General features: G+C 43.7%; 3 protein-coding genes across 4 annotated transcripts; all 3 read right to left on the bottom strand.

The window, feature by feature from the left end:
* Positions 1-30,854: 30,854 nt before the first annotated feature.
* SIN3B (SIN3 transcription regulator family member B) lies at positions 30,855-95,229 on the bottom strand. The gene is made up of 20 exons (XM_040417456.1): positions 94,994-95,229; positions 80,223-80,400; positions 78,369-78,475; positions 77,356-77,509; positions 77,004-77,252; positions 76,028-76,171; positions 75,824-75,943; positions 74,917-75,006; positions 74,415-74,533; positions 69,931-70,141; positions 69,600-69,716; positions 64,222-64,460; positions 62,623-62,806; positions 61,345-61,948; positions 56,894-57,063; positions 49,564-49,737; positions 47,874-47,966; positions 45,940-46,031; positions 45,467-45,671; positions 30,855-32,346 (listed from the first exon to the last, which is right to left on the bottom strand). The coding sequence occupies exons 2-20, from the start codon at positions 80,301-80,303 to the stop codon at positions 32,116-32,118; spliced, it is 3,384 nt and encodes a 1,127-aa protein (XP_040273390.1). The 5' UTR covers positions 80,304-80,400; positions 94,994-95,229; the 3' UTR covers positions 30,855-32,115.
* A 9,673-nt stretch (positions 95,230-104,902) lies between these two features.
* NWD1 (NACHT and WD repeat domain containing 1) lies at positions 104,903-176,846 on the bottom strand. Its single transcript, XM_040417455.1, has 21 exons — positions 176,443-176,846; positions 162,114-162,199; positions 158,337-158,453; positions 155,564-155,918; positions 152,432-152,781; positions 152,015-152,335; positions 151,326-151,924; positions 150,517-150,720; positions 138,869-139,028; positions 138,664-138,781; positions 138,130-138,294; positions 134,071-134,268; positions 132,376-132,498; positions 124,448-124,644; positions 120,147-120,425; positions 117,631-117,721; positions 115,761-115,915; positions 114,992-115,265; positions 114,145-114,695; positions 113,098-113,203; positions 104,903-105,535 (listed from the first exon to the last, which is right to left on the bottom strand). The coding sequence occupies exons 1-21, from the start codon at positions 176,543-176,545 to the stop codon at positions 105,237-105,239; spliced, it is 4,851 nt and encodes a 1,616-aa protein (XP_040273389.1). The 5' UTR covers positions 176,546-176,846; the 3' UTR covers positions 104,903-105,236.
* Positions 176,847-189,334: 12,488 nt separating this feature from the next.
* Positions 189,335-226,402, bottom strand: LOC120989383 (tetraspanin-33-like). Of its 2 annotated transcripts, XM_040417452.1 has the most exons (8): positions 226,231-226,402; positions 223,775-223,832; positions 206,962-207,086; positions 205,218-205,292; positions 205,045-205,140; positions 201,114-201,242; positions 194,727-194,888; positions 189,335-189,597 (listed from the first exon to the last, which is right to left on the bottom strand). In XM_040417452.1, exons 1-8 carry the CDS (start codon positions 226,285-226,287, stop codon positions 189,433-189,435), a joined length of 867 nt encoding a protein of 288 aa, XP_040273386.1. In that variant the 5' UTR covers positions 226,288-226,402; the 3' UTR covers positions 189,335-189,432. The 2 variants fall into 2 exon arrangements, with proteins under 2 accessions (XP_040273386.1, XP_040273387.1); XM_040417453.1 differs by lacking the exon at positions 206,962-207,086 and having other exon boundaries at positions 226,231-226,367.
* Positions 226,403-245,344: the final 18,942 nt, after the last annotated feature.

The following is a 245,344-nucleotide window of genomic DNA, read 5'->3' as shown; positions in this document are numbered from 1 at the left end:
CTCAATGGGATTAAGATCTGGGGAGTTTCCAGGCCATGGACCCAAAATGTCAACGTTTTGGTCCCCGAGCCACTTAGTTATCACTTTTGCCTTATGGCACGGTGCTCCATCGTGCTGGAAAATGCATTGTTCTTCACCAAACTGTTGTTGGATTGTTGGAAGAAGTGGCTGTTGGAGGGTGTTTTGGTACCATTCTTTATTCATGGCTGTGTTTTTGGGCAAAATTGTGAGTGAGCCCACTCCCTTGGATGAGAAGCAACCCCACACATGAATGGTCTCAGGATGCTTTACTGTTGGCATGACACAGGACTGATGGTAGCGCTCACCTTTTCTACTCCGGACAAGCCTTTTTCCAGATGCCCCAAACAATCGGAAAGAGGCTTCATCGGAGAATATGACTTTGCCCCAGTCCTCAGCAGTCCATTCACCATACTTTCTGCAGAAGATCAATCTGTCCCTGATGTTTTTTTTGGAGAGATTCTGGCGCTTGCTGGACTTTCTTGGACGCCCTGAAGCCTTCTTAACAAGAATTGAACCTTTTTCCTTGAAGTTCTTGATGATCCTATAAATTGTTGATTGAGGTGCAATCTTAGTAGCTACAATATCCTTGCCTGTGAAGCCATTTTTATGCAACGCAATGATGGCTGCACGCGTTTCTTTGCAGGTCACCATGGTTAACAATGGAAGAACAATGATTTCAAGCATCACCCTCCTTTTAACATGTCAAGTCTGCCATTTTAACCCAATCAGCCTGACATAATGATCTCCAGCCTTGTGCTCGTCAACATTCTCACCTGAGTTAACAAGGCGATTACTGAAATGATCTCAGTAGGTCCTTTAATGACAGCAATGAAATGCAGTGGAAAGTTTTTTTGGGGATTAAGTTAATTTTCATGGCAAAGAAGGACTATGCAAATCATCTGATCACTCTTCATAACATTCTGGAGTATATGCAAATTGCTATTATAAAAACTTAAGCAGCAACTTTTCCAATTTCCTATATTTATGTAATTCTCACAACTTTTGGCCACGACTGTACGTGTTACATCAGTTTTTTTTTTGTGTGGATCCATTGTAACAATGCCTGTCCTTGTCCGTAAATACGCATATGGAATGCACATGGAGTAATTTCATTTTTTTTTGCGGCCCCATTGAAATGATTGGTTCCACATACGGGCCACAAAAAAAACGCAATGGACATGGACAAAAAAATATGTTCATGTGCATGAGCCCTTACCAGCATTATACCCTGTGTTATGAGTGATATGTCGTGTTATTACTTCACCGTTTTATCAGCATTAGGGCTGCTTCATACGAGAGAGTCCATTGCAGGAATCATGCTCTGTGTGTGAGAGTGATCCTCCATTCTGAACTTGCAGGAGCGCACAGTATTAATATGATTTATAATGCTATGTGTCTCTGCTTGACCTTACTTCTACCGGATCATAGTGACATAAAGCTGTCAGTATAGGTCAAGCAGAGGCACACAGCATTATAAATCTTGATAATACTGCGCGCTCCTGCAAGTTCAGAACTTAGAATAACGCTCACACACAGAGCGTAATTCCCACAATGGACTTGCTTGTGTAAAACAGGCCTTATATCCTGTGTTATCAGTGATATATTGTGGCATTACTTCACAGACACGGTTTTTTTCAGCATTATATCCTGTGTCGTCAGTAACATATTGTGTTATTACTTCACAGGCACTGTTTTATCAGCGTTATATCTTGTGTTATATCAGTAATATATTGTGTTATTACTAGTGTTGATCGCGAATATTCTAATTCGCAAATTTTTATCGCGAATATTGGCACTTTGAGAATTCACAAATATCTAGAATATAGTGCTATATCTTCGTAATTATGAATATTCTAGATTTTTTTTCATCAGTACCCATGATCCCTCACTGCTTTTTGCTTGTGGGCCAATGAGAAGGCTGCAATATGTTTGACTTTAGGAGTAGTGTTGATCGCAAATTTTTGTCGCGAACAATACCTATAATATACTTTCTAACATAGAAAGTATATAGTGCATATGTATTGTGCAGCAGTTGTGTGCGGTTCTGCTGCGATACCGCAGCTATATAGAGGGACAAGCACTATTGGAACTATTTGCAACGGGTGTGATATACCTGTTGACCCCAAAAAAACTGATTGAGGGGTGTGATATACCTATAATATACTTTCTAACATAGAAAGTATGTAGTGCATATGTATTGTGCAGCAGTTGTGTCCTATATAGCTGCAGTATCGCAGCAGAACCAAGGGACAAGCGCTATTGGAACAACTTTTTGCAATGGGTGTGATATACATGTTGCCCCCAAAAAAAATTATTGAGGGGTGTGATATAACTTCTTCCACAAAATACTGATTGAGGGCTGCGATATACCTGCTTCAACAAAAAACTAATTAAGGGGTTTGATATACCTGCTTCCACCAAATATTGATTGAAGCTTGCGATATACCTGCTTCCACAAAATACCGATTAAGGGGTTCGATATACCTGTTTCCATTAAATATTGAATGAGGCCTTCAATATACCTGCTTCCACAAAATACTGATTGAGGGGTTTGATATACCTGCTTCCACAAAATACTGATTGAGGGCTGCGATATACTTGCTTCCACAAAATACTGATTAAGGGGTTTCTATATACCTGTTTCCACCAAATATTGATTGAGGCCTGCGATATACATGCTTCCACAAAATATTGATTAAGGGGTTTGATATACCTGGTTCCACAAAATACTGATTGAGGGCTGCGATATGCTTGGTTCCACCAAATATTGATTGAGGGCTGCAATATACCTGCTTCCACAAAATACTGATTAAGGGGTTTGATATACCTGCTTCCACAAAATACTGATTGAGGGCTGCGATATACCTGCTTCCACAAAATACTGATTAAGGGGTTCGATATACCTGTTTCCACCAAATATTGATTCAGGCCTGCGATATACCTGCTTCCACAAAATACAGATTAAGGAGTTTGAAATACCTGCTTCCAGAAAATACTGATTGAGGGCTGCGATATACCTGCTTCCACAAAATACTTATTAAGGGGTTTGATATACCTGTTTCCACCAAATATTGATTGAGGCCTGCGATATACCTGCTTCCAAAAAATACTGATTAAGGGGTTTGATATACCTGCTTCCACAAAATACTGATTGAGGTCAGCGATATACCTGCTTCAACAAAATACTTATTAAGGGGTTTGATATACCTACTTCCACAAAATACTGATTGAGGGCTGCGATATACCTGCTTCCACAAAATACTGATTAAGGGGTTTGATATACCTGTTTCCACCAAATATTGATTGAGGCCTGCGATATACCTGCTTCCACAAAATACTGATGGAGGGCTGCAATATACCTGCGTCCACAAAATACTTATTAAGGGGTTCGATATACCTGCTTCCACAAAATACTGATTGAGGGCTGCGATATACCTGTTTCCACAAAATACTGATTAAGGGGTTCGATATACCTGTTTCCACCAAATATTGATTGAGACCTGCAATATACCTGCTTCTACAAATACTGCTCTTCTCTAGGGACTTAGGCACAGGGTCATTTTGAAAATGACAGGCAGAGGAAGAGGCAGGCCGTTCCGCAGGGGTGGTAGGGGTCAGGCAGGTACACCAGGTCAGAGCCTAAGTGGGAAGTTGGAGAAGGCGTGTGCAATTACTTCAAAGGGCGCACCAGAGTGTCCTGTCTGACCCAGGAAGAAGTACAACAGCGACTTAAAAAGATTAAAATAGACAAATCGCCAGGACCGGATGGCATACACCCCCGTATCCTAAGGGAATTAAGTAATGTCATAGCCAGACCCTTATTTCAAATATTTGCGGACTCTATACTGACAGGGAATGTCCCACAGGATTGGCGCATGGCAAATGTGGTGCCAATATTCAAAAAGGGTCCAAAAACAGAGCCCGGAAACTATAGGCCGGTAAGTTTAACATCTGTTGTGGGTAAACTGTTTGAAGGTTTTCTGAGAGATGCTATCTTAGAGCATCTTAACGAAAATAAGCAAATAACGCCATATCAGCATGGCTTCGTGAGGGATCGGTCATGTCAAACTAATTTAATCAGTTTCTGTGAGGAGGTAAGTTCTAGACTTGACAGCGGCGTATCAATGGATGTCGTATATCTGGACTTTTCCAAAGCATTTGACACTGTACCACATAAAAGGTTAGTATATAAAATGAGAATGCTTGGACTGGGAGAAAACGTCTGTAAGTGGGTAAGTAACTGGCTCAATGATAGAAAACAGAGGGTGATTATTAACGGTACATACTCAGATTGGGTCACTGTCACTAGTGGGGTACCTCAGGGGTCAGTATTGGGCCCTATTCTCTTCAATATATTTATTAATGATCTTGTAGAAGGCTTGCACAGTAAAATATCAATTTTCGCAGATGACACTAAACTGTGTAAAGTAATTTACACTGAAGAGGACAGTATACTACTACAGAGGGATCTGGATAGATTGGAGGCTTGGGCAGATAAGTGGCAGATGAGGTTTAACACTGACAAATGTAAGGTTATGCACATGGGAAGGAATAATGCAAGAAACCCGTACATACTAAATGGTAAAACACTCGGTAACACTGACATGGAAAAGGATCTAGGAATTTTAATAAACAGCAAACTAAGCTGCAAAAAACAGTGTCAGGCGGCTGCTGCCAAGGCCAATAAGATAATGGGTTGCATCAAAAGGGGCATAGATGCCCGTGATGAGAACATATTCCTACTACTTTACAAATCATTAGTCAGACCACACATGGAGTACTGTGTACAGTTCTGGGCTCCAGTGAACAAGGCAGACATAGCAGAGCTAGAGAGGGTCCAGAGGAGGGCAACTAAAGTAATAACTGGAATGGGGCAACTACAGTACCCTGAAAGATTATCAAAATTAGGGTTATTCACGTTAGAAAAAAGACGACTGAGGGGAGATCTAATTACTATGTATAAATATATCAGGGGGCAGTACAGAGATCTATCCCATCATCTATTTATCCCCAGGACTGTGACTGTGACGAGGGGACATCCTCTGCGTTTGGAGGAAAGAAGGTTTGTACACAAACATAGAAAAGGATTCTTTACGGTAAGAGCAGTGAGACTATGGAACTCTCTGCCTGAGGAGGTGGTGATGGTGAGTACAATAAAGGAATTCAAGAGGGGCCTGGATGTATTTCTGGAGTGTAATAATATTACAGGCTATAGCTACTACAGAGGGGTCGTTGATCCAGGGAGTTATTCTGATTGCCTGATTGGAGTCGGGAAGGAATTTTTTATACCCCTAAAGTGAGGAAAATTGGCTTCTACCTCACAGGTTTTTTTTGCCTTCCTCTGGATCAACTTGCAGGATAACAGGCCGAACTGGATGGACAAATGTCTTTTTTCGGCCTTATGTACTATGTTACTATGTTAGAGTTGGTTGAGTGGCTCACTCACCCTTCTGCTTCTGCACCCTCCTCATCCTCTGTATCTGCACCCTCCTCACTCTCTGTTGTGTGCACCCCAAAATACACCAGAGGAATTATTTTCCCATCCATTCCCAGACCTTACCGATGCACAACCATTCTTGACATCAGATGAGGAAGAGGAGGTAGCAACGGCCACCACCCAGCGGTCTGACGACAGTACCCAGATCAGCCTAAGGAGGGAGGTCCTACTCCGAGATCTCAAATGTCAGCGGTGGTGAAGGTGACGATGATGACGTGTCGATGGACGTCACGTGAGTGCCCACAAGAGAGGAAGAGGAGGGGAGTTAAGAGAGATGGAGCAGCAGAGAGGGAGGAGAAGAAGGAGAAGCAGGCAGAGCTTGCAGGGCACAGAAGGCAAAAAGCAGACTGCAAATGTATCTGGAGCGAGCCATCCACCATGCACAGTCACTTCTGGTGCTCCCAGGACGCCGGCACATGGCTCCGCAGTGTGGGCTTTTTTTTTACGTGTCAGCTGCTGACAATAGTGTTGCCCTCTGCAGCCTGTGCTGTCAACGCATAAGTCGCAGTAAGCCCAACACTCACCTAGGGACGACCACCTTAAGAAGGCACCTAGCCTCCCATCACCGAGCCCAGTGGGAGCAAGCCCGTCAGAACACACAAAGCCACACTCCCGGCGCTCCACAACCTGCCTCTTCTCCTTCTCCTCTCATTTGTCCTCCACTCCACCTTCCACCGTGCCATCGTCGCATTCCTCTGGCAGAAGGCAGGCTTCCGTGGCCGAAATGTTCGAGCATAAAAAGTTGATGACGCCAGATAACCCTCTTGCCCAACGGATGACCGCTGGCCTGTCGGAACTGCTAGCCCGACAACTACTGCCATATAAACTGGTGGACTCATAGGCCTTTAGAAAATTTGTGGCCATTGGCAAGCCGCAATGGAAGGTCCCCGGACAGAAATATTTCTCCCAGAAGGGCATCCCAGAACTATATGGCCACGTTCAGCAGCAAGTGAATACATCTCTGGCACACAGTGTCGGTGCAAAGATACATCTGACCACAGACACGTGGTCTAGAAAACACGGGCAGGGAAGGTACATAACTTTTACTGCCCACTGGGGGAACCTTCTGAAGGGCGTCAAGCATGTAACATGTGGCTCCTGTGTGGATTTGGTGTTACGACCAAGGATTGCATGCAGGCCTGCCTCTTCTTCTCCTCCTCCTACTCCATCCTCCGTCTCCTCCTCGGCTGACTCCTCCTTTTCCACTGCTACCGCCTCTTCCGCTGCGCCCCCGAAGCTCCCCAGAACCTATTCGACGTCCCAGGTGAGACGTTGCCATGCTGTGCTGCAGCTGTTGTGCCTGGAAGCCAAGAGCCACACCGGTCCTGCACTGCTTTCAGCTCTGCGGTTACAGGCCGATCCGTGCCTAACCCTGCTCAATTTGACAGTTGGTAAAGTGGTGTGTGACAACGGTGCCAATCTGCTGAGCGCGCTGAAACAGGGCAAAATGACACACATGCCGTGCATGGGCACACGTCCTGAACTTAGTCGTGCAGTGATTCGTTGCCAAATACCCCGGGGTCCAGGACGTCTTGCGGCAGGCCAGGAAAATCTCTGGCCATTTTAGAAGATCTTACACGGCCATGGCTCGCCTTGCTAAAGATCAGTGGCGACACCACTTGCCCGTCAGACATCTGATTTGTGAAAGCCCGACGCGCTGGAACTCCACCTTGTATATGCTTGATGGGCTGCTCCAGCAGAAACGTGCCATTAACAACTACCTGTACGAACTCTGCAGCAGGATAGGTTCCTGGTTCTGTGCAGGAATTGTTGTGCTTTTATTTCAGGTTCCACTCTTCAGAGGTTTGGATACTGTCTGATCTGTAGACAGCTCTCCATAATGCAACAGGAAATTACCTTTTTGAAATATGAGATTTGTAAATTAACCATTAAGCAAACTCAGACTGAGAACATTGCAATGCCACTGCCACAGAGGCCCCCTAGAAATGGAAGATGGGTTACTGTAGGTTCTGGTAGACTGAGAGTTGTGGATAGAAGACATGTCCCACAGTCTGTGGCTCTCCATAATTCATTTGCAGCACTTTCAGAGTGCAAGAGCAACATGGCGGATGGCTCAAGCACAGTGGGTGAGAAACAATCATCTCCCATGCCTAAAGTATGCAAGACTGCAGCCAAAGACAAAAAGGAGAAGTCGAGGACTGATAGTAAGCAGCTGTTGGTGGGCGATTCCACAATAAGAGGTGTGAAGTTTGAGGAGAATGGTGTTGTAAGATGTCTCCCTGGTGCTACCGCTAGCAGGGATAGACGACGGATCCTTAATATTGTTAGGCAAGCAAAACAGGAAAGGGAAGTGGATGTTATTGTCCATCTGAAGACAAACGATCTGGCTTGCAATGAGGTTTCAAAGGTGAAAGAAGCTTTTCACACACTTGGAAAGGATATACGGGAGGTTGCTTCAACTGTTTCATTCTCTGCAGTTTTGCCTGTGCATAACCTTCAGCATGACAGGAAGATGCGCATTAAGGAATTCAATGTATGGCTTGGTGAATGGTGTCGGAACCAAGGGTTTGGCTTTGTGTCTCATGTTAGCTCTTGTTGGAATGGAAAAGAACTGTACAAGAAAGATGGTTTGCATCTTTCTCTCAAAGGAACGAATGTCCTCGGTGAACAGCTCCAAGTATTTGCTAAGGAGCATTTAAACTAGGAAAGGGGGGCAAAAGAGTGACAATCCAGAAGTCCGACTGCCCCCCGGAACAATGCCAGAAGATGCTAGTAGCACAAAGGTAAAGAAATGACAAGCTCAGATTCTTATCTACAAATGCTCGCAGTTTAGGGAATAAGATCAATGAACTTGAGGCTATAATGGCATCTGAGAATATAGATGTAGTGGCTGTTACTGAGACGTGGTTCAAGGGGAGTAATGACTGGGATATATCAATACCAGGGTTCTCTCTATACAGGAAAGACAGAGAAGGCAAGAAGGGGGAGGGGTGGCCCTGTATGTGAAAGACAGCATAAAATCTAATTTGATACAAGTTAGCAAGAACAATTTAGAGTCAGTTTGGGTTACCTTGCAGCTTGATAATCATAAGGTAACTCGTGTAGGTGTGATATATAGACCACCTAGCCAAGTCAAAGACTTTGAGGAAATAGCTAAAATGACATTGAAGGGGGAAGTTATCATTATGGGAGACTTCAATCTTCCTGATGTAAACTGGAAAACCAAAATAGCTAGTTCTGCCAGGAGTACAGATATTCTAAATTCCCTACTGGGATTATCTCTACAGCAAGTAGTTGAGGAGCCAACCCGGAAGGAGGCCATTTTAGATTTAGTATTCACAAATGGGAATTTGGTATATGATATTACTGTAGGGGAAAGCTTGGGATCTAGTGATCACCAGTCAGTGTGGTTTACTATAAGCACAGTGACTGAGTCACACCACACAAAAACAAAAGTTTTAGATTTTAGAAAAACTGACTTTTCTAAAATTAGATTAGTGGTAGACGAGTCCCTATCAGATTGGAACAGTTTCATTGGAGTCCAGGAGAAATGGGACTACTTAAAAGAGGCACTATTGAAGGCAACAGAAAATTGCATTAGGCTTGTCAGTAAAAGCAAAAAAAGGAAAAGACCACTGTGGTACTCAGCAGAAGTGGCCAAAATCATTAAAAACAAAAAGATAGCATTTAGGAATTATAAAAATAAAAAAAACGAGGATGACAGGCTAATTTACAAGATTAGGCAGAGAGAGGCCAAACAAGTTATAAGAGCTTCTAAAGCACAGGCAGAAGAGAAATTAGCTAAGTCAGGGAAAAAAGGCGATAAGGCATTCTTCAGATACATAAATGAAAAAAGGAAACTAAAACAAGGAATTACAAAATTAAAAACAAAAGAAGGAAGGTATATGGAAGAAGATAAAGAACTAGCTGACTGCCTCAATGAATACTTCTGTTCAGTCTTTACGAAGGAAAATGAAGGAAATGGACCTCAGTTAGGAAAGAAGACTAATGAATCTTTTGATGCATGTGTCTTTCCAGAGGAAGAGGTCCTAAGTCAGCTGTCTAAAATCAATATAAATAAGTCACAGGGGCCTGATGGGATACACCCAAAGCTATTAAAAGAGCTCAGCGGTGAACTAGCAAAACCATTAACAGATTTATTTAACCAATCACTGGCAACAGGAGTCGTCCCAGAAGATTGGAAATTAGCAAATGTTGTGCCGATTTACAAGAAAGGTAGTAGGGAGGAATCGGGCAACTATAGGCCAGTAAGGCCTCATGCACACGACCATTGTGTGCACCCGTGGCCGTTGTGCCGTTTTCTGTTTTTTTTTCGCGGACCCATTGACTTTCAATGGGTCCGTGGAAAAATCGGAAAATGCACCGTTTTGCAGCCGCATCCGTGATCCGTGTTTCCTGGCCGTGAAAAAAATATGACCTGTCCTATTTTTTTCACGGCCAACGGTTCACGGACCCATTCAAGTCAATGGGTCCGTGAAAGAACACGGATGCACACAAGATTGGCATCCGTGTCCGTGATCCGTGGCCGTAGGTTAGTTTTTATACAGACGAATCCGAAGATCCGTCTGCATAAAAGCTTTTTCAAAGCTGAATTTTTTACTTCGTGAAAACTCAGAACCGACAGTATATTCTAACACAGAAGCGTTCCCATGGTGATGGGGACGCTTCTAGTTAGAATACACTACAAACTGTGTACAAGACTGCCCCCTGCTGCCTGGCAGCACCCGATCTCTTACAGGGGGCCGTGATCAGCACAATTAACCCCTTCAGGTGCGGCGATGGGGGGCGCACACTGTGCCACCAACGATTTATTACAATAGAGGGAGGAAGGGGGGGGGGGGCGCACACTGTGCCACCAACGAATTATTACAATCAAGGGAGGAAGGGGGGGAGGCGGGGGGGGCACACTGTGCCACCAACGAATTAATGCTATACAGGGAGGGGGGGCCGATGGGGGGCGCACACTGTGCCACCAACGATTTATTACAATAGAGGGAGGAAGGGGGGGGGCGCACACTGTGCCACCAACGAATTATTACAATAGAGGGAGGAAGGGGGGGGGGCCGCACTGGCCACCAATGATATTCAAACTGGGGAGGGGGGGGGGGTCTGCCCCCTGCTGCCTGGCAGCCCTGATCTCTTACAGGGGGATATGATAGTACAATTAACCCCTTCAGGTGCGGCACCTGAGGGGTTAATTGTGCTGATCACGGCCCCCTGTAAGAGAACGGATGCTGCTAGGCAGCAGGGGGCAGTCATGTACACAGTTTGTAGTATATTCTAACTAGAAGCGTCCCCATCACCATGGGAACGCCTCTGTGTTAGAATATACTGTCGGAAATGAGGTTTCACGATCTAACTCATATCCGACAGTATATTCTAACATAGAGGCGTTCCCATGGAGATGGGGACGCTTCAAGTTAAAATATACCATCGGATTGGTGAAAACTCCGATCTGATGGTATAAAAGGGACTCCAGACTTTACATTGAAAGTCAATGGGGACGGATCCGTTTGAAATGGCACCATATTGTGTCAACGTCAAACGGATCCGTCCCCATTGACTTGCATTGTAATTCAGGACGGATCCGTTTGGCTCCGCACGGCCAGGCGGACACCAAAACGACTTTTTTTTCATGTCCGTGGATCCTCCAAAAATCAAGGAAGACCCACGGACGAAAAAATGGTCACGGATCACGGGAAAACGGAACCCCGTTTTGCGGACCGCAAAAAAATACGGTCGTGTGCATGAGGCCTAAGCCTGACATCAATAGTGGGGAAATTAATGGAAACCATACTTAAGGAGAGGATTGTGGAACATCTAAAATCCCATGGATTGAAAGATGAAAAACAGCATGGGTTTACTTCAGGGAGATCATGTCAAACTAATCTTATTGATTTTTTTGATTGGGTGACTAAAACAATAGATGGCGGAGGTGCAGTAGATATCGCTTATCTAGACTTCAGTAAGGCTTTCGATACTGTCCCACACAGAAGGCTTAGCAATAAATTGCAGTCTTTGGGCTTGGACTCCCATATTGTTGAATGGATTAGGCAGTGGCTGAGGGACAGGCAAAAGAGGGTTGTAGTCAATGGAGTATATTCAGATCAAGGTCTTGTTACCAGTGGGGTACCTCAGGGCCTCAGGGATCTGTTCTGGGACCCATATTGTTTAATATCTTTATCAACGAAATTGCAGAAGGCCTCGATGGTAAGGTGTGTCTTTTTGCTGATGACACAAAGATTTGTAACAGGGTTGATGTTCCTGGAGGGATACACCAAATGGAAAAGGATTTAGGAAAACTAGAGGAATGGTCAAAAATCTGGCAACTAAAATTTAATGTGGATAAGTGCAAAATAATGCACCTGGGGCGTAAAAACCCAAGAGCAGAATATAAAATCTGTGATACAGTCCTAACCTCAGTATCTGAGGAAAGGGATTTAGGGGTCATTATTTCAGAAGACTTAAAGGTAGGCAGACAATGTCATAGAGCAGCAGGAAATGCTAGCAGAATGCTTGGGTGTATAGGGAGAGGAATTACCAGTAGAAAGAGGGAGATGCTCATGCCGCTCTACAGAGCACTAGTGAGTCCTCATTTGGAGTATTGTGCTCAGTACTGGAGACCATATCTCCAGAAGGATATTGATACTTTGAAGAGAGTTCAGAGAAGAGCTACTAAACTGGTACATGGATTGCAGGATAAAACTTACCAGGAAAGATTAAAGGACCTTAACATGTATAGCTTGGAAGAAAGACGAGACAGAGGGGATATGATAGAAACTTTTAAATACATAAAGGGAATCAACAAGGTAAAAGAGGAGAGAATATTTAAAAGAAGAAAAACTAATTGCACTTAGATGCCTGGAATGGTTGAGACCCTACCCAGAACGGTTAGACCTAACAACAGAAGATAATATGTTAAATCTCCTACTTCACTCCCTTATTTTCTTGGACCAATCCCCAAAACATGCTAAAATACAAACATACAACAGCATCACTAAGTATGCTTTGAATATGTGGAAAGAATCTAAATGGAAAAAGCATCTATTAACTAATTATCTCGATCTGATGCAGGTTCGAGATGTACTTTGCCACTCTTCAACCCAGTTCTGGGAAACCATATCAGACAGAGCCAAAGCTATTACCACTCCAGTTTTATCGCTATGCCCAGAGAATGATGTCCCAACTCTCGGAGATTTGGGAAAACACCCTACGGTAGCAAGCCTTTCAACTTTCCAAAAAGCTCATTTTATTCATTCTATGAAATACCACCTTAAAAATCTTAGTGTACCTTTAGAAAAATCAGTTTTTGAAAAAAAATGGCTCTGCAATTAAAAGACTCAAAGGGTAAGGTATCTAAATTATATAGCCTTCTATTGACCCTATCACGCCCAGACAAGTTGTCTTTCATGTCAAAATGGGAGAATGAGTTAAATATCCAGTTTTCAGCGAAAGAAATACAAAGTGTTTTAAAAGCTCCTCATGGGGTGTCCAGGTGTGTCAAACTACAGGAGAATAGCTATAGGGTACTCACTCAATGGTACTATACGCCACAAAAAATTAACCGCATGTTCCCTAAATGCAGCCCAAATTGTTGGAGATGTGAACAGGATGTAGGCACCCGAAGCCATATATGGTGGAGTTGCACCAAAATTGCTTCCTATTGGCGTGAGATATGTAAGGTCTTGTCTGAGATCTGTAAGATGCCGTTTCCAGCCTCTCCGAAAGTGTGTCTCTTTGGGGTGTTCGGGGATCTCAGGTGCCCTAGAGACTCGCAAAGGCTGATTCAGATTCTATTGGCAGCTTCCAGAATACTCATCGCAGTTTACTGGAAAAAGACTGAGATACCCCCAATAAAACAATGGATTAATAGATGCGATCAATTGTACCGCCTTGAGCAGATAGCTCGCTGGGAAGCCCGAACACCACATAGATTTAAGTCAATTTGGAAGCCTTGGAAAAATTTTAGAGGTTTCTCAAACTGATTACATAGCATTACGGTTGGTAAACATCAAAAGTATTATTGCATTATTGCGCTATTTTGCTGAACAAGTCCTACCATTCAGCAACATCACGGATGCTTCCTCACCCACCCTCTCTTTCCCTCAGACTCTCCTACCCCCTTCCTCTTTTTTGTTTGTTATTCTGCGATTTGTTTGCTCCCTTTTGATTGTACTGTATCAGATGTATTCTTTTATTGGCGCCCTTGTAGGGCTAACAAAGAATGTACGTCCTAATTGTTGAAAAACAATAAAAATAATTTTAAAACAATAAAAGAAGAAAAACTGCTACAAGAGGACATAGTTTTAAATTAGAGGGGCAAAGGTTTAAAAGTATTATCAGGAAGTATTACTTTACTGAGAGAGTAGTGGATGCATGGAATAGCCTTCCTGCAGAAGTGGCAGCTGCAAATACAGTGAAAGAGTTTAAGCATGCATGGGATAGGCCATCCTTCATATAAGATAGGGCCAGGGGCTATCCATAGTACTCAGTATATTGGGCAGACTAGATGGGCCAAATGGTTCTTATCTGCCGACACATTCTATGTATCTATGTTTCTATGTTCTGGGAGCTTGGTTTCTTTTCACCGCGTCAGTGACTGCTCATGCGCGATGCATGCCGACTTCTGCAGCTATTTGATGAGATCACCAAACTGGTCAGTCGCAGCCAGGGCGCCATCAGTGACTTCGTACCTTACGCCTTCTTTCTGGAGAGTGCATTGCGTCATGTCATTGATCAAGCTGTCGAGGATCAAGAAGATGAGGAAGTCGCAATGCTGAATGAATTCCCAGGGGGGCTACTCCATCTGAGATAAGTCAGCAGGAGTCTGAAGAGGAGTCAGAGGAGGATGGTGGCTGGGGGAGGAGGAGGAGCAAGAAGAACAGGCTTTGAGGGGGACTTAAAAAATTTTCGGGGATCCCTGGTGTTGTCCGTGGCTGGGGGGAGAAGGCCGAAGATGACATTCTCCTGGGTGATTAGCAGGAGCCAGGGCACTCCACCGCTTCCAATTTAGTGCAAATGGGGGCCTTCATGCTCCAGTGTTTGAAGAAGGACCCCCGTATAAAAAGCATAAAGGGTAAGGACCAGTACTGGGTGGCAACAAACTTAGACCCCCGGTACAAACACAAAATGGCGGACATGTTACCAGCATCACAGAGGGCTGGTAGAATGCAGAATTTCCAGGCCTTGCTGCGAGAGATGCTGCATTCTGCTGTTGCGGGCGCTGGCAGAGGAATTTCCACCCACAGCGAAACAGGTGCGGGTACCAATCCTACCGTGCCTGCAAGGAGAGGGCAGTTTGAAGATGTGTTGGTCACTTCGGATATGAGATCATTCTTTCAGCCAACCCATTGACAGCCGCCCTCTGGATCCAGCCTCAGGGAACGCCTAGTCTGTCCGACTACATCGGGTTAACGGCTGATGTGGACGCTCTGAGAAGCAAGGAACCCCTGGACTACTGGGTGTGCAGGCTTGACCTGTGGCCAGAGCTGGCACAATTTGCCATGGAACTCTTGGCTTGCCCCTCGTTGAGTGTCCTGTCCGAAAGGACGTTCAGAGCAGCAGGGGGGGATCGTGACCGATAAGCACACTCGCCTATCTCACGACAGTGTGGACTACCTCACATTCCTAAAAATGAATGAGGCATGGATCTCGGAGGAATTCAACACCAATGATGACCACGTGTAATTGAATTTCCTCATGCCAGCCCACACATATCTGCCACCACACAGAAGAAAGAATGGTCCTTGTCGTATGTATATACAGCGGCATAAAAGGCCTTTTCTGTCAGGTGAATGCCAAATTTTTGGGGCCTATACTGGCCTACAGTAAAATTTTTAGCCAGTGACCGCCTAATGTACTCTCCGCCACATAATCACAAGTTCTTTTCTCTCAGGTGAATGCCTAATTTTTGGGGCCTGTACTCCAGTGGCCTACAGTAAAAATGTTATCCATTGACCACCTAATGTACCTCCAGCCACATCATCACAAGTTCTTTTCTGTCAGGTGAATGCCTAATTTTTGGGGCCTGTACTGGCCTACAGTAAAATTTGTATCCAGTGACCGCCTAATGTACCTCCAGCCACATCATCGCAAGTTCTTTTCTGTCAGGTGAATGCCTAATTTTTGGGGCCTGTACTGCAGTGGCCTACAGTAACATTTTTATCCAGTGACCGCCTAATGTACCTCAGGCAACATAATCACAAGTTCTTTTCTGTCAGGTGAATGCCTAATTTTTGGGGCCTGTACTCCCATGGCCTAAAATAAAAAATTTCTATGCTCCAGCAGGGCACATTTTTGAAAGTTTCCCTTTAAGATGCATAAAAATGGCCCCTGATTAAAATACATATTTTTTGTGGGAATTATTGCCAATGGTCCCCCTCTGGTATGTAACTGTCCATGTTGTGGGACTCTTTAAGGACTTCTAGTAAGTATTTGGTGGCTGCAAATATGACCTGAAGGTTTTTCAGGTTCGCCTGCCATTAAAGTCAATGGGGCCTGCCGGGAACGCGCGGTTTGCGAACATTTGAACCGTCCCGACTGATGTTCGTCTATAACTAGTTATCAGTAATATATTGTGTTATTACTTCACAGGCACCGCTTTATCAGCATTATATCCTCTATTGTGTTATTACTTCACAGACACTGTTTTATCAGCGTCATGTCTTTTGTTATCAGTAATATATCATGTTATTACTTCACAGACACCACTTTATCAGCATTAGTAGGTGAACAGTCCGCAGTCACAACATGGACCTGTTTCTGACCCTTGAGCGCAGCCTCCTCCTACAGACATGACCCACATGATGCTCTGCACGACCCAATCTATTTTCACTGCTGCCCGCACAGAGGCCTGGGAGCAGCCGACAGTTCAATACTGCGCTGAACACACGTCTCTCCATTAGGGCTTATGCACATGAACATATTTTCTTTCCGTGTCCGTTCTGTTTTTTTTGTGGAGCATATACGGAACCATTTATTTCAATGGGTCCGCAAAAAAAACTGAAGTTACTCCGTGTGCATTCCGTTTCCGTATGTCCGTATTTCCGTTCCACAAAACAATAGAACATGTCCTATTGTCAGCATTACGAACAAGGATAGTACTGTTCTATTAGGGGCCAGCTGTTCAGTTCTACAAAATACAGAATGCACACGGACATCATCCGTATTTTTTGCGGACCGCAAAATACATACGGTGGTGTGCATGAGGCCTACGTAATGGAGTGAAATCATGTGTTGGGCTGGTGCAGCAGGCTGATAGTTAAAGGGACTGCCAAAGGGAATCCCATGAGGTTAGATAGAGGGGATAGATTGCCATCAGTGGGGTTAAACAGAGGGAGCTGCCTCTGTCCTCTCATATGACAAACTGCGGGGTTCCATTTTTTTATTTTAATTTTTTTTAACCCCTTAAGTACTCAGCCCTATTTCACCTTAAGGACTTGGCCATTTTTTGTCACTTTAAGTGCTGATAACTTTAAAACGCTTTGACTTATCCAGGCCGTTCTGAGATTGTTTTTTCGTCACATATTGTACTTCATGACACTGCTAAAATTGGGTCAAAAAAGTTAATTTTTTTGCATAAAAAAATACCATATTTACCAAAAAGTTTGAAAAATTTGCAAATTTCAAAGTTTCAGTTTCTCTACTTCTGTAATACATAGTAATACCCCCAAAAATTTTGATGACTTTACATTCCCCATATGTCTACTTCATGTTTGTAGCATTTTGGGATTGATATTTTATTTTTTGGGGATGTTATAAGGCTTAGAAGTTTAGAAGCAAATCTTGAAATTTTTCAGAAATTTACAAAAACCAAATTTTTAGGGACCACTACAGGTCTGAAGTCACTTTGCGAGGCTTACATAATAGAAACCGCCCAAAAATGACCCCATTCTATAAACTACACCCCTCAAGGTATTCAAAACTGATTTTACAAGCTTCGTTAACCCTTTAGGTATTGCACAAGAGTTATTGGCAAATGGGGATGAAATTTGAGAATTTCATTTTTTTGCCTAATTTTCCATTTTAACCCATTTTTTCCACTAACAAAGCAAGGGTTAACAGCTAAACAAGACTGTATCTTTATTGCCCTGACTCTGCCGTTTACAGAAACACCCCATATGTGGCCGTAAACTACTGTACGGCCACACAGCGGGGCGTAGAGTGAAAGGTGCGCTGTTTGGTTTTTGGAGGGCTGATTTTGCTGGACTGTTTTTTTGACACCATGTCCCATTTGAAGCCCCCTGATGCACCCCTAGAGTAGAAACTCCATAAAAGTGACCCCATCTAAGAAACTACACCCCTCAAGGTATTCAAAACTGATTTTACAAACTTTGTTAACCCTTTAGGTGTTGCACAAGAGTTATTGGCAAATGGGGATGAAATTTGAGAATTTCATTTTTTTGCCTAATTTTCCATTTTAACCCATTTTTTCCACTAACAAAGCAAGGGTTAACAGCCAAACAAGACTGTATCTTTATTGCCCTGACTCTGCCGTTTACAGAAACACCCCATATGTGGCCGTAAACTACTGTACGGCCACACAGCGGGGCGTAGAGTGAAAGGTGCGCCGTATGGTTTTTGGAAGCCAGATTTTGCTGGACTGTTTTTTGACACCATGTCCCATTTGAAGCCCCCCTGATGCACCCCTAGAGTAGAAACTCCATAAAAGTGACCCCATCTAAGAAACTACACCCCTCAAGGTATTCAAAACTGATTTTACAAACTTTGTTAACCCTTTAGGTGTTGCACAAGATTTAATGGAAAATAGAGATACAATTTCAAAATTTCACTTTTTTGGCAGATTTTCCATTTTAATATTTTTTTTCCAGTAACAAAGCAAGGGTTAACAGCCAAACAAAACTCATTATTTATGGCCCTTATTCTGTAGTTTACAGAAACACCCCATATGTGGTCGTAAACCGCTGTACGGGCACACGGCAGGGCGCAGAAGGAAAGGAATGCCATACGGTTTTTGGAAGGCAGGTTTTGCTGGACTGTTTTTTTTGAACCATGTCCCATTTGAAGCCCCCCTGATGCACCCCTAGAGTAGAAACTCCAAAAAAGTGACCCCATTTTAGAAAGTACGGAATAAGGTGGCAGCTTTGTTGGTACTAGTTTAGGGTACATATGATTTTTGGTTGCTCTATATTACACTTTTTGTGCGGCAAGGTAACAAGAAATAGCTTTTTTGGCACGTTTTTTTTTATTTTGTTATTTACAACATTCATCTGACAGGTTAGATCATGTGGTAATTTTATAGAGCAGGTTGTCACGGACGCGGTGATACCTAATATGTATACCTTTTTTTTATTTATGTAAGTTTTATACAATAACTTCATTTTTAAAACCAAAAAAAGTTTTAGTGTCTCCATAGTCTAAGAGCCATAGTTTTTTCAGTTTTTGGGCGATTATCTTGAGTAGGGTCTCATTTTTTGCGGGATGAGATGACGGTTTAATTGGCACTATTTTGGGGTGCATATGGCTTTTTGATCGCTTGTTATTACACTTTTTGTGACGTAAGATGACAAAAAATGGCTTTTTTTACACCGTTTTTATTTTTTACGGTGGTCACCTGAGGGGTTAGATCATGTGATATTCTTATAGAGCCGGTCGATACGGACGCGGCGATACCTAATATGTATACTTTATTTTTATTTATGTAAGTTTTACACAATGATTTCATTTTTGAAACAAAAAAAATCATGTTTTAGTGTTTCTTTAGTCTGAGAGCCATAGTTTTTTCAGTTTTTGGGCGATTATCTTGGGTAAGGTATGATTTTTGCGGGATGAGATGACGGTTTGATTGGTACTATTTTGGCGTACATGTGACTTTTTTGATCACTTTTATTACCTTTTTTGGGAAGTAAGGTGGGCAAAATTTCAATTTTCTCATAGTTTTTATTTTTTTATTTTTATTGTGTTCACCGTGCGGGGAAAGTAACATGACCGTTTTATAGATCAGGTCGTTACGGACGCGGCGATACCTAATATGTGTAGTGTATTTTATTTTTTTAATTTTTATTCAGTGATGAATGTTTTTTTTTTTATCTTAACTTTTTTCACTTTTTTTAACTTTTTTTTTGACCCAGACCCACTTGGTTCTGGAAGATCCAGTGGGTCTGATGTCTGTATAATACAGTACAGTACAATATATATTGTTCTGTACTGTATTTTACTTACACTGAACAGATCTATGCTTTTAGCACAGATCTGTTCAGCACCATGGACAGCAGGACGCCTGAGCAGGCGTCCTGTTGCCATGGGAACCCTCCCCTTCTGCTCAGAACTTCGCAGACGGGGAAGGGTAAGCACAGGGCTGAGGGGGGCTCTCTGGGGGCTCTCTCCCTCTCCATCGGGGGGCTGCAAAGGCACAGCAGCCCCCCGATGGAGAGGGAGGGAGCTCCCTGACCGACGACAGTTAACTTTTTCCATACAGCGGTCCGTACGGACCGCGGTATGGAAAGGGTTAAACGGCTGACATCTGCACAGATGTCAGCCGTTTATACCAGGGTGCCAGCAATGTGCTGGCACCCTGGTATAACCACTAGAAGCCAACGATCATTCATGGGGAGGCGGGCGGGGGATCGCGATCCCGCCTGCCGCACCGCCCGCCTCCCGCACCGCCCCCACCGCATGCGACACCCCCCCCGCACCACCCGCCGGCATAAAATCGTGCAGGGGTGCAGGGGGGGTGAAAAATATTGATTATAGGCACTCAAAAGTTTCTGATCCCCGCGGTCAGGGACCGCGGGCATCAGAAACTGCAAAAAGCGCAGCAAACCGCAGGTCTGAATTGACCTGCGGTTTGCTGCGATCGCCGACACGGGGGGGTCACATGACCCCCCCTGGCGTTGTCACAGGATGCCGGCTGAAGGATTTCAGCCGAAATCCCGTTCCGTTAAACCCCTCGGGCGCCGTAATACTGAGTTCAAGTTAGGACGTACCGGTACGCCCTGAGTCCTTAAGGACTCGGGAAATAGGGCGTACCGATACGCCCTGCGTCCTTAAGGGGTTAAAAACCAATAAAAAAAAATTAAATCACCCCTTTTTCCCAATTTTACATATAAACGATAAAAAAAATAAACATAACTGGCATCATCATGTATGAAAATATCTGAACTAATAGAATATCAATATCGTCGAGTGCCATAACAGGAAGAAAAATAGAAAGATGTCATTCACCATTTTTTGGTCACCTTGTCCCCCCAAAAAAATTTAATATAAAAAGTGATTAAAAAGTTGTATGTGCCCCAAAATAGTACCACATGTTCCTGGACCTGAGCAAATTTTGGAACGGGCCCCCCACCCATTTACCGAGCAACTTCCTCAGAGCAGGGGGCTAGTTCCATGGCTAGTCAAGACAACCCACACTCGCCATACAACCTCTCACCCATTCAGACAACACACTATTTCACGGTTTCTGTGGAAGATAACCCTTCAGGAAAAACTTTGTCAAGTGGTCACACATTTACCAGGCAAACTGAAGGCTTTGGTCCAAGGGTGGCAGATTAAATAGTGGAAGCTCCAGGGGCAGATCACTGAGACCTGGACGCAGCACATGGGAAACATAACAGATCTCCTTTCCTATCACAGAGGTCTAGGTAACATAGTCATGACAGGTTATGGAAAGTTTGTGTAATGGCAGGATAGAAGCTATCGTGTCATAAAAAAGGACATGCTGTGGTCCCTGTAACCTGGGAATAGCCCTGAAACTGAGATGCCAGGGCCTCCAGCCAGCATCATATAATCATGTTCACAGGGCCTCACTCCCTGCTAAATCAGCCATGTAGAAAAACATTAGATTTGAATATGAAATGATTCGACTTTGAGGAATGCCAACGTAAATCTACCAAAGTGTTATCCGCTAAAGGTCAGAAGGCAGGCATTTGTCAATTAAGTTATTCTACTTTACATAGCTCTTTGGTTTTGTAAGAACATTTTAATCACATAGCCGGATTATTAGGTCATTTTATTTAGAGTGACTGTGTTAAAATGAGTGTCACATACATTTATGACAGGGGGCCGATAATCTAAACCAGACCAGTGTGTAGTAAATCCGCCCCCTGCAGCCCCTAACAAAGGCCTGTTTGTATGAGCAGGGTCCCAGTGGTGCCATATTCCTGAGCACTGACATTGTATAAAAACCCGCCTGTGTGTATGGAAACAGATGATATGAGTGACTTAATGATCCCTTGGTATTCTTTAAAAACGAATGGTTTATTGAGTGAGTCATGGCCCTGCAGGCCTGGGTATAGGGCTAGGCGTCAGCTCAGGCAGGATCCATCACCGAGGTCTGCGAAGAGGCTGCACGCACAGAGGGGACACAGCTAGGAATGGAGAGAGTTCATTTACAGCTAGTGGGACTTTCTGGCCCTGACATCGAGACGAGATCCTATAGCAGTGGTCGGCAGCCTTTTCTGGACGGTGTGCCAATTTAAATGAAAAACAAAATTAAAGTGGAAGCACTTGTACCGTGCAAACACAGGAAAGTGATATAACACAAACTGTATGTGACATAAACCAAATAACAAGTTTAACTGACCATTTAGTGGGACTTTCTTTGCAAAACACGATCCAGCTGTGGTTCATTCAGGTCCCTCCGGCAGTCATATGCAGGCTCGCTGTCCTCCAACACTCCGCAAAGTTGTCAGAAGCTTGCTCCCCATCATCCCTCATCTTCCAACACCGCAAAATTAATCAGAAGCTTGCTCCCTGTCATCCCCTAAAGCAATCACATACAGGCTTGCTATCTTCCAGTACCCCCAAAGTTGTTAGAAGCGTGCTCCCCATCATCCCCTGCAGGCTCACTCCCCCACCCCACAGTTGTCAGAAGCTTGCTCCCCATCACCGCCAGCAGTCCCTTGTAGGCTCACCATTGTCCTCCTCCACTGCTACCTCTGCACCCCTGGCCACTACTGATCCCATCTCTCTGCGGTCACCTGTACCAGCAGCATCAGCAGTACACAGCCAGCCAGTCTGTGAGGTAGTTGAGTCCGGTAGCTGGCTGGCATGGCGGGAAGCATGCGGGTGGGCCTATCAGATGCACCCTGTGTGGCACATCGGATATAGATATATATTTTTTTAATTAAAGGTGCAGCGCTTCGTGCCAGTGCAATATGGACTGCGTTGCCGACCCCTGTCCTATAATTTTAAGGATCGAAACATCATTTGAGTATCAATTTCAGCAATTTTATTGAAATGTAAATCTACTCTTATGTTACCAGCAGAAGGTTAAAGCTGGCCATAAACCCAAGATAACTGTTCCGCTATCTCTCCTAATCCTCCCATACATATGCACGCTCGACTCTGTGAAGTTTTGCAAATAAGGAAAGGGTCTGCCAGAGGAAAAAGGATTGGGCAACAGAAATCCAACATGCCTGATCCTTATCTCCCTCAAGATCAATGGTGGACTGGTGGACTGGGGAACTTGGGAAGCCCCATGCACATTAGAAGGGTGAATGAAACCACCAAATTCAGCTGGATCAGCAGGCATGAATCTAATGTATTGCCAGATAAAGAAGCAGGAAGAGGTCACTATCCGCTCTTAGGCAGTACTGTATATTAGGTCTCATTCACACTTAACGAGAACCTGTCCCCAAATATGCAATGCAATCTGAAAACATGTTATAGAGCAAGAGGAGCTGAGCAGATTGATATATAGTTTTGTAGGAAAAAATTTAGTAAAACCTGCAATTTATACGCTTATATCCAGGGATGAACTGGCCATAGCCCCTACAGGGAAATTTCCCGGTGGGACGATGCCTAGGGGGCCTACCCGAGCCCTCCTCAAGGTACTTAATGATATGATGCTCTCTAAATTCAACTGTATCACTATCCTCAGAACAGAGATACGGTTGAATGCTGTGGTGCGGGCAGCAGTATTTTGTACTGCACTTGCCTAATTAGGTCGTCCCTGCCTACTTGTGTTGCCCCATCTTCTTTCAATTTTGACCCACCTGCAACATGGGGCCACTGTAAGTTCCCAGTCTTTCACACAAAAGTATTGAAATCCGTCAATATTCTGGCATTGGAATGCGTATGGATTCCTAACGATATACCATCAGTATTGTCATCGGTATTGTTTCGGTATTTCATCAGGATTTACATGGGTATTCCTTCCTCCTTGCATTTTTGATGCACTCCCATAGACTATAATGGGTGTACTTGGAAAACAAATATGCACAAAACTCAGACATGCTGCAGATTTTAAATACTGACGGAAATGATATGCCCAGGCGAATAGCTGTATTCATTAACATGAGCAGCGGATTCTGGTACATAAAGTCTAGAGCGTAGGAACGCTCTCTAGCAATGATCTGCTTGTGTAATACTGCTGCCAATTACCTGATGAACGAGCAAATGCTTGTTCATAGGGCAATCGTAATATTTCAGCAAGTTTAAAAATCGTTTGCCGGCAATAGATCTTGCTATGTAATCTGTTGCTGGCAAACAATTATTCAGTATGGAGACGAGCAATGGCATTAGCAATTGCTCCTCCCCATACTGGGGAGGAGATCGCTGCATGTAATTACAGCAGTCTCCTCCACTAACTAGCAGGCCAGGAATGAATGCCTCCTTCCTGACAATCGCCTGCAAAATCTTTTAATGTAATACAGCCCTAAGTGTGTATAGAGTCACTGATAACACCTCCTTCCTGTACCGATAGCACTTCACACGTCCTCTTTAAGCATTTTTCATCCTTTCTTTTAAACCCAAAACCAGAAGTAAATCCTGAATACATAAAAATAAAATGGAATCATTTATAATTCTCTTTTCTGAATTCACGTACAAAAAAACTATGCAAACGAGCTCTACCTCTGATGCCACCAGATGTAAGGCAGCTATCTTATAAGTCAACGTTCGACCCTTTAAATAGACCTTGAGCCAAGACTCTGATATTAAATAAGCCAGAACCTCATCTGCAGACAGCTGTTTCGGGGTGATTGCCCCTCATCAGTGCAGAGCAGAGAGTACCGGCTTAACTGGGTGAGAGGCCCAAGTCTGGATTTGGGGTGTACTAGCTCTCCTTACGGAGAGCGCCTTAGTCGGCATGAGGAAACTAACCTCGCCACTGGGTTTTGGAGGGGCCTGTTTGCCAGCCTCAGGATTATGGTCCATATACTAACTTTGAAGGAGAAGATAGACCGGCCGCTCAGCCTAAATCTATGGAACTGTTTTGGGCAGGAAGAAAGCCATGCTTGCTGTCGGCCAAATGTGACTTCCATGGAATTCAGGAACCCCTGCTCGGATCTGGGTGATTTTTGGATATGTTTTTCGCCCAGATCAGAGCTATCCATGGATGTATATATGTGTGTGTATATATATATATATATATATATATATATATATATATATATATATATAAATAAAAATTATGTGGGGTTTTGAGGTGTTTTCTGAAAAATTTGTGTTTTCTGCCTGAGTGATTAAGTTAGCCCATTATGTTTGGAAATTGTATCCACAGGCAGAGCCTATTGTGTTTTGTTAATTGTGTCTGGTAATTGTATCACAGGCAATGCCCATTGTATTTTGTTAATTGCATCACAGACAGAGGGGGGTGGTTGCTGGGAAGATTTCAATACTATAAATGCATGTGATTGGCTAATGTATAAACTGTCGCAGTCTAACGCAGGCCCCATAGAAGTGAATGGGGTTGCGTGAAAATCGCAAGCATCCGCAAGCAAGTGCGGATGCGGTGCGATTTTCACGCATGGTTGCTAGGTGACAGTCTATTCACTATATTATTTTCCCTTATAACATGGTTATAAGGGAAAATAATAGCATTCTGAAAACAGAATGCATAGTAGGTGATTAATTGAGGGTTATGGACCATGTGATGGACCGCGGTGATGGACCATGTGATTGGAGCATGTGATCTGACGTCACCAAAGGTCTTTTAGCCCATAGTTCATCTTTTAAAGAACTAAAGAACGGGAGAACTACGCGAACAAGAGGAGAAGGTGAGTTAATTTTTTTTAACCCTCAATTGATCACCTACTATGCATTCTGTTTTCAGAATGCTATTATTTTCCCTTATAACCATGTTATAAGGGAAAATAATAACATCTACACAACACCGAACCCAAACCTGAACTTCTGTGAAGAAGTTTGGGTCTGGGTACCACAGTCGGTTTTTTATCACGCGCGTGCAAAACACATTGCACCCGCGCGATAAAAACTGAACATCGGAACGCAATCACAGTCAAAACTGACTGCAATTGCATTCCAACTCGCGCAGGTTTGCCGCAACACACCGGGACACATCCGGAACTAATCTGGACACGCTCGTGTGAACCCAGCCTTAGAGGCCGAGTGCCCAAACTGCAACCCAAAACCCACTTGTTTATCGTAAAAGTGCCAACAGGGCAATTTAACCTGAATACTACAGTCCAATATAGTATATATCTGTGTCAGCTTTGTAAGGGCTTATGCACACAAACGTGTGCCAGCCGGGCCCGTGCTACGGACCACAAATTGAAGTCCTCAATGCATTGGCATTGATGTGCCCACCGTCTGTGGACGCGGACCCATTTACTTAAATGGGGTCCGCTATCCGCATCAGACGGTCCACACTCCGTAGTGCTTCCAAGCCGTGCCTCTGTTCCACACTTAACCGTATCTCCCGGGTTGCAGACCCATTCAAGTGAATGGGTCCACCTCTGTGATACGGTGTGCACATTGCCAGTGCCCGTATATTGCAGACCCGCTGTTTGCAAAAACTGACCCGAAAAGGACCTGCAGTGAGTTTTATGGTTTGGGCACACATCTGTTAACAGGTGTGTGAGTAGCCCCATTGACTTGTATAGGGAAGTGTGCTTTCATTGTAAAAACAGCACACTGAAGAAAATTCCGGTTGTGAAAAAACATTGTGTACAGTGTACAAAATTGATCTAAGGCTACTTTCACACCAGCGTTTTTACTGGATCCGTCATGGATCAGCAAAAACCTTCCATTCTGATAATACAACCGTCTGCCTCCATTATGAACAGATCCAGTTGTATTATCTTTAACATGGCCAAGACGGATCAGTCATGAACTCCATTGAAAGTCAATGGGGGACGGATATGGTCTCTATTGTGTCCTAGAAAAACGGATCAGTCCCCATTGACTTACTGCTTGCAGCATTATTCTATCCGCTATGGAGACACAGCCAAACGGAACGGAATGCATTCTGGTGCATTCCTTTTCACTCAGTTTTGTCTCCATTGACAATGAATGGGGACAAAACAGAAGAGTTTTCCCCCGCTATTGAGATCCTATGACGGATCTCAATAGCGGAAAGGGAAAGCACAGATGTAAAAGTAGGCCAAGATACAAATATATATGTATAGTGTGTATTTAGTCATTGCTCTACCTTGTACATTCTGCAGCTACAGTTAACCCTTCTATATGTCACCATTCAGTAAGGTTATCCGTGATATTTACTATTCTCCAGCAAAGTTTATTGAAAAGAGTCCCAATATCCGAGTCTTTAAGCTTACAACAGCTGGGTGATGCGTGCTTAAAACCTGTGCATACACAGACATGGAAGACACGTACATAGCAACCTATTGCCCAAGGACTGGTTTATACAGTGAAGGATACATGTACCAAACTGCAATGAAGCAGCCTTCTTCATAAGTGCACTGGATCTGAAGGAACGACTGAGATGCCAAGAGAAAAGACTGATCAGTATATAAACCAATGTATACATCATTAATGACCGCAATACATAACATAATACAGTTTCTTTGGACATCACATAGTTTGGATGGCAGAAGTATTATTGCTCTAGTAACGCTAGTTGTGCCCAGTGGATCCTGGTGAAACACTGCCCTCTAGTGTCCAGAATCCAAAAGCTAAAGCCAAACCTAAGACACCCTATTAAAAGTAACATAGAAACATAGAATGTGTCGGCAGATAAGAACCATTTGGCCCATCTAGTCTGCCCAATATACTAAATACTATGGATAGCCCCTGGCCCTATCTTATATGAAGGATGGCCTTATGCCTATCCCATGCATGCTTAAACTCCTCCACTGTATTTGCAGCTGCCACTTCTGCAGGTAGGCTATTCCATGCATCAAGTAGCAAAAACTTACCAGAATACAACAGCCCTACAAGATTTTTCGCCTGCAAAACCGCTGAGGACACCACTTAACTGCAACACATGTTGGGGGAAGGGGAAGACAGAATTTTAGTTCATCCTTTCTTAAAGGGATTGTCTCATTTCACCGTAACTGGTGAGATAGGACAAAGCGCCAACCACCAGGCGGCTGGGAAACCGCGGAGTCTTCCACTTTTTCACCCACTGGGCGGCCCAGCCTTAGTAATGGCGAGATGACACAACCCCTTTAACCCATATCTTTCAGGCAGAAAAGGACATGCTGTTTTAAACTAACTGGGTTAAGGTTGTGTGGCTGCTCCTGTGGGCTCTCTTAACCTTCATTCACATGACAAACATTCCGCGAAAAACGGACGTGACACTTTTTTTTTTTAACGACGGTCACCTGTCCATTTTAAGAATAATGGAAGTCTACAGTCGTGGCCAAAAGTTTTGAGAATGACACAAATATTAGTTTTCACAAAGTTTGCTGCTAAACTGCTTTTAGATCTTTGTTTCAGTTGTTTCTGTGATGTAGTGAAATATAATTACACGCACTTCATACGTTTCAAAGGCTTTTATCGACAATTACATGACATTTATGCAAAGAGTCAGTATTTGCAGTGTTGGCCCTTCTTTTTCAGGACCTCTGCAATTCGACTGGGCATGCTCTCAATCAACTTCTGGGCCAATTCCTGACTGATAGCAACCCATTCTTTCATAATCACTTCTTGGAGTTTGTCAGAATTTGTGGGTTTTTGTTTGTCCACCCGCCTCTTGAGTATTGACCACAAGTTCTCAATGGGATTAAGATCTGGGGAGTTTCCAGGCCATGGACCCAAAATGTCAACGTTTTGGTCCCCGAGCCACTTAATTATCACTTTTGCCTTATGGCACGGTGCTCCATCGTGCTGGAAAATGCATTGTTCTTCACCAAACTGTTGTTGGATGAAGTTGCTGTTGGAGGGTGTTTTGGTACCATTCTTTATTCATGGCTGTGTTTTTGGGCAAAATTGTGAGTGAGCCCACTCCCTTGGATGAGAAGCAACCCCACACATGAATGGTCTCAGGATGCTTTACTGTTGGCATGACACAGGACTGATGGTAGCGCTCACCTTTTCTTCTCCGGACAAGCCTTTTTCCAGATGCCCCAAACAATGGGAAAGAGGCGTCATCGGAGAATATGACTTTGCCCCAGTCCTCAGCAGTCCACTCACCATACTTTCTGAAGATCAATCTGTCCCTGGTGTTTTTTTTGGAGAGAAGTGGCTTCTTTGCTGCCCTTCTTGACACCAGGCCATCTTCCAAAAGTCTTCGCCTCACTGTGCGTGCAGATGCGCTCACACCTGCCTGCTGCCATTCCTGAGCAAGCTCTGCACTGGTGGCACTCCGATCCCGCAGCTGAATCCTCTTTAGGAGACTATCCTGGCGCTTGCTGGACTTTCTTGGACGCCCTGAAGCCTTCTTAACAAGAATTGAACCCCTTTCCTTGAAGTTCTTGATGATCCTATGAATTGTTGATTGAGGTGCAATCTTAGTAGTCACAATATCCTTACCTGTGAAGCCATTTTTATGCAACGCAATGATGGCTGCACGCGTTTCTTTGCAGGTCACCATGGTTAACAATGGAAGAACAATGATTTCAAGCATCACCCTCCTTTTAACATGTCAAGTCTGCCATTTTAACCCAATCAGCCTGACAAAATGATCTCTAGTCTTGTGCTCGTCAACATTATCACCTGAGTTAACAAGACGATTACTGAAATGATCTCAGCAGGTCCTTTAATGACAGCAATGAAATGCAGTGGAAAGGTTTTTTGGGATTAAGTTAATTTTCATGGCAAAGAAGGATTATGCAATTCATCTGATCACTCTTCATAACATTCTGGAGCATATGCAAATTGCTATTATAAAAAATTAAGCAGCAACTTTTCCAATATTTATGTAATTCTCAAAACTTTTGGCCACGACTGTAGGTGGTTACTCACACAGCAGTTTTTTTGACATGTTCCATTTTCACGGCGAGACAGCCCTTATTACAATTGAAGAGGAAAGTTTTTACCGTCCATTTCTCAGAAAAGCATCAGTGAAAAAAAAATGAAAAAATGGATGGTTTTTCCGTTTTGAATGTAGCCTTCAGCCACAATGCCCATGGGTTGTGTGCGGCATTGCAGCCATGGTGCAGTTTGTGGAAGAATGCAGACATGCACCCTAATGCTTTGTAGAGGACAGTGGCTCAGATTTACTAATCGTAAAGATGATGTAAGCTTAGACCGGCTGTGTAGACCTGCACCAGATATATCACAGGGGCTCAGGCAGGAAGACACTTTTCTGTAACTCTATACCAACTTTTGGTTGGCTTACTTTGAGATAGAATTTTACATTCGAATCATTGCACAATTTTGGCGCATCTTGGTTTTGCCCCTTCTGGAAAGCACCACCCCTATGTCGAGCATGCCAGAAAAAAAAAATATATAAAAAAAAGTTAAAACCCTAGATGCACCATTTTGGACCACTTTTAGGCCAGACACAGACAAGTGAATTCAATGCAAGAAACTGGCTGCGTGTGAGGTTCTGTCAGGATCACAAAGCGTTACAATGACTTATAATGCTGTGTGTCCCTGTGAGAGTTGGAATCTACTGAATTGTTCTGAAATCATGCTGTCAGTGTAATTCAGTAGATTCGAGGTCTCATAGGGACACGGTCATTATAACGCTTTGTGATCCTGTCAGAAGAGCAGAGGTCAGAACGGGACCTCTCACTGACACATGCAGCGAGTTTCTAGCATTGAACGGGCTCATCTGTGTCTGGCCTTAGATTTTTGGCGAAGACACATAAGTAGATCTGGGTCAGTGTGTTCTGCAGTCAAATGTTCATAATTATATAATAATAAAAAGATAGAATAGAGGTATATAAAATACATATGCTGAATGGTGATCCAGTGTGTACTATGCAGATGTGTGCAGTACTCAGTCACCTACTGAATATAATGCACAGCTATGTTACATAATTTAAGCAAATGTGACCGAGTTTCAATACTACACAAAACGTGTGGACAGGCATGGCGATGTTCGTGGAAGAAAGCAGACATGCTTTTGTTATCCTGAGCAACACCTTTAACTTTTATCACCATGCATGGCCTCAATCAGGGAACAGATGCAACTAGGCAAAAGTGCACAGTGGTGAACAAAAAGTTTCTACAATGTTGAAACCATACTGTAACAGCAAATACAAAGGGCAAAAATAATGTACTATTCGGAAATAGAGTACATACAGCCAATGTTTTATTTAGGACTGGCGTTTTCCTTTATTATAGGGGTATAATGTATTAACCACACATGTACCATGTTAATTTTACAGCACTTGATTTATTTGAACCATTATATAAGTTCGGTATAGACAAAAAAAATGTATAGAATTGTGGTATCATTGAATACTTTTATAATTCAAATCCTGCCACAAACTCATTTTTCAGAATTACTGAGACTGAATACTGTGTTCGGGTAGTGCCAGGCAATGGCAAAGGTTCATGGGAAATCGTGTAATACAAGTTCATATTCTTGATCATTCCAAGTGCTTGATGTACAAGAAGCTGTTAAAGACTTGGGGCATGTTAAAAGAATCCAGGCTGAATGGGCATGCACGGCCATAATGAGCTGCTTGTCACAACGTCCCCGGCTGCCCATCCGTAAACACCTCAAAGCCGCATCCATGTAAACCAAAATGGTGGCTCTCTTACCCATTCAAGGCTGCATTCTCCTCTGCAGAGGCACTGGATTGATAAAACGACTGTCCGCAGCTGCTCAGAAGAGGAGGCGCCATAAACCACATGACCACTTATAATTTGGTCCCCTCGGACCTGGCAGTGGGATGTTTACATAGCTGGGGGACAGATATTAGGGAGCTGAAGTGTACATGTCTCATTACTGTGGCACAGCATGGAAGTGTGTGCCCATTCAGCCTGGATTCTTTTAAATTGGCCAACCCCTTTAATGCTTTTGGTTCTGGTGCATTTTAGTAAAGTGACCCCACAGCTTCATTAATAATTGATATATTAAAGACATTTAGGTGCTACCAGCAGGTGGATTTAAAATCCAAGGTATGGAACAGTTTTAGAAATTATTTGGACCAAACACTAATTCCTCCGCTTCTTTTCTGTCATTTGAGAAAAAAGTCACGTCTTGCAGCACCATCATTTCTTTTGGATTGATACAGAATGGTCAATCCCTGAATCTTTGCACAAGCCATTAATGTCTCAACGTAATTCCTCAGTATTTCTAGCCATGGCCGGTTTCAGTCATCCCGACAGTAATGTTACAGGTTCGCTGGCCTTATCCACCCCACATTTGGCATTAGTGGCGCAGTATGTGAAGGTCGATTAAAGTGTCCAAAGCACAAGCTGAAGAATAATGGCACTGATTTTAAATGTCTTCTAGTGTCAGACACCCCCTTTAAGAACAGCAAAAAACAAGCCCTGTAAAAAAAAGTTTTTCAGCAGCAAATGCAGACAGGGGTTCTTCTGTTCCTACATCAGGGAGAGGATGCTCTGCGTGTGTACTGCACTCTGTATCTGGTGACTGTCATGCCATGAGCCTCGGAGACTTCACAAATAGTCTTGCAAGGAACCATCTCTTCATCATCTTCTCCAGTCAACCAGTCCTGCACCAGTTCAGCTGCTCTGGGACTGACATTCTCCTGTAGCCAACTGTTATGCCAAGCAGCAAACTTCTCATGGTGCTTCTGGAAGACCATTGGCTGGAACTAAAAAGTAGGAGAAAACAATTCCAGTTAGTAACTCGTGGTACCACCATTACTAGGAGGTTGCAATAGTCCATAATAGCACATAGAGGTGGAAAATACATCTCAATAGTCGCAACGGCTAGTTTTGGTACACAGAAGCCATGAAAACTGACACCCACAAAATTAAGCTTTCATTTTTAGTTCAAAAATACTGAGGCTATATGCCCTTTAAATGGGGTTGTCCGAGTTGGGCAAAAGATTGTCCAAGGGGGAGAAATCTGATAAAACAATAAAATTAAAATTGCTTACTAGTTTGTGTGCCGCTGGCCTCGTCATCTATATACCAACGTGACTGTTGCAGTCAATCAATGACCGTAGCAACATATGGCATAAGAACACATACCAGTGACTGGCTGCAGGAGTCACATGGGCATATGGGTGTGTCCCGGCTGCAGTCAAGTAAATAGAGACTGGCAGGGAGGAACGGAGGCGCTGAAATGGTGGGGAAATAAATGGGAATTTAACCCCTTGATGACAGAACCAATTGTCGCAGCGGCATTTTTGTTTTTTAAACATCAACTTCAAAACTTTTTGGGGCACAGTTACATTTTTTAAGCCTGCCTCTTATCTCACTAGCCGTGCTCCTGTCTCACTATGTGCCCTGTCTGCCTGGTGGTAGGAAGAAAAAAAAAAAAAAAGTTATGGGTGTCAGAATATGGTGAAACATCTGTTATATAGGTTTTGTTACGATTAAATTTTTGCCGCACTGAATTAAATATTATATAACAGTAGAGGTACACAAAATTGGCGCCACTAAAAATGCAACTCATCCCACATCACAAGCCCTAAAATGGCTAGGTTGACAGGGAAAAAAAAAAAGAGCTAATAAGCTGGATAAGGGCATTCTGGTTTTTATTGTATTTTTTTCCCCCATTTCTTTGTTTATATAATATGACATTATACAATTTTCAGATGTATTTACTTTCTTATAGCAGGTTGCTGACCTGCACAGTAGAATGGTATAGTGCATTTATCAGTCAGTCCTATGTAATGCATCCATGGCCTATCTGAAACATGGCATCATTCATGTGACATTCTTTACATCATATAATCCCTTACATTAAGTAAGCAACAGTGTTAGGCTACTTTCACACTAGCGTTCGGAGCGGATCCGTCTGATGTTTCATCAGACGGATCCGCTCCGATAATGCAGACGTTTGCATCCGTTCAGAACGGATCCGTCTGCATTATTACTTAGAAAATTTTCTAAGTCTGAAAGTAGCCTGAGCGGATCCGTTCAGACTTTACATTGAAAGTCAATGGGGAACGGATCCGCTTGAAGATTGAGCCATATAGTGTCATCTTCAAGCGGATCCGTCCCCATTGACTTACATTGTAAGTGTGGACGGATCCGCTCGCCTCCGCACGGCCAGGCGGACACCCGAACGCTGCAAGCAGCGTTCAGGTGTCCGCTCACTGAGCGGAGCGGAGGCTGAACGCTGGCAGGCGGATGCATTCTCAGCGGATCCGCCTCCACTGAGAATGCATTGGGGCCAGACGGATGCGTTCGGGGCCGCTCGTGAGCCCCTTCAAACGGTGCGCACGAGTGGACACCCGAACGCTAGTGTGAAAGTAGCCTTACATGACATACACAGCACACAGGTCGCTTCCATAAGATAACTATGTAGGACTTATGGTGGCTAACCATTGTGGATAATTCACTGTTTATGTGTTTACATGGCTGCCTGTTTCCAGGTGATTCGTAAAACGATTACCTGTTTCTAGGTGATATTTTCAAGTTAATAAAGTTAACAGTAAAAGGAGAAAAAAATAAAAATCAGTATCAGATCGGCGGGGGTCCAACTCCTGGCACCACCGATCAGCTGTTTGAAGAGAAGGCAGCGCTCATACGAGTGCTGCCTTCTCTACTGTTTACCTGCTCGCCGCAGTAATTGCACTAGTGAGCAGGTGGGATTACAAGTATGGCATCCGCATTCACTTTTACAGTACGGCTCCATCCTATGCACTTGAACAGAGCCATCCCATAGAAGTGAATGGGGGCGCCATACTTGTAAATACACTGCAACAATTGCTGCGACGAACAGGTAAACAGTAGTGAAGGCAGCACTTGCATGAGCACTGCCTTCTCTTTATACAGCTGATCGGCAGGGGTGGCATGAGTCGGACCCCCGCCGATCTGATATAGATGGCCTATCCTTGGGATAGCTCATCAATAGTAAAAGCGGACAACCCCTTTAAATGTGCTTCCACGCAACTCTGACAGGCCGTACAGTTGTATATACTGTATACATACAGGTGAAACTCGAAAAATTTGAATATTGTGCAAAAGTCCATTTATTTCAGTAATGCAAATGAAAAGGAATTGCATTAATGCAGCTCAAGGACGTGCTCCTGCTGCCGGCTTCACTCGCTGCGCCTGAGCCGAATACTAAACGGGTGGCGCAGCCGCGGGATTTACAGGACGATGAGGAGAACTCGAAAGTCAATCAAGTGTACATGGGCATGCCAAAGGGCGAGTTGACCGAGCCTCTAGGTGATGAAGCAACACCCTAATAGCACCTACAAGCTCATTAGCATATTTTAAAAGTCTTTATTTTAAGGCTCCATTCACACGTCCGTGGTGTGTTGCGGACCCGCAAATTGCGGATCCGCAACACACACGCCCCGCAACCCTATAGAAATGCCTATTCTTGTCCGCAAGCTGCAGACAAGAATAGGACATGTTCTACCTTTTGCGGAGCTGCGGTCCTGAAGATCGGGGCCGCACTCCGCAAATGCGGATGCTGACAGCACACTGTGTGCTGTCCGCATCCATTCCGTCCCCATAGAGAATGAATGGGTCCGCTCCTGTTCCGCAAAATTGCGGAACGGATGCAGACCTATTTGCGGACGTGTGAATGGAGCCTTAGAGAACGGTGGCAGGCAGGGAGTTATAAAGCATACTGTTATGTACTGCTGACATTAGCACATCACTACATAACGTTATTTCTCATGACAGAAACCCTTTAAGCAGATCTGCCTGGTTTTCCTGCTATTGGAAGCCACGCCCCCTCCTGTCCTGCTCTCACAGCTGACTGTCTCGTCCATCCCTGCACTGCCATGGAGGAGCTACCTAGTCCATGCCTGAAGCCTGTGCTGCTCCCTGGGTCCTAAAGCACCCTGCTTGTATCAGAGGTGCTTTCCTTCTGTGACTGGCACTCCTGGCCGTGCAGGGCTGGCAGGGGTTTAGCAGGGACACTTGTTAAAAGCTGAAACAAAGAAACTTTTGCAGGAGGAAGGGAGACTGAGGGGAAGCTGTGATTGCTAATCTAACTGCAGGCTCTGCCCCCTCGGTTTCCTCTGTACTGAGAGGATCCCGCCAACATGTGAGGATGTAGAAGAGCCAGGGCAGCGCTGTGGACCACAAACTGTGAGCAATCCCAGTGTCTGTGCTGTTTATGGCCCCTCTGCACTGTGTTCTTATCACAGACATGATATTACAGCCAGAACAACAGTTTAGGAGCTTCAACCCCTTGTGAGCTGTCAGTATGGCTGAGGTCAGTGATATCAGAAGTCACTGGTCTCACCATCTATAAATGTGTGCCCTCTCCTTCCTGCACTCTGTATATGGTGATATGTGACCCCCACCACTGCATATAGAGATAAGTGACCCGCTGTACACTGTATACAGTGATCCGTGCTAACATTAGCCCATGAGAGCCGCCGGAAGTCCGCTCCGGCCCCATTCACTTTAATGGGGACAGGTCGGAGATGCGGCCGCAGCACGGCAAACATGCCGATAGGCGGGTGGACAAGAAGCGCAGTGTGCTGGACATCAGTGAATGTGAATGGGGCCGGAGCGGACTTCCGACGGCACTCGTGGGCTAGCGTTAGCACGGATCCGGCAGGGAACAGCCTGCTGGACCCTGCTAATGCTAGTGTGAAAGTAGCCTTAGTAGTGTAGTATGTGAGCAGATCGATTTGTACAAATGTATTTATCAAAGCTCTTGTGCAACAAAGATCTGTCCCCCCCGCTCAATAGACCTCCTACTATGGCAGTCCATGCACCTAAACAGAAATCTATGACAGCTCAGAGCTGCCGTGGATTTCAGGCTTCATTTGAGTCAGAAAACTGGAGGAAATTAATATAAATTTGTTGGGGCGACTGGTCACACCCCCTTCCCTGCCACGCTTTTTTTTTTTTTTTTTTTTTTAAACACAGTTTGCAACTTTAACGCCACTTTTCAGAAAAAGGGAAATGATAAATCTCCCCTTCTATTCATTCTGTTCATGGCTTAAATCCAATGGTGCAACTAGAAATGACTAGGCCCCACAGCAAATGTATGAACAGGGCAAAAGTCCCTCCCCACAGTAACATTTGTATGATACATTAGCATCATATTCCTGTGTGCTGCCAGGACTGGGGCGTACTTCCTATTGCTATATCTGTACTGCAGTTATTCACTGATGACTGAGTTATTGATATTTATCTGAGGGGCTCTTGTCTCTATGGATGTCATGTGACTACTCCTCTGCACATGCTTGCTGCAATGCATGCTGGGATTTTTACTTTCACTTTACAGCTGCTCCTCCCACACAGAGCTGTTCTTAACCGCATTTAGAGGGAACCTGTCACCTGGATTTTGGGTAGAGAGCTGAGGACATGGGCTGCAAAAACGAGATTTTTGTGAAACTCACCTGTAAAATCTCTTTCTCGCGGGGTTCATTGGGGGACACAGGACCGTGGGTATAGCTTGCTACTGCCACTAGGAGGCCCACTAGGCTGAAAAGTGATAACTCCTCCCCTGCAGGCTATACCCCCTCCAGCCTGGAGAGAGCATATCAGTTTGTGCCCAAGCCATAGGAGTAGGAGAAAATAACCATACGGTAAACAACCAACAACTGACCAACGCCAGTCGGATCAAACCAGAACTGGGGCCATACTGGCTCCACAACCGCCAACAATCACAGCAAACAGAAATTACTGGGTGGGAGCTGTGTCCCCCAATGAACCCCGCGAGAAAGAGATTTTACAGGTGAGTTTCACAAAAATCTCGTTTTCTCGCTGGTATCATTGGGGGACACAGGACCGTGGGACGTCCTAAAGCAGTCCACGGGGAGGGAACAAATCACATGCCCCTGGAGAAAAAAAAACGCCCTCGAGGATGCGTAACTCACTGCCGCCTGCAAGAATTTGCTGCCTGGAACAGTATCTGTCGGTGCCTAGGAAGGCACCCGGTAAGACTTGATGAACGTGTGCCCGGAAGACCAAGATACTGCCTTCCACACTGGAAGCTACTGCATGAAGGAGATGGACCTGAGAAGCGCCGACCGCTGGTCGGGTGGGCCAAGACTCAGCTGGGCGTTGCCTACCCGAGGGCGAATGCCCGAGCAACTGTTGAACGGATCTATCTGGAAAACAGCCTTTGGAGGCAGTCAGCCTTGACAAGGACCCCAGGATAAGAATTGGTAGAAGTCCGTAGGGCTGTAAGCGCTAGACAAGGACAAGCAAGCTCAGAGGCCAAATCACATGGCTGATGGAGAGCTCGGTTCGTGTACTACGAGGGAGAAAGAAGAGAAACCCATGTCTGTGAGGTGTGGAAAGGCGACCACCTTCTGCGAAAAAAAGAGGATCCTGGACGAAACACTGCCCTATGTTCATACTTAAAGAAAAAAAATACGTACAAGAAATGCGTATCAACTCAGAAAAAAATAAAATAAAAAAATCACACCAAACAGCTGGCTCCTGGCTGCAGCTGTGGAAGTAGAACTAAAAGGCCAAGTACGTAGGATTCACCTCTGGTCCAGAGAACGCCCCCTAGGGAGCGGAATATTGGTAGACCAACGCCCTTATAGCCATAGAGGCTGGTGGTGAGATTTCTAGTGAGAGAAGCTGCCTGAGAATCACTAAGAAACAAACGCCTGAGACAGGCGTGCCCCACTACAGGCCAAAGTATCAATACCACACGGGAAAGGTAAAGTAAAGCCAATGTGAGCACCGCTAGTGATGGGAAGCCCCGTCAGTGACTATATTTCAACAAAGCGGCAATGCTGCCTGGAAGGGCAGATGAGTGGAACAAAGATGAGAGAAAAACTCTTGCCGGGTGAAGTTCGACTACGCTCCACCCGTCTTGGGAAGGCTCTCAGTCCACCCCCGGAATGAGCAGTGAAAGAACAACCACCATTGGCTTGAGGTGACGTAGATATCACTGACATCTGAAGAGAGGTAGCACCAATAGCGTTACGGTATGACTACTAGAATCCAGGTCCCGCTTAGAACGGCAATCTAGTGTTGACGAGTGCCGTAGGGACTGATCTACCCAGTAGAACGCACTCAAAAAGTAGGTGCCACTCACTGTAGTCTTCAACAAAAGATGATGCCTTTATTGGTCACAAACAATACTCTGACGCGTTTCGGCTCACATCAAGAGCCTTTCTCAAACATATGGATATGGATTAGATGTGGCAGAAGGACAACAGTTGTCAAAGCCACGGACCCTTATTGGTAGTAAACCAGAAAGAGGCCAGAACTAAAGCCCATTCCCATGTGAGACTGGAGCTCTACAGCGTCTAGTGGTGATGCGATACTCCGCCTGAAGGGGAGGCCCTACAAGGGAAGTCCCAAGAGTAATGCCCACGCCATACTCCAGCCGAGGAGTAGGCCACACCGTAGAGGTCACTGATTCTCGTGTTAGAGGAATCCGTTGCCTGACGAAAGAACTGTGCAGAAGGAACCTTAGCATGTAATGGTGACTCAAACACCCCTCGTGCGGTAGAGGTTACCGCATGCTCCGCCAGCGTGGACATGAGGGGAAGGCCTGAGGATATCTAGTAGAAGTTCTGGTATCAAGCTGGCCCAGTTAGTAGAGCTAACCATAAACCCTCCACCTGACAAGGGCGCTGAACATGAGCAACTGCTGAATTAGTACCAGGGTAGAACCCCTACCTGAGGGGGGCTGTCTCGCTACAGCGATTAGGAGCATCTAGCCCTAGCGTGAAGACTACCCTGCGAAGGAGAAGCAGTTGTAGTAGCCACTGCAGATTGCCAGCATAACGCCCTCACCTAGATAAGGATGAGTGGTGGACGAAGCATCCGGAGTCAGTGGAATATTCTGCTTGCTGGATCTTGACCACAGTACTCTGTGCAGTGTGACTGACCTGAACGGTGGAGGCTCATGGGGATGGGGAGTCTCTAGGACACCTAAGGCTGGGTGACACCCCTGAGAGCACAAAGGCCGACATTTTTGTGTCTCCAATAAGTACATGAAGAAAAGAGGGATACAATATGGGAGTATCCATAGTATCCAGTGGCAGTATCCATATGCCACTGGATGAGAATATCAGGCACCAGCGGTACCGTCTGTTGCCACGGACCACCTGTGAAGGAAACCAAGGCCTCGAGTCGTGGCGTAGCTGAAATACAGCATGCAAAGATGCATAGTGATCCCCCCGTTACTGGATCGTTTGTAGAGGGTAATGCCATAGGAAGTATGTGATGGCAAATGGGAGATGGAATAGTAACCAACGGAAGAGCAATCCCCCGGTTAGGGAAGGGGCTAGCGCGATAGTCAGAACCGCAATCTACAGACGTGTAACTACCCACTCAATGGAGGGGGAAAAATCTACGGCAAGCACTGCGCTCAGTGGCAGTGCAAACGCTTTACCTATGATCGGGAGTAACATATCCAGTAAGTACTGTAACCCGAGGTAGTGCAAATACATCACCCATCGAAGGGGGTAACGCACCTAGCAGGAACTTGCATGTGACGAGTTCTGTACTCTGTGGGAAGTGCCATCATCCCACCCCAGAAAGGGTGTAATGCGTACGTAAACACTGCGACAGCAGTGAGAATGCCATAATGCCACCTATACAAAAGGTTAATGTATGCTGACGATACTGAGCCCAGTGGAACTTCAATTCCGCCACTCACAGAACGAGGGCACCTATGGCTGGCATTGAGGCCAATGCTAGTGAGGTCAGTCCACCTCAGGAAGGAGGTAATACCCAAATTAAGCACTGTATCTAGTAGAAGTGTAAATAGTGCCTAAGGAAGGGGTTAATGCATACACCAGAATCGGTTAGCACGGACGTAATCTAGGAAAAATAATCCGGATTCATGTCAGAGTCCGAATAACTGTCCTGCTTCAGCTCGCTCGTGCGCAGTTCCACCTCTCAGCCTCTAGCCCATGGCTGTTGCAGGCTGTGGCGGTGTTGACAGAAGAACCAAACTACCCGGAGGTGGAACGGAACTAAAGGTCTGCTTACCGATTGCGCAGACGGTGCTCTATTAACCAAACGACCCAGGAGGGTGGGTTGGGAGCTTCCGGAGGTCCTCCGCTGAGTTGCGCAGGAGGAGAAACTCAAACAGACGCCCCCGGAGGGTGGATAGGAAGTTACAGTTGTCCTCAACTGGATTTGCACAGTTGTAGTATTATTAACCAACCGGCCTCAGAGGGCGGATTGGGATCCTCCAGATGTACCCCACTGGACTTTGCAGTTGGAGCATTATCAACCAAACGGCCCGGAGGGCGGATTGGGGACTCTTCGGATGTACTCCACTGGATTTACGCAGTTGGAGAATTATCAACCCAACGGCCCAGAGGGCGGAATAGGAATCCCTCAGATGTACTCCACTGGATTTGCGCAGTTGGAGCATAATCAACCAAACGGCCTCAGAGGGCGGATTGGGATCCTCCAGATGTACCCCACTGGATTCAGGCAGTTGGAGCAAATTCAACCAAACGGCCCGGAGGGCGGAATGGGAATCCCTCAGATGTACTCCACTGGATTTGCGCAGTTGGAGCATAATCAACCAAAACGGCCTCAGAGGGCGGATTGGGATCCTCCAGATGTACCCCACTGGATTCACGCAGTTGGAGCATAATCAACCAAACGGCCCGGAGGGCGGAATGGGAATCACTCAGAAGAACTCCACTGGATTTGCGCAGTTGGAGCATAATCAACCAAACGGCCTCAGAGGGCGGATTGGGATCCTCCAGATGTACCCCACTGGATTTGCGCAGTTGGAGCCTGGATTTTGTGGTCTGAGGAGGGCAGGATCTGTATGTGCATAATTTTACGAGACCTAACCTCATATGGAGAGGAGGTCAGGAAGGGCTGTATACTGCAATATTAAGGCACATTGTGCCTGCAGAAAGAAACCTAGGGTAAACAGGGGCCTGAAAAAGGTTAACCCTGCTCAGAGGACCGGAGCAGAGCTCAGCGGGCACCTGGGGGAGGAGGGACAGCTAGTCGGGGAGGATTCGCGCCAAAAAGGACGAACCCGCGGGACATAAAGTTCGGCGCACAGCCGACCGGGCGGTACTGCCGGCCGGCTACCACAGAGGGACTTGAAGAGTAACCGCCGATACCCCCTCCAGATCAGTGGGCAGATGTGTCCACCTGCTGCGGGAACCCATCCCGTGGCCGCAAAAAAAACTGTACGGGCTGAGTTCCGGTAGGCCCGAAGAGAAGCCGGGGCCTAAATTTTTGGCGCCGGCCGAGCGAATAGCCGGCCGGGAAGTGGAGTGACCGGAGCGGCGCTCTCAAGCGCCGTGGCTGAACACCGGCCGCGGGTGCTCACCCCGCAGGCCGTATAACGTGACCAGTGCCGGCTACTACATTGGGGCCTGAGATAATGTGGGGCCCTCATGAAGAAAAAAGTCCTCCATCTTATGAGGTGACCAAGGGGAAGGGGGGGGGGGGGGGGGGGGGCCTGAGGTACTTACCCAATGCGGACTACTCACCCCATCTTCATCCTCTTCTCTTCACCCTTTCTCAGAGTACCAGCAGGGTCACCTCTTCAGCCGCTGGCACCCGAAGTGGCAGGGGACTGGAATGGCGGAGGGTCTCGCCAGATTCAGGTGACCCCTTTGGCTGGCGGGAAGCAGGGGAGCTGGGCTGCCCTGGTCCACTTTTGTTTCTTGGGGAGGGCGAGCGGTGAGGGATTCCGACACCGGCCTTGCTCCCGGGGTAGACAGAGTGGCTAGGCGACTGTTTCCCCAAACCTAAAAAGGAAAAAGATAAAATAATAAAAGTAAGCCGCCCTGCAAAAAGGAGGTCTGCCTCCTACGACACTAAGCTAAAAACTGATATGCTCTCTCCAGGCTGGAGGGGGTATAGCCTGCAGGGGAGGAGTTATCACTTTTCAGCCTAGTGTCGCCTCCTAGTGGCAGCAGCAAGCTATACCCACGGTCCTGTGTCCCCCAATGATACCAGCGAGAAATCGCCGCTAGCACATCCACAATATCGGGTCCCCATAGCTCTCAGTGCTTTTATTGTGTCAAAAAAAACGAAAATATATATATATATAAATAAAAATCCAGCGGGAGCACCACCAGGAAACGGGTGCAAAATCCACAAGGGCAGTGGCAATGCCCCAATGATACGGCTTGAGAAAAATAGGAATGCACTCCAGATAAAAGTGAAAAATAAGTGGAACTTTATTCACCCATAACTTTGGCAACTTTGCGACGTTTCGGCTCACAAGAGCCTTCTTCCAGCCAGAGCCAAAGTTGCCAAAGTTAAATATATATATCTAGTAAGAAGCCCAAGGAGCTGTTACCAACGTTTCCAGAGCCCAGCCACACCTACTGTGAAGGAGACCAGCACCGCCCCGCATACTCTGAATCTCCTCCTTGCTCCCCGACGTCACAAAGCTAGAGCGCCGTAATCTCGCGATGCGTGAGCTAGCGCATGCGCCGTGTCGGTATAGTGTTCCTTCCCTGTGCTGGCATCAGCCTCAGGGAACGAACTGCGCATGCGTTAGCTCGCGCATCACGAGATTACGGCGCTCTAGCTTTGTGACGTCGGGGAGCAAGCAGGAGATTTGGAGGATGCGGGGCGGTGCTGGGCTCCTTCACAGTGGTCGTGGCTGGGCTCAGAGTCAGAGAACACTGGACTCATCTAAGATATATTATATATATATATATATATATATTTATTTTTTTTTCACAATAAAAGCACACAGAGCTATAGGGACTGGATATTGCGGATGTGCTAGCGGCGATCTAGCAGCCCATGTCCTCAGCTCTATACCCAAAATCCAGGTGACCGGTTCCCTTTAAGAAAATTGCTTTACAGCAGCCCCATGGGCCATAGACACAATGGTTAGGAGAGGACCTCATTTACTTCTATGGTGGAGTTTTCTAGACATGCTGTGTGACCTGTGCAGAGGTCATTGTACAAGGAAAGAATAGATAAGCTCTGACAATCGCCTATTGTGAATGGTGGATCCTGCCTTATCTGTCATTACAGACCAAGAAGTGACACCTATTATTAGGCATAGTGGCTGGTGCGAAAACTGCTGAATTTTATGTTTAAAAATAGATTTTTGCCTAGAAAAATTAAAACCACCACCAAAGATTCTTTAAAAATAAAACATAAAATGTAGTTTAGTCCAAGAAAGATAATCCAGCTCAGCTCGGGTGAAAAAATAGCTTCTACTTTATTCCAGCGGTTTTAAAATTTCCATACAAGATGTATACAGTGACGCGTTTCAGACCTCTAAGACATATGGGTCCTTCTTCATGACAAACACACAAATGTAATAGGAGCACCCTCCGATATATACCTGCCAAACCACAGACTGATAAAAATCACCTGGGGAAGGGAGGTGTCGGAGGGCGGTCCTGCAATATCCTCAATTAAAAATACCAACAAGCCAAAAGAAAAGAAAAGGGGAGGGTATGGCTCTATTATTAAAATAACATATGGAGCAATGTGTTCACAGATTATCAGATAAAATGTAGTTTTAAACAATAGGTCATTTTCTGATGACCTATTCCCTTTAAACAAATAAATGTGACTTTCTCATACCAGAAGTCACCGTTGTGCCAGGGATGGTGCGGATTTTTGGCACTTGATACGGGCCGGTCATTATATTTAGGGATGAGCAAATCGACTTCGGATGACTTCGAGAAGCAATAACTTCGGCTCATCTGAGCCAATACATTCTAATAATGTACCGAGCTCCTGCTCCGTATAGTATTAGAACGAAGTTTTATTCGCTCATCCCTAATTATATTCGATCATTTTGGGAAGATATTACTCACTTTCTCTCTAACTTGATAGATCTCCCACTTCCTGTCCACCCAAACTTATGCCTCTTTGGCATTCTAGACAAATGCATATTCTCTCATTACATCAGAATATTTATATGCGAGTCATTATTTTTCGCACGAAAGGCAATTGCACTTGAATGGATGGGAGATAGATGTCCATCCATTACTCAATGGAAGGCGTTGGTAAATGCCATAATCCCATATGAACATCTTGTATATAAAACATAGGGGATGAGATTCCAAATTAGCAAAATTCTGGGGATCATGGTGTATTTGCATATGTCAAGCATGTACACCAAATGTTTACTATGTTTTAGTCATTTTTCCCATACAAGTTTAAAAAAAAAAAAAAAAAAAAATGTAATTATTAAAAGTGGAAAACCTCTTTAAAGGGAACCTGTCACCGTGATTTGATGTATAGAGCTGAGGACATGGATTGCTAGATGGCCGCTAGCACATCCGCAATACCCAGTCCCCATAGCTCTCTGTGCTTTTATTGTGTAAAAAAACTGATTTGATACACATGCAAATTAACCTGATATGTGTCCTGTACGTGAGACGAGTCCAGCGTGAAGGAGCGCAGCACCGCCCCGCATCCTCAGAATCTCCCCGTCAGACAGTCGGAGCGCCGAAATCTCGCGATGCGCGAGCTAGCGCATGCGCTGTTCCTTCCCCAAGGCATCAGGAACACTATGAGGACACTACGCATGCGCTAGCTCGCGCATCGCGAGATTACGGCGCTCTGGCTCTCTGACGTCGGGGAGCAAGGAGGAGATTCTGAGGATGCAGGGCAGTGCTGGGCTCCTTCACGCTGGACTTATCTCACGTACAGGACTCATCTCAGGTTAATTTGCATATGGATCAAATCGTTTTTTTCTTACAATAAAAGCACACAGAGGTATGGGGACTGGGTATTGCAGATGTGCTAGCGGCCACTAGCAACCCATGTCCTCAGCTCTATACACAAAATCCCGGTGACAGGTTCCCTTTAAGAAGATAAGTCCTGGAATATCAGTTTAAATATTTCAAGGGTAGAAAAATGCTATTAAACATTAAAACTGTCAGTTGTTTTTTTTACCTCCTTGGCTCGAGTCAGTGTTCCCCAGCGATACATATAATCTTCAGAGTTCACTATAAACATCATCTTATGACTATTCAGTCTGAAGCGGCAGTCCATGTTGCTGGCACTTTCCACTCCCATCAGTCTTTTCCATGAGCTCTTCACTTCATCCTTCATCATTCGCATGGTTCTGCATTGCCATCTTTGGAAATGCCTGATATTTCTGTGGAGGACAATTCAACGATTATTGCCTTCTCTTTGTGGTAATCCCCATGTTGTGAAGCGGTAACCATTCTTTTCAGAAAGCACTGGGGTGATTCATGAAAACCAATAAAAACTGTGCTACCCATTGCAACCAATAACTATACAGCTTTCATTTCTGCACCGGAAAATGAAAGCTGTGATGTGACTGGTTGCTCCAGGCAGTTTTCATGATCCTCCCTTATAGCCATCTGTCTGATGAACACAGGTCGAGTGAAATTCTAACTTACCGCTGTAAAAGCACTGGCTTCAGCATAAACCCTTCACTCTGGCTGTTTTGCTCATCTACATTGATGAACTGTTCAACGTAGCTGGATAAGTGCTGAAAAGAATACAAGGAAGACAATAAGAAAACTAATATACTGTATCAAATAAAGGTTCATCTCTACAGACCAATACCACTTATACAATTGGCAGGAGCGGAGAATAAAACTCTGCTTCTGGTATCCACATTCTGTGAATGAAGAGAAGGGTTATCACGACGAGCTCACAACCATCAACAGTCCCATCTGCCCATTTTCATAAGAAATTGTATAATGGGAGAGATTTGGGTCATCGCTACATATGGGGGAAAACTGCTAAACCTTCAATTTATGGGTATAATTACATGAGACGGATCTTCAGCACACACATGGATTTCTGCAAACCCCTTCAGATAAATAGGACAGTCACAGAAATGTCTGTTGTGTCTGAATATATCCTAATAATCCACAAAGAGGGAGCTGACTTGGAGGAAGGGTAGGGGGGCGACTAGTGAGTTTTGTAAATGATGTAGGCCTGTTTCATACAAGCGTGTGCAGTCTGGAAATCACACTCCATGTGTGAGCGTGATCCTCCCTTCTGGACACTGCTCATCTTGCAAGAGTGCATAGCATTACACGGATTTATAATGCATGACCTTTTTGCTACAGAATCATAGTGACAGCGTTATTTCTACAGGATTATATTAAAATAAGTTCACACAGCATTATAAATCAGTATAGAAGTGCCAAGAACAGAGCATCACGCTCACACACGGAACGCGATTGCCGCACTGCCCACAGCCCTTAAAAAAACAATTTACTGTAACATGGAAAGCCTTGCTAAGTTCTGATATTCACCCAGCAAGAATGATTATGCTCAAGACAACTAAAGATCTGAGCATGTATTCAGCCATAAAGAAATGCTGCAAGATTTTCACATGTGCAAAAAGATGCTGGGAATGAATGTACGGCGATCACTCAGTTAAGAGAATCCATCGCGCCAGTCTGTCTGGAAATATTGAAAATATCTGCCACCAGTAAGCATCCGTTCCATATGTGTTGCTGCAATGTACCTGGCCTGTGTTCAGTGCCCTTTATCAAGCAGAAATTACATATATAACACAACATAAGGGTATATGAAAAATCATATAGGCGAGTATATACATGGATTTGCAGATAAATCAACACAAAGAAAAGTGGATCCGGATCCGGACAGCACATCGCGTGGCCCCATAGAAATGAATGGGTCCGCAATTTCGTTTCCGCAAAATGCGGAACAGAATTGCGGACGTGTGAATGGAGCCTTAAAAGAGACCTAGGAGCAAAACTTAATTGCAGTGGTCTCCCAATATGCATAAGAATAACTACAAACGCTAGATAGACATCCCTACAGCTACATCGACTTTTACTAATTTAACTGGTAACGTCCCTATTGAAGGGTCCATCTCCAAAAATGTATATATATCTAAAGAATAGATAGAAAGCAGAGATGTAAGGTTCGCTCTATTGAACATCTTACTAGTGTAGCTTCCTGGAGGGCCGAGTGGCATTGTGCAATTCAGTGATGCCCGACCTACTGTAAAGAGTCAGATGTTGGCTGCTGTACCTATTTCTAAAGGTGCCAGATGGTATAGATAGTTAAATGGAGCATAATTCTGTGCATCAGGGGCTTTAACTGTATGAAGCCATATCATTCTCATCCTGAACAACCCCATCTGTGCTTTAATTGTTTTAATCCAATATCAGGAGCCCAAACTGCTCATAAAATTACTGAAGCAGGATACCAGCTAGAAGTGCACACTGGGATCAGGTTACTGTTGGGGGAACAAAAAGGAATTTCAGTAGAAGTCAACCACTTTGGAGAGAAAGCAGGGATCATGTATTGAGTAAGCCACCTCCATGACCTGGATTACTCTTCTCACCTGTACTTCTGTGGGGTCTTCTGTCTGCACATCTTCTGTGTCAAGCAGCTCAATTGTCATGACTATCTGGCCCTGTCTCTGAAGAAACATCATCTGACAAGGAAGAAAATAAATTCATCAACAAATCATAATATACAAAATTCCGTTACAGTGTTAGCATACTCTGAAAATACTTCCACTCCTAAGGGACACAATAAAACTTGAAAGGGGCATTCAGATATTAAATATCTAAGGCATAGAGACAGTATGTGTATAAGTGTCTGACAGCTGGAGTTTCCACTTCAGCGACTGCCAACTATTAGGAGAAAGGGAGGCTCCTGCTCCTAGTTTGAGGGTACAATATGACCACACATTCAAGTGCCCATAAGGCCTCTTTCACACGGGCGTCGCGTGTGAGGGCCGGATAGGATGACGGTGCGTTGCGGGGAAAAAAAATGGCATGTTTATTATCCAGACCCGAACAAGGAATTCTTCACAGAAGTTCAGGTTTGGGAAAAACGCACAATATAGAGCATGCTGCGATTTTCATGCAACGCACAAGTGATGCGTGAAAATCATTGCTCATGTGTACAGCCCCATAGAAATTAATGTGTCCGGATTCAGTGCGGGTGCAATGCGTTCACCTCATGCATTGCACCCGCGCGGAAAACTAGTCCGTGTGAAAGGGGCCTAAGAGTTTCAGCCTTACTGTGTCCACCATTACTGCCAGCACACGATACACCATCAAAGACGTTGTCCAGGCTTCTGGTATTGATCTATCCTGAGGACGGGTTATCAGTAGCTGAACAGTGGGGGTCCTACAACCAGCACCCCCACTGATCAGCTGTTTTGTGCAGCCGTGGCACCAGAAACTAAGCAGTATACAGCGAAGGAAGCAGACATTTCCATACACTGTGTAGTGGCCGTGCCTGGGTACTTCAGCTCAGCTTCCAATCAAGTGACTGGGAGCTGAGCTGGAGTATGCTGGTGCCAGAAACTACACGTGGTATAGAAACAACCTCTTTAATACCTAACTGCTCCATGCCCGTGCTGCCAGCCGTGTGCACCTCATGCTATGGATGCGGACCCATTGACTTGAATGTGTCCATAATCTGCAAGAAACGGCAAAAGATAGGACATGTCTTATCTGTTGCGGTGCGGATGCACGGACCCGAAAGCCCACGGAAGCGCTTCATGGTGCTTCTGCGGGCTTCCAATCCGTGCCTCCACTTCGCAAAGGATAAGACATGTCCTATCTTTGGCCATATCTTGTGGATCGCAGACCCATTCAAGGAGTGCACATGGACAATGGCCTTATACTGCGGACCCGCCATTTGTGGTCCGCAATACAGGCATGGAAACCTTATGCTTGCGGGCATGAGGCCTAAGTGCTCACATGCAACTTTCAATAGATGCACTGATATATGGGATCAGTGTAGGGAAAAGGGAACTGAGCTGCTTCCTAAAGATGGCACAGTTCTCTACATTGGAGGCTGGCTTTTGACTGCTGTGTCTTTCTGAGCAACGGAGACACAGACAAACCTGGATGTACAATACTGTAATGCAGATTGTAGGTTGTATACCTTCAATATAGACATTTTATAATTGCTGTAGCTGATCAAACCCTTTGCAGAAGACAATGTATGAAGCTCCTAGATTGTATGGCTACCTTTCATGAAGTTTAAACTTCACATAAGGCAATTACAATTACCTTGAAGCAATTCTCATCTGCCATGCAGTGCTCCGCTTTCCACTGGTAACTGGTCTCCTTGGAAGTTCGGACACACTGGGTGACCACACTGCCTCCTGCTGCTCCCCTCTTTTTCTCACTCAGGTATAGCTCCACCACTTTTAAGCAGATCTCATCACTCACCAGATGATGGAGCTAAGAGAGGTAAGAGAGGAAGAACAGGTAAAAATACTGCACTACAATTACACTTCCAAAATTCTGGTGGAATATTAAAGCGGCTGTCTGGAAGTTGAAGAAATTAAGCTAACAAAAGGAAATGTGAATAAAGAGAAAAATAAATAAATAAAAATAAATAAATAAAAATACTCCAGTGGTGTCCTGCAGTAAAGAAATGCTGTACATCCATGTGACTCCTGGAATCTGTCACCACCTTTAACCCCAAACTGCATAGTGTGGCAGACACCGATTCTAAATAGGTATTTCTGTTAGTCAAACTCACTTGCATTCCAAAAATTAGCTTGAAAGGTTCTGAATTGTACATGTCAATCATGAGTAAACTACGCCTTCTCTGACTGGCATTCTGCCCCCATCTCCTGAATACTTCTAATCAGCAGCTGCCCGGCTAAGTGGGAGCAGTGGGCAACTAGGGGAAATCATTAGGTCCCATGCACATGCCCATAAGATCCGCATTTTTTCTGGACCAGATACGGACCCATTCCTTTCACTGGAGCCGCGAAAATTGCAGAAAGCACACAGTGGGCTGTTCACATGCATATGTCTGTTCTGCCACGCCAAACATAACATCTTATTTTTGTCTGTTTTCCGGACATAGGTGGGATGTGTGGAACAGGAAATTGAGAAACAAACACCTGGGAGACACTTGGGAAATAGTGACCATAAAGTAATAACCTTCCAATTATCATTCAAAAGAGCGTTTCTACAGGGAGGAACAAAAATACCAAACTTCAAAAAAGCTAAATTTACCCAACTAAGAGGCCATAGGCCTAACTAACTTGGACAAAGTCCTCAAAAATAAAAATACAGCCACAAAATGGGATATTTTTAAAAGCATCCTAAAATCTAATTGTGAGAGGTACATACCTTATGGGAATAAAAAGATTAAGGAACAAAAAAACAAAAAAAAAACAATGTGGATAAATAGAACAGTTAAGAAAGCAATAAATGAAAAAAAGAAAGCATTTAAAAATCACTAAAACAGGAGGGTAGCGAGGAAGCAGTTAATAACTACAAGGAAAAAAATAGAATATGTAAAAAACTAATAAAAGCAGCCAAACTAGAGACCGAGAGATTAATTGCCAAAGAGAGCAAAACTAACCCTAAATGGTAAAAAGTATAAATCTGAAGGTGTCTGACCTCTACAGAGTAATGAGGGGGGAGTTGCAGAGAGCGTTGAGAAAGCAAAGCTATTAGATATTTTTTTCTCCACTGTATTCACTGAAGAAAATAAACTGTCAGATGAAATGCAGAATGTAAAAGTTAATTTCCTATTAAAAGTGCCTTGTCTGACCCAGAAAAAAGTACAGTGGCGTCTTAAAAATATTAAAAAAGACAAATCACCAGGACCAGATGGCATACACCCCCATATCCTGAGATAATTAAGTAATGTCATAGCCAGACCCTTATTTCTGATATTTACAGACTCTATACTGACAGGGAGTGTTCCTCAGAATTGGTGCATAGCAAATGTAGTGGCAATATTCAAAAAGGGTCCAAAAACAGAGCCTGGAAACTATAGGCCGGTAAGTTTAACATCTGTCGTCGGTAAACTGTTTGAAGGTTTTCTAAGACAGGCATGCTCAACCTGCCGCCCTCCAGCTGTTGCAAAACTACAACACCCAGCATGCCTGAACAGCCTACAGCTATCAGCCTACAGCAGGGCATTGTAGGAGTTGTAGTTTTACAACAGCTGGAGGACCGCAGGTTGAGCATGCCTGTTCTAAGAGATGCTATCTTGGAGTACCTCAATGAAAATAAGCAAATAATGCCATATCAGCATGGCTTCATGAGGGATCGGTCATGCCAAACTAATTTAATCAGTTTCTATGAGGAGGTAAGTTCTAGACTTGACAATGGCGAATCAATGGATGTCGTATATCTGGACTCCAAAGCATTTGACACTGTACCGCATAAAAGGTTAGTATATAAAATGAGAATTCTCAGACTGGGAGAAATTGTCTGTATGTGGGTAAGTAACTGGCTCAGTGATAGAAAACAGAGGGTGGTTATTAACGGTACACACTCAGATTGGGTCACTGTCACTAGTGGAATACCTCAGGGGTCAGTATTGGGCCCTATTCTCTTCAATATATTTATTAATGATCTTGTAGGATTGCACAGTAAAATATCAATTTTTGCAGATGACACTAAACGGTGTAAAGTAATTAACACTGAAGAGGACAGTATACTACTACAGAGGGATCTGGATAGATTGGAGACTTGGGCAGATAAGTGGCAGATGAGGTTTAACACTGACAAATGTAAGGTTATGCACATGGGAAGGAATAATGCAAGTCACCCGTACATACTAAATGGTAAAACACTGGGTAACACTGACATGGAAAAGGACCTAGGAATTTTAGTGAACAGCAAACTAAGCAGTAAAAACCAGTGTCAGGCAGCTGCTGCCAATGCCAATAAGATCATGAGTTGCATCAAAAGGGGCATAGATGCCCGTGATGAGAACATAGTCCTACTACTTTACAAATCATTAGGCAGACCACACATGGAGGAGTACTGTGTACAGTTCTGGGCTCCTGTGAACAAGGTGAAACACTGATGAAAAGATGAATATGTTTGCCGTCGCTAACGGAAACCTGATTCACTGAATAGGAGTGGGCGGCTTATAATGAAAACAAATCTTATTAATGTATTAAGTTAAAAATATTATCCCCTTATAAGAACGAAAAAGGATACAATAGGTGTCCCACCTGTACTGTGGACGTGCTTTCAGTTGTACAAGTAGTGTACACTGAGCTAACTATCGTCCACAGGGCAGTGGTATCACCACTGATGTGATGTTTGTGAAGAGGCTGGGACTATCGTATTGTCCAGTCCCAGTTCCCTCTAAGTTTGTGCGGGGTCCCTATCCTCAATAGGAGAGATCTCTGGTGCTTAGATCCATAAGGACCCTCCTTCTGCTAGACTGCAATCTGGCTGACTATGATGGCCCTGCTCGAAGCGGTTCTAAGGCTGGGTTCACACGAGTGTGTCCGGATTAGTTCCGGATGCGCCCCGGTGTGTTGCGGCAAACCCGCGCGAGTTGGAATGCAATTGCAGTCAGTTTTGACTGCGATTGCGTTCCGATGTTCAGTTTTTATTGCGCGGGTGCAATGTGTTTTGCACGCGCGTGATAAAAAACCGACTGTGGTACCCAGACCCGAACTTCTTCACAGAAGTTCAGGTTTGGGTTCGGTGTTGTGTAGATGTTATTATTTTCCCCTATAACATGGTTATAAGGGAAAATAATAGCATTCTGAAAACAGAATGCTTAGTAGGTGATCAATTGAGGGTTAAAAAAATTTTTTTTTAAATTAACTCACCTTCTCCTCTTATTCGCGTAGTTCTCCCGGTCTTTAGTTCTTTAAAACTATGGGCTAAAGGACCTTTGGAGCATGTGATCTGACGTCACCAAAGGTCCTTTAGCCCATAGTTCATCTTTTAAAGAACTAAAGACCGGGAGAACTACGCGAACAAGAGGAGAAGGTGAGTTAATTTTTTATTTATTTTTTAACCCTCAATTGATCACCTACTAAGCATTCTGTATTCAGAATGCTATTATTTTCCCTTATAACCATGTTATAAGGGAAAATAATACAGTTTATAGACTGTCACCTAGCAACCATGCGTGAAAATCGCACCGCATCCGCACTTGCTTGCGGATGCTTGCGATTTTTACGCAACCCCATTCACTTCTATGGGGCCTGCGTTGCGTGAAAAACGCTGAATATAGAGCATGCTGCGATTTTCACGCAACGCATAAGTGATGCGTGAAAATCATCGCTCATCTGAACAGCCCCATTGAAATGAATGGGTCCAGATTCAGTGCGGGTGCAATGCGTTTACCTACCGCATTGCACCCGCGCGGAAATCTCGCCCGTGTGAACGCAGCCTAAGTCCCTGTAGCGGGCATTTCATCAGGAGCATACGCGGGCATAGATACAGAAGAGCCTATTAAACAGAGAGAGCTAGCGTTCGATGCACGTGTATTGTGCAGAGGCATCGGTATGGGCGTGCGCTTCTCCCTGCCGATTTAATTAAGACTCAATCAGGAGGGAGGCTTGGACGAAGCAACCAATCACCTGGAGAGGGGCGTGGCACGACGTCCCAAGTCCTGGTGACTTGCCTCATGCTATACTGTACGGCATCCGTCCTGTAAGAAGGGGGGGGGGAATAAACGGCCCATTACATTACACTGTTGGTAAAGATGAAGAGACCAACAGGGGCATAGTGGCAACAAGAAAGGGTATATAACACAGAAAGGATAATTAGGAACAATTAAATAGGTGATAAAAATCACACTTACTGTGGATATATGTAATATCACAGTCTCGCTGCCACATAGTGCGGGGTATCAGACACATACTGGGCTATATATAAAAAAAAATGATGGTGAGCCCTCCAAGGAACCAAATATGTCTATTTAGAGCTGCGGAGAATAACTGGGTGTTGTATATATGATTAAAGGGAACCTGTCACCTAAAAAAACGCCTCCCAAACCGCCAGCATTACCTTAAAGTAGCCAGCAGTATGTTCCTAAAGATCCTTTTCTTCCTCCGGCCAGATGCACCAAAATCTTAAAAAATTTAACAGCAAAGTTTGAAGTCAAGGAGCAGCGGCCTCCTCGCTTCAAGTCAAGCTAAGCCCGTCCTTACCCGTCTTCCCTTCACCGTCATTGACATCCTGCTGTGAGGCTGGGACCGTGCAAGTCTTGTGCATGCGCGATGCGCTCCTTGTCACTGCGTGATCCCGTCTCCGGCTCCCGCACTCAGCCGGCCGCCTTCCCCTCTCTCTGCTCATGCACATTTTCCATCGTGCGCGCGTGCCCGGCACATGCAGAGAGGGAGAAAAGCGTCCGGCTGAGTGTGGGAGCCGGAATCGCGCAGTGACAAGGAGCGCACCGTGCATGCGCGAGACTTGCACGATCCCAGCCTCACAGCAGGCTGTCAATCACAGTGAAAGGAGGACAGGTCAGGGGTGGGCTTAGCTTGACTTGAAGCGAGGAGGCCGCTGCCCCCTTGACTTCAAACTCTGCTGTTACATAGCGCATGCAGGGGATTAAAGTTAGTTTTTCAAGATTTTGGTGCATCTCGCCGGAGGAAGAAAAGGATCTTTATGAACATACTGCTGGCTACTTTAAGGTAATGCTGGCGGTTTGGGAGGCGTTTTTTAGGTGACAGGTTCCCTTTAAGGCACCTACGAAAAACTGAGATTGTAACAAGGAGGTCCCCGCAACAAAGGAGTGGGCTGAGTTATACGGTCAGATAAAACATGCATAGCTACTCCTTTCGTTCAAACCTCTCGGTTTCTCGGTGCGCAACCAAAAAATCCATTTCAGCTCTTTGCATAATAGTCTTTTGTCCAAATCACCCTCCCCCCCCCCACTCCCCCGGGTGATTGGACAATACGCGTTCGATTCCCTGAAAAGTTATAGTGTCTGAGTTGCCATCGTGTAGCTCGACGACATGTCTAGCAATGTGTTCCTGTTAACAAGGCAGACATAGCAGAGCTGGAGAGGGTACAGAGGAGGGCAACTAAAGTAATAACTGGAATGGTAGGTGTGGGGGGGGGGGGGGGGCTACAGTACCCTGAAAGATTATCAACATTAGGGTTATTCACTTTAGAAAAAAGGGGAGATCTAATTACTATGTATAAATATAATCAGGGGTCAGTACAGAGATCTATCCCATCAGCTATTTATCCCCAGGACTGTGACTGTGACGAGGGGACATCCTCTGCGTCTGGAGGAAAGAAGGTTTGTACACAAACATAGAGGATTCTTTACGGTAAGAGCAGTGAGACTATGGAACTCTCTGCCTGAGGAGGTGATGATGGTGAGTACAATAAAGGAATTCAAGAGGGGCCTGGATGTATTTCTGGAGTGTAATAATATTACAGGATATAGCTACTAGAGAGGGGTCGTTGATCCAGGGAGTTATTCCGATTGCCTGATTGGAGTCGGGAAGGAATTTTTTATTCCCCTAAAGTGGGGAAAATTGGCTTCTACCTCACAGCTTTTTTTTTGCCTTCCTTTGGATCAACTTGCAGGATAACAGGCCGAACTGGATGGACAAATGTCTTTTGTCGGCCTTATGTACTATGTTACTATATTACACACGTTACTAGTAATGCTGGTTAGCGATGATCGTTTCAGTTGTCTGCCAGTGTAAAGGGCCCATTACCATTTGTGTTTACCACTACAAAAGGACAATATTTTACATTTAAAGGGTTTGTCCAACCTAGGAGTCGACCAACCGACTGCTCTGAACTTGTGCCCAATTAAAAATAAAAAAATAAACTTTCACCTGTCCTACTATTCTTGCATTCCTGTCTGCTTCTGGCCCCTGGTTGACTGGAAATGGCTTGGCCCTGTTCTATGAAATGCCGTTCTAGCATAAGTGGGATCAAAGATTAGCCACAGCAGTTATGGGACTAAGCCACTTCTGGTCCATTGGGGACTGGAAACAAGGAAGTGGCACTGCAGACAGTTTTTTTGTTGTGGTTTTTAATTGGGCACAGAGCCAGTGCATTGGGCTTGAGGGCTACTAGGCCGGACAACCCCTTTAATTTTAAATGGCATAGATCTGGCAAAATTAACGAAAAATTTACATTTTAAAATAAGTTTGTATTCTATGAATATGAAGTTTAAAAAAAATAAACATTTCTGAAGGAAGCCAAGTAATTTATTAAAGCATTTCCTCCCGAAATCCCCCTTTGTATACAAGTGATCTATATGCCGTAGATTTGTGTGCAGGACATTTGTAGCATTTAGCAGCAGTACTAAGGTTGATAGGATTTTTTAAAATCTCATCCATATGCTGTAAAAAAAAAAAAAAAAAAGTAAATTATTATTATTACTACAATTTATGCTATGGATTTCCACCACAGATTTAACCTTTTGCAAAAATTCTGCTGGACAAAGTCTGACCTGCATGGCCATACCCTAAAGAGTGTTTTTCAAGACAAACCCCTTCCCACACCACAAGAAGAGCAGCTGAATGGGAGACCCAGGACAAGCTGTTCATTTCCAAACATAAAATCTCTCTAGAGCCATACAAACTCCAATGGGCACCAGTGAATCCTAAGCAGGCAGGAAAGAAAAACCCACTATCACCTGTCGTGTGATGTTCTGGATCAGTTTGTCCATGGTAAAACCAATGTAAGCGTGAATCGTGAACATCTCTCGTAGTGTGTCCTCATAATGCGTGGGGTCTAGATTTCCAACCAGAAGGTTCCTCACCATATCCAGGAATGCAGGATAATATTCTTCCAACTCCACCTCGCCTGAAATAAAAGTGGGAATTAAACACTCATGGCCGTGTACACAAAGATCAGAAAAACATACTTTTTGGGTGAGATTTCCCATAAAACAAAAAAGGTAAAATCTATACTTTGTAAGATGAAATAGCTGCACATTGATTGAATGCTATGGTACTGGAGTTTCTATCAAATCAATATGGACACATTCTCCTCTTCTTCTACCGCCTGTAGCCAAATGTGGCAAAACTGATAATTACACATCACAGCGGTTTATATACTGAGCCACAAACGCAGAAGCAGACTTTTGGTCCGCTGCTACTGACATATGCACACCACCACACAAGGTAAAAAGGTTGTACAGGACTAGAAAAAGATGGCCGCTTTCTCGCAAAAACAGCACGACACCTGTCCTCAGGTTGTGTGTGATATTACATCTCAGCCCCATTCACTTCAATGGGGCTGACCTGCAATACCAGGTGTAACCCATGGACAGGCATGGGGGCTGTTTTTGGAATGTAGCAGTCATGATTTTCTAATCCTGTACAACCCTGTAGAAATATGATGCAATGTACAGATTCTGAGTCATGTCCCAGAGCTACACACAGAGTTCTGACGCTTAGGTGAGCTCCTATAATACAGTAGACCAGTCACTGTCTGATGTAAAGATGACACTAAGGCTCCATTCACACGTCCCCAAAATGGGTTCGCATCCTTTCCACAATTTTGCGGAATGGGTGCGGACCCATTCATTTTCTATGGGGACGGAATGGATGCGGACAGCACACAGTGTGCTGTCTGCAGCCGCAATTGCGGAGCGCAGCCCCACCTTTGGGTCCGCAGCTCCGCAAAAAGATAGAGCATGTCCTATTCTTGTCCACAAATAGGCATTTCTATGGGGGTGCCGGGCTGGTGTGTTGCGGACCCGCAATTTGCGGGTCCGCAACACACCACGGACGTGTGAATGCAGCCTAAGGGTCCATTCACACGTCCGTAAGTGTTCTGCGGATCCGCAAAACACGGACACTGGCAATGTGCATTCCGCAATTTGCAGACCGCACATCGCTGGCACTATAATAGAAAATGTCTAATTTGCGGACAAGAATAGGACAATGTTCTATTTTTTTGCGGAAACTGAAGCACAGATGCAGAAGCGCGAATCCGCAAATGCGGACAGCACGTTCTGGCCCCATTGAAAATTAATGGGTCTGCACCCGTTCCACAAAATTGCGGAACGGATGCGGACCCATTTTGCGAACGTTTGATTGGACTCTAAGGGCATTCACATGACCGTATAAATGGATCCGCATCCGTTCGGCAATTTTGCGGAACGGTGAGGACCCATTCATTTCAATGGGGCAGCAAAACACGGTTGTGTGAATGCACCCATACTAGAAGTCAAGTTCCGTACTAAAGCCAGAAGAAAGCTGAATATAGGCTGTGACTCTTATTCACCTTTCTATGCAGATTATGTCTGTAAACTGTAAAAATGAGCCACGTCTCGAAACTATAACAGCCAGTTCAGACCTGAGCGTTTTACAGCGCGTTCCTACGCACTGTAAAACGCTCAACAAGGAGAAACCAATGCCTCCCTATCGGCATGGTTCTCACCTGGGCGTTTTACAGCGCATACGACCGCGCTGTAAAACGCCCGACGCCCCAAGAAGTTCAGGTGCTTCTTCGGGGCGTAGTGTCGCACTTTCCCGTACATAGACTTCGGGGAACGCGCGACAATGGGCGTTTGTTTCTGTCCGACGCGCGATTGTAAACGCTCGTACGTTCGGTACCCTCAGGTCTGAACCCGCCGTAAGACACCTGTGGTTTACACAACAGAAATACGTTCTACCCATTAAGACTTCGCTGGTAGTTTAATGAAGTGAAGAGGTCAATGTAACTAAATTTACTAGTATAGGGGAGAGGAGTAATTAGTTTACAGTCAGCTCCTGTTAAGGGTCCATTCACACATCCATAGCGTGTTTTGCGGATCCACAAAACACGGACACCAGCAATGTGCGTTCCGCATTTTGCGGACCGCGCATCGCCGGCACTAATAGAATATGCCTATTTTTGACTGCAATTGCGGACAAGAATAGGACATGTTCTATTTTTTGGGGGAATGGAATTCCGTATCCGGGCAGCACATCGTGCAGCCCCATAGAAATGAATGGGTCCACAATTCCGTTCCGCAATTTCATTCTGCATTTTGCGGATGTGTGAATGGGGCCTAACTCTCATGTGTGACAGCAATGGCGCTTGTGGTCACATGATGGGGTAAAGGTGTCATCATGTGCTTCTCCCATACTGCTCTGTAGTGTCTTATTCTGGCATTTTAAGTTCTATGATTTTTTGTTAAGTAATTCTTTACTTTCTCCATGGCCATGATATTATTCAAATACACATGTACAGTTCAGCTTCATACACAGCACAAATATACAACAAACTCAGCAGCAAACACATACATAGCTCTGCTATACACATAGTAGACACACAAATACACAAAAGCAAACTTGAAGGCCCTTTTACATGGCCTGATGTAGCAAGAGATTGGTTGAGAATTGAATGACAGTCAGTGGAGTAGACGGCTGCAATAAAACGCAGAAATCTTCTCCACAGTATAGGGAGGAGTGATCACTAATGCCATAGCTCGTCCCCTATACTGAATCATTATTTGTTAGAAGCAGAGTTCTGTTTAGACAGCACGCTCTGCTGCCGGCAAACGAAGATATAGGTGTCTGTAGCACCTTAAGCAGGCAGATTATTGCCAACAAGCATCCGTACAAACACCGGGCAGTGTAAAGGGCACACACACTACCCTGCAGGCATCCCACACAATATTATCCTTAATAAAGATCACAAGTTACAGTGTACACTACGCACTGCAGAGTCCTTTTCTTCCTGGTCAGACTGCTCCCACTGGTGACATCAAAGGCCCTCAAGCTGCAGTGGAGCTTTCATGTATTTGCCTGCTGCCTGGGGACCTTCAGCATGGGGAGGGCTGCGTTTCTCACAGTCCTCTCTATGTGATGAACGCTGTACTGATGACACATCGGGCAAAGCACTGTATGAGTGTTCTGCCAAATCATCAAGGAAGCAGTCAAAGGGTCTGCACTGCTGGACCACCAGTAGGGGCCAAGCGGCAATATGGAACAAACTCTGCAAAGATTTGTTCTTAGATGGAAACAGCAAGGTTTTTCTAATCATGGAATTCCCTTTAACACTTCCTTTTTCCTTGAAGTTAGCTACTGGACCTCAAGATGAGAACAGCTGATCACAGCACTCAAACTGACGATAATGGGTCTTTAGGGAACATCCGCAACCCTAACAAATCCTTATATACAATACAACCTCTACAGATGACAAACCCTGAGAGGTACACCCCACTTATCCAGACCAGATATACTGTGAAAGAGTTCCCGTTCCACCATATACCGGCCATCATCTCTGAGAAGACCATCCCTCTAGAAGACCTCCTGGCAATGAAATTGTGGGTGGCTGTCTCAAAGAGGTTCCTCTGTATTCCTAATGACATAATATTCATCTGTCTATGTATATTTCATATATAATGAAGCACTAACAATATAAGTTTTAAAGGGGAATTCTGGTTTCAGGATATCGTTGACTGATCTGGAGGCAGCCTGGCAACGTCCAACAGACGGCGGCGGGCCCTCCATGGGGGACCAGGAAGGCGCCATGCCGACCTGTGTCCCCATCTAGAAGAAAAATAACAAAAGGGAGACGAATCAAAAAAGTGTCAACCTCCTTCACCAGACACTAAGCAAAGACTGAGTTCCTCCTGGTGGAGTCGGGGGGTATAGCCCGAGGAGGAGGAGCTCTTTCATTTGCATAGTGTCCCTCCTACTAATATCTCTAAGCTATACCCATGGTCTGTGTCCCCCAATGGAAAAAAGTACGAGAAATAAGTTTTAAAGGGGAATTCTGGTTTCAGGATATCGTTGACTGATCCTCAGTATTGGTTAGCAATGTCAGATCAGTGGGGATCCAACTCCAAGAACCCCCCTCCAAATCAGCTGTCTGAAGGGGCTTGGTCACCCAGCACTATACACTGTAGTTGCAGTGCAGTGTAAACAGCTTTTCTTCCCATTTACTTGAATGGGAGAAGAACCTATAATTACTTTGCACTGCCACTATAATGTAGAATGCCGCAGTCCATTCAAACAGTTAATTGAGAAGGGGTGCCAGCAGTCGGACCCCCACTGAACGGATACTGATGACCAATCCTGAGGATAGCTCATCAATACCAAATAACTAGAATACCCCTTTAACAAACACAACAAAAGAGATGCTCACTGGGCTGCTTTAGCCTGAGTTCCATGGCAGGCCCATTAGACTTCTCTTTCCTGCCTTCACACAGTAGTTTCTCACGCTCCTTTTCAGTCCGATATTCCAGCAGCTGAATCTGTGCCTGGCGATAGATCCTTAAGAGTCGAGAACAAAGTGTGTGGTGCAACCGAAAGAAGAAATACCAGTTATTGTTTGTAAAAAACAAGTTGTACATTTCTTCTGTCATCTTCGGTGGTGGCTCTGGTGGAGATCGTGTAGGGGTAGTGGGTTCTGGGGTTACCCCAGGGTTTGTTGCCTTCCTCCGACGCTCAGGAAGTTCAGTTACAGAAGGTTCTGTGGTTGGTTCTGCTGGAGTGTCATCTGTGCTGGAACTGAACAGGGACTGACAAGAGGAAGAGGATGAGGAGGAAGAGAAAAAAAGTTCAGGGATGAATTGATGCAGAACTTGGCGGATAGTGTCTCTATCCTCTTTCTGGATGGCTGGCTGCCTTTTCACATAGTAGCTAATCAATGATGATGCATCCTCCAGTATTTGCCAGTCCTCATATGTATAAATAAGATGTGGTCCACTGGATGTAGCCGTCCTGCCTTCTGGTTGTTGTTCCTGGTGCTGTTAGAATAAGGGGAGAGAAAGATTTAGGGGGACGTTCATTATCCCCGTCCCACCAGAAAAAGCTTGGTGCACACTGTACTTGTCCAAAATTATGTGACTTTTTGGGGGGTTTAACCACCATTCACCCTCTTTCAAAGCCAGTCACATAAACCGTGGCATAGATGATGGTGGAAATCTCCACCAGCAACCTTGCTGGTGTAACTCTCCGTTTAGACGCAGTCCCTTACAGATGCGCCACAATTAAGAGGTGTGCACCTCCTAATTGTGGCACATCTGATGCCAGCCGGGGAGGGAAGTTACTGGCATCAGATGTGCCACCGAGGGATGAAGACCGGCTTGTAATAAGTCAGTCTTTATAAATGTCCCCCCAGTTATTAAGCATGATTGCTTCACCATGTTCTTCCCCCATAAACGGCTTCACACTACCATGTACACGATGGAAACACAGGTTCTTCCTGCGCATTGATTACATAAAACCATGCAAAGTACCTATGCTATAGTATTATAAAGTATGTTATGAAGGCCACTGGGGGTTTCAGGGTCAGGTGTGTTTATAGGCTTCATAAAAGCATGGTTTGTAGCCATTGCAGGTGCTTGTACAACTACCTACTATGACTATGTTCCTTGACTTCTACATTAGCAATAGCAGAGGTCTTCAGAATCACACTAACCTCATCATAGACACTCTCAATTTCATTCAGGAGGCTCTTTGAACGCAGGGCCTTGGTGTCATTCTGCTTAAAATTGACAGCTTGATGATCAAGAGACTTTAGATATGCCCGCTCATATTGTTCCCGCCAGGTCTTATTGAATCCTTGCTGAGCCTCCCTCCACTCCTCTTCTTTTGCTTTCAACCTGCAAAACAGGACAGGATTTGTGTTTAACATTCAACGCCTCATATGACAAATGGAAGCAAAAATGACAATACCGTATACAAGACTTGTAATTAAACACTGGACAGGAGTCAAACCTTCCTACTGGTACATTTCTTGTCAATGGGGCATATAGTTATTTGATCACAATATGACAAACTTGATGCAATGTGTGGCCTTATGTATAAACGTATATAAAAACAATGTTACTCTTGAAATATTATATTTCATCACGTCAATATTTTTATACTAAGTGCACAGTATTCTAAGATTAATAACTGTCCTATGGTTTGTAAAACAAAGAAAAAGTTCCTTTTATTAGGTCAACGATCTAGACCAGGGATCAGCAACCTTCGGCACACCAGCTGCTGTGGAACTACAACTCCCATCATGCATACTTACTCAGCTTTTCTAGTAACTTCCCACAGAAGTGAAAGGAGGATTCTGGGCGTTGTAGTTTCAGAACAGCTGGAGTGTCGGAGGTTGCCGATTTAGACCCTAGCTTCTGAACCTATGGGTACAGTCCTCATCTCTAAGTAGAGTTGGGCGATATCAAAAATATTCCCACGATAATGATATTAAGAAATTTATTGCGATAACGATATATATCGCGATAAATACCCATTTCGAAGAAAAACATTTGGGGCCACAGGGAGACTAACTGCATGGGGCGGCTGGGGCCAAGGTGACATTATACCGGCTGGGGTAGCTGGGGCCAAGGTGACATTATACTGCATGGGGCGGGCCACATGGTGATATTATACTGCCTGGGGCATCAGTATAAGGTCTCCTTGTTGCCCCATAAAGTATACAGTAGTGTCTCCTTATTACTCCTGTATGAGGGCAACAGGGGGACATTATACTGTGTGGGGCTTCTACTGATGGGAATCCGGACAGGTATATTCCCCATCGCCTGCTATTGTGTAGAGATGCAGTGTCCTGTGCAGGGGTTGCTGATGGGCCTGAGCGGGTCTAGGCAGGAAGAGAGGACCACCTTTATGCATCAGTATCCAGTACTATCCTTTACCTCCTGCTCCGCTGTCAGACCAGGAGAACTCCCTGAGAGAGACTGGCATAGCCTCTCTCACTGGCTGCTTCCGTTGGCCGTCTGGTTCGTGTGTGCAACCATTTTTTAACTTTGGTGAGTGGAGTCTTGGGAAAATAGAAGCTAGGAGGATGCGGCCGCAGCAGGAACTAAATTAAATACTGCAGTTATTAGGAAACAGTGATATCGCCGTTTCTAAATACCGTGGTATATCGCAGACACTGGTATATAGCTCAGCCCCAACTCTAAGGGGTACTTACACTGTGCTTATGCTTCATTTTGAAGCATTTGTTAATAATTCTCTGAACATTTACAATTCTTAATTCGTTTTAATGTTTCATGTCATCACTCACCGTTTTAGTACAACAGGTACTGCAGTGACTGGGTTTTTCTTGAGACTCTCTATTATATCTGGAGCTTTGTCTCCATAAATACGGTAGATGGCTCGCCGCTGGATAACCTCCGATGTGCCTCCCAAACAATCATCTAGTCGAAATTTCTCTTGGTCCTCAGCGGACATGCGAGACAGCTTCTTTTGAACACTCTCCAGAACACGGATGGTTGCCAGATTGGTCTCCAGAACAACATCCAGCTGTGGAAGAACAACAGAACACAATTTACTCCACAAGACAAGATAAACTCTCAGCTCAAAAACTAATAGGTGATTTTTTCAGAAAGTTACATAGTGGTCCACATCATGATACAGAGAAAGAAGACCTTCTGCTGTTTGAAGAACAGCTCTGCGGTTCTAGAAATTTCTAACATGAGCAGTACAACAATCACTCACTTACTCCGTAGAAACTGACTTGGCAACAGTGTTTGTAGCGTGTTGCTCAAGAACGAGTGAGTTTTAAACGTGGCAAATGTCTTAAATTAGATCCACACATTAAAAGAGTTGTCCAAGATGAATAAAAACTAAATGTTATAAAACAACAAAATTAGGTCACATTCGGCCATTTCCTCCCCTGCTACGTCCAGCATAGTGCTACAGTTCTCCCCGCTGGTGTTTGTTTTCCTGGCTGCAGCAGTGACAATCTGTACACACACTGTCTCCCATGGAGCTAATGACTTGTATAATACCGAGGCCATTGAATGGATGCGTGGTACAGCCAGGAAGATAAAGTCAGGGCTACACGACCAGAGCACAATGCTGGAAGTAGCAAAGGAGAAAAGGAACGAGTATGGCTTATTTGTTACCTTGCATTTTACTGCTGCTGCCGGTTAACTGTTACTCAAAAAATAAACGTACTGCTATAGAACTGTGTTAACTGCCTGAAAGGTACGTTAAAAGCATCTTTATCGATTCAATTATTAAAATTCGGTTCTCCACCAATTCTGGTACTCAGGCTAGTGGTGTGAACAGGAGCGTAGGGAATATATAATATAAATATAATAATATATATATATATATATATATATATATACATACATATATATACACATACATATATATATACACACACACACACACACACACACACTACCTCCTGTACTCACACCACCAAAAATAGCGTCTCCCTATTAGATTGTGGGAGCTGTGGAGCCCATAGGATTAGTGAGGTAGCAAGGTCCTTGTTTTGAGTGGACCACCCCTCAAATCATATGGTGGCTCTACATATATCATAAGTCAATTAACACTGAACATGTATAGGTGCACTGTGTTAACTCAGTGCACTGTATTTGCCTGACGGGTTTCCCTGCCGATATTTGTCAGTGTTTCTTCAGGAGCAAAACATGACGGTCTAGTTCAGATATTGTGCTACAACACTCTGGTGGTGAGTGTGTAGCAATAGCGCCAGCCTATCTATACTGTGCATAGAGCTGCCTAATATACATTACTACTACACTCTAACAATGAGTGTGCAGCAGTGAAACCAGCCTATCTATACAGTTTGTAAGAACGCTGACTTAGTATATTTAGTTGTATCACGCTGCACGCCTCTGATGGCGTGCGTGCAGCAAAATCAAGCCTCCGGCACTATGAGGGCCGTAGCGCAGGCGATGACCGCACTGTTTAAATGGAGAACACTCCTCCCACCAGATTGCCAAGCCTCCAGACCAGGATCCAATCAGTCGCGACCATAGAGACCGCCGCACCTCATCCTGTCAATCATCTCGTGCTTGCGGCATCGGGGATATCATGGTTAAGCCGAATGCACACGGCCATGTGCATTCAGCTTTGTCATCTCCGCTTCATAGGGTTCTCATGAATTTCAGGGGTGATATTAAGCCTTTTCAGATATATACCATATACTGTATATATGCAGTGCTATCCTGGATCGTCACGATTTTGCACATCAAAATAATCTGCACACCACAGATGAATAGACGCTGAATCGTCACATGTGGCTACGGGGACATCGAGGTACATAGAACTGTAATCCCCAATATCCCAACCACAATGGCTATATGGTGTATAACATAGTATATGGTATAAATATAACAGTGATCTTACAGAAAAAAATCTAGTTGGACGCGTACCGCCTGCATTGCACAGGTATGTATCAAAAGGACAGAGGACAAAAATTCATCTCTATCCCAAATCATAAGTTGAGATATATAGGACACCTAAAGAGTGAGAGAGCATGTCCATATTATTCGATAAAACACGCAAATGAAAGTCATTAAAGGGGTTGTTCGAAACGCTTTGGTTGGGTTGGAAAGGGGTATATACAAAAAGAGAGGGGCTATCAAGAAATTTAGAAAACAATGGGAGTGCTGGGTTACATAATCTGGTCTGGCTTCACAAGATATGATGAGGCTCTGGGTGCGAGATAGTATGTCAATGTTGGGCCCGATTTAGGGTTACATAGGTAGGTTGATGTCAACTATAGGTATATCGACCAACACGGAGGACACTGCACAGGGGGGGGGGGGGGGGGTAGTTCTTGTGTCTGTTCCTTGTGCCAAGTTGGTGAGCATACACAGCAGGTTTAATTTCAAATTAAAATGTATTAAAACAAGAAATAAGAGCATAAGCTTACAGTCATGCTTTCTTGGGCAAGCAGGTGGATTTCACCATTTACTATGTAAAATGAAACTAATGTTTTATTGCACGTTGTAGTACTTACACTTTATTGTACCTCGATGTATGTATTTTTGCTGTATGCTTACAGTTGCTCTGTCAATAAAAATTATCTGATTTAAAAAAATAGGGTTGTCCTAGTTATTTTTTTGTTCTTTCTATGTTCCTAACTAGGCAAATATAAAAGCTTTACAATCAACTCACTTTATCTGCAGTGCCTGGATTATCAGATTTGACTGAGGGTCACATGACCTGTGATGTCAGCTTCTCTCCCTGCTCGATAAAGTTCGTTGCACAAGCCTGTAAACGAGACGTCACTGTGCTGGCCACGCCCCCCTTCACTGCAGTCTGCTCTCTCCTAGGATTCTTAACCCCTTCAGCTGCACAGACTGGGTAGCTGCAGGCAGTGACAATTCTGGGCACAGGAGCTGACAGACTAGAGAGAGCATTGCACAAGAATGTAGGGGAAAGATCCTGTGTGTATTAGCAGTGTCATTATACAGGTGGGACTTTTAGTTCTACCCTTACAAGTTGCTGTTGATTCTCCCAGCACTCAGGGCAGCTCTGGTATCCACTCCCTTAGCTGTGTCATTATACAGCTGGAACTTGTAGTCCTACAAATACCAAGCAGGCAGACATGTCACTCAGGGCACCTCGTGTAGCCACTCTTAGCAGAGCAGGGGAAGGGGCAGAGATTGTTTTTATTGCATGTAAACAAAGGGCTAGAAAAGAACCAGGGAAATGAGGAAATAATTTTATTTTTTTTGCATACAACTTGCTTAGCTTAGTTTTACACTGCTCAAAAAAATAAAGGGAACACTTAAACAACACAATGTAACTCCAAGTCAAATCACACTTCTGTGAAATCAAACGGTCCACTTAGGAAGCAACACTGAGTGACAATCAATTTCACATGCTGTTGTGCAAATGGGATAGGCAACAGGTGGAAATTATAGGCAATTAGCAAGACACCCCCAATAAAGGAGTGGTTCTGCAGGTGGTGACCACAGACCATTTCTCAGTTCCTATGCTTCCTGGCTGATGTTTTGGTCACTTTTGAATGCTGGCGGTGCTTTCACTCTAGTGGTAGCATGAGACGGAGTCTACAACCCACACAAGTGGCTCAGGTAGTGCAGCTTATCCAGGATGGCACATCAATGCGAGCTGTGGCAAGAAGGTTTGCTGTGTCTGTCAGCATAGTGTCCAGAGCATGGAGGCGCTACCAGGAGACAGGCCAGTACATCAGGAGACGTGGAGGAGGCCGTAGGAGGGCAACAACCCAGCAGCAGGACCGCTACCTCAGCCTTTGTGCAAGGAGGAACAGGAGGAGCACTGCCAGAGCCCTGCAAAATGACCTCCAGCAGGCCACAAATGTGCATGTGTCTGCTCAAACGGTCAGAAACAGACTCCATGAGGGCCCGACGTCCACAGGTGGGGGTTGTGCTTCCAGCCCAACACCGTGCAGGACGTTTGGCATTTGCCAGAGAACACCAAGATTGGCAATTTCGCCACTGGCGCCCTGTGCTCTTCACAGATGAAAGCAGGTTCACACTGAGCGCATGTGACAGACGTGACAAAGTCTGGAGACGCCGTGGAGAACGTTCTGCTGCCTGCAACATCCTCCAGCATGACCGGTTTGGCATTGGGTCAGTAATGGTGTGGGGTGGCATTTCTTTGGAGGGCCGCACAGCCCTCCATGTGCTCGCCAGAGGTAGCCTGACTGCCATTAGGTACCGAGATGAGATCCTCAGACCCCTTGTGAGACCATATGCTGGTGCGGTTGGCCCTGGGTTCCTCCTAATGCAAGACAATGCTAGACCTCATGTGGCTGGAGTGTGTCAGCAGTTCCTGCAAGACGAAGGCATTGATGCTATGGACAGGCCCGCCCGTTCCCCAGACCTGAATCCAATTGAGCACATCTGGGACATCATGTCTCGCTCTATCCACCAACGTCACGTTGCACCACAGACTGTCCAGGAGTTGGCAGATGCTTTAGTCCAGGTCTGGGAGGAGATCCCTCAGGAGACCATCCGCCACCTCATCAGGAGCATGCACAGGCGTTGTAGGGAGGTCATACAGGCATGTGGAGGCCACACACACACACTACCAAGCCTCATTTTGACTTGTTTTAAGGACATTACATCAAAGTTGGATCAGCCTGTAGTGTTTTTTTCCTCTTTAATTTTGAGTGCGACTCCAAATCCAGACCTCCATGGGTTAAAAAATTTGATTTCCATTTTTTTATTTTTGTGTGATTTTGTTGTCAGTACATTCAACCATGTAAAGAACAAAGTATTTCAGAAGAATATTTAATTAATTCAGATCTAGGATGTGTTATTTTTGTGTTCCCTTTATTTTTTTGAGCAGTGTATATTGCTGCCCATCAGATTTTAAGTGCTATATTTTTTTTTTTTCATAACTCGGACAACCCCTTCTTTCTACTGACAGCACATGCTTGGTTAACAGAGCTGAGCAGACATGTGTATGGGAGGAATCGGGAGCGATAGGTGTCGGATGAATGAGCATATTATCAAAAATATCAATTAGCAGCTTAAATTATTTCTCCACTTTTTTTGTCCTGGTGTTTTTATCCCCCCATTTTCCCATTCCGATTTCAAACCACCAGCTTGTTGGACCCTCATGTACTTCTACAATGTGCCCACAGGGTGGCTTATTCATTGAATTCCCATGCAAATACGTGCTTACCTCAAAACGTTCATCCTCACAGCGGTGAAGTTGTTCTTCATATGGGGTCTTCTTAGAGCTGACAAAAGTAGAATCTTCAGACCAAGCTGGAAAGGACACCCATGTATCATTTAATACCTGCAAGAAATGGGAGGGGGTAGGGTAGAATCCTTGGCATTAGTTTAGAAGGGAGAAGAGAAAACTCTTTAAAAAAAGATAAAAATATGGTCTGAAAGGTAGTGATCCTTTCTCGGAGACCTCAGCTTTTCCCAAAATAACAGACAAAATGTACACTTTTTTTGATATTGTGTTTACAGCTCATAGCTTTGGCTAAAACATATACTGTGCACACCTCTTTGCAGACAGCAGTCCTACCACTGCATTTTGGCTGCTGATAGGTCTTAGGAAGTGCACGGTAGCTGGAACCTATTCGTTTACAGGAGGCGTAGTCAATTTCCCGTCCTATCCCTTCATTGGAACGATCATTGGTTACCGGAGAAGCAAAGGCGAGTTCCTTGACACCCAAGAAAGACTTGAACTGAGCAAACAGCTCTGGAAATTTCCTGTGGTAAGATAAAAGTTTAAAAATAATGAAATCAGAATTCAAAACGTTTCAATACATGCCATGATTTTAGCATCATGCATGTCAATAATACTATTTATACAAGCTAGGGAACAATCCATATTCTAAGCATTGCACGTAGTAGCATTCGTGAACCTAAGGAACTGTAAGAAATTAATAAAATTACAATTTAAGGCCTCATTTTTGTCTGTTTTTCGGAAAAACAGAAGGCATTTTGACAATGGGGCCCACGAAAAACGTGTGAAAACGGACAGCAAAACGTGTATGGTCGTGTGAATGTAGATTTTAACATTTATAGCATATCGATAGGAATTGCCATAAATACCTGAAAGGTGAGGTTCTGCTGTTCAACAATTCACAGCAGCTATGCTTGCAGAAGACAGACGCTCTGATCAGCCATTTATGTTTAACCCATTCGCGCCCTCAGATGTAACTGTAGATCTGATATGCAGGAGGTGGGTATGGAATGGGAGCCTGCCGTGTAATACAGCTGACACCTGCCAGCAACGACCAGGAGAGGACTTGAATCCCAGTCGTTTAACTTTCAGATGTCAAAGTCAATAGTGACCACGGCTAATGATTAGCGAAGATTTCATTAGGCAACTTCGGCAAAGTTAGATAAGAAATTTGATTATATCTGAATAAATTCATTAATTGCTATAAAATCAGGTATATACTCAGGCCACTCTGCCTTAGGGCTCATGCACACGGCCGTTATGTGGCCGTTCCGAGCATTGGGGACCGCAAATTGCAGTCCCCAATGCACAGGCAACATCCGTGCGGCGGCCGGGACAGATCGAGACCCATTCAACTTGAATGGGTCCGTGACCCGTCCGTACCGTAAAAAAATAGAACATGTTCTATTATTTTGCGGTGCGGAGGCACGGATAGAAACACCATGGAAGCACTCAAGTGAATGGGTTCGAATCAGTGATGCGGGGTGCACACGGCCAGTGCCCATGTATTGCGGACCCGGCGTATGTGGGCCGCAATACGGTCATGTGTATAAGCCCTTGGGGTACGGCCACACAGAGCAGCCGTGCTGCGGGCAGGATTCAGCCATGCTGAGGTGAAGAACCGTGCAGCCAATTAGCCCACAGCTGCCTTTCATTTGATAATAAAGACCACACCGTCCGTCATTGTAAAAGGGGATGTCTCAGCAAATGGCATTCATCATGTAGACAAATTTAATAGAAGGCACTTACTAATGTATTGTGATTCCATCACATTATAGACTTTTCGTTTCCATGGTTACGACCACCCTGCAATCCAGCTGTGGTGACCATGCTTGCACACTACAGGAAAAGGCACTGGCCTATGTGCACTCCCACGGTCCCAGCCACCAGCGCTTTTTCCTATACCGTGCAATAATGGCCACAGCTGCTGGATTGTAGTGTGGTTGGAACCATGGAAACAAGCAGTGTATAATGTGATAGAAAAATGATTCTAGTCAGCAATATGGATAACAGTACATTAGTAAATGCCTTGCATTAACTTTCGCTACATGATAAATAAAGACAACCCCTTTAAACAGGGGCTGTTGCTGGTATGGGGTTTGGCTGGTTAGATGGGGGGACAATACGCATATTATTGCTGTTCTGGCCTGCAATCTCTTGCAGGTTATTTGACAGTAAACACTGAATATTAATCAGCTCTGGTATACCCACTTCTCAAACCCCAGCGCTCTCCTGTCATACAGGTGGGAGCCCTTCTTCTGCCATCTGCTTTTCCTCCTTTTCCACATTATGATAACATGTCATCAGGAACATCCAGCTCCTCCTCTCTCTGTATCTTGCTGACTTTTCTAGGACATGGAGACTTTGCAGGATGATTTGGAAGAAGTAAAGCCAGCAAAAGAGGAGGATGGTCTAAGGGGTGCAGACTGGATGGTATTGGTTGTCACCAGAATAATAAAGGCTTCCATCTTAGTGGTACTGAATTACATATCTTATTTTACAGTTTATGTAGGAATAAGTCTCCCTGCAGTCTCCTTCTCCAATATTCTTCAATGAATTGTTTTCAACACTGAGCGCTTGCCATGTCTCTCCCTAAGCTCAGCTCACAGGACAATGGCGGGGACCGCGCGGGATGAGGGTTTTATAAGGATGTGACATCACAGGCGATGGCCATCTGCGGACTGGCTGGCTGCACAGCATTATGGGTGATCTCGCTCCTATGCTTCTTACTTTCACTTTGTAACACGTGCAGCTGCCATTTTAGGAAAAACTGATTTGCTACCATGAAATTCAGATTTGTGAATTCCGCTTTGAATGCTTTAGGGTACTTTCACACTTGCGTTACAGTTTTCCGGAATTGAGTTCCGTCCTAGGGGCTCAATACTGGAATAAAAACGCTTCAGTTTTATCCTAATGCATTCTGAATGGAGAGCAATCCGTTCAGTATGCATAAGGATGTCTTCAGTTCAGTCACTCTAACGGTATTTGGCTGAAGAAAATACCGCAGCATGCTGCGGTATTTTCTCTGGCCAAAATTCCGGAACACTTGACGGAACGCCGGATCCGGCACCAAGTTCTCCGGCTTCCTGGTCTGTGCATGCACAGACCTTTAAAAATGACACCAGAGAGACGGATCCGGTATTGCAATGCATTTGTGAGACGGAGCCGCATCTGGATCAGTCTACAAATGCTATCAGTTTGCGCACGGATTTCCGAAACCAGCAGGCAGTTCCGGAGCCGAAACTGCCTGCCGGATCTTCACAATGCAAGTGTGAAAGTACCCTTAACTCAACATTAGCCAGGGTATCTGAGAGGTTAGTCAGAGGGAAAAGGACCCCTCTGACCTCCAACTGGAACTCCATGGATGAAATTGTGGGATTTCAATTGGTAGATATGCCAGCCTGGGGCCCCATAAAAAACCCACAGTACCAAGAAAAACTACAGCTTGCCCTGCAAAAAACAAGCCTTAACACAGCTCTACAGACAAAATTATATTAAAGTTATTGGTTTCAGAATATGGTGATACAAATTAAATTGATTTTATACTTTGAAAAAGTAGTTAAACATAATAAAAGGCTACATAAATAAATACTGGCATAATCATACTATAGTGTCCCTTAAATGGCGTAAAATCAAATCCCCTCAAAATCCCCCAAAAATGGCAGAAATTCTTTATTTTTCACCCCACAAAGAATTTTTGTCTGATTTTCATGACATGGTAACTTAAATTGGTGCCAATAAGAAATACAACTTGTCCCAGAAAAAAACAAGCCCTCATGCGGTTATGTGAAAGGAAGAGTATAAAAGCTATGGCTCTATGGAATGTGGGGAGGAAAACACGAAAACTGGCCAGAGTTCTGTAGGGGTTAAGATGGGCAGTCATCTTTCAGGTTTAGTCTCCATTTACACGTCCGCAATTATGTTCCGCATTTTGCGGAACGGAATTGTGGACCTATTCATTTCTATGAGGCCGCACTTCCGGGTCCGCAATTCCGTTCCTAAAGAAAATAAAAAAAGAACATGTCCTATTCTTGTCCGCAATTGCGGCCAAGATTAGACATTTTCTATTATAGTGCCGTCGATGTGCGGTCTGCAAAATGCGGAACACACACTGCCGGTGTCCTTGTTTTGTGGATCTGCAAAACATATACGGGTGTGTGAATGGGCCCCAAGTCTGAGGTTACCAAGCGATCTTGGTCACGACATATAACATGCAACCAAAGATCTCTGTACAGCTTTACAAGAGAAAGTAGTCAACAAGCAACTCGCAAGTTGTCACAACCACTATTCCCAAACCCCATTCACTTGTGTTGGTTGGCTGTACAAGGATGATCACCGTGTAGCACTAGCCTTATTCTTTTTTATATCAGTGCACTTACACGTCAGTCACAATTCTCTTATCTATATATATACGCGATAGGCTAGTTTCAAAAAGCAGTTAAATGAATGTTCTCTGTAGACGTTAAAGCCAAGTTCATACACAAACATTATGCAAAATCACTAGGGAAGAAAAAAGCAACAGACGCTTGCAAAAACAGTATATATTTCGCAAGCAAAAGCTGTGTATATTCAATTTTTATAGCTCAGTTTGATTACATATCTCATATAGAAAAAGAGAACTTTGAGAATACATTAGCAAAAAATAAAAAAAGCTAAATCAGTTTGGGGGCATCACAATCAGTCCACCATAGTTTACCAGATTACAAATAGTAAAAAGTGAGTTAAAACAACATCTGTACATTGTAACAACCACCTAGACTGTTTATAGCACTAATGATGCCGTGTTTCTCAACTTACCCTAAAAAAGGTGTGACAAGTTGTAGTAGCTCAGAGCCAGACACTAGTTCCTGGTTGAAGAGAGCAATGCATCGCAGGAAATTCTCATAAACTTCTTGGCTCTTCAAAACTCGACGAACCTTAAATGGTCAATAAGGTTTCAACAAACTTTACATAAATAAATAGTACAATTGCATATTATCCAAAAAAAAATTTGCATACAGGACTTTTCTCTCTGCTATTTTTTTTACCATTTCTGTGATGGAAGACCCGAATGGAGCTTCCGACACAGATGTGAAAGGAGCCTAACATGAACGCGAATACATCATGCATAAACCCTTTGGGAATTAGGGTTAGGGGACTAGGCGCTACTGCATTCACTAGCCAAGCTCTACAAAGGCATTAGGTGGACATGCTAGCCATATCTCTTCATTGCGAGCCAACAGAATGCAATGGGATAGAAGACATGGACAAAAGATGCATGCTGAACATCTTTAAGAATAAATATAGCATTTCCACTCGCCTTGTTGAAGAAGGAGAATTCCTGCAGTGTACCATACTTGCCCACGCTTGCCACTGACTGGTCTTTGGACTTTCGCATCTTCATCTTTTTCTGAAGAAACAAGAGTTGGATTAAAATATTATAACATAATATAATATATATATCCAGCTAAATCCAAAAAATGTGGGTGCACATTCTCAAGGAAAGAGACTTCTTACCCCAATAATAGACCAGAAAGTGAACGGCACTCCTTTAGATGATAAAAAAAATAACTCCTTTATTCACCCATGCGGTGCAACGTTTCGGCTCAGCACTAGAGCCTTTTTCAAAAAGGCTCTAGTGCTGAGACGAAACGTTGCACCGCACGGGTGAATAAAGGAGTTATTTATAATAAAATAAAATTATATATTTTTATCACATGCTCATTAAATAAAGGATTCTGTCACCTCTTTTTACCCTATAGAGATGCGGACATGCACGGCTAGATCGCTGCTAGCATGTCCGCAATATACCTGTCCCATATCTCTGAGTGGTTTTCCTGAGTGTAAAAAATTATTTTATATATATGTAAATCAGCCTGGTAAGGAGCCCAAGGGGCTGCACTAAACATTCTGGAGCCCAGCACCGCCTGTAACCAGGAATCTCCTCCTTGCTCACGAAGTCAGATCAATCTGACTTTGTGAGCAAGGAGGAGATTCCTGGTTACAGGCGGTGCTGGGCTCCAGAACGGTCAGTACAGCCCCTTGGGCTCCTTACCAGGCTAATTTACATATTTATAAAATCATTTTTTACACTCAATAAAAACCACTCAGAGATATGGGACAGGTATATTGCGGACATGCTAGCGGTGATCTAGCCGTGCATGTCCGCATCTCTATAGGGTAAAAAGGTGACAGAATCCCTTTAATACATCAACCCCAAACTTTACCTTGGAAGAGCAACTCATAGGGCGTAAAAGGAGAGATCTGGAGCGTTTTCGGCTTTCGAAGTTACGTTGGTAGTCAAGTTTTCTGGCACTACCAAGGTCACATGCTCCATTTCCTGTGAACTGAAAAAAAAAAAAAAAGGGAATAAATTTAACAGTTCAAATTATGTACTTCAGAAAACAGAAACACGCAAACATACTCTTTACCAAGGATCGCTTTGCCTCTGGAAGGAACTGGCCAAATTCAGAAAGTAAATCCTCCTGTCCACGGAAAAGGTTGGCAACTTCTGTGAACACCTCTTCCTCCGACATGCCACGAAATGGACGGCATTTTGGATTTAATTGATCCTTCTAACGGGAAAAAAAAAAGTCTAATATAATATACTGTACTTTTGGAATCTAAGGCCAGGTATCAGCATATCAACATATCAGCAGCTGCTGCACAAAGCTGGGAGATTGCTACAATGTATCATTCTACAGTCTGGGCTGTTTAAAGGGATCTGTCAGCAGGTTTGCACCTATGAAACTGGCAGAACTGTTACATGTGCATTTGACAGCTGAAGACATCTGTGTCGGTCCCATGTTTATATGTGTCCACATTGCTGAGAAAAATTATGTTTTAATATATGCAAATGAGCCTCTAGGAGATACGGGGGCATTGCCGTTACACCTAGAGGCTCTGCTCTCTCTGCAACAGCTCGGCCTCTGCACTTTGATTGACAGGGCCAGACAGCGATAACATTTTCCCTGCCTGGTCCTGTCAAAGGGCAGGGGGCACAGTAGTTGCAGAGAGACAGCAGAGCCTCTAGGTGCAGGTCAGTACAATCATGATGCCTCCTTTTCCCTGACTGGACAGCTCACAGCCAGGGAAAAGGTGATGTCCTTTGAGAAACACAGCTGTCTCCTCCTCCCTGTACCAATGCTACCAATTAGCACACACGGCAGCAAGAGAGAATGAGAGGCACAGCGCCCCAATGGAGCATCTGATTTGAAAAAAAATTATCACACTGACCTCTTCTGATCATGCCCTACACTGCCAGGTACTAATACTGTTATGTCAGGACCAGGAAAGGACCTCTTAAAATCATTCCTGGAGAACCCCTTTAACTTATTTGGAACAGAAAACATGATAAAGCAATGTTTTTTCTTCATACAATATTGCCAAAGGGGGCCGTTTAATTACCTGGTAAGTGTGGAGGATTTCCAAGAAAGACCTATAGATTTCAGGGCGGTCGAGGAATCGGGTTTTTATTTTATTCACGTAACTGATGGCGTTGTGGAACTCCAGAGACTCTGATTCTGGCGGAGCTGGAGCCTTTTCCTTTTCCTGCTGCCGTGCCTCTTCCACCACATCACTATGAGAATTTTCAGGCGCAGGAGGAACCACCATCCGAGTGCTAGGCGTGTTGCTTGTGGCCGCATCTACAGATACCTGTGGAGAGTGGGGAAGAAATCATTATCCCCTCAGTTTACCTGCTGTATTCTTAGGAAGGGGGGGGGGGGGGGAACGCAATATACTATGTTTTTGGTCTTACCGGGCTAGCCAGTGACGTCTGAACAACAACTTTTCCATTTTTAGGAAGCTCAATTTTATAGCCGAGTGGCAGAAAAGCATTAAAGCCCAACATCAAATCCGGATGCTCATGGAATAGCTGGGAAACTCTGCGTATGACTCCTGGAGTGTCAATGCTGCACAGAAATAGAAGAAAATCTCAAAATCTAAACTTAACCATAATGCAGGTGACTGGCAAATGGACATGAAGCGCTCAGACCGATTCTCAAACTTACAGGAGCTGTCTCAGAGACATCTATCAAAATGCCACCGCTGGGGCAATTACTTGATTTTCCTGGGCACCGCTGTGATCAAGCCTGGCAAACAGCTGATTTGCTGGGGAAAACTATGGCCAGCCAGGCATAGCTGCTGGAGGTGAACACCAGCATTACATTCACATAATACAAGGGCAGCACGAGCCCGCAAGAAGGGGAACAATTCTTAAAGGGAATGTGTCACCTATAATTTTTCCTGGCATTTAATACCAGATAGTGACACATATCCTTTTTCTAATCTGTTTTTCATTTCTTATTGTAAATTTTGTATTCTATTTCCTGAACATGATTATGGAGGCGGCCATTATTAACAGCATTTAGAGAGATGTTTTACAGCAGTCACCTGGGCCACAGACACAGTGGAAAGGAGGGGATATCATTGACTTGAATGGACAAGTTTTCTAGGCATGTTCTGTGACCTGTGCAGAGTTAAGGAAGGAGTACATAAGCGTGATACCGCCGACTGTGAATGGTGGATCCAGTGTCAACTGTATATACCTGTGATAAGCGGTAACTGCAGTAAAGTGATCTGTACAGACCAAGAAGTGGCGCCTAGTATAAGGCTTAGTGGCCAGGGTGAAAACTGCACACGGGATCAAGACTCGTTTATGGGAATGTCAGCCTTGATAAATCACACTCATAGTTTGGAAAGGAAAAACCTTTTCCATCTATTAAAGTGTCAAAAACAAATCCTGCCATCATGTTGCTTCAGTCTTCTTACCTCTGAGACTTAAATTCCTTCATAATTTCTAGGAATCCATTATACGTTGCTGGGTCACTGCCAAAACGGATTTTCACCTGATCCAGATAAGATAAGGCATCCTCTACCTAAGGAAGGCATGTATTAAATGTATTACACCAATTACAGCAGTGTTATTACTATTACAACTGACTCCCGTTTGGTCATGACTTATCACATAACATGCACATCTTTAGTTTCCCTGTCAGTCAACAGTTAAGGGGTTGTGCAGCCTGGTTATATTGATGATCTATACTCCAGACAGGTCATCAATATCTTATCAGCTGGGGTCCAATGCCAGACACCCCCACAGTCAGATGTTTGAATAGGAGGTGGTGCTTCATGAGAGCGCTGCTTCCTCTTCATTACACTGTGCATCGTCTCCCCTGTAGCGGTGGCAGGGGACGATGGGCTGTCCGATCCCCACCGAAAATGTATTGATAATTTATCCTGAAAATAGGTCACCAATACAAACAGGCTGTATAACACCTTTATGTTATGGGTACAGACAGATTTAAAGAGAATCTGTCATCCTAATTTTGGACCATTATCTACAGTAATACATGAGTAGCACTGCATATAAGAAATCCGGATCACCATTTTTTTTTTTTCCTATTGCCTCCTGTTCCGCCGCTGTGAACTGCGTTGAAATACATTATCAGGACTGCAGTGCATTGCCACAGCACAGCTGTTCTGTGTATTTCAGTGCAGCTTTGAATGCTGACAGCAGGCTAACCGTGGGCAGTAGGAAAATAGTGATCTGGACTCCTTATCTGCAGTAACACGCAATATCAGGATGACAGAATCCCTTTAAAAAGTGGTTTTGGGCCACTACTCAATCAGCACATATGCAGCTAGGAAATCAGTATTTCAAACTCACCCATATCAGAACCTATGGATTCTGCATTGTTTAGTCAATGAATGTATAACTTACCAGAGATGATTCCAAGACTCATCTCACGCAGCATTAGGCACATGTGCAGAGGAACCCGTGGTCCTCACATGCATGCACAGGGAAGCAAGCATGGGGATGGGTCATCAATATTTAAGTACCAGAAAACACCTTTAACTCAAAAACCAGCTAAGATACCGGTGGGCCAAAGTGTTTTACTGCAAATGTAAAAAGTTAAAGGGGTTCTGCAGTTTTTTTAAACTGATGATCTATCCTCTGGATAGATCAGCATCTGACCGGCGGGGGTCCGACACCCGGGACCCTTGTCGATCAGCTGTTTGAGAAGGCAGCGGCCTTGGCAGTAGCGCCGCGGCCTTCTCGCTGTTTACCGCTGGCCCAGTGACGTCACGACTAGTATCACTGGCCTGGGCGCGACTAAGCTCCAAGGATAAATCACCCCCTTTACTAATGTTTTATGAAAAAAGAAACAATAAAAAAAACCTAATACATATCGCCACGTCCGAAACGTTCAAACTATTAAAATATTTAAAAATCTCCTATGATGTGAACGCTGAAAAAATAAAAAATAAATAAAAAAGAAAAGGACTGCGCAATTCGCCCAAAAATAGGATAGGACTGTTCGATTATGGGCCGGACATTCCATACAATGCATACGGCTGTTTTGGCAGGTTTTTTTGGGGTTTTTTTTCACGTGGTATCGCAATACTTTTTTATGGTATCAAAATCGAATAAAAATTTTGGTATCGTGACAACCCTAGTTGCACCAATAGTACTTTCCATCATACATGCTGCTAGGCTAATGACAACCTAAGGGCCTAACTAACACATCTCGTTTTGGAATTTTTACAATGGGAGTCAATGGCAGATGTATAAAAGTCACCAATGTATGGTGGACGTGTGCGCAGTACCTGGTATATACTTACATGTACAGGAAGCTTCTCCTGGGACTTGCACCAGCTGTTTGAGCTCGGCTTACAACTGCCACCTCCACTGCTACTTGCCATTTCTGCTTCCCTAATCAGTTCCGGTCAGCAGGAAAAAAGGTCTTGTCCACAACAGACCGGCAGACGCTGGAGCACTCAGATGTCAGAATGCATGGCACTGGGGAAATAAGAGTACATCTTATTAACGTATCCTGCTTAGTCGGGTTAGAAATCATGAGTCACATAGTAGCATGCAAGACTGGAATCAAAAAGCTGAAACGGCACCCCGAATAAACCTAATGAAACCTCTGACGAAGGGAAATCAAAACTACACATCCTCTGAACCTTGCAGGACAAGGGATACTGGTCTACAGGCATATGTTTGTGTCTTCAAGTTTAACTCTCATTTAAAGGGGTTGTCCTCAGGATAGGTCATCAGTATCTGATTGGTGGGGGTCCAACTAATCATCTGTTTGCAGAGAAAGCTGCGGCTTCCTCCTAGACCAGTAATGTCACATTCCTTGGTCACATGGCTTAGGTGCAACTCAGTCCTATTCTAGTGAATGGCGGTTGATCTGCAAAACCAAGCATAGCTGCTATCCAGTGGATGGTGCTGTGCTTGGTAAGCTGTGAGAAGGCTGTAGCATTTACAGTGTGTGTTGCAGCCTCTTCAAGCAACTGATAGGTTCATGGGCATGAGCCCTAATACTGATGACCTAAGTGTTTTGTGCCCATATTGCGGACTGCAAATGGTGGGTCCGCAATATACAGACACCGGCCATGTGCACTCTGCGATCGCAATATAAAGCCAAAGACTGGACATGTTCTATCTCTTGCCGAATGGAGGCACAGATAGCAAGCCCATGGAAGCACTAAGAAGCGCTTCCGTGGGCTTTCAAATCTGTGACAGCACCACAAAAGATATGAAATGTCTTATGCTTTGCAGATCGTGGACCCATTCAAGTCAATGGGTCTGCATCTGCACCACAGAGTGCACACAGCCAGTGCCCGTATATTGAGAACCGCCATTTGTGGTGTGCAGCACGGGCACAGAGCGCTTACGTTCATGGACATGAGCCCTTAAACACTCAGACAATCCTTTTGAAATCTAAAAGTTATTTTTTCAGCACTAACGAGGGATATTCAGGGCTCCAGATGGCGACCAAAATGTTCGCCACTGCGACTTAGGCTGGGTTCAGACCTGAGCGTTTTAAAGCGCGTACGAACGCGCTGTAAAACGCCCTACGCCTCAAGGAGTACAGGAGCTTCTTTGGGGCGTATTGTCGCGCATTCCCGCCCATAGACTTCAGCGGGAACGCGCCTAAATGGGCGTTTGCTTGTTTCCGCCCATTAAAAACGCCGGATACAAACGCCCGATAAAAACGCCTGTAAAAAGCGCATATCGAATACGCTCAGGTCTGAACCCAGCCTTAGAGTTTACAAATGGCGACAAGACTTTTTAGTCTTGTCGCCATTTGCGCCTAGACCCGCCGCCGCAGCTCTGAATACAGCGGTGGGGCACAGGAGATGATAGTTCTCTTCCCCGTTGCCGATGTTCTTCTCAGCAGCGCAGTGGAGAAGGAGTCTTCCCCCCCCTCCCCCCTGGCTGCCGCCGCCAATAAGAAGAGAGATGGGAGGAGAAGGAGAGGAGCTGTGGCCACTGCGCCACCAATGAAGATAACTGACCTGTTAATACAAATACAGGAGGCGGGTGCCGGAATCAAATAGCCGGCACCCGACCTCTATGACAGGGAGCTGCGGCACCTGAGGGGTTAACTGCAGCGGATCGCTATTGCCCCCCCCCCCCAATATACTAAACATTGGTGGCGCAGTGCGCCCTGCCCCCCCCCCCTTCCCCAACACCACAGTATACTAAACATTGGTGGCGCAGTGCCAATGAGGGTTAAAAAAAAAAAAAATATATATATATATATAATTAACTCACCTCCTCCAATTGATCACGTAGCTGCCGGTCTCCTGTTCTTTCTTCAGGACCTGTGGTGAAGTCACTGAGCTAATCACATGGTCCATTACCATGGTGATGTACCATGTGATGAGCACAGTGATGTCACCACAGGTCCTGAAGAAAGAACAGGGGACCGGCAGCTACGTGATCAATTGGAGGAGGTGAGTTAATTTTTATTTTATTTTTTAACCCTCAATTGACCTTCTACTAAGCATTCTGTATTAAAGAATGCTATTATTTTCCCTTATAACTATATTATAAGGGAAAATAACACAGTGAATGGACTTTCATCCTAGCAACCATGCGTGAAAATCGCACCGCATCCGCACTTGCATGCGATTTTCACGCAGCACCATTATCTTCTATGGGGCCTGCGTTGCGTGAAAAATGCACAACATAGAGCATGCTGCGATTTTCACGCAACGCACAAGTGATGCATAAAAATCACCGCTCATGTGCACAGCCCCATAGAAGTGAATGGGTCCGGATTCAGTGCGGTGCAATGAGTTCACCCAATCTCGCCCATGTGAAAGGGGCCTAAGGGTGAATAGGACAAGGGTTCCAGGGGGCTAAAAGTATAATTTATATTATATATGCTTGAAAAAGGTTCTAGTGAAGAACCGAAACGTTGCACCACCTGGAGTGCCACCTACTTTTCTGGATTACATATTGGGGTAAGAAGCCTATTCCCCTGGAGACGTGCACCCTCTTTTTCTTTGATTGTGTTCCAGTGCCGCCATTTTTCCTGTGTCTGTGTGTGTATATATATATATATATATATATATATATATATATATATATATATATATATATATATATATATATATATATATATACACACACACACACACACACACACACACACACACTAAGGCTACTTTCACACTTGCGGCAGTATGATCCAGCAGGCAGTTCTGTCATCGGAACTGCCTACCGGATCCGCCGATCTGGATGTGACTAAAAGCATTTGTGAGATGCATCCGGATGCGGATCCATCTCACAAATGCATTGCAAGAACGAATCCATCTCTCCACTTGTCATGCGGATCAGTCTTGTTTCTTACACATTTTTACCGGTATAGCGCTGCGTCCGAAAAGTCCAAACTATTAAATTATTTAAAAATATCTACTATGCGTTGAGCGCCGTAACAGAAGTAAATAAAAACCATGCGATTTGCTATTTTTTAGTCACCTTGTCACCCCAAAAAATAGGATAGGACTGTTCTATTATAGGCGAAATTGGTGTTTTTTTTTTTGCGTGGTATTGGAGTATCGCAATACTTTTTTATGGTGACGAAAGCAAATAAAAATTTTGGTATCGAAACAACCCTACGCCGATCTGATCGGCGTAGCGTTGTCACGATACCAAAATTTTGATTCGGTTTCGATTTGGCAACTAAAAATTTTATTTGGCTCCTAAATTTTTCAGTTCAGGAGCCAATGGATACTAGGTATTTTTTTTAGTCTGGAGCACTGATATTGATAAAGGCATGCCCCCTAAGATTTGTCATGGAGATCTTCAACTGTAATGGAAAATTTTCTTTCTAGCTCACAGTGTTTGATCACCTGAATCACACAGTCTCTGACACTACAATGCATGAATGCTATGGGGGAGCTCTATAAAAGAGGGGCAGCGGTGAAAACTGATTGGTTGCTACAGGCTTTTGCCTTGCTTTTCATCTGTACCAGTTTTAATAACTTTACAGCAATGTGTTATATATCACGGGTTGCTTGTCTTTATTGAATAAGGTGAAGCCGTCGGTCTGAAAAGTAGAGAACAATGGACTGCACAGCAAAAGGAAAAACACAGGATGGAGAAACCACTAAAACAACACCATGAAATCCTGGCAACAATCTGCTCTGGGAATGTGAACATAGTATGACATTATAAACATACCTTAAGGGTAAATGCACACGTTCAGGATTTATGTGCGGACAATCTGCAATTAGTGCAGATTTTACTGTCCTCATTACAGTGAATAGAGAAAATTCGGTCCAGAAAAATAAAATTGACGTGCTACGGATTTTAAAATCCGCACTGTAGGTCAAAACCCGCACACAAAATAAATCTGTATCATGTGCATGAGAATTTCAAATTCTCATAGAATACAAGGTACATGACCAATGGTGCGAATTTTCTGCACGCAAATCCGCGCAGAAAATCCACACGCAATCCTGATTGTGTGCATTTAGCATAAAAGGGGTTGCCCCATAAAAACCATGCAGTATTGATTCAACTCTAGGGTATAAGCTGTTGTCATGAGACAACCCCTTTAACCTCTTGCTGACACAGGGTGTACATGGCACAAAAAGTGTAATAGCAAGCGATCAAAAAGTCATTTGCAACCCAAAATAGTGCCAATAAAACCGTCCTCTCATCCCGCAAAAAAAATGAGCCTCTACCTAAGGCAATCGGTTAAAAAAAAAAATAATAAAAAATTAGGCTACTATCACACTGGCGTTGTTTGAATGCGGCGTTCAATTCCGTCAACAGCACTGCCCGCCAGATCCGGATAAACGTGTGAAAACTGATTACATTTAAATCCTGATCAGGATTTTGATCACAATAAAAAAAATGCATTGGAAAAAACGGATCCGCCATTTATGGACTAAATTTTTTTCAAATTGTTCGGGTTTAACATGCAAAAGCCGGATGCGTTTTGACGGAACACACAGCGACGGATCCGGCGTTAATGCAAGTCAATGGGAAAAAGGCCGGATCCGGCGTTCAGTCAAAGTGTTCCGGATTTTTGGCCGAAGGTAAAAATACAACATGCTACGGTTTTGTGAAAAGCCTGATCAGTCAAAAAGACTGAAGTGAAGACATCCTGATGCATCCTGAACGGATTTCTCTCCATTCACAATGCATTAGGATAAAACTGATCAGTTCTTTTCCGGATTCGAGCCCCTAGGACGGAACTCAGCGCCGGAAAAGAAAACCGCTAGTGTGAAAGTAGCCTTACTCTCAGACTATGGAGATACTAAAATGTTATTTTTTTTGTTTTGTTTAAAAAAAAAAGGATATTATAGTGTAAAACCTAAATAAATTTTAAAAAAGTAACCATATTAGGTATTGCCGCGTCCGTAAGAATCTGCTCTATAAAAACACCACATGACCTAACCCCTCAAATAAACATTCAAAAAATAAAATGGTGCCAAAACAGCAATTTTTTGCCACATTTTCCATTTTAATCTATTTTTTGTTAACAAAGCAAGGGTTAACTGTCAAACAAAACTCTATATTTATTACCCCAATTCTGTAGTTTTCATTAACACCCCATATGTGGTCAAAAAATGCTGTACGGTCACACGGCAGGGCGCAGAAGGAAAGGAACGCCATATGGTTTTTGGAAGGCAGATTTTGCTGGACTGTTTTTATTTACACCATGTCCCATTTGAAGCCCCCTTAATGCATCTCTAAAGTAGAAACTCCATAAAAGTGACCCCATCTAAGAAACTAAACCCCTCAAGGTATTCAAAACTGATTTTTACAAACTTTGTTAACCTTTTAGGTGTTCCACAAGAGTTATTGGCAAATGGAGATGAAATTTTCCATTTTAATCAATTTTTCCCAGTAACAAAGCAAGGGTTAACAGCTAAACAAAACTCAATATTTATTGCCCGATTCTTTAGTTTATAGAAACACCCCATATGTGGTCGTAAACTGCTGTACGGGCACACGGCAGGGCGCAGAAGGAAAGGAACACCATACGGTTTTTGGAAGGCACATTTTGCTGGACTGGTTTATTTACACCAAGTCCCATTTGAAGCCCCCCTGATGCACCCCTAGAGTAGAAACTCCATAAAAGTGACCCCATTTTAGAAACTACGGAATAGGGTGGCAGTTTTGTTGGGACTATTTTTAGGGTACATACGATTTTTGGTTGCTCTATATTACATTTTTGTGAGGCAAGGTTACAAAAAAAATGAAATTCTGAAATTTCATCTCCATTTGCCAATAACTCTTGTGGAACACCTAAATGGTTAACAAAGTTTGTAAAAATCAGTTTTTAATACCTTGAGGGGTGTAGTTTCCAAAATGGGGTCATTTTTGGGTGGTTTCTATTATGTAAGCCTTACAAAGTGAATTCAGACCTGAACTGGTCCTTAATAAGTGGGTTCTGGAAAATTTCAAGATTTGCTTCTAAACTTCTAAGCCTTGTAACATCCCAAAAAAAAAAAAAAAAAAAATGGCATTCCCAAAATGATCCAAACATGAAGTAGACATATGGGTAATGTAAAGTAATTACTATTTTTGGAGGTATTACTATGCATTATAAAAGTAGAGAAATTGAAAATTTGCAAATTTTTCCAAATTTTTTTATTTTTTTTTACTCCATTTTACCACTGTCATGAAGTACAATATGTGATGAAAAAAAACAATCTCAGAATGGCCTGGATAAGTAAAAGCTTTTTAAAGTTATCACCACATAAAGTGACACTGGTCAGATTTGCAAAAAAATGGCCTGGTCCTTAAGGTGAAAATAAGCCCCGTCCTTATGGGGTTAAAGAGGAAGTATGACATTAAAAAATACAGGGGACTGCTTTTGTTTTATTTTCTCCATAAACAGCGCCACTCTTATTCAAGGACTATGTCTGATACTGCACCTAAGTAGTAATAATCTTTATTTATATAGTGCCAACATAATCCGCAGCGCTTTACAATCAGCTTTCCATTCAAATGATTACCCTTCACAGCCCCTGGACTAGAATGGCATGATGTCTAGGGAGGGGGGGTGTAGTGCACCTTTTTGCCAATGACAGGCAGAAACACTGACGGCGAATAAGGAGCTTGCTGTTACTAACCCCTCAGATGCCACCGTCAAAAGCAATGGTGACATCTAAGAACATCTAAGTTAGGCATTATGCACACGACCGTTCAGTTTTTTGCGGTCCACAAATTGCGGATCCAAAAAACACAGAAGCCGCCCGTGTGCCTTCCGCAATTTGTGGAACGGAACAGGAGGCCCATTGTAGAAATGCCTATTCTTGTCCGCAAAACGGACAAGAATAGGACATGTTATATTTTTTTTGTGGGGCCACGGAACGGAGCAACGGATGCGGACAGCACACGGAGTACAGTCCGCATCTTTTGCGGCCCCATTGAAGTGAATAGGTCCGCACCCGAGCCGCAAAAACTGTGGCTCAGATGCGGACCAGAACAACGGTCGTGTGCATGAGGCCTTAGACAGAGGGAAGAGACTCCCTAACTAATATGCATCCTCCGTAATCTACAAGTAACCGCAATGAACATTACATCATGTGGTAAAAGTTCTCAATGCATGCTAAAGTAGAAAATGTACCTTTAACTGGAGAAACAAAATCACTTCTAGCGCGCCTGAAAGGAAAGGTTGACAGCATCTGCAGCCAACACAGAGCAGTGCATACTAATCTTCTACAGGTAAGTACCCCAGCTGAGATGTACATGGTTCATATAAGACACACTGGACGCTGCCTGAAAATGATCAGCTTGCCGAACAGCTCCACTTTGGATTGCTTACACAGCATTTCCAACACAACCTATTCACATACTGTGGTTTTTTTCTATTATTTTTGCCATTGTTAAAAAAATAAAAATAAATTGTGTGAAAAAGCCCCGACAATGTCATCACCAGCCTACAGTAATGAGATGACTACTGTAGTTTTGGCAAAATGGAGTCGAAGGGAGCAAAACATGGCGGGATTTTGGAATAAAAAGCCACTAGGATCAACATTACATTAAGAATATATATTCTGCGAGTAGAGAAAATTTTCCATCTCACTCACAGCAATAGGACTGAGCTTGCAGTACATTTACCGGCTGAAGGTGTTCTAGTTCCAACGCACTGCTGATGAGAGGATTGTGGAAGTTGATGGCCTACCCAGGTAAAAAGGACATCAAAATTACAATCTTGAAAATACCCTTTTAAATGTGTATGTGATCTTTATTAAAGTGGTTGTTGGAGTTAAAAGGGGCATTCCCATCACATATCGCTAGGATATGCCCCCATTGTCTGATAGGTGCGGGTCCCACCGCTGGGACCAGCACCTACAAGGAGAACGGAGCGGGGAGAGCTAGCGATATGCCCCCATTGTATGTGATGGCAAAACCCCTGTAATTGTCCCATGCCAGTATAGGGTCTAAAACAAATAAGCCTATTCTCACCCGCTGTTTCCAGATCCAAAGCTCCAATCCTCCTATTAGTATTAATATACAAGTCAGGAGCGGTGAGTCGGAGGTATACGGCATATGGCGGATGCAGCCAATCATTGTCATCAGCGGTCTTGTGACGTATATTCCTAAAAACAGTAACTGGCTGCAGCAGTCACATGCCATCAAGGAAAGATTCATTTGTTAATAAAGATAAGCATTTTGCTACTTTAAAGTGGGACCTTATAGCATGTAGATAGGTAGTGCTGAATTTGTCAGAAAGAGTAGACTAGACGGTTTATTAATCTGGCATTCATTCTCAACTCCATATTTCTCAACATATTTACACCAGAAAAGTGTCATATGTACACTTATATACCCTTCCCATTGATCCAGACTAAAAAAAAAAATATACATGGTAGCCATTGGCTCCCGAACTGAAAAATTTAGGAGCCAAATTAGATTTTTAGTCGCCAAATCAAAACCGAATCAAAATTTTGGTATCGTGACAACGCTACGCCGATCAGGTCGGCGTAGGGTTGTTTCGATACCAAAATTTTGATTCGCTTTCGTCACCATAAAAAAGTATTGCGATACTCAATACCACACAAAAAAAAAAAAACACACACACACACAAAAAAAGCCGCGTGCATTTGGCATTTTATGAAACGTTCGGCCCATAATAGAACAGTCCTATCCTATTTTTGGGGGTAACAAAAAAAAAAAAAAAATGGAGAATCGCATGGTTTTTATTTATTTATTTCGGTTACGCCGCTCACCGCATAGGAGATATTTTTTAATAATTTAATAGTTTGGACTTTTAGGACGCAGCGCTATGTAATATGTTTATATATTTTATATGTAAAATTGGGAAAGGGGGGGGATTTAAACGTAATATTTTAGGGTACTTTCACACTAGCGTTTTTCTTTTCCGGCATAGAGTTCCGTCCAAGGGGCTCAATGCCGGAAAAGAACTGATCGGGCATATCCCCATGCATTCTGAATGGAGAGTAATCCGTTCAGGATGCATCAGGATGTCTTCAGTTCAGTCATTTTGATTGATCAGGCAAAAGATAAAACCGCAGCATGCTACGGTTTTATCTCCGGCAAAAAAACGGAAGACTTGCCTGAATGCATTTTTCCCCATAGGAATGTATTAGTGTCGGGCCAGGCAGCAGGGGGCAGTCATGTACACAGTTCTTTTAGTATATTCTAACCTGAAGCGTCCCCATCACCATGGGAACGCCTCTGTGTTAGAATATACTGTCGGATTTGAGTTTCAAGATCTAACTCATATCCGACAGTATATTCTAACATTAGAGGCGTTCCCATGGTGATGGGGATGCTTCAAGTTAGAATATACCATCGGATTGGAGAAAACTCCAATCCTATGGTATATTAACTCCTGACTTTACATTGAAAGTCAATGGGGGACGGATCCGTTTGAAATTGCACCATATTGTGTCAACGTCAAACGGATCCGTCCCCATTGACTTGCATTGTAATTCAGGACGGATCCGTTTGGCTCCGCACGGCCAGGCGGACACCAAAACTACTTTTTTTTCATGTCCGTGGATCCTCCAAAAATCAAGGAAGACCCACGGACAAAAAAACGGTCACGGATCACGAAAAAACGGAACCCGTTTTTGCGGACTGCAAAAAAATACGGTCGTGTGCATGAGGCCCTACACAGAGAATGCCATCAAATCATAGATAATACATCCCCCATGTACATCAGTGACTGACATCTATGTATTACACACTACACAGAGAATGCTATCAATCACTGATAATACCTCCACAGTTTACAGCTATCAGTGACTGACAGCTATCTCTGTATACACACTTATACATAGAATGCAATCAATCACTGACAACACATCCCACATGTACAACTATCAGGGACTGACAGCTATCTCTGTATACACACTTAGGGCTTGTTCACACAAGTGTATTTTGTATACGGACCATTTTCTGCGTTCCACATACAGAACCATTCATTTCAATGGGTCTGCAAAAGACGTTGCTCTGTTCTATGGCCCCGCAAAAATTATGAGTCCTGTCCTATTCTTGTCCGTTTTGCGGACAAGAATAGGCATTTCTATAATAGGCCTCCTGTTCAGTTCCGCAAATTGCGGCACAGTCGGGTGAACGAGCCCTTACACAGAGAATGCTATCACAGATAACACCTCCCCTGTGTACAACTATCAGTGTCTGACAGCTATCTATGTAAACACAGCAGCAGGCCTGCTCACTCCCAGAAGACTGCGCAATGAGTCCCTAAAGCCAAGCACACTACAGGTGAGGGCACTGAGCAGGGGCAGGATATCTGGATCTTAGGCCTCTTTCACACGGGCGTTGCGGGAAAATGTGCGGGGGAACACCTGCCTGCCATTGGCTGCTTTGGATACTGGTCAGGTGTATCCCGCATCTTCTCTTTCACGGTCCCACAGTATATTTCAAATGCCTATTCTTGGCCGCAAAAGAGACAAGAATAGGACGTTTTATTTTTTGTGGGGCCACGGAAGGGTCACTTGGATGTGGACAGCACGCGAGTTGCTGTCCGCATGTTTTGCAGCCCCATTGAAATGAAAGGGTCCACACAAAAAAAAAAAAAGCAGGTCGGGTGCGGGCCAAAACTATGGTTATGTGCATGAGGCCTTAGGCCTATTGCACACGGACGTTTTTTTTTCCCCGTTTACTGGCCGTTTTTTGCGTTCCGTATACGGGACCATTCATTTCAATGGTTCCACAAAAAAAACAGAATGTACTCCGTATGCATTCCGTTTCCGTTTTTCCGTTCCGTTTTAACATAGAACATGTCCTATTATTGCCCGCAAATCACAGTCCGTGGCTCCATTCAAGTCAATGGGTCCGCAAAAAAACGGAACACATACGGAAATGCATCCGTATGTCTTCCGTTTCCGTTCCGTTTTTTGCTGAACCATCTATTGAAAATGTTATGCCCAGCCCAATTTTATCTATGTAATTACTGTATACTGTATATGCCATACGGAAAAACGGAACGGAAAAACGGAACAGAAACGGAAACACAACGGAAACAAAAAACGGAACAACGGATCCGTGAAAAACGGATCGCAAAACACTGAAAAAGCCTTACGGTCGTGTGCAATAGGCCTTAGCATTTTTTTGTTGTTGTCAGAATTGCATCCGTTTTAAATCCATTTTTCACGCACATGAAAAAAACAACATCTCCTGGCAAACATCAGGGAATAATGGACAGCATCCAGATGTAGTGCTTGGGTTGTCCGTTTTTGAATATACCAGTCCTGTGCGAAAAAACAGATGAAGACAGAACATGCTGCAATTTCTCCTGAGGGGACAGACGGACAGTAAAAAACACTGCTCATGTGCACATACCCACTGACATGACTGGGTCAGGGCTCACTCTGGATACTAGCCGTGGTAAAAACGGAACGTGTCTGGACAGAAAACTCGCTCCTGTGAAATGAGTCTTGGGGTATATTCACTGTGTACTGCAGCAAACGTCTGAGGTGGACGCTCGGCTTTCTGCCATGGATGCTTCAGAGGATCTTCATGTGGAATCCATGTGAATAATGAACACGTTACAGATTTCAAAATTCACCGGTCAATAGTCAGCGTAGATTTTATTTCCCATTGCATGTGACTGGGGTATGAAGTATGAAATACAGTACAACAGCCATTCAATGGGGTTAATATAAACCGAAAATCTGCAACAAAAAACACCTAAAACCTGTGATAAATAGCGCAGATTTATGTGTTTTTATGAAGATTTTCTGCACACACATCTGCATCATGTGCAGGTAGCTTAAGATTACGTGTGGCGCTTCCACGCAAATAAACCGCATAGTACCGTAGCAGCAGGGCGAATGAGAGGCGACACATTCCATGACCAGACTGCGTATTTTTCTGTGCGGGAACTGAAATCCACAACATGTCAATTGTTTATGCAGAAGTCAATGCAAAGGGTGAGACCTGGACAAATGAGTGTCAAAATCCACGCAGAAAGTCTGTAAAATAGCCTGAGGCCGCCTGCACTCGGTGCGGGTGAACGCACATACGATCTGCGTGAAGTTCCGTGAGAATTTGTGGGCGTTTCTGCAGCATATCCGCACAAGCACCAGCGATTTATAACAGCGGTTTTGCCACAGATTCCATTAAAAAGGTTGAAATCCGCAGCTAGAACTGCAAACATAACCGACATGCTGTTAGATGTGAAAACCACAATGTCAATTTCTGCACAGAAAAAGTAATGACATTGGTGTAATCCCACACTTTGCTGGTACTTTAGTACGCTGCGGTTTTTCTGCACGTATTCTGCTACGTGCGCAGGTGGCCTAGGGGTGGCTGCACACGGCACAGATTTGTAAGCAGAAAATCTGCACCAAAATTGCACAAAACCACACAGAAATCTGCACTATTTATTGTGCTTTTGGTGCATTTTTTTTTTTGCTGTTTTTATGTGATTTTTGGTGCTGATGTTTGTGCGGATTTTCTGTTTATGTTAAAGGGCTGTCTCACTTCAGAAAATGGCATTTATTATGTAGAGAAAGTTAATACAAGGCACTTACTATTGTACTGTGATTGTCCATATTGCCTCCTTTACTGGCTTCATTCATTTTTTCATCACATTATACACTGCTTGTTTCCATGGTTACGACCACCCAGCAATCCAACAGTGGTGGCCGTGCTTGCACACTATAGGAAAAAGTGCTGGGACTGTGCGAGCTTAGACAGTCTGGTGCTTTTTCCTATAGTGTGCAAGCACGGCCACTGCTGATGGATTGCAGAGTGGTCTGTAAGGCTACTTTCATACTGGCGTTTGGTGCGGATCCGTCATGGATCTGCACAGACGGATCCGTTCAGATAATACAACCGTCTGCATCCGTTCAGAACAGATCCGTTTGTATTCTCTTTAACATTGCCAAGACGGATCAGTCTTGAACACCATTGAAAGTCAACGGAGGACGGATCCATTTTCTATTGCGCCAGATTGTGTCAGTGAAAACAGATCCGTCCCCATTGACTTAGAGCTCATGCACACGAACGTATTTTCTTTCCGCTTCTGTTCCAGGTTTTTTTGGCGGACGGTATGCAGAACCATTTACTTCAATGGGGCTGTAGCAAATACAAAAGTTACTCCGTGTGCATTCCGTTTTCTTTTTGTCCGCATGGCCGTTCCGCAAAAAAGTAGCGCATGTCCTATTATTGTCTGCAAATCACGGTCCGAGGCTCCATTCAAGTCAATGGGTCCACAAAAAATACCAAACGCACACGGAACACATCCGTATGGCATCTGTATTTTTGCGGATCCATACTGTAGAACTGCTATGCCCAGCCCATATTGCTCATGTGTTTGGTGATTAATAAGTTACTGTTTCTGTATACAATCCGCAAAAAAAAAAAAAAACGATCAAATACGGAAACCATATTTTGTGCAATAACGGAACGGAAGAGGACTTAAATGAAAAAATAAAAAAAACTCAGATACAGAACAACGGATCCGTGAAAAACGGACCACAAAATAACAACGGTCGTGTGCACGAGCCCTCACATTGTGTGCCAGGACGGATCCGTTTGCTGCAAGCAGCGTTTTGGTGTCCGCCTCCAAAGCGGAATGGAGACTGAACGGAGGCAAACTGATGCATTCTGAGCGGATCCTTATCCATTCAGAATGTATTAGGACAAAACTGATCCGTTTTGGACCGCTTGTGAGATCCCTGAACGGATCTCACAAGCGGAAAGCCAAAACGCCAGTGTGAAAGTAGCCTTACCTCTGGATATCAGCAGTGTATAATGTGATGGAAAAATGAATCCAGCCAGAGAAGGAGGCAATATGGACAATCACAACACATTAGTAAGTGCCTTGTATTAGCTTTATCTACATGATAAATACCACTTCCTGAAGTGACACAAACCCACTGAAGTGGAAAACCACTGTACATAGGAGCACAAAACATTCACATGCTCTGGATTTTAAAATCCACAATTTCCACGACTAAGAAAAAGAAAGCAGAGCGTACACCAAGTCTGTCTAACCTCATTCACTTCGCTGTTAACATATTACACAGCTTTTTTTTTTTTCACACAAAATCCACGTGCGTAATCCGCATGGTGTGCAGACACCGTAAGAGCGGCTTCAGACGTGACAGAAAAACCCACCAGAAATCACGCAGTATAAAGATGGGGCTGAAAGTGTTAATCTCTGCCCTGTGTTCTGCTGGAAGTTCACAAGAGCGTACGCATATTGCGTATCCACGGTACCGGCTGTGTGCGTCCTGAATTTTGCGGTCTAGCACATTTCGCCCTTTGTTACAAATACCTACTCTTGCGGCAAAACCTACAAGAACAGGAGACATTCTATCTTTTTTTGCGGAAACGGACCGCGTACTGTCCACCATTCAACGTGTCTGCAAAAAACGCAGATGGAGTGCGGTCTGGAAATAGTGGTGTGAATGGATCCTAAACAATGGTGTGCTGCTCCACAATGTTTTCATGGTGTGAACGTGTCCCTATGTGCAGCTGAGCAGGCACTATCCACACAGACACTGGGCTGGAATATTAACCCTATCCAGCCGCTCCCCCATTGTATCCACAGTCGCTTTGTGGCTGTCCTCCATCTCTATCCTCCCTGTTGTGCCTCTATCGCCTCCTACAAGGACCCCGTCCTTACCTCCTCGGCTCGCTGTTATTTCTTTCCGGTCCTCCCCGCCATCTTTATTAGCGAGGGTGCTGACATCTCCGCTCTCTCGCTTTCTTGACACCGGGAAGAGACGGTAAACCCTTCCAAATTGACACAAGGTACGACGGGAAATCCGCCGCCGTCAGTGCACGTAGCTTGACGTCACGTCGCACATTCCATCGAAAGGACGCATTGAGGTAGACGGTGCTATAGCAGGGGCTGGCTTGTCAATGGGGAAGGGGGCGGGGCCTGGGGCCAGCGACTGGAGGTAGCGCACGGTCTGGGCGGGGTTACATACATGCAACCCCCACAGACTGAAGGTGCCCGAGCTCTCCATAGCAACCAATCAGATTGCAGTTTAGTTCATTCCAGAGCCGGTTTGGAAATAAAAGGCGTGATTTGGTTGGTTACTGTAGGAGTCAGTGAGACTGTGTGTGCTTTTGCCTGGGTTAGGTTGTGAACCTTTATGTTGCATATGTGTATTGCTATCAGTGATACATTTTTTTATTGTCTTTAATATAAGTGGTACATTCTGCGTTACTCTTTTACATTAAGGGCTATCCAGATAGCGTACTGAGTCAGTATACAAGTTACAGGGCTATTCACACATCCGTGTGACCAGTCTGAGAATTTCTCCACAGGTCCTATTCTTGTCCATTTTTGCAGATGGAAAATACCCCTTTCTATTCTTGGTAGTAATTAGAATGCAAACAGACGTTATCAGTTCTCTTGTAACAGATAGGGTTGCCATCTTTCCCAACAAAAAATACTGGCCAAATGGGATGTGGCTGTGGGGGCATGGCTTAATGTGGCCCCCAGTATTAATAATGCCCCATTAGTGCCCCCCAGAAAAAGTAATGCCTCCATTAGTGCCCCCCAGAATTAATAATGCCCCCAGTAGCGCCCCCAGTAATATTAATGCCCCCATTAGTGCCCCCCATTATTAGTAATGCCTCTATTAGTGCACCCCAGAATTAATAATCCCCCCATTAGTGCCCCCCATTATTAATAATGCCTCTATTAGTGCCCCCCATTATTAATAATGCCTCTATTAGTGCCCCCCATTATTAATAATGCCTCTATTAGTGCCCCCCATTATTAATAATGCCTCTATTAGTGCCCCCCATTATTAATAATACCTCTGATAGTGCCCCCCAGTAATATTAATGCCCCCATTTGTGCCTCCAGTAATAGACTGCCCCCATTAATTCCCCTAATAATAGTAATGCTGCCATTAGTGCCCCCCAGAATTACTAATGCCCCCAATATTAATAATGCCCCCTTTTCTGCTTGTGCAAAAAGAAAAAAAGAACCTCATCCATTTGATCGCACCGCGGTGAACACTCACTGGACCTGTGCTCCAGCGTGATGAAGTTTCGCAGGTCCTACTGCTTCCAGTCAGTGCTGTCATCACACTGTAGCGCAGGTCCTGACCTTGGCACCATCAAATGGATGAGGTGAGGTTTTTAGTTTTTTTTCTTAACAGAAGGAAGGTAGGGAGGGATAGGGATCTGGAGTTAAAGACTGTACTAATGAGCGCTCATTAGTAACAGTCCATATAGGAATAGGAATTGCCGGTAGAAAATAAAAATCACCAGCACTGGCAGGGACACCAAATTACTGGCTTGGCCGGTGAGTTACCAGCCGGGTGGCAACCCTATTAACAGACCAAAAATCAGCCAAAATATAAAAGGATTTAGGGGATATTATATCTCCTTATGGAGAGTGCCTAATCGGCATGAGGAGTCGTATAGGCCAGGCAACGCTGCTCTGGAACTCTGGGAAGTCGGTAGGCTAATGTTTGCAGAGAGAATTTTGAAATACTCTCGCCCCAAAATATAAAATGCAGCCCAAAAAGATGCACCAGCCTCATGTGTGATGTATAAGCATTTATGGAGAAGGAAATAACCATAAATCCAGGAAAAATACATCCCCTCCAGGTATTTCACTGGTGCCCCTGAACTGTGTGGCTCTATGCAGGAGCCCAGTTTATACTGGTTTGTCATACTGGTTTGTTTTGTAAAACTAATAGCAATTGATCGTTTATGGAGAGTGAGTGAGAGAATGTTTTTGTGAGGGAAACCTTCTCCATCTGTCAGCTATATATCAGGTTCCCCTAGTGATATCACTATCTGACTATTACTGCAGCAGGTGGGGGGTATGGTAGAGAAGGGGTCCACACAGTTTACACTAAAGATCCAGTATGGGCAGGAGGAGAGTGTAAAATGGAAACTTTACTGATGACTGTGTGCTTGGTGCAGATAATCTGACGCTGTAATCAGGACGCCGGTAAATGTTGTGACGTCCAGAGGGGCGATTAGATGAGCAAGCATAATCTTCTCACTGATGTATCTGTGTGGTGCCCTGCATCTACCGTGATTTTACTTACAATAAGGCTACATGCAGACGAACGTTGTTTGTTTCCGTGTCCGTTCCGTTTTTTTTGCAGATAGGATGCGGACCCATTCATTTCAATGGGTCTGCAAAAAATGCGGACAGCACACCGTGTGCTGTCCGCATCAGTATGTCCGTTCCGTAGCTCCGCAAAAAAAAATAGTGCATGTCCTAATTTATTCTAGTTTGCGGACAAGTATAGGCATTATTACAATGGATCCGCAAAAAAAAAAAAACAGATGCCATCCGTATGCCATCCGTTTTTTTTTACGGATCCATTGTAACAATGCCTAAAACAGACAAGAAATTTAAATGAATGGGTCCGCAGACTATCCGCAAAAAAAAACGGAACGGACACGGAAACAAACAACGTTCGTGTGCATTTAGCCTAAAGCTGCAAAAAGGAAGTTGATTGTGAGTGCCGCGTTTTTTCTTCTTTCAACAATTTGAATATAATCTTCTCACTGCTTTTCTGGGGGAGAAAAAATCCCCCATAAATGAGCAGGTGAGCTTTGATTTATGGGGGATATTGATTAGGCTTTATTCACATGTGCACCATAGGATCTGTCTGGAGTCTCTGTTGCAGCTCCATCAAAATTTCAAAACAGAATAATGCATTCCCATCACCATTTTGTTTTCCATTCTTCTGATCTGCCGGAAGAAAAAAAAACAAAATAAAATAAAAATGTATACTTTATTTTGAACATCAGTTTGCACTAAAAATAACTGATCCGTTCTACTGAATCAGAATGTGGGCAGCAGCACCAGCCATCCATCCAGTAGTAATAGCAGTAGGCCACAGTTCTCCCTGGCTTCCGAAAGGCTCAATATTATTATTGAGAACAAAGAGAATAAGATTGTGAACTAGATGGCTCACTTCTCCAGGAGGATGATGTGGAGGTCACCTCTGAGTCTGATACCATGCCATGGAGCCAGCATTCCTCCTGTTCCTCCTCCTTGCAACCCCAGAGAAGCCTTTCAGTCGCATCCTCTCTGTCATAACTGCCCCCTCCTAGCGGGGCACCTTCTTTTTTCCTAAAAAGAGGCAACAAAACCCCACCATGGGAGATAGTCAACAGAGTCACTGTGTTAATGAGTTGCATGAGAACAGTCAGCATTTGGACCGCCATGAGGAGGGGGTTCAGCAGGAGGTGGGGGACCCCGTAGCTGTTGTAGTGGTAGTAGTGACAGCCATAGCCATAGTGTTGGCGGTAAAGGCAGTGGTAGCAATAGTGGCACTTGTGGCAAATACAGAGCATGGAATCAGGATAGGTCATCAATATCAGAACAGCAGGGGTCCGACACTCAAGACCCCTGCCAATCAGCTGTTAGAAGAGGCCGGTGCTCCATGAGTGCCATGGCCTTTTCTTAGGCCATGTGACATCACCGTACATCAGTCAATGGCCTAGTTGAAGCTCAGCCCCATTCAAGTCAATAGAGCTAAGCTGCAATACCAAGCACAGCCGCTATTGCTTTGACAATTCTTGTCTTTACTACTGTAATTCATTACTAATTGGTCTTCCTCTCACAAAACTCTCCCCCTTTCAGTCTGACCTAAATGCTGCAGCCAGGCTCATCTTTCTGTCCAGAATACAGTTCAAACCTCTCACCCTCACCCACAAAGCTCTCCACAGTGCTGCGCCTCCATACATCTCCTCCCTCATTTCCGTCTACCATCCTACTCGTGCTCTCCGTTCTGTTAGTGACCTACGATTAACATCCTCCATAATTCGTACCTCTCACTCCCGTCTTCAAGGCTTTTCTCGAGCTGCACCTACTCTCTGGAATGCTCTGCCCCGGAATATCAGGTCAATTCACAACTCCTCCACCTTCAAACGTGCCTTAAAATCATATTTTTTTAGGCAGGCTTATCAAGCTTCCTAAACTGACTCTTCCCCTAGTAAACCCCCCTCCCCATCCCCTAACTCTTCAGACCTGAACTCGATCTTCTGACAATAATCCCCACACCCAAAGCTCTAGCACACACAGATCAGCCTACACCGCTCATTTCATTACAAAGATGGCTGGACCTCTTCATATAACAATCAACTACCTGATGTGTCACCCCCAATTCTTTATATATTGTCAGCTCTTGCGAGCAGGGCCTTCACTCCTAGTGTTTTAGTTGTATATTAGCCAGTAACTTTGTGATGTCTTTTGTTTTGTACATGAATTGTAAAGTGCTGCAGAATATGGTGGCGCTGTATGAATAATGATTATTATTATTTATTATTATCTTCCTATAGGGAATCCATCACCAGGTTTACTCTCACTTATCTGAGGGCAGTAACAGAGACCCTGATTCAAACAAAGGGTCACTTAGTTTTTTGTGCTGTAATTTTCTTAAAATCCCTGTTGAGAATATCCAGCAGGACCTAAGTACTTGTGTCCTCATATTTTTGAGATGGTTGTCCTTGTCCACCTGTAGGTGATTGATAGCTTTCTTCCTATATTGCGTATAATACTACTCCTAATCAGCGGGAAATGGAGGGGGCTAATGAACATGCAAACTCCCAAGCAGTTGTATCATATTGACCAAACTCCAGCACTTGGGTCTGATGGATTTGCTCAAGATAGTGGCAGATTCCATTCAAGTCAGACACTGGAACATGGAATGAGATTATGATTATGAGATGAGAAATAAGGACATACAATAAAAGCAATACATGTTACATTTGTTTTATCTATCAAGATTCTGATGAAAGGAGGGGTTGTTTTTGAGCAGGAGATCTGTTCTCTCAGTATCTTACTGAAGTTTCTGGCATTATTGAGTACATACACTCACCTAAAGAATTATTAGGAACACCATACTAATACGGTGTTGGACCCCCTTTTGCCTTCAGAACTGCCTTAATTCTACGTGGCATTGATTCAACAAGGTGCTGATAGCATTCTTTAGAAATGTTGGCCCATATTGATAGGATAGCATCTTGCAGTTGATGTAGATTTGAGGGATGCACATCCAGGGCACGAAGCTCCTGTTCCACCACATCCCAAAGATGCTCTATTGGGTTGAGATCTGGTGACTGTGGGGGCCATTTTAGTACAGTGAACTCATTGTCATGTTCAAGAAACCAATTTGAAATGATTCGAGCTTTGTGACATAGTGCATTATCCTGATGGCTACTTCCAGCAGAGGATGGATACATGTTCTCATTCTGTTTACGCCAAATTCGGACTCTACCATTTGAATGTCTCAACAGAAATCGAGACTCATCAGACCAGGCAACATTTTTCCAGTCTTCAACAGTCCAATTTTGGTGAGCTTGTGCAAATTGTAGCCTCTTTTTCCTATTTGTAGTGGAGATGAGTGGTACCCGGTGGGGTCTTCTGCTGTTGTAGCCCATCCGCCTCAAGGTTGTGCGTGTTGTGGCTTCACAAATGCTTTGCTGCATACCTCGGTTGTAACGAGTGGTTATTTCAGTCAACGTTGCTCTTCTATCAGCTTGAATCAGTCGGCCCATTCTCCTCTGACTTCTAGCATCCACAAGGCATTTTTGCCCACAGGACTGCCACATACTGGATGTTTTTCCCTTTTCACACCATTCTTTGTAAACCCTAGAAATGGTTGTGCATGAAAATCCCAGTAACTGAGCAGATTGTGAAATACTCAGACCGGCCCGTCTGGCACCAACAACCATGCCACGCTCAAAATTGCTTAAATCACCTTTCTTTCCCATTCTGACATTCAGTTTGGAGTTCAGGAGATTGTCTTGACCAGGACCACCCCCCTAAATGCATTGAAGCAACTGCCATGTGATTGGTTGACTAGATAATTGCATTAATGAGAAATAGAATAGGTGTTCCTAATAATTCTTTAGGTGAGTGTATATTTCTAAGGCCTCATGCACTCGAACGTATTTTGTTTCCGTGTCCGTTCCTTTTTTTTTTGCGGATAGGATGCGGACCCATTCATTTAAATGGGTCCACAAAAAATGCGGACAGCACAGTGTGTGCTGTCCGTATCCGTATATCCGTTCCGTAGCCCAGCAAAAAAAAAATAGAACATGTCCTATTCTTGTCCTTTTTAGGCATTGTTACAATGGATCCGCCAAAAAAAACGGATGGCATACGGTCGTGTGCATGTAGCCTAAGGGTACTTTCACACTTGCGGCAGAGGATTCCGGCAGGCAGTTCCGTCGCCGGAACTGGCAATCCGGACGCAAACTGATGGCATTTGTCAGTTGGATCTGGATGCGGATCCGTCTGACAAATGCATTGAAATACCGGATCTGTCACTCCGGTGTCATCCGGATCCAGTATTCATTTTTCTAATTTTTAAAGGTCTGCGCATGCGCATGCGCAGACCGGAAAGCCGGATTCGTTTTGCCAGAACACTTAATGCCAGATCCGGCACTAATACACTTCAAAGTAAATTAATGCCGCATGCTGCAGTAATTTCTCCGTCCAAAAAACTTAAAAGGGACTAAACTGATGCATCCTGATGCATCCTGAACGGAATGCTCTCCATTCAGAATGCATTAGGATAAAACTGATCAGTTTGTTTCCGGTATTGAGCTCCTAGGACGGAACTTAATACTCGAAAACAAAAACGCTAGTGTAAAAAGTACCCTAAAGGTGCTATTTACATGAAATTCTCACCAGATGTCGGTAACAACCCATCCAATACACACAGGCAAAGAAACCAAACCATAGATGTCCATAAATTATGTGTAATAATGAGAAATGTCACACAGAAAAAGTAGTGAACACGTGAAGAAAGAGAGGTCCAAAAAGCAGTGGAAAGTCATGAGACAAGATCAAATATTTAGGTATTTAGAAAGCAATCCCGCCATTTAGTGAAAAATAATATCAGCTGGTTCAACTGATGGCCTATAAAAAGGTGTCTCATTACCAAGGTGCCACACAAGAAACATCTCATGATGGGTAAATGAGCTCTCTCAAGACAGTCACAACCTTATTGTTGGAAAACATACAGATGTCATTGGTTACAGAAGAATTTCTAAACTACTGAAGGTTCCAGTGAGCACTATTGGGCCATAAGAACATAATTTCACCATAAACCATCCGTGACCAGATGCTCTCCACAAGATTTCAGACATTGGAGTGAAAATAATTATCAGAAGAGTTGTCCAAGAAACAAGGACCACCTGTGGAGAGCTACAGAAAGACCTGGAATCAACAGGTACCAAAATTGAACTCTTTGGATGCCATAATACACACCATGTTGGGAGGCCAAAAGGCATATCACCCCAAAAACACCATACCAACAGTGAGGTTTAGAGGTGGGTACATCATGGTGTGGGGCTGCTTTTCAGTATACGGCACTGGCAAACTTCATATAATTGAAGGAAGGATGACTAGACAATTGTACCGAGGCATAAAAAATCTGCCATCAGGATGATGAACATGAAATTAGGGTTATCATGATACCAAAATTTTGATTTGGTTTTGATACCATAAAAAACTATTGCGATACTCAATACCATTCAATACCACACAAAAAAATAAAACACCAAAAAAGCCGTGTGCATTCTGCATTTTATGGAACGTACGGCTCATAATAGAACAGTCCTATCCTATTTTTTGGGGGGACAAGGTGACAAAAAAATGGCGAATCGCGCGGTTTTTATTTATAATTTTTTTCTGTTATGGCGTTCACCGCATAGGAGATTTTTAAAATATTTTAATAGTTTGGACTTTTCGGACGTGGCGATATGTAATATAAAATATATAAACAATAAATAAACATATGTAAAATTGGGAAAGGGGGTGATTTATACTTAATATTTTGGTGTTTTTTTCAAACATATATATATATATATATATATATATATATATTTCTTAATAACTATTTCCTCCTTAGGGGCTAGAACCTGGGATCTTTTGATCTCTTGTCCTATTCACCCTAGTAGAGCTCTATTAGGGTGAATAGGACTTTACACTCTCCCTGCTGCCCTGCGCTTTGTGCACACGGCAGCAGGGAGCTTACCATGGAAGGCTTCAGTAGCGTCCTGGCTGCCATGGTAACCGATCAGAGCCCCAGGATTACACTGCTGGGGCTCCGATCAGAACTGCCACTGTACCACCAATGAAGAGGAGGGGACCCGAGGTTGCACTGCAATACTCCTCTCAACAATTTTGAGGAGTATTTTTAGCCGAGGAGGAGTGCAAATCTTGCTGAAATACACATATATAATGCACAGGCGAACATAACGGTATGAGGCTGAATTTTCTGCAGGGAAACCATTACTAGTCTCCAATGCAGAAATAAATGTAGACAATTTTAAATTTATCCAACATCATACACTAAACATAAGACGCCATACACGGCGCCCACCTGACGTGGCCATACACAGTGCCCACCTGACACGGCCTTCCAAACCGCCAGCATTACCTTAAAGTAGCCAGCAGTATGTTCCTAAAGATCCTTTTCTTCCTCTGTCCAGATGCAACAAAATCTTGAAAAACAAATTTAAAGGATAACTGTCGTATTTTTTTTTGTTGGAGTATTGGATTGTGGTGATTAATATCACCTTGATGGCCCTATTCCAACTTTTCACTGTGTATTCAATTACCCCTTAATTCCACATTTTTGTTCCCTGTACTGGATACTTTTACCTGTGCTAAAAATAGGGTTGCTAGGCATGGTCCATCTAGCTGTTGAAGGACGGAGGACGCAGCGTGCAGGGTCACATTACTGACAGCCAGGGACTGTAAGTAAATGATTAAAGCCAGGTCCTCCCCAGCAGCTGATAACAGTGCCTGGGCTGTGTGCACTTCTCCCTGTCCCTGCGCTTGGCAGACGCTCCCTCACTCAGCAGAGCTGGAGAATGCAGAGTTGAAGCAGCGCACAACAGGGAAGGGAGATCTGCCATCTGCTCATTGTATAAATGAAAGCAACATGTGGTAAGAGGACCCCTTTGTGCTGCAGGAGATTAACCCTTTAGGGGGAGGGCTCTGGTTACTGACACTTTTGGGGGGCTATTGTTACTGGCTAGTGAGGGCAGACGGGATTAGCCTCAGGGTGAGGGCAGTGGCGGCCATCTTAACTGAATAGTGAAATTGCAGTTTTATGCAGACTGGTTGCTAAGGGCTGAATCTTATTAAATATGGGGTAAGTCAGTCTAATAGTAACTGATTCTGGAATATCATGTTATTAGTAACTACATATATGAAAATTGAAATTAGGGTCTAAATGTGACAGTTATCCTTTAAACCCCTGCACGCGCTTTGTAACAGCAGAGTTTGAAGTCAAGTGGGCAGCGGCCTCCTCGCTTCAAATCAGGATAACCATGCCCCCTTTCCCTGCCCCTTCACCTCTGATTGACAGCCGCCCACGTGAACGCCTGACGCGCACTCACACTCGGCTGTCAATCAAAAGCGAAAAGGCAGGGAAAGGTGGCGTTACTGACATCTGGTGAGAATTTCATGTCAATAGCACCTTTAGAAATATATGTACTTAGAAAACCCTGTATCTCAACACTGCAAGCCGTTTTATTTCTGTTTGTACAAAGTGGTTACAGTATTGCTGTATATGTATTATCCCATTACAGAAAAAGAGCAGTCCATCTACAACAAAGCAGACCTTGTGATAAATGTATTTACCGGTAAGTGCCGTGTACAGTACATGTGGCATGTGACACGTTGTTGTATTAGTATTGCTGGGGTTATACAAAGTTAGAAAAACATGTCTCCTCTCTTCCAAAAACACTGCCAGGCTATTAGTGGTATTGCACATGGTATTGTCTTTCCTTATATCTCACTGATTTGTAAATTGCTGATGATAGGTTCTTCTCATTGGAGTGCATGTTCTCTAGATTCTAGATACTCTGTTTCGTCCTTCCAAATGGTAGCGACAGCTCCTAAACTAAGAAGGTTAGACAATGTGGCATATTTGTGAAGATTTTTCAGTTTGCTCTTTGCATTTCCACCATTTCTTTCCCAGTTTTGCCTCTGAATGAACAGTCTTTCTACTGGTGTCCTTCACTTTCTTAGATTTAACAGTGCATGTAGCCTTGATGTTCTGCAATGGGTTGTACTGCTGGCTTACAGTTTGTGGGCACTGAAACTTCTGCTGAATGACATACCCCAGTCTTGTGGTTCCCAAAAATCCATCAGGGTTGGAGACAAGACGAGTGATGGTTGCGTATACATATTGCACTGCAAGCAAAGAACCTGTTTGACAACAAATTGCATAGTTAGGCATACCTTCACAAATCAAAGAAATATATATTTCTACACTACCGAAAAATGAAAAAAAAAACACCTAGAAGGAGTCAAGATAAAAATCTATTTTACAATATGGCAAGGCTGGAGGCTGTTATATGTATTGATCCAGTGTGGACTAGAGCCCACCAGTACAATTTATTTGGGGGTCCCACCACACAGATACATCCAAATATGACTGCTCACAAAGCAGCAGACCACAGCAAGATCCTGCAAGATGATTGATTATGGGGGTCCGAGCAGCAACTTTGAGAAGGCAGGTCCATGGGAAATAAGGTAACTGCCTGTCTCGTCTCTGTACATATAAGTCATCTCAGCCACCTGAATGTGTCTATGATAATAAACTGAGTAGTTTCTTAGATATTCTACCCAGTTTTTTATATGAACTTAGGATACAGTACAGACCAAAAGTTTGGACACACCTTCTCATTCAAAGAGTTTTCTTTATTTTCATGACTATGAAGGCATCAAAACTATGAATTATCACATGTGGAATTATATACATAACAAACAAGTGTGAAACAACTGAAAATATGTCATATTCTAGGTTCTTCAAAGTAGCCACCTTTTGCTTTCATTACTGCTTTGCACACTCTTGGCATTCTCTTGATGAGCTTCAAGAGGTAGTCCCCTGAAATGGTCTTCCAACAGTCTTGAAGGAGTTCCCAGAGATGCTTAGCACTTGCCTTCACTCTGCGGTCCAGCTCACCCCAAACCATCTCGATTGGGTTCAGGTCCGGTGACTGTGGAGGCCAGGTCATCTGGCGCAGCACCCCATCACTCTCCTTCATGGTCAAATAGCCCTTACTTTCAAAGTTTTCCCAATTTTTCAGCTGACTGACCTTCATTTCTTAAAGTAATGATGGCCACTCGTTTTTCTTTACTTAGCTGCTTTTTTCTTGCCATAATACAAATTCTAACAGTCTATTCAGTAGGACTATCAGCTGTGTATCCACCTGACTTCTCCTCAACGCAACTGACGGTCCCAACCCCATTTATAAGGCAAGAAATCCCACATATTAAACCTGACAGGGCACACCTGTGAAGTGAAAACCATTTCAGGGGTCTACCTCTTGAAGCTCATCAAGAGAATGCCAAGAGTGTGCAAAGCAGTAATCAAAGCAAAAGGTGGCTACTTTGAAGAACCTAGAATATGACATATTTTCAGTTGTTTCACACTTGTATGTATATAATTCCACATGTGTTAATTCATAGTTTTGATGCCTTCAGTGTGAATCTACAATTTTCATAGTCATGAAAATAAAAAAAACTCTTTGAATGAGAAGGTGTGTCCAAACTTATGGTCTGTACTGTACATGCACACGACCACAATTTTAAGACCAATGGTAGTCTATGGGGTTATATACACGTCCAGTGAAAAACGGACGTAAAAAAATAGAACATGTTCTATCTTGTCCGTTTTTCACTGACAGACTGCCCCCATACAAAAAAAAAAACATGCATGAAAAATGTCATGTGCATGTAGCTTTAGGCTGGTTGAGGTGCTGTAGACTGCCTATCTATATGTAGTACAGTAAGTCTACTGTGGTATGTGCCACTTGTGCAGTGGGGGGAAGACAAGGGGCCCACCTTGCTCAGGGGCCCACTAGGAGATTCACCTGTACCCCTGTGGGCCAGTGCGAGCCTGTATTGATCTAAGTTCCAAGATCCTTATTTTAGATACAGATATTTCACAGACTTATTTTGGTCTGGCATCACTGTTATTTTTTTTTGTCTGACAGCCCTGTTTTTTGTGTTGTTTGTTACAGTACTATTAATTGAATGTTGTTGAAGTGTTGACTATGCCTGCTAGATAAAGGCATATACCATGTGTGCTATTAATGGTATATGAATCAACGAATGTGGACCCACTATGTCAACTAACCGGGCTAACCCTAAGGGCTTATGCACACGAACATGTGTGCCCCATTTCCAAGCTGTGGATTGCCATTTGCGGTCCACAATGCATGGGCACCATCCTTGTCCATACCATTTGCGGATGCGAACCCGCTCACTTGAACCGCAAGAGATGGTCTGCACCGCAAAAAAATACAACATGTTCTTGTCACGGACGTACCGAGACAATCGGATGTCCCCGCGACAGTGAGGGGCAGGAGATCTTTGAGACTGGCAACACGTTGTTTGAATTGACATGTTTACCTTGTGTATCAATAGGCGTCTGTGTTGTTTCTGGTACTGGCCACACCCTTAACCTCCAAGATCCTTATTTTAGATACAGATATTTCACAGACTTATTTTGGTGTGGCATCACTGTTATTATTTTTTGTCTGACAGCCCTGTTTTTTGTGTTGTTTGTTACAGTACTATTAATTGAATGTTGTTGAAGTGTTGACTATGCCTGCTAGATAAAGGCATATACCATGTGTGCTATTAATGGTATATGAATCAACTAATGTGGACCCACTGTGTCAACTAACCGGGCTAACCATAAAGGCTTATGCACACGAACATGTGTGCCCCATTCCCAAGCTGTGGATTGCCAATTGGGGTCCACAATGCATTGGCACCATCCTTGTGCACACCATTTGCGGATGCGAACCCGCTCACTTGAACCGCAAGAGATGGTCTGCACCGCAAAAAAATAGAACATGTTCTTGTCACGGACGTACCGAGACAATCGGATGTCCCCGCGACAGTGAGGGGCAGGAGGTCTTTGAGACTGGCAACACGTTGATGAATTGACATGTTTACCTTGTGTATCAATAGGCGTCTGTGTTGTTTCTGGTACTGGCCACACCCTTAACCTTCAGATGTTGCTATTGTGGTCATTTAACTTTCCCTATTTACAATTGTTTCTCCCACAATGCTGTGAGGTTTATAGATTCAGTTGGACCTGTGGATAGATGGTGTTTGGACCTCGGCTGAGTTCTTGGTGCTGCCATAGCTTCTTGGAAGTTAAGTGTTACCTTTCCCTTTGTATTGTGGATTTTCTGTGTGTTGCATTTCTTTGTTGTTTTGAACTAGGCCTTAGGGAGACTCCGTTCATCCTTCCTTTTGGAGGAAAAGGATGTCTCATTCCTGTTATTAGTACCTGGGTCCTTTAAGGTTAGATAGGACTTTAGGTATTCTTGTGTATGAACTCACCTACCTCTGGGGTCTGTTCATACTGGTAGTGAGTCAGGACTTTGATTAGGGTTTTCACTAGGAGGTGTCCATCTTCCTTTCCTAGTTTTCTGGCCCTATTTCCTTTCTCCTTTCCCGCCTATGTTCGGTGTGGGGTTTCCCTCCCACACTAGAGCGTGACAGTTCTATATTTTTGTGTTGCGGAGGTATGGACTAAAATCCCACTGAAGTGCTTCATAGTGCTTCCATGGGCATCCGATCTGTGCCTCCGCACCGCTCCATATCTTGCGGATTGCGGACCCATTCAAGTCAGTGGGTCCGCATCCGTGATACAGAGTGCACAAGGCCGGTGCCTGGGAGAGATCCTGGGAGAAACTTCCAGTTTTTTTTCTTCAGGTAATTTTTATTACTTCCACATTTAACCCATAATAAAAGTCTATATGCTTATCATATTGAGAATAATGGGGGCCTTTTACGAACAGATATATGCCACTTTTGTGGCATATATTTGGTTCAGATTCTGTCGCATGCCATGTTGCAGCAGAGTCTGCACCTTCTTCGGGCCGGCAGGATTAGGTGTAGAAAATGGTCTGAATGAAAGACAGCAAGGAAGCTGGTGCCTTTACATAACTTCGGTGATTCACCGCCAGCATCTAAAACGCTGGTCTTAATAAATGTGCCCCTTATTCTTAAAAAGCTAATAAATATTGCTGGTTTCTTTATAATCATATATTGTGCCTGTGAATAAACCAGTAATAGTTTTCAGGTTTCTAAGCAAAACACAACAACACTATTCTCAATATAGTAAGGCCTTTTATTATTATTATTATTATTATTATTATATGATTATATATTATTTATTATAGTATAGGCTTTTACTATGGTTTAAATGAGAGAGAAACAATAACAGAAAAAAAGTTTATGTAAGTATCTACCAAGATTCAAACCTGGGATCTCTACATGCAAAAACAAGCACGTATCACCAAGCTATAGCATTACCACATAGAGATGCATGTTTTTTATGTGCTTATAACAAATATTACTGGTGTCTTTATAATAATATATTGTGCATGCAAATAAAGCAGTAATATGTAGAATAGCTTTGTGAGCAGATCTCAGTGTAGTGAAGCTATACATAGCTGTACATAGAGCAGGGGTGGCCAACCCGCGGCCTCCGAGCTGCATGCGGCTCCTTGCGCCTTCATTTGCGGCTCGCACAGGAGCGGTGCTGCCAGCGATTACTCTCCTCTCTGCAACGCGTAAGTAAAGCGGTGGGAGGCTGGAACGGGGAGGAAGAGTGGAGAGCGGGCACGTGACACAGTCACTCACTGCAGCCCCGCCTCCTCTGGCAGAGAAGGTGAAGCTGCAGTACTTATCCCTGCCACCAGCCACCGATGTGCCCGCCCACGGCCCCCCCCCCCCCCATCTGTGAGTGTGTGTGACCTAATGCCCGCCCCCAGTTTTCTCAGTGCCAGCCCAGCAGCCAGATTCATCAGACCGCAGGCTGGGTCTATGGTGGCGGCAAGAAGTGGCGCAGCAAGCAAGGAGGACCTGCTTCCAGCTCCATAGTAAATTTTAATGAATGTTAATGGTGGACAGCAGGGCAGGGCAGTGGGCACTCAATCAGAGCAGCAGTGGCAGAGAGACTCACTGAGGCCAGCAGCAGCCATTTTAGTCCGATTACAGCCACTCTGCAGCTTTGGCTCTAATCTGACTGAAATGGCTGCTGCTGGCCTCAGTCTCTCTGCCACTGCTGCTCTGCCTTTTTTTTGACAGGTGCCACTGCCCAGCACACCAAGTGTGTTTGTGTGTTTGAGCATATGGCCGGTCGTCTAAGCATGGGCGGTCATCTGAGCATGGGTTGTCATCTGAGCATATGGGTTGTCATCTGAGCATAAGGCGGTCATCTGAGCATAGGGCAGTCATCTGAGCATGGGGCGGTCATCTGAGCATGGGGCGGTCATTTGAGCATGGGGCGGTCATTTGAGCATGGGGCGGTCATTTGAGCATGGGGCGGTCATTTGAGCATGGGACGGTCATTTGAGCATGGGGCGGTCATCTGAGCATGGGGCGGTCATCTGAGCATGGGGCAGTCATCTGAGCATGGGGCAGTCATCTGAGCATAGGGCAGTCATCTGAGCATAGGGCAGTCATCTGAGCAAGGGGCAGTCATCTGAGCAAGGGGCAGTCATCTGAGCATGGGGCAGTCATCTGAGCATGGGGCAGTCATCTGAGAATGGGGCAGTCATCTGAGCATGGGGCAGTCATCTGAGCATGGGGCAGTCATCTGAGCATGGGGCAGTCATCTGATCATGGTGCGATCATCTGATCATGGTGCGATCATCTGAGCATGGTGCGATCATCTGAGCATGGTGCGGTCATCTGAACATGGGCGGTCATCTGAACATGGGCGGTCATCTGAGCATGGGGTGTCATCTGAGAAATCTTGAAACACATTGTGAAAAACAAAGATTGCCAGAAGTCTCACTAAAGCTGTCTACACTACAGGTAGGAAAGGTGGTTTAAATGCACTTTTGAATGTTTGATAACTCAATTGCAGTAATACTGTCGTGTGCACGCATATTTGTGTAAACAGATAGCTTGTGGCTCCTGGCAGTCATACATATTTTTTTTCTGGCTCTTTGTGTCTGTAAGGTTGGCCACCCCTGACATAGAGTATATGATATATAGATGCTAGTACACAGCTCTGCCCTCATCATGTCTAGCCCCGTCAATCAAGGGGAAGGGAGGAGTGTGCAGAGCACAGGGGGTGTTACAAAGCAGTGCTCAAGGGATCCAACCCCTCCTCCTGGTGCTCGAACTTCTCATTTGAATTTGAATAAAAACACTAATTTCGCTGCAGCTGTTTAGCATACAGACAAAAGAAAGGTAATGTTTTAATCAGTATGATGAGTCCTACCAGACAGTATTTCTGGTTTAATAGGGTTGATCCTGGTGACAGTTGCTTTAAATACCCAGGGGTCCCTGGCCATTGGCTGGGGAAGGATTTGGAAACACCTAAAGCCTGCATTTGAACTGCTGGAGGCAGAACTGCCGACAAGGTGAAATTTTTTTATGCACAAACTTTCTACTCGGTGTGAACAAACACCAACCTTGCAAAAAGTGTTTTTTTTGTGTGAATAAACACGGATATTTGAATTACAAACTTGTACATTACCTCTGTACTGCACCCGCTTATCCCAACTATCAGAGCGAATCCCCACTATATATATATATATATATATATGTATATATATACAGTACAGACCAAAAGTTTGGACACACCTTCTCATTCAAAGAGTTTTCTTTATTTTCATGACTATGAAGGCATCAAAACTATAAATCAACACATGTGGAATTATATACATAACAAACAAGTGTGAAACAACTGAAAATATGTCATATTCTAGGTTCTTCAAAGTAGCCACCTTTTGCTTTCATTACTGCTTTGCACACTCTTGGCATTCTCTTGATGAGCTTCAAGAGGTAGTCCCCTGAAATGGTCTTCCAACAGTCTTGAAGGAGTTCCCAGAGATGCTTAGCACTTGTTGGCCCTTTTGCCTTCACTCTGCGGTCCAGCTCACCCCAAACCATCTCGATTGGGTTCAGGTCCGGTGACTGTGGAGGCCAGGTCATCTGGCCCAGCACCCCATCACTCTCCTTCATGGTCAAATAGCCCTTACTTTGAAAGTTTTCCCAATTTTTCAGCTGACTGACTGACCTTCATTTCTTAAAGTAATGATGGCCACTCGTTTTTCTTTATTTAGCTGCTTTTTTCTTGCCATAATACAAATTCTAACAGTCTATTCAGTAGGACTATCAGCTGTGTATCCACCTGACTTCTCCTCAATCCCACTGATGGTCCCAACCCCATTTATAAGGCAAGAAATCCCACTTATTAAACCTGACAGGGCACACCTGTGAAGTGAAAACCATTTCAGGGGACTACCTCTTGAAGCTCATCAAGAGAATGCCAAGAGTGTGCAAAGCAGTAATCAAAGCAAAAGGTGGCTACTTTGAAGAACCTAGAATATGACATATTTTCAGTTGTTTCACACTTGTTTGTTATGTATATAATTCCACATGTGTTAATTCATAGTTTTGATGCCTTCAGTGTGAATCTACAATTTTCATAGTCATGGAAATAAAGAAAACTCTTTGAATGAGAAGGTGTGTCCAAACTTTTGGTCTGTACTGTATATAATGTGTAAATATACATATTTAGAAGAAATCTTGTATGAAAAAAGAAATTGTTGACAACGGTAGTGTCTTCTGCCATTATAATGCCCCATGTAAAGTAGAAAGGAAAGAGATTCTTGGACACATGATAGACTAGCAGGAGTTCCAGGTTATTGCTGGCAACAACTGTAATTATACTGTATTAGCTAAAGAAGGGTTTAAAATTGCCACAAAGATCATCATCTCACCATTTGTTACATCCCATACTTTGACTGCTCTGTCCTGAGATCCAGTATAAATATAACAGTCATCTGGTGAGAAACAGGCGCATTCAACACCTTGGAAGAAGAAGCCCTATGGGAATTGCAATAATAGAATTAAACTTTTTTCTCTCACTAAACATACACACGTATACAGACACATGTGATCATTGTATGTAGAAATTCTAACCCTATATGTACATTTTTTTTTGCCATTTTCGACAGTATAAACCTCTAAAAAACACATGAAAACAGCACATATAAGACAAGTCTCTGTCTGCGCAATGGTTTAGGTATTTTAGACAACTAGAAGAGTACAGTTTGCAGTGCTATTCTTGATGGAACCCATAATAAATCACTGGAGTCCATAAGGATTTGAAAATGGAAATCGTGACTCTATTAAGGTGGGTTTAGATACTCTGACGTAGAGCCGATTGTGAGGAAGGAAGCATTCCTTCCGGACAGTTGGCTGCTCGTTCAGTGAAGAAGACTGCTGCATTTACTTGCAACGATCTCCTTCACAGCATGAGGATGAGGGATCGCTATTGCTATCTCTTATCCCTATACAAAACCATCGTTTCTGGGCATCAGATCGCTGTTTAGACCACACAATCTGCTACCCAGAAAAGATAATTGGTGTGCCTGCACAAACAACAGGATCGCTCATTCACTGGGTGATCAGTGGGCCATTTAGACAGGCAGATTGTCACGAACGAGCGTTCACAGGAACGTTTGTTTCCAATAATCTTCTTGATTACCGGGCAGTGTAAATCCATTGGCTGTCATTGAGTTTCCTCATGTCAGGAGGCAATTCTTCAATTTCCTGCTATATCTGTTTCTTCTCTGACATAAGGTTTCTCAGACTCTTAAATGGCTAATCCGTCTGTAGTCATGGAGTAATACAGAGCAGTGGTTAGTTCATTGCAAAACACTTGACAATTGGCAGGCCAGGATCAGACAGAGCTCCAGCAATCAAACCGAAAACAATATACCCATTTTATATACTAAATATGCTTTATAAAAGTTCTTAAATACCTTATAACACATCTCATGTTCCCAGTCACCCTTCTCCATATTCCACAAACGCTGAACGGAGTCTTCACAGCCGCTAAGTGCATATGTCTCTTTTGTACTGATTTCTAAGCAAGTGACTTTGCTTATGTGAGACTCCAGTTTGTGGTGGTCATCTTGTCCAGGGTTGAATAGACAAAGTTCTCCTCCCACCATTCCATAAATAATCCTTTGATCTTCAAAGATAGCTACTCTGCTCACAGACCCTGGAATATTTGGATGTACTGAATACATGGGGCCATCAAGCATCGGATGAGGATCTCCTTTTGTTACTTCGTATAGTAGAATAATTTCTTGGTAGGCCACAGCTATGTGGTTTTCTTGTTTGCTCAGAGATAGACAAAGTACAGGTGAATTATTATCAGGAGGAGGAATACAAGCAACATCTTGTCTTTGGTCTAATGGAAATGCCAGTACAGTGCCAGATGTCAAGCCGCAGAACAAAATTCTCTTACTGTTTGCAATCTCTAGACAGGTTACCCCTGAAGAGGCTTCTAGAATATCCATCATACGACCTGCAAGACATTAAATATTACCTTAATTCTATTCACCTTCAGATATTATGTGAACTCAGGTTTTCTCTGCATTCTTAGCACTGCACCAGAATCACAACGAATATACAAGCTGGTACAATAATTTTATATAGCTATTGGCTATGGATATTACAATAAAATCCTTATATCCAGTGTTAAGGGGTCCTAATCTGTACCAGATTATAAAATGAACTGGATTATCAGTCATTCAATGAAAAGTAGAAAAATGTTGGTCAGTACAGTCAGTGTTTAGCACTAGCAATTCTGCCATATCTTACCTTGAACTGTGTCCCAGACAACAATTTTGTGCTTGTCCCCAGTTTTAGGGAAATAAACTCTGTCCCCTGCACTTGACAGAGCAACACAACCGCTACAGTCCTGAAAAGGAGGCAGTGTCTTGTGCTTTTCATCATAATCCAGATTCCACAGTTTGAGGTAGTAGGCACAGTTGGAAGAAGAAACCAATGTACTTCCTTTCAAGGCCAAGCCAGTGACTGGTATTCCCATTCCATAAAAGCTGTCTAGCAGCATCCCTCTCTTCAGGTTCCAGATCTGAAAGTAATGAACAGAAAAGTCTATTCTACAAACAGTGACCTTTTAGCCCATGATCTTGGGTTTTCCATCTACTTTACAGTGTTTGATGTATATTATAGTATGTGCGTGTTTATTATGATAGTAAAGTAAGTTAAAGGGGTATTACAGCTCTTTGATCAATATCAATGACAAAGCTTCAGGATAGGTCATCAGTATTAGATTTATGGGGGTCCAACATCCAACACCCATATTGATCAACTGTTTCTGGCAGCCACCACTGCAGGAAACATAACAGTGGAGCAGGTTGCCGACGGCTCCATCTTTAGAGGTCATGCCAGAATATTGCCATTCAGCTCCAGTTGACTTGAATAGGAGCCGAGCTGCCATTAACCATCAAGCCCACTACACAATGGATGGACCTTCTGCTCATGTGGGCGGTCCTATCAAGCATCGGTGGGGATGATGGGCATCAGAGCTGGAATGCCCCTTTATATAAAGCTATATGTTACTAACCCGTATAGTTTCATCTTGTGATCCAGTTATTATAATATTCTTCTCACTGTGAATTACAGCAGTTTTCACCAGGTCTTCATGTTCTAGACATAGATCGAACGATGTCCTTAAAGTGTTAGAATCAGCTCTGAATACCTGAACTTGTTTTCCAAATCCTGAGTTATGAAAAAATGTGAAGAGTATGTTATCTCACATTGTAAAATACCATAGTAAAGTATTTTCCAAGGATACCGACATCTTCAAGAAATGTTTAGGGCCTCATGTATGTGCAAACAAAAAATGTGGATGTTGCAGGTACAGTAAGGCTACTTTCACACTAGCATTTTAGTTTTCTGGTATTGAGATCCGTCATAGGGGCTCAATACCGGAAAAAAACTCTTCAGTTTTGTCCCCATTTATTGTCAATGGGGATAAAACTGAACTGAACAGAACAGAATGCTCAAAAATAGATTCCGTTCCATTTAGTTGCGTTCCCATGCCGGAGAGCAAACCGCAACATGTTGTAGTTTGCTTTCTGTCCTGGGATGTGGAGCAAGACGGATCCTGCATGACCCCAAATGCAAGTCATTGGGGACGGATCCGTTTTCTCTGCTACAATCTGCCACAATAGAAAACTGATCCATCCCCCATTGACTTTCAATGGAGTTCATGATGGATCCATCTATGTTAAAGATAATACAACCGGATCCGTTCATAATGGATACAGATGGTTGTACTATCAGTAACAGAAGCGTTTTTGATACTGCCGGATCCAGTAAAAACGCTAGTGTGAAAGTAACACACTTATACCAAATTAGAGGTTTCCTAAGGCAACTTCTCCATGTTTTAGTCTATGCTAAATTTAATAAATGAGGCCTATAATGTTGCAGTAACTCGGAGGCCACTGCTATTGATAGGATTTTTGCAAATGCCACTGCCAATAATAGTTTTGCACTTGTCTTATATTCTAATGTATGGTTGCGTATAACATTACGTTGTTTTACTTTTATGTAACACCTGGCTGAAAGGAGAGACTTCATTTCTAGGCTCTAGTTACTATCACTAGGCAGGGGTGGGCCAGTGAGAGTTGGTTAAAATGTGAGTGAAGTAGAAGGTTGTGAGCTGATTCTGTGAACACCTACAAACAAGAATTGGGGCCCAAGAGAGATACCGCCAGAAAGATTTGGGAAAGGGTGCAGCAGAGAACAAATATACAGAAGGTTAAGCAGAAAAGAGGGTGCAAGGAAGAAAGGCTGTGGAGGTAACGCACATATTTTGGATAATATACTCTTTAGTTACTTGGCTAGGTTTAAAGGCCCCAGGTCTGTAGTCATACGAGAGAGAGATAGATAAGTCTGTTTAAAGTCTACACCCCATAGTGGGCATGGTAGAAAAATATTTTGGTAGAATATTGCACCACCAAGCTAGACTGTGGTGAAGCATAGCCATATATAGAAAAGGGCATCTGGATGTGGTACATTGAGTTAATACTCTCTACTCAGCCAGGAATTCAATGAGACTGGTAAAGAACTGTGTCTACATTTATTAGTAAATGTATGTGGAGACTGCTAAGCTCTTAGTAAAGAACTGGTAATTTGGCTTCCTCTGTATACAATGGTTCCCTGCCCTGCACCTCATAACATCAACATCAAGGGAACCCTACCTTCCATCGGGCAGGAAACCTTCACCAGGGTGTGCCTGGGGGATAGAGGTGTGCCCCCTTCCCTGTGCATGGCCCCCAGGGTAGCGATGAAGCAAGACCACCGCCCCCATGAGTAGCCCCATTATCTGCAACTACTGCTACTCCCATCCTAAACCACTACAGAACACTCTCTACCACTCAGGGTTTGTTGCAATTTCAGTCTAAAAATACCACTTTACCCCAACTTACCAACAGCAAACAGTGACTCTTCATCAGACACCACCGCAAAGATCAGACCACTGGGCATCTTTTCAGTTGAAACACCTCCTCCTGACGAAATCTAGGGAATAGAACATGTGTGATTGCCATCTTGACACTTGTTTTCTGAAAGATTAATATTTCTTTATTTACATCAATGTTTGCTTTAAAGAGAACTTATCACATTCACCATGGTGTCTGAAATGTAGACAGCATTTTAAAGAACACAAGATACTGGACTGATTTATATCTAGTTTTATAGGGAAAAAATCAGTACAACTTGTAACTTATTTATTTTAATTTCTATGCTTAGGGGGTCAATGGTTGACAGCTTTCTTTATTTGCACAGTTAGATTACATTCACACAACAGTTTTTTCACTGATGGCCGTTAAAAACAGCCCCCTTCAATTGCATGGGGGCTGTATTTCCGTGAAAGGAACAAATATCACGCTATTTTTTGATGGCTGTTATTGAAGGGCCATCAAAAAAATCGACATGTGAATAGCCCTATAGACTACCATTGTTCTTAAAATGGTCATGTGATGACTGTTAAAAAAATGTCTGTCACACGTTTTTTCTGTGAATGTACCCTTAAACGGGGAAGACTGCCTATCTCTCAGTAGGACTACCCACTGAACTGCTAAGTATAAAGGGAGCTGGAATTTAATTGAATAAATTATAACGTACACTGAATCATTTTGCAGAAAACTACCAGTATATATCAATCAGGTTCCATTTAAATACTTTCATATTTTCTGCTATTGCTTTTTACAACTGTCACACGGCCACCACTGCTCTGCTCACCTCTTTCAGCAGCTTGTACCTCCCTCTGACCCTCAACGCAGGCTGAGGTCTCTCCTCCTTTGTCCATAGGGTGCGGATGCACGCCCTCTGGCTCTCAAGGGGCCAACACATGTGCACCCTAATTTTCACCAGCCAAAGGTTGGCAACCTAGGCCTTACCCTGAGGAAGGTGTCTGAGCAATAGGTTTCCTAGAGCACAAGTATCGTGCTATGGTGTCTTTTCTGTTGCATTCGGTGTACCGACTTTCAGCCCATTTCCGATACTGTGACCCTCCACTGCCTGACCTCCATATTGACCCATCAATGCCTGCCCTGACCTCGGCCCATTTACCATGCTGCTTGTACTCTGCCCTACCCTGACCTTGGCCTGTCCCTGACCCTTTAGCTCAGGCATGCTCAACCTGCGGCCCTCCAGCTGTTGCAAAACTACAACACCCATCATTCCCTGACAGCCTACAGCTATCATCCTACAGAAGGGCATCGTGGGAGTTGTAGTTTTACAACAGCTGGAGGGCCGCAGGTTGAGCATCCCTGCTTTAGGTGCTTTGCACTGTTGTCTCTGACCTCTGTGGGTTTGCCTTCAATCATACAGAGACTACTCAAGGTTGCAGCTGCCTGATGGTTCATGTCCAGCAAAGTCCAGATCCCTGTACAGGAGTTAAGGGGTACAAACTAGGGGATTGCCAGGATGGTTTTAACACCCACTGCCATAACAACAACCTCCGCCATGCAGACTAGTGATGTGGCTCCCACTGCACTAATATAATAGTATTTTAAATTGATACGTACAAGGACCATTGTTTCTGCTTCCAGTTGCTGAGAGTGAAATGGCATCCCTAATTACATTTATCTGGAAGGGATGGGTACATGTGGTGCAAGCAGGTAGTTGTGACAACAGTTGTGAGGAGTTAGATTTGTGGTGGGATTTATGTGCAACAGGAGCTGATCTCTTTTTTCAATATAAGGTCTGATCTCTTGAAGGCTAAGAACTGATCTCTCTACAGAAGGGCTTCTAAAATTGTGAGGCAGGCCTCACTGAGACATCCACCAGTTATTAGTAAGGCCCTGCTGGGTATGCAGTTTTGACAGAAGTTACCAATCCTTGATTTGGTAATATAACTGATATTTTGGGGTCTATTTAATGTTACACTTGGTTCAAGAGGTGAATGAAAGAAATGCTGTCCTAAATTTTACATTTTGGTCCAGAATTCAAACAATGGTGAAGCCCAGACATCACATTTTTCTGTAGAGGCCTCAGTAAAAAAAAAAGGATGGAGATTGGAGAAGGCTTGCTTTACAGAACAAGTAACTCATCTCTTTGCAGAGCAAGGCTTTTGGGTATAACTCCCCTTCCCCCCCAGCCTCACCACTGAGAATAGTACTCACCTTGGCTTATGAACAATGTTCTTGTAGGTTTGCACAACCTACTTAAAAGTTCAATTCTAGAAAATCATTACTATTTAAAACATTGGAATATTCCTAAATTATCTTTAAACATAGTTGCAATCCCCTACTTCTTGAAGTTGGGTATGCAGCAGTGATGTCATAGGTTTTAGCCTATGAAGCCAAAAGAGTTACACCCTAGGACCGGTCATAGGATATTGACCCATAGGTCAGAGGATGGCCAAATAATACAAGAATCCAGAAAGATGCATGGAACTATACAGTATATGTTTACTAGGTTAACTGTATGTCTTTCGTACCAGTGCCAAAAAGCCATTTCTGAATCCAACCACCATCTTTCCATATTTGGAAATGATGCAGCTACAAACTGGCTGTGCTGTTTCCTGATCTATTCCAGGTAGCTGTCGTGACCCTCTCAATTCTCCTGTTGTACTGTCCCAGAAATGTAAAGTTCCTCCTTCTGTTACGGTCATCAGGATTTTTTGTGGGGTAAATACAGCAGCTTGCAGTGGAAACCCAGGAACACCAGGTGTGAGAGATAGCAAGAGCGCTCCAGATTCTATATTCCACCCAAAGACCTACAAAAATATGAACCGAGACATTCTACTGTTAGTCTGCCAGCTAAACGTATATACAGTAGGCTTATAAAATAACAAATTATCATCAAGCTCAACCTTTCTCAGACCTACTGATTTGATCTTGAGGATTTTTTAAATGTTTCTAAGCTACATAACCCTTAGTCAAAGGAATTTCAGCCAAGTGTGTTTGATATCTAGGGAGGTGGGGACTGGGTTCCATTTTAGTTTACATAGCTTAGCCACATCACTAAGAGGATAGGGAGTATAGACAGGTGTAGTGCAAATGTATTTCTTCACAATTTGGAAATGAAAACTATGGGCATAAATATGTGGCGAATTGTAAAGGTACTGACATTATTTATGGGTTCCATAAAAGGGGGGTACATGTTTGAAACAGACATAATGGGACAAAATCCTCTTTGTTTTTGCAGTGGTGACAGTAACAGCCTGCAGCAGTGATGGCAGTTTACTGCAATGTCTGAGGCATTAATGCAATTGACTTACAACAGTGCACTGGTAATAAAAACATTCAGGAGATTCAACTCCTATTCACTGGAACTGTACCCCTAGTGTACAGTCGTGGCTAAAAGTTTTGAGAATGACACAAATATTAGTTTTCACAAAGTTTGCTGCTAAACTGCTTTTAGATCTTTGTTTCAGTTGTTTCTGTGATGTAGTGAAATATAATTACACGCACTTCATACGTTTCAAAGGCTTTTATCGACAATTACATGACATTTATGCAAAGAGTCCGTATTTGCAGTGTTGGTCCTTCTTTTTCAGGACCTCTGCAATTCGACTGGGCATGCTCTCAATCAACTTCTAGGCCAATTCCTGACTGATAGCAACCCATTCTTTCATAATCACTTGTTGGAGTTTGTCAGAATTAGTGGGTTTTTGTTTGTCCACCCGCCTCTTGAGGATTGACCACAAGTTCTCAATGGGATTAAGATCTGGGGAGTTTCCAGGCCATGGACCCAAAATGTCAACGTTTTGGTCCCCGAGCCACTTAGTTATCACTTTTGCCTTATGGCACGGTGCTCCATCGTGCTGGAAAATGCATTGTTCTTCACCAAACTGTTGTTGGATTGTTGGAAGAAGTTGCTGTTGGAGGGTGTTTTGGTACCATTCTTTATTCATGGCTGTCTTTTTGGGCAAAATTGTGAGTGAGCCCATTCCCTTGGATGAGAAGCAACCCCACACATGAATGGTCTCAGGATGCTTTACTGTTGGCATGACACAGGACTGATGGTAGCGTTCACCTTTTCTTCTCCGGACAAGCCTTTTTCCAGATGCCCCAAACAATCGGAAAGAGGCTTCATCGGAGAATATGACTTTGCCCCAGTCCTCAGCAGTCCATTCCCCATACTTTCTGCAGAAGATCAATCTGTCCCTGATGTTTTTTTTGGAGAGAAGTGGCTTCTTTGCTGCCCTTCTTGACACCAGGCCATCTTCCAAAAGTCTTCGCCTCACTGTGCGTGCAGATGCGCTCACACCTGCCTGCTGCCATTCCTGAGCATGCTCTGCACTGGTGGCACTCCGATCCCACAGCTGAATCCTCTTTAGGAGACGATCCTGCCGCTTGCTGGACTTTCTTGGAAGCCCTGAAGCCTTCTTAACAAGAATTGAACCTCTTTCCTTGAAGTTCTTGATGATCCTATAAATTGTTGATTGAGGTGCAATCTTAGTAGCCACAATATCCTTGCCTGTGAAGCCATTTTTATGCAACGCAATGATGGCTGCACGCGTTTCTTTGCAGGTCACAATGGTTAACCATGGAAGAACAATGATTTCAAGCATCACCCTCCTTTTAACATGTCAAGTCTGCCATTTTAACCCAATCAGCCTGACATAATGATCTCCAGCCTTGTGCTCGTCAACATTCTCACCTGAGTTAACAAGACGATTACTGAAATGATCTCAGCAGGTCCTTTAATGACAGCAATGAAATGCAGTGGAAAGGTTTTTTTGGGATTAAGTTAATTTTCATGGCAAAGAAGGACTATGCAATTCATCTGATCACTCTTCATAACATTCTGGAGTATATGCAAATTGCTATTATAAAAACTTAAGCAGCAACTTTTCCAATTTCCAATATTTATGTAATTCTCAAAACTTTTGGCCACGACTGTACACAAACCACATGTTGAGAAACTAGAATGCTGTAATTTTGTGGGAAACCCCTGCCCATGTCCTGAGGAACCACTGATCTAGTACAAGTCCTCAATTTTGACAATATGTGCAAATGACTTTTCTGATTACAATATTACTTTCTTCCTATATATTATGTGGACAAGATTAAAAAGAAAAAATATATATTTGTAATTTTGTACAATTCTTTTAAAGGGGTTAGCCCATGGAAGGTGTTACCATGCAATGAATAGGGCATTTCAAAAGAAATATTATTGCAATATAAATGCATTAAAAATATTATACGTTTTTTTTTTTCATGTACATTACATTTTCCTCTTTGGGAGTAACCCTGCTGTTTATCTTTCTGGTCCACCTCCCCACTGCATTCATTGATGGATTAATATGCTCAATAGCATCTCTGCTCCCTTATTTCAGTGCTGGCATAATGATCACATAGTGAGTGGCCCAGACACCTTTTATTCATCCCTGCTTCTAGATTTATAGAAGTATATAGCTATATCTCTCTGTCTAGACTGCAGAAAAGAAAATTGTGGGGACAATACATACTATATGTATCTCTTGGACTATATGTGAGGGACCATTTTCCAGGCAAGAGGGAAGGGGATAACAGGAGCTAATTGCAATGCATCCTGAGAGATACAGGTATTTGATGAGCTGCTGCCCACCCACGGAAAGGGAATTAAAAGTCTTCCAGATAATGTGAGTTAAAAAACAACTTTAAAATTATGCAATAACCCCTTTAAGACACACATTTATAATCTTTCACAGGTGCAGATGTGTCTCGTTACCTTTCCTTCTAGCTTCAAGATATCCAAAGATGAGAGGTTGAAGCTGAACCTTTTTGAAAAAGGCTTTGAATTACTTTGTTGGGCATTGTGAGTTGCACATAAAGTTATTTTTTTTCTTCAAAGCTGATCATCTTGTACCACAAGAATAAAAGGTAAGGATAGATATACCTGTATGTTAGCCTTCAGTACTAAATCTGCTTAAAGTATATTATGATATGCTACCATAGATAAGATAGGAGAAGTAACATTTCTTGACTGAAATTCTAATCAAAGGGGTATTATCAAATGGACATTTATGGCACATTCACAGCATATGCCATAAATGCCCGATAAGTGTGGGTCCCTTCTCTGGCATCTGCATCTAAGTGGAGAATGGGGCTCACAAGCACAGGAAATGGAAAAGTAGTGCGCATGCATGGCTCTCTCAATTCACTTCTATGGGACTTCAGAAAATAGCAAAGACTCTGGATCCTGTATCTATGCTGTGGATATGCAATACAATAATCCCATTAACTTAACCAGGTTAATAAGTAAATGTGTTGATTAGGTAAAACAAATTCACTTTATACTTTTTTTGCAGTGTATTATCTAAGTTGTCTGATTTAGGCCTCATGCACACGACAGTATTTTTTCACGGTCCGCAAAACGAGGTTCCGTTGTTCCGTGATCCGTGTCTGTTTTTTTTTTCGTGTGTCTTCCTTTATTTTTGAAGGATCACCAGACAAGAAAAGTGAAAAAAAAATCTAAGTCAAGTTTGCCTTGAAAATGATAGGAAAAAAACGGATACGGATCATGGACGCGGATGACAATCTTGTTTGCCTCCGTGTTTTTTCACGGACCCATTGATTTGAATGGGTCCGCGAACCGTTGTCCGTCAAAAAAATAGGACAGGTCCTATTTTTTGGACGGACTGGAAACACGGATCACGGACGCGGATGACAAACGGTGTATTTTCCGAGTTTTCCACGGACCCATTGAAAGTCAATGGGTCCGCAGAAAATCACGGAAAACGGAACAACGGACACGGATGCACACAACGGTCGTGTGCATGAGGCCTTAGAGACAAGAATATTACTTGACCTTGGATCCAGTTGCTGAGTAAATAATCCCAATCTTCTCATCCACATGCAGATAAGCATTTTCATAGTTTGTATGATCTTCTTGAATACACAAATACTTTTTACCAGTTATTAGATTCCATAAAAGCAATGTATGGTCTAGAGAACCGGAAACAGCTCTAGTCCCCAATCCAAAAAACTTTACACAACGTATTCCAGCTGCAAGAAAAAACGGATATGGACAGTCATGATCTATATTATCCATTATAGCAGACACAATCAACTAACATTCCCTGTATACGGCAGCTCACAGATCAGCTTTATGACGGGGACAGGATCAGCAGATTTAAAGGGGTCTTCTGGGAGTAAAATATTGATTACCTATCCTTTAGATAGGTTATCAACATCTGATCGGTGGTGGTCTGACAGCCGACACTGCCACTGATCACTTGTTTGAAGAGTTGGGCCCTCACCAATCAGATGTTGATGGCCTATTCTGAGGATAGGTCATCAATATTCAACTCCTGGAAAACCAAATTAATTTCAGCGGTGTCAGCAAATTGCTGATCCACAAAACACGGATAGCAGCTATGTGTTTTCCACATTTTTCAGAACGGAATGTCCAGCCCATAATAGAACTGTCCTATCCTTGTGCGTAATATGGACAAGAAAAGGACGTTCTATTTTTTTTGCGGGTGCCACGGAACCGATATATGGATGCGGATAGCACAGAGCGTGCTGTCTGCATCTTTTGTCGCCCCATTGAAGTGACCGGGTCCGTATCCAACCCACAATAAATGCAGATCAAATGAGGACAAAAAATACATTTGTGTGCATGAGCCCTTATATTGTATTGCGAAAGGCCTTATACACACAGATATGATTCTGCAAGCAGTTCCCCTGTCACTCATTGGTCTCTGGGAGGACGCTGTTCTCATCATTTCCTGGATTATTGGTTTTCTGACCATTAACTACTTAGTGAACACCAATATGCCTAAAGCTAGGCTGCTGTCTTTTACTGCAACTTAGGCCTAGTTCACACGAACGTATGGCTTTTTAAGTGTTTTGCGGTCCGTTTTTCACAGATCCGTTGTTCCGTTTTTTGTTTCCGTTGTGTTTCCGTCTCTGTTCCGTTTTCCGTTCCGTTTTTCCATATGGCATATACAGTATACAGTAATTACATAGAAAAAATTGGGCTAGGCATAAAATTTTCAATAGATGGTTCAGCAAAAACGGACGGATACGGAAGACATATGGATGCATTTACGTATGTGTTCCGTTTTGTTTGCGGACCCATTGACTTGAATAGAGCCACGGAACGTGATTTGCGGGCAATAATAGGACATGTTCTATCGTTCAACGGAACGGAAATACGGAAACGGAATGCATACGGAGTACATTCCGTTTTTTTGCGGAACCATTGAAATGAATGGTACCGTATACGGAGCACAAAAAAACGGCCCGTAAACTCGCAAAAAAACGTTCGTGTGAACTAGGCCTTAGTCTAAGCGTTGCATGGGGGAAGAGCAGGGTCCAGCTGTCTCATGATAGCTGGACTTCTGCTCTAATCACCTGAATCAACAGAATCAAGGATCACATCCATTTAATCTTTTAGATGCCACAGTCAGTAGCGACCATGTCATCTAAGTGGTTTCAGAATCCCTCAGAATTAGAGGGAGTCCTTATGGTCAATGACTGGGATCAGAGTTATCTCTGATGCCAGTTATTCTGGCCAGATGTCAGCTGTACTACACAGCCAGCACCCACAGTGTATGGAGTGGGATTAGCTCATGAGCCTGCCCCATACACACCTCATGTACCACTGATGTACAGTTATGTGTCAGGGGTGAGGTTAAAGGGGTTCTGCACTTTGTTTTAACTGATGATCTATCCTCTGGATAGATCATCAGCTTCTAATCGGCGGGGGTCCGACACCTGGGACCCCTGCCGATTAGCTGTTTGAGAAGGCAGCGGCGCTCCAGCAGCGCCGCGGCCTTCTCACTGTTTACCGCCGGCCCTGTGATGTCACGACTAGTATCAACTAGCGTGGGCAGGGCTAAGCTCTGTTCACTTGAATGGAGCTTAGCCCCGCCCACGCTAGTTGATACTAGTCGTGACGTCACTCGGCCAGCGGTAAACAGTGAGAAGGCAGCGGCGCTGCTGGAGCACCGCTGCCTTCTCAAACTGCTGATCGGTGGGGGTCCCGGGTGTCGGACCCCCGCCGATCAGATGCTGATGATCTATCCAGAGGATAGATCATCAGTTAAAACAAACTGCAGAACCCCTTTAACATAGTACAGCAGTATAGTATATATCTGGTGTAGCCTCCAGAAGACTAATAAAAACCTAGAAATTGTAGTCCAAATTTTAACATACCAAAAAGATTAAATCCTACTAATATAGCAACTATATATATCTCTAGACAAATACAGTAAATTATTAAAACACATGATAGAAAACCTATTATATCAGTTTTTAAATACAAAAATCCCTATTCCTTAAAACAATTAAGATATATGAAGGAGAGATGTTGACATTATTACATCTCGACATCAGTCTGGTTTGCAATGCATGTATGTTGTTGGAACTTTGTGGGCACTACTTGGGCATAAACAGTATAATGGTTTATTATCTAACTGTAATTAATAGTACTAATCACTCTTACTTTGTACATAATATCATATATTTATTAAGGATTGATTTGTGATTACAGAATTGTTTAAAACTTATATTTCTGACATATAATGATGCCAGCATCTATCCTTCCTGTGTTTAATTGTTTTCAGGATGGGGATTTTTGTCTCGAATAAATTAATAAAAGCTATTATGCTGGTATTACATCACTTGTTTCAAGCCTCCAGAAGAGCCTGATCCACAGTTCTATAGCAACAATATTAGAGACAGAGGCAACATTCAAATGATCTTTATTCACCCTTGCAAGCGTGACAGTAAAGCAGTACAGTCACACCTTGGCACTAACGTTGCTTCACTTTTTCCCATTAATTGCAATAAAAATTGCAGTACAAGTTTACAATGCATAGATTCATTTCTAGAAAAATATCCCTGGAATTCTGTTTTTATTTAAAAAAAACGCACTAATGGAAAAAAACATATAATGATGCAGTAAGGCCGCTTTCACATGTCAGTGTTTTGGTCAGTGATTTCCACCAGTGACTGTGAGCCAAAAGCATATGCAGCTCTAAACACAGAACAGGTGCAGATCTTTCCCTTATACCTTATTTCTGTATAGGCCCTGCTTCTGCTTTTGGCCCATCATGCCTACTATTTTTTTACAAGAAAGTATGTGCTCCCTGTAAAGTCACTTCTTCTGTAAAAAGTGAAAAAAAAAAAACGGCATTAAAAAATGGCAACACACATTGCACATGCGTTTTTGAGGCTACAAAAAAATAGGTTTATGGGAGAAAAATGCCAGGAATAAGGGAAAAAACTCCAGTCCCAGAGCATGCAGCATTTAAAAAAAAATTCACTGACCATAAAAAAAAACCACTCTAAAAGTGAAAGAATGCTACTACAAATGTCACACAAATACTACAATATTTGATCTTAGTATTTCCCAAAGCTGGAGCTGGAACAAACACTACAAAAACACCAGCCAAAAAAGACACCAACCCCTCTAAAAGACCAACCTAAAGGTGCAGTTTACTGTGAAAGTATTCAAACTTATGTTTTATATACAAAGTCTACCCAACATATAAAGGACTTTGGCTATGAAGTTGGGTATCAACTGCAAGCAGTTACTAAAACAGGCATGTCAGGAGAGGATACAGGTCCTCTTTAACCACCTCCGGACCGCCTAACGCAGGATCGCGTTCCGGAGGTGGCAGCGCTGCGCACAGTCACGCATATACGCGTCATCTCGCGATGGCCGAGATTTCCTGTGAACGCGCGCACACAGGCGCGCGCGCTCACAGGAACGGAAGGTAAGAGAGTTGATCTCCAGCCTGCCAGCGGCGATCGTTCGCTGGCAGGCTGGAGATGTGTTTTTTTTAACCCCTAACAGGTATATTAGACGCTGTTTTGATAACAGCGTCTAATATACCTGCTACCTGGTCCTCTGGTGGTCCCCTTTGTTTGGATCGACCACCAGAGGACACAGGTAGCTCAGTAAAGTAGCACCAAGCACCACTACACTACACCCCCCCCCCCCCCCGTCACTTATTAACCCCTTATTAGCCCCTGATCACCCCTGATCACCCCATATAGACTCCCTGATCACCCCCCTGTCATTGATTACCCCCCTGTCATTGATCACCCCCCTGTAAAGCTCCATTCAGATGTCCGCATGATTTTTACGGATCCACTGATAGATGGATCGGATCCGCAAAACGCATCCGGACGTCTGAATGAAGCCTTACAGGGGCGTGATCAATGACTGTGGTGATCACCCCATATAGACTCCCTGATCACCCCCCTGTCATTGATTACCCCCCTGTCATTGATTACCCCCCTGTAAAGCTCCATTCAGATGTCCGCATGATTTTTACGGATCCACTGATAGATGGATCGGATCCGCAAAACGCATCCGGACATCTGAATGAAGCCTTACAGGGGCATGATCAATGACTGTGGTGATCACCCCATATAGACTCCCTGATCACCCCCCTGTAAAGCTCCATTCAGATGTCCGCATGATTTTTACGGATGCACTGATAGATGGATCCGATCCGCAAAACGCATCCGGACGTCTGAATGAAGCCTTACAGGGGCATGATCAATGACTGTGGTGATCACCCCATATAGACTCCCTGATCACCCCCCTGTAAAGCTCCATTCAGATGTCCGCATGATTTTTACGGATGCACTGATAGATGGATCCGATCCGCAAAACGCATCCGGACGTCTGAATGAAGCCTTACAGGGGCATGATCAATGACTGTGGTGATCACCCCATATAGACTCCCTGATCACCCCCCTGTAAAGCTCCATTCAGATGTCCGCATGATTTTTACGGATGCACTGATAGATGGATCCGATCCGCAAAACGCATCCGGACGTCTGAATGAAGCCTTACAGGGGCATGATCAATGACTGTGGTGATCACCCCCCTGTCATTGATTACCCCCCTGTAAAGCTCCATTCAGATGTCCGCATGATTTTTACGGATGCACTGATAGATGGATCGGATCCGCAAAACGCATCCGGACGTCTGAATGAAACCTTACAGGGGCATGATCAATGACTGTGGTGATCACCCCATATAGACTCCCTGATCACCCCCCTGTAAAGCGCCATTCAGATGTCCGCATGATTTTTACGGCTGCACTGATAGATGGATCCGATCCGCAAAACGCATCCGGACGTCTGAATGAAGCCTTACAGGGGCGTGATCAATGACTGTGGTGATCACCCCATATAGACTCCCTGATCACCCCCCTGTAAAGCTCCATTCAGATGTCCGCATGATTTTTACGGATGCACTGATAGATGGATCGGATCCGCAAAACGCATCCGGACGTCTGAATGAAGCCTTACAGGGGCGTGATCAATGACTGTGGTGATCAACCCATATAGACTCCCTGATCACCCCCCTGTCATTGATTACCCCCCTGTCATTGATTACCCCCCTGTAAAGCTCCATTCAGATGTCCGCATGATTTTTACGGATGCACTGATAGATGGATCGGATCCGCAAAACGCATACGGACGTCTGAATGAAGCCTTACACGGGCGTGATCAATGACTGTGGTTATCACCCCATATAGACTCCCTGATCACCCCCCTGTCATTGATCACCCCCCTGTCATTGATCACCCCCCTGTCATTGATCACCCCTCTGTAAGGCTCCATTCAGACATTTTTTTGGCCCAAGTTAGCGGAATTTTTTTATTTTTTTCTTACAAAGTCTCATATTCCACTAACTTATGTCAAAAAATAAAATCTCACATGAACTCACCATACCCCTCACGGAAACCAAATGCGTAAAATTTTTTAGACATTTATATTACAGACTTCTTCTCACGCTTTAGGGCCCCTAGAATGCCAGGGCAGTATAAATACCCCACATGTGACCCCATTTCGGAAAGAAGACACCCCCAGGTATTCCGTGAGGGGCATATTGAGTCCATGAAAGATTGAAATTTTTGTCCCAAGTTAGCGGAACGGGAGAAATATCTTGGCAAAAGACAACTTTTCCCATTTTTTTATACAAAGTTGGCATTTGACCAAGATATTTATCTCACCCAGCATGGGTATATGTAAAATGACACCCCAAAACACATTCCCCACCTTCTCCTGAGTACGGAGATACCAGATGTGTGACACTTTTTTGCAGCCTAGGTGGGCAAAGGGGCCCATATTCCAAAGAGCACCTTTCGGATTTCACAGGTCATTTTTTACAGAATTTGATTTCAAACTCCTTACCACACATTTGGGCCCCTAGAATGCCAGGGCAGTATAACTACCCCACAAGTGACCCCATTTTGGAAAGAAGAGACCCCAAGGTATTCGCTGATGGGCATAGTGAGTTCATGGAAGTTTTTATTTTTTGTCACAAGTTAGTGGAATATGAGACTTTGTATGGAAAAAAAAATAAATAAAAAAATCATCATTTTCCACTAACTTGTGACAAAAAATAAAAAATTCTAGGAACTTGCCATGCCCCTCACGGAATACCTTGGGGTGTCTTCTTTCCAAAATGGGGTCACTTGTGGGGTAGTTATACTGCCCTGGCATTCTAGGGGCCCAAATGTGTGGTAAGGAGTTTGAAATCAAATTCTGTAAAAAATGACCTGTGAAATCCGAAAGGTGCTCTTTGGAATATGGGCCCCTTTGCCCACCTAGGCTGCAAAAAAGTGTCACACATCTGGTATTGCCGTACTCAGGAGAAGGTGGGGAATGTGTTTTGGGGTGTCATTTTACATATACCCATGCTGGGTGAGAGAAATATCTTGGCAAAAGACAACTTTTCCCATTTTTTTATACAAAGTTGGCATTTGACCAAGATATTTATCTCACCCAGCATGGGTATATGTAAAAAGACACCCCAAAACACATTCCTCAACTTCTCCTGAATACAGAGATACCAGATGTGTGACACTTTTTTGCAGCCTAGGTGGGCAAAGGGGCCCATATTCCAAAGAGCACCTTTCGGATTTCACAGGTCATTTTTTACAGAATTTGATTTCAAACTCCTTACCACACATTTGGGCCCCTAGAATGCCAGGGCAGTATAACTACCCCACAAGTGACCCCATTTTGGAAAGAAGAGACCCCAAGGTATTTCGTGATGGGCATAGTGAGTTCATAGAAGTTTTTATTTTTTGTCACAAGTTAGTGGAATATGAGACTTTGTAAGAAAAAAAAAAAAAAAAATCATCATTTTCCGCTAACTTGTGACAAAAAATAAAAAGTTCTATGAACTCACTATGCCCATCAGCGAATACCTTAGGGTGTGTACTTTCCGAAATGGGGTCATTTATGGGGTGTTTGTACTGTCTGGCCATTGTAGAACCTCAGGAAACATGACAGGTGCTCAGAAAGTCAGAGCTGCTTCAAAAAGCGGAAATTCACATTTTTGTACCATAGTTTGTAAACGCTATAACTTTTACCCAAACCATTTTTTTTTTACCCAAACATTTTTTTTTATCAAAGACATGTAGAACTATAAATTTAGAGCAAAATTTCTATATGGATCTCGTTTTTTTTGCAAAATTTTACAACTGAAAGTGAAAAATGTCATTTTTTTGCAAAAAAATCGTTAAATTTCGATTAATAACAAAAAAAGTAAAAATGTCAGCAGCAATGAAATACCACCAAATGAAAGCTCTATTAGTGAGAAGAAAAGGAGGTAAAATTCATTTGGGTGGTAAGTTGCATGACCGAGCAATAAACGGTGAAAGTAGTGTAGGTCAGAAGTGTAAAAAGTGGCCTGGTCTTTCAGGGTGTTTAAGCACTGGGGGCTGAGGTGGTTAAATGCGTTCCTTCAGCTACCTGAATGACCAGTCAGTGTATGGATGACCTCAATGTCCTTGATATTCCAAACTATCATGGTTCCATCATCAGATCCAACTAGAAGAAGATCCTTGTCAGGATATACCTCCATTACGGTGATACCTAAAAAAGTTAAATGTATGTCACACTCCTGAGCATAGTTACAAAAAAAAATTGTTGTCTAACGTAATGGAACTTTCAAAAATATAAATTTATGGCTATCCTATAACTATCATTTATATCTTGCAGGCATGTGTAGCTAAAACATCCATGAACACTTGTTTATAATGGGAAAAAAACTTGATGTTTCACTTTTTGGGTAGGAAGCGGAATTTTTTGCCATGATTTTGCACAAAATCACTGCAAAAACTGTGATTCCAACACAACACGTGAATACATGGGTTTGGTGGTGGTTTCTGCTAATAACCTATTAAAACAATATAATATATGTAACGTTCTGTTATACAATAGTGCACACATATCCTCTAATGTGATATAAGGTTATCAGTCATATTTCATTTTTGGGCATTTGCAAAGTTTCCTAATAAAAAGAAGCTAGGAGATAGACCAATACCACACCACACGTGTACGTAATTAAATGTGTCTGAGCCCACATAGCCCAACATATGAGCCCTAGCTGTATGAGTTGGCCAAATATATACCATATATCCAAAGCCTTGATGAGCAGAGGACTGAAAAATAATATATCAAGGAGATAAGGCCAAGTCCATGGCACCTTTTAAGTGAATGGTTTTATTTTTTCAGCCATTTTGAATGACAGACAGTATAGAAATACCAAAGTAAGAGGCCTTTTTATTCTGACCATTAATGAGCAGAATGATACCTTAAATTAAATCTTTATTGTGTGATTTTTATTATCCCACAAATTGTCAGTTCATTCACCTATAAAAGAGCTCTTTGCTCTGGATCAAGGGGCATCCTAGGCCAGGAAACTTCCTCTTTTGCTCTGGATCGAGGGGCATCTTAGGCCAGGAAACTTCCTCTATTGCTCTGGATCGAGGGTCTTCCTAGGCCAGGAAACTTCCTCTATTGCTCTGGATCGAGGGGCATCTTAGGCCAGAAACCTTCCTCTATGAAGTCCATATGCCTTAATTGGGAATATGGGCATCAGTTGCTCTTATGAGGCAACCCATTTAGTACAGCTGTTTTAACAGCAAAAATTAAAGGGGTTGTCACATGACAAATATTCTACATTTTTCAAAGCAGCACCTGGATCTGAATACTTTTGTAACTGCATGTAATTTAAAAATTTTGTATAGCTACTGAGTCATTCAATAAAATGTATCTGTATAGCGCCACCTGCTGTTTATTCTTTCCTTATTTCTCTGTCCAACTCACTGAGGTGGACGTACATCCTCAGTTCCATCCTTCAACTGGCACGAGCCAGATCTACTGTTAGAAGATGTGACTGTTATAGTGAGCGAGCTGCAGCAAAAGGAACACACCTCCTGAGAAAGGACACACCCTCTAAGCTGCCAGCGTGGAGGCAGCATTGGAGCATTTCATGGGGAGATCTCTGGACCCATGTGAGGTACTGGGCAGGTTCTAGCTTTGTTAGAAAGAGATTGTCATGAACTTTGTGATGTGGAATTTTCATTTTTTACATTAAATCTCAAGATAACCCATTTAGTCTTTAGAGATTTGTAAGGAGGTTTATTGACACAGTTCACGTACCTTGTTTGAATCCTGTAAGGGTGGTTTGCAGAGGACCACCAGGTGGCTGGAAGAATCCGCTCATAGGAATGAAGGTGGGGTTTTGATACTGATCAAACCAGGTAAAGCATTGCTGGCAGAGATCACCAATCAAGGATGGATAAGATGATTTAAAGAAATGCAATCTTGCCACTATCTCTATGTAAATGATGCAAGGATCTGTTTTCACATGACAAAAAAGGTTTCCTGTTAGATCGTGCAATGTGTTGTATCAGGTCAACAGCTCAATATACTCAATGCTCTTATAGTCAATGTTCTCATGAAGGATCTGTAGACTACTACACAGCTTTTAGAAACCCCCAATATGTGTTGCACAATTATAACAATCCACCAGGGGTGCAAAAGTTGCAATTGCACATGGGTTGGGGCTGCCTACAGATCACATACTCAGGGGCGGATTGGCCATAGACCTTACAGGGAAATTTCCCGGTGGTCCGATGCCCAGGGGGCCACCTGAGCCCTCCTCATGACCGGCCAGTTGAAGTTTCTGGGGATGTATTTTGTGATGGACTGTGGTATTCGGTTCTGTTGGGGTGGTATAATGTGCCACAATATGGTATTGCTGGCCCCGCCTACTTGTGTTGGCCCTGTCTTCCATCAATTTGGACCAAACTATAAAACGGGGCCACTTTTAGTATTTTTTCCAAGGACCACTATATGTTCCCAGTCTGCTCCTGCACATACTACACAAGATGGCAACAAATGGCATTTGGCACCTGATACAGATTTTGCACCCTCCCCCATGCTTTGAATTATGACTTCGTAAGGGAAAGTTCACATCACCATTATTTTTCTGTTCTTCTGATCCGTCAGAAGAACAGTAAAATAAAAAGAAAAAAAACGGATCCTGTAAAATAAGTTGTGCAGTTGTGCACATTTGGCATCGATTTGAGCCATTTCCGTCTGAGATCCATTTTTTTACATGGGGAAAAAAGTATTGCATGCAGTACTTTTTACAGGATCCTTTATTTTCTTTTCTTCTGACGGATCAGAAGAACATAAAAATAAAAGTGATATGAACTCGCCCTAATGTACTCTTGCTAGAATCAGTTTTTTCAGTCAGCAGTTTAGGCATGCTCCAAAAATTAAGCCACATTGGATATAGCATAACTAAAATGGTTAAACATATGTTTTGGAGTGTGAGAGAAAACTGGACCTCCTGAGGAACTGTCTTTTCTCCTGACATGTATATTTTAGTAAATCCTCATTTTCCTATTATATATAACAACTTTGGAGCATCTTTTCTTAGAACCCTATTGTGGCGAAACCAACCTCGCCACTGGGTGCTGGAGAAGCCTTTTTGCCAGCCTCTTGCCCCAGGATTATGGGCCCTCTCATCAGCCCATGCTAAACTTAAACCCCATGGCGATTTGACTGTGTTTGTGGCATCTGAGCGCTGTTTGGATATATTGAGCGCTCAGATCCAAGCCATCTGGGGATAAGTTAAATGTCTATATTTACTGTAATGGTTAGGACATTGTATATTTGAATAGTGATGTCTGTCCTATTGTCCCCACGTGTGTATTGGCGATTTCCCTTTGTCCTGAGAGACAAATTAAATTACTCCTCGGTTGTCTCCATGACAGAAGACATTGTTTAAAACGATGTATTCTCCTGCCTGTGATAATTACATCAACCTATTGTGTAAGGTAATTGTATCACAGGCAGAGGGGAGGATTTTGTATGGGAGTGTTTAAACTGTAAAGCTGTAAAGGATTGGCTGCTAGGTCATGTCCTCAGTTCCCAACCAGGTCCACGGGGGTGGTAACCTTGTTGGAAAATGTGTCTAAGTCAATGCTTGTGTGTTCAATAAAGAGTTCCTGTTTTACATTCAACATAGAGCCTCGTCTCATGTGTATGGGGATTTCTATACGCTGTATACTCCCAGGGCTATAACTCCTAGCTCTTGTAAGAGCTGTTCCTGCTCTCTGGATTTAGGAGAGGTTCACCCACTGGAGCGCGGAGCCTTGTCGTAGGTCCAGGGTGGGTAGGAGACGGTGAGACCTCAACCAAGCTTCGGCGGTTCGTGGGGTGTGCAGCGCTTACGGTGTCAAGTGGAGTGCTTGGAGTCCTCGGGAAGCACTAGGAGCATCATTCGACGAAGGTACCCGGTCGGGGTGCCAGGAGATCCGTTACACCTATGCCTTTCCGTTCCTCTATAATTCATCCTAGATATTTATGCATCAATTAGCAACTGGGAGTTACAGATTGATGGTGTGTCCTTGCTTATACATTATCCATACATTATCAGTGCAAAGAATTCCAGACTGTGTAGGGACACACCGATTTCAAAAGTGAACACCCAGTCATCAATTTATTTATAAAGTTCTAGGAGGAATACCATAGTAATGACGCAGATTTCTAAGAAAAGATGATCCAGATTTGTTATGCCATGAGGAATGCACCTTTTTTTTTACTAATGCAGACATATCAGGAGTGATGACAGGTCCTCTTAAAGGCTTATTTACATGATAAACTGATCACTATGGGAACACAAAGTTTGAAAGATCTCCAAAAGTAGACAGCACCTCTAACTGTAGACTCTACAATCAAGAAAGATAACATTTAAAGGGGTGAACAATGCATATGTAAGATGATTACATGGCACTTACTAATACAGACTTATATTCTGGGCCATTTTCTATATTTCAGAAGGTATTCCCCCTTGTTGGGCACGCCTTTTGTGCTATTTACAAGGTGGTTCTCTCCATAAAATGGCTGCTGATGGAGGGTCATGTGACCTGGAAAATAACTTAGTCTCCTCCATTCAAATACACTACACCTGCCATCTGCACTTGCAGTGTTGGGAGTTTAGCGCAGGGTGTTTGAATACAGAGTCTGAGTCTGTTCACATGACCCTCCATCAGTGGCCATCTTATGGACAGAACCGCTATTCAGGGATAGGCAACTACAATTCCTAGCATGCTCCATTTATTTCTATGAGAGTTCTGAGAAGAGTAGAGCTAGTATGCATGCTGGGAGTTGTAGCTTCACAGCAGCTGGAGTGCTGCAGGTTGCCCACCCCTGCTTCAGCCTGTGTGGACAGTACAGAAGATGTGACCAACAAGGGGCCATGGCTTATGAATCCAGCAAATGGCACAGAATGTTAAGGAAGGCAGGGGTGCACTGGCCATACACCCTACAGGGAAATTTACCAGTGGGCTGATGCCCAGGGGGCCACCTGAGCCGTCCTCACTGCCACTGGCCAGTTACATAACGATCTGATGCTCTCAGCATTAATAAAAGCTGGGAGCATCAGTTACTTCTGCATTTGGCCAATGGCCGCAGGTGCCCTACTAAACTTAACTATATCACTGTCCTCAGGACGTTGATACAGTTGAATACTGTTGCGTAAGTGGCAGTATTTTGTACTGCACTGTGGTATTTGGTTCTGCTGAGGCCATATTTTGTGCTGCACTACAGCATTGCAGGCCCCCCTACTTATGTTGTCTTTGCCTACTTGTGTTGTCCTGCCTTCTGTCAATTTGGACCTGCCTACAACATGGAGCCACTTTTAGTCTTTTTTCCAGAGCCACTTTATGTTCCCAGTCCGCCCCTGAAGAAAGGCTATATTAGAAAGTGTCATATAGTCATCTTACATACACATTGGTCAACAGTAACCAGAAAGCGACCAACCCTTTAACTGAAGTATGATTCCTAAATCATCGCCCACAGTAGAGTCATCCATAAATTTATACATTCAACTCATTATTTGTGCAGTAGACTACACTGAAAACATTTAAATGCCTCCCCCATATCCCCGGGCCCTTCACAGAGGTTGTACTTACCTGGCTCCCCAGCATCCACGTTGCTTTTGACACCCGAACGGCTGCCACTGCATCTTCCCGTCGCATGGAAAACATCCGGTGTCAGGGGGCAGCCAAAACCAGGCCGTGACGGGAACAAGCCTCCCTAGCATCGGGGGTGTGGGGCCCGGCCGTATGGAAAGGAATTTTAGGGGTTGGATAACCCCTTTAACTTCCAAGGATGTTTATACCCACAAGTGATGGAGGCACTCACCTATACGCCCCTCAATGAAATTCATGGTAGGTTGGAAGAGTCGAAATGCATCACGGACAAGCTTGGCCTCTTCATTTTTCATGTGTTCCACGCACATATCAAAGTCTTTGATCAGACTGTTGATTCCACATGAAACTATCTTGCTAGATATCCAGTCCATATTGCCTGTAAGTAGACTTTTAATATCTTTACACTAATCATAAAATGGGAAAAATGAAGTACACATTGCAGATTTGTCCCAGATTTCACCCTTTGCATTTTCTAGGGTGCTCTGCAATGAAAAGAATTGGCAAGTTGCAAATTTCAAAATCTACTTAGTTGGTACTGTAATGTGCTGTGGATCTACCACATACAATTCCACACACAGCAAAGCCGCACGTACTATGTAATGTGTGCATGTGGCTTCAAAAGCTATTGGTCACTGTGTCAAAATCTGAAAAATGTCCATATAACACAAGATAATGGTTGTAAAATTTAATTTTAAATACATTTTGAATTTGACATCATTTTACTCCTAACATATATTATGCATACCTAAAATTTCCCGCTGTAGTTCATCAAAGCGGCCTCCATTAAGCAGATGGTAAGGCAACTCACTAATTTTTCTGAGATTCGGCAAGTCTTCTGAAAACCACAATGGCTGTGGGGCCACCTGAGAAGAGTTTCAGAACAACATTGGACATTGCCACCCCATGGGTTTAACACTGGAAGTAGGAAATGTAATGGTCAAAAGAAATACCTTTCTGTCAGCACTCAGGGTCTTCTTAATGAATGGTAGGTGGATGGGACATTTGGTGCCCAGACTCCAAGTGCCCATGAAATAGTCAGCTAGAACGTGATGTCTTTTAGTCTTCTCTGACCCGCTCAGGTAAATGTTGTGTGCCACTTCAATGAACTGCCTAGAGGCAGAAAGTGCAGACCAGTAACATTGTGAATGCAGTATAGGGATAGATAAACAAGGGCTTATAAGATGGTACTCTGCAGGTTAGCACCAAAGGCTGAAGAAGAACCAGACTCAAAGTGGCATACACTGCACAGCATTAATGCCAATAGCAGAAGTGGCCAGGCCTTAGAGCAGCTAAATGATATCATAGGGTCATGGAAACACCCCTTTTTAAGCCATAATATATATATTTTTTTTAAAAAGTAACTTCCTTACAGACCCCCATGATAGAGTTACATCTGCATTTTACTCTTTCGACATTGGGACAGATTTACTAATAAAAATGTGCCAAAAAAAACTGGCGTGCATGCTTTACGTCACATTTACCAACAGTTTTGCACACTTTTCTAAGGGAAAAGGGGGCATAGCTTTGCAGGAAAAGGGTGTGATTTTGTGAGAAGGGGCATGGTCTAATCGCACTAACAGTGTCGGACTGGGGCACCTAGGGCCCACCAGTAAAATGTATTTTGGGGGCCCACCATACGGATACATTTAAATATAATAAATAATCTATCAGGTTTTTTATATGAACATCGGCTGGTGGAGGTGCTGTACATGGAATATATGTCTGTAGTGCAGTAGGGCTAATGTGTTATGTGCCACTGGTACAGGGGGTGGACGACTAGGGGCCCAACTTGCTCAGGGGCCCACCGGGGGATTCCCCTGTACCCCTGTGGGCCAGTCCGATCCTGCGCACTAATGTGCCTTCAAAAATGAAGCAAAATCTTGGTGTATTTTTGGAGTAAATCTACTATAACCTATAGGTGGAATAAACTTAGATTTTAATGTACTAATATTTTGCCACAGTGGCTCAACCTCCCTAGGCTTCTGGAATAAAGTGCACTATCCTCGGCGCACCCACTGCCGATATAATACCTAGAATAATGTGAATTAGTTGTATGGAAGGCACTCTGTCCTCTGGCGTGGCATGGAAATATAAAAATAACTTTGCAAGAAAAGGGGGTTAGTCAGCACCTCCCAGTGCGCAGGTGCACGCCGCCATGGCAAAGACCTAGAGGAAAAAAAGAGACAATGCAGCAGCAGCCTGCAAATCAGATAAAGTACAATAATGCCAAAAATTATAGTGCTAATGCTACGCTTATTTATAAAGTGAGATGCTTGGCCAATGCATTTTGTACAAAACCATCTGAGCCCGTCTGCCGTACGTCAAGGCGATCTCTGTTAGACGGGTCCTAACACTAAATACTACCTGTTATGTGCCATAATGGCCGCCATAAAGTTCAGGGAGTGTTGGATCCACATGCATGCTGGATCCACTCTGCTTTTTACCATTTTTGGTGCCATAATGGCCTCCATTACAAGGGATGCAGGTACCAACATGCATGCCAAGCCCACTCTATACCTTTCCTTGTGCCAGACAGCTTCCAATGAATGTAGTGAGAGCAGGCTACAGCTTTATACTGAAACTAATGAAAGTGGTCTAGAGTGGGCTCGGCATGCATGTTGGTACCTGCATCCCTTGTAATGGAGGCCATTATGGTACCAAAAATGTTATAAAGCAGAGTGGATCCAGCATGCATGTGGATCCAACACTCCCTGAACTTTATGGCGGCCATTATGGCACATAACAGGTAGTATTTAGTGTTAGGACCCGTCTAATAGAGATCGTCTTGACGTACGGCAGACGGGCTCAAATGGTTTTGTACAAAATGCATTGGCCAAGCATCTCACTTTATAAATAAGCGTAGCATTAGCACTATAATTTTTGGCATTATTGTACTTTATCTGATTTGCAGGGTGCTGCTGCATTGTCTCTTTTTTTCCTCTAGGTCTTTGCCATGGCAGCGTGCACCTGCGCACTGGGAGGTGCTGACTAACCCCCTTTTGCCAAGCAGAAGACCGAGGCCGATCAAAGAACAATCTCCAACCAGGTGGGACGCTACGTGGGATGCTGGAAGAACAGAGCCAGGGCAGGCAAGCGGCCGCAGTACGGCAGCCCCACACTAAAAGGAGCTGGGGACAGAACTAGTGAGAGCTCATCCGGCGCACATAATAAGAAGCATTTCCTTGGAGTGGTAATGTAGTAGCAATATTTCTACAGCATTTATCAACTATTACCCATGAATTGAAACACAACTGTTACATAATTGAAACAAGAGACACTGGTTACTATATGAGAGACATTGATTCATTTAACGCACAAATCTATCAGTATGGAATTTAAACACTATATATAAAGGTCCCATATATAAGCAGGACGTAATTTTACCCATCAACTGGTTATCAATATATCATCATTGGAGAGACATATGTAGATCTATTTATCAATTCATTCATACGGAATCTGGTACTGCTGTTATAAAAAATATATATGAGGAGGACGTATTCCTATTTTTTTGATAATTTTTTTCAACAATGGCCTTTTATTTGTTATTAACTATTTTTATATACAGGATCCATTATATATCATGTAATTATATTCCATGCCACACCAGAGGATAGAGTGCCTTCCATCAACAATTGATTCCATACAACTAATTCACATAGACTTCTGGGCAGCAGATCATTGTTCACACAGCATGACCTGTTGTCTAGAAATGATGATTTAATGTGCTGCATAAACGATGATTGGTGGCACCTTATATATAGGGCCATTATTGGGAACGAGTGTTCATACGAACGGTCGTTCCCGTTGGCGCAATAAATAGTCCTTGGTAAAATGTTTTACATTGTTTAACCTAATTAGGTTAAGTATGTAATTTATACTTTCTAATGTGCTCGTATTCATATTTTTGGAATTTGTTTCAAGAGAAAGATTCACCAAAAACCCCAAAGATGACAGATAATGATTTGCCACAAAACACTAACATTTTGCTAGCTCATAATGTGGTGATGAAGGGGTTATCTGGGTTGTGACGTGATCCCAAGTGGCAGCCACTTCCATGATCATGTGTCGTACATTAGGCCAAAGCCTAATGTCATTAAGATATTATACCAAACATTACTTATTAATAGGGATGAGCGAACCCGAACCGTATAGTTCGGGTTCGTACCGAATTTTGGGGTGTTCGTGACACGGACCGGAACCCGAACATTTTCGTAAAAGTCCGGGTTCGGTGTTCGGCGCTTTCTTGGCGCTTTTTGAAAGGCTGCAAAGCAGCCAATCAACAAGCGTCATACTACTTGCCCCAAGAGGCCATCACAGCCTTGCCTACTATTGGCATGGCTGTGATTGGCCAGTGCAGCATGTGACCCAGCCGCTATATAAGCTTGGGTCACGTTGCGCTGCACGTCACTCTGCTGATTCAAGCATAGGGAGAGGTTGCAGCTGCGACGTTAGGGCGAGATTAGGCAGATTAACTCCTCCAAAAGACTTGATTCTGTGATCGATCTGCAGCTGTGGATCATTGAAGTGCTAATATTGACTTGCTCACTTTTTCGAGGCTGCCCAGAGCGTTTTTAGATCACTTTTTTTCTGGGGTGATCGGCGGCCATTTTGTGACTTGTGGTGCGCCAGCACAAGCTATCACCAAGTGTATTTAACCATCAATAGTGTGGTTATTTTGTGCTATATCCTACATCAGCTGCAGGCTGAGCCTGTGTCACCGAAGTGCATTTAACCATCAACAGTCTGGTTATTTTTTGGCCATATACTACATCTGGTGCAGGCTGAGCCTGTGTCACCCAAGTGCATTTAACCATCAACAGTGTGGTTATTTTTTGGCCATATACTACATCAGGGGCAAGTTGAGCCTGTCACCCAGCGCCTAAAAAATAGACCTGACATTTCTATTCAACCAAATCTGTACTGTTTTAGCTGGTCAAGTTATTTGTAGTGACCGTAAAAGCACACTTTTTGTTCTGGGTTGAAAAACTATTCCCAAATTTGCCATTCTCAAAATAACTAGTTTCTGGTATATGAGGCCTACTTGAAATCTATCCCAAAAAGGATATCTTACATTGAAGGTGCTGATAGTGTCATTCAGAAAAACCTAAGACACACGCTACCGTGCAGATAGAAGTCTGATTCTGTGATTAAACCTATACCTGTCACACAGCGCAAAAAAAAACAGGCCTCACATTTCTATTCAACCAAATCTGTACTGTTTTAGCTGGTCAAGTTATTTGTAGTGACCGTAAAAGCACATTTTTTGTTCTGGGTTGCAAAACTATTCCCAAATTTGCCATTCTCAAAATAACTAGTTTCTGGTATATGAGGCCTACTTGAAATCTATCCCAAAAAGGATATCTTACATTGAAGGTGCTGATAGTGTCATTCAGAAAAACCTAAGACACACGCTACCGTGCAGATAGAAGTCTGATTCTGTGATTAAACCTATACCTGTCACACAGCGCAAAAAAAAAACAGGCCTCACATTTCTATTCAACCAAATCTGTACTGTTTTAGCTGGTCAAGTTATTTGTAGTGACCGTAAAAGCACATTTTTTGTTCTGGGTTGAAAAACTATTCCCAAATTTGCCATTCTCAAAATAACTAGTTTCTGGTATATGAGGCCTACTTGAAATCTATCCCAAAAAGGATATTACATTGAAGGTGCTGATAGTGTCATTCAGAAAAACCTAAGACACACGCTACCGTGCAGATAGAAGTCTGATTCTGTGATTAAACCTATACCTGTCACACAGCGCAAAAAAAAAACAGGCCTCACATTTCTATTCAACCAAATCTGTACTGTTTTAGCTGGTCAAGTTATTTGTAGTGACCGTAAAAGCACATTTTTTGTTCTGGGTTGAAAAACTATTCCCAAATTTGCCATTCTCAAAATAACTAGTTTCTGGTATTTGAGGCCTACTTGAAATCTATCCCAAAAAGGATATTACATTGAAGGTGCTGATAGTGTCATTCAGAAAAACCTAAGACACACGCTACCGTGCAGATAGAAGTCTGATTCTGTGATTAAACCTATACCTGTCATACAGCGCAAAAAAAAAACAGGCCTCACATTTCTATTCAACCAAATCTGTACTGTTTTAGCTGGTCAAGTTATTTGTAGTGACCGTAAAAGCAAATTTTTTGTTCTGGGTTGAAAAACTATTCCCAAATTTGCCATTCTCAAAATAACTAGTTTCTGGTATTTGAGGCCTACTTGAAATCTATCCCAAAAAGGATATCTTACATTGAAGGTGCTGATAGTGTCATTCAGAAAAACCTAAGACACACGCTACCGTGCAAATAGAAGTCTAATTCTGTGATTAAACCTATACCTGTCACACAGCGCAAAAAAAAAACAGGCCTCACATTTCTATTCAACCAAATCTGTACTGTTTTAGCTGGTTAAGTTATTTGTAGTGACCGTAAAAGACCACTTTTTGTTCTGGGTTGAAAAACTATTCCCAAATTTGCCATTCTCAAAATTGTGGTGAACGGGAACAATGAGGAAAACATCTAATAAGGGACGCGGACGTGGACATGGTCGTGGTGGTGTTAGTGGACCCTCTGGTGCTGGGAGAGGACGTGGCCGTTCTGCCACAGCCACACGTCCTAGTGAACCAACTACCTCAGGTCCCAGTAGCCAGCAGAATTTACAGCGATATTTGGTGGGGCCCAATGCCGTTCTAAGGATGGTAAGGCCTGAGCAGGTACAGGCATTAGTCAATTGGGTGGCCGACAGTGGATCCAGCACGTTCACATTATCTCCCACCCAGACTTCTGCAGAAAGCGCACAGATGGCGCATGAAAACCAAGCCCATTGGTCTGTCACATCACCCCCATGCATATCAGGGAAACTGTCTGAGCCTCAAGTTATGCAGCAGTCTCTTATGCTGTTTGAAGACTCTGCTGCCAGGGTTTCCCAAGGGCATCCACCTAGCCCTTCCCCAGGGGTGGAAGAGATAGAATGCACTAACGCACAACCACTTATTTTTCCTGATGATGAGGACATGGGAATACCACCTCAGCACGTCTCTGATGATGACGAAACACAGGTGCCAACTGCTGCGTCTTCCTGCAGTGTGCAGACTGAACAGGAGGTCAGGGATCAAGACTGGGTGGAAGACGATGCAGGGGACGATGAGGTCCTAGACCCCACATGGAATGAAGGTCGTGCCACTGACTTTCACAGTTCGGAGGAAGAGGCAGTGGTGAGACCGAGCCAACAGCGTAGCAAAAGAGGGAGCAGTGGGCAAAATCAGAACACCCGCCGCCAATAGACTCCGCCTGCTACTGACCGCCGCCATCTGGGACCGAGCACCCCAAAGGCAGCTTCAAGGAGTTCCCTGGCATGGCACTTCTTCAAACAATGTGCTGACGACAAGACCTGAGTGGTTTGCACGCTGTGCCATCAGAGCCTGAAGCGAGGCATTAACGTTCTGAACCTTAGCACAACCTGCATGACCAGGCACCTGCATGCAAAGCATGAACTGCAGTGGAGTAAACACCTTAAAAACAAGGAAGTCACTCAGGCTCCCCCTGCTACCTCTTCTGCTGCTGCCGCCTCGGCCTCTTCTGCTGCTGCCGCCGCCTCGGCCTCTTCTGCTGCTGCTGCCGCCGCCTCGGCCTCTTCCTCTGCCTCTGGAGGAACGTTGGCACCTGCCGCCCAGCAAACATGGGATGTACCACCAACACCACCACCTGCGTCACCAAGCATCTTAACCATGTCACACGGCAGCGTTCAGCTCTCCATCTCACAAACATTTGAGAGAAAGCGTAAATTCCCACCTAGCCACCCTCGATCCCTGGCCCTGAATGCCAGCATTTCTAAACTACTGGCCTATGAAATGCTGTCATTTAGGCTGGTGGACACACACAGCTTCAAACAGCTCATGTCACTTGCTGTCCCACAGTATGTTGTTCCCAGCCGCCACTACTTCTCCAAGAGAGCCGTGCCTTCCCTGCACAAACAAGTGTCCGATAAAATCAAGTGTGCACTGCGCAACGCCATCTGTGGCAAGGTCCACCTAACCACAGATACGTGGACCAGTAAGCACGGCCAGGGACGCTATATCTCCCTAACTGCACACTGGGTAAATGTAGTGGCGGCTGGGCCCCAGGCGGAGAGCTGTTTGGCGCACGTCCTTCCGCCGCCAAGGATCGCAGGGCAACATTCTTTGCCTCCTGTCTCCTCCTCCTCCTACTCAGCTTCTTCCTCCTCTTCTTCCACCTGCTCATCCAGTCAGCCACACACCTTCACCACCAACTTCAGCACAGCCCGTGGTAAACGTCAGCAGGCCATTCTGAAACTCATATGTTTGGGGGACAGGCCCCACACCGCACAGGAGTTGTGGTGGGGTATAGAACAACAGACCGATGAGTGGTTGCTGCCGGTGAGCCTCAAGCCCGGCCTGGTGGTGTGCGATAATGGGCGAAATCTCGTTGCAGCTCTGGGACTAGCTGGTTTGACGCACATCCCTTGCCTGGCGCATGTGCTGAATTTGGTGGTGCAGAAGTTCATTCGCAACTACCCCGACATGTCAGAGCTGCTGCATAAAGTGCGGGCCGTCTGTTCGCGCTTCCGGCGTTCACACCCTGCCGCTGCTCGCCTGTCTGCGCTACAGCGTAACTTCGGCCTTCCCGCTCACCGCCTCATATGCGACGTGCCCACCAGGTGGAACTCCAACTTGCATATGCTGGACAGACTGTGCGAGCAGCAGCAGGCCATAGTGGAGTTTCAGCTTCAGCACGCACGGGTCAGTCGCACTGCGGATCAGACACACTTCACCACCAATGACTGGGCCTCCATGCGAGACCTGTGTGCCCTGTTGCGTTGTTTCGAGTACTCCACCAACATGGCCAGTGGCGATGACGCCGTTATCAGCGTTACAATACCACTTCTATGTCTCCTTGAGAAAACACTTAGGGCGATGATGGAAGAGGAGGTGGCCCAGGAGGAAGAGGAGGAAGAGGGGTCATTTTTAGCACTTTCAGGCCAGTCTCTTCGAAGTGACTCAGAGGGAGGTTTTTTGCAACACCAGAGGCCAGGTACAAATGTGGCCAGACAGGGCCCACTACTGGAGGACGAGGAGGACGAGGATGAGGAGGAGGTGGAGGAGGATGAGGATGAAGCATGTTCACAGCGGAGTGGCACCCAAAGCAGCTCGGGCCCATCACTGGTGCGTGGCTGGGGGGAAACTCAGGACGATGACGATACGCCTCCCACAGAGGACAGCTTGTCCTTACCTCTGGGCAGCCTGGCACACATGAGCGACTACATGCTGCAGTGCCTGCGCAACGACAGCAGAGTTGCCCACATTTTAACGTGTGCGGACTACTGGGTTGCCACCCTGCTGGATCCCCGGTACAAAGACAATGTGCCCACCTTACTTCCTACACTGGAGCGTGATAGGAAGATGCGCGAGTACAAGCGCACGTTGGTAGACGCGCTACTGAGAGCATTCCCAAATGTCACAGGGGAACCAGTGGAAGCCCAAGGCGAAGGCAGAGGAGGAGCAAGAGGTCGCCAACGCAGCTGTGTCACGGCCAGCTCCTCTGAGGGCAGGGTTAGCATGGCAGAGATGTGGAAAAGATTTGTCAACACGCCACAGCTAACTGCACCACCACCTGATACGGAACGTGTTAGCAGGAGGCAACATTTCACTAACATGGTGGAACAGTACCTGTGCACACCCCTCCACGTACTGACTGATGGTTCGGCCCCATTCAACTTCTGGGTCTCCAAATTGTCCACGTGGCCAGAGCTAGCCTTTTATGCCTTGGAGGTGCTGGCCTGCCCGGCGGCCAGCGTTTTGTCTGAACGTGTATTCAGCACGGCAGGGGGCGTCATTACAGACAAACGCAGCCGCCTGTCTACAGCCAATGTGGACAAGCTGACGTTCATAAAAATGAACCAGGCATGGATCCCACAGGACCTGTCCATCCCTTGTGCAGATTAGATATTAACTACCTCCCCTTAACAATATATTATTCTACTCCAGGGCACTTCCTCATTCAATACTATTTTTAATTTCATTTTACCATTATATTGCGGGGCAACCCAAAGTTGAATGAACCTCTCCTCTGTCTGGGTGCCGGGGCCTAAATGTGTGACAGTGGCCTGTTCCAGTGGTGGGTGACGTGAAGCCTGATTCTCTGCTATGACATGAAGACAGATTCTGCGCTGACATAAGGCCAGATTCTCTGTTACGGGACCTCTCTCCTCTGCCTGGGTGCCTGGGCCTAAATGTGTGACAGTGGCCTGTTCCAGTGGTGGGTGACGTGAAGCCTGATTCTCTGCTATGACATGAAGACAGATTCTGCGCTGACATAAGGCCAGATTCTCTGTTACGGGACCTCTCTCCTCTGCCTGGGTGCCTGGGCCTAAATGTGTGACAGTGGCCTGTTCCAGTGGTGGGTGACGTGAAGCCTGATTCTCTGCTATGACATGAAGACAGATTCTGCGCTGACATAAGGCCAGATTCTCTGTTACGGGACCTCTCTCCTCTGCCTGGGTGCCTGGGCCTAAATGTGTGACAGTGGCCTGTTCCAGTGGTGGGTGACGTGAAGCCTGATTCTCTGCTATGACATGAAGACAGATTCTGCGCTGACATAAGGCCAGATTCTCTGTTACGGGACCTCTCTCCTCTGCCTGGGTGCCTGGGCCTAAATGTGTGACAGTGGCCTGTTCCAGTGGTGGGTGACGTGAAGCCTGATTCTCTGCTATGACATGAAGACAGATTCTGCGCTGACATAAGGCCAGATTCTCTGTTACGGGACCTCTCTCCTCTGCCTGGGTGCCTGGGCCTAAATTTGTGACAGTGGCCTGTTCCAGTGGTGGGTGACGTGAAGCCTGATTCTCTGCTATGACATGAAGACAGATTCTGTGCTGACATAAGGCCAGATTCTCTGTTACGGGACCTCTCTCCTCTGCCTGGGTGCCTGGGCCTAAATGTGTGACAGTGGCCTGTTGCAGTGGTGGGTGACGTGAAGCCTGATTCTCTGCTATGACATGAAGACAGATTCTGCGCTGACATAATGCCAGATTCTCTGTTACGGGACCTCTCTCCTCTGCCTGGGTGCCTGGGCCTAAATGTGTGACAGTGGCCTGTTCCAGTGGTGGGTGACGTGAAGCCTGATTCTCTGCTATGACATGAAGACAGATTCTGCGCTGACATAAGGCCAGATTCTCTGTTACGGGACCTCTCTCCTCTGCCTGGGTGCCTGGGCCTAAATGTGTGACAGTGGCCTGTTCCAGTTGTGGGTGACGTGAAGCCTGATTCTCTGCTATGACATGAAGACAGATTCTGCGCTGACATAAGGCCAGATTCTCTGTTATGGGACCTCTCTCCTCGGCCTGGGTGCCTGGGCCTAAATGTGTGACAGTGGCCTGTTCCAGTGGTGGGTGACGTGAAGCCTGATTCTCTGCTATGACATGAAGACAGATTCTGCGCTGACATAAGGCCAGATTCTCTGTTACGGGACCTCTCTCCTCTGCCTGGGTGCCTGGGCCTAAATGTGTGACAGTGGCCTGTTCCAGTGGTGGGTGACGTGAAGCCTGATTCTCTGCTATGACATGAAGACAGATTCTGTGCTGACATAAGGCCAGATTCTCTGTTACGGGACCTCTCTCCTCTGCCTGGGTGCCTGGGCCTAAATGTGTGACAGTGGCCTGTTCCAGTGGTGGGTGACGTGAAGCCTGATTCTCTGCTATGACATGAAGACAGATTCTGCGCTGACATAAGGCCAGATTCTCTGTTACGGGACCTCTCTCCTCTGCCTGGGTGCCTGGGCCTAAATGTGTGACAGTGGCCTGTTCCAGTGGTGGGTGACGTGAAGCCTGATTCTCTGCTATGACATGAAGACAGATTCTGCGCTGACATAAGGCCAGATTCTCTGTTACGGGACCTCTCTCCTCTGCCTGGGTGCCTGGGCCTAAATGTGTGACAGTGTCCTGTTCCAGTGGTGGGTGACGTGAAGCCTGATTCTCTGCTATGACATGAAGACAGATTCTGCGCTGACATAAGGCCAGATTCTCTGTTACGGGACCGCTCTCCTCTGTCTGGGTGCCGGGGCCTAAATATGTGACAGTGGCCTCTTCCAGTGGTGGGTGACATGAAGCCAGATTCTCTGCTATGGCATGAAGAGACTGATTCTCTGCTGACATGAAGCCAGATTCTTTGCTATGGCATGAAGAGACTGATTCTCTGCTGACGTGAAGCCAGATTCTCTGCTATGGGACCTCTGTCCAATTGATATTGGGTCATTTTTATTTTTTTTATTTTTATTTTAATTAATTTCCCTATCCACATTTGTTTGCAGGGGATTTACCTACATGTTGCTGCCTTTTGCAGCCCTCTAGCTCTTTCCTGGGCTGTTTTACAGCCTTTTTAGTGCCCAAAAGTTCGGGTCCCCATTGACTTCAATGGGGTTCGGGTTCAGGACAAAGTTCGGTTCGGGTTCGGATCCCGAACCCGAACATTTCCGGGAAGTTCGGCCGAACTTCTCGAACCCGAACATCCAGGTGTTCGCTCAACTCTACTTATTAATACAATAAACTATATTTACGAGACACTAACATTCAGTGACATACCTGTGGTATAGGCCTAAAACTGTGTTCTCATCTGCTTGCCTCTCTACCAAATACTCCTCTAGATCATGGCGCATATGGGTCCATGAAAGAGCAGGAATTCGTATCACATCTTTGCTTGGAGGGGCCCAGTACTGATAAATGTCTGAGAGGACATCATTATCGATGGAGAGGATATCCTTTAGCTCAGCTTCTGACAATCCGTTCCTATGATTTAAGTTTATCAATTAATCAGGTGAAGTTTTAGTTCCTAATTTGGGAGGGGGGATAAAAGATTTACCAGTTTTGTACAGCAATTCACAAGTCATAGCCAGAAATGTTGCATACTTTTAAAATTGTTGGACATGGTAAAAGTACCAAGTTTTCAACCAGTAGAAAGATGACCTTAGTACTTATCGTATTACTGCAGCAAAATTACATATCCCCCCGATGTAGCACTTGACAGAATCATCAACAATCATTAAATGGATCCAAAAAGTCATTAAAATACAACAGTTGGAAGAACTGGCTAGTTGAGAATACAGATCTCATGAAACACTAGCTCCCTGGGTTCAACAGAGGAACACCATATTTACAATAGGCCCCACACTACCAATACAGCCTTCCTTATCGCAACCTTAATCTGGCCCACCCCTTCTTATGAAAACTTTTTCTCAGGCTATGAAGACTGAGCACTCACTAACTACCAAATTTTTTTCACTCATTAATAATCAGTTTTATTATAGATATTCATAGGGCAATTATCCTTACTACTGATCATAATCATTCATATCTGAAAGATAATAAAATATAAATAGTAGCAACATATTTACCTGGATGCCACAATATACCCTAGGACATGGGATATCAACACTTTGCCATGAACATTTTCCAAACGTTCATATAATTGATGTACAGCTTCTTTTGTGTTGGTAGCAATAGAGAGCTCTGAGGTTGGTGTGTAAGAGGACCACCTCTTAGCCTCATCAAATGCCAATCTAAGAAGTAATGGTTGTCCACATTTCTTGAAACTATCCAACACAATGTCTTGTTGTGCATGAGTCAACATACGTCCTACTGAAGACATGAGCATTTCAATCATCTGGCCTCCTTGCTCAGGTGAGAGAGTCTGAACTTCCAAGTAACATGTTTCATCTATGATGTTTCCTCTTAGGGTATTCAAGATGCCTCCTTCTTCGGGTAATGTTGACAACACAATGTGTACATTGTTTGGGCATTCCTTCGGCAGCCAGTGGAGATGATGGGCACCCTCTGATTGAGAGATTTGATCAAGTGAATCCAGAAACAACACCAAGGTCTCTGTTTTTCTATTAGATACTGTTGTGAGCATTTGGTGAAAAAACCTTACGGTTTCATTGTAAATGTTAGTGACCTGAGGAGTGGGTGGCGGCAAGTCCAATGCTAAGCACACCTTCATAGAAAGACAACACAGTATAATAAGAGAACAGCCTTCATTATGAAAATATAATGTTACAGGAAATATCATATAAAACATACCTACCTGATAACAAATACTCTTCAGAACATCATGGATCTCTGAACTTTGTGGTGATGTGCCAAGAAGTCTCAGCACCAATATATAATTCTCATTATTTGCCACCAAATGTTTGACCATATCAAAGGCCTTACACATCAGTGCAGTTTTTCCTGACCCAGAAGCTCCATAGATAATAAGAGGGAGTCGTATGTCCTTCTCTCTGACATAACTTACAATTCTTTGCAACATGTCCTGTTGTCCACAAAATACTTCAGATTTTTTTTTCGAGAGAAGCAGGTGGTGTGTGACCTCTTGCATCAGCCAACCTAGCCATGGGTGATGTTTCTGAAAACAATTATTATTTTAATGCCTTTTTTCTATATAGTTTACCATCAATACACATGTCTAAAGATATTTATGGCTGACATTGACCACATTTACCTTTGATTCTGGTAGGTCAGCATTCTTTCTGGATAAAGAGTTAAGTATCTGATGATTGACCACAGCAATGACCTGGTCGCAGAGTTTCCGCAGATATGTTTCTTTGCATATCTGTTTATTAAATTCGACTGTATGTGTCTTTACTTTATCAGGATGCTTTTGAACTATCCTGGTCTTTAGGTCAGTTAGAAGCTGTCGAGCTTCTGTGTCTGGATTTCCATTTTCGGCGACATCAATGAGATATGAGACTTTACTAAGATCCATATTGTTCACTTCTCTAAAGAAGATAGAAGAGCCTTGGGGATTGGCTTCAGAGGCCAAGAGTCCGCCTTCAATTTCACATTCTGTCACTGCAACATATTGTGAAGCAATAGTAAATCCTTCGTTCTGCACTCTACATAAGTAATGTTATCAAATGGAGAAAATAAAAGCAGCGCTATATCTGAATCCTAAACAAACTTGTACTTGCGTTGCAATAATAAAGTTTACATATATGACCAGTGGCCATGTCAATTATACATATCTAATTGTATATAAAATAGGTGCCACTATTATTCCAGCCTGCCCCCTTTTTTAAGTGGGTGACTGAGTTAATAAATATTTCATAGACCAGCTTATGAGTTATCTGGTAGTCCTAGGTAGCTGTTATGATGTTTAGTCATAAAACACAGAGGAAATGTGTAATACCCCAGAACGGGGTAACTGCAAAGGGGTTTGTTGTCATGTTAATTGGTTTAATGTAATGTTCTGATTTACTGTATTCTATCCTCAATAGTTTTGTATGGATAAGTCAAGGTTAACTATCCTGACAATCACCCTTTTAGATGGACTTAGGACCAACCCTAGTTCAGTGTGTTCAGGGAGAGTCTTGTGGGCTAGCTATGAGAAAGATAGGAGCTGTGCTCACTCCTCAGAAAAATAAGCATAAGTCCCTGAGAACCATCATCTTTGAGAAGTTTACAGCAAGAACGACATCTCTACTTTACATTACTCCAGAAAGAGAAAGAAAGAACTATCGGGGAAGATTTGTACTGTGATTTGTTTGGAACTGTGCTTTAATATCATTAGATGTAGTACAACTCCCATTCCGCGGTAGTAAAGAGAGAAATGTATTTTCTACTGGCCTGGTTACTGACTCCAGCACCATTCGCCAGTCATGGCACCTACAGACCCTGCCTTGCATCCTTACAAAACACCAAGGGTACCCCAATTACCATCAGGTAGGAGTCTCAACATCAAGGTGTGCCCTGAGGCAAGAGAGGGTATACCCTCCTCTCACTGCCTGGCCCTAGGAAGCATCTGTGTGAGGATTGCCACTGTGATTTGGGTGAACAACTCCTGTTGTCAGAGCCACTACTACTCATCCTCCACTCTGCTCCTCCTGGGCTTGCAGCAGATGTATCAGTACTGGTGCAAAGGAATAGTGGAATAGTTGCCCTTGGTAACAAATCAAAGTCTGCCTGCCTTGCATTTTGCGGAGGATCTTTGGAAAAATATAAGCAGAGATCAGATCAGTTGCTCCCCACATTGGGGGAGATTTATTATTGCAGGGTTTTTGACACTTCATCCAACCTGTCCTACAAGGAAACATGGCTTAAGGCTATATTACACAGCCTGATGTGGCAGACGATTGTTGGGAGGGAAGCGTTCCCTCCTGGCAATCGCCTGCTCGCTAGCAGAGTAGACTGCTGCTATTCAATGCCATGATCTCCTCTCCTGGGGAGGAGAAATCGCTATGCCATCACTCATCCCCATGCTGTATAGTGGTTTGCCGGCGGCAGATCGCTATTAGACACCATGGTCTGCTGCCTGCAAATGATAATGTGAGAAGATTTGGATTGCCTGATTTGGATTTTCTCGTTCGTAGGGCAATCGGCAGCAGTATTAAACTACAAGATGTTCGCTAACAAGCGTTCATTTTAATGCTCATTAACGATTATCTGCCCAAAAATCAGGCAGTGTAATACAGGCTGTAGGTGGAAAATATTAGACAGTACGCCAACTTATCACCCAGCATCAGCCACTGTGATAAATCTGACACTGTCCAGTCTAGGTCCCTCTACACAGGACGATATTACAGCAGATTGTCTGTTGACAATCTGCCGATCACTAGCGGAGGAGACTGATGCATTTACATGCAGCAATTTCCTCCAGAGGATGGGGAGGAGCAATCACTAATGCAATCGCTCTTTCCCACAAGGACTCGTTGTTTGCTAGCAGGAGATCGTGTTTACATGGAAAGATCTTCTGCCGGTAAACGTTCATTTTTGCCTGCGCACAAACGATCTGATTATCCCATGAATGAGCGTTTCGTTTACACTTTTTCATCGCTAACGAGTGTTACTATGAATGCTCGTTAGAGATAATCTGTGCGATTCTCAGCCTGTGTAAAGGGCTCTTTAGTTTACACTGTCTATATCTTACACAATATTAGCAAACCTGGCCCAGTGTTTCCCATACTTGCAGGCAGTGTCGGACTGGAGTACTTAGGGCCCACCAGTAAAATTTATTTTGGGGGCCCACCGTACGGATACATTCCAATATAATAAATAATTTATCAAGTTTTTATATCAACATCTGCTGGTTGTGTTGCCCTGCATTGAATATATGTATTTAGTGCAGTAAGTCTACTGTGTTATGTGCCACTTGTGCAGGGGGTGGGAGACTAGGGGCCCACCTTGCTCAGGGGCCCACCGGGGGATTCCTCTGTACCCCTGTGGGCCAGTCCGAGCCTGCTTGCAGGGCCTAAAAGTCATGTGCTGATTTCCCGGCAATCGGCCCAAAGCAGTTTCTGCAGTTATGTATATAAGGTGTTCACAAAGCTACCTAGGCTAGTTTCACACTAGCGCTAAACTGTTCCAGTAGGTAGAGGAACAGCCTGCTGGAGGTTATCGTATAGCCGGAAACTGCCAGAGCACTGCCAGGCCCCATTGATCATAGGGAGACCCGATGGGGATCAGGCCTGTTTCCGGCATAAATGCTGGGATTCAGACAGACAAAAAATGCTGCTTGTGGCTAGTGTAAAACTAACCTTAGAGAATACCAGTGAATTTAGTGAATTAAACAGTATTTTGCTGGAAGACAAAGCACTACCCAATGTATTCCACATGCACTGCTTTTAAGAATACAAACCTGATTTATAATACTTATGTTTTTGCTCTTGAGTAATCAATCCTTCAATGTGTGCAACTTCTGCAGCTGAGCGTAATATAATCGATAGCCGCTTCTCAACCTCTCTCCACTCCTTGGCTTCCTTTGCTTGGATTTCTGCATGGGACGAATCCTTATTTGAGAAATTAGGAAAATGAGTTGTAATGGGCTGGAATACATATTTTGGAGGGACAGCATTTATATCTCTCCAAAACCACAGAGTCAAAAGCTGAGCTTCGGCTTCATCCTTGAGAACTTTCTTGTATAGTATGTTAAATTCGTCTTCATCTATGACTCGAGGTAATGGTCTAAATCCATAGCGACTGCCAATTAATGCCTTTTGAAAAAAAGAAATAATACATTGAGATGTAGATAACCGCAATCATTCTACTGTGTTCCATTTTGCATATGTGTACTATTACAGTGTACATTTGTTTTCATGATTATTAAGAAGTCCCTCTGGAGGTTTCTTGTGGCTTGTGTTGTACAGTTAAAGACACCCAGGAGAGGTTTGTTATCTATCATTTGTATAGACAAAGGACAGGTAACTGCACAGTCAATGTATATTCAATGTCTGGACTAGTTACATGGATATAAGTCCATCAACTTCAACCAGGGGATGGGAGGGGATATTAATTGAGGAAACAGGAGTAAGAAACCAGAATTCTACCCAAGTCCATAAGCATTACCATTATTTAGTTCTAAGAATTCATCAAAGCTTTCTTGCTATGACCCTGAGATAGACTATTCTACAGATTCACATTTTTTATGGTGAAGAAGAAGCATTGACACCTCTAGAGACTGAACTTTTTCTTCTCCAGGTGGGAATTTTAAACAGCTTTTCACCATTTATTTTTTGTACAGACCATATGCTGTATATAGGTTAATCATTCCCCCCTTGAACTCCTTTCAACACTAAATAAATGTAATTCTTTTAATTTTTCCTCATAATTAAGACCCCCTTATCAGTTTAGCTCTTCATTGTACTTTTTCCAGTTCCAAGACATACTCTCTATGGACTGGTGCCCCAAACTGTGTTCTTTATTTAGTATTAGTCATTGTAAAGCACACATTATTATTTCATATTCAAGGAGCAAACTTATCCAACACCCTCATCAGTCATCTAAAAACATCTTTTTTGCTACCAACTAAAGGGGGGAACAAAGTATTTTAAAAAATTGACCAAGAACAGGAAACTATGTAAAATCAAAGAAAAAAAAAAACATTACTCACCCTGTAAGTAACCCACTGCTTCAGTCCCTCTTGGTGCTACAACTATCACTTCAGATCGTACATTGTAATTGGCAGTGATCATTTGAACAATGTACATGTTACATGACTGTCAAGGATTGGTACAGCAGGACAATTAAAGGGTGAGCATTTTTTCCCTTAATTAAAGGGGTATTCCTGTTTCACAATATTGATGACATGTCCTAAGGATATCAATATCAGATCAGCGGGGATCAGCACACCCGCTGATAAGATGTTTGAAGTTGCTGTGGTGCTCACGCGAGTATTGCATCTTCTTCATTGTCTAATTTTACGCTGTCTACATTGTAATGGCAGTGCAGGGTAATTACAACTTCCTCTTCTATTCAAGTGAACGGTACAAAAAGCTGCAATTACCCTGCACTGACGCTACAATGTAGACAGCATGCAAGTAAACATCGAAGAGGAAGCAGCACTTGCACAGACGCCATGACCCCTTTTCACAGCTGATCTGTGAGTTTGCCAGGAATTGTCCCCCCATCAATTTGATATTGATAACATGTCCTGAGGATAGGTTATGAATATCATAAGTTGTTGTGGTAAAAGACTCAGTACAAGTTGTGTACAATAACTAAAAGCGTACCTTTTATTTTAGGTTAATTTCTATATCTGGCCCTTTTATGATTTGTATTGTGCATTTATCACCAGTATCTCTTGTAAGGTTCCTCTTACCTGTATCCCTATCTCGCTGTAGCACATTCTCCGAAGCAGCAATAGCAGCAGCATGGAGGACATTAAAAAGCAGTACTCAGCAGTGTAGCTGTGAATTCAGCACTGGAGTGAGAAGGATCACTTACTAGATGCTGCAGCTGCCTTTCTATATGTGTCTGTTCATTTGTCTCCCTCCAGTAGCTACTCCTACTTTACATAATCTTCTATGTGGAGCATGTAACCCAATCCTTCAGTGAGCTGATAATCCATCTGGTCTCACAAGATGGGTTTTAGCAGTGAATTTACAGTGATTGATCATTACAGAGGGGTGGATGAGTAGAAGTGACTGATAAGTGTAGGAAAAAGCATTTTTCGGAAAATAATTTTTTTCCCTGTATTTGCTGATACTATGCAAACTTTGCTGAAATAGAAGTGCCTATTTTAGGCCAAGTGTGCATGGTAACTTCACTGATGAGAAGTAAATATACTGCTGCCAGAACCCTTCTGCTGCAACAAAGAAATGTTCAACTGATTGTAATTGTTCATTACTGTACATCTGTTCAGTATGTTTACTGATTAAATAATTTAAAGGAGCAATGACTTTTTCATATGGATATGGGCTTGGAAACCATTTGGTGTGTCAAATACAGGGGACATCTGAGCATACCACCATATACAGTGACAATGTGAAGGTAGCATGGAACATCATCAGGTCCTCCTTTAGACATATGGATGAAACAGATACCATTTTGTAAAGCAGTCGATGAATGTACTAATGTAGGTAAAAGAAAACTGGAAATGAGAAAAACAGAAATGTCCACTCCATATGACTTACAATGAAGTATGGTCCTATAGAAGTCTTCTGACAGGTTTTAATCTCCTTCAGACAAAGATCTGTGGTCATGTGATCCACTGAGGCATAATCTCGGACTCCCCAACGCATGTCTACCACCTATAGGGAGAGATATTGTATAATATATAGTATATTCATTATTAATGCAAGAGAAAGAAACATAATAACTTTTTGCACTGGTGCCTTGCAGTGCTGGGGTCCTGGGTTCAAATCTCACCAAGGGCAACATCTGCATGGAATTTGTAAATTCTACCCGTGTTTGCGCACATTTCCCTGGGGTGCTCCGGTGTCCTCCCACACTCCAAAAATATACTAATAGGTAAATAAGCTTCCTAGCAAATGTTGCATGTTGGGGTTGAGAGCCTATATGGCAGCCACTGAGTCCCCAGGGAGTCACCCCAGCCACACAAATATCCCAGCACTTTGTGAGAAAAGCGCATATCAAATGTTTGTCATTGCCATTACTGTATATTATTTGAAGTAATAGATTTTTGGTTTTAACCAAATAACCTCTTTAGATTTGTTAGTAGCGTTTGTTCAATTATTTCTCTATAAGTATTTCCCCGTTAATACTCACAAGCCCAAATGTAAGCCTAGGCAATTTTGATGATTAAAGGGGTTAGCCCATCTTGGACATTGCTAAAATATGCTCCCAATGTCTGATAGGTGCAGGCCCCACCCCAGACAATGTCCAGGATGTCCCAACTCCTTTAAATAAAAAGGTAAAGGAGTGCAAAAGTGTCCAGAAAAGGTAAGTAGTAGCCAAGTAATGGTGCTGTATGACAGTATTATTTGAACACCATGGCACTGTCAAGTGGGCACCATATGGGATCATTTCAGAATTACCGCCTTTTTGTTCCGCATCCGGATTGAATGTTGACCCATTCATTTCAATGTGGACGCAAAAAATGAGGACAGCACACTGTGTGCTATCTGCATCCATATGTCCATTCTACAGTCCCTCAATAAAGACAGAACAAGTCCTATTCTTGTCCATTTTATGAACAAGAATAGGTATTGTTACAATGGGTCCAAAAACAAAAACATGAATGTCATCCATATTTTTTGTGGATCCGCATTTTTAGGACAAGCGATTGCAATGGCGATCCCTCATTCTCATACTATGGCGTTGATTGTTGCATGTAAATGCAGTGCTTCACCTCCACTTAACGAAAAGCCGGTTGTCAGGAAGGAACGCTTCCTTCAAGAAAATTGGTTTCACCTCTGCACGTGTAAATCCATCTTTAAAGGGGTTGTCCGAGATCACAATATTGATGGCCTGTCCTTAGCATAGGCCATCAATATCAGTTTGGTAGTAGAGCTCCACCAACCCTTCAAACATCTGATCAGCAGGGTTGCTGATGGGATATCGATGACCTATGAAAATTACTTTGCCATCTGTCATGTCACTTAAATTAATGGTGGTCCAGACACCCAATGTGCAGGTAACTGCAGCATAGTCCTATTCAAGTAAATGGGGCCGTGTTGCAGTTCCATACAAAGCCAGGTGGCCTGGAGCACTGCAGTGCAGAAAAAGCAGAAGAGGAAATTGTACTAAATCAGCCACTTCATTCTCAGGATTGGTGGAGTTACTTTGAAGTGCAGATGTAGCAAGATGTGATATCACACTCAAGTTTAGTAGTGCTCCATCTGTGTATACTGGAAAGAGGTACTGATGGAAAGCTGTGATATATACCACTGTATAGGCATACATCACCCAAAGGTTGCCATTACAAAACAGTATACCATGTGGTATACTTTCATTTTACTGTAAACTGTTGTATGAAATAACATAATATGGTTTCCTGTACTCCAAGAAACGATGTGCAGATGTATACCAGCCTGAGAGAGGAACATCCTTTTGCCATTGGGTGAATAGAGCCCTGCGGATATGCTTATTGTATTTACTGGGAGCTTTTTTGAGCATGTGAACAAGCCAAGCTAGGATAGCAATATATCAGTTTATAAGATGAAAATAACCCTTTAAGAATACTGCAATGTAAAATAAATGTGTTTCCTAAAACAGCCAATCAGGTAATTGTTTTTAGTTTGGTTTGATGGTGCTTCTCCACTTTTCCTTTACACTAGTTTAAATAAGTATTTTGGATATATGAGGCCCTATATAGTAGTAATAAGTAGTGGGGCACCTGAAGCTTCTTAACCCCCTAACAGTTTTGCCCCAGCTGTGTTAAGGCTTTGAAAAAAGGACCTAACAGTTCAGCCCCAGCAGAGATGGCAGCATGGTGAGGGAGGGCTTATTTAACCCTTTATATCTCAGGCAGTGTGTGCCTAGTCTTATTTAAAAGCTGACAATCTAGGCTTTAAAACAAGACCAGGATCACGGCATTAGCTCTTCTATATAGGGAGATATAGCCTTTAGAATTTGGGTCAGGAGTAATAGCAGCTGAAAGCAAGTTACAGCTCTTTTCACTCCCTACCCAATTTATAAAGGCTATATATCATATCTACCTACCTATAGCAAATAATGCTTTGATTGTCAACTTAGATTGTCACATTTCAAACAAGAACTAATATCTTTACACAACGTGAGATAAAAAGGGTTAAAACACCCCTTCGCCTTCAGATGAATGTGATCCCAGCCAGCCTGGAGGACGAAAGGAGAGGCAGAAGGGGATCTGAGAGTCTGCACAGATGAGATAAAAAGATTCTGTCTTCCTGTGTAACTGTACATGTCACCAGTGGGAGGGTAACAAGGTTGAACTTGATGGACTTATGTATTTTTTCAACCGTATTATTTATGTAAAAAAAAGACTTCTGCCATGGTACCTCCTGTGACAGAGGTTAGAAAATCTGAGAGACAGGCTGCAAGTGAGGTTAACTGACAGTCTCTTGATTCTCAGTGTTGTTGCTTGGTAATGACCACACCTCTTGTCAGGTGCAGCTGGCGATCATTACTGCATTCCCTATTTAGTTTGGTCTCACACTTCATACCATGCGGTTGATATTCTTTAATTGGATTTGGAAGAGTTGGTGTGTGGACCTTTCCTATGTTCCTGCTCATCCATTTTCTTTAAGTTAAGTTATACTGCTTTTGTATTTGGTTGTTCGCCTGTGCTTGTTGTTACTAGGCCTCTGGGAGACGCTGGTTCGTTCACCTGGGAAGGAACCAGTAGTCTCATTCCCTTTCACTACCACGAGGGCATCTCAGGGCTCTAGGGTGTAGGTTCCGGACTATGTATTTTCCCACCTTTAGGGTCTATACATACTGACAGGAGTCAGGGCCAGGTTTAGGGGTTTCCCTAGCCTTGAGGCCTAGTTCTGTGTCCCTCCCCTCCCCTTTATTCGTGACAACTTCTGTGCAGATTACCTATTCCCCCTCTCCTCCATCAATCAGAGAGCATGATTAAACACAGTGAACACCATAAAAATAAATCCCACACAATGTTAAAATTGCATTTAATTTCATCTTCCCCCTAAAAAAATAAATAAAAGTAATCTAATATACAATATGTACCGCAAAATGTTTGCTTAAAAACTACAACTTGTCCTGGAAAATTCAAAGTCTCATTTAGCTAAATTGAAGAACAAATGTAAAAAAGTTATACCACTGGAACACAGAGTTATGACACTAAGGTTCTGCACCAACTATATTTACTTCAGACATAAACTAAAAATCTACCATATTTTTGGGAGGGCTTTTTCCATTTTAATGTGACTATTGGGAGGCGAATGAACTGCAGACAGGTCTCATGTTAACAAAGATGTAATACATTACTTTTTTTTACCGTGCAGCTTTACCTCAAATGTTAATCCATGTTTCTGGCAAAAAGCTTGTATCTCAGGATAGGCCATCTCCAATAGTGCATCACGTTCTTCTGCCATATCTGGAAAGGATATGTGACAAAGAGAAATCTAAATACATTTAAGAAAAAAATATTCAATTATTTTACTTAAAGGGAACCTGTCATCAACTTTGTGCTGCCCGTACTAACGGCAGAATAAAGTAGAGACAGGTGAGTTGATTTCAGCGGTCTGTCATTTAAAAGTTAAAAGTAAGTGGTTGCCGAGAACCAACATCACAATCCTTGCAGACTGGGCCTGGAAAAGAGTCCCGGCCACTTGAGAGTAGTCATGGTTATTCATAAATTCCTTCTCCCTTTCTCTCTGGTAGAGAACTGCCAATCATCAGCAGATGGGTGAGAATGCAGGAGATTATGTATAACCATGACTCTTCTCAGGTAGATGTGACTCTTTTCAAGGCCTGGGCTGCAATGATTACGATGCTGGTTCTCTGCAACCACTTACTTTTAGCTCATGAGTGACACACCGCTGAAATCAGCATTTCTGTCACTACTTTATGCTATCCTCAGTGAGGTCAGCATAAAGTTGATGACAGGTTCCCTTTAAATAATAATACCATACAATGCATTAAGAAAGAATATCACAAAAAGTATTGTCCAATCCTTTATTAACCTGTTCTGGACATAGGTACACCCTGATTTCCCGATCCTTAAGGACACAGGACGTACCGGTACGTCCTATGTCTTTCCGATCACCGCCGCTCGGCAGGCGATGATCGGAACCCGGTGCCTGCTCAAATCATTGAGACCTGCTCCCCCTCCTCCCCAGATATAATGGTCCAGACCTCAGGGATCCCACTCCCCCCTCCCCAGATATAGGTAGGATGGCAATGCCGTTGTAAGGGATCGCAGAACCTGGTCAATGTCAACCACAAATAGATGGTAATAATCAGAATAGATACAGTGTCCCGACGCGTTTCCTCAGTGATGTCTGATTCATCAGGGGACAAAATTATATACAAGAGGCTCCTTGATATAAGGGTACCTCTTCCAACCAAAGCACGTGACACAGGATGGTATCTAGTTCCAGGTATTGAGTCCTGTGTAGACCCAGACTATATATCAACCACCATCCGGTTATATGTCACAAACCGGATAGTGAGTCAAGAGCAATCCTGTGTCACTTAATCACAGCGGTCTATAAAGATACATAGACTGCTGTGACTTAAATCCAAGTATAGTGAATACACCACATATAAGATTACAAATAAATCACAATGAGTCAAGGTGTCAATTTCGTTTGCAGTGTAACAGATCCATGCTAGTTGTAACCCCCAGCATAGGTTAATGATCCGTACAGTGCTAAATACGAGCCATACTGAATCACTATGATGAATAAGTATGTCAGCGTGGTACACTTATCTGTCCAGTTCTAAATGACAACCGTTCCCAGATATCGCTAGGTGGAAGGTGCTCCTTGGCGTCCCGCGTGTAGCAGTGGCAATGGAACCGCGTTCGCGGGTTGTTTAAAAAGGCCAGGTAGCCCCGCCCCTACTCTACGCCCCCTCAGCGTCATGCCGTGCCGTCATCATGTGATATCTCAGCTGTTCGGCTTAAGTTCACATGACCGCACCTCTTCCTATGATGCGGTGTATGGAGGCGTGTACTGTCGCCAGGCAACCATCCGGCTAACCAGCTTCATTAATGAAGCCGAGATCCAAACAAGGCAGGTAACCCAGCAACCGGCCGTCTGACTAGTAACTGATCCTACGGCGAACACTCTCTCTTGCGCATGTGTGAGGCGGGTGTGTTATGGTGCAAAGGTCGGGTCAAAGGGCAAGTTTGGCCCAACCTTTGCTACCACCTAAGTACAATATAGTGTCCACCTGTGTGCCTAGTTTGCAGTTCACATGGTGGAGTCTTGAAGTTTCTAAGGTAGTTCCTCAAAATTAATAGCGTTGCCAGCAGTGGCTGTCGCACCCCTTCAAAGGAAAAGGGGCTCATCCTCCGTAAATAACCAAACCAAGTTAAAAATAAAGGAAGCTTATTTTATCCTACAGTTCATATTTGTTGTTAATGTTATGTGGGCACAAGAGGTGGAAGATATGGTCGGATAGTATGCCCAGTTGTCAGGGAGAGACACTATGGATCTATATAACAACTGAACGACAGTTGTTCGTTTAGACCCGTAGGCACAACTGTTTTAAGATGGAAGATCCACCATGTCTCTCTCTGTAAAATCCTCCGATCCCAGTCTCCCCCCCTGGGTTGTCTTACAATGGTCTCAATTCCCATGAATTTCAAAAATGACACATCACCTCCGTGCATCATGTTGACATGTTTTGCCAGGGACGTATCTCTGTCATTCCTCACGTCACCAAGATGTTCACCCACTCTTCGTCGCAATTCGCGGGTGGTCTTCCCTATATATTCAAGGCCGCATCTACAGTTCGCTCTGTAGATTACTCCCTGAGTGCGACAATTAATAAAATGTTTAATTAGGTAGGTTTTACCAGTGACGTTAGCACGGAATGACCGTCCCTGTGTAACGTATCGACATGCCACACAGCCACTACAGTGAAAGCAACCGATCGGGCGCTGAAGCCATGTCCCTTTAAGATCACGTGCCTCACTGTAGTGGCTGTGCACTAGGCGGTCCTTGAGGCTCAGGCCTCTACGATATGTGACCTGTACCCGCTCAGGAAGCACCTTTTTGATGTCCGGGTCGATTAGGAGGACCTCCCAGTGATTCCTCAATATCTGTTTGATTTCATTTGAGGCATCATCAAACGTGCCTATGAGGCGTATAAAGCCATCCCCAGTTTTTTTCGGTTTCGGATGAAGGAGATCCTCTCGCTTACTTTCACATGCTCTCTTGAAGGCAAGTTTAAGCACTTTATCAGGGTAACCCCTCTCCCGAAAACGACTTCTCAAGTCATTTGCCTGTTCTTTAAAGGCTTCCCAGGTGGAACAGTTCCTCCTAATGCGCAGGTACTGTCCCACCGGTATTCCCTTCTTCAGGGGAAAGGGATGATGGCTACTCCAATGTAGGAGTGAGTTGGTGGAGGTGGGTTTCCTAAAAGTGCTTGTTTGTAGTGCGTCTTCCTTGTCTCTTGAGATCAATATATCAAGAAAGGGTAGGGTGTCCTTTTCAAAGACTGAAGTAAATCTCATGTTGATGTCATTCACGTTTAGATTTTTAACGAAATCACAGAAATCTCGCTCTCCCCCTTTCCAGACAACAAAGACATCATCAATAAACCTTGCCCAAGTAACGATGCATGGGGTGTGTATGATGGGAGTGTCACCAAAGACCAATGTCCTCTCCCACCAGCCCAGGAACAAATTTGCATACGACGGGGCACATGAACTCCCCATCGCAGTGCCCCTGAGCTGGTGGTAGAGGACCCCGTCAAACAGAAAATAATTCCTCGTCAGGACAAAGTTTAACAGTCGCAGGACAAAGCCATTGTGTGGATAGAACTGTTGTCCCCTAGTGAGGAGAAATGATTGCACTGCCCTCATACCTAGATCATGGGGTATTGAGGAATAGAGGGCCTCAACGTCAATTGAGGCTAGTGATGTATCCGCCTCTAGACTGATTCCCTCTAGTCGACCAAGAAGGTCACTCGTGTCCCTCAGGTATGAGGGCAGTGCTTTCACAAAAGGCGCCAGGATGTGATCCAAATAGATTCCTAAATTTTGGGTCAGGCTATTGACGCCTGACACAATTGGGCGCCCTTTAACCGGGGTACCCCCCTTATGAACTTTAGGCAAGCTGTAGAATGTGGCTACCATGGGGTGTTTCTTATAAAGAAAATCAAGTTCATCCCCAGATATCAAATTATCAGTCTTTGCCTGTCGCAATATATCAATTAGATCTTTCTGATAGACGGCTGTAGGATCACCCCCAAGTCTCTCATATGTCTCTTTGTCATCAAGTAGGGTCTTACACATCTTTCTGTAGTCATCCGTGTCCATCAAGACAATATTGCCCCCCTTATCTGAGGGTTTGATGGTGAGATTTTTCTTCTTCTCAAGATCTAGCAATGCTTTATATTCACTGATGCTACAATTAAAGCCCCCCTGCAAAGAGGTAAGATTAGATAGATCTCGACAAACTTGGTTAACGAACACGTCTATGCATGTTGGATCCCCCAGGGGAGGCATCTTTATGCTCTTATTTTTGAGCCCAGTGAAGGGACCCTTACCCTCGTGGGGGGTACTATCGCTCAAACTGAACAAGAGGCGGACATCTTGAAGTATATCAGGTGAGATACCCATCTCTTTGCTCTCCCGCCTTGCGATGAGCGCAAAGTGTTTCCGCCATCTAAGTTTACGAGCAAAGAGATGGATATCTCTAACCCAATTGAAGAGGTTAAAATTAGGGGTAGGAACAAATGAAAGGCCTTTACAGAGTATGTTCATTTCTGAACCCTGAAGTAACTGGTCAGAGAGGTTAATTATCTGGTTTTCTTGCCTAACGGCCTGTTGGTCTGGGGTGGTGATTTTTGAGTCCCTCGATTGCGCAGGGGGTACGGTGTATCTAAAAAATCAGACCCACCTTGATCTTGCCTACCTCTCTGATTATTCCTCTCCCCTCTACCTCTAAAGTTTTGTACTTTCCTATAGCCCCTACCTCTTCCTCCAGATGTCTGATTCCCCTCCCTTTCGTTTTCAGAGGCCTCAGTGTCACTAGATGTGATGTCCACCTCAGGACGCTTCGTTTGTGATATATTGCAATCTAGCATGGAGTACACCCGGTTGTCCCTAAAATCTTGGAGATCCCGGTTAAATTGGCGGTGTTTCCGCTCCTTGAGGTGAAACTGAAATTTGTCAACAGTATTCTTCAATTGAAGTTCCTTGTTAGCAAACTCAGTCTCTCCCCCAAATTTCTGTGTGAGTTCAATTTGATCTTTTAGTTTACCTTCCAATTTAACCAGGTTAACCTTTTCTTCTTCCAGCAATATATGCATAAATCTGAGAGAGCTTTTTGTAGCCTCGTCCTCCCACTTGCTCATCAGAGAGGTAGACCTACATCTGATTGCTGGAGTTAGGGTAATCCTCAGTCCTCTGGGTACGATCTTATTTTTCAAATAGTTCTCTAATGATTGAATCTCCCACCATGAGGATATTTGTTCCTTGTAAACCTTGGTAAGGTCCTTGAAAGCGGCCTTAAATGAAGGTGCGTATTTGCTCTGTGTCAAGGTCTTCTCTGAGAAAACCTCATTGGCATCAGAGAGCAACTGTGTTTTGTCAACGCCAATGGAGAGGAAGCCAGCCATACTCCAAAAAGAAATGAATGTAGTTTACAGAACCGTATTTCAGCGGGTCAGGCTATAATCACTGAATAGCGAGCTAAACCCTTTTAATCAAGAACAAATTAACAGGTTGTGGGTAGCTTATTTCATTTGGTTTAAAACTTAACATTTAATTATGTCAATAATAAAAAGATAGGCCCTTAAATATAGACACTAAAGAAGAGAATATATCTGTAACCACTGGTTACACTAGTCTCCTGAAAAAATAGACGGAGACGGGAAGGAACCATAAACAGGGATAGCGTAAGAAATAGATAGGGTGAAGGGTACGTAAGTACCAAGGCAGAGGGACACACTGCTGGGACTATACCCTAGATGTCCCTAGTCTGTCTAAGTCACACCACTATCTAATGCAAAATACCTGCATTCGCCCTCCCTAAAGATGGACTGCCCAGCTTGGCCCGATAGACAGAATAGATGGTCCTGTGATGAAATGAATTGCTCTATCGGGTATGGGCACAAAAGTTGGCAAAATGGACGTAGTGATTGGATTCCAGGTAGGATGGCAATGCCGTTGTAAGGGATCGCAGAACCTGGTCAATGTCAACCACAAATAGATGGTAATAATCAGAATAGATACAGTGTCCCGACGCGTTTCCTCAGTGATGTCTGATTCATCAGGGGACAAAATTATATACAAGAGGCTCCTTGATATAAGGGTACCTCTTCCAACCAAAGCACGTGACACAGGATGGTATCTAGTTCCAGGTATTGAGTCCTGTGTAGACCCAGACTATATATCAACCACCATCCGGTTATATGTCACAAACCGGATAGTGAGTCAAGAGCAATCCTGTGTCACTTAATCACAGCGGTCTATAAAGATACATAGACTGCTGTGACTTAAATCCAAGTATAGTGAATACACCACATATAAGATTACAAATAAATCACAATGAGTCAAGGTGTCAATTTCGTTTGCAGTGTAACAGATCCATGCTAGTTGTAACCCCCAGCATAGGTTAATGATCCGTACAGTGCTAAATACGAGCCATACTGAATCACTATGATGAATAAGTATGTCAGCGTGGTACACTTATCTGTCCAGTTCTAAATGACAACCGTTCCCAGATATCGCTAGGTGGAAGGTGCTCCTTGGCGTCCCGCGTGTAGCAGTGGCAATGGAACCGCGTTCGCGGGTTGTTTAAAAAGGCCAGGTAGCCCCGCCCCTACTCTACGCCCCCTCAGCGTCATGCCGTGCCGTCATCATGTGATATCTCAGCTGTTCGGCTTAAGTTCACATGACCGCACCTCTTCCTATGATGCGGTGTATGGAGGCGTGTACTGTCGCCAGGCAACCATCCGGCTAACCAGCTTCATTAATGAAGCCGAGATCCAAACAAGGCAGGTAACCCAGCAACCGGCCGTCTGACTAGTAACTGATCCTACGGCGAACACTCTCTCTTGCGCATGTGTGAGGCGGGTGTGTTATGGTGACGTGAGGAATGACAGAGATACGTCCCTGGCAAAACATGTCAACATGATGCACGGAGGTGATGTGTCATTTTTGAAATTCATGGGAATTGAGACCATTGTAAGACAACCCAGGGGGGGAGACTGGGATCGGAGGATTTTACAGAGAGAGACATGGTGGATCTTCCATCTTAAAACAGTTGTGCCTACGGGTCTAAACGAACAACTGTCGTTCAGTTGTTATATAGATCCATAGTGTCTCTCCCTGACAACTGGGCATACTATCCGACCATATCTTCCACCTCTTGTGCCCACATAACATTAACAACAAATATGAACTGTAGGATAAAATAAGCTTCCTTTATTTTTAACTTGGTTTGGTTATTTACGGAGGATGAGCCCCTTTTCCTTTGAAGGGGTGCGACAGCCACTGCTGGCAACGCTATTAATTTTGAGGAACTACCTTAGAAACTTCAAGACTCCACCATGTGAACTGCAAACTAGGCACACAGGTGGACACTATATTGTACTTAGGTGGTAGCAAAGGTTGGGCCAAACTTGCCCTTTGACCCGACCTTTGCACCATAACACACCCGCCTCACACATGCGCAAGAGAGAGTGTTCGCCGTAGGATCAGTTACTAGTCAGACGGCCGGTTGCTGGGTTACCTGCCTTGTTTGGATCTCGGCTTCATTAATGAAGCTGGTTAGCCGGATGGTTGCCTGGCGACAGTACACGCCTCCATACACCGCATCATAGGAAGAGGTGCGGTCATGTGAACTTAAGCCGAACAGCTGAGATATCACATGATGACGGCACGGCATGACGCTGAGGGGGCGTAGAGTAGGGGCGGGGCTACCTGGCCTTTTTAAACAACCCGCGAACGCGGTTCCATTGCCACTGCTACACGCGGGACGCCAAGGAGCACCTTCCACCTAGCGATATCTGGGAACGGTTGTCATTTAGAACTGGACAGATAAGTGTACCACGCTGACATACTTATTCATCATAGTGATTCAGTATGGCTCGTATTTAGCACTGTACGGATCATTAACCTATGCTGGGGGTTACAACTAGCATGGATCTGTTACACTGCAAACGAAATTGACACCTTGACTCATTGTGATTTATTTGTAATCTTATATGTGGTGTATTCACTATACTTGGATTTAAGTCACAGCAGTCTATGTATCTTTATAGACCGCTGTGATTAAGTGACACAGGATTGCTCTTGACTCACTATCCGGTTTGTGACATATAACCGGATGGTGGTTGATATATAGTCTGGGTCTACACAGGACTCAATACCTGGAACTAGATACCATCCTGTGTCACGTGCTTTGGTTGGAAGAGGTACCCTTATATCAAGGAGCCTCTTGTATATAATTTTGTCCCCTGATGAATCAGACATCACTGAGGAAACGCGTCGGGACACTGTATCTATTCTGATTATTACCATCTATTTGTGGTTGACATTGACCAGGTTCTGCGATCCCTTACAACGGCATTGCCATCCTACCTGGAATCCAATCACTACGTCCATTTTGCCAACTTTTGTGCCCATACCCGATAGAGCAATTCATTTCATCACAGGACCATCTATTCTGTCTATCGGGCCAAGCTGGGCAGTCCATCTTTAGGGAGGGCGAATGCAGGTATTTTGCATTAGATAGTGGTGTGACTTAGACAGACTAGGGACATCTAGGGTATAGTCCCAGCAGTGTGTCCCTCTGCCTTGGTACTTACGTACCCTTCACCCTATCTATTTCTTACGCTATCCCTGTTTATGGTTCCTTCCCGTCTCCGTCTATTTTTTCAGGAGACTAGTGTAACCAGTGGTTACAGATATATTCTCTTCTTTAGTGTCTATATTTAAGGGCCTATCTTTTTATTATTGACATAATTAAATGTTAAGTTTTAAACCAAATGAAATAAGCTACCCACAACCTGTTAATTTGTTCTTGATTAAAAGGGTTTAGCTCGCTATTCAGTGATTATAGCCTGACCCGCTGAAATACGGTTCTGTAAACTACATTCATTTCTTTTTGGAGTATGGCTGGCTTCCTCTCCATTGGCGTTGACAAAACACAGTTGCTCTCTGATGCCAATGAGGTTTTCTCAGAGAAGACCTTGACACAGAGCAAATACGCACCTTCATTTAAGGCCGCTTTCAAGGACCTTACCAAGGTTTACAAGGAACAAATATCCTCATGGTGGGAGATTCAATCATTAGAGAACTATTTGAAAAATAAGATCGTACCCAGAGGACTGAGGATTACCCTAACTCCAGCAATCAGATGTAGGTCTACCTCTCTGATGAGCAAGTGGGAGGACGAGGCTACAAAAAGCTCTCTCAGATTTATGCATATATTGCTGGAAGAAGAAAAGGTTAACCTGGTTAAATTGGAAGGTAAACTAAAAGATCAAATTGAACTCACACAGAAATTTGGGGGAGAGACTGAGTTTGCTAACAAGGAACTTCAATTGAAGAATACTGTTGACAAATTTCAGTTTCACCTCAAGGAGCGGAAACACCGCCAATTTAACCGGGATCTCCAAGATTTTAGGGACAACCGGGTGTACTCCATGCTAGATTGCAATATATCACAAACGAAGCGTCCTGAGGTGGACATCACATCTAGTGACACTGAGGCCTCTGAAAACGAAAGGGAGGGGAATCAGACATCTGGAGGAAGAGGTAGGGGCTATAGGAAAGTACAAAACTTTAGAGGTAGAGGGGAGAGGAATAATCAGAGAGGTAGGCAAGATCAAGGTGGGTCTGATTTTTTAGATACACCGTACCCCCTGCGCAATCGAGGGACTCAAAAATCACCACCCCAGACCAACAGGCCGTTAGGCAAGAAAACCAGATAATTAACCTCTCTGACCAGTTACTTCAGGGTTCAGAAATGAACATACTCTGTAAAGGCCTTTCATTTGTTCCTACCCCTAATTTTAACCTCTTCAATTGGGTTAGAGATATCCATCTCTTTGCTCGTAAACTTAGATGGCGGAAACACTTTGCGCTCATCGCAAGGCGGGAGAGCAAAGAGATGGGTATCTCACCTGATATACTTCAAGATGTCCGCCTCTTGTTCAGTTTGAGCGATAGTACCCCCCACGAGGGTAAGGGTCCCTTCACTGGGCTCAAAAATAAGAGCATAAAGATGCCTCCCCTGGGGGATCCAACATGCATAGACGTGTTCGTTAACCAAGTTTGTCGAGATCTATCTAATCTTACCTCTTTGCAGGGGGGCTTTAATTGTAGCATCAGTGAATATAAAGCATTGCTAGATCTTGAGAAGAAGAAAAATCTCACCATCAAACCCTCAGATAAGGGGGGCAATATTGTCTTGATGGACACGGATGACTACAGAAAGATGTGTAAGACCCTACTTGATGACAAAGAGACATATGAGAGACTTGGGGGTGATCCTACAGCCGTCTATCAGAAAGATCTAATTGATATATTGCGACAGGCAAAGACTGATAATTTGATATCTGGGGATGAACTTGATTTTCTTTATAAGAAACACCCCATGGTAGCCACATTCTACAGCTTGCCTAAAGTTCATAAGGGGGGTACCCCGGTTAAAGGGCGCCCAATTGTGTCAGGCGTCAATAGCCTGACCCAAAATTTAGGAATCTATTTGGATCACATCCTGGCGCCTTTTGTGAAAGCACTGCCCTCATACCTGAGGGACACGAGTGACCTTCTTGGTCGACTAGAGGGAATCAGTCTAGAGGCGGATACATCACTAGCCTCAATTGACGTTGAGGCCCTCTATTCCTCAATACCCCATGATCTAGGTATGAGGGCAGTGCAATCATTTCTCCTCACTAGGGGACAACAGTTCTATCCACACAATGGCTTTGTCCTGCGACTGTTAAACTTTGTCCTGACGAGGAATTATTTTCTGTTTGACGGGGTCCTCTACCACCAGCTCAGGGGCACTGCGATGGGGAGTTCATGTGCCCCGTCGTATGCAAATTTGTTCCTGGGCTGGTGGGAGAGGACATTGGTCTTTGGTGACACTCCCATCATACACACCCCATGCATCGTTACTTGGGCAAGGTTTATTGATGATGTCTTTGTTGTCTGGAAAGGGGGAGAGCGAGATTTCTGTGATTTCGTTAAAAATCTAAACGTGAATGACATCAACATGAGATTTACTTCAGTCTTTGAAAAGGACACCCTACCCTTTCTTGATATATTGATCTCAAGAGGCAAGGAAGACGCACTACAAACAAGCACTTTTAGGAAACCCACCTCCACCAACTCACTCCTACATTGGAGTAGCCATCATCCCTTTCCCCTGAAGAAGGGAATACCGGTGGGACAGTACCTGCGCATTAGGAGGAACTGTTCCACCTGGGAAGCCTTTAAAGAACAGGCAAATGACTTGAGAAGTCGTTTTCGGGAGAGGGGTTACCCTGATAAAGTGCTTAAACTTGCCTTCAAGAGAGCATGTGAAAGTAAGCGAGAGGATCTCCTTCATCCGAAACCGAAAAAAACTGGGGATGGCTTTATACGCCTCATAGGCACGTTTGATGATGCCTCAAATGAAATCAAACAGATATTGAGGAATCACTGGGAGGTCCTCCTAATCGACCCGGACATCAAAAAGGTGCTTCCTGAGCGGGTACAGGTCACATATCGTAGAGGCCTGAGCCTCAAGGACCGCCTAGTGCACAGCCACTACAGTGAGGCACGTGATCTTAAAGGGACATGGCTTCAGCGCCCGATCGGTTGCTTTCACTGTAGTGGCTGTGTGGCATGTCGATACGTTACACAGGGACGGTCATTCCGTGCTAACGTCACTGGTAAAACCTACCTAATTAAACATTTTATTAATTGTCGCACTCAGGGAGTAATCTACAGAGCGAACTGTAGATGCGGCCTTGAATATATAGGGAAGACCACCCGCGAATTGCGACGAAGAGTGGGTGAACATCTTGGTGACGTGAGGAATGACAGAGATACGTCCCTGGCAAAACATGTCAACATGATGCACGGAGGTGATGTGTCATTTTTGAAATTCATGGGAATTGAGACCATTGTAAGACAACCCAGGGGGGGAGACTGGGATCGGAGGATTTTACAGAGAGAGACATGGTGGATCTTCCATCTTAAAACAGTTGTGCCTACGGGTCTAAACGAACAACTGTCGTTCAGTTGTTATATAGATCCATAGTGTCTCTCCCTGACAACTGGGCATACTATCCGACCATATCTTCCACCTCTTGTGCCCACATAACATTAACAACAAATATGAACTGTAGGATAAAATAAGCTTCCTTTATTTTTAACTTGGTTTGGTTATTTACGGAGGATGAGCCCCTTTTCCTTTGAAGGGGTGCGACAGCCACTGCTGGCAACGCTATTAATTTTGAGGAACTACCTTAGAAACTTCAAGACTCCACCATGTGAACTGCAAACTAGGCACACAGGTGGACACTATATTGTACTTAGGTGGTAGCAAAGGTTGGGCCAAACTTGCCCTTTGACCCGACCTTTGCACCATAACACACCCGCCTCACACATGCGCAAGAGAGAGTGTTCGCCGTAGGATCAGTTACTAGTCAGACGGCCGGTTGCTGGGTTACCTGCCTTGTTTGGATCTCGGCTTCATTAATGAAGCTGGTTAGCCGGATGGTTGCCTGGCGACAGTACACGCCTCCATACACCGCATCATAGGAAGAGGTGCGGTCATGTGAACTTAAGCCGAACAGCTGAGATATCACATGATGACGGCACGGCATGACGCTGAGGGGGCGTAGAGTAGGGGCGGGGCTACCTGGCCTTTTTAAACAACCCGCGAACGCGGTTCCATTGCCACTGCTACACGCGGGACGCCAAGGAGCACCTTCCACCTAGCGATATCTGGGAACGGTTGTCATTTAGAACTGGACAGATAAGTGTACCACGCTGACATACTTATTCATCATAGTGATTCAGTATGGCTCGTATTTAGCACTGTACGGATCATTAACCTATGCTGGGGGTTACAACTAGCATGGATCTGTTACACTGCAAACGAAATTGACACCTTGACTCATTGTGATTTATTTGTAATCTTATATGTGGTGTATTCACTATACTTGGATTTAAGTCACAGCAGTCTATGTATCTTTATAGACCGCTGTGATTAAGTGACACAGGATTGCTCTTGACTCACTATCCGGTTTGTGACATATAACCGGATGGTGGTTGATATATAGTCTGGGTCTACACAGGACTCAATACCTGGAACTAGATACCATCCTGTGTCACGTGCTTTGGTTGGAAGAGGTACCCTTATATCAAGGAGCCTCTTGTATATAATTTTGTCCCCTGATGAATCAGACATCACTGAGGAAACGCGTCGGGACACTGTATCTATTCTGATTATTACCATCTATTTGTGGTTGACATTGACCAGGTTCTGCGATCCCTTACAACGGCATTGCCATCCTACCTGGAATCCAATCACTACGTCCATTTTGCCAACTTTTGTGCCCATACCCGATAGAGCAATTCATTTCATCACAGGACCATCTATTCTGTCTATCGGGCCAAGCTGGGCAGTCCATCTTTAGGGAGGGCGAATGCAGGTATTTTGCATTAGATAGTGGTGTGACTTAGACAGACTAGGGACATCTAGGGTATAGTCCCAGCAGTGTGTCCCTCTGCCTTGGTACTTACGTACCCTTCACCCTATCTATTTCTTACGCTATCCCTGTTTATGGTTCCTTCCCGTCTCCGTCTATTTTTTCAGGAGACTAGTGTAACCAGTGGTTACAGATATATTCTCTTCTTTAGTGTCTATATTTAAGGGCCTATCTTTTTATTATTGACATAATTAAATGTTAAGTTTTAAACCAAATGAAATAAGCTACCCACAACCTGTTAATTTGACCCTTGTAGCTATGCCATATGAATTTTTAAAAAAATTATAATCCTCAGCAGGCGGCCCAGGCCCCCAGTGGCGTAGGGCCCCATAGCCATTGCTATGGCTGCTATGGCGATACCTACGCCCATTACTACAACCAATGGCACACAGCACTGATGTGAACCAAGTAACAACAATGTACATGTAGCTTATTTATAATGCAGTATCATTATGTAGAAACATTTTTTAATACACAATGCTTTTTCTTTCCTTAAAGGGATTGTCCAACCTTATGGCTGTTTTAAGTAGCCACAGCAGTCTGTTGTACCTAGTGAAAAAATATATATATTTACCTACTCACTGCCGCTCTCTGTTCTGTTATCTTCTGATCCATGGCCTGTAAATTTCCAGATAGGTCAACTGCACTGTTACAGCCAATGACACAGTGGAGATGTGTTCCCAAGTAGCATGTGACCCAACAGTGATGCCCCGCTTAAGGACACGTTACCACTGAGGCCAGGGATTGGCTGCAGCGGCGCATCTGACCCCCTCTGAATGTTTACAGACCAGAGACTGGAAGATTGTAGAACAAGCCGGAGTACTGGAAAGGAATAGCAGGGAGCAGTGAGTATGATTTTTTCACTAGGTATAACATGCTATTGGGGCTACTTAAAAACAGCCATAATGCAGGACAGCCCCTTTAAACAATATGCAATCCTACCTGAAAAAGTGGAGCTTATGAAAAGTCGAACACTCTTGGATGACTCTACAGGCAGAATTTGTGCTTGTCCTCGGAAGATGTTCTTTTGGTTTCCTGAATCCATTTTTCTGCAGGGAGCATAAATAAATGCTATGATATAGGTAGCCAAGTCACTGGAACACAGTTCTAATAAAGCAGTTGTCCAGGATTTATATATTGATGTCCTATCCAGATCAGCAGATCAGCAGGGTTTGGCAAACTGCAACCCCCACCGATGAGCTTTTCCAAAATAGCTCCAGAGCCAGAAGTAGACATCGGCACTACCCAGCTCCATCCATTCTGTAGTGGACGAAGCTGCGCTACTCCCTCTAAAGTGAAAGGGAGCAATGCTGCAGTAACCAACTCCGTCCACTACACAATGGATGGAGCTATATAATTTCGGCCAGAGGCAGACTGGGAAATTAAAATTCCCCTGGAAAAAAAAAAATCATTGGTGGCCAGTGCGGCCTCACATCTCCCCCCCCCCCCCCATTCCTAGTTAAAATCACGTTCCCCCATCATTGGTGGCCGTGGAGAGTTCCGATCGGAGTCCCAGTTTAATCCCTGGGGCTCCGATCGCTAACCATGGCAACCAGGACGCTACTGCAGTCCTGGTTGCCATGGTTACTTAGCAATTTTTAGAAGCATTATACTTACCTGCGAGCTGCGATGTCTGTGACCGGCCAGGCGCTCCTCCTACTGGTAAGTGACAGGTCTGTGCTATAGGCAATGCGCCGCACAGACCTTTCACTTACCAGTAGGAGGAGCGCCCGGCCGGTCACAGACATCGCAGCTCGCAGGTAAGTATAATGCTTCTAAAAATTGCTAAGTAACCATGGCAACCAGGACTGCAGTAGCGTCCTGGTTGCCATGGTTACCGATCAGAGCCCCAGGGATTAAACTGGGACTCCGATCGGAACTCTCCACGGCCACCAATGATGGGGGAACGTGATTTTAACTAGGGGGGGAGATGTGAGGCCGCACTGGCCACCAATGATGGGGGATTCGGAACGTGATTTTAACTAGGGGGGGGGGAGAGGTGAGGCCGCGCTGGCCACCAATGATGGGGGATTCGGAACGTGATTTTAACTGGGGGGGGGAGATGTGAGGTCGCACTGGCCACCAATGATGGGGGATTCAGAACGTGATTTTAACTAGGGGGGGGGAGATGTGAGGCCGCACTGGCCACCAATGATGGGGGATTCGGAACGTGATTTTAACTGGGGGGGGGAGAGGGGAGGCCGCACTGGCCACCAATGAATATAATATTGGGGAGGGAGGGGGTCTGCCCCCTCCTGCCTGGCAGCACCTGATCTCTTACAGGGGGCTATGATACGCACAATTAACCCTTTAGGTGCGGCGCCTGAGGGGTTAATTGTGCGGATCACAGCCCCCTGTAAGAGATCGGGTGCTGCCAGGCAGCAGGGGGCAGTCATGTACACAGTTCGTAGAATATTCTAACTTGAAGCGTCCCCATCACTATGGGAACGCCTCTGTGTTAGAATATACTGTCGGATATGAGTTTCACGATCTAACTCAAATCCGATGGTATATTCTAACATAGAGGGGTTCCCATGGTGATGGGGACGCTTCAAGTTAAAATATACCATCGGATTGGAGAAAACTCTGATCCTATGGTATATTAACTCATGACTTTACATTGAAAGTCAATGGGGGACGGATCCGTTTCCAATTGCACCATATTGTGTCAACGTCAAACGGATCCGTCCACATTGTCTTGCATTGTAAGTCAGGACGGATCCGTTTGGCTCCGCACGGCCAGGCGGACACCAAAACGACTTTTTTTCCATGTCCGTGAATCCTCCAAAAATCAAGGAAGACCCACGGACGAAAAAACAGTCACGGATCACGGACCAACGGAACCCCGTTTTGCGGACCAGGAAAAAATACTGTCGTGTGCATGAGGCCTAAGCCACATGTTACATTGTGTACATCAGTGTAACCAGATATTTATGGTATTTAAGTTTGATATGCCATAAATATTTCAACTGGTAATACTAATATCCATTTACATTTTTGGCCCTTGGGATTGGTTCAGTCTGACAACATGGCCCCTGACCAGAAAAGGTTGTGCACCCTGCTCTAGATATATCCAGTGTAAAATGCTAGTACACCTTCCTCTAAATTCATAAGGATACAAAAATTAAACAAACAATTACAAATGTGAATAAAAATAAACTGTATGTTTATGAACTGTAAATTCATGAGGAGGTAAGGCTACTTTCACACTTGCAGCAGAGTGATCCGGCAAACTGCTGGCATTTGCAAGACTGATCTGGATCCTGATCAGTCTTAAAAATGCCTGATCAGTCAGAAAAATGCATTGAAATGCCGGATCCTTCTTTCAGGTGTCATCCGGAAAAAACGGATCCGGCCTTTATTTTTTTCACCTTTTTTTGGTCTGCGCATGCGCAGACCGGAAGGACCGATCCAGCATTCCGGTATTTTGAATGCCAGATCCGGCATTAATACATTCCTATGGAAGAAAATGCCGGCATTCAGGCAAGTCTTCCGTTTTTTTGGCCGGAGATAAAATCGTAGCATGCTGTGGTTTTATCTTTTGCCTGATCAGTCAAAATGACTGAACTGAAGACATCCTGATGCATCCTGAACGGAATACTCTCAATTCAGAATGCACCAGTTCTTTTCCGGTATTGAGCCCTTTTGACGGAACTCAGTGCCGGAAAAGAAAAACGCAAGTGTGAAAGTACCCTAACTTGAGCTAGCTATTTAGTTACTTCTAGGATCTGTTCTCTCTTAAAACAGATACATTCAGATGAGGGGGAAAAAAATCACCGTTCATCCGCAGGTGAGTGATCCAAGTTGAATATACAGTATGCTTTCTATAACTGTGATGGATAGAAAATAAGAGCTGAAAACATCTAATAAAATATCGTTAGAAGAAGAAACTTACGGTTGTCCTGCTGACGGTACTGCTGAAGACTTTGTATACAGGTGAGTGAGACACGCGGCGTGTCAGACAATATCCCATCTCTATAACAACAAGTGTTTTCTCTCTGGGACAGTTGAGTCTTCAGGGAGCTGGGAAACCTTCTTCTGTTTTCTGCTCACATGGCTTTTGCACACACACATACTGTAGATTGTTACTCAAAGGCTTTGTATAGGACAGGTCAAACCAGTTAAGATCTGGTCCTATGGTCACGGAATACAGTTGCCATTCAATTCATAATATGAGATGTTAGGTGTAAAGTGGCTCTGTAGGTTTAACCAGTTCAAGACCAAGCCGTTTGCCCCTCTTTCCTGACCAGGCACATTTTCAATTTTTTTAGCATATGTCTTTGAAGGCAATAACTTTTTTCTGTTCAGATACGTGAATAGTTTTTGCACCTCTGTTTCAGTGATACATGGGGCTTTTCTTTGTCATTTTTATTTTTGTATGTCTTTGATTTTATTTCTTACACTCAGGAAAATATTTTAAAAAAAAAGCTTTCCATTTTTTTCTATTTTTTTTATAGTAGAAAATGCAACTAAAATACTTTTTTGCAAAGATATGGCCTTTTTCCATAAGTGTCATTTTGATATGGAGGATGCATGGGTTATGGTCGCTAGGGATAGAGCTAAAAGCTGCAGTGTGGCATGTAGTGGGCTCTTTTGCTGTATCTATATACTTTTTATTTTGTCTTTATATTTTTTTTTCTTAATTTTTACACTTTGTGCCCCCCCCCCCCCTCCTTCCCATATCATACAAGATCTTTGGGAACATTTAACATTACATTTTTTTATTGCTGATTTCCCCGCCTTACAGGGGAAATACAGCCCGCAGAGGCTTTACAAGGCTGTTGAGCTTCAATGCAGAGCTGATCTGGGTCTGCTAGGACCCAACAGCTCATGCAGACACTTGTCCCCCAGCGATCACAGTGGTTCCTGATGTGTATATAAAGTGCTCATCGTCCTCTTGCCTTGCCATGTAATCCCATAAAATGCTGTTGATTCTATGATCAACATATGCACAGTAATCATCTCAACAGGGAGCACCCTGGAGTAGATGTACTGTGCATCTACAGCACATGCACAGAATTACAGAGTTAGACAAGACAATGATTATTCCTGGGCTTGTCAGTTAAAAGGAAGGGAGCATGGCAAATGCAGAAAAATGGTAGAGGTAAGGTGCACCAAGAAGCTAGGGCCTTCCCTTCCATGCGCTGAAGCTCTAATTTACATATGGAATTAAACTCTGGAACGATGCAACACATATTTGGAATCCAGGTATCATTTAGTCAGCAGGATCAACACTACCATGAAGTATGCCTGGTTTAATAGGTTTCATTTTGCAAGCAGGTACTTTTTAAAGGGATTGTTTCACTTATGCAAATGGCAGATGTGATGGAAAAATGAATCAAGTCAGCAAAGGAAACAATATGGATAATCACAATACATTAGTAAGTGTCTTGTATTAACTCTAATGCCACTTGCTGAAGTGAGACAACCTCTTTAACTAAGTTTTTCTCTGTGCAGTGATTTTTGTACATTGATTTATTTATATATATGTGATTTTCATAGATTTGTTTAAATTTTTTTTGTATTTTGTGATTTTTTAAATCTGTACATGCATTTATAGCAACTGGAAGACGGCTAATATTCAGCTGGTTTGTTGATTAATTTTAATTTTATGGCGTACCTTTTTAGATGCTATGAGTAAGAGTGCATAAAATGCATTCGAAACGCATCAGCTGCAAGACATTGTGCCTGTTATGTGTCTGTCCATTGGATTTGAATCTGAAGAAATACGCAAGGCGATATCTCCCAGGGAAATATAATTGCCAATAAGTCTCCATATCATGGAGCACTACAGAAAGTCTCCATACACAGCTGGTCTCTTTAAGGAGAACCATCACCCTGCCTAATCTGAAGAAATAAAATAAGACTTTTTTTTACCAACTGATGGCTGGGATTATCTCCTTTCTAGACATAAAGTATAATGTGAAGATTTGCACTTGTTCTTAATGAGTGATTTACTCAATTAACACTGACCAAAAACTGACTGTGAAAACATCTGCATTGTGAACTCTGGCACTCTGATCTGGCCACTGTATCTGGCGTATATGCCAGTTTTCAGCCTGACAAAAAATTCTACACGGAGCATTGTTTGTCCAGTCGAAAGCCAACATATATGCCGGAGAGAGCCGAGAGCCTAGATCCCCACCAGATCCCATTACAGTCAATGGGGATCCCATTACAGTCATGGGGATATGACGGTGCACAATGGTATCCAGCTGCGCTGGATACAGTGAACGCCAACAGTCTGTTCCTCTGCCGGAAAAGACTGCCGAAGTTCACAGCGCAAATGTGAATGCGGCCTAATAAAGTTATTAATGTGACTGTGCACACACATTACAAAAACGTTTAAATGACAGTTACACTTTGATCATCACCAAATGATAGCTTTAAAGTTTATATCTGATCTAGGCGGTAATCATTATGATCAAAATGAATTTTAATGATAATTATTTTATCTAACTGAGTCTTAACATCAGTATACTGTATCGTTTATGTGCTTCTATAATTCTATAACTGGATAGTTTTCAGAACACTATAATGGTTGCCACTCGCTTTGAGGATTGTAGTTCATGTGGATTTGGCTCATGCTGGAGGTAGGTTACCGTAGTTTAACACCTGATCTGAAATGATGCATATGATATTTGGAATTATGAAATATCAGTGAATAAATTGGCATAAAATAAAACACCATAGACTGAAATATAAAAAATATGAACATTTAATGATCCATTGTGACTTGAATGTTAACTCTAAACATTAAAAATACCACAAGTAACCATAAAGTAAAAAAAAAAAAAACTCTGAACATTAAAAAACTACAATTAAAATTTTATAGTGAAATAACTCCATTGTACAGTATTTTAAACCTTGTACCAAATAGCAGACAAAATATAAACAACCAACAAAATCTAAATGTTTAAGTTAACAAAACTTGTTTACATAAATAAAACAAGTTAAAGGGGTTGTCCAGGTTCCGAGCTGAACCCGGACATAACCTCTTCTTCACTCATTTAGCATGTCTGAGTGGAGCATCAGAGCATTTCTTGCTCCGATGCTCCCCTTGCTCTGAGCTGCATAGCGCAGAGCAAGGTCTGTTTTCTTTACTGCTGGAGACATACTCGGCTTCACATGAGTATGTTAGGCGGAGACTTCCGCCTAGCAGTGACCCCAGTGATGTCACCGGCACAAATGAGTAGTCTATAGTTCTGCTCTAGGCTGTTTTAGAGCCTAGGGCAGCGCTATAGATCACCCATTTGTGCCGGTGACATCACTGGGATAACTGTTAGGCGGAAGTCCCCGACTAGAATAGTGAGGATGTAAACAAAAAAGACCTTACCCAAGGGGGAGCATTGGAGCAAGACATGCTAAATGAGTGAAGAAGAGCTTATATCCGGGTTCAGCCCTGAGGCCGGACAACTCCTTTAACTTGTAAGTTTAAAGAGTCTTCTTAGCAAAGCTGTAATTGAGTGTTGCTAAGGAGAGTCTGTCTTCAGTCAGATAGGCAGGGTGATGGTCAGTGATAGAATTTTGCTAAGAAGACTCTTTACACCAGGTTTTCTAGAAAAAATAAACATCTTTCCGTAATAAAGTATATTACAAAAATGTGTAACATCCCTGTCCCTACACTATATAAAAAATACGACAAAGATTTATTGCCAGTCGGAATGTCTATTTGCAAAATTAAAGTACTGAATGTTAAATATTAGTTTTATATATGCAGAATATATTGGCTACTATGGGAGGGGGGGGGGTAAGGGTGAAAGAATTAAAGGGGGAAAAAAGGGGAGGAAAGAAAATATTTATTTGCCATGAATAGATTGTCAGACCGCTATAATGTTTTCTAAATGGCATGTAAAGACAGTATGCATGTATTGTATTTTTTTTCTTTTCCCCGAAATAAAAGTCTATTTAAAAAAAAAATACACCAACAGTTACACTTTAACCATAATGTGGGCAACTATCTATGCCCCAACATCTGTTTCATATATGCCTGGCCAGGAAGTACAGTCTATATACAAACCGGATTCCAAAAAAGTTGGGACACTAAACAAATTGTGAATAAAAACTGAATGCAATGATGTGGAGATGGCAAATGTCAATATTTTATTTGTAATAGAACGTAGATGACAGATCAAACGTTTAATCCGAGTAAATGTATCATTTTAAAGGAAAAATACGTTGATTCCAATTTTCACGGTATCAACAAATCCCCAAAAAGTTGGGACAAGTAGCAATAAGAGGCTGTAAAAAGTAAATTTGAGCATAACGAAGAGCTGGAAGACCAATTAAGGCTACTTTCACACTAGCGTTCGGGTGTCCGCTCGTGCGCACCGTTTGAAGGGGCTCACGAGCGGCCCCGAACGCATCCGTCTGGCCCCAATGCATTCTCAGTGGAGGCGGATTCACTGAGAATGCGTCCGCCTGCCAGCGTTCAGCCTCCGCTCCGCTCAGTGAGCGGACACCTGAACGCTGCTTGCAGCGTTCGGGTGTCCGCCTGGCCGTGCGGAGGCGAGCGGATCCGTCCAGACTTATAATGGAAGTCAATGGGGATGGATCCGCTTGAAGATGACACAATATGGCTCAATCTTCAAGCGGATCCGTTCCCCATTGACTTTCAATGTAAAGTCTGAACGGATCCGCTCAGACAACTTTCACACTTAGAAAATTTTCTAAGTTTTAATGCAGACGCATCCGTTCTGAACGGATGCGAACGTCTGCATTATCGGAGCGGATCCGTCTGATGAAACATCAGACGGATCCGCTCCGAACGCTAGTGTGAAAGTAGCCTTATACTAATTAGGTAAATTGGCAACATGATTGGGTATAAAAAGAGCTTCTCAGAGTGGCAGTGTCTCTCAGAAGCCAAGATGGGTAGAGGATCACCAATTCCCACAATGTTGCGCAGAAAGATAGTGGAGCAATATCAGAAAGGTGTTACCCAGCGAAAAATTGCAAAGACTTTGCATCTATCATCATCAACTGTGCATAACATCATCCGAAGATTCAGATAATCTGGAACAATCTCTGTGCGTAAGGGTCAAGGCCGTAAAACCATACTGGATGCCCGTGATCTCCGGGCCCTTAAACGACACTGCACCACAAACAGGAATGCTACTGTAAAGGAAATCACAGAATGGGCTCAGGAATACTTCCAGAAACCATTGTCAGTGAACACAATCCACCGTGCCATCCACCGTTGCCAGCTGAAACTCTACAGTGCAAAGAAGAAGCCATTTCTAAGCAAGATCCACAAGCTCAGGCGTTTTCACTGGGCCAGGGATCATTTAAAATGGAGTGTGGCAAAATGGAAGACTGTTCTGTGGTCAGACGAGTCACGATTCGAAGTTCTTTTTGGAAATCTGGGACGCCATGTCATCCGGACCAAAGAGGACAAGGACAACCCAAGTTGTTATCAACGCTCAGTTCAGAAGCCTGCATCTCTGATGGTATGGGGTTGCATGAGTGCGTGAGGCATGGGCAGCTTGCATGTCTGAAAAGGCACCATCAATGCAGAAAAATATATTCAGGTTCTAGAACAACATATGCTCCCATCCAGACTTCATCTCTTTCAGGGAAGACCCTGCATTTTTCAACAAGATAATGCCAGACCACATTCTGCATCAATCACAACATCATGGCTGCGTAGGAGAAGGATCCGGGTACTGAAATGGCCAGTCTGCAGTCCAGATCTTTCACCTATAGAGAACATTTGGCGCATCATAAAGAGGAAGGTGCAACAAAGAAGGCCCAAGACGATTGAACAGTTAGAGGCCTGTATTAGACAAGAATGGGAGAGCATTCCTATTTCTAAACTTGAGAAACTGGTCTCCTCGGTCCCCAGACGTCTGTTGAGTGTTGTAAGAAGAAGGGGAGATGCCACACAGTGGTGAAAATGGCCTTGTCCCAACTTTTTGGGGATTTGTTGACACCATGAAATTCTGATTCAACATATTTTTCCCTTAAAATGGTACATTTTCTCAGTTTAAACTTTTGTTCCGTGACTTATGTTCTATTCTGAATAAAAATATTAGAAGTTGGCACCTCCACATCATTGCATTCAGTTTTTATTCACGATTTGTATAATGTCCCAACTTTTTTGGAATCCGGTTTGTAATACAACTACTCATATTGACAGGGAACACATCACATTTATTTAATTCTCAAAAAATAAAATTTATGTCCACATGCTCCATTAAAAAGTATAGATAACTGAAGGCTGTCTCTCACTCCAGAACACCGGAGAGCCACTCAGAAAGAGCATCTCCCATTCTAGAGCACCTGACAGGTCCATGTATTAGATGGCCACCTATTCATTTGAAAGGCCAGCATGTAATACCACATTTCCCTGGTGCCCGCTGTTATTCGTGGATGATAACAGTTGATTAGTGGGTGATCCAGAAACCGGAATCACATAACCGCTCTTTAAGGGTTATTCCCAGTTGAGCATTTCCAGCATATCCTGTGTATATGTCATACTATGTTAGGTGCAACGTCTGCCTATGAGACCTGCACTTATCTTAAGAATGTGTTCGGTTCTGTTAGTAGAATCTGGTGTATAAAATTGCACAGGATTTGTTTGTCTTGTGCCACCACAAATGGAGAGGTGCCTGCACATGCGCAGCTCCCTCCATTCACTTCGGTGGAAGTTCAGAAAATAGCCGTGAGCGCTTACTCAGCTATTTTTGGAACTCCCATAGAACTAAATGGAAAGAGCTGCACATGAGCAGACTCTTCTTGATTCACAGTGGCGCCAGACGGGGAAGTCCTGTGCAGTTTTATACACCATATTATGCTAACACTTCTGGCACTATCAACTGAGGTGATTCCCTTTGATTATATTAAAAGTGACCACAAGGTAGATTTTTTTCAAGCTTATAGAAGGTTAATTATTTTTATTTTTTTTCACAGTAATGGAAAGAAGTATGTATTTTTGAAAGCTTAAAGACATATATATATATATATAATAGAAAAATAGATCAGCACTCCAAAGTTGCAGTAAAAAAGTGAAGTTTTTATTCACCCATTGGTGACGCGACGTTTCCGCTCCAACATGAAGCCTGTTCGGGCCGAAACGTTGCGTCACCAATGGGTGAATAAAAACATTACTTTTTTACTGGAACTTTGGAGTGCTGATCAATTTTTCTATTATATATTTTGGGTAAGCTTTTCCCTTAGAGCTAGCACCCACTTTCCTTTTTTGGTTGGTGCTGCCATATTTTCATTTTATATATATATATATATATATATATATTATTATTATTATTATTATTATATTTTTTTTTTGGAAGGTCTATTAACGGGTTAACCCCAGAATAACCCTTGTAGGTGGTGGCTGCAGCCAGGGTTGGACTGACTTACAAAAACTGGCAAGCTGGCGGTGGTACTACAATGTTTTCATAAGTCCAATAGAAATAAATGAGAGCTACGCAAACAGCATAGCACAGCAAGCCAATGCCTATAAGGATTATATCAATCTCAGTTATAAAAGGCCGAGATGGGAATAACCCTTTATAAGCAATTTTCTAAAATATACCTATTACCCAACGGTTGCAGTCCCCAGAGCCATCAACAATGCAAGGAAGATGGTTACTGTACCCCTCTAGTGGAGAGAAGAGCAGGCACACTGCAGCTGCTATCCTCTCTACTGAAAGAATACGGATACCATAGATGGCATAATATTTAGTAATCACAAGGCATCTGATTATAGGGGTAATAATTATCCCCAATCCAATGGACAGGAGATAAGCGCTTGATCACTGGGGGGTTGACCACTGGGTCCCCCAGCAATCATAAGACCGGGGTTCAAGTGCTGCTGAACTGCTCCATGAGAATAGAGCGGTAGTGCCCATGTACATCCTCTGTTCCATTCATGAACCTTGTACTCGGCAGTCTTACTTCTCAATCACACATGCTGGATATCAGGTGTGTATGACCATAATGGTTGTACCCTGGCTACAGGTGTACCATATAATTTGTCAGTGTGATCGCTGTGGTAGTGCACCTATGCTATTTGTGTAGCATTCTGCTTATTGACTTGGAATGAGAACAGACACTCTACGCAAATAGTACAGAGCGCTATGGTTTACTATGCTACTAACATACAAAACCAGTGGTCACATTGGCAAATGATACATCTGTAGCACTCATGCACGTGACTGCTGCAGCCAATCACTCTCCTTAGTATCCTGCTTAGGTGAGTGATGGGCTGCAGCAGTCATGTGTGGTACATGGGACATCTTGCTGCCAAAAACATTTGTGAATTTAACTTTATTATATGATACATTGCTATGACTTTTACAATCATTTTTTAAACTCAGACAACCCCTTTAACTTTGTATTTAGAAAGCAAAATAAGGAGTCGTTTACATTTTCGTTTTTCAATGATGTGTGCTATGCGCATTTTTTGTGGACAACACATGTACCAATTGATTTTAATATCTGTTCACACATCAGTAGTTTTTCACTGACCATAGATCAGTGAAAAAATCATGGAGACATGCACCTTTGTGGTCCGTGAGGCAGACCAAATACACCCATTGATGTCTATGGGTCCATGAAAAACCACTGAGACAACATGGAAGGCATCTGTATTTTGTCAATTTTTCACTAAACACTGATAGGAGATGCTCCTGAGCAGTGTCCATGGCATACAGCTGACACAAGAAGGGCAAAAAACAGGCACACAGACCAAATATGGATCCTTCACAGACATTTTCACAGATGAAACATGTATGGATTTTTCTATGGATGTCAAAAGGACATGGAAATGAGAATACGGCCTAACTATGAAAAGAATTTAAGTGCAAGGTGTCCATAGCCTTTAAAGGGGTTCTCTGGGAATTAATAAAATTATTGAAAATACCTAATTATTTCTTTATTATAAACACATCCCCAAATAGCTTTTATTATTTATAATGGCTCATTTTCTCTATGAGGGAATCATCATGGGAAATAAAATGGCCGCTGCCCTATTAGCACGCACAAAACCTGTCCTAAATCACAGCTGGATGGATTAGTTCAAAGCAGGAACCTCAAGAGCTGCCTCAGCTCTCCTCACTGCTCTGGCTGTCATGAATTACAATCCACATACAGATGATAAGATCTTCAGCTGTGTGTAGTAACAGAGCAAAGTGAAAGTACAGAAAGGGTGGACAAGACTGTTGTGCAGCTATGGTAATATAGCAGAGTGCATACAAGCGCTGCTGCTCATTAGCCACATCCCCCACCCAGCCGTCCTCTCTGCACTTTCACTTTCCTTACTTCCTACACACACAGCTGAGGATCTTATCATCTGTATGTAGGATTATAATTCATGACAGGCAGAGCAGTGAGGCGGGCTGAGGCAGCTCAATAGCTCACTGCTTTGAAGTAACTCATTCTGCTGTGTCATTAGAACAGGTTTTGTGCGTGCTACTAGGGCAGCGGCCATTTTATTTCCCCAGATGATTACCTCCTAAAAAAAAAAAAAATTTAACCATTATAAATAATTAAAGCTATTTGAGAATATGTTAATAATGAAGTAATATTTAGGTAATTTCAGTCATTTTATTTTATTAATTCCCGGAAAACCTTTTAACCTGTTTGTGAAATTTGTGTATACTAGGGAACACAAAGGAGGGTAATAGAAAGAACCCACAGTAAGGCCGCTTTCACACAGTCAGTGCTTGGTGAGTTTTTGATCAGTGATTTCCATCAGGGATTTTGAGACAAAACCAGGAATGGAGACTACACAGAGATGGAAGGTGTAATGGAAAGATCTGCACCTGTTCTGTGATTTTTAACCCGCACCTGATTTTGGCTCATAATGATGAAAATCACTGATCAAACACTGAGTGTGAAAGTGGCCTTACTCTACAAGATGATTGGTTAAGCCATTGTAACAAAAGGGATACATTCTCACATCTCCAGTTTATAAAGTGCACATTGTGGGGTTCACGTCTGAATATATTGAAAATCTTCAATATGCATTTGCTGCTCATGTAGAACAATGTCTTCTGCAGTGTCTGGCCTGGTTCTGACCACGACAGTGCTTTTCCTCCTCTCCATTATAAAATTAATTTGATAGATCAGGACTACAGCCAAACAGATCACAACAATCTAAGAAAGAATAAATACACACATAGTATATTAACTAACACACATAATACAGTAAAAGACATATTTGTATTAATACTTATGTTCATGGATCTATTATGGCTTCATATAACCTGTGAGCTATGCGAGGCTATAACACGGTGCCGATGCACTTCTGCTGGGAACGACTGTGTTTCTGTATAGCCCTAATAGGGAATCTGTCATGCTCCATCAGATGCTGTACCAGGAAGCTGTTTTCTCTAGTAGAATTGCTTCTGAGGGCTATAGAGTGGCACACAGACTACATACACCTGTATAGTGTAGAACCACAGGGGGCTCCATGCCTCTCCAGCCTCTGCTGTGTACTTGAGGCTTTAGTCTGTACTGACTATATTTTTACATGAATTGATTAAAGATAGTGTTGGTCGAGCACCAAAGTGCTCGGGTGCTCGAATAGAACACCTCGGGATGGAAGTCAATGGGAGAACCCGAGCATTAAACCAGGCGCCCTCTGCTCTGAAGAGGGGAGGGTGTCTGGTTCACATGAAAAGGTCAGAATTTGATGGAAACACCACTGAAATGGTTCGGGAACAGCATGGGGAGGATGTCTGGATACATCTTGGACTCCCAGGTCGCTGCTGGGAACGATGTTGTCCGAGTAGTGCGCCACTTTTACAGACTGACAATAATACGCACCAAACCGAAGATAAAATCGATTTTAGAAGAAAAATTGTTAGGAAACATTCTTTCCTGTATATTTACTTGCATATAAAGTGCAAGTGCTGCCAAAAATTACAAGGAAGAGGCACTCCTATACAACCTGCATATCACATAAAGGAGGGCCTCATTCACATTGTGGTACAATTTTCATGTAGTGGGACTCCTACACTCATAAAGCCTATGCACTAAGTGAAAGGGCTGCCAAAAATTACAAGGAACTGGCACTCCAATACACCCTTTATTACACATAAAGGAGGGAATCATACACACCCTTGAAAAATTATGATTGATGGCCTGCTGGTGACCCTCAAAAACATTTGGAGCAAGGGCCTGCTGATCTGACCATCTAAAACATTAGGGGCAAGGGCCTGCTGCTGAGCTGACCCTCTAAAACATTGGGGGCGAGTGCCTGCGGCTGATCTGACCTTCTAAAACATTAGGGGCAAGGACCTGCTGCTAATGTGACCATCTAAAACATTAGGGGTGAGGGTCTGCTGCTGAGCTGACCCTCTAAAACATTAGGGGCGAGTGCCTGCTGCTGATCTGACCTTCTAAAACATTAGGGGTGAGGGCCTGCTGCTGATGTGACCATCTAAAACATTAGGGGTGAGGGTCTGCTGCTGAGTTGACCATCTAAAACATTATGGGCGAGGGCCTGATGGTGACCCTCAAAAACATTATTGGCGAGGGCCTGCTGGTGACCCTCTAAAACATTATGGGTGAGGGCCTGCTGCTGATCTGACCCTCTAAAACATTAGGAGCGAGGGCAGCCTAATAAGCATGTTGATATGATGGAGGAGGAGGACGAGAAAAGGGAGATTGAACCATATACCTTTTTAGTGGTGGAAGGGGGTGCATGGGAATACAGTGTATTCAATACACCATAAAAGCCACATTTAAAGTACCTTTATGTTCAGCCGCTTTCCTCTGGTGGAGTAGAGAAGTCAGGGGCAATCCAGGCCTTGTTCATTTTTATAAGAGTCAACCGGTCAGCATTTTCAGTTGACAGGCGGATGCACTTATCAGTTATTATGTCCCCAGCAGCACTAAATACACGCTCCGACAAAATGCTGGGGCAGGCCAGCACCTCCAAGGCATAGAGCGCCAGTTCGTGCCACGTGTCCAGCTTAGACACCCAATAGCTGTAAGGCACAGAGTGATCACTAAGGATGCTGACACGGTCTGCTACGTACCTCATCGTCTTCCTCCTCTTCTACCCACCCACGCTGAACAGATGGAATTAAACTTCCATGGGTACTACCCTCTGTAGCGGAGGCAACCGTCTCCTGCTCCTCCTCCTCTTCATCGTCCAATTCGCGCTGAGAAGATGAACTGAGGGTGGTCTGGCTATCACCCTTTGTAATGTCTTCCCCCATTTCCACCTCTTCCACATGCAAAGCGTTGTCCTTAATTGTAAGCAGCGAGCGTTTGAGGAGATACAGATGTGGGATGGTTACGCTGATAATAGCATTATCGCTGCTCACCATCTGTGTTGATTCCTCAAAGTTTCTTAAAACCTCACAGAGGTCAGACATCCAAGACCACTCGTCGCTTGTGAATAGTGGAAGCGGCAACCATGTTCCAGCTGGTATTTGACTACTGCCCTCTGCTGCTCACAAAGCCTGGCCAACATGTGGAACGTCAAGTTACAGCGCGTGCTCACATCGCACAACAGCCAGCGAGCTGGCAATTTCAAGCGCTGCTGCAACTTTGACAGACCGGCTAAAGCTGTCAATGACTTGCGGAAATGTGCACACATGTGGTGCACCTTCACCAGTAACTCAGGCAAATTGGGGTAGGTTTTGAGAAACCACTGAACCACTAAGTTTAAGACGTGGGCTAGGCATGGGATGTGTGTGAGCTTGCCAAACTCCAAAGCCACCACCAACTTACGGCCATTATCAGACACAACCATGCCTGGTTCTAGGTTGAGTGGCGAGAGCCACAGCTCAGTCTGGTCCCTTATCCCCTGCCACAGCTCTGCGGCGGTGTGCTGTTTGTCCCCTAGGCATATCAGCTTCAGCACAGCCTGTTGCCGCTTCCCCACTGCAGTGCTACACTGCTTCCAGCTACCGACTGATGCTGACTGGTGCTGCACGTGGATTATTCGGAGGTGGAAGTGGAGGTTGGAGCCACTAACGTAGGTGCTGGTCGAAACCCTGATCGACGTAGGGCCCGCAATCCTTGGTGTTGGTAGCACCTGTGCCATCCCAGGGTACCACTCACTCCCGGCCTCCACAACATTCACCCAGTGTGCCGTCAGGGAAATGTAGCGTCACTGGCTGAATGCACTTGTCCATGTGTTCGTGGTCAAGTGGACCTTCCCAGTAACTGCGTTGGTCAGGGCACGTGTGATGTTACAGACACATGTTGGTGTAAGGTGGGCATGGGACACCTTGAAAAATAGTGGCGGCTGGGGACTGCGTAACGCGGGATGGCCGACGACATCAAGCTGCGGAAGGGCTCAGTGTCCACAAGCCTAAATGGAAAAAATTCCAGGGCCAGTAATTTGGAAAGCTGCGCATTTAGTGCTATAGCCTGTGGGTGGGTGGCTGGGTATTTGCACTTGCATTCAAATGCCTGGAGTAAGGACATTTGTACACTGCGCTGGGACACGGAAGTGGATGTGGTCGCTGATGGTGCTTGAGAATCATGCTGGTGGTGGTGAGGTTGCTAGTGTTCATGCCCCTGCTCATTTTTGTATGGCACAGGTTGCAAATTACAATTCTTTTGTCGTCCGCACTTTCTTCAAAAAAGTGCCATACTGCGGAACACCTACCCCTTGGCAAGGGAGATTTCCGCAAGGGGGTGCTCCATGGAACAGTTGAAGGCCTGTTTTATGTGACCTGCCTTCTCCCTTTTGCCACCCCACTGCCTCTTCCAGCCTGTTGCAGTGCTGCAGATCCCTCACCCTCTGTACTGCTGTCCTCGCTCGGCTTTCCACCTTCCCAGGTTGGGTCAGTGACTTCATCGTCCACCACCTCCTCTTCCACTTCCTCACTCTGCTCATCCTCCTGACTTGTTGACCTAATCACAACCTCAGTGATTGACAACTATGTCTCATCCTCTTCCTCAACCTCTTGAGACAGTAATTGCTGTTGAGTTATTGGCAACTGTGTCTCATCATCATCCACCTCATTAAGCAGTAATTGCCATTCCCCACCATCATCTTCTTGTGACTGTGGATCCTCAAGAGTTTGGGAATCAGAGCACAAGATCTGTCCCTCTTCAAGCGTGTTTGGCAAGAGGGCCAAATCAAGGAATGGCGAGAAAAAGAGGTCCTCGGAATATCCGAGTGTGGGATCACTTGTTTGGCCAGACTCTCCATGGTGGGAGGAAGGAGTATCAAGACTGGACTTGTTGGAAAACAAGGTGGTGCTTAACTGACTGGAAGCACTATCTGCTGCAATTCAACAGACCACCTGGTCGCACTGGTCTGACTTCAAGAGTGGTGTCCTGCACCGCCCTGCAAACTGGGACATGAAACTAGGTATCGTGGATTACTGTTCTTCTTGTGCTCTGGCAGCATGCACAGTTTCAACGCGCCCAGGGCCACGGCCTCTGCGTGCACCATCAGCATCACGGCCACTTCCCCGTCCCTTACTGCTCATCTTCTTCATTTTAAATGTGATATATGCTTGAAAGTATGTCACACATACAGTAGCGTAGGATTTGGAAGTGTATGCGCAACATTTTTTGAAAATGTATTTGGGATGTGGAAACGTCACACAGGAGATATCCCGCAGATAATGTCAATGCTGTCACCAGAGGCTAATAAAAAATTACAGGGAATGGTATTTGGGATGAGGAAACGTTATACAGGAGAGGTACCACTGTCCAAAGCGTCTACGTAAAAAGTACACTATGTCGCAGATAAAAATTTTAGGCGCACACGTTACACTGGAGATGTGGCACTGGTAAGGTAATGTCACTGTCAGAAGCGGACACCGTCTATTGAAAAAGTACACAGGATGTCACAGATATTTTTGGGATGCGCACACTTTAGACTGGAGATCTGGCGCGGATAATTTAACTGTCCGCAGCGGACACCGTCTACGGAAAAAGTACACTGGATGTCACTTATATTTTAGGAATGCGCACACATTACACAGGAGATGAGGCGTGGATAATTTAACTGTCTGCAGTGGCCTATTAGACGCTATTTAGCACAGAATGCACTAAAAAAATATATTGCTGCTGTCACACACAATAGTCCTTAAAAGGACTTTTGGGTCTCTGCAGCCAAGAAACATGCGGAGAGGAGAATTGAGCATTGCGCTCGAGCACATGCGGTATTTGGCCGAGTACCGTCATGTGCCGAGCATCAAGATGCTCGAGCCGGACTAGCGTTCAGCCGAGCATGCTCGATCAATACTAAGTAACTATACTTATAACAATTTTTTCAAACCTTATCGTTTTAGACATCACTATACCTCTAGAAAGATTAGACCCAATGCAATGTATCCTAGGAACAAAAGGTTTCCTCGACCCCAGCTGACAATCTTGTCCAAGCAACCCTCGATATAGATATAGTCTTCTGCCTGCCAGCTCATGAGGTTTTGTTTCTCATATCCACACATTGTATTGATAACAGTCTGCAGAAAAATGGGGAAAAAGCAAATGTCAATGGAGGGCACGTACAGCTAACAAATGCACATGTTTGTACTTCAACACATAAAAACTAGAGATTTTAAAACCAATGTTCTATATCCATAGTCTGTATTATGCTAACTGCTTGGTAGGAAGCAGAGCTGTCACTGCAAATTGCAGTGCTGCATAGAGCATATATTCATTTTCACTGCAGAGTCACCACAGGAGAAATGAAGCATTATACACTGTCTAAATCAAATCAATGGCACGTGTCAATGTAATGCAGGGCAGGAGGGTCCTCCAGAAAAAGAGAAAAGGATACTCCCTTGTAACTGCTCTCTGGCCAAGAGTCAAGGAGCTTAAAAGAGGTTCCTCTATTAGCTCAGAAGAAGAAGTCGCGGCACTTTGGTGAGTACTGTGACCGGCTCACAGTTTACCAAGCATAGTGCAGTACATTGTATAGTATAGAGGAGTCCAAAGACAAATGTGTCTTGCCTACAGTCAAGCATGGTGGTGGGAATGTCATGGTTTGGGGCTGCATGAGTGCTGCCAGCTGTGGGGAGCTACAGTTCATTGAAGGAACCATGAATGCCAACATGTACTTTGACTTCTGAAACTGGGCCGCTAGGCAGTATTCCAACATGATAACGACCCCAAACACACCTCCAAGACGACCACTGCCTTGCTAAAGAAACTGAGTGTAAAGGTGCTGGCCAAGCATGTCTTCAGACCTAAACCCTATTGAGCATCTGTGGGGTATCCTCAAACAGAAGTTGGAGGAGCGCAAGGTCTCTAGCATCCACCAGCTCTGTGATGTCATCATGGTGGAGTGGAAGAGGATTCCAGTGGCAACCTGTGAAGCTCTAGTGAACTCCATGCCCAAGAGAGTTAAGGCAGTGCAGTTAAGGAAAATAATGGTGGCCACACAAAATATTGACACTTTTGGCACAATTTGGCCATTTTCACTTAGGGGTGTACTCACCTTTGTTGCCAGCGGTTTAGACATTAATGGCTGTGTATTGAGTTATTTTGAGGGCACACCGAATTTACACTAGTTTTACCCCCACCTGTCCTTTCATTTTTGATAAAAATCGGTTTTATTAATATGCTAATTACCTTCATAAGGAGCCCAAGGGGCTGTCCCTCCGGCCGTTTGTGCCCAGCCGCGCCCCTTATCTCGTAGCCCAGCGCCGCCCCACTGCTAATTATGCACTACTCTCAACGCTGATGGTGCGCCGTAATCTCGCGCATGCACCCTAAATCCACTGGTCAGCGCCTGCGAGCGAAGTGCGCAGACAGCTGGTGCATGCGCGCTTCGTTCGCTGAGGCTGCTGCCAGGACACCGCTCGGGCGCTGACCAGTGGGGCGGCGCTGGGCTACGAGATAAGGGGCGCGGCTGGGCACAAACGGCCGGAGGGACAGCCCCTTGGGCACGTTAGTAAGGTAATTAGCATATTAATAAAACCGATTTTTATCAAAAATGAAAGGACAGGTGGGGGTAAAACTAGTATATTTTTAATTAGATAATGGAGACTGAGAGGATGATATGAACAGCTCCATATCGAAAATCTTGCTGACAGAATCCCTTTAATGTCTCCTGTCCCTTTCCACTGCTCCCTTAAACAAAACAATAGCTGATCTTAGGGAGACCAGCTACAGAAAATACTGTGGAGTCTCATTTAATGAATAACTGTCATATTATATTTTTTTTGGAGTATTGGATTGTGTTAATTAATATCACCTTGGTGGCCCTATTTCAACTTTTCACTGTGTATTCAATTACCCCTTAATTCCAGATTTTTGTTCCCTGTACTGCCTACTTTTACCTGTGCTTAAAATAGGGTTGCTAGGCATGGTCCGTCTATCTGTTGATAGCAGGGGCGTAGCTAAAAGCTCATGGGCCCCGGTGCAAGAGTTCAGCTTGGGCCCCTGTCCCTCAGTGCTTGTTGGCAAGGGGCAGGGGAGCACATAGCCTTCCTGCTGCCTTAGGCAAACATTGAAAGGGCACCCCCTCATGCCAAATTCTTAACCTAACCCCTTCCCTCCAGCCAGAGGTGTAAATTGACCAGTATGCACTTTCTATAATGCCAGTGTCTTATGTGGCACAAGGGTCTTTGGGTCCCCTCATGCTCCTAGGCCCGGTAGCGACTGCTACATCTGCACCCCCTATAGCTACGCCCCTGGTTGATAGACGGAGCACGTGCAAGGCCACATTACTGACAGCCAGGGACTGTAAGTAAATGATTAAAGCCAGGTCCTCCCCAGCAACTGATAACAGTGCCTGAGCTGTGTGCACTTCTCCCTGTCCCTGCGCTTGGCAGACGCTCCCTCACTCAGCAGAGCTGGAGAATGCAGAGTTGAAGCAGCGCAGACCAGGGAAGGGAGACAGCTGTTTTGGGGTGTTGCCCCTCATCAGTGTGGAGTAGGATTCTGGCTAACCGGGAGCAATGCCTTGGAGACTACTCAAACAAAACAATAGCTGATCTTAGGGAGACCAGCTACAGAAAACACTGTGGAGCCTTATTTAAGAGTCTCGACACAGCAATCCAAAGTGCAAAGTTCCCTGTGAAACAGTAATATGCAAAATAACTGTGGAGCCCCAGTTATAGGTCTTCAACACAGTGAAAGCCAGATATCGCTCAAAGGAAGGAAAACCGAGCAAAGGGGTGTCCCCATTACAGAGATCACCAAATCCACCATATCACTGTTTCCCAGGGAGCTTTGCACTTTGGATTGCTGTGTCGAGACTCTTAAATGAGGCTCCACAGTGTTTTCTGTAGCTGGTCTCCCTAAGATCAGCTATTGTTTTGTTTGAGTAGAACTAAAACGTAATTTTTTTTGTTTTAAAAAAGCTGTTATTGTGTTAAATTTACATACCTAATATGTATACTTTTTATTTATTTATGTAAATTTAACACAATAACAGCTTTTTTAAAACAAAAAAAATTACGTTTTAGTGTCTCCATATTCTGAGCCATAGTTTTTTTATTTTTTGGGCGATTGTCTTAAGTAGGGGCTCATTTTTTGCAGGATGAGGTGACGGTTAGATTGTTACTATTTTGGTGGGCATATGCCTTTTTGATCGCTTGCTGTTGTACTTTTTATGATGTAAGGTGACAAAAAAATTGTTTATTTAGTACAGTTTTTATTTTTTATTTTTTACGGTGTTCATCTGAAGGGTTAGGTCATGTGATATGCTTATAGAGCCGGTCGATACGGACGCGGCGATACCTAATATGTCTACTTTTTATTTATTTATCGCCGCCACCGTAATAACCTGCTCTATAAAAATATCACATGACCTAACCCCTCAGGTAAACACCGTAAAAAAAATAATATAAAACGGTGTAAAAAAAGCAATTTTCTGTCACCTTACATCACAAAAAGTGTAATAGCAAGTGATCAAAAAGTCATATGCACCCCAAAATAGTGCTAATCAAACTGTCATCTCATCCTGCAAAAAATTAGACCCTACCTAAGATAATCGCCCAAAAACTGAAAAAACTATGGCTCTCAGAATATGGAGACACTAAAACATGATTTTTTTTGTTTCAAAAATGAAATCATTGTGTAAAACTTACATAAATAAAAAAAAGTATACATATTAGGTATCACCGCGTCTGTAATAACTTGCTCTATAAAAATATCACATGACCTAACCCCTCAGGTGAACACCGTAAAAAAAATATATATACAAACGGTGTAAAAAAAGCAATTTTTTGTCACCTTACATCACAAAAAGTGTAATAGCAAGCGATCAAAAAGTCATACGCATCCCAAAATAGTGCCAATCAAACCATCATCTCATCCCGCAAAAATCATACCCTACCCAAGAAAATCGCCCAAAAACTGAAAAAACTATGGCTCTCAGATTATGGAGACACTAAAACATGATTTATTTTTGTTTCAAAAATGAAATCATTGTGTAAAACTTACATAAATAAAAAAAATTGTATGCATATTAGGTATTGCAATGTCCGTGACAACCTGGTCTATAAAAATACCACATGATCTAACCTGTCGGATGAATGTTGTAAATAACAAAAAATAAAAACCGTGCCAAAACAGCTATTTCTTGTTACCTTGCGTCACAAAAAGTGTAATATAGAGCAACCAAAATTCATATGTACCCTAAACTAGTACCAGCAAAACTGCCACCCTATCCCGTAGTTTCCAAAATGGGGTCACTTTTTTGGATTTTCTACTCTAGGGGTGCATCAGGGGGGCTTCAAATGGGACATGGTGTAAAAAAAAACAGTCCAGCAAAATCTGCCTTCAAAAAACCGTATGGCATTCCTTTCCTTCTGCGCCCTGCCGTGTGCCCGTACAGCGGTTTACGACCACATATGGGGTGTTTCTGTAAACTACAGAATCAGAGCCATAAATATTGAGTTGAGTTTGGCTGTTAACCCTTGCTTTGTAACTGGAAAAAAATTATTAAAATGGAAAATCTGCCAAAAAAGTGAAATTTTGAAATTGTATCTCTATTTTCCATTAAATCTTGTGGAACACCTAAAGGGTTAACAAAGTTTGCAAAATCAGTTTTGAATACCTTGAGGGGTGTAGTTTCTAGATGGGGTCATTTTTGGGTTGTTTCTATTATGTAAGCCTCACAAAGTGACTTCAGACCTGAACTGGTCCTTAAAAAGTTGGTTTTTGAAAATTTCTGAGCAATTTCAAGATTTGCTTCTAAACTTCTAAGCCTTGTAACGTCCCCCAAAAATAAAATGTCATTCCCAAAATGATCCTAACATGAAGTAGACATATGGGGAATGTAAAGTAATAACTATTTTTGTAGGTATTACTATGTATTATAGAGGTAGAGAAATTGAAACTTGTAAATTTGCTAATTTTTCTAAATATTTGGCAAATTTTGTATTATTTTTTTATAAATACAAATTAATTTTTTTGACACCATTTTACCAGTGTCATGAAGTACAATATGTGACGAAAAAACTATCTCAGAATGGCCTGGATAAGTCAAAGCGTTTTAAAGTTATCACCACATAAAGTGAGACTGGTCAGATTTGCAAAAAATGGTCCTTAAGGAGTTAAGGATGTGACAGGGAAGACCTAAGCCAGTTATCCATCCACAGACAGCTGTTTCGGGGTGTTGCTCCCTCATCAGTGTGGAGTAGGATTCTGGCTAACTGGGAGCAATGCTTTGGAGACTACTCAAACCAAACAATAGCTGATCTTAGGGAGACCAGCTACAGAAAACACTGTGGAGCCTTATTTAAGAGTCTCGACACAGCAATCCAAAGTGCAACGCTCCCTGTGAAACAGTAATATGCAAAATAACTGTGGAGCCCCAGTTATGGGTCTTCAACACAGTGAAAGGCAGATATCCCTCAAAGGAAGGAAAACCGAGCAAAGGGGTGTCCCCATTACAGAGATCACCAAATCCGCCATATTACTGTTTCCCAGGGAGCTTTGCACTTTGGATTGCTGTGTCGAGACTCTTAAATGAGGCTCCACAGTGTTTTCTGTTGCTAGTCTCCCTAAGATCAGCTATTGTTTTGTTTGAGTAGTCCCCAAGGCATTGCTGCCGGTTAGCCAGAATCCTACTCCACACTGATGAGGGGCAACACCCCGAAACAGCTGTCTGTGGATGGATAACTGGCTTAGGTCTTCCCCGTCACATCCTTAAAGCTTGTAAAAGAGCAGGATCTTGACATAGGGGCCACTTAATATGGTGGATTTGGTGATCTCTGTAATAGGGACACCCCTTTGCTCGGTTTTCCTTCCTTTGAGGGATATCTGGCTTTCACTGTGTTGAAGACCCATAACTGGGGCTCCACAGTTATTTTGCATATTACTGCTCCCTTAAAAGATTGTTGCTAGGGCTCATCTGTCTCCCAACTTAATGTAAACAGAAGACAGCAGGGCGCTCTTTCACACTGCATGCCTGCAATTTTGGCCTCAGAGAACTGGCAGAGGAGCCATCTTGAGAAGATCCTCATATTGTAGGATTGAAGACAGCCGTAACTAAGGGGAAAACTCAAGGAAAACAATGGTATGTGAAGAAACTAAATATTGCTTTATGCATAATGCTGCTGCAGCAGTAACATATGCTAAACTAGATTTTTTGATGAAAACATGACAGTTATCCTTTAAATGAAATAAGAGGTTAAAGAGGATACTTTGTAACGATACATTAGCTTTTTATCATACACTCCATTAAGTGAATTTCCCCTATGGTTCCCAACTACTAAACACTTCAGAATTACCTGCCCCTTTTCCTTGATGCAGCAGGAGTACGGAACTCCACATCTCTCCAAACTTGGGTTGTTGTCTGTGCAGTAGAAGTAAATGTTTGTGGACCAGTCTTTGTAGCTTTTAACTCCACAGCATTCAAACTTAAGTTCAAGAAATAATACAGATCAGCCAGACATATGCAACAAAGGTGAATTCTTTATTAACTTTCTGAGCTTAGTGTTCATCAAGCTCTACCTGCCATTCTCTTTTATTCCTAGCATCTGTACCTATAATCACTCACTGATATACTGTATTTTTTCCTATCACTGATTTGAAAGTATATCCACTGGTCATCAGTATCTTATCGGTGGGGATCCGACACTCGAGACCCGCGTCGATCAGCTGTTTAAGAAGGCACCGACACTCCTGTGAGCACCGCTGCCTTCTTGCCGCCAAGCACACCACAGAACATTGTATAGCAGCTGTGCTTAGCATTTCTATGGGGCTGAGCTGCTCCTAGGACACGTGACACATAAACGTGTCATCACTGGCCTAGAAAAAGCAGAGAGAAGGCCACATCGCTCACAGGAGCTCTGCTGCCTTCTCAAACAGCTGATCAGCAGGAGTCCTGGTTGTCAGACCCCCACCGATCAGATACTGATATCCTCTGGATATGTCATCAGTAAAAAAAATCTTGGAAAACCCGTTTATTGAAGAACCTAGATGTTAAGCTGGGTGCGCACATACAGATTTATGACCAATCAGACATTCTTAGGGTCCTCTTACAAGGGTCGATGATGGGCAATAAATAAGCACCGATCAACAGGATACAAGTTGAACAGCGCTTGTTTAATGTGTCTTTCACACAGCCTGATGCAAAGGCAAGTGGGATGAATGATCGTTACTACGATCATTTATTCTCATTCACTTTGCATATTGTCAGTGTGTAAACAGAGGGTGAGCCGCCAAAAGGCAAACATTTTTGATGCCACATGAAAAAGGTCCCCCAACAAACAAGTATTTTGTTAATTTGTTTGGTGATCAGCAGCGTCTTTACAAAGGTCAATTTTGGGGAACTAGCTTTTATAATAATGTTTGTTCTCGATAATTGGTCAGTGTTAAAGAGACCTGTCACCGGGATTTTGGGTAGGGAGCTGAGGACATGGGTTGCTAGATGGCCGCTAGCACATCCGCAATACCCAGTACTTATAGCTGTGTGTGCTTTTGTTGTTAAAAAAAACTGATTTGATACATATACAAATTAACCTGAGATGAGTCCTGTCCCTGAGACAGGTTCCCTTTAAAGGCCGCTACAGATACTGAAATTGGTCTGAGTTTGGGGTTATTTGCACAGATATTTTGTTAGGTTAGATGCTCATTTGTCAAGATAGTCCTAAAATAAAAACCTTTCTATTCCTTATAATGGAGTTGTCTATCAGATGCTGTTTACACGCTACAATATTGTGATTGGCAATGTTTTACGCAGATCACATCAGTTGTCAATTGAAGGGAGATGTACGGCACTCCAGAATGCAAGCAGGATTTCACTCCATATAGTACAGTGAATAAAAACCGCAATCCAATATAAATACATGTATAATGTTTTCAGTCCAGAAAAATTGACCTCCTTCAGATGCATTTCTTCTTTGGAGTGACCAGATATCATATCAATTGGCCATTTACACATCCAATTTAAGGTCCTTTTATCTGGACCAATAATCAGACCAATTATTGAAGATAAACATTTGTCCACTGTAAAGCTGCCAGTTCATCAGGCGATTGTCTTTCGTCTGGCACCAAAAGTTGTTTCTGCAGAGCACATTTCCCTGTGTAAACTGGGATCTTCTGCCCAGTTGCAATGATTGTCCATGGGAACAAGCAATCACTGGTCCCGATACAGGGGAGGCTATTGCTGCATGTAAATGCAGATCTCACCTCCTCTGACAATCAGGCAATTATGAGGAATGAACAGTTTGTTCCTGATATTTGCCTGTAGCATTGGTGCAGGCAACAGGACCATTAGACTATATTGGTCTTATGGAACAGAAATTGGTCAGATATCTGTACATGTAAAGGCACTACAACTGTCATCTGTCTTTGGGGTTAGTTAAAGGGGTTGGCTTTTTCTGGTTACTGTTGACCAATGTGTTTGTGAGATGATTATATAGCAGTTACTAATATAGCCTTTTGTTGAAATTCTGCACCATTCTCTATATTTTATAAGGCATGCCCCCAGTTTACAAAGTTTTTTTGTGCTGTCCACACAGAGGACCTGTCCATAAAATGGCTGATGATGGAGGGTCATGTGACCAGGCAAATCACCTCCATGTGACGCCTCCTCCTCCATTCAGATACACTGCATCTGCCATTTGTACTTGCACAGTTGGCCGTTTAGTGCAGGTATAGTGTGTTTGAATGGAGGAGGCGTCACATGGAGGTTATTTGCCTGGTCACATGACCCTCCATCAGCAGCCATTTTATGGACAGGACCTTTAGGTGAATAGCACAAAAAGATTTGGAAACAAGGGAACATATATTATGAAATATAGAAAAATGCGCAGAATTTCAACAAATACTATATGATCATCTCACAAACACGTTGGTCAATGATAATCAGAAAATGGCCAACCACGTAAAACTGATTAGTAGGGTGGTATGTAGATAAGTGTGCATGGCATTGATAGCAGTTGCACACTAGCACCAGAAGAGCTGTTATTTAAGGAGGAAACCATTCCCCTCAATTACACTAGCCCACCCGTTCTAGTAAGTTTCTAATACATCAGTATGGCAAGTAATAAGGCCATAGGCTGAGATTGAAACAAGGGTGTGCTTATATAGTCCTCTCTAGCTTCATAGAGACTATATTCTCATGCCCTTGGTACTAAAAGTAATATAACCATGCAATCAAACCTTCTCGAGTTTATCCCTCCCATTGGTATGCATTGAAGGTAAACAATCGGTGCACAATCCACATGTCTATTGAGCATGGCACTGCCGCTTATCAGTAATCAGACTAGTAACAAGACCTAGTTATACAGAACACATTGCCTAACCCATTAGCCCACATGTATTACCATGTAAACTGCATAATAATGTGTGCCAATGGCTTCAATTTACTGGTGCATTTTATTTTAGGGGAAATACACTTAAAGGGACACTGACAGGCCAAATCAGCATATATAGTTAGATATATGACATTACAGGTCTTATAGAGTCTTTTAAAAGCATATAAGTATCCCCCCTGTCCACCTTATAAAGAGCGAAATATAAAGTTTTATAACCTGCTTCTCCGTTCAGCAATCTGCCCAAGGGGCGGCGTTTCATGTGAAAATGCGCCCAGCCAGCCTTCCCAACTGCCGTTCTTAAGCCCCGCCCAGCTCATCATTATTCACTTCGCTGGGCGGCGGCTAGAACTCTCCCCAGTCCCGATCCTGCGCATGGGCAATTCAATCCTCTGGGCATCGTTCATGCCCAATCTTCTGCGCCTGCGCCCCGCCGTGGTTAGATTGCGCATGCGTACACACACAGCCTGCCTGCGTCTTGGAGGCAGCTGCAGCCTCAGCCATGCACTGTTCAGAGCAGCGCTTCAGAGCGCTGCTCACTCACATCGTCAAAGGGGTTAATAGTGCAGCCCAGAGGATTGAATTGCCCATGTGCAGGATCGGGACTGGGGAGAGTTCTAGCCGCCGCCCAGCGAAGTGAATAATGATAAGCTGGGCGGGGCTTAAGAAGGGCAGTTGGGAAGGCTGGCTGGGCGCATTTTCACATGAAACGCCGCCCCTTGGGCAGATTGCTGAACGGAGAAGCAGGTTATAAAACTTTATATTTCGCTCTTTATAAGGTGGACAGGGGGGATAGTTATATGCTTTTAAAAGACTCTATAAGACCTGTAATGTCATATATCTAACTATATATGCTGATTTGGCCTGTCAGTGTCCCTTTAAATATGAAGATCAATGTTACCTTTTTCTGAATGTAATCAATGACGTTTTGCAAATCTATATCTTCTCGGTAATAAATAATTGCCCTTGCCATTACAGAATTGGCTTTATCCAAAACCTGTAAGATAAAAGTGTTAAAAAGCCTCCCACTGTCACCCAGCCATAAATGAACAGAAAACTAGACTCCGTACTCACCATTCCTGAGAACATAAAGCCTAGAACAGCTGCCACAAGCTGAAGAACCAAGACTACAATGAGCATGCCCGCAAACTGAAAAAAGGAAATACACTAATCAACGTCATTTCAGGGACAATTATTTCAGACAAATGTAAAACAATGTGCCTACAAACATGCCGATGAGAATGACGCATACCGGGGACATTCACAGTTCAAGTACTTCTTAGGGCTCATGCACACGACCATATGTATTTTGCGGTCCACAAAACACGGATCCACAAAAAATACATGCCCGTGTGCATTCCGTATTTTGCGGGACGGAACAGCTGGCCCCTAATAGAACCGTGCCATCCTGGACAATAATAGGACATGTTCTATTCTTTTGCGGAACGGACATACACGGAAATGGAATGCACACAGAGTAACTTTAGTTTTTTTGCAGACCCATTGAAATGAATGGTTCAGCATACGGTCCACAAAGAAAATACTAAATGGACAAGGAAATGAAATACATTCGTGTGCATGAGCCCTTACATGAGACTTATGTCCTTTAAACTGAGGCATCTACAAGTTCAATGATGAAAAAGCATTTCCACACAAATCCTGTGGCCGGATTTACACATTGCTTTTAAAAAAACATTAAAAAACGCATGCGTTTTTACCACGATTGTGTTTTTTTTTTTTTTACAGGTGAAGCATGTTTAATCAAAGTATTTCACCTGCAGAAATTGCATAGGCAATTACCACATTTATTTAACACCTTGAATGGAACACTTGAATGGGAGCTGAACTGCAGTAACCCAGCATGGCTGTGCATTGTTGTTACGGCTGAGGATGGGGAAACCCTCAGCCGTGCGATGAAAGAAGATGTTAGTGGCTGCTCGGCCACTTTAGACTCCTGTTTCTCCGCGTCCAGGAGGAACGGGCTGTCTACCCAGCTCCTAGCATAGGGATCGGCGGAGGGTGAGTAGGGATCCGAGGTTCCTGAGCATGAGCCCTCCTACCTTCAAGGGCGGCTCGTGCAGCTAGGAGTCAGGGTCAGATTAGGGAAGCTCTAGGAGGTGACCTGCTCCCTATTTCTGTCGTCCTGGCCGAGCAGCCACTAACATCTTCTTTCATCGCACGGCTGAGGGTTTTCCCCATCCTCAGCCGTGACAATTGTTCAAAGACTATTTCCCGTGTCAGAGACCACAGGACACAGCTGATTGATAGGTGTGCTGGGTGTCAGACCCCCACTGATCGGATACTGAGGATCTATCTTGAGGATAGGTCATCAATATCAGGACCCTGAAAAACCTATTTAAAAGTTTAAAATATATCCAATTATTTTATTTTATTGGGGTAAACACCAAGTAAATTTTTCAATTGAAAATCCCCAACTTATGCAGCTATATGGCATCCAGTTGAAAACATTGTCCATAGGCGACTGTTTTGAAGAGATATTAACATTCTGGGGCCCCCGCAGCGATTTGTTTGCAAACCTCACCCCTGTGGCTAGTCAAGATCACTCTCTCAGGCAAGGCCCAGCAGCTCCTCCGTCCGTTTCATACAGTCTCTGAATATAGTTTCATTTTATAATACCGCTGATGGGGTTCTGACAATAAAATCTTTTAGTCCTCCTCCTGAGTGGGCCCCTTCTGAGTTCGGGCCCCAAAGCAGCCGCTTCCCCAATAGCTACGATCCTGGCAGTAGCCACATAAATGAACCACATAACCAAACATACTGACATTGGTTTTGGTCTATGTCTACAGCTTCTACTTACGATTTTAAGCAGTAAGTGCACATCTCTCAGGGCTCCCGTGCATCCAAAGAAAGTTATGATGAACATAAGCATTCCTACCACGATTAATAAGACAGCAGGGTCTGTTGTAAGGGAATCCACAGCACCTGACAAGTTGTAATAGTTAGTGATTTGTGTTGAACTTTCATGCAGGATCAGTTTTTTGAGCATTGCCATCACAACAATTTACACTCCTAATCTAACGCAGTGAAATAGTAAGATTAAAAAAGACACAGAAAAACTCCTTGACTTTAAATTGCGGCTGACAAAACACTCACATGTGATGGGCAGGGTTGTCAGATAACTGGTTGGGCACACAACTTTACTAAAAATACTGCAGTTTGTCCCATTAAACCATTTGGCCTTGATTGTTAATGGCTTTGCCAGAAAAATCGTGTAGCCAGCTAAAAAGGTATTTGAACACCCGACACACTGCATTTTGGAGTGGTTTTGGACATGTACAAGGAACGTGAAAACATACCCTAAATCCCTAAATTAATCACTCATTGAACAATCTAGTACACAGCAATCCCTTTAGCTCTGTGCCCCCAGTAGTCACAACAGTGCCTTTCCCAAGTAGTCATATCAGTACTTCCTTCTTCCAGTTTTCACAGTTGTTCCTTCATCCAGTAGTCAGTCACATTAGTGACTCCTCGTTTTTCTAGTAGTCACAGCTGTCCTTTATTTTTCTAAAAATAGCCACAGCAGTTGCCTACTTTCCTTCCAACAGTCATACCAGTACCACCCCTACAGTCAAAAAATATCACCCACCCCCCTTCGTAGTCACAGCAGACCTCACTCTCTCCTATAAGGCAGGACCTTCACCCCACCTTCCACCAGTAGTTACAGTAGTGTTTTTCTCCTGCCCAGTAGCCATAGCAGAGCCCTCCCTCCACCAGTAATAACAGAAATGCCATTATTAACCATTCTTGCCAGTATTACCAGCAGGGCTTAATTTACTGCTCCCCTTTGCTTTCTGTAGCAACACCTTCTCCATAGTAGTCCTTGTAATTCTTCTTTCCACTTTTACTCAATTTTACATGCACCCTCTTCTGTCAAAAAGCTACTGATAGATACAGTTTAGTAAAAGTTTGGACACACTTTTCATTCCCCAGATTTTCTTGCTTTTTTATTTTCTACAGTGTATATTCATGTTGAAGACATGAAATCCATGAAGGCACACATATGGAATTAGTAAGCAAAAAAGTGTTAGACAAACCAGGACATCTTTTATATTTTAGATTATTCAAAGTTAGCTCGGTTTGCTTTGATGACAGCTTTGCAAATTCTTGGCATTCTCTAAATCACTGTCATGACGTAGTCACCTGAACTGGTTTTCTAACAGTCTTCAAGGAGTCCCTAGGTGCAGGTCTGCTGCTTTTCCTTCATGTTGGGCTCCAACTCATTCCAAACTATCTCAGCTGGGTTAAGGTTGGGTGATTGTGGAGATCATGTCATCTGATGCATCACTATCCTTCTTGGTCAAATAGCCCTTTTTTCAATTAACAGGTATCCCTTGTCAACAGTTAGAGGGCATTCACATAATTGTAAGTGTTTTACGGTCTGCAAACTGTTTATCCGCAGTGCAGACTCAATGACTTCAATGGGTCTGTGATTCACATGTCCCAGTGAAGTATAGGACATCCGTGGCCACACAGATGCTCACCGCAAACCACATTCATAATGTGGTTGAGACTTTCAGTTGTGTTGTTCAGAGATAGGACTGATACACAGTTCCATAAAGTGTTTAGCCTTATTCTACTACTGATCACCATTATGGCAAGAACCACTCAACTATGTTGATGGTTCATTATTATAAGACATGAAGTCAGTCAATCCGGAAACTGGCTCTCTTGAGGACAGGAAAACCTCTGCTGCAGAGGATAAGTTCATTAGAGTTACCAGCCTCCGAAACGACAAGTTAACAGCACCTCAGATTACGGCCTACATAAATGCTTTACAGAGATCAAGTACCAGCACTGCCATAGCTATAGATTTCGCAGCGGTCGCAGTTGCTCATAGGGCCCCTTTGCCAGTGGCGCTGTATTTATGGAAGCGCTCAGTAATATGCAGGAGGTGGGGAAATGAAGCGCTCTGAGCGCTGTACTCTACTCTCCCTGCTTGCTCTTCTTGGGGGCCCTTGCTGCTGTGTCCTGGCTGCCTTCAGCGTCAGGACGTACAGAGTGCACTATGACCTGACACTGCAGGCAGTCAGGGGACTGTGCAGCACAGGCCCTGAGAAGAGAGCCTTGGCGAAACTGGAGAGTGGTGGCGGAGCGGGAGAGGATAGTTAATTTAATTTAAAGTCTGATCTGAGATCTGATTTGGGGGGTCTGGGAGGTCTAATGGGGGTCTGAGGTCTGATATGGGGGGATCTGGAGGTCTAATGGGGGTCTTATCTGAGGTATGATATTGGGGGGGTCCTGACATGGAGTTCCAATGGGGGTCTGAAAGGTCTAAATGGGGTCTGGTCTGAGGTCTGATATGGGGGGTCTGAAGGTCTAATGGGTGTCTGATCTAAGGTCTGATATGGGGGGGGGGTCTGACATGGAGGTCTCATGGGGTCTGGTCTGAGGTCTGATACATGGGGGGTCTGAGAGGTCTAATGGGGTCTGGTCTGAGATTGTGGTGCCAGATCTGTGTGGTGCCAGTATTTTCAGGGGGACTGTTTCTGCAATATACTATTGTGGGGGTAGCACAGCAGACACAGTATAGGAGGTGGCAGGGTGGGGTGTTCAGATGGTCGGAGACTGATGAAAAAAGTAGGAAACTAAGATGTCTGTTTGTTAAACTCTGCAGAGAGAAGAGATGGCTGAAATAAACCATCATGGTGGTCTGATCTGAAAGGAGAAGATGAGGAAAGAGAATATCTACATCAGAGGAGACACCACTGGATGTAAGAGGCATGTGGGGCTGTATTACCCTGTACTCTGTAGTACTGTATGCAATCTTTTCCAAATATGTCTTTAAAGAGGTTGCCCCCCTTGCCTTGCTTTTTTTTTTCGTACGAGCACTGCCTTCTTTGCTCTATTTACCTGCTCCACTGCAATTGCTGCGCCGAGCAGGTAAACAGAGCAAAAAAAGCAGCTCTCATATGAGCGCTGCCCAGTGGCGTAACTACCGGGGAAGCAGGGGAAGCGGCTGCTTCGGGGCCCGGACTGCCAAGGGGCCCGGCGCCCAGCTTGTGTGACAGTTTATTTTCAACTTAAATAGTTAATTAAAATTATCGATTCTCATCAGGGCCCCTGGATTAACAGCAGGCGCAGTGGTGGCGGCGGCCCCCCCCCCCCCCCCCTAAATATGTTGATCGGATCATGCTCACTCTTTGTCTTTATTCTGTGACCTCCTGTCTAATCTTATCTTACTGTCTCCTGTCCTGAAGTCTGCGCAGCGTGCAGGCTGCAGCCCCGCCCACATACTGTGATGAATGATTTTTCAAATGCAGGGAGCAGCAAGCGGCAGCAGTAAGTGACACTCAGTCACAGCCTGGCCCTGACAGGTCAGCGGTCAGGTCACAGAAGGCGGGAGAAAACAGTCAGGAGCAGGAGGACAGGAGCTGCAGTGCCAGTAGAGAAGAAGACGGCAGAGGCAGACGAGCCTGAGAGTCTGAGAGCAGCACCACATCATCAGGTCCAGTCCAGCAGACCAGTCCAGCACCCTGCACCAGCGGTCCAGCGCCCAGCCCAGAGCCAGAGTGTGAGTGTGGTAGTGGTACTACTACTAGTTAGTAAGTTGTAACTACTTTGTGACTGAGGTAAAGGAATATGGCTACTGTGGGGGCTGGGCCTGGGCCCTGGGGCAATAAAGGGGCATTGCATGTCATAACTAGTGTGTGGAGTTGTGGTGGAAACTAATGGAATGGGCCTTGGGGAATAATAACCAAATTTTACTGTGTGGGCACTGTGGGGGCAATAAGGGAGGTTGGGAGCACAACTACTGTGAAGGGGAAATAATAGAGCATAATAACTACTGTTTAGGGGTACTAAGGGGGGAATAACTACTGAGTGAGTGGGACGTCCAACGTTGTGTGGTGACTGTAGGCGTCTTACAATCCGCTGCTGAGGGAGGAGGGAGGGATTGTGGGGAAGTTGCTCTGGGCATTCATAAATTTGCTCTGGCTGGGGCCCATACATTTCTAGCAACTGTCTGCGCCTCCCTGGCCACTGTCTGAACCCCTGGGCCCTGGCCCTTATCTGTGCCCCCCTGCCTTTGTCTGCGCCCCTGGCCCCTGTGTGCACCTCCCTGGCCCTTATCTGCGCCTCCCTGGCCTGTGGGCTGTGCCCCTGGCCCTTGTCTGTGCCCCCCTCCCCCCGGCCATTTTTCTGTGCCGCCCTGACCTGTGCCCCCCTGCTTGCTGTTCTGCCATCTACTACTGCTTATTTTATTGCTCTTATATATGCAGAGGGTGTGCGCTTATATGTGCCATAATAACCACTAGTACATGGCAGAACTGCGGGCAGAAAGGGGAGGCTGCCATGTACTGCAAGCTATAGAAATTTTATATAAAGATAAATAAACCAAAAAAAAAAAAGTCTTCACTATTAAAATATAAAAAATACTAAAAACATAACCCCCCCTCCTCCCCAACACTCACACGCACACACCAAGCAAAAAATTTTTAATAAGGGCCCATGCACACGACCATACGCCCTCTGAAACATTCGGTCCTTGAGATGCATTGATCGTGTGTACGGGAGCGCACAGCTTCGTAGATTACTAAAACGTATGATTATGGGACAGTAGTCTCGCGCGCAGCCCAGCGCGCAATTAACCTATGATGCTGTGCGCTCCTGTGCACACAATCATTGCTGCTCTGGGACATATGGCTCGCAGCTCGCTCATGGACTGTATGTCTCGGAGGGCATACTGTTGTGTGCATGGGCCCTAACAATGATCAAAAAATTGCACACACCCCAAAAATGGTACCAATAAAAACTACAGTTCACTCACATAAATGCCCTCATAAAGCTCTGTAGACAGAAATATGAAAAACTTATGGATATCAGAAAATGGTGATGCAAAGAAAAAAGTATTTTTCTGAAAGGTTTTATTTGAACCCCTTCTACCCCAGAGGCTTTTTTTCCTTTTGCATTTTCGTTTTGTGCTCTCTGCCTTCCCAGAGCCTTAACTTTTTTTTTCCCATTAACATAGTTGTATGAGGGCTTGTTTTTAGCAGGACAAGTTGTACTTTCCAACGCAACCATTTAATATTGCATAAAATGTAGTGGGAAGTGGAAAAAATAAAATTTTACCACAGTTCTATAGTTTTTGTTTTTTCACTTGTGATCTTGATTCTCCAGGTCAGTATGAATCTGGCGGATACCACATATGTATAGTTTTTTTTTGTTTTCTTCTAATAGTATATTACAAAATATTTTTTTCTACCTTCTAGATTTCATTGCTTGGAGCAGTGCGTCGCCAGAACTTGAAGAGGAGAAGAGCACGTCAGTGAAGACTGCAGTCCAGTGAGAAAGATCCCAACAAGGGTGAGTAAGGCTGGCTTCAGAGCTGTGGACCCGAGTGTCTCCTTCTCAGCCTCTACATCTTAGTAAAATTAGAGGAGGAGAAGGATGGACTTCCGTGGCATCCGGCACTGGCCGCCAAGCTATATGGGATTTGGACTTGGAATGTGCAGGGTGTTGGAAGATGGCAGCAGCAGACTACTAAGAGAATCTCCTTAAAGGCTTTGTCAGTTTTTTTTCCTATTCATGACCTATCCATACAAGCGCTGCCTTCTCCTCATTGTTAACCTGCTTACCAACTGCAGTGAAGAGCAGTGTAATTGCTACTATGGCATCCACATTCACTTCTATGGGACATTACCCTACTACTCACTTGGACAGGAAGGAGCTGTCCCATTGAAGTGAATGCAGTTACGAGGGCAAGCAGGCAAACAATGAGGAGAAGGCAGTGCTTGTATGCGCTGCTTTCTCTTCAAACTGTTGATCAGCGGGGGGGCCGGTGTTATACAAATTATATAGAAAAAGGATGGCGTGGCAGCCTGGTCTGGTCTAGATCGTGACTTGCCAAAGGAGTGGGGTTTACACAGGAGGAGGGAGGTGCGAAGCGCGCTGGGGGGGCCCTTACAAAAATTTGCTGTGGGGCCCAGTCACTTCTAGTTACGCCCCTGGCGCTGCCTTCTCTTCAACCAGCTGATCGGCATGCGTGGACCCCCACAGATCTGATATTGATGACCTATTCTGAGGATAGATCATCAGTAGTGGAAAAAAAAAAAAAGGACAACCCCTTTAACAGTAGGTCTGGAGGGAATGGGTTGGGTTGAGAATTTGGCATGGGGGGACATTTCAACTTATACCTCAGGCAGCAGAAAGGCTAGATGCACCCCTGCCCCTTGACACAAAGCACTGAGAGAAGGGGGGGGGGGGGGCGACGACGACAAGACAAGCTGAACTCTTGCACCAGGGCCCATGAGCCTTTTGTACCAGATACATCTCAACATCAATTATTTAGAGGAGATTGTGAATCAGACTGTTAAGGTGGAATTGCAGCAAAGAAGCCGTTACAGGAAGCAAATAATTACTTGAGCCAAGAAACACAGGGAATGGATATTACACCAGTTGAAATCTGTAATTTGGACTGATGTGTCAGAATTTGAGATCTTTTATTCCAACCGCCATGTCTTTGTGAGATGCAGAAATGGTGAGTGATGGTTTCTACATTTGTGGTTGCCACTGTGAAGCATGGCGGAGGATATATGATGGTGTGGGGGTGATTTTATTTTTTAATTCAAGGCACAATTAACCGGCATGGCTACCACAGCGCTCTGCAGCGTCATCCCATCTGGTTTGCATTTAGTGGGACCAACATTTGCTTTTCAACAAAACAATGACTCCAAACATACCTCCAGGCTATGTAATGGCTATTTGACCAAGAAGGAGAGTGATGGAGTGCTGCACCAGATGACATGGCCTTCACAATAACCCAACATTAACCCAAATGAGATGGAGAAAACAAGTTCTCAGCACCTCTGGGAACTCTTTCGAGATGGTTGCAAAACCACTCCAGAAGACTACATCCTGAAGCTGACTGAAAGAATGCCCAGAGTGTGCAAAGCTGTCAAACAAAAAGAAGGCTACTTTAAAGAATCAAAAATATAAAACATATTCTAGTTAAACACATTTTTTTTGCTTACTACTTAATTCCATATGTGTTCCTCCATCATTTTCATGTCTTCAATGTGAATTTTCAATGTAGAAAACAAACCTGGAATGAAAAGGTGTGTCCAAACTTTTGACTGGTACTGTATGTCGTTTTGGGGTTTTGTTTTGTTTTTTGCTTCTAGCTAAGAGTACTTTCACACTAGCGCTTTTCTTTTCCGGTATTGAGTTCCGTCCTAGGGGCTCAAATCCGGAAAAGAATTGATCAGTTTTATCCTAATGCATTCTGAATGGAGAGTTATCCGTTCAGGATGCATCAGGATGTCTTCAGTTCAGTCTTTTTGACTGATCAGGCTTTTCAGAAAACCGTAGCATGTTGTATTTTTACCTCCGGCCAAAAATCCTGAACACTTTGACTGAACGCCGGATCCGGTCTTTTTCCTATTGACTTGCATTAACGCCGGATCCGGCGCTGTGTGTTCAGTCAAACCGGATCCGGCTTTTGCATGTTAAACCCGAAAAATGTGAAAAAAAAGTTAAAGTCCATAAATGGCAGGTCCGTTTTTTCCAATGCATTTTTTCATTGTGATCAAAATCCTGATCAGGATTTAAATGTAATGCGTTTTCACACGTTTTTCCGGATCCGGCGGGCAGTTCCGGGGTCTGAATTGAACGCCGGATTAAAACAACGCTAGTGCGAAAGTAGCCTAACAGAGGTTGATGTCAGACTGTAACACAGTTATCATTTTCTCATGGCACCGTGTGCTCTCTCTGCTGAGCAGAAACAGTCAGATACTACTTATTGATATATGGTCTATGAGACGCTGGATGACAACTCCCATGAGCACTCTAATCCCTCAATACAAGGGCAGAAATGCCACCTGGGCAAACTATGCAGCTGTACAAGAGTCCTGAGGGGAGAAGAGGCCTGCTCTGCTCACTGTCACATTGGGGCTTGAAGGGGGGGTGAATTTACATTTAAGTTAAAACTAGATAGGGACACATACCCTAATCTGTTTTTATTTTCTGATTATAGATTTATTTATTCTATCACAATAGTCTGGAGGGGACCTCATCGACTTCTATGGGAGAGTTTTCTAGAAATGCTCTGTGACTTGTGCAGAGGTCATTGTACAAGGAAAGAATAGATAAGCTTTCAGTCACCTATTGTGAATAGTGGTTCCTATGTTATCTATACACATCATTGCAGGCAGGATTAGAATGACAGACTAGCAGGTAACTGCAGTAACGTGATCTGTACAGACAGAGAAGTTGTGCCTATTGTTAAGCCTAGTGGCCAGGGTGTAAACTGCAGGATTTTATGGTTTTTGTTTAAATATAGATATTGACATGGATAATTAAATATAACACAATCATAATTCTGTACAAGAGGCAGTTGCACTGTTACTGTAGTGCTGGAGCCAGCACTGGGCAAAAGTCAGCTTAACCTGTTACGGACAGGTGTACGCCCTGATGTCCTGGTACTTAAGAACACAGGGCGTACCTGTACGCCCTGCATATTTCCGATCACCACCGCGCGGTGGGCGGTGATCGGAACCCGGTGCCTGCTCAAATCATTGAGCAGGCACCCGGGGCCAATGCGCCGGGGGGTCCTGTGACCCCCCGTGTAGGCGATCGCAGCAAACCGCAGGTCAATTCAGACCTGCGGTTTGCTGCGTTTCCGGGTTATTCGGGTCTCTGAGGACCCGATAACCCGGAACAGGATGGTGATCGGTGGTGTGATAATACACCACCAATCACCATCCTGCAATCCTGAGAGGTGATGGTAACATCACCTCTCAGGATCGCCTCCGATTGGTTCGCTGCAGGGGCGGGAGGTTCAAATTAGAGCAGCGCTCCTCTCCTCCTCCTTTTCAGTTCGGGAGCCCGAGGAGAGAGGAGCCCTGCACGTCGCCGGATTTCAGCACCCCCATCTGTCCAGGCATCACCCCATCTGTGCCCCAGCACCCCCTATCTATGCAATCAGGTACTTAGGGAAAGGTTGGGTTAGGCAGGGATATAAAGGGAAAGTTAGTGGAAGTAAAAAAAAAAAAAACTGTTTGCTATTGCATCACCCTAAATCGGGTGTCTGGGGTCCACAGCACAGCTGTGTGACCCTAGACCCCCCCCAGGGGTGCTGCAGCTTGCCCCCCTGCCCTCCCCCCTCCCCCCACAACTTTTTTGGGGCGCAGGCAGTTTTTTAGTTTTTTTTTGTGCGTACGCTGACTGTGTCCGGCCACTGTTAGCGCATCGCACACCCCACCGCTGATCAACTTCGGACGGTTGTTCAGCGATTTAGAATTTAATTTAATTTTTTTTATAATTTTGCCCTTTTTTTAGTTAGTCTTTTTTTTGTCTGTTAGGTTTAGGGTAAGTTCGCGAACACCCGTGCCCCCACACACTCGCACACCGAATAAAGATTTTACATGCACGCACACACACACGCAGACACACACTCCCCTATGGCCCGCCGGATGTTCTCGGCCGAGGAGGCATATGCCCAGCTTGCCTCCGAGTCCGAGAGTCCTAGTGAGGACGAGGATGACCCCACTTTACTGTTGTCATCCGCGTCCTCCTCATCATCTAGCGATGATGATGAGCCCCCAAGGCGGAGCAAGGGGACCGCCATGCTAGGGACCCTGTGGCCCATCCTTGTCACGAGGGTGTCAAGAGCCACGCCTGACTCCGTTATACCCAGGGTCAGGAAGTCGCAGCGGGTGGCTGCGCGCTCTAGGTAGTAAGATTGTGCTGTTTCTTTATGGTAGCTTTCTGGGTTTGCCTTGCAACCCTTTTTGGCTCACTCAGGGATCCGTAGCTCCTTCTCCTCAGCTGTTTCTTGTCCAGCACTCCCAACCTCCTTATATTCCCCTCTCACACTTCTCTGGTTGCCAGATATAGAGCTTCCTGCCTGGACTTCTATACTGACCCACTGGAGCTGTGTAACTGTGTTCCCTGGTTGTTGTTCCAGAACGTTACCCTCCGGATCCCTTTTGGGCCTTCGTGGTCTGCTGTTGTCGCCCACCTGGGATTATATGTTTGTCTGTATTGTCTGTCCTCTCCTTGGTGTTTTCCTTTAGTGTCAGTGGTGCGGACTAGTGATCCCACCGCCCCGTTCACTACACAGGGCTCATCTTAGGGAAAGCCAGGGTTTAGGCACGTGATCGGCGTACGGGTGAGGAACCCGTCTAGGGACGTCAGGGCAGTCAGGTGCCAGCCGCAAGGTGAGTCAGGGGTCACCACCTTTCCCTCTCCCTTGGACAGGGCCTTCCCATTTCCCTCCCTTTGCGTGACGCCGGTCATTACAATCCTAGTACGAGCAGCTCTGGGGCTCGTACTAGTTTTCCGGCCCACCAGTTAAATCCATCGGAGCCCCCTGCCGGTGAACTTGTCTGGTGTACCCCAGAGCGATTTGAGCCCGTGATTCCTGATTTTGTAGGCCAACCAGGAATCCATATTTCCACAGTGGGCTTCACTGAATACGACTATTTTAGTCTTTTTTTCAGTGACCACTTTGTAACTCTAATGGTGGAGCAAACAAACCTGTACGCCCAACAATTTTTTGCTCAACACCCGGGCTCCTTTTTGGCTAGGCCCGGTGGCTGGACCCCGGTCAGTGCAGCCGAGATGAGGACATTTTGGGGCCTCGTGCTGCACATGGGCCTAGTCAAGAAACCTAGTGTCAGGCATTACTGGAGTGGGGACGTCCTCTACCAGACCCCACTTTACAGTACGGCCATGACACGTACCCGGTTTGAGGCCATCCGGAAATGACTGCATTATTCAGATAATGCAGTATGTCCCCCCCAAGGTGATCTTTCCTATGACCGCCTGTACAAAATCAGGCCGGTCATCGATCACTTTGGGGCCAAATTTCTACAGGCCTATGTACCTGGAAGGGAGGTCGCGGTTGATGAGTCTCTCATTGCGTTCAAGTGGAAACTCATTTTCTGCCAGTATGTTCTCAAGCCATATAATGCCATGCGCAAAACCCAGGCATGGTACAAAAAAGTTGCGGTCTACTTGGTGCAGATTGCCTTGTACAACTCTTTTGTGCTGTCCCGGAGCACTGGCAACACAGGGACATTCCTTCAGTTCTATAAGGCAGTCCTCAAGGCCCTGATCTTTTCTGACCGGGAAAGAGCAGGCCGGAGTACCTCTGGAACTGGAGGCGCCCGGATCGTCCCTGGCCAACACTTTCCAGGTGTGGTCCCCCATACTGGAAAGAAGGGACGGACCCAAAAAAAGTGCAGAGTGTGTCGCAGGAGGGGGATACGGAAGGACACCACTACTCAGTGTGACACGTGCCCCGATCATCCGGGCCTCTGCATTGACGGTTGCTTCAGGGAGTACCACACTTCCATGGAGTACTAAATTTATATCCCAATTTAGCCACTGACAATCGGATAAAAAACTGGTTCTCAGACTTGAGACACTAAAACAAAAAAAATAAATTTCAAAAATATATTAGGTATTGCCGCGTCCGTAATAATCTGCTCTATAAAAATACCCCCCAACCCTTCAGATGAACACGGTCAAAAAAATAAAATAAAAACGGTGTAAAAAAAGGTATTTTTTTTTTCACCTTACATCACAAAAATTGTAATAGCAAGCGATAATATAGTGTAAAACATAAATAAATTTAAAAAAAGTAGACATATTAGGTATCGCCGCGTCCGTAAGAATCTGCTCTATAAAAATACCCCCCCCAACACCTCAGATGAACACGGTAAAAAATAATAATAAAAACGGTGCAAAATTATTATTTTTTTGTCACCTTACATCACAAAAATTGTAATAGCAAGCGATCAAAAAGTCATATGCCCCCCAAAATAGTGCCAATAAAACCGTCCTCTCTTCCCACAAAAAATCAGCCCCTACTTAAGATAATCGGCTAAAAAAAAAAAAAAAAAAGACTCTTAGACTATGGAGATGCTAAAATGTTTTTTTTGGTTTATAAAAAGATAATATAGTGTAAAACATAAATACGTTTTAAAAAAAGTAGACATATTAGGTATCGCCGCATCCGTAAGAATCTGCTCTATAAAAATACACCCCCAACCCCTCAGATGAACACGGTAAAAAAAAAAACGGTGCCAAAAAAGCAATTTTTGGGCAAATTTTCAATTTTTATCAATTTTTTTCCAATGACAAAGTAAGGGTTAACAGCCAAACAAAACTTAATATTTCTTACCCTCATACCGCAGTTTACAGTAACACTGTAAACTGCTGTATGACCAAACGGCAGGGCGCAGAAGGAAAGGAACTCCGTATGGTTTCTGGAAGGCAGATTTTGTTTGGCTGTTAAGCCTTGATTTGTTACTGAAAAAAAGAATTAAAATGGAAAATTTGCCAACAAAATTGAAATTCTCTAATTTCCTCTCCATTTGCCAATAACTCTTGTGCAACACCTAGGGGTGCATCAGGGGGGCTTCAAATGGGACATGGTGTCAAAAAACCAGTCCAGCAAAATCTGGCTTCCAAAAACCATACGGCACACCTTTCCCTCTACGCCCTACTGTGTGCCCGTACAGTAGTTTACGGCCACATATGGGGTGTTTCTGTAAACTACAGAATCTGGGCAATAAATATAGCATTTTGTTTGGCTGTTAACCCTTGCTTTGTTACTGGAAAAAATGGATTAAAATGGAAAATTTGCCAAAACATTTTAATTCTCAAATTTCATTCCCATTTGCCAATAACTCTTGTGCAACACCTAAAGGGTTAACGACGTTTGTAAAATCAGTTTTGAATACCTTGAGGGGTGTAGTTTCTAGAATGGGGTCATTTTTGAGTGGTTTCTATTATGTAAGCCTCACAAAGTGACTTCAGACCTGAACTGGTCCCTAAAAATTGGGTTTTTGAAAATTTCTGAAAAATTTCAAGATTTGCTTCTAAACTTCTAAGCCTTGTAACATCCCCAGAAACTAAAATGTCATTCCCAAAATGATCCAAACATGAAGTAGACGTATGGGGAATATAAAGTAATAACTCTTTTTGGAGGTATTACTATGTATTATAGAAGTAGAGAAAGTGAAACTTGGAAATTTGCAATTTTTTCAAAATTTTTTCAAAATTTGGTATTTTTTATAAATAAAAAAGAATTTTTGTCAACCAGCTGACATCACTGCCCTCCATGTGAATACAGCAAAGGAACATTCATCTACCGGTAACTGACTTGTACTCTGTGTAATCCTGTTTGTACCATATTACCCGTATTTGTAACCACTGTATATATTCTTAGTGTATATTGTGTTATCTTGTATGCCCTTAAGGCGATTAAATATATAATTTAATCTTGTGCTGTCTTGTATCTCAATCACGAATCCCCACGTCCGTGTTTGGCCTAGTTATAAGCTATCGCGGGATGGTTTCTCACCCTATATATTCCCGTTAGCGGACCGGGCTTATATCAAACGAGAAGCTGGTGGCAGATTACCCGGGCTGAGAAAGTGCTGTTTCACTGTGGCAGTGAAAAGACTCTCTGAGCTTGTTGCCTCTCTGTGCCCGCGTGGTCAGGAGGTGTCTGTGTAAACTGTACCAAGCGGACCTTACATGCTCCTCCAGGAGGGCATAACTTCAAGTCTTGGTAACCAGGGACCATACCGCATCTCGTGAGCTCGACGTAGTTGACGTCAAGCAGGCACGAGGGGTGGTATCCCTCACAGGACTGTTTATATTTTAGATTATTTAATAAATTTGCCTCTCAATGTCCACAGAAGAATACAACAAAATATTTATTTCTCCAAGTTTTTGTTGATGGGGTTGCTCCTCAAATTCCACAAGGAATTTTGCATTGAGGAAAAGAAAAATGTTGTGCATTATGTGGTTAAAAAAAAAAAAAAACTGTTTAAATGTACGAGTAAATAAAGTTTAGTCATTTTTTTTTATTAAACCTCATCCATGTTGCCCATGTACAGTGCTGTAAAAAAGTATTTGTCCCTTCCCAATTTCTTCTATTTTTGTATATTTGTCACAATGAAATAGGGACAAAACCTGTAAAACTGTGGCAGAAATGTGTTTTTTTTAATTCCACCCTATTTAGATTTTTTTCACTGCTTCCCACTACATTGCATGCCATATTAAAGGGTTTCTGTCACCAGAATTAACCCTATTAAACTGGCTGACATTAGCGATGTGCTAATGTCAGCAGACCCTAACTCTACTATTCTTATGCTTATTGATGGCCCCCTTACTGCACAATTTTGACTTTGATTATATGCAAATTAGCCTCTGGGAGCAGGGGGGGCATTGCTCCTGCTGCTAGAGGCTCCGTTCTTCCACCTCATGTCACGCCCTGCCGTCCTTGATTGACAGGGCCAGGCAGCGTTCGTCTCCTCCTGCCAGCCTTGTGTGCTGGGTAAACGGCACTGCGCAGAGGCAAGATTTATCCGGCCTACAGGGCCGGAAGAAGAAAACGAACGCTGGCTCTGTCAATCAAGGATGGCAGGGCGTGACATGAGCTGGGAGAACGGAGCCTCTAGCAGCCCCCCTGCTCCCAGAGGTTAATTTGCATATCATCAAAGTTAAAATTGTGCAGTAAGAGGCGCATCAATAAGCATAAGAATAGTAGAGTTATGGTCTGCTGACATTAGCACATCGCTAATGTCAGCGAGTTTAATAGGGTTAATTCTGGTGACAGAAACCCTTTAAATGGTGGCATTAGAAAGTACAATTTATCCCACAAAAGAAGTGAATGTAAAAATAAAAACGTTATGACTCCATCAAGACAGGAAAAAAAAAAAAGAAAAAAAAAAAAACTTCTGGTATTCAAGGGGTTAATATACTGCCACTTTACAATCTAGCATTGTGGCCACACAGTCGAAAAAGCTGTCTTTTAGATCAATTTTCTAAATTATGCCTGGGTAGGAGCTGGCATGAGATGCTTCTTTTTTGCGACATATAGAAGAGTCGCAAAACATAAATGAGCCATAATCCTGGTCTAATCTGATGAAGCTGTAGTGGATGATGAGATATGGAGCCTGAAAGTCAAAAATTCAAAACATTGTTACCCTTTTGCGCGTCAGTAGACCTCTCGACTCCCACATACACGTTTGGTTTGGCCAAACGCGTAGTCTGTTGGAAAAGGGAGAAAAGCACTGCCAGACACTTCTGGAAGCAGCTTATCTCCTGGAACAACAAAGCGATCATGTGAAAATATTTATTTCACCGGATCCTTCTCTCCCAGACAAAATCTGTCAAGGGGCAGTCAGGAGCTCCCCAAACACATTCAACTGTCGCCAAACCCTTCATTCTTAGCCGGGTTGGCCACCAACACGCTAATGTTTAAGGAGGCCTTTAATCTAAATGTCAGAAATCGCGGCGCTGAGCTGCAGTTTACGCCGTGGGTTTTCATTTGGACCGGCTCTAGGTTTAGCTTCATTGAATGGAGCTTAACTGCAAGCTCCTGCTGTGGTTTTGCTAGGGGTCTGTGCAGTAATCCCACCAAGAATGAACCTGTGCTTTCTTGGCACAGTGTTGAAAACTGCTTGGCAAAATCCTCAGATGCATGAAGTGGAGTGGCTTCCCAATGGAGACAGTGCTGAATCCGTGCTGAAACCTGTGCCCAAAATCCTCATTCTGAACCTAACCTAAGGCTGTCCATATATGATCAAGTTTTCAGCGTTTGATCAGTGATTTCCTTCAATGATTCCAAGCCAAAACCAGTAGTGGCTACACAGAGATATGGTATAATGGAAAGATTTACACATCTGCTTTTTTGATCCTCACTTGGTTTTGGCTCACAATCACTGATGGAAATCACTGATCAAAAGAGGCCTTAGAGCATTATCTAAGTTCCACCCTCAGTTTCCCCGACCCCCCTTCTTCCCCCTTCTTCCCCCTTTAACCCTTGAACTGGTATGTGGAATCTGCTGCAGGTGAACCACTAGGTCGAGGTCAAGGCAGGCAGAGTTCGTTCAGTCTGACACTTAGGCAATTAGGTAGCAGTCAGGTCAGGCAGCACAGGGTCAAATCCGATAAACAGACTGAGGTCGGGCACAGGAAATCATAGAATAATAGCGCACCTTCTCAGGACTAGACAAGCTAAGACTATTGCACATACACCCTTCCTCATGGGGTTTGCCTAAAATAGCCCAGGATCTGGTTGCACATGCGGTGGCTCTTTAAGAGTCACTGAGAGTGCATGCACCCTTAGGAAGCAGGGACTAGCAGACAGAAAACAGCATAGTGTGGGACCATAGTGGAAATACACTGGTGCAGAGCACCATCTAGAGAGTGCTGCAAGAGAGGTGCCACCAAAAGCAGTGAGAAGCTGATGGCTCCAGACCACTTGCATTACACCCGCTAGTGTAGCTGCTCCAAAAATGCACCAAATTGTGTAAAATGCTGGCACAATTTACAAGGTCTAGGTGCACTCACATTAGTAAATTGGGCCAATTTGTTTTGAAAGGTGTGTGACTTTTCCTTAGCCCTAGTTCACACTTTAGTGATTTGGTCAGTGATTTTCATCAGTGATTGTGAGCCAAACCAGGAGTGAAACCTACACAGAGATAGGGTATAATGAATAGATTTGCACCTATTCTGCATTTTTGACCCGCACCTGGTTTTGGCTCACTGATGGAAATCACTGACCAAATTGCTGAAATGTGAACTAGGCCTACAGTGATTATACTTTATCTGTAAAATAATATGTTATATATAAAATAAAAGGCACTCACCTGTCTCTTTACAGAGTTTAGCATACAGTCCAACTGCAATCATCAGTCCACTAGCCACCTGGAAGAGTGGTATATCAATGTCAGAGTGTTGTGTGGCTATATAGTCTCATGTTCTACATCTTCATTACTTCCAATTCTTAGTAGTGGGCCCTTTTCTGTTAAGACACTATAGCCAGTATGGCTGAATTATATAACTATCGTATTAGTCGCTAGAGGAGACGTTAAATGTTACAATATGAATTTGATATACTAAAAGTTTGCAAAAGTAAAACTGTCAGATGTCCAACGGTCCTTGAAAACAAACTACATTGGATGTATAAACAAATACATAATTCTCGCATGTAAACTTTCTGGCCAGTTTTGCGCTAAAATGTTTAACTTTTTTGTAACTTTTTACTCTTTCCCGCCATCCTCACATAAAATGGGCAGAAGCAGGCAAGCCCCACACATGAAACCTGCGAAATTTACCAATATATGCTGCAGAAAACTGGCATACATTATACCTGAAATCTATGCTAGCTTTCCTGCTGGCATAGATTTCATTTTCTGGCACACGGGACTCGCAATGATGCACCAGAATTATTACCTCTTTATAATTTTGGCACATCGTACACCAACGGGATTTGATATTAACACTGGAGTAAAAATATGCCATTCTTAATACTGTGGATTCCCACCAATATGTTCAAAAGAGGTATAAGTTACTAACCCACCCGAGTATGCAATGCATATGTAGACAGATATTTCATTAACACCAAAGATGCTAGAGACCAATGGCATTGGTCACCAAATGCAATACCATTGACAAATATGTATGCTTTACAAAGAGAATGCAATGAACCACTGATAACACATCCCACATGTACAACTATCAGTTACTGAAAGCAATCTATGTATGCACAGACAGAGAATGCTATCAATCACTGATAACACCTCCCCATGTACAACTATCAGTGACTGACAGCTATCTATGTATATACACTTACACAGAGAATGCTATCAATCACTGATAACACCTCCCCTGTGTATAACTATCAGTGACTGACAGCTATTTCTATAGAAATGCTTACACAGAGAATGATATCAATCACTAACACCTCCCCTGTGTACAACTATCAGTCACTGACAGCTATCTATGTATACACACTTACACAGAGAATGCTATCAATCACTGATAACACCTCTCCAGTATACAACTATGAGTGACTGACAGCTATCTATACATACACACTTACACAGAGAATGCTACCAATCACTGATAACACCTCCCCTGTGTACAACTATCAGTCACTGACAGCTATCTATGTATACACACTTACACATAGAATGCAATCAATCACTGATAACACATCCCACATGTACAACTATCAGTGACTGAAAGCAATCTATGTATACAAACTTACACAGAGAATGCTATCAATCACTGATAACACCTCTCCCATATACAAATATCAGTGACTGACAGCTATCTATGTATACACACTTACACAGAGAATGCTATCAATCACTGATAACACCTCCCCTGTGTATAACTATCAGTGACTGACAACTATTTCTATAGAAATGCTTACACAGAGAATGCCATCAATCACTGATACCACCTCTCCCATATACAAATATCAGTGACTGACACCTATCTATGTATATACAATTAGACAGGGAATGCCATCAATCACTGATAACACCTCCCCTCTGTACAACTATTAGTGACTGACAGCTATCTCTGTATACACACTTACACAGAGAATGTTATCAATCACTGATAACACCTCCCCTGTATACAACTATTAATGATTGACAGCTATCTATGTATACACACTTAAACAGAGAATGCTATTAATCACTGATAATACCTCCACAGTGTACAACTATCAGTGACTGACAGCTTTTTATGTCTCATTTTTCCATACACCTGACTGATTAACTTTTATTAACTCTTTTTTTTTTAACATTTCTTTATTGATTTTACATTATTTTTCCTCATGTATGACATCATTGACATATCAAAAATCATGTCAATTTTACATCAATGTTTGACATTAGTATCAAGGAAATCAATAAACAGTAAACAAACATACTTATGCGCTAAGTACAATTGTCAATGTAACAAAATTGGAACATCCAATTATATAACCGCCTCTGGGCAAGTTAAGTTCAGAAAAGAGGATAAATACCTACAGCGATATAAACTGGTATGCTAGTGTAACAGAGCTATTATTTGCCACAGCTAATTGTAATATTACTATGTTTTCTGTGGCATTACATTGTATGTAAACCTACTGTATTATCGAAAGTTACAGCTATTAGAATGCACTCTAGTACTTACATGATAAACTCAGCTCTGCTACATGTACATAATACGCCTGTCATGCTAGTGTGTGGGAGGCCTACTCTAAGTTGAATGTATCGTAGCTAATGTTTGATGTTTAAAAAAATCATTAATTCTGTTTACTCACCCAAAAAATATAGCAGGAAACAAATAAAGAATACTTCACCACCTGGCTGGTCCTCATTCTTTAAGTGGTCCGTGATCTCTGAAGATGGTACCTGTAGCCTTTCTGTAAAATGTAATGAGGTGGTATGGAGAGACATTGTATTAACCTCTGAGAAAGGGAGGAGTGAGGAAATCTCCAGACTTGTATGATCTTGTCATGTATGCAGCATTCATCCTCGCTCTTCTACATGCTCTGATTTGTAACAGCAGTTCCTGTACTGCCATTGACTGGTTTACACTGAAAATATTAAAATCATTAATAAAAAATCTATGGAAACCTATACTTTATTATAAAAAGTTACATGTACATCATGTACCACCTAACGTACACAAATATGTATAAGTGTTATAGACACCCCAACAACAAGACAACTAACCTACTACTTCCTGTGTGCATACTAAGAGGAAGCATGCGACTAGAAATTATTGTGTAATACTGTATAGCGTTTCCTAAACCATTGAGGCACACGGAACCCTATGCTAGCTACACAACTTGCTTCTTTTACCTTACCATCTACATACAAGACGCGTAGAACACACTACAGATACATACATTTAAAGACAGCTCAATTGCTTATGTCCCTCATGTTCTGGCAGTTGGAGCAGAATGGACCAGTGTAGCAGGGCACAGTTAATAAAACGCAATGTTACTGTTCAGATTATGCTGATGGTGACTTCCCACAGACACACTCTTTAGACTAGTGGACTTCTGGGGTTTCTTAAAGGGGTTGTCCCATCTTAGACATAGGTGGGGGTCCCCAGAAGTGAGTGGAGAGCAGCCGCACATGTGGTCTCAGAGGTGGCTCCCACTCCTATCTGACTTTGATGGCATATCCTAGTCATATGCCAACAAAGTCTGAGATGACACAACCCTATAATACTCACAAATGCAGACTGGATTGGCTGCTTTGGCTGCATACTAAGACCCTCTGCATTGCTTTTTCTATTCAGTGTGCTAGTACCATCTTCTACACTTCTTTTCTGGTTGAAACTTCTCCTGACCCCTTCACGGGGCCTACTTGCGACTCCTAAAGCCAGTTCCTACTCCAGGACTGTTTCGCGACCCATATACTGGCCGTAGTCTTGTTTTTGTCTAGTAGACTGGTAACCATCTAATAATCTCCACAGTGGGTAGAACAAATGTTGACTTTATAGTCACCATGAGCACTCAGATTTTTAGGAGGTTATTTGTTGCTTAAATGCAAAATCAAGAATTTTTTTGTGTAGTCTTCCTTAAAACATTCCTACCATTATGTTGGTGTTGCGTTTGTGAAACTCTTTTCCATAGCTGGCTGTCCTGCTGATTTTGACATCCCACAGCATACTGCTCCTGGCTGTGTCACCTCTCTCTGCTCTCAGGGAACAGGGAAGATTAGAGAGTGGAAAAGGAAGAAAGTATCCAAGTCTTCATGGGTAGAACACACATTCTGTTCTGTATCACAGCATAGACAGGTAGAAGGGCTCACATGGCAGTCTGAGTATAGACAGACAATGCAGGGAGGGGGAGTTACATACTACTCAACATCAGTGTCTATCAGCATAAAGCAAAGTAGATTCCTCTTAGGCTGTAGGAGGGGAAAGCAGTATAGGAATAAAGTTGTGCTGAAACATGAGAGCTAGCAAAGGCAGCAGCATCCTGGATGCACAGAACTCACATAATGCATATCTCTGGCTAGGATCATATCTGCATTGGAGGTTCAATTGCAGATTCTTTCATTTTTGTCCAAAAAAAGTATAACATGCGCACAATTTTTTTCTGCTGAAATAATAGACACCATGATGGAACGTGACAGATGCCATAATAAGTCATTGGGTCTGTATGGCGCCATTGGTGTCCATCGTGTGAATGATCTAGCACGTACAATTTCCAGTTTTCTGCTCCTTTGATGGAATAAAAAAACAAAAATGTCAACCTAGCCTTGCTGGGAGGAAAATGCCCACATGAGAAAAGATTGCAACTAGAGTCAAGCTGTAAACTGCATACTATAGGGTCTGAAAATCAATGAAGAAATACATATTGCAGCCTGAAATATAGTGCAACTTTTTAACTCAAGGTAAACAAATGGAAAAGTATATTGTTCCATGTCAAAAATGTCCTTGACTTAAAAGGGGTGTCTGGGTTCAGTGCTGAACCCGAACATATCCCCATCTTCACCCCTCTGGCCCCACTAACATGTGCATCGGGGCATTTCATGCTCTGATGCTCTCCCTTGCCCTGCGCTGTATCGCGCAGGGCTAGGTCTTTTTTGTCTGCTTTGGTACACTGCTAGGTGGAGGATTACACTCAGCAGTGTTCCCGGTGACGTCACCGGCTCTGATGGGTGGGCTTTAGCACTGCCCTAGCCATCTTACAGGCTAAAGCCCGCCCATTAGTGCCGGTGATGTCACCGGGCTCACTGCTGGGCAGAAGCCTACATCTAGTCCCTATGGAGAGCCTGGTACGTCACCGGATCTCCTAAAAATGCCTTTGACCTGCGCAATTCAGTGCAGGGCAAAGGAGAGCAAAGGAGCATAAAATTTCTGTGACTTAAAACAGGGAATTGTCATCCTAAACAGCCACAGTCTAATCATCAAGCTGATTAAGAAAGACTTTATTTCCATTGCCAAGAGCTATTGCTGTCATACCTGTATCATTGTTGTAAATGCGCAATGCTTTTTTTCTATTATCAGGAAAGGGAGACATGTCTAAACAAGACAGGCCTAAATTTAAATGTCAGCACAGTGTCTTCAGTATATGATATTTCCTAATCTGTAAAATAACATAATCTGGATCTGTCTGGAATATTAAAGGAGTTTTCTGCAAAGCCACCTAGGTCCTGCAAAGCCACCTAAAGTGTAACTGTTGTTACAGTTTATGTCTAATATAGTATAGGGACAATGGTGTTAAACACTTTTGTAATAAACTTTATTAGGGAAAGATGTTTCTTTGTACTAGAAAACGAGGTGTAATGAGTCTTTTTAGGAAACCTCTTACTGAGTACTGCTAAGGAGAGTCTGACCAGTGTTCTACTGAGTGCTGAAGACCTCTTTTAACAAGTCAGATAGGCAGGGATTGGCAGTGATAGGACAGATATATATAGTTAGGGACTGGGGTAGTGACAAGAGGCAAGCTGGAAGCCTCTGTATGTTACACACAGGCATCTTCAGTGCTCAGTAGAAGTGAAGACAGAAGTTGATCTCTCCTTAGCAGCTCTCAGTATACGCTGTTTTCTAGTCAAAAGAAACATCTTTAAAACAGTGGTTAAAATTGACTTTCCAACTAAGCTTTCCAACTATGTTTTCAATCACGTTTTCAACCAGATACAGCGGGGGTTGCCCTCCTCTAACGGGAGATAGGATGCCAGGCTGTTTTACCAGCGCTCCGATCTCTCCTTGGGGGAAGGCTCCCACTGGGCTAGAATACACATTAAAGAAATATTATCTGAAATATTATCTGACACAATACAAGCCCTGAACTATCTACTAGTTCCTCTCCCACGATCCGTATACACTCCGCCTCTTTTATTGCTCTTTTATCATCTCTTCATTATATATATTTTTTACATTCATATTTTTTATATTCCTATTTGTATTCGTATTTACATTGGGTCATTGATTACAGTTCAGTATATTCCTGTGTACACTTTTATATCATGCTTTTATATTAGTCTTTTTACATCATGTTTTTATATCATGTTTTTTATAACATGTCCTTTTATATCATGCTTTTGTACATTATGTATATGCTTACTATATAATACATGTGATATGTACAAAACAATAATCCCATTGCTAAACTTAGGATATACAATGAAAAAATGGTACAATTACCTCCTACAAAAAAGACCTTAAATAGGAGCCCACTGTACAGAATTACACACAAATGATGTAAATGACACTTCTAGACACAGAAGTATTATGAAAAAAAAAACACATCAAAACCGCACCAAAAACGCAATCGCGTTTTTTTTGGGAGAAGCTGCAAATACACAAGATGTATATAACCTATAAACTAAATCTGTAAGATAACTAAGATAACTAAAGGAAAGAGAGATATCAACTCAGAAACAGCTGATCCAGTACAGATTTTGGCAAAAACCAGGATTCCAGATTTTTGGGACAACCACTTGTCCTAGATGACTATGAAAAGGGAGACCATGAAACAGCAGGCAACAACTGAGGAAGGAGTAAGGTATACTCCGAAATGCGTTTGGTGTTTTTAGACCTGTTATTGTGGACTATTTCCACCACTTTACAACTATGGATATATAGGAGAAACGATCCCAGCAAAATTCGATAACCCAATCTCTATATACAGACACCGCAGTGAAACGTTCCTCCCGATGCCTTATTGACGGCAGGAGCGCGAGCGCAAGATCGCGGACGTAGTGCCGGCACACGTGACATCTCTTGAACTTCGAACCACGGGATCATGTGAGATGCCCAACGCGAACAGCCCAGAGCAGCTCCAGTGACCCTCGTTTCTCCAGGAGAGAGGTAGGAGACTTCCGTGTACCCAGCTACACACAAATGACTTTTGATTCTCCAAGAAAGAGGTAAAAAACTTCTGTATACCCAGCTGCACACGTGGGACGCCACGGAGTAGCGGTGGGCACTAAACCTACTAACCCTGAATAACAGTAGGGGTAAGTGAGCGATACTTGGAAGTAATAGCAAGTAATATCAACTATATATACCATTCATTGTATCTAACAAAATTGCACTTTAGTAGGAAATAACTCCATGAGGACACCTACCATTGCCTTTTAACCATTGCCAACTTTTTTTTTACCATTTAACCACTATTTATATGGATTCATGTATTTATGAACATTAATGAACTATTTTTTACTCCTTGGACAACCGCCTGGGACAATACCCTTTAATTGTTACTTAGAGGGACATATACATTGATATAACCACATGACTATATCTATATATATCTTTTCATATATATTAATATCCATCTCTGTTCCATATTTTTTCTTTCTACTTTTTTATCCACTCTGTCATCCTCCTTGCATTTTCTGGATCGGTATCTTATTGATTTTATATTGATTTTACTTTTATATATATACTTAATAAAATATTTTTCACCCGTCGTCTGTGGGTGGTTACAGATAATGAGTGCCTGCCATCTTCTATTTTCAATTTTAACCACTTTCTATTGATTGGGTGTAATCAAGTAGGGCAAGTGCACCATACCCATATTAACGGACGGGTGAGCCTCTATATTACTATCTAATCTTTAAAACAGTTCACTCAACCACAGTCAAAGGTGGTAATCACAGATAATACCAGACTTGTTCTGTATAACAAAAGATCAAACACCAGATCTGCAGCGCTGAAAAAAGAACAACTAGAATCTAAAACTTTGGAGCGCGTTTATTAAGACCGGCGTTTTAGATGCCAGTCTTAATAAAGCCCTAAACTGGTGGTGGAGCCGCCAAAGTTATGAAGAGGCGCAGGCCTCCCCATAACATCGGTGCATTCAGCGTTAGTTCTAAATGTAAGACAGCTTCTGAGCGGTCTTACATTTAGATCTTTTTATACACCTAAAACAGGTTCTGCCAACGTTGCAGTTTTTGTAGATAATCTGAAATCGGTTAGTGATAAGCCTGAAATTTTTAGCGAAAGCTTTTGAAAGAGGTACTGTAGAATTAGGCACAGTGGCTGGACCTCTCTTGTGGTTACCATTACTTAATTTGAAAATGTCTCCATTATGTATAGTACCTAAAAAGGAGTTGGGTAAATCCTTTCTCATAACCATTTCTTTTCAATGCCAGAGGATAGAGTAAAACAAAAATGCTAAATAATTGGTAATGAAAAATAAAAAAGGAGCTGGCAATCGGAAATAGTTATCTATCTAAGATTGCCACACAACTATCAGGGCCTCTGGTGGGTGTATATGGGTCCCTATCAAATCCCATAACTGTCAGAGCCCATGTTAAAATGGATCCCTTGGCTTTGAAATCCCCTGAGGAGTCCACTATTACCCAGATAGAAACATGGCATGTTGGGCTGCACTAAGGTTTATTAGGGTATAGATCCAAGAGTAGGGCGAGGTTCCGGACGGGGGTTGCACTTGTCAGGGCGGGTGCTCTGTATGTAAGCATTTTTAGGGACTGATAGCCCCTTCTATATTTTTTCTAGGGTCACAATAGGGGCTTGTAGCAGCCTATCTATACAGCAGACCCGCCCTGAATATTGTTCATTTTCAATATTAACCACCACCAATCTACACCCACAACTGTGCACCAGACAGCCAGCAATACTACAAATGGTGGGAGGATCATAGTGGGACATGCTTCAGGTTGCTGAGGAAGTGAATCCTTTCCAGTGGAACCAGGATGACAGCATTGATCAAAAAGGTTAGGTACCCCCTGTTATCCTTTGTAATCATACATATCCATGCTGTAAACCTTTTTTTTTTTTAACAAATCTTTATTTATCACGGCAAGCATGGTAAAAAAGACAATAACAATGCGGGCAACAGCCCAACAATCGAGGAGACATATGCAGTACAATGATATGAATATAAGTACATTATCCTAAATGTTCAAGCAATGAATAAAGATGAGCTAGTCAGGCGGACCTAACAAGAGTAGTATGTGTGTCGTGTAAGGAGGGTCAGATACCTCTGAGGCACAACCACCCTAGTCCACAAGACATAGGTGGTGCAGGCTAGGAACAGTAGAAAGGTATGCTGATGTAGAGTGAGACATGACCATTGGTAATTTGAACAAGCATGATATACAAAATAGAGTGAATAGCACAAATGGGTAGTTACTGAGGGGGGGGGGAGAGTTTACAGAGACCCCGGTAGAAAGACACAAGTTCCCCGACTCTGTTTCCAACCAATTCAACCACGGTCTCCACATATCATTAAATTTGTCGTGCGAGAGGGACTCCCAACTGGTTAGTTCTTCGAACCTACAGATCTCGTGAACCTTTTGGGTCCATTCCTCAATTGAAGGAGTATGTGTCGAGAGCCAATGTAGAGGGATTAAAAGTTTGGCAGCCGTTAACATATGTGCTAGTAGAGAATATTTATGCAAGGGGAAATCCTTTGATGGTACATTGAGAAGAACCAGAGTCGGAGAAAGTGGAGGGGCCGAAGGACAAATTTGCTGTAGTATCCTACTAAGCGAGGTCCAGAACTGGGAGACCCCCCGACACGACCACCATATATGTGAGACTGTGCCAACTTCTTCGTGACATCTCCAGCAGGCTGGGGAATTGAGAGGGTCCATCCTATGTAGCACCTCTGGAGTGCGGTACCATCTCGTCAGCAGTTTAAAGGAATTCTCCTGGATTCTGATGCATCTAGAGAACCCGTGAGAATTCCTCAGTAGTGAAGAGACAGATTCATCTGATAAAGTAATGCCTAAATCTTGCTCCCACCTCCCAATGAAGGACGGTCTGCTAGGAACACCCTCCAGCAACAGTTTGTTGTAAATTAACGAAATGACCTTCCTCACCGGTTTGTGCGAGGCTACCAGAGTGTCGAACCATGAGGGAATAAAATTCCTATTAGCTTTAGCGAGGTACTTTTGGCCTATAAATGAAAAATGAGAGTAATGCAAGGGGGTCCAACTCAAAGCCAATTGTGATGCCCGGAGGTCCTCCAAGGACGCAACCCGCCCGTCTCTCAAGAAATCCCCCACAGCAAATGCTTTAAAGGCAGGCCATATCCCCAGGACATCTGAATAGCTTGAAGATAAGCAGTACAGCAGCAGGTGCATGGGGAGAAGGGGCGAGGGACCAGGGCAAAACCCAAACTTCCTGGCTATAACGTTCCAAGCTGTTAAGAGGCCTTTTAGAAGGGGTAGTGCATCTATGCAATGCGTAGGACCATGATCTACCGTCCAAAGACGGGCGAACACGTCAGGAGATGTTAATTGGCGTGCAATTTGGCAACCCAATTTTTTAATGTTAATGTTTAGTAATTCACTCAATAAACGGAGTTGAATAGCCCTATAGTATAATTTGATGTCTGGCAAGCCAAAGCCGCCTCTGTGTTTGGGCAGGGTTAACAAGTCATATGCCAGTCTCGGACGAGCACGCCTCCAAATGAAGCCTGAAATAATCCTACGCAGGTCCAGGAAGTAAGAGTCAGGTAAGTATATAGGTAAAGTCTGGAGAAGAAACAGCACTTTGGGAAGGATATACGTTTTAATTATATTTTTTCGCCCCATCCAAGAGACAAATGGAATATCTAAATGTTTCAATTGTTCTTTAATATCAGCAAGGAGAGGGACATAGTTTAATTGGAAGGCCTGATCTATACGGGCTGAGATCTTCAACCCCTAAGTAGGTGACACTGGACGACCATTGAAAGGGATGCTCCTGTGACAGCAATGAAATGGTTGCAACAGGGACACAAACCCCCAGTGCCGTGCATTTAGAAAGATTGATCTTTAAGTTGGACATATGGCCAAAAGACTCAAAAAGACCCAAGATAGCTGGGAACGCCTTTATAGGATCCGGCAGGAGGAGCAACATGTCATCGGCAAAGGCCGCGACCTTATGAGTCGACGTGCCTACCTTTAGCCCGGCAATGTCATCATCCTGTCTGATGGCCTGCAACAACGTTTCCAGACAAAGGATGAAAAGGGAAGGAGAGAGGGGGCAACCCTGCCTGGTCCCATTGGCTATGGCAAAGGAGGGAGAAAGTACCCCATTGACTCTAACCCTCGCGTGAGGTGAGGAGTACAGGGACAGCACCGCACGGATAAAATGGGGAGGGAATCCAAATTTGTTTAGAGTGGCTTCCATAAACTTCCAATCAACCCTGTCGAATGCCTTCTTGGCATCAGTGCTGAGAAGGGTGAGCTGCTTGTTACTCGTCAAAGAATATTCTATGGCTTGTAATACCCTGTAAGTGCCGTCCCTGCACTCCCGACCCCCCACGAAACCGGCCTAATCGCCCCCTATCAGTCTCTGGAGTAAAGGGTTTATTCTGTGGGCCAGAATCTTTGCCCATAATTTAGTGTCTGCATTTAGCAGAGAAATGGGCCTATAGCTGGAAGGGAGAGACAAATCCTTCCCCTCTTTAGGGAGCACCACTATATGCGCCTCCAAAGCCTGAGAATTCATAGCAGCACCAGAAAGCAAAGCGTTAAAGTAGTTAACAAGATGGGGGGGAATTTTTTGTAGTACGTGATCGGAAACCCGTCAGGGCCAGGGCTCTTTCCTTGGGGAATGGAGGAGAGGGTTTTCTTAATTTCTTCAAGTGTGATAGGAGCTAATAAGGAGTCCCTTTCTGATTCAGACAGGGCAGGTAAGGTGAGAGAATCTAAGAAGTCTGCCACTTTCTTTGACCTAGAATCTATTGCATCAGGGGTCTCGCTCTTGCGAATATTATATAAAGAGCAGTAATATTCAGTGAATGCTTTAGCAACTTCTGAAGTGTCAGAGACTAAAGTACCTGCAGTGTTTCTCATGGAGCTAATGTGTGTTTGCTCTTTACGTTTTTTAATCAGAGCCGACATTATCTTGTTGCCCTTGTCGCCATGGGCATACTGTTTATGACGCAGTTTTAAGTAAGCATTCGCGGCCTTGGCGTTTAAAAGCGTTTTTAGTTCGTTCCTCAATGATAAAAGGAGCTTATGATCCTGAATAGCCAGCGTTCTTTTATGTGTACATTCTAGTGTCGCAATTTTAGATAGAAGGGAGTTGATGTCCGCAAGACGCTTCTTCTTCAGGAAGGCACCAATCGAGATCAACTCCCCCCTAATCACAGTTTTGTGGGCTTCCCATATGGATGCGGGAGATGCCTCTGTGACTGAGTTGGTCTGGAAATAATCTGTAAGTGAACGTGAGATAGCATCCATTTGTGAGGATGTATTAAGAAGCGTGGGGTTCAGCTTCCATGTCCATTCTCTAGTAGCAACCCCGGGCAGTGACAGGGACATAACAATAGGGGCGTGATCAGAGACTGTAATAGCGTGGATATCTACCCCATGCACCTGCTGCAAGTACCTGTCCTGGATAAAGAAGTAGTCGAGCCTCTGATAAGATCTGTGTCGATTAGAATAAAAGGTAAAATCTTTGGCATCTGCATGGACCGACCTCCAGGCATCACACAGGTTGAGCTTCCTCAGGCGACCCTGAAGACTCCCCAGAGCACGGTATGATATAGCTGATCTCCCTGAAGATGCATCTAAAATAGGATTAAGAGTGAGATTCAGATCACCGCCAATTAGCAGCATACCTGTATACATTGCAGAAATATTTCTAATGATCTTGGTGAGCCAGGGTACACATTGCTTGTTGGGGGCGTATAAGTTACACAGGGGGGGTGGGGGGGTGGGGGGGGAGGGTAGGAGGGGGGGAGGGGGGGGGGTAGGAGGGGGGGGGAAGGGGGAGGGTAGGAGGGGGGGGGATGAGGAAAAAGGAAACAAACCAACACTAAATAGGAAAATTACATGAGGGAGAGGGAAGAGAGGAAATAAAGTAAGCATATAGCCTATTATATATAAGCATTGCATTATAAAGCATTATAACCAATTAGTGTGGTCAATGGGAACCGTGTAGAGAGAGGATGACAGGGGTGAGGAGAGAGACCAAAAAAGGGCCTCATCCTCACCCCTCCGACCTCAACCCAGTGACCTGCCAGTATAAAAGGAAGTAACTGAAGTGACCATAAAAAGGGCCTCAATCATTAGAGTCCAACCGCGACGTTCTGGGCTTCTTAGACTTCTGCTTTCCAACGGTGGTCCACGGAGTAGGGAGTTGCGGGATCGTGCCATCATGCTAGACTGGAAGCCATGAAGGAATGGCGATCGGTGGGATCTGTAAGGCATTCCAGAGCACAGGTAAGTCCTCAGGTGACCGGATTACAATGCGCCTATTTCCAGATGTGACCTGAACCCCGAAGGGGTAAAGCCATTTGTATGGGATCCTGGCTGCACGCAGAGCCTCTGTAAGTGGTTTCAACACTCTTCTTTTTTGGAGAGTGGAAGGGGCGACATCTTGAAACAGCTGAACTGTGGAGTCTGCAATTTTTACCTCCTCCAGTCCTCTGGCTTTGTTTAAAATGGCGTCAGTGTCCCGAAAACTTAATAGGCCGCAAATAATGTCCCTATGGTTGTCCGCCGGAGAAGGCTTGGGACGGAGGGATCTGTGCACCCTCTCCACTATGATGTTTTTGGCGCGCTTTGCACCCAGGAGGTAAGTGAAGAGATCATGCATGGCCGCAAAGAGATTTTCTTTATCCGCAGCTTCTGGAAGGCCTCTCACACAGATGTTTTTGCGGCGGCTGCGATTTTCTTGGTCCTCAATTAATAGTAGGGCCGTATTGTTCGCTTCGTTATGGGACTCCAGGGTTTTAGCAACGGACGCCGCTTGTGAAAAGAGCGCGTCCTGCGATTGCTCTAGGGCCTCCACACGATTGCCTATATGGCGGATATCCACTTTGATAGATGACAAGTCCGCAGCGATCGGGGCTAAGGCTCTCTGCAGGGCCATATCAAAATAGTCCTTAGAAAGGGGGTTGGAATCACTCACCCCATGTTGCGGCCGGCCGTCTCCCTCCAGGGGCAGAGTGCATTCTCCTTGAGCCGCATCCAGCCTGCGATTCAGCGCTTTCGGCGCCATCTTGTCCTCCCTGATGGGGAGCTGTGCCGCACGCTTGTGGATGAATTTCTCCATTCTGTTCTCCTCTTGCTCCTCCAGAAAACCTCCAGCTAGTACTCCTGCACCAGGCTTAGGCTGGATCTTGACCATGGCACGGGAATTAGAGTGCTAAAGTGGCTGAAAGCAGCTTGGTGGCGGGAGCGCTCCTCTCAAGCAGCCGCCATACAGCACGGTCAGGCTCCGCCCCCTGACCTGTCCTTTATGAATAGCATACTTTGGGTTTAACCCCTTCTACCCCGGGCCAGTTTTCGTCCTCCTGCCTAGGCCGTTTTTTGCACCTTTGACATGTGTCACTTTATGTGGTAATAACTTTGGAACACTTTTACTTATCAGCCATTCTTATTAGCCATTCTGAAATTGTTTTCTCGTGACACTTTGTACTTCATGACAGTCATAAATTTGAGTCAATATATTTCACTTTTATTTATGAAAAAATCCTAAATTTACCAAAAGTTTGGAAAAATTCACTATTTTAAAAATTTCTATTTCTGTGCTTTTAAAACTGAAATTGATCCGTCATAAAAAATTTATTAGTTAACATTCCCCATATTTCTACTTTGTGTTAGCATCATTTTGTAAATAAAAAAATAAGGGGTTGGGTCAGCACAACCTGCCTGTAGGTGCAGATCACTATGGCGAAATACATATACAAACGGAAAATGCAAATGTGATTGCACACTACATCCAGCACTCTGCCCTCCATGCTGGATGAGACATTGGTTTATATTTTGGCCAAAGCATAGTAAGCCACTCACCGCGTCAAGGTCATCTCATGAGTGGTCCCTAACTCTTGTTCCTACCTGTTCATGGGCCATGACAGCCACATAAAATCCAGGGAATGCAGGTCAGCATGCAAGCCAAGTACACTTTGCTTGTAATGGCCCATGAACAGGTAGGAACAAGAGTTAGGGACCACTCATGAGACGACCTTGACGCGGTGAGTGGCTTACTATGCTTTGGCCAAAATATAAACCAATGTCTCATCCAGCATGGAGGGCAGAGTGCTGGATGTAGTGTGCGATCACATTTGCATTTTCCGTTTGTATATCATTTTGTAAATGTAATTTTATTTTTTAGGATGTTAGAAGGCTTAGAATTTTAGAAGCCATTTCAAAACCGCCTTTTTAAGGACTAGTCAGTTCTGAAGTCACTTTGTAGGGCTTGCATAGTAGAAACCCCCCATAAATGACCCCATTTTAGAAACTACACCCCTCAAGTTACTCAAAACTGATTTTACAAACTTTGTTAACCCTTTAGGTGTTCCACAAGAATTAAGGAAAATTAAGATGAAATTTCAAAATTTCACTTTTTTGGCAGATTTTTCATTTTATTAAAAAAATAATTCTGTAACACATTAAGGGTTAACAGCCAAACAAAACTCATTATCTATTACCCTGATTCTGCAGTTTACAGAAACACCCCACATGTGGTGGTAAACTGCTGTAAGGGCGCACTTAAAATGTGTACATTTTTTTAATCTCTTTCACTTTAACACAATAATAGCATTTTTGAAACAAAAAAAATAATATTTTAGTGTCTCCATAGTCTGAGAGCCATAGTTTTTTTAATTTTTTGTCCGATTGTCTTAGGTAGGGTCTAATTTTTTGCGTGATGAGGTGATGGTTTGATTGGTACTTTTTTGGGGGGCATACGCCTTTTTGATTGCTTAGTGTTGCACTTTTAGTGATGTAAGGTGACAAGAATGGCTTTTTTGGCACAGTTTTTATTTTATTTTTTTACAGCGTTTATCTGACGGGCTATATTATGGGATATATTTATAGAGATAGTCGTTACAGAAGCGGAGATACCTAATATGTGTGTTTTTTCTTTTTTTTTCTATTTTTTATTATAAAATCAGGGGAAAGGGAGCGTTTTGTTTTTTTCCTTGAAACTTTATTTTTCATTATCAAAACACTTTTTTAAACTTTTTTTTTAACTTTATTTCTGTCCCACTCTGGGACTTCAACTTTTGGTGATCTGATCCCCTCTGCAATGCATTACAATACATCTGTATTGTAATGCATTGCCTGTTAGTGTATCACACTAGCCTGGGGCTGGATCACCTCGGCTTCTGTAGAAGGCAGGTCCCGATTGGGCAGCCTCTGCTAGGCATCGGGCTGCCTTCTTACCAGTCGAGTCACTACAGAGCGGTCATCCATTTGCAGAGAGGCCATCGTGGCCATCTTGATTGAAGAAAACGCACAGTGATGATGTCATCATGCTGGGTGGACGCGGTGACATCATCACCGATGACGTCACCGCACCCGGCCAGCCTGATGACATGGTGACATCACACATCAGTGTGCACAAGATTCGCACATTTTCTTTAATCAAGATGGCTGCGACAGCACCTCTACAAGCAAATGGATGAGTGAGTATGTGTTTTTTTTTACTGCCATTTCAGGAAAACTTGATTTATATACCACAAAGCTCCAGGAAATTCGGCTTGTATGGTCAGAGATAGTACCTAGATAGATAGATAGTGCAGAGGCTGAGGAGTGAGGAGCAGCAGATGTGGAGGTTGGAGGTGAGAACAGCACAGGCTATTTCTATTTAACAGAAGGAGTGGAGACATACTGGGGAAGATTTATCAAACTGGTGTAAAGTAGAACCATTTTTAATTTTTCACACCTTCTTTGGAAAATGAAAGGTGGAATCTGATTGGTTGCTATGGGCAACTAAACCAGTTCTACCTTACACCAGTTTGATAAATCTGCCCCACTAAGCACTAAGGAGACAAGAAAGGAGCTGTGCAAGCATACAATAAATCACAGGTGAGACCCGAGTTCATGTGGGTGAAGGGAGGACAGCTCACCTTCCTCATGCAGATGCTGAGGGGGCCATAGCAGTAAAAAAAAAAGGTGATGGTGCTGTGTGTAAACAAGCAGTTCTAACACACAATGCTGGGACACTATATTAAGCTGCACTGTGGTATCTGGTTCTGCTGGGGCAGTATATTTTGCTGCACTGTCGTATCTGGTTCTGCTGGGGCAGTATATTGTGCTGCACTGTGGTATCTGGTTTTGCTGGGACACTATATTGTGCTGCACTGTGGTATCTGGTTCTGCTGGGGCAGTATATTGTGCTGCACTGTGGTATTTGGTTCTGCTGGGGAAGTATATTGTGCTGCACTGTGGTATCTGGTTCTGCTGGGGCAGTATATTGTGCTGCACTGTGGTATTTGGTTCTGCTGGGGCAGTATATTGTGCTGCACTGTGGTATCTGGTTCTGCTGGGGCAGTATATTGTGCTGCACTGTGGTATCTGGTTCTGCTGGGGCAGTATATTGTGCTGCACTGTGGTATCTGGTTCTGCTGGGGCAGTATATTGTGCTGCACTGTGATATCTGGTTCTGCTGGGGCAGTATATTGTGCTGCACTGTGATATTTGGCTCTGCTGGGGCAGTATATTGTGCTGCACTGTGGTATCTGGTTCTGCTGGGGCAGTATATTGTGCTGCACTGTGATATCTGGTTCTGCTGGGGCAGTATATTGTGCTGCACTGTGGTATCTGGTTCTGCTGGGGCAGTATATTGTGCTGCACTGTGATATTTGGCTCTGCTGGGGCAGTATATTGTGCTGCACTGTGATATTTGGCTCTGCTGGGGCAGTATATTGTGCTGCACTGTGGTATCTGGTTCTGCTGGGGCAGTATATTGTGCTGCACTGTGGTATCTGGTACTGCTGGGGCAGTATATTGTGCTGCACTGTGGTATCTGGTTCTGCTGGGGCAGTATATTGTGCTGCACTGGGGTATCTGGTTCTGCTGGGGCAGTATATTGTGCTGCACTGTGGTATCTGGTTCTGCTGGGGCAGTATATTGTGCTGCACTGTGGTATCTGGTTCTGCTAGGGGAGTATATTATGCTAAATGTGATATTTGGTTCGGCTAGAACAGTATATTGTGCTGGACTTTGGTATTTGGCTCTGCTGGGACAGTATATTGTGCTGGACTTTGGTATTTGGCTCTGCTGGGACAGTATATTGTGCTGCACTGTGGTGTTTGCATTAGAACAAAATGGGGCACTGCAGGAGGGCTATTATAAAAACTGGGGGCACTATGGTGGCATTATTACTACTGGGGGTACTGTAGGGGCATTATTATTATTATTCAGCACTATATGTAGGCATTGCTACTAATGAGTACTATCACTATTGGGGTTACTATTACTAATCAGGACAGTCTAGGAGCACTATTACTATGGGGGGACTATCTGTATGGCACTGTTATTTCTGACAGTATAGTGTTTCTGGGCATGGGGGAGCACAGTGAGCACAGTATTGGGAGTAGCAGCAGGATGACAGTAGCCTATATAAATTTTGTGAGCTGATCTAGGTTCTGTATAAATTTGGGGTCTCAGTTGCAAAATCTGTAACAGTCCCACATCTACCATGTGCCATATAGTAATACTGGTGTGTTCTTAAAGGGGTTATCCCATGACTAATGTAAAAAAATGAAAATCAGACATCATATAGTCCATGACAATAACAAAGCTAGAACCAGCCCTGTACCTCATATGGATCCAGAGATCTCCTCATTCATTGCTCTGCTAGATTTATATCAAGCTGACAGCTCAAGGGGAGTGTCTTTTCTGCTGCAGCTAAGGGGGCGTGCCCATGCTCTACCTATCACAGCTCAGGGGGCGTTTCTCAGCTCTCCCTATCACAGTTCAGGAGGCAGTTAAAGGATGAAACTGAGCATGTGCGGCCATCTCAGTGAGCAGGTCAAAGAAATAAGAAAAAGCAAACAGCAGGTGGCACTATACAGATATATACAGATATATTTTATTGAATAACTCAGTGGCTATGCAAAATTTTTTATCACATGCAATTACAAAAGTATTCACATACAGGTGCTAATTTGAAAACTGTAGAATATTTTTCCTGGGGCAACCCTTTTAAGTAGCATAGGGGACTGCACTTCCCTGACCAAAGATGTCTGCCTGTAAGTCATATGCCCTTGACTGCTTCCTTTCAAATGTGTTTTAAAGTAGGGTCACTTTAAATAGATTTATCTGCCAGTTAAAACCAGATAGTAACACATATTTTTTTATAATCAGTTTTTATTGTCTGATTGCAGATTTATTTATTCTATTTCCTGACAGTATTATGGGGGCAGCCATCTTGCCTGAGTTGTTCTTAACAGCATTTAGAAATCATTAAAAAAAAAAATGCTTTACAGCAGCCCCATGGGCCATAGACGCAATGGTCAGGAGAGGACCTCATTGACTTCTATGGTGGAGTTTTCTAGAAATGTTCTGTGACCTGTGCAGAGGTCATTGTACAAGGAAGAAATAGATAAGTTCTGACAATCACCTATTGTGAATGGTGGATACTGTCTTATCTATACACAGAGGTGATATCATAACAGGCAGGATTAGAATGAACTGCAGTAAAGTGATCTGTATCAACCAAGTGGCACCAATTATTAGACATAGTGGCCAGTGCAAAAACTGCAGGAATTTTGGTTTTAGTTTTAAATATAAAAAGTGACATAAAAATAACATCATCAAAAATTATTAAAAAATACGTTAAACATAAAAATGATTTAACCCCTTAAGGACCGGGCTCATTTTCACCTTAAGGACCAGGCCATTTTTTGCAAATCTGAACAGTGTCACTTTATGTGTGAATAACTTTAAAAACGCTTTTACTTATCCAGGCCATTCTGAGATTGTTTTTTCGTCACATATTGTACTTCATGACACTGGTAAAATGGAGTCAAAAAGTTCATTTTTATTTATAAAAAAATACAAAATTTACCAAAAATTTTGAAACATTAGCAAATTTCCAAGTTTTAATTTCTCTACTTCTATAATACATAGTAATACCTCCAAAAATAGTTATTAATTTACATTCCCCATATGTCTACTTCATGTTTGGATCATTTTGGGAATGCCATTTTATTTTTTGGGGACGTTAGAAGGCTTAGAAGTTTAGAAGCAAATCTTGAAATTTTTCAGAAATTTTCCAAAACACACTTATTAAGGACCAGTTCAGGTCTGAAGTCAATTTGTGAGGCTTACATGATAGAAACCACCCAAATGACCCCATTTTGGAAACTACACCCCTCAAGGTATTCAAAACTGATTTTACAAACTTTGTTAACCCTTTAGGTGTTCCACAAGAGTTATTGGCAAATGGAGATAATATTTCAGAATTTAAATTTTTTGACAAATTTTCAATTTTAATCCATTTTTCCAGTAACAAAGCAAGGGTTAACAGCCAAACAAAACTCAATATTTATTGCCCTGATTCTGTAGTTTATAGAAACACCCCATATGTGGTCGTAAACTACTGTATGCGCACATGGCAGGGCGCAGAAGGAAAGGAACACCATATGGTTTCTGGAAGGCAGATTTTGCTGGACTGGTTTATTCTACACCATGTCCTATTTGAAGCCCCCCCTGATGCACCCCTAGAGTAGAAACTCCACAAAAGTGACCCCATTTTAGAAACTACACCCCTCAAGGTATTTAAAACTGAATTTCTAAACTTTGTTAACCCTTTAGGTGTTCCACAAGAGTTATTTGCAAATGGAGATGCAAATACAGTGAAGTAATAAGTCAATCGGGGACGGATCCGTTTGAAAATTGAGCCATATTGTGTCAACTTCAAACGGATCCGTCTGGACGGATCCGTTTGCCTCCGCACGGCCAGGCGGACACACGAACGCTGCAAGCAGCATTCGGGTGTCCGCCTGCTGAGCGGAGCGGAGGCTGAACGCTGCCAGTCTGATGCATTCTGAGCGGATCCGCATCCACTCAGAATGCATTGGGGCTGTACGGATGCGTTCGGGGCCGCTTGTGAGAGCCTTCAAACGGAGCTCACAAGCGGAACCCCGAACGCAAGTGTGAAAGTAGCCTTAGTTGGGACTATTTTTAGGGTACATATGATTTTTGGTTGCTCCCTATTACATTTTTGTGAGGCAAGGTTACAAAAAATTGAAATTCTGAAATTTCATCTTCATTTGCCAATAACTCTTGTGGAACACCTAAAGGGTTAAAAAAGTTTGTAAAATCAGTTTTGAATACCTTGAGGGGTGTAGTTTCTTAGATGGGGTCACTTTTATGGAGTTTCTACTCTAGGGGTGCATCAGGGGGGCTTCAAATGGGACATGGTGTCAAAAAAACAGTCCAGCAAAATCTGCGTTCCAAAAACCATATGGTTCTCCTTTCCTTCTGCGCCCTGCCGTTTGGCCATACAGCATTTTACGACCACATATGGGGTGTTTCTGAAAACTACAGAATCGGGGCAATAAATATAGAGTTTTGTTTGACTGCTAACCCTTGCTTTGTTAATGGACAAAATTGATTAAAATTGAAAGTTTTGGCACCGTTTTTTTTTTTTTTTTGTACTGTGTTCATTTGAGGGGTTAGGTAATGTGTTATTTTTATAGAGCAGATTCGTACGGACGCGGCAATACCTAATATGTCTACTTTTTTAAATTTATTTAGGTT

Source organism: Bufo bufo, chromosome 2 (assembly GCF_905171765.1).
Source record: "Bufo bufo chromosome 2, aBufBuf1.1, whole genome shotgun sequence".
NCBI classification, from domain to species: domain Eukaryota; kingdom Metazoa; phylum Chordata; class Amphibia; order Anura; family Bufonidae; genus Bufo; species Bufo bufo.
This window is presented reverse-complemented; position numbering and strand designations above follow the sequence as displayed.

Bases quoted from the DNA above. Each gene is read 5' to 3' on its own strand.
- NWD1 (XM_040417455.1), bottom strand. From the start codon at position 176,545: ATGGATTCAGGAAACCAAAAGAACATCTTCCGAGGACAAGCACAAATT. The intron at 139,029-150,516 runs GTATGTCACTGA...TTCTGCCTCTAG, and splicing joins GTTTTAGGCCTATACCACAG to GCAGTTCATTGAAGTGGCAC. The intron at 138,782-138,868 runs GTATTTCTTTTG...AACTCTTCTCAG, and splicing joins CCCTGAGTGCTGACAGAAAG to GTGGCCCCACAGCCATTGTG.
- LOC120989383 (XM_040417452.1), bottom strand. From the start codon at position 226,287: ATGAGGACCAGCCAGGTGGTGAAGTATTCTTTATTTGTTTCCTGCTAT. The intron at 223,833-226,230 runs GTGAGTAAACAG...CCACTCTTCCAG, and splicing joins TTTCCTGCTATATTTTTTGG to GTGGCTAGTGGACTGATGAT. The intron at 205,141-205,217 runs GTGAGTACGGAG...TTTATCTTACAG, and splicing joins GCTTTATGTTCTCAGGAATG to GTTTTGGATAAAGCCAATTC.
- SIN3B (XM_040417456.1), bottom strand. From the start codon at position 80,303: ATGGCAAGTAGCAGTGGAGGTGGCAGTTGTAAGCCGAGCTCAAACAGC. The intron at 75,944-76,027 runs GTAAAGAGTATG...TTTTTTTTTCAG, and splicing joins CAGAGGCAAAGCGATCCTTG to TTCACAGGAAATGGAGCATG. The intron at 74,534-74,916 runs GCGAGTGGAAAT...TGACCATTTAAG, and splicing joins AATTCTCCTTCTTCAACAAG to GTTCGTCGAGTTTTGAAGAG.